General features: G+C 47.9%; 3 protein-coding genes across 4 annotated transcripts; 1 reads left to right on the top strand and 2 right to left on the bottom strand.

Moving 5' to 3' along the window:
- Positions 1–8,726: 8,726 nt before the first annotated feature.
- Positions 8,727–51,061, bottom strand: ufd1l (ubiquitin recognition factor in ER associated degradation 1). Of its 2 annotated transcripts, none has more exons than XM_038792984.1 (12): positions 51,041–51,061; positions 36,321–36,450; positions 34,177–34,209; positions 33,498–33,619; positions 29,480–29,610; positions 25,959–26,031; positions 23,959–24,027; positions 22,775–22,840; positions 19,080–19,130; positions 16,233–16,321; positions 13,858–13,939; positions 8,727–9,112 (listed from the first exon to the last, which is right to left on the bottom strand). In XM_038792984.1, the coding sequence occupies exons 2-12, from the start codon at positions 36,436–36,438 to the stop codon at positions 9,038–9,040; spliced, it is 909 nt and encodes a 302-aa protein (XP_038648912.1). In that variant the 5' UTR covers positions 36,439–36,450; positions 51,041–51,061; the 3' UTR covers positions 8,727–9,037. The 2 variants fall into 2 exon arrangements, with proteins under 2 accessions (XP_038648912.1, XP_038648909.1); XM_038792981.1 differs by lacking the exon at positions 51,041–51,061 and adding an exon at positions 43,376–43,577.
- Positions 51,062–51,354: 293 nt separating this feature from the next.
- cdc45 (CDC45 cell division cycle 45 homolog (S. cerevisiae)) lies at positions 51,355–167,583 on the top strand. Its single transcript, XM_038792973.1, has 19 exons — positions 51,355–51,558; positions 63,925–63,984; positions 67,029–67,121; positions 74,968–75,105; positions 77,531–77,677; positions 86,829–86,887; positions 96,657–96,705; positions 109,944–110,005; positions 110,164–110,214; positions 112,140–112,259; positions 113,663–113,794; positions 116,164–116,262; positions 118,007–118,165; positions 136,406–136,544; positions 148,408–148,491; positions 156,582–156,700; positions 158,937–159,013; positions 159,809–159,875; positions 167,351–167,583. The coding sequence occupies exons 1-18, from the start codon at positions 51,508–51,510 to the stop codon at positions 159,871–159,873; spliced, it is 1,704 nt and encodes a 567-aa protein (XP_038648901.1). The 5' UTR covers positions 51,355–51,507; the 3' UTR covers positions 159,874–159,875; positions 167,351–167,583.
- A 38,794-nt stretch (positions 167,584–206,377) lies between these two features.
- On the bottom strand, positions 206,378–208,290 carry cldn5a (claudin 5a). Its single transcript, XM_038792966.1, has one exon. It carries the CDS (start codon positions 208,127–208,129, stop codon positions 207,479–207,481), a length of 651 nt encoding a protein of 216 aa, XP_038648894.1. The 5' UTR covers positions 208,130–208,290; the 3' UTR covers positions 206,378–207,478.
- Between the last annotated feature and the right edge of the window lie 18,694 nt (positions 208,291–226,984).

Raw genomic sequence — 226,984 nt, 5'->3', positions numbered from 1 at the left:
CCTGCTGGAGTGCCTCTTATTCGCCTTTCAGATTTGAGAGTCCACCAACCGTGCTTAATTGGATGGTGAGCATACATCATCTGGCCGCTAATTTGTCAACCTTACAAAAAGTGCTGTTGGGTCCTCAGCGCCGTAGGCAGCAATGCTAACCACTGTGCCACCATGCTGCCTCCTACTTCATTGCAGTGTTAATGGAAGCCTATTTGTGACACTAATAAAGATTATTATATGTAGCCTCATCAATTCCTTGTACAATTGTAGTAATATGTTTTTCTTCTTGTACTTCTATCCCTTTGTAACAAAAGCTAACATACCATTTACCTTCCTACTTGTTCGCCATAAGCGCATGATGACTTTGTGATTCATGTACAAGGACACCAAGGTTCTTCTGGATGCAAACATTGCCCAGTCGCCCACTATTACTTAAAAAAAATAATTCAATCGAAAGTGGATGACTTAACACTTTCTCACTTTCACTTCCCTCTGCCTTATTCTTGCCAGCTTATCCAACTTGTCTATATCGCCCTGCTTTTATGCATTCTCCTCACCTTTACCTTTCTCAAAACATTGTGTCAAGAGCAAAGTTAGACACGCCACTCAGTTGGCTCATCTTAGTTATTCATATAGATTGTAAATAGCTGAAGTCCAAATACTGACACTTGTGGTACCTGCCAGTTACCATCTGCCAACTGTTTCCTTTAGTTCTTTATTCTCCCACATTCTACCATCCATAAATTTGAGATCATGCAAGATGTGCTGTTCATGTCTTAATTTACAGCAAGTACCATTTCCCATCACCCCTGTTCCTGCTGACCACCAATGGCACCTAGTCCAAGCAATATCTTGATTTTAATACTCTCATCCTTGTTTTCAAATCCCTCAGTGGCCTCAACCCTCTATCTCTGCAATGTCCTCCAACCCCACAACCCTCTGAGGTATTTATGTTCCTTTAAGTCTGGTCTCTTTTGCATCCTTGATTTTAACTATTCCACATTGGTGGCCATGCCTTCAGTTGTCTAAGTCCTAAGCTCTGAATACTCTCCCTAAACATCCCCACTGCCCAATCTCACTTTGCTCCTTTAAGACTGTTGTCTGTAAATTATTGGAAACACTTTGACCAGTTTATCAGTAAAACATTTTACCCAAGGACCCTTATTTGCGAGATGTACAAAGGACAAACACAGGTTCACAATTCAACCCAAATTTATTCACAAATACAATAAACCAGTTATCCCCCCAAAATACCCCAAATATTAGGTAAAAAGTAAAGTTGCCATAGACCCAGATGATCATAGGCTGCTTTCCCCTTTGAGGTGGGTCTCACACTCTTCCGTCCGTTCTCTGGTCCGCCTTAGAGTCATCTCAGTTGACTCTGCATCTCTGGATGCCTCTTTCTTGTCCCCCTCTTTGCGCCCTTCCAGAAGCTTCTCTGGCCCTCAGCCAATGAGGTCACTGGGCAGGGGTCGCAACAGCCAATGGATTTGTTGATTGCAACTTTGCAGGACACCAGGAACTCCTCCCCCCAGGGATCCATCCCCAAGTGCATTGTCTGCACGTAACCTTATCCCATATAAGATAAGGGCGGGAAATCTAGGGGCCAGAAGTCTGGCTTCATCTGGGCAATCCAGAACTATCGATCCATTTAAAGGCAGCAGGGTGGCACAGTGGTTAGCACTGCTGCCTCACGGCACCAAGGTCTCAGGTTCAATCCCGGCTCTGGGTCACTGTCCGTGTGGAGTTTGCACATTATCCCCGTGTTTGCATGGGTTTCGCTCCCACAACCCAAAGATGTGCAGGTTAGGTGGATTGGCCATGCTAAATTGCCCCTTAATTGGAATAAATGAATTGGGTACTCCAAATTTATTTTTAAAACACTATCAATCCATTTGAATGGTGCCAATTATCTACTGATGTCCTGTTTACAGGATGTGCCCAGACTTGCCCCGACTGAATGTCTCGGCCCAGTGTATTCATGTTTGGCTGTTTCACTTCCCATCAGACCTGTCTGTGGTTCTGACTATAGCTTTAATATAAAGTGTCCAATTCTGTATCAGGCCTACGATTCAGGCCATTGGCCATTTTATCACAAGACATTCCTTAAACCTTGTGATAACCCTCATGAGGCCCACGGAGACATATTGACATATCTTCCTGTGGGTCTCATAGAATACGAGCTTGCCCGCTCATGGATGGAGGTCCGCCCAGCTGGGTCTCATTACTTGGCTTTTTAAATACAAGCCCGAACCGGATCCCCGACTGGGACCCTATTGTTGAATGCCACTGTAGCGGCCTTAAACATCAAGTTTATAATAAGCTTAAGTGAACCGTCTTCCCCGGGTTTCCTGGATCATTATATTGGCGCCGAGGAAAAGAAAAAAGTGATTCTGGACAAGCTTACCATAAAAGAATAGTCTGACAAGAAAACAAACCTGAAGGAGATTAGAAGATGCTGCTGTTCAGGAAGTTAGAGCTATAAATTGCAGTGGATTGGGGTCAAAACGCTGAAAGAATGTGATACTTCTTTCAGGCAAACGGCATAGATGCAGAAGGTGATTCTCCCAAATGCTTGCGGGGCCCCAACTTTTTACATCATCAAAATCCTCACCTACCCATCAGCCCCAGACTCGCAGTCCTTTGACGAACTAATCAAACTAGTGGCATGATCCCCGCTAGCTCAAGAGCCACCATGGAACTGCGCCCGTTATTCAGTACCCACGCAATACCAGAGGTCATCATCAGGTACAATGGGACACCATTTACCTGCGAGGAGTTCCAGGCATTCATTTCAAACACATCCACATAGTCCAAAACCACCTGTCCTCGAATGGTTTCGGCGAGCGGACAGTCCAGACGTTCAAATGCAGCATGAGGAAGCAGAACATAGTCTCCCTCGATACAAAACTGACATGATTCTTATTTAACTCCAGGACGATACCTCACGTGACAAAGGGTTGGCACTAGCGGAAGTACTTATGGGCCGACAACTCAAGACCCGCCTGAGCTTACTGTTCCCGAATTTCAATGGGAAATTGGAGGCAACACAAGGCATACAAAAAAAAAATCATGACCAGCAGATACACGAGAGCTTTTAGGCTGGGAGACACCATACATGTCTTTAATTTTGGAGATGGCTCTCAATTGATCTCAGGAGTCATGGTGGAGAAAATGCGGCCGGTCTCGTATAAGGTCAACCAAGAAAAAAGCCATAATAAACACGTGGACCACCTCAGGCGCAGGGAGCCTGCCTTAGAGGAGGAAACCATGTACGGTGAATTGATACCCTCTCCAACCTTCGTGCCATCCTACAGCTCAGAGGTACAGCCCGTCAGGGATCAACGTCCGAGCCAACAGGATGACGAAGACTTGGCGTTTGATATGGATATGAAGATGACAGAGCCTCCAGGGGACACCGCAGTTGAAAATGAGCCCCCAGCAGTGGCCCTTTGACGCTCTGTGCGGAAGGAATGAGCCCTGACATGCCAACACCACCAACCCGGCTCTTCACTGGCAGACAAAGACCATAAGACACAGAAGCAGAATTAGACCACTCGGCCCATCGAGTCTGTTCTGCCATTCTATCATGGCTGATATTTTTCTCATCCCCATTCTCCTACCTTCTCCCGATAACCCGATTCCCTTAATAGTCACAAACCTATCTATGCCTGTCTTAAAGACACTCAGTGATTTGGCCTCCACAGCCTTCTGCGGCAGAGTTCCACAGATTCACCACCCTCTGGCTGAAGAAATTCCTCCATCTCCGTTTTAAAGGATCATCCCTTTAGTCTGAGATTGTGTCCTCTGCTTCTAGTTTTTCCTCCAAGTGGAAACATTCTCTCCACGTCCACTCTATCTAGGCCTCGCAGTATCCTGTTTCAATAAGATCTCCCCTCATCCTTCTAAACTGCAACGAGTACAGACCCAACTGTTCCTCATATGACAAGTTCTTCAGTCCAGGGATCATTCTTGTGAACCTCTTCTGGACCCTTTTCATGGCCAGCACACCTTTCTTTAGATATAGGGCCCAAAACTGCTCACAATACTCCAAATGAGGATTGAGCAGAGCCTTATACAGCTTCAGAAGTACATCCCTGGTCTTGTATTCTAGCTCTTGACATGGTCACAAGCAAACAGTGAAGTAGGCCCCATTAGCAGGACACTTAGGGGAAACCATTTTGCCTTATGGGGATGTTGGGATGTGATGACCCTCACAAGGCCTACAGGGATGCACTGATAGATCTCCCCGTGGGACTCAGAATACAAGCTTCCCCGCTCATGGGTGGAGGTTTGCCCAGCTGCGGCTCGTTACTTAGCCCTTTAAATACCAGCCTGAAGAAGGACCGGTGCTCTCATTAGTGTACGACTGAGGACCCTGTTATTGTATACCTTGGCAGTAGCCTTAACCTTCAGGTTTATAATAAACTGAAGGAACCTTCTTCCTTGGGTCTCCTGGATCATTATTTAAAAAAAAAATTTAGAGTGCCCAATTCATTTTTTCCAATTAAGCGTGGCCAATCCACCTAACCTGTACATCTTTGGGTTGTGGGGGCGAAACCCACGCAAACACGTGGAGAATGTGCAAACTCCACATGGACAGTGACCCAGAATCGAGCCTGGGACTTTGCCGCCATGTGACAGCAGGGCTAACCCACTGCGCCACCATGCTGCCCCTCCTGGATCACTATAAAACCTGACTCTTTGACTGAGCTTTTGGTCATCAAGGCCTCTTATCGGTATCATTTGTTTGCTTTATAATGCTTGTGAAGCACTTGGGACATTTAATAAGTTATTGTTGTACCGAGCAAGCAACCAAGTAATTGTGAGTTCAATAAAATTGATCATTTGTGGCACGATGGAAATTACCAGATTGTTTTTAAAAGCTTAAAGATTAATGTGAGAAGGGGAAGGAATCTTCCACCCTCATACATGACTTTAATCCAACATGTGATTGAGACTTAAATCCATCAAAAATTAGAAATGGGAAATAAATGGTGCCTTGCCGGTGTTATCCACATACAAGGAATAAAAAAGTATTTATAATTTCCACAATAAATTATAACATTTGTTGATGACAGTAATGTGCGTCACTGTGCAGGCAAAGGTTCCAAACCAAAGAGTCCTGATTTGAATAATTCAGTTTAATTATTTTTTTTTTAAATGAGTACCCAATTTTTTTTTCCCAATTAAGGGGCAATTTAGTGTGGCCAATCCACCTAACCTGTACATCTTTGGGTTGCAGAGGTGAGACCCACACAGACACGGGGAGAATGTGCAAACTCCACACGGACAGTGACCCAGGGCCGGGAACAAACCCTGGACCTCGGCGGCGTGAGGCAGCAGTGCTAACCACTGTGCCGCCCAATTCAGTTTAATTAAATGTCTCCAAAACAAGACGGCTCCAGGACTTTTGTTTTTTAAAAGATCAACATCATTATTCATGTTTGAATTCTGTAACTTTGGGGCAGCAAGATGGCGCAGTGGTTAGCATTGCTGCCTCATGGCATAGATGACCCCTGTTCGATCACAGCCCCGGGTCACTGCCCGTGTGGAGTTTGCACATTCTCCCAGTGTCTGCGTGGGTCTTAACCCCACAACCCCAAAATGTGCAGGGTAAATGAATTGGCCATGCTGAATTGTCCCTTAATTGGTAAAAAATAATTGGGTACTCTAAATTTTTAAAAAAATGTCACTTTGTTTCTCTTCATGTCTGGAAACATGGAATTTACCTACAGCTGTTTTTATACTCGAGTATTCACTACAACAGTCACTGCATTGGCTACAATGTGGTTTGGAGCATCCTAATGCTTCAAAGGCACTATATAAAGGCAAGTCTTTCTTTGATTGAATTCAAAAGAAAACCAATCCAAAACCAAACCAAATTGCTTAGAATTTCCAGGCACATATGCAGTGCCAATTTGAAGCAGAAAATGGCATCAAACTTGGAATTAAAACTTCAAGAAATTTGAAGGAATATAACTTGGCTCACATTAAATAAGTTGCACTTGGAAACAATTTGGAAGTTTATATTGTATCTGCTGCCCTTTAGAACATAGAACATAGTGCAGGAGGAGGCCATTCGGCCCATAGAGTCTGCACCGACCCACTTAATCCCACACTTCCACCCTATCCCCTCAATCCAATAACCCCTCCTAACCTTTTTGCTTTGGTCACGAAGGGCAATTTATCATGGCCAATCCACCTAACCTGCACGTCTTTGGACTGTGGGAGGAAACCGGAGCACCTGGAGGAAACCCACGCAGACACTGGGAGAACGTGTAGACTCCGCACAGACAGTAACCCAGTGGGGAATCGAACCTGGGACCCTGGCACTGAGAAGCCACAGTGCTACCCACTTGTGCTACCATGCTGCCCCGACAGTCTATTCTCAATCATCATAACTCACCACATAAAAATGAACTCCTTTCAACTGTCTTGGACTCTTGATAATTGTTCTTCATGTTCTTTGGTTTTGGACCCTTTTCTGCAAGCGAAAACAGTTTATCCACCCTGTTAAAACCATTAATAATTTTGAACACCTCTATCAAATGTTCCAATAACCTTCTTAGCTCTAAAGAGAACTAAGCTTCTTCAAATTTTTCACACTATTGATATCCCCCATCCCTGGTATATACTAGAATGAATCTCATGCTCTCCAAGACCTTCAAGACGACAAGTATAAGTAGAAAGGGAGATAATGCAAATGCTGGCTAGTGTTGGAAAGCCTTTTTCTCCTAATGTGCAACTTACTTTAATTAATTATAGATTGTTGAAGGCAAGAATAGTTAAACACATAAAAAAATCAATGCAAGTAAAGAAATGTAAATGGAACAAGACTGACAACTCTAAGCCCACAGACATAAACTCACAAATTTATCTGATTTCCTTGAGGGAGTAATACAACTGATTTTAGAAGGCGTTTAATGAGATGCTTCCTGAAAAATTTGGGCCTAAAGCAGGAGTTGAAATAAAAGATTTGGTCTTTCTGGCAAAACTATTGAGCCCAAATGTGTCAATGACAGTCATTTTAAATTAGGCATGATCGGAGTACTGCAAATGTCAGCAGAAACTGAACTATTTAGAGACAGAGTTTGGTTAGATTTTAAAATTAATTAAATTTTTCGATAAAATAAATATAGAGAGAAAATGGGTTAGGAAGATTACTAATTGAAAGCGGCAGTCATTTATTTAAAAAAGGAAATATGAATATGAAACAAACATTTTACTGAACTTGATAAGTAGTCAGGAAAATGTATCTACTTGTTGACCTAACATTGAAAGGTGTTAGAGTATGTTCCAATATGGATATCTGCAAAGCATAAAAAGGGTCATGTGTGTGAGTATTTTTTTGTACACATATATAGTTTTCATAGGTCCACTTGAACAGATTGAAACACACAGCAATTATGGATTTTTCCTTATACAAGGAGAGAGCGTATCTGAACAAAAATAGTAGTCTGCTGCTGGTGATGGTAATGATGGGAGAAATTGAAAGGTTTAATATAAAGGCAGCATATCGTGTATTGACTTTCATTTATCTCCCTCGATGGTACTGTAGGTCTTGTAATAACTTCAATTGTAGTGTGGCAATTATAAAGAGAAATTCAATGTTGGATGTCGTGTTGGACCCAGCTATTCCAAGATAAAAAAAAGGCAAGGAGTCAATTGAAGATATTTTAAGAAGGGAATTGGAAATTATTCTAGATTTCAAATCATTTGAGACATGAAGACCAGCCAGTGAAACTAAAACCATAGAAAGGGAATTTCTGTGAGGTCTTCCTGTTGTAATTACGGCAGAAAGTGGAGAGAAATGGTGTTGATGGCAGTTTATAGTGGTGGCGTTTATGTTCTTCTATCAAGAATTCCACTGATCCTCTGCTCGGAAAACCCTTTGGAAATTCCTGAAAAATATTTAAATCATCCAGGTTTTTGAGGTAAAAAATTGATTAGATGGACATGGGAAGGGAATTTTGAGTAAAACTAGAAGACAAATCATAAAAAGCACAAGTTAGTCACAATCAGAAACAATTTAAGGAATAATTTCTTCACTTTTTTTCACAATTTAGTTATTTCCAGTCGTGGATAGGCTGCCGTCTCCTGCATTAAATATGAACTTGTGAATTGAATAGATGTTGAATTCAACTGGGAAAGTTTTGGGGCACGAAGACAAAAATGTCTCTTGAAACATGATTTGAACAATGGGGCAGACTACCTCGGTTAAACAGCATTTTGAATTCCTAATTCCTCACACTCAACTGCACGCAAGGTTGATAGTCAAAAGGAATTTCAATCAAATGACAATAATTGGCGCAATTTAAATTATCAGCCAGTCGGGTTTCTTCTCAGAGCTGCACAACATCCTCTGAAACCTTGTCTGTAATACGACCAGAAGAAATTAAATGACGAATACAGACTCAAATGTCAGAGTGTTGGAGCTTCACTACCCCTGACCCCAAGCCATCATCTGGAAACCAGTGTTTGGGAAGTTTTACTATCCATTTTTCAGGGTTTCTGCCCAAGATTAGATTTAGATTTCAATTTATAGTATGATTGTGCTTATTGAGTTACAACTGGACATTAATCAACAAGGAATAATAACCCATGATATACATCCATACATTGCCATAATTTAACTGTGTACTAATCACATCATATAATTGATGACACGCTGGCTTCATGGGATTGTTCTTTTTTGCAGCAAATCAATCTTAGAAAGAAGTGCAAGCCCAAAATGTCAGAAAATTCATTTACTAAAGTCATATATACAGATCAGAGGTCACATCTGTAATCACACCAAATAGTTCTCAGTAATGGTTTTCATTTGACTTGCAGTCTTGAATTTCACTCTTAAAACCAGTCACTTCAGTTGAAATCACTTGTTCATGCAAAGCCACCATGAACACTACAGAGAAATCCAGTCAATGAGAGAGACGATGCAAAGAATTCCTTTTGAGAACCATAAAGGCCTTCCTAAAGAGATGAGTGAACCGGTCCCTTTCACCTCCCCCAAATGGAAAAGGCTCTTCTCCTCCCATCAGGTGTTTTAAGGTTTCCTTCCTTTCTTGCGTAAAGACTGTCCTTCTCCGGAGAATGCAATAAACCGATTGGCTCCGGTATCCTACACCAACAGAAAATAGCATTAGGGTACAAACGCGACGCTGCCCGACAGTAAGAACAGAGAATTTTATAAATCTAGTGAAATGCACATTGCACTGGAAAGATTATTGGGTTGGAGTGTCAACTCTGAATATTCCAACACAAACCGAGCAACAGTGTAGCTGAAGACAGAAAGAACAATTATGTCAACTGCTGAAATATCTAGTTTCACAAATTTAAATACAAACTCAAAACTTATGAAATATGAACAAACAGTGAATTCACAATAGAGGTTAAAACTTATTTTTCCTTTATAAAGTAGCTCAAATGCAGGGGAACAGTAGAATGCACAGTAGAACAGTGGTGAGCAATTAGGGATGGGCAACAAATTCTGGCCTAGCCAGTGATGCCTACATCCATTAAAGAATAAAGAAAAGCATGATTCTTAAATGTTGTCAGCAACCACAATAAATACCTGGGCAGCATGGTAGCACAGTGGTTAGCAGTGTTGCTTCACAGCCCCAGGGACCCGGGTTAAATTCCCGGCCTGGGTCACTGTGCAGAGTCTGCACATTCTCCCCGTGTCTGCGTGGGTTCCCTCTGGGTGCTACGGTTTCCTCCCACAAGTCCCGAAAGACGTGCGTGTTGCACATTCTGAATTCTTCCTCTGTACCCAAACAGGCACAGGAATGTGGCGACTAGGGGATTTTCACAGTAACTTCATTGCAGTGTTAATGTAAACCTACTTGGGACACTAATAAAGATTATTATTCTGTAGAAACACCGTCAAAATCTGAACAAGTCAATTTTTTGATTTATTTGATGCCTATATGCTAATCTGACATGGTTTTCATTTGCAAATTAAATCATTAGAAAGAGAGTTTCCCCAGACTAACAAGAGGCGACAACAGAGTGTTGATGCAGGCTTGATGGACCAGTTGTTTTTTTTCATCTGTGTCATTTTTACATGTAGTTTGGTGATATTACATTTTAACTGGTGCATTGGATATTAAGCTGTTCTTTGTAAAAACAAGAAGGATAAATTTAACCCCCCACCCACTTGGTTACAAATTGCAAAAATCGGAAGCCTAACATTTACCCTTGCATTTCCGGTTATAATAGAGGTGGACTGCGGGGGCAGGTAGAGAGATCAGGCAGGCCACAATGAAAGGGAACTTTATTTCCCATCTGGCCATATTGCTAGAATGATTACAGCAAAGATGCAGGCCATTCAGCAGGTCTTGCCCATGTTGGCTGTCTGCAAAAGAAACTCAGCTGGCAGCACAGTAGCATAGTGGTTAGCACAGTTGCTTCACAGCTCCAGGGTCCCTGGTTCGATTCCCGGCTCGGGTCACTGTCTGTGCGGAGTCTGCACGTTCTCCCTGTGTCTGCGTGGATTTCCTCCGGGTGCATCGGTTTCCTCCCACAGTCCAAAGATGTGCAGGTAGGTGAATTGGCCATGATAAATTGCCGCAGTGTCCAAAAATATTCAGTAGGGTTATGGGGATAGGGTGGATGCATGGGCTTAAGTAAGGTGCTCTTTCCAAGAGCCGGTGCAGACTCAATGGGCCGAATGGCCTCCTTCTGCACTATAAATGTTATGATTCTATGAATACACCTTGTGTACCAAAGGAAAAAAAACGAGAACTCCTTCTCCCCAGGTTGCACAAGCCGCCAAGGAACTGCCCCGTCTCCTCCATAAACGCAGACAATACCTTTGCCAAGCCAGCCGGGACAAGCAATTTTGGCCTACAGCGATCTACTTTCAGGTCCAACACACAGTTCATATCACCCCACTCCATAAATCAATTGGTGGCTGTCCAAATCTGGCATCGTAGCCAGCAACCGTTTCCTAAACGATAAATCGTCCCAATTTGGGGCATACACATTCACTAGAACCACCTGATTCCACTCTAATACCCCTCCTACCATCACGTACCATCCATCACGGTAGCCTTGTGGATAGCACAATTGCTTCATAGCTCCAGGGTCCCAGGTTCGATTCCGGCTTGGATCACTGTCTGTGTGGAGTCTGCACATCCTCCCCGTGTGTGCGTGGGTTTCCTCCCACAGTCCAAAGATGTGCAAGTTAGGTGGATTGGCCATGATAAATTGCCCTTAGTGTCCAAAATTGCCTTTAGTGTTGGGTGGGGTTACTGGGTTATGGGGATACGGTGGAGATGTTGACCTTGGGTAGGGTGCTCTTTCCAAGAGCCGGTGCAGACTCGATGGGCCGAATGGCCTCCTTCTGCACTGCAAATTCTATGATATCTTGATCAGCTATAACCCTCTTCGCCCGGAACCAAAAACTCATATTAATTAGAATCGCCACCCCACGCACCCTGCTATCGAAGCTCAGATGAAATACCTGGCTCACCCAGGCTTTCCAGAGCCTAATCCAATCCCGTTCCCACATGTGAATCACTTGCAAAGACACCACTGTGGCTCCCAGACTCTTTAAATGAGTAAACAACCACGCCCTCTTTACCAGTCCCCCCAGGCCGCACACGTTCCAGGTGACTAACCTTGTCAGGGGCCTCTCACACACCCCCCACCCCACCCTCGAGTCAGCCCTGATGGACCATACCTTCATCACCAGCCCCAGGCCCATCTAAAATTTCCGTCATGCTCCCTACCCTTCCACCACTACCCCCCCCAACCAACATCCTACATGCCACATCAACTGACCCCCTCCCAGAGACTCAGAGCCTTGCCAAACTAGCCCAAAAAGTCGCAATCCCTCCCACCACACCAGTCACTAGCTGCTTTCTGAGTGCTAGCAAGGTGTCCCCAAGGTCCCACCCAAAAACAACCAAAACAAAGGCCCACAACCCCATTACCCAGGCACATATATCCTTGTCCCAATCCCAGCATCCCCACCATACTTCTCATTCCCTCCAATTACCATATAATTCCTCCGCTGTACCATCCCCCATGATCCTAGTGCCCAGGAAAATAAAAATTCCCAACTTCCTCCAAGAAAAAAAAACGAGCTAAATATAACACATTATATTGCAATATTTACAGACACGCCAACCCAACTTGCACAAACAAAAAAAAAATTCTACCAGCCCTCCGTCCTTCATGAAGGCCTCAGATTGTTTTGGCGTATCAAAAGAATGATCCCTCGAGGCCGGTCCTCCAGATCATCCACTTTGGCATTAAGGCCCTTATTCCTATCTGATTATCCGTGCCTCGACAAGGCCTCTTTCGCATCCTTTAGCGTATCCCTTTGCTCCTTCACAGCTTTGGCAGTCTTGCCCAGCTGCTCCCCTATCAGGCCTAATGTCTCCTCAATGATGGCTTTAAATGACTAATCTCCTTCCATTATCACTCAAATTGGCCATCCAGCTGCCTGCCAAACTTCTCCAATTCCTGTGCCATCACCCCAGCCAGTGTTTCTAATCTAAAGGGTGCGGCTGCCTCTGCAATCTTTTCTCCCCCAGATTCCTTTTCGGCCTACCAGCTGGGGGTTTCTTTCCTGTGGCCTTTTTCGCAGAGGCTATTGACATTCCTCAAAAACCTTTCCGTTCTCCACACCAAACTACTGAGTTAGAACCCAAAGTCTGCTGAAAAAAACTGGGCAAAAAGGATTAAAATACCTGGATCCTGGCAGGAGCTCTTTTTGTGCAACCTGTTTTCACGTGCCATTACCGGAAAGCACTTTGAGATGTCCAGTGATCATGTAAAGCTCTATATGAAAATAAGTCTTTGTTTCTTCTTTCACTTTGCTGATTAGCCTGTTTGCTTTATCAAATACATTTTGGAAGCTCACACACATCAATAACATCAACCACAATACCATTATCAAGCCCTTCTTGTTAGCTGATCAAAAAACGCTTCTCAACAAATCCAAGCTGTTTTTTCATAATTGATCTACATTTGTCAAACTGGTTGCTAATCTTTCCCCAGATTGTTTTGAAAAGCTTTACTACCACTGAGGTTAAACAGACTGGCCTGCAGCTACTGGGTTTATCATGACACCCTCTTTTGAGTAAGGGTGTGACATTTATAATCCTCAATCCTCCGGCATCACCCCCATATCCAAAGTGAATTAGAGGATTATGGTCAGTGCCCCTGCAATTCCTCCCCCCCCCCCCCCCCCCCCCCCCCCCCCCCCCCCTCCCCTTGCTTCCCTTTTTATCCTTGGGTGCACCTGATATAGTCATGGTGATGTATTAACAACTGGCCCTGGACTACTTATGTAGATATTTGATGCCTTAGTTCCATTTCTCAGCCTGAGCACAACATTTATGAAATAAATGATGATTGACCAAGGTGAAACTTATCCCTACAAATGCAAATTTAAATCTAATACATGCAATTCAAATCTACTGATGCCGAACCACATTACAAGCTTGCAAGCTACTGGTTGGAATAAAATTTCATTTTTCTATTTCATGAACTTGCATTTCAAACCCATGTCAGATTAACATGGAGAACAGCATGGTTGGCACCAGGTATGCAACTGCGTAAAACCTGCTTCATTGTGTAATTACTTCACATCAATGTTCTCAGCCTCTTTTTTTCAAGTTAACATGAAATGAAATGAAAATCGCTTATTGTCACAAGTAGGCTTCAAATGAAGTTACTGTGAAAAGCCCCTAGTCGCCCATTCCGGCGCCTGTTCGGGGAGGCTGGTACGGGAATTGAACTGTGCTGTTGGCCTGCCTTGGTCTGCTTTAAAAGCCAGCTCTTTAGCCCTGTGCTAACCAGCCCCACCTTTGAACATTTGAAACACATTTACTCCTTCTATTATTCACTCACCTCTTCTATTCGTTTGGGCTGTGGTCGTGAATTCCTGATAAAGGTGATTTTTCCAATTTTGAACTCATAGTTTGGGATTCCTCTGTGTGATAATGGTAAAAACGTTAGTGTGCAGTTATTGTTAACTGATACTGTCCAGGAATTATGAACATATGTTAGTCTTAAGCTTTTTTCAGATACTTGGTAAATTTGTATTGTCCTCTAAACATTGTCACTGTTTAAACACAAATATCCAAAATACAGTCTCGGCCCAATGGTAATATTCTCACATCTGTCAAATCGTCACAGGGTCAAGCCCATTCCAGAGACTTGAGAACATAATTCTGACTGACACTTTAGTGAGGTACTGGAGGAGTGCTGCATTGTTGGAAGGTGTTATAATTAGGTCCTATTTTCCCTCTCAGGTAAATGTAAAAGGATCCATGCCACATTTGAACAACGGAGCTTTCTTGTGTTCCAGCCATTTATGAAATTAATAGCAGTTCTAGAAAGTCAGTTGGTGAAATATGATGCTGAAGCTGATCGTTACTCAGCTTAATATTCATTTACAGAGTAAAAGTTACAGTCCATGTCTCTTTATACACCCAGGTGAAACCACAATTAATGCCCTCCCACTCAAATGGATATATAATTAACAATAAGTTGATTGGTAACTTGTTTGCGGGACCTTGCTGTACACAAATTGGATGTTTCATTCCCCACAATCATAACTATACTTCGAAAGTAACTCACTGAAAGTGAATGCTTTACTACATCCCAAGGTCATGAAAGGTGCTATGTAAATGCAAGTTTCTTTTTTTCTACATACATTCATGAATCAGGAATTCACGACCACAACTGTAAGTATTTCAAAATTTGCATTGTAATGCAGGTAATGTTGAAATAAAATACAGCAAAATAAAATGCTGATAGATTTCATTACTTCCAATTTCCTAATCTTAAGCAGCTTTCAGTGGGGCAGCAAGGAGGCACAGTGGTTAGCACTGCTGTCAGACAGCTCCCAAGGACCCGGGTTCAATCCTGGTCACCATCCGTGTGGAGATTGCACATTCACCCCGTGACTGCATGGGTCGCATTCCCACAACCCAAAAAGATGTGCACGTTAGGTGAATTGGCCACGCTAAATTGGAAAGATAATTGGGTACTCCAAATTTTGAAAAAATAAATGACTAAATACACTGGATACTGCAAAGGCTATGGGCCCTGACAATATTCCAGCAATAGTACTGAAAACCTGTGCTCCAAAACTTGCCGCACCTCTAGCCAAGCTGTTCCAGTACAGCTACAACTGGCATCTACCCGGCAATGTGGAAAATTGCCCAGATTTGTGCTGTACACAAGAAACAGGACAAATCCAATCCTGCCAATTACAACCCTATCAGTCTTCTCTCCATCATCAGCAAAGTGATGGAAGGAGTCATCAACAGCGCTATTAAACAGCACTTACTCAGCAATAACCTGCTCACGGATGCCGAGTTTGGGTTTCACCAGGATCACTCAGCTCCTGATCTCATTACAGCCTTAATTCAAACATGGACAAAAGTGTTGAATGCCTGAGGCGAGAGTTATTGCCCTTGACATCAATACAGTATGACCAAGTATGGCATCAAGGAGCCCTAGCTCAACTGGAGTCAATGGGATTCAGGGGGAGAACTCTCTGCTGGTTGGAGTCATGCCTAGCAGAATGGAAGATGGTTGTGTGGTTGGACGTCAATCATCGCAGCTCCAGGACCTCACTGCAGGAGTCCCTCAGGGTAGTGTCTTAGGCTAACCATCTTCAGCTGCTTCATCAATGACCTCCATTCCATCATAAGGTCAGAAGTGGGGATATTTGCGGAAGACTGCACAATGTTACGCACCATTCGCAACACCTCAAATAATGAGCCACGCCAACTACCATCTAGATGGCAAGGGCATGCGGACACCTGGGAACCCACCACCTGGAGGTTCCCCTCCAAGTCACTCATCACCCTGACTTGGAAATACATCGCCGTTCCTTCACTGTCGGCAACATCCTGGAACTCCCTCTCCTACACAGTGGGTGTGCCTATTTTTCAAGAATTTGCCAGCGGTTCAAAGAGGCAACTCTTCGCCACCTTCTGTAGAGCAACAACAGATGGGCAATAAATGCTGGCCTAACCAGCGACACCCACAACCCATAAATGAATTTTAGAAAAGATAAATGCTCTGATAAATAGGCTCCTTTAGAACCATGAGGGCTCAAAACAGAGACCACATTGGCCTTAGGATATTCATCACAAACACCCAAGATTGCTGAAGCACTGAAATACAGTACATTAGTCAGTTACTTGATAAACATCATTAGTGATAACAGACAGTACTTCTTTGAGACTTTGTAACAGTCTGACACTAACCTTTTAATATCTTCTGGGTTGATTTGCGCTGGACTGGGATCTACTCCTTTCTTCTTCCCATCTAACCGATTTCCAGCACCTGTAAATGCCTGAAAACACAACAAACCAAGTTAGAATTAGAATTAGAACAGTACAGCACAGAACAGGCCCTTCAGCCCTCAATGTTGTGCCGAGCAATGATCACCCTACTCAAGCCCACGTATCCACCCAAGTTGAAAATGGAAATGAAATGAAAATCGCTTATTGTCACGAGTAGGCTTCAATTAAGTTACTGTGAAAAGCCCCTAGTCGCCACATTCCGGCGTCTGTCCGGGGAGGCTGGTACGGGAAGTTAATGCGTGACCATCTTAGTCATAGATAATGGAATACATAAACCTTGGGAATACTCATGGAATTGATCTCCTGTGAATTTCTAATTCATAAGCGTGGGAATAAGGCACGGTTAAGAGGACGTTATCAGACTATATGATGTGGATGAGAGGAAAGCTCTGTATTTTGGTCTGATGTTTTGGCAGCTGTCATTTCAAAATGCAATGTGAAAAATGAATCTACCAACCAGCCATCATTTATACTAATGCAACTTGCCAGATTTATTGTTTTATAATATAATTTTTTTATTGTCACAAGTAGGCTTACATTAACTGCAATGAAGTTACTGTGAAAATCCCCTAGTCGTCATACTCCATGCCTGTTCGGGTACACCAAGAGAGAATTCGGAAAGTCCAATTCACCTAACAAGCATGTCTTTCGGGACTTGTGGGAAAAAAACGGAGCACCCACAGGAAACCCACACAGACACAGGGAGAACGTGCAGACTCCACACAGACAGTGGCCAACGTTATTACTAACTTGTTTGAGAGCCCATGAGGTTATTTTTTTCTTCTGGTTACGATAAAAACTGGGAAAATTGTATTCCTCTTTTATTCCCTACGGGTCCTGACAATGTGGTGACGGGCCTGCTCCTTGAATCATTGGAGCTTGTGATGATGGTACTCCAACATTGGTTTTAGGCAGAGATATTTAATCTTTCATTGATGAACGACTGCCTGCAAACCTAGAGAGTGGTAATTATTCCATCATACTCCTGATTTGGGCTTCTTAAAGACGTAATCTCCACTCTACTCTTGTAGCCACTGTATTGATGTAACTATTCCAGTTTGTCATGCTCAATGGTGATCCCCAGGATGTTGACGTTGGGGACTAGATGATGGCGATGGGCTTTCTCTTGTTCGAGACATTACCTATCACCTGTCAGCCCAGGTCTGGAAGTTAACCAAGTTCTGCTGTAAGCTGACATTGTTGGAGGACTTGAACACTGTGAAATTGTCAGTGTAACGGTCTGCCATGGTCTTCTGATGGAGGGACAGTCATTGCTGAAGATGATTGGACTAAGAACACATCCCATGTTACCTTCCAGTGACATCCCGGAGCTGTGATAACTATTGTCTGACCAACTACATTGATTTTCCTTTGCAAGTGATTATTTATTTTATTTTTAAATTTAAAAAAAAAATTCCAAGAAGGGACAATTTAGAATGGCCAATCCACCCACCCTGCATATTTTTGGGTTGTGTGGGGTGAGACCCAGGTTTAAATGAGATTAGACTCCAACCATTTGTGGAATTTCTCTTTGAACTCCACTGACATAAATATTGCCAAGGCTGCATGGTTCCATACTCAATGTCACACAATGGTAGGGATGCTATTAAAATGAACATATTGTTTTTGCACACGTAAAATCAAACTGCTATGTATTTTATAAACCATGTCTGGGCAGCAAGCAAGAAAAAGGAGGGTGTTCTTTGCAATTGATACATTTAGTAGCCAGAGTGCTGTGAGGCAGGAAGCAGGCTAATCACAGATTGGGTGTTGAAGAAGCAACAACAAAAGAGAGAGGGGCAGCCAGCCTCAGGAAACAGTTCAGCTAGAGGCGAAGTGCTGAAGGCAAAACATGAGTTTGTGCAAAGATTGTTTTTTTCACTGAATGGAAGACCATTCTCAAGTCCTGGTCACTTATGCTTTACAGGGTGGTCGTCACTGGCTAGATTTAACCAATAAATTTATGGCTGTTTGGTAAATGGAAGGGAGTTTGGGTTCGTTTTTTGCAGTTCTTTTGAATTGAGGTACAAAGTGTTAACAATCTCAGATGTCTTGGTAACTTTGCTCTGGCAAACAAGATAGTTTTGTTTGATAGTAAGAAGTTGGAGAATCTCATGAGGCAGTTGTCAAATCTTAAAAGTAAGAAGGAAACCATATTAAAAGAACCACAATTGTTGGTACTGCAACAAGTACAGAAATGCTATTTGTATTTGAAAGCCAATTCAAAGGCATTTGGTTAGTTCTGAAGAATTAGGATTTAAATTATTTTTATTGACACAGAAACAGATATCCACCTCCCTTCCAAATATACAACAATGCTGACTGTCAATTACTGGTTAGAAAATTTATTTCATATTTTCAGCTTTGAACAAGGGTTCATAGATTACTTTCAAAGATTGGATGCGATACTCAATGGGGACACAAGATAATCTGAGACTCAAAAGCATTTCCCAAATAGTTTCTGCCATTCCTTTGCCTGGGTAGGTTGAAAATACTTGTCCAATCTCCAGCTAAGGATGGACAATCTTGCAAATGTGGAGAGTTGGGACTCATCCATTAGAGCTCTATGTCCTAAATCCAATATAATCCAGGATGAAGAGGTTATAATAGAGCATATTGACAAGATTGAAAGCAGTTTGCATAGAGACTGTAAATAGGGAAGATAGCCAATTTAATAAAATGGACTCTAACCAAAACTGAATTCCAGGCATCCTATTACAGGGCATAATGAGTTGTTTTTCGACTTACCCTGAACCCTAAGTCAATTGGCACAAAAGCAGTGTGTTCAGTCTCAACATCCTAGAAACAAAACAAAGATAATCCACGTAAAACATCAGAGAGCAAGTATGAAAAAGTTGAAATAGACTTGACTTGAAAGTTACTGCTGAAAAGTCTGTTGTGAGGTGACCTTGAAGAAAATGAATTTTATATCATACTTTAAAACAAATTAATACTCAGTTGGGGTGTAATTTCCATAACACTTCTAAATCACTGAATACTTTAGTGATCAAACTTTAAAAACTGTTTGAAGGACTTCCAAACAGGGGTTGCAAAATAAAGGCAAAATAAAACACATTGTTAATTCGGTCAACTAACGTTCAGTTACACTGAAGAATCAAAATAACACAAGAAAATAATAAATGAGAAATACAAGTGTAGGGCTCAATTCCACCCATCTCCTTAATGCCAAGGTAATGGTTTCTATCAATTCTAGAAAATGTTTTGTAATTACTAAAGTGAAGTGAGGATGGACATTAACTTAGGTTAAGTAACAAGAACCAGATGGTCACTCATTTTGTTACAGTAACAAAAACAGTAGGAAGAACAAATTCACCAATAAAGTTGGTCACTTTGTGCCATTGGAGTGCCATGCATCTTCAGGCCAGATCAAAAATTACAACTGAATAAGGATCTAAATTATCATTTGAAGTCTCAGAGCAAGAGGACAATAACAGGATCAGCGAGAAGCAGCAAGATTTTGGACAAGATATCGAAGCAGGTTTGGCAGTTTAGCATTTCTTGATTACAACCTATCTGCACCAACCTGCCCTTTTTCTTTTTAGATTGCAATAAAAAGACTCAAAAGCTTTTTGGTGCCCTCCAGCAGAGGGCAGCAGAGCAGAGCTTCTGATTGGCTGTTGCGGGGAAAATTTGCATCAGTGCATTGCGGTCACTGTATCCAGAACATGTACCTGAGCAAGACACCCTCCATGTTCAAGTGAAGCCAAGCATCCAGCAGAGGGCAGCAGAGCGGAGCTGCTGATTGGCTGTTGCGGGGAAAATTTGCATCAGTGGATTGCGTCACTGTATCCAGATGGTGGTTTGTGGAGGAGCTGTTGTCAAGTGACAGTTAAACCCCAAACATTTCTTCAGTGTTTCCCTCCCTACCTCCTCGTCTAACCAAAAATAACAATCACTGTAAGGATCCCAGCCGAGTAAAGATCAAGAGGGAGACTCGAGGGCAGGTAGAAGTAGAAAGAAGTTGAACCGTGATATCACAGCCTGCAGGTAAGTGATTGGCTGGTGACTGGTAAGTAGTTTTTTTCCCCCGAGGTGTTCTCGTGTGAGACGCAGTGGTTGCTGAGTGCGTGCTTGCTGAGAAGGGGAGTCAATTTTTTTTTAAAAAAACTTACCGTTGGGAGTTTCCAGCTGAATCCGGTCGGAGTGAGGACAGAGTGACTGCTGGGTAAGTAGTAAAGATTTAAATTGTTTGCGCGGGCCCATAACAGCTGATTGCTGTTCTCGTGCGGGGCTCAGTGGTTGCTGGTTAAATGCTTTCTTTTTACCTGTATTTAAGTTGGGCGGTTCCTAAACCCTAGACACTACACTTGTAGTGTCCCCCACCCCTCCACCTCCTCTAACCTAAGGGGTAGAGTGAATATCAGGTAAGCTCTTTCTTTCTTTTTCTTATTTTATCTAGAGGGGATGGCAGGGAAGGCAGTGCAATGTTCCTCCTGCAGAATATTTGAGGTGAGGGACACCGTCAGTGTCCCTGCTGATATCCCCTGTGGGAAGTGCACCCATCTCCAGCTCCTCATGTTTCAGTAAGAGTAGGGAAGGTGTAAAAGAGGTGGAGGAGTAGCATTGTTAATCAAGGATAGTTTAACGGCTGCAGAAAGAGTTCGAAGGGGATCTGCCTACTGAGGTAATATGGGCCGAAGTTAGAAATAGGAAGGAGCGGTCATGTTGTTAGGAGTTTTCTATAGGCCCCCAAATAGTAAGAGATGTGGAGGAAGAAATTGCAATTATGGATAGGTGTGGAGATCTCAGGGTAGTTGTCATGGGTGACTTTAACTTTCCAAATATTGATTGGAACCTCTATAGGTAGAACAGTTTGGATGGGGCGGTTTTTGTACAGTGTGTGCAGGAGGGTTTCCTGACACAATCTGTGGATAGGCCGACAAGAGTGGGGGGGGGGGGCACATTGGATTTGGTACTGGGTAATGAACCGGGCCACGTGTTAGATTTGTTTGTGGGAGAATACTTTGGAGATAGTGACCACAATTCGGTGTCTTTCACTATTGCAATGGAGGGGGATAGGGCCATACGGCAGGGCAAGGTTTATAAATGGGGGAGGGGTAACTATGATGCGATTAGGCAAGAATTAGGGAGCATAAGATGGGAACAGAAACTGTCAGTGAAACGCACAAATGAAAAGTGGAGCTTGTTCAAGGGACAAATACCGCGTGTCCTTGATAGGTATCCCTGTCAGGCAGGGAGGAAATGGCCGTGTGAGGGAACCATGGTTCACAAAAGAGGTTGAATGTCTTGTCAAGAGGAAAAAGGAAGCATATGTAAGGATGACAAAACAAGGTTCAGTTGGGTCGCTTGAGGGTTACAAGGTAGCAAGGAATGAGCTAAAAAAAAAAAACAGGCTTAGGAGAGCTAGGCGGGGGCATGAGAAGTCCTTGGAGGGTCGGATCAAGGAAAACCCCAAGGCTTTTTACTCTTATGTGAGAAATAAAAGAATGACCAGGGTGAGGTTAGGGCCGGTCAAGGACAGTAGTGGGAACTTGTGCATGGAGTCAGAATAGGAGAATGAATACTTTTCTTCAGTGTTCACCAAGGAGAGGGGCCATGTTTTTGAGGATAAGAGTGTGATGCAGGTGGGTAGGCTGGAGGAGGTAGATGTTCTGAGGAAGGATGTATTAGCAATTTGTGGTCTGTTGGTAAGGAAGTCAAAGATCCAGCTGCACAGGGAGGGGTCAAGTTCAAGATTGCAAAGTTTGGTTATTAGTCTTGTTGGGATAATGGTGTAGAAGGCGGAGCTGTAGTCTATGAACAGCAGTCTGACATGGGTGTCCTTGTTGTCGAGATGTTCGAGAGTTGATTGTAGGGCCAGAGAGATGGCATCTGCTGTGGATCGGTTGCCGCAGTAGGCGAAGTGCAGTGGATCGAGACCATCTGGGAGGCTGGTGTTGATCCGTCTCATGACTAGCCGCTCAAAGCATTTCATGACAACAGGTGTCAGGGCTAAGTTGGCTAGGGTTCTATTCATTGGAGTTTAGAAGAGTGAGGGGATCTCGTGCAAACTTATAAAATTCTAACAACAGGATCAGACAGGTAGATTCAGAAAGAATGTTCCGGATGGTGGGATGATAGTTTGAGGATAAGGGGCAAATCTATTCGGACTGGGTAAGGAGAATTTTTTAAACCTAGAGAGTGGTAAATATGTGGAATTCAGTACCACAACATGTAGTTGAAGCCAAAACGTTGTGTATATATAGCTCTTGGGGCTAAAGGGATCGGGGTAGTGGAGGTCAGGTTATTGAATTTGACATGATCAATCATGATCATAATGAATGGTGGAGCAGGCTCGAAGGGCTGAATGGCCTCCTCCTGCTCCTATATTCTATGCATGTTCCATATCTGACTGCAAACCTTCTCTGTGTTATCATCTAAACCTAAATAACTAAAAATACTTGGTTACAATATTTTCATACCGAGGTGTCTTCAGGCTGGTAATGTCTCTCGGGTTCTTTATACCCCAAGGGAGCATCAAAATCTACCTGTGCATTAAACAGAAAGAAATATGAATAGTGATGACTTCTCGGACGTCAGACAAAAGGAAACAACAAACGCAGAAGATACACATTTGTACATCCTTCTAATTAATGTTGTGGAAAGCTTTCACGAAGGACTAACAAATTTGCAGCATAATTTTTTTTTAAAATTTAGAGTACCCAATTCATTTTTGCCAATTAAGGGGCAATTTAGCGTGGCCAATCCACCTAGCTTGCACATTTTGGGTTGTGAAGGCGAAATCCACACAATCACGAGGAGAATGTGCAAACTCCACACGGACAGTGACCCAGAGTCGGGATCAAACCTGGGACCTTCGCGCCATGAGGCCCCAGTGCTAACCCACTGCGCCACCGTGCAGCATAATAATAATCCTTGCCACTAGGCTCACATGACAGTGGCCCGGATGAGCAGGTTCTTTGGTGTAGAAGATTGGTGTGCAAGGTGTGCGGGAGGGCCAGCGAACCATGTCCACATGTTCTGGACATGCCCAAAGCTTAAGGGATTTTGACAGGGGTTTGCAGATTTCATTTCCAAGGTGTTAAAAACAAGGGTGGCACCAAGTCTGGATGTTCCAAGCACTTCACAGCCAACAAATTACTTTTAAAATGCATAATTGATGTTATGTGGGAAAACATGGCAGCCAATTTGCACGTAGCAAGGTCCCAGCATTGAGATAAATCACTTATAAAACCGTTTTGGTGATAGTATTTGAAGAATAAGTATTGGCCAGAACACCAGGAGTATGTCCTTGTCCTTAAAACTTTGCTACAGGATATTTTGTCTACCCGAGAGGGCAGACAGAATCTCAAACTAACATCTCAATTGAAAGAAACCACCTACAACAGTTCAGTACTTCTTCAGTACTGCACCAAAGTCGCAGATGAGATACTGTACTCAAGTGCTTCAGTTGGGATAGAATCCAAACCTTCTGACTCTGCTGAGAATGTTAACATTGAGCAACAGTTAAAACCTTCAATAGATCACCTGGTAGGGTGGCTACACATCAGCAGATGAGGCGAGCACCTTCTCTTTGACACACATTAGAATTTCACATTTAGTCATAACAAGAACATCAAACGGCAAGCTAAATGGTTAGACTTACATTCATATCACATTCAATGATTGAAACAGCTTTATCTGGTTTTGTTTCCATGACCCGAAGCTCGTAGATCTGAAACACACAATCGTTTCAACACCCGTTTTCATATTTACAGGTCAGGATGGCACCGTAAGTTAGCTGCATTTTGTAACATTCAGCATGCACTTTGAAATGCACAATGTGTTTTAATACATTTCCAGTGGTACAGGGGAATAATGTTCAGGTTTGAGGGGTTTTAGTTAATGCAGTTGCAGTTAGAATTACAACAAACCTCCCCTATCTGTACCCTGCCCTTTATATTTTGAATGCTACAGTTTTCATGCTTGAAGGGGAAAAGTGTGTTGTATCTTATGGATCTCCAGGAAGGCATCACACACATGCGATTCCAAGACGAAATGTGCAGGAGTTGCAGAGGCAGGGAAAAAGTAGGGTTTGATTCACACGTATATTTAGCACTATACCTTCACACCAATACTATATGACTTTCAAATGCCATGGGCTTACACTGTGTAACATGGGTACTAAAATACTGCAGGTATGTCCTATAAGTGCTGGCAGGGTACAACAGAATTATAGGAATACCATGCCCCCCCCCCCCCCCCCCCCCTGCCCCAAGCAGTTTATGTGAGTAACAATAAAATCATTACTCACGCTTGCTGTGGTTACACCAATATGGTTATTAGAATGCAGTATACACTTGGGTTTAAAGCCATCTCAACTGTTCAGTTACTCAACTACTGTGGCTTTAAATAGGCAGGTACCGGTATGCAGCAAGCACTGTAGTTATATTACACATGCAGTTATAGAACAGTTACAGCACTGAAGGCAGGCGACCATTCAGCACATCTCATCTATGCTGGTTCTCTGGAAGAGCAACGCACCCCTCCCGTTTCGCGGCCTTTTCCCCATCGCTCTGCAATTTTCTCTTCAGATAATTATCCAGTTCTGTTCTGAATACCTCAATGAACCTGCCTCTACCACACTCCCAGGCAGTGCATTCCTAATCCTAACCACTCGCTGCATAAAAATGGTTTTCCTCATGTTGCCTTTGCTTCTTTTGCCATTCACATAAAATCAGTGAAGTTTGGTTCTTGATCCTCTTGCCAACGGAAACAGTTTCCCTCCATCTACTCTGTCCAGACCATATGTGTTTTTGAACACTTCCATCAAGTCTTCTCAAAGAAAAACAGCTCCAGATTCTGCAATCTAACCACATAGCTGAAGTTCCTCATCACTGGAGCCATTGTTGTGAACCCTGCACCCTCTCTAAAGCCTTCACATGCTTCCTAACGTGTGGTGCCCAGAACTGGACACAATACTTCAGTTCATAGAATTTACTGTGCAGAAGGTCAAGCGGCCCATTGATTCTGCACCAGCTCTTGGAAAGAGCACCCTACTTAAGCACACGCCTCCAGTTGAGGTTAAACCAGTAAGTTATACTGATATATTATAACTGTTTTTGTATTTAAGGTCCTATTTATAAAGCCAAGGATCCTGTATGCCTCATTAACTGCCTTGTCAACCAACCTTGTCACCTTCAATCACTTGTGTACATATACCTTAAAGGTCCATCCCCCTTTAGAATTGTATACTTTATATTGCCTCCAATTATTCCTCTTACCAAAATAAATCCTTTCACACTGTATTAAATTTAATCTGCCACTTGTCTTTCCAGCCTGTCTGTGACTTTTGCCGTCTAATGTTTCCTTCCTCACAATTCATGATACTTCCACATCATGTACAGTAGTTACCAAGGGATTACTCTGGCAATGCCACATCAATACCACATGCACTCTCTTGGGGTAATTTTGATAGTTTTCCCAATATATGCTGTTCTGTAATGGAAAGAAAAAGCTCCTTTTTCAAATATCATTTCACTTTGACCCAGCTTAAAATCAAATCTATAACAATTTATTTGTCATCTCTTGTGCAACATAGCCACCAATGAGAAATAATTAAAACCTGAATCTCCCTCTCCATAAGAACACGGACTACTCACTCACCTTCTCATTGTAATTGATAGCAATGACATCACCAGTGGTCAAGCAAGCAAAGTTCCTCAAGGCGTTTTCCAATCTGAGAGGAGAATATTAAGAAAAAGTACAAAACTAGACAACTGGATAATTAATTTCCAGCAAAATAAGTGAGCATCTCAAGCATTGAAGTAAAGTACAATAGTCATCTAATCTAATCTAGGTAACACAGAAAATATGGACAATAAAACAATTACTGTTAGTCATGGTGTCTAATGTGGATTTTAAGATACCCTGTCCCCTCTTGGTAAATTAAGAGAGCCAACAATAAGTGGTTCCTGTTAGAATCTAGGCCCTCCCATACTAACTAAAACACAATCTGACTCAGATTTAGTGGCTGTGTCACAGTAGGATAAACTTCACTATAGACTGTATTTTATCTCTGGCTATTCGTACAAAAAAAAAGTATGTGGCTTGCATCTAAAAAATCTATCCGTTACACAGAATTCTCCCAGTACAGGAAATGGTTCCTGCCACTCACACCCGTATATGGGAAGAATTTCTGAGAGGAGCATTTTTGACTGATTCGGATTTACAGCCATTATAATTGGTGACCTTGGACAAGTTTTAGGGGTCAGAGAAAAGGAATTGGGAAAAGGGGAAGAGTATTTTTTAAACCCATGTTCAACTCCCAAACTGGACCTGAATCAAAGATGGGTGCACAGAGAGTGGGATGGGAGGGTTACAAATCTCAATATAACAACCTTCACTGATGGTTTAATGGTCCCGTATGTTTATTCTACAGCTAGTCTACCACACATGGTGTTGCACATGTGAAATCAAATCTTCAAGTGCAACACAGTTAGAGAGAATGGATAACTGAACTAGGGTTAGGACATAGGAAATTCTCTGCAGCACGTTAAGGGGTTCTTTTTCTTTTCTTTTTTAAAATAAATTTAGATTACCCAATTATTTTTTCCAATTAAGGGGCAATTTAGAGTGGCCAATCTACCTATCCTGCACATCTTTTGGGTTGTGGGGGTGAAACCCACGCAGACACGGGGAGAATGTGCAAACTCCACACGGACAGTGATCCAGGGCCGGGATTCGAACCCGGGTCCTCAGCGCCGTAGGCAGCAATGCTAACCACTGTGCAACCGTGCTGCCCTTGTTAAGGGGTTCTAGATATACAAAACTAGCAGGCAAGGGTGTAATAGTGGGGAGAGGATATAATTACAACATGACAAGTTTACATATGCTATTTCTATTATAAATGTGGAGATTAGAATTTATAATAGCAAATACTATCAAAAAACACAAAGATAGTTTTGTACACAGAAAATGTACACAAATATGAAGGGCCAGCATTTTTCTCCAAATAATCGTGGGGCTAATGGCGTTTGCTGTTATTGGTATAAATTGTACAGCAAATTCAGGTGAGGTGATGCAGGGTTAAAAAGAAATATCCAAACGTTGCTGTCCGAATGCGCCACTCCATCGTCAGCTTTGCAAAAAACAATCTCATTGTCTGCCTCAACAGTAAAATGCCAGGAAATGTCAGAAAATTGTATTTTTTTGGTATATACACTGACGTAATCAGAAAAAGTTTTGTCATTTTAAGCCCACGATTGCGCCTCAGTGCCAGGGACCCAGGTTCAATTCTGACCTCGGGCGACTGTCTGTGTGGAGTTTGTACGTTCTCCCAGTGTCTGGGCAAGTTTCGCCCGGGTGCTCCAGTTTTCTCCCACAGTCCAAAGATGTGCAGGTTAGGTGGATTGGCCATTCTAAATTGTGTCTTCAACATTAGGCAGGGTTATAGGGTTACAGGGATGGGAATGGGCCATGGTGGGGTGCTCTTTCAGAAATTCGGTGTAGACATGGATGGGCCTGATGGCCTACTTCTGCACTGTAGGGATTCTATGATACCCCTTTAACGACGACATGATAATCGTTAATTACTGTCAACCAACGTTCTGAGCTATTACAAATGGAAAGTCTCACTCCATCAGGCACTAATTGCTATTGGAAATTTTTAAATTTTCAGAAAAGGCTTTTCTGCCTTTTTGTTATCTCTCAGTTCAATTTTCCGTTCCCTCATTTTATTTCTCTTTCCATGACTGAATTGATCCATTAATTTTCTTTTCTTTCTCTGTACAGTTCTCGATTCATCAGAATAGTTAAGGAGACATAGACTGACACTCATCACTCAGGTTGGAGATGCCTGGCTTCCCTGACTGTGCTAATATCAGCTCCCACTTTCAGCAACTAGCCAATTAAAATGTTTTTAAAAAACCAAATCTGCAAAGACAAGCCCAATTAATGGCAGATGACATTAGATGCTCTGTCTGCCCATGTTGGAGCAGGCTCAAGGGGCTGGATAATTTCCTCTTGCTCCTATTCCTTAGATCAGAGCCCAGGTTTCTAATATATTGCAAAATTAAAAAGCATAAACATGGGATTGGGGGGGGGGTTCCCAAAGCCAAGGCCCATAATAGAAAAATAAGAGCAAATTACTGCGGATGCTGGAATCAGAAACAAAAACAGAAAATACTGGATAATCACAGCAGGTCTGGCAGCATTTGTGGAGAGAAGGGAAACATTTCGAGTCTGGATGACTCTTCGTCAAAATGCAACATTTAATAATAAAGCAAGTGAGATTGTGAGGACCAAGCACACCTGCTGCATTGACGATAAGCAAAAATGGCGTGTCGCGAAAGCCAGACAGCGTGGGTCGCAAAGGTCGGCCAGTTGATAAAAGTGGGTCCCGGGGAAACAAAATTATGTAAAACACTGGCTTGGAGGGAACATTGCCTCGGAGTGTGAAGATTTGTACCTTCACTGAACACTGAAATCAATTTAAGTCACTAAAATTACACAAGGTACAGCTTCTCATTAGGAAGCTGGACATTCAATTCACATCCAGGAGTTACTATCCTCAAATGTGACAATGCTCCATAATGCTGGTGTTTAAGGGATTGATCACTCTGGAGGTCAGTCACATATTCTGGGCGGGATTCTCCATTTTGCCGGCGCCCGGGGGTTTCCCGATGGCATGGGGCTCCCCACAATGGGAAACCCCATTGACTGGCCGGCATAACTGAGAATCCCGCCGGCGGGTCGAGGCTGAAAAGTGGCGGGGCAGAGAATCCAGCCCACTGTTTCTTGTCTTTGGTCACTGCCACAATATTCAAATAATTTACTGCCATTGCTATCTGGAACTACATTGATATGCAGTGTTCAGTTTCAAATTACAAGCCAGATTAGTGTAGGTATGAGGTGAACACAAAACACACAAAAAATGACAGACAGGAAAAAGACCTACTGCTTCTCCAAGTCTGTACTGTAATTGTGCCATTTTGTGCATCACAATACTGTACATACACTCCTCACTTAGAAGCTGTGTAGTTCTCTGGAAAGACACAAAAACTAGTTACAAACCAAGGCCAATTAGGGTAAATAATAGCTATAAAATTCCTTTCCAATCCCAATCAGCTGATCAAACTCTTTCTGCCTCAGGTAGTTATCACCTTTGCGGTATGACTGAAGGATACACAGCTTTGGGATTGGTGATATCCAGGAAGTCAGGAGCTTGTGGCTGAAATTTGGAGTAAGTGGCGACCATGAGGTTCACGCTTTCTACTTGGACCAGGCCCCCTTCTTCCAGCAGGAGATTCTGCATCATCTAGGGATAAATATATGTTAATTAGAACTCAAAGGTAGGTGATAACAAGAATTAAAGCAGATCAAATTGCCAGTGCATTCTTAGTGTGTCTTGAACTGGGATACATCGACTTCTGGTGGCGGCCATCAAGTGAGTGGTTGCACATTTGGTGGCCCCACTCAAGGTGGATTTTTTTCGGTCCTTCCCCACCCGAATAGGGTGGTATTTGAGGACAAAAAGGTGTACGAGTGCCCAGGGAAGGTAACACTCCTTTGGTAAGGCTGAGGTATGGATCAGCGGACAAGACGTGCCACAAGAGAACGCAGCTGGAGCAGGAGTGTTTTCGTGGTGCACCACAAGTGAAGATAGCGGAGGGCAAGGGGGCAGCGCTGCCCGCCCAGTGATTGACAGAGCAGCTATTGGAGTTTTTGAATAATAAATTACATCAGTATAGGAAAGAGACTTTGGAGGATTTATCCAAGGTAGTGGAGCCGCTCAGGGCAACGATTGAGCGTGTGGAGCAGAGGTCCAGCGATCCAGAAGGTGGAAGAGTCGGTGAATATGACGATTGGCTGGCCTTGCTGGAGATGAGGATGGTGTTGAGCAGTCAGAAAAGGCTAAGGGAGCAATTGGAGGATCTTGAGAACCGCGCCTGGAGACAGAATGTGAAGATTGTCGCAATGCCCGAGGGCATTATGGGGAGCTGCGAGCCGGGATGTGGGTGGAGGCCTCACAAGAGGGTGAACGTGTCCTCGTCTTGTGCACATTAAGCCTCACCCAGTTTAAAGTGGTGCATAGAGCCCACATGACATTGGGAGGATGAGCAGGTTCTTTGTGAGGGTGGAAGACAGGTGTTGGCAGTGTACGGGGAGCCCATGAATCACGTCCACATGTTCCGGACATGTCCAAGACGGAGGGGGGTCTGGCAGGGATTCTTGGATGTTATGTTCGAGGTTCTCGGTGTGGGGGTGGCCTCGAGTCCGGAGGTGGGGATATTTGGGTTAGCGGAAGATCCGGAAGTCCGGGTTTGGGGTGATGTATTAGCCTTTACCTCCCTGATAGCCCAGAAACAGATTCTGTTGTGTTGGCGGGATTCGGAACCACTGAAGACAGGGGTGTGGGTGAGCGATCTTGTAAAATTCCCGAGGTTGGAGAAAATCAAGTTCACTTTGAAGGATCGGAACTGGGGTATATCAACCAAGCAACTGTCTTACATACTCAGTACACACATTCGAGTTGACAAAGTTAGACTTAATTATTTGGATCACTGGTGGTGGAAGACGGATTTGTGCATGTGACTTCTCCCAAATTGGTTCAGTTAATCTTAGCTGTGCCACCAAATAGTTGTGTCAAGCAGAAAGATGGTGCTCATTTCTCTGATTGGATCGAAGGGGTTGGGGGTGTGATTGGTGGTGATGGGAAAGAAAGAGTAAAAAATACCTCAGGTAGAGTGAGCTCAGTCTAGGTGTCTTAGTGGCCATATGAACAGGAGTAGGCTGCCATTTCATTATAACATGACAGATCAGTACCTCAACTCCATTTATCTGCCATTGCTGTATATTGTAAATTATATCAATTGAGGTTAAGTACATACAGGTAGATGAAAGACATTGATTGGATGGTTACTCATAAAAAGAGACACTCTCTTCTGCAATTGGTGGGCACCATAACTTACTGAAGTGCATCATCAGTCCCCAAAATGGTGTATTAAATTCAATTTTGATAAGTTTCTGTTGAAGTTTGGCTTTTAGTTACAGTTCCCTTTAAGGGGCTATCAATTAGATTATTTGTTTGTATTAAAAAAGACAAGAGTAGAGTGGAGTCAGGAAACATATACCCAAAATGTTTCACCTTGTGAATATATCCATTCAGATAAAGACAGGCTGTGTTTTTTTTCCCTCACTGACTGGCTATCAGGCATATATATCTGTGTGTTTAGGCACAAGCGCCAAGTAAAAAAAAAAATTCACGATATCATTACCCATTTTGTGTGAAAAATTGTTTCTGGATTCAAATCCTGAATGGCATAGCTCTAATTTTAAGATGGTGTCCCCCATGTTTTAAATTCCTTCACCAAACCTAAGGGTTGTTCAGTATATACGATATTGACTCTTTCTCCTGTTTAAAAACACCTTCATTAGATAAACCCTCAATCTTCTGGTTTAACACAGGGCTATATCGCTGGCTTTGAAAGCAGGCCTGCAGCACGGTTCAATTCCTGTACCAGGCTTCCCGAACAGGCGCCGGAATGTGGCGACTAGGGGCTTTTCACATTAACTTCATTTGAAGCCTACTAATGACAATAAGTGATTTTCATTTTCATTTCAACACGGTGCACAGTGGTTAGTACTGCTGCCTCACAGCGCCAGGGACCTGGGTTCAATTCCAGCCTCGGGTGACTGTGGAGTTTGCATTTTCTCCCCGTGCCTGCGTGGGTTTCCACCGAGTGCTCCGGTTTCCTCCCACTGTCCAAAGATGTGCAGATTAGGTGAATTGGCCATACTAAATTGCCCCTTAGTGTGGGTTGCAGGTATAGGACGGGGGCTTGGGCCCAGGTAGGGTGGTCTTTCAAAGGGTCGGTGCAGACTCGATGGGCCGAACGTCCTCCTTTTGCACTGTCGGGATTCTATACTCAAGGGAATACAAGTCAAGGCAATGGAACCTGTCCTTACTGACTTTAAGCCCCAGTATAATTCTGATGACTCTCTTCTGTATCACTACATGGCCAACATTCACCCTTCATCAATGAAACATGAACCGTCACCCACTCAATTTTACCTCAGAAGAGGCACGAGGAGGGCTAGAGCACTGCAATTCTTTTTCTTGGCATTTCCGGGTTGAGTTTTAAGGCTATTCCTTCAGTTAAAGAAAATGTCTTCAACACAAGTGTTCATCTGAGACACACATCAAGCACTATTCATCAAGATGAAGCAGCAAACACTATTATTGAAATAATCTAAGTTTCTTTAAAAATACACACATTACATCAGGATAAAAATAGCACCTGATGACTTCTCTCAAACATCTCAAAGCACGTCACATGGCATGAATTACTCTTAACTGCATTGGCACTTTTTATGGTACAAATGCAGTATACATTTTTTGCCTATTAAGTGTCAACAACTGAGTTGATGACACAGTTTCGCTGCTTGATGTGACATTGGTTGAGGGTGTGTTATTGGTCAGAACATCAAAAGAACCAGCTTTAGGCCTTCCAGTAGCATGATGGTGTATCTTCAATATCTCACAGAAGAAAACAGGGCTTAATCTCCAATCCAAAGGAAATCAGCCATAACTTGATAGAAGTGGTTTCATTCAAATACAATACTTCTGAGAATTAAATTCTTGTTATGCGTTCCTTAATTCAACTTATTAGATAAATCATTTTTTTTAAAGCATACAAGAGCTGATCAGGTATTATTAAATCTGTATTCCAGGGAAGCACGGTGGCGTACTGGGTTTGCACTGCGACCTCACGGCGCCAAGGCCCCAGGTTTGATCCCGGCTCTGGGTCACTGTCCGTGTGGAGTTTGCACATTCTCCCCGTGTTTGCATTGGTTTCGCCCCCACATTACCTAAAAATGTGCAAGCTAGGTGGATTGGCCACACTAAATTGCCCCTTAATTGGAAAAAATGAATTGGTACTCTAATTTAAAGAAAAAAAATCTGTACTCCAAAAAAAATCTCTATAAATGTAATTTTAATAACTTCCAAGATGGCTGGCCTCTTGATTACATCTTCATGGCACTCCTAGGTACATGTACATAGGTACATGTCTTCCCCCAGTCTCAGCTCCCCAAGCATCCTTTGTAAATTAGTTCAAAATATTCACAGAACTATCATTGTTAGCAGCAATAATTCTCAAAATATAGACTTGTAGTTTTTACTCTCCACCACTCTCCACTCACCCAGTGAGGCAGATAACAGATCCCTTCCTCTGCCACAAATTCCAGGACGCCACAGTGCGTCATTCGGTCAGTTTTCCTGTTAGTAAGTTTAAAAAGCATTGGATATGTAATATTCAGACGACCTGATGGAAAATAACAGAATAAATGGTTTCAGTCCAGCAATGACCAGAAAAAGAACCCTTTTGGAATATGAAATTCCATCTGCTTACCTTCTTACCACATTCCCCCATTCCTACTTAATTGCTTTTCAAACCCATTTTTACCGTGATAAACTCCCAGGGTAATTTGTTCCATTTGTTTATCAGCCTTTGGGTGTAGAAAGGTCTGCACAACCTTTGCTCCTCTATTCCTAGTTCACCGTGTCAGTTTCCGAATCCCCCTTCAGAAAGTTAAAAGTCTCAATTCCAAAGGGACGCTCTTAAATTAGAATGCAGCATGTTTCTCCGGGCAAAAAAGGAACCTTGGTACGGGGTTCATGACATGCTTTAGGAATGAGATCTGCAGAGGGAGTTGCTTTTTAAAAACAAAATCTGCCAGGACCTTTATGGACACAAATTCTAACCAGGCAAAAGGATCCAATCCTTTTTTATGAACTATTGCTGGCACATATACAACTCGAATAACCTTAACATGCTGCCAGACAGTGGTAAAGACTGTACTCAGAGATTCAGGTACTTACTCAGTTGATCCAGAGCAGATGGTGGCATTATTACTGCAGAAGAAATCAAATACAATCCAGATCAGTATAAAGAACAAGGCAGCCTAATTTACGTGTTAGAAACAGCAGCAACTTCTATGGCCCTTTAATATAACAAACCAATGATGCTTAATAAGAGCATGAAAAATAAAATATTACACTAAGCCACATTGATGACCAAAAGTTTAGTCAAACATCTTGGTTCCAAGGACTGTTTTAAAGGAGGAGAGTGAGGTTGAGAGATTTAGGGAGGGAATTCCAGAGCTTAGGGCTGAGGCAATTGAAGACAGAGCCAACAATTGAGGAGTGATTTAAATTCTCGACGCACAAGAAGCTTACTGAGGGTATAATGTGGGAAATCAGTCAGGTGCATATTGGAATATCAAGTCTAGAGATAATAAAGGCACGAATGATGGTTTCAGCATCAGATCAGCTAAGACTGGGATGAAGTCAGACAATGTTGCAGGAGCAGGAAATAGGTGGTCTGAGTAAAGGCATGAATGAGGTTGCAAGCTCACCTTAGATCTAATATTTTACCAAGGTTGCAAGCAAACTGTTTTAGTCTCAGACTGTTGCCAGAGAAAAGGATGAAGTCAATAGCCAAGAAATGATGTTTGGAGCAAGGACCGAAACAATGGCTTCAGTCTTCCAAATATTTAATTTGAGGAAATTTCTGTTCATCCAGTACTGCACATCAGACAGCAGTCTGATAATTTAACAGAGGCTGAGTCAGGAAAGGTGGTGGTGATGAAGTAGAGGTGGTCATTGTCCGCGTACATGTGAAAACTATCACTGTGCTTTCCCATGAAGTCACCAGGGGAGGCACATGGATGAAAAATAGGTGAAGGCCAAGGATAGATCCTTAGGGGATATCAGGTAACAGTTCAGAGCAGGAAGCCATTGCAAATGGGTCTCTGTCTTCAATAAAATAGTAAGAAGTCTTACAACACCAGGTCAAAGTCAAACAGGTTTGTTTGGAATCACGAGCTTTTGGAGCGCAGCTCCTTCACTAGGTGAGTGACGAAGAAGCTGAGCTTCGAAAGTTAGTGATTCCAAACAAACATGTTGAACTTCAACCTGGTGTTGTAAGACTTCTTACACTCCAGTCCAACACCGGCATCGCCACATCAGTAAATTAAAATAGATAAGATTGAAACCATGTGAGAGGAGCCCACCCAGTGAGGATAGTCTGTTCAACCATGTCAAAAATTGCAGATAAGAGGGATGAGAAGGAATAGTTTGCCTTTGTTACAGTGATGTGGAGATGCCGGCGTTGGACTGGGGTGAGCACAGTAAGAAGTCTTACAACACCAGGTTAAAGTCCAACAGGTTTGTTTCAAACACTAGCTTTCGGAGCACTGCTCCTTCACCAGAGGAAGGAGCAGTGCTCCGAAAGCTAGTCTTTGAAACAAACCTGTTGTACTTTAACCTGGTGTTGTAAGACTTCTTACTTTGTTACAGTCACGTCGGATGTAATTTGCACTTCGGTAAACCACTTCAATCAGTATTGTGACAGTAGCAGAGAGATGATTGGAGGGATTCAAACATGGGAATTCTGGGAAAAACGTGCACGAATGTAGGAGGCAACAAGTTTAAAATCACTGGCGAGAAAAGGAAGTTTCCAAGAGCTAAGTTTTTTAAGGAGAGGTGATGACAACAGATTTAAAAGGTTCAGTTCACGGCTTGGGTCACTGTCTGTGCGGAGTCTGTACGCTTCCCCAGTGTCTGCGTGGGTTTCCTCCGGGTGCTCCGGTTTCCTCCCACAGTCCAAAGACATGCAGGTTAGGTGGATTGATCATGATAAATTGCCCTTAGTGACCAAAAAGGTTAGATGGGGTTATTGGGTTAGGGGATAGGGTGGAAGTGAGGGCTTAAGTGGGTCAGTGCAGACTCGATGGGCCGAATGGCCTCCTTCTGCACTGTATGTTCTGTGTTAACATCTTCGCGATTAGTGATTCTCCTGACTTTTGCAAAGAGGCATGACTATTCAACAGAATACTGAAAATCAAATCTCTCAACTACATAACTTACTGTTCAGCCACCTCATTCATGGAACAAATTCATTTCCCAACAGCTTGCCAACAAATATGTTCAATCCTACCCGATTCCATTTTTCATCCACTTACTTTTCCCTCCTTTTTCTACATCCGATCGATCGCTGCCTGCAAACATAGAGACGGAGTAGCATCGATACTGTGTTGAGAATCGATTCCGAAATGCGTGCGGAATAGCTTGGTCGAACATATTGAAGGCAAACTACATAGAGAGGCAAAATAAAAGACAAAAGAATCAGGAAATGATGGTCAAAGAAAATCATGATGCATCACATCAAGAAAAAGGCAGAAAACATATTCTTTAAATTGCCGATGGAGTTCCAAAGAGAAGTCAGTAAATATGCAGAATATTCCACGTGCTTTGTTTCAGGGTCCTACTGTATCAGAGTGATTCTGGACACCAGGTTGCCTAATTGCCAGAAATGAAATTAATCCACTGGAAGTAACAAAATTAATTTAAATAGTACATTTAATGTAGTAAAGTGTCCAAAGGACTTCACAAGAGCATTATGAAACAACATGTCATCAGGCCACATTAGATATTAAGACAGTTGATGAAAAGTTGGGTCATAGGTAGATTTTAAAAGGAGCATCTTAAAGGAGCAGTCAAACTTATTTGTATGGAATATTCTATGCTGAAGACATAATAAATGTAAATTAATATATTTGTATGTTTTAGCACAATTAGGTGATCTAATATTCACTAAACATCTGTTATTTTTGTTTTAAAGAGACCGATTTGAAATTAAATATTGCAATCTTGTTGCTCCTTCAAACCTCATTAAAAGTGGGAACACCAAGTACAAATACTTTGAGCATCTTGAAGTATGCAAGGGCACACAAGTCTAATGTCGTCAGCATTCCAACAAACCTTTTTGCATGTTTCTCAACTTGGAAGAGCTCGTCAGGCCTTTTTCTCATAGCATTAAAGTCTATTCTTAGTTCCTCTCAGACAACGGGCATAATTTTGCTACAAAATTATGTCAGGCTAATATTTTATTTGACTGGAGCTCGTAGTCACAAAACAAATGTTGACAATTCCAAAAAAATATAATGACATAGCAGTCCTGAGACCCCTAATTGTAAAGCTAAAGTTGCAGCAAGCCAGTAGGTGCTACTTTACTAAGAACAATACAGCACAGGAACGGGCCCTTTGGCCCTCCAAGCCTGTACCGGTCATGATACCAACCTTGGCCAAAACCCTCAGCACTGCTGCCTCATGGCACCATGGTCCCAGGTTCGATCCTGGCTCTGAGTCACTGTCTGTGTGGAGTTTGCACATTCTCCCCGTGTTTGCATGGATTTCGCCCCCCCAGCCCAAAATGAGAAGGATAGGTGGATCGGTCATACTAAATTGCCCCATAATTGGAAAAAAATGAATTGGGTACTCTAAATTTATATATTTTTTTAAAATCCTCAGCACTTCCCAGTGCCGTATCCCTCTATACCCATCCTATCCATGTATTTGTCGGGATGCCTTTTGAACGCCATTAATGTAACAGTTAAAATCTTTTCCTGATGGGGTGATTACAACTGTGGTCCAGCATCAGAAGTCATCAAAACCACTTAGAAAACATTGTTCAGTAATGGGTTTACTATTTGTAAACCAATTTCCCATAAGTCAATCTTTTAACCTTTACCATCCCAGAAGGTGGTTGGTGAATTAAGGTTTAGCAGATCATTTCAAGCTGCATTCACATTTCTTCATAGTGAAGGTGCCCTTGGTAGCAATGATCATAATATGAACATATCATCATATGTTTGAATTTCACATTCAGTTTGGGGAAAGGGAGGAGTGAATCTAAGACTAGTGGTTTAAACTTAGATAAGAGTAATTATGAGGGCATGAAGACAGAGCTGGCTAAAGTGAACTGTGAAATTAGGTTACGGAATAGGCCAGTAGAAATGCAGACATTTAAGGAAATATTTCAGAATACTCAAAAGGTGCATTCCAGTGAGAAACAAAGATTCCAATGGAAGAACACAACATGGATGACTAACTAAAGAAGTTAAAGATAGTATCAAACTGAAAGAAAAAGCATAAAGAATCATAGAATACCTACAGTGCAGCAAGCCATTTGGCACATCAAGTCTGCACCAACCCTCTGAGAGACCACCCCACCGAGGCCCAATCCTCCGCCCCATCCCATAACTCCACATCGTTGGGACACGAAGAGGTAATCTAGCATGGCCAATCCATGTAACCTCCACACATCTGGACACGAAGAGGCAATTTGGCATGGCCAAGCCACCTAACCTGCTCATCTTTGGACTGTGGGAGGTAACCGGAGCACCCAGAAGAAACCCATGCAGACACTGGGAGAACGTACAAAGTCCACACAGTCACCCAAGACCGGAATTGAACCCGGCTTCCGAGTACTGTGAGGCAGCAGTGCTACCCACTGTGTCACCCCTCTCTCCGAAGATGAGTGGCATCAGAGGTTTCGCCAAAATATAAAGAACAGCAAATAATGATTAAAAGATTAATAAGGAGGGACAAATTAGGTACCCTGTATGAGAGAAAGCGAGCTAGAAATATAAATATACAGTAAGAGTTTCTACACAGGTATTTAGAAAGGAAGAAAGTAGTGAGCATTGATCCTCTAGAGTGAGAATGGGGAATTAATAATGTAAAATAAAATTATGGTGGCTGGATTGAACAGATGTTTTGTATTTGCCTTCAGAAGTAGAGGATACAAGTAAAATCCCAGAAATAATTGTGGATCAGGAGGTGAAAGGGAGGAAAGAACTTAAAAAACAATTGCATTCACCAGGGAAAGGGTACAGAGAAAACTATCAGAACTAAAAGTTGACAAGTCTGCAGATTCTGCTGGGGTTCAGCTTATAGTGTTAAAAGAAGTGGCTGCTGAGATAGTAGATGCATTGGTTTTAATTTTCCAAAATCCACTAGATTCAGGAAAGGGCCCATCAGATTGGAAAATGATGCATGTGACTCCTCTGTTCAAGAATGAGACAGAAAGCAGGAAACTAGAGGTTAGGCAGCTTAACGTCTGTGGGGCCAAATTCCCCTCCAACTCGATTTTCAAATTTGTTGATGACACCACCATAGTGGGTCGTATCTCAAACAATGACGAGACAGAGTACAGAAATGACATAGCGAATCTGGTGAACTGGTGCGAAGACAATAATCTCTCCCTCAATGTCAACAAAACAAAAGGAGATTGTCATCGACTTCAGGAAGCCCCTGTCTACATCAATGGGAACAAAGTAGAAAGGGTCGAGAGCTTCCATGTTTTTAGGTGTCCAGATCACCAAGAGCCTGTCCTGGTCCCCCCCATGCCGACACTATAGTTAAGAAAGCCCACTAACGACTCTACTTTCTCAGAAGACTAAGGAAATTTGGCAAGTCAGCTACGACTCTCACCAATTTCTACAGCTGCACCATAGAAAGCATTCTTTCTGGTTGTATCACAGCTTAGTATGGATCCTGCTCTGCCCAAGACCGCAGGAAACAACAAAAGGTTGTGAATGTAGCCCAATCCATCACACAAACCAGCCTCCCATCCATTGACTCCGTCTACAATACCCGCTGCCTCAGAAAGGCAGCCAGCGTAATTAAGGACCCCATGCACCCCGGACATAGTCTCTTCCACCTTCTTCCGTCAGGAAAAAGATACCAAAGTTTGAGGTCACGTACCAACCAACTCAAGAACAGCTTCTTCCCTTCTGCCATCAGACTTTTGAATAAACCTACCTCGTATTAAGTTGATCTTATCTCTACACCTTGCTGTAACTGTAACATTATATTCTGCAGTCTCTCATTCCTTTCCTATGTACGACATGCATTATCTATACAGCATGCAAGTATCAATACTTTTCACTGTATACTAATACATGTGACAGTAATGAATCAAATCACAGTCATAGGGAAACGGCTGGAATCTATTATTAAGGAGATTATAGTGCAGTTCTTGGAAAATCTCAATGCAGTCAAGCAGAGTCACCATGGGGTTGTGCCTGGGTCACTGTGTGGAGTTTGCACATCCTCCCCGTGTTTGTGTGGGTTTCGCCCCCACAACCCAAAGATGTGCAGGGTAGGTCACGCTAAGTTGCCCCTTAATTGGAAAAAATTAATTGGGTACTCTAAATTTATTTTTTTTAAACTTGGAGTTGTGCAAGGGAAATCATGTGTGACTAATTTACTAGAATTATGGGTTGTGTCTAGGTTACTGTCTGTGTGGAGTTTGCACATTCTCCTGGTGCCTGCGTGGGTCTCCACCCTCCCACAACCCAAAAGATGTGCAAGGTAGGTGGATTGGGCACTCTTTTGAGGTCAACTAAGTAGAAGAAAGGAAACAAACTTGGGGACAAAGCAAAAAGGGCCGCTCCTGATAGGGGAACTGATAGGGAAACTTAACAAAGATCAATAGAAAATTAAAAACATCAAGTGCAATTAAAAGGGGTTAACAAAGCCCTCCAAACCCTGTGGTGTCTACTGGGCACGGAAGGCCTCGATGGTGCCCATGGACACCGCACATGTTCCCTTTCTAGAGACATCCTGGCCGCGAATGTAGCCACGGAAGAGGGGTAGACAGTCTATCGGAGAACACCCTCAGTCACCCGTTTCCTGGACCTATAAATGCTGCGCTTTCCCAGGCCCAGGTTCACAAGGAGGTCCTCAACCTTCCCTGCCCTTCTCTGCAGCTGGTACCCATAGATCAGGAGCATGGGACTGAAGTGCAAACAAAATCTCAACAAAAGATTGGTCAGCAAACCAAAAAGGCAGTGCGACCTATAAGATGTAACATTGACGTGGTCCACGGACTCCACAAGGCCCCAAAAATGGCAGGTTTCCTGGGAGTCTGTGAACCGGTACAATCGGTGATTGCACAGCTGTACGCAACACCCTCCACCCTAGGTCTCCAAGATTGAGGGGGAGGACTCCATAGAGAGCCCTCCAGTGGGGACCTCCGCCGTCAAATGGCAACAAGACCCATGGTGTCTGGGAGACAGGCGAGGATAAGGAGGTGAAGGGTGTCAGCACCAGCCCGTACAGGAAACACCTCTTCGCATTGCGAAAAGAGTTAGAGGCATATTCGTGAGGTGACTAGTATTGTGGTGCACCAGCCACCGAGGGAGGTTTCGGGGCCTGAGGCCAATGTGGAAGTCCGTCCTAGCAGGGGTTTGCTCAGATGAGATGTCCCCACACACTGCACATCCTCCTGATTGCGAGTGCCATTGAGTCCGAGCATGACAGTTTTGAGTTCTTGGGTGGCATTGGCTGTGAATCGTGCGAGCTTGTGGAGTGTCATCCAGCCCACTCTTCTGCCACCCAGCCCATCACCGATCCTGATCACCCCGGCAGCCATCGCTCGCTCCTCTGCCAGCCACTCAAAATGGTATTGGCGGAGATGCGGATTCCTGAGTAGTGGCTCCCTGACGACAGCCACCACTCCTGACAGGAGAACAGCTGCGACACGAGGCCACCATGCTCCAGACTTGGAGAAGGTCCTGCTAAAAGACAGGCAGTGCCTGCAGAGGGGAACAAAGGCCCTGCAGATCGATGAACAGGAGCAGGTCATAATTCAGGCCGTGCACCTGGTGGGAGAAACGCAACGCCAGGGCACACCATCGTGGAGGGGGCTCAATGTAAAGGATCACTGCAGTGTCTGAAGGCAGCAGATCACCGCCCAGGTCCAAAAGCATACCAACGACTGGCCACCCTCCCCAAGCGAGAGACTCAGATACTCAACAGTGACCCAGTGCAGTCTCTTGTCCCAGGAGAACTCTACAAGCATTCGCTGGAGCTTTGTGACAAAGTCAGGGGAGGGGTCAAAGTGACCAGCTGGCACCACAACATGGAGACTATAACTATAATTATGATCTTTACTAGTGTCACAAGCAGGCTTACATTAACACTGCAATGAAGTTAGTGAAAATCCCCTAATGCCACACTACGGCACCTGTTCAGGTACACTGAGGGAGAATACAGACAGTCTAATTCATCTAACAAGCACACCTTTCAGAACTTGTGGGAGGAAACCAGAGCACCCGGAGGAAACCCACGCAGGCACAGGGAGAACATGCAGACTCCGCACAGACAATGACCGAAGCTGGGAATCAAACCTGGGTGCATGGTGCTGTGAAGCAACTGTGCTAATAACGCAGGGAAATACACAAAGAATGGTGGGCCACTAGGAAGTACAGAGGAGCCCTTGGGTTCATGTCGAAAGATCCCTAAAGGCAGCAGGTAGGTAGGTGGTTAAGAAGGCATATGGGATACATTCCTTTATTAGACAAGGCATGGAGGTTCTGATTGAGCTGTATAAAATGCTGGTTAGGCCACAGCTAGAGTACTGTGTGCAGGTCTGGTCACCACACTACAGGAAGAGTATGACTGTACTAGAAAAGATGCAGACCATATTGCCTGGGATGGGACGTTTCAGCTATCAAGGAAGGCTGGAGTTGTTTTTCCTTAGAACAGAGAAGGCTGGCGGGGTGGTGGGGGGGTGACTTCACCGAGATCCACAAAATTATGAGTGACATAGATAGGAAGAAACATTACTCCTTAGTGGAGGAGTTAGTAACCAAGGGGCACAGATTTAGAAGGATTTGAGGAAAACGTTTTTCACCCAGAAGGTGGTCAGAATCTGGAACATACTGCCTGAAAGGGTGGTAGAGATATTTTGACGAACACTTGAAATGCCATGGCATACAAGGTTACAGCCCAAGTGCTGGAAAGTGGGATTATGATAGGCGTTTGATGGTGGGCACAGACACGATGAGCCTCTTTCTGACTCTATGACTCGAAGTTCTTGAGAACAGATCACTAATAGAAATGCTGTGCAACACTGAGACACCCCAATCGCCGTGCCCATTAAAGTTTCGGGTTATTACAAAAACATCATAAAACCCCCCTGGCGTTATGACAACACAAACCCCCTGTTCTGCGTTACTGTTAGCAATTACTTCTGATGTTTTAACGCAGAGCCTTTGACAGCTCCCCATTACCACATTACAATCTCAAACACTGTACAGAGGTCCTGTCAGGACTGATTGAGGCCAGATATGATAACCATGGACATACAATGACTGTGCAGTCTCATCTGATCTCGCCCCTCCCCCACACGCCAGCAGCGCCTCCCAGCACACTCCGGATGTTTTACCATGTTGGCGTTTATCCTGGTTACGATGGTACAGTGAGTCGTTAAGCGGGTTCGCTGTGTGCCCAATAATTCGGCCGTCTGCACATACAAATACACACAAGTGAACCGACTGACTCCGCGAAGTCACCCTCCACGGCCCGACATGCAGGGGGCGGACTTATTTTGGCCAATGTCTATAACGCTCGTATGTTATTGGCTGCTGCGGGGCGGCCAATCACTTGCTGCAGTGACAGAGCCGTCTCAGGGTTCAAGGTTCAGACGGTCAATCCACTGACCAATCAGCGCTGGGATGAACAGTGCAGGCCTAGCTTAATTGGGCGGCTCAGGCCGGCTTCGTCCAATCACACGCCGCATTTACTGATTGGCTGAGCGGCGTCTGTGACGGGTAAAAACAGCCGCCTCCATATTTGTGAAGGAGAGGAGAGGCCTGAGCAAGCAGGCTGAATATGGCAGCGGAAAGCAGTTTATTGCCACTTACATTTCAATTACAGCATCTCCAATCAATCAATTAAAAGTGAGACGCGGACTGCTTCAAATTAATGTGGTTTAAAATGTATTAATGTTGAGAAAATACATATTAAGTATCACATATCTTTTCAGTGTAAGGTTACCGATCCCAATCCCACATAAGGATTGGTTTGGAGTCTCCAGAAATTGAAGATCAATCTGCAGGGTATTGCTCACAACCCTGGGGAAAAACGCAGTTTGACACAGGAAGTGAGGAGGTTTTGGCAGGCTTAAAAATTAATAAATCCCCAGGCTGCTGTGGGAGATGAGGGACGAATTACAGGGGGCGCGATTCTCCAGCCATGTTGCGCTTTTGCTCGAGCGAAACTTGTAAACCATTGTCCCCTTGTTCTTCAATACTCCCTAGGGACCATTGCATTCATTGTGTATATCCTACCCTTATTAGATCTCCCAAAATGCATCACCTCACACTTATCAGGATTAAATTCCATCAGCCATTGTTCTGCCCAACATCCCAGCTGATTAATATCAGTCTGTAGTCCAAGACTATCCTCCTCTCTATCAACAATACCACCAATTTTTGTGTCATCTGAAAACTTACTAATTATACCTTCTACTTTCACATAGATCATAGAATTTACAGTGCAGAAGTAGGCCATTCAGCCCATTGAGTCTACACCGGCCCGTGAAAGAGCACTCTACTTAAGCCCACACCTCTATCCTATCCTTCTAACCCAGTAACCCCACCTAACCTTTGGACACTATGGGGCAATTTAGCATGGCCAATCCACCTAACCTGCACAACTTTAGACCGTGGGAGGAAACTGGAGCACCCAGAGGCAACCAACGCAGATACGGGTAGAACGTGCAGACTCTGCGCAGACAGTGACTCAAGCTGAGAATCGAATCCAGGTCCCTGGCAATGTGAAACAACTGTGCTAACCACTGTGCTACCATGCTGCCCATCGACATGTAAGTCGTTGTTGTATATAACAAACAGCAGGGTGTTCCAGTACCGATTCCTGTGGCACGCTGCTGGTCACAGGCTTCCAATTACAAAAGCAATGTTCCACCATCATCCTTGGCCTCCTATTAACAAGCCAATTTTAGATCCAATTTGCCAACTTGCTTTGGATCTCGTGGGCTCAAATCTTTTGGACCAGCCTTCCATGTGGATCCTTTCCAAAAGCTTTATTGAAGTCTATGTAAACCACAAGCAAGCATCTTGCAACCATTACTCAATCTTACCCACTACTCACCAAATTATTTCTCTCTCTTGGTGTTTATGAAGTTGAGCTGTGCTCCGCTCCTGCCCAGATTGAAACTAAACTCCGCACTCAAGTCTTTTTAGCTTCATCATCTCCCTGTTTAACCTAACTGCCCGTTTTCACCCAACTCCAAAGCACTCTAATTTAGCCAAGCAGCACTTAACAGTGCAGCCTAGAAGGAGGCTATTTGTCCCATCGCATCTGCATTGACCTTCCGAAAGAGCACCCCATCCAGGCCCACACCGCTGCCCTATCCCCATAACCCCACACAAGCTGCACATCTTTCGACACTAAAGCACATTTTTAGCATGACCAATCTACTTAACCTGCACATCTTTGGACTGAGGGAGGAAACCGGAGCACTCAGAGGAAACTGCTAACCAGTGTGCCAATACGCCGGTCCTTTAAGCCTGCTCCTCTATTCATTATGATCATGGTTGATCATCCAACTCAATAGCCTGTTCCTGCTTTCCCTCCCACATCCTTTGATCTGTTTAGCCCCAAGACTTATATCTAACTCCTTTTTGAAAACATACAATGTTTTGCTTCCAACTGCTCTCTGGGTAGTGAATTCCGCAAGTTCACCACTCTGGTGAAGAAAATTCTCCTCATCTCAGTCCTAAATGGTTTACCCCACATCCTTGGACTATTGCCCCTGGTTCTGGACACCCCCACCATCGGGAACATTTTTCCTGTGTCTACCCTGTCTAGTCCTATTAGAATTTTATAGGTTTCTATAAAAGGGTTTGGAGAAATCAAAACAAAATTCCAATTGGTGCTGAATGGTCAAGGAAAGCATCCAGCTTGGTCAACACTATTTTATGTTGTTCAAAATGATTGGACAATCAATCAGAAGAAACCTGCCTGGAAATCCTGTGCACCATGGTATACCAGTCTATTGGATATCCAGGATCCAACTGGCATTATCAATTCTCCTGTCCTAGACTAAATGTTCTCAGCAGAGATCAAAACAATTTAATGTTTTATGCAGAAATGGTATATACACGAACAGTAGGTAATACAAGGTAACTTATACAAGTCCAAGTAAACACAGATGGAGGAGTTTTAATCAAACCTGATTGCATCGCCTGATTTAAAGTGGGGTCTGTAAAATAACTGGTACCACCCTGTATGTATTAGTTTCATTATAAATCTTTGAGTATTCGTTGAATTATTTCATATAATTTTCATCCACTTTTCGCCTCTCCTTTCCTGAGGTGCTAATTTATGCTGAAGTTTGGTTCATTGGGCACTAATCATTTATGGTATGCAATCTAAGTAGTCATTTTCTTGTCTCTCTGAAATGAATGGGTTCATTCCACATGAGGAGCCATTTGTCTCCTCCAGTAGGAGAATTGTGAATGTTATGCCCTTGTTTAATACGGGGTTCAAGGATAAGCCAGCAATTACAGGCCAGTCAGCAAAATGTCCAAATGTGGAATAGTACTTTCTGCCAGCATAAGTAGGTTTTTGAAATAGCACACAAACAAAAACTAATGGAATTTCTGAGTGCAATTAGAATTCATAGTTTTAGACAATGCCCCTGCTGAATGTTGGGGCACCATTTTAACCTACAGAAGTCAAAAGCAGGTCAATAATGTACATTCTCAACTGTATCACATTCCCTCTACTTCATGTGCAGAGTCAATTTAGAAAAGAGTTGGCACAGTATTCAGAGATACTTCTGTGTAAAGATTTATTCCCCTGGATGCCTACCTTTTCAATGCCAAAATAAGTCACTGGGAAAGACTTCCTTACGAAAGTGTTCCATCAGATGTTCTAAGCATTAGTATATTTTATTCCAGTCAATAGTTCTGTGTATAAATATGCCACATGGTGTGGTACTGATACAACAACTTGTATTTATATTTACAAACCAGTGAAGTCCATCTCAAGTCTGTGATCAGTTTATTGCAGGCAATCCAAATACTTTGACTGAGGATGTGGTTAGTATCGCTGAAAATACAGTTCTCGTTTCTGTTTTCAACCTTGTGACTAACTCAGAATCACAGAATCTTTACAGTACAAAAGAAGGCCAGTCAGCCCATCAGGTCTGCACTGGCTCTCTGAAAGAGCATTCTACCTAGTCTCACTCTCTTGCCTTATCCCCATAACCTTGTACATTCTTTCTTTTCAGATAGCAATCCAATCCTCTTTTGAATACCCCGATCAAACGTGCCTCCACCACCTTCTCAGGAAGTTCATTCCAACCATCCTCTGGGTGATAAACATTTTCCTCGCATCACATTTACTCACATTGCCAATTATTTTGAATCTGTGCCCTCTAGTTCTTGATGCTCTCATGAGTGAGAAGTTTCTCACTATTTAGCCTGTCCATACCCCTCACCAGGATGGCCTAAGAACTCTCCGCTTCTTCCTTGAAAGGGGGCCGAACCAGTCCCCATCCATCAACCTCTTTGCATGGCTGAACCAAGTTTCACATTGAACAATTCCCTTTAATCAGACTCACTTCCTCCACGTAAAAGTTGTTGCTATGGGAATCCATATGGGTCTTGGATATGCCTCCTTTTCAAGGGATATGTGCAACATTTTGTTCCAGTCCTATTTAGGTCATCTCCCTTGCTTCTAGTACATTAATGACTGCTGTGGTGCTGTTTCTTGTGCTTACCCTGAACTTGAAAATGTAATCAGTTTTGCTTCAAATTTCTACCTTTCCCTCATCTCCAGATCATACATCACAGGCTCTTCCCTCCCTCAACGTTTCAGTCGCCTTTTCTTTTTTAAAATAAATTTAGAGTAGCCAATTTTTTTTTCCAATTAAGGGGCAATTTAGCGTGGCCAATCCATCTAACAAGCACATCTTTGGGTTGTGGGGGTAAAACCCACGCAGACACGGGGGGAATGTGCAAACTCCACACGGACAGTGACCCAGCAGTCTCCTTTTCTAGGCACAGATCAGTATTTGGTCTAATCAGTTCACTGGCTTCCACAGCTACTTTGGCTACACTTCCTCACACTTTGCATCTTGCATGGACACTGTTCCATTCTTCCAGTTTTTCAATCTCTTTCACTTATGGTCTGATGATGCAACCTTCCATGTCAGCACTTTTGTATTAGTTTTTCCTTGAACATGGAAACCCCGCCATGGTTAGCAGGGACTTGTGTTGCACGTTTTACTATGGGCGTAAAACGCGTTTATTGGAGTGTATTAACACGCCTCCGAGTTCGACGTGTGCTTAACACTGCTAGGCTCTGTTCTATGTAATTATTTAGCTCTGGAGTCGCCAGTTGCCGTATAGGCAACGTCACAAGTATTCCAAGGTCAAATTCAAAGTAATAAAGACGATACACCGATTAGTCAAGTTCAAACGATCAATATTTATTATACAGTTATAATAAATACTCATGCACACACTAAGAGACTAAGCTATAACTAAACTTAAGCAAACAGAATACTTATCTAACAGGAACAGGCAAGGTCAGAGAACGAGGCCTTCGTCCTGGTTTTGTCTGCAGCCTTCAGCAAGCGTTCTGGTACTTGGGAGTCTAGTGGGCTTGGATCGCGTAGCGAGCGTTGAACTTACGGTTTCGGCGGCTGGTGCTCAACGGCTGGAGTCAGGATGCCAGGTGTCAGTCGGAGCCGGAGCACGGGTTTAACAGACCGGACAACACGAGGTCCCTATCTTTTATAGGGGTTCCGTTGTCCTTCCCTCTTCTCGGGCGGGCTCTACCTATTGGATCAATTTCTTATCGATACTGGATTAATTCCCCAATGCGAGGGGGTCTCCGTGATGGAGGGGGCGTTTCTTATGTCCTTTTGTTTGGAGGTTTCTGGTGCCTCGATGTCTGGGTCTTGATTGGAATGTGTCCATTCAGAACCAAATGTATCTATTGTGTGGGTGTTCAAGTCTGATGGCCTCATTAGCATGCAAAGCGTTTTGCCATTTGCACCTAGCTAAGGTCTTTTCACCTGAGCCCAAACTGGTTTCTGCTGCTGCAGAATGCAAACTGCTCTTTGCAGACTGCTGTTCTGGCTAAACTGTCTGTTTCCCAGCAGTCTTCCATTTTAGTTTGGCTCAGTGTCCATTTTGCGTGGCCAGCATGGCTACACTTGATTGTGTCCATTTCATTTCCTCAACTTCTGCTCTACTCTGTCTGTCCTCGCAGAACCATGAAAGAGTTCCCTTGTCCTTAGCTTCCGCTTTAGCAGCCTAGTTTATGTAGTTTACATGATTTCAGCAAAGCCTTTAAGGTTCACATGGGGGGCTCATAAAAAAGGAAAATGCGCATGAGATACATGGTAATTTGATAAGGTGAAATCAAAATTGGCTTAGATGTAGGAGACCGAGGGTGATGACAGACGGCTGCTTTAGTGACTGGAAGCCAGTGTCCACTGGTACACCACGTAGATTTGTGCTGGGTCCCCTATTGTTTGTCATTTATATAAATGACATAGATGACTATGTGAGGGGGTAGGATCAGTGAGTTTGGGGATAACACAAGATTGGCCAGGTGGTTAACACTGAGGTGGAGTTTCTTGGGTTACAAGGAGATATAAACAGGATGGCCAAATGGGCAGAAAAGTGGCAGATCGAATTTAACACTGAAAAGTGTGAGGTGATACATTTTGGAAGGAGTAACTTGGTAAGGAAGTATTGGTAAGGACGGACACTGGGAAGTTCCGAGGAACAAAGGGACCTTGGCGTGTTTTTCCATAGATGTATGAAGGCAGAAGGGCAGGTTAACAGGGTGGTAAAAAAGGCATATGGGACTCTTGCCTTTATCAATCAAGGCATAGATTACAAAAGCAGGGAGGTTATGTTGGAGTTGTATAGAACTTTGGTAATGCCACAGCTGGAGCACTAGTATGCGATAATGTTGCCACATTATAGGATAGATGTGATTGCACTGGAGGGGTGCAGAGATGATGTTGCGGCACAAGTTCAAGGTGAGAGGCAGGAGGTCTAGGGGGGATTTGAGGAAAACGTTTTTTACCCAGAGGGTGGTAATGGTCTGGACTGCACTGCCTGGGAGGTTTGTAGAGGCAGGTTGCCTCATATCCTTCAAAAGCAACTTGGCACATCATAATACTCAAGGCTATGGGCTATGTGCTGGCAAACAGGGTTAGGTAGGCAGGTCAGGTATATTTCATGCGTCAGTGCAGACTTGATGGGCTGAAGGGCCTCTTCTGCACTGTATTATTCTGTGGTAGGCATTCAGTAGATCATCCTGCATGTCACTTCTGCTACCTCTAGCATGATCCCACTACATCTTAATCCCCTCACATTTCAGCCTTCCAAAGGGGACCACTCCTTCCGTGGCACCTTGGTACACTCCTCAGCCATCCCCAACACTCCCTCTCCTTTCCATGGCATCTTCCGTTGCAAGATGCAACACCCGCCCTTTATCTCCTTCCTTCTCATTGTCCAAGGCCCCAAATACTGCTTTCAGGTGAAAGTCATTTATGTGTACTTCTTTCAATTTAGCCTAATGTATTTGCTGCTCACAATGCATCGTCTGCACACCAGGGAGTCCAAACACAGGTTGGTCATGGGCTCTGTAGAACCTTCAGTCTGTCCCCATGCATGACGCAGAACTTCCAGTCACCTATCATTTTAATTCTTAGTTCCTCTGCTACACTAACATGTCTGTTCTTGGTTATCCTATAGTGTTATAATGAAGTTCAACATAAGCTCTCAAACACTAAGGGCAATTTATCATGGGTAATCCACCTAACCCACACATCTTTGGACCATGGGAAGAAACCGGGGCACCCGGAGGAAACCCATGCAGACAGCAGGAGAACATGCAGACTCTGCACAGACAGTGACCCAAGCCGGGAACCGAACCTGGGACAATGGCGCTGTGAAGCAACAGTTCTAACTACTGTGCTACCCAGGTCTGGTCCTCGCCTTTTGTAAACAACATATCTATTTATTATCATCCCTTCCCTCTTTCCCTGCCTTACTTAAAAACTTGCGTCTTCACGTACGCCCAGTTTGCAGCGGGATCAGTCATTCCCCCGCCCCGTTAACTCTTTCCCGTTGCACAGAACTTGCCAGACTTGCTGAGAGCTCCAGCAAGTTGTATTTATTTGCTGATCCAATCAGAGTGTTGCATATTGCATCCAATAAAACGACGTCATCTGAACCTCCGGTCCAATCGAAGGGAGGTAGGACGACTGTCCAATCAACGTGCAGCCTGTACCCACAATGGAACAGCCAATCACCGGGTTGATTCTGCGCTCACATCCAATCAGCCCCTTCGGTCTATCGGGCAGTTTGGCGCCAAACTTCGAGCTCGAGGGTTTGGGGAAGCGGCTCCTTGTTGTTGGAGCCCGGGGCTGGGGAGCGAAGGAGCTGCGGAGTAAGGAAGCCCGGGGCCTGCGGAGTGAGGGAGCGGGCGCCCGGTTGCGGGGTCTGTCAGCCACACACCATGTTCGTGTCGGATCTGCGGAAGGAATTCTATGATGTGATTGTCACTCAGGTGAGGAGGTTCTTGAGAAGGGACCGGTGGCAGCGGCTGGTGGACAGGCCTGGCCTGGCCTCTGGGAAGGGAGGCAATAATCCGCCCGCAGCCTAAAGTTGTTCACAGTGGGAATTCGGCTCCCTCTTTGGACAGTTTCTTTCCCATTGAAGCGACGTGGTACTGGGGATTTAATATGCATAAATAAGGTTGAACTGTCACTCTTAGATAAACATGATTTAGTCGACAGGGTAGAACCAGGGCATACAGGTAGAACATAGAACAGTACAGCACAGAACAGGCCCTTCGGCCCTCGATGTTGTGCCGAGCAATGATCACCCTACTTTGGACTGTGGGAGGAAACCGGAGCACCCGGAGGAAACCCACGCACACACTGGGAGGATATGCAGACTCCGCACAGACAGTGACCCAGCCGAGAATCGAACCTGGGACCCTGGAGCTGTGAAGCATTTATGCTAACCACCATGCTACCGTGCTGCCCCGTGCTGTGCTGTGTATCGTGCTGTGCAGGTCTGGTCTTCGCCTTTTGTAAACAACCAAGAACAAGCGATTGTTGTTAAGAGATAATTTGATTGACTGGAAATGTAATCCCATATAAATAAAGAGCACCATCGGTGAGTCTCAGTCACCCCTTGTTACCTTATTTTATCTTTTGCAAAGTCTGCTTAGAGATGTCACAGTGGTAAACCTTGATCGGCAATAGTGCATTGTAGGCAGTTGTGTCATTGGAGTAGAATTTAATTATAATCTGTTTAAAATATTCAGCATTGGTGCAGTGGTAAGCACTGGCGCCTCATGGCACCAAGGACCTGGATGCGATCCCGACTCGGGGTCACTGTCTGTGTGGAATTTGCACATTCTCCCCATGTCTACATGGGTCTCACCCCTGCAACCCAATAAGATGTGCAGCGTAGGGTCATTGGCCATGCTAAATTGCCCCTTAATTGGAAAAAGAATTGTGTACTCTAAAATTATTTTAAGAAAATATTCAGCATTATGGATAACTCAGTAGAAATAACAACGACAACAGCTATTAGAATTCTTGATGCCATTAAACAACAAATTACGGTTGTATTTTTTCTTTGACATAGCTCCGTACATCTGTAGTATGTTTGGCCTGCTTGCCTTCATCTTTTATTTAGCCACGCCAAATAGAAAATACTTAAATAACTGCCAGAAACATAGAAAGCATCCTATCTGGTTGCATCACAGCCTTGTATGACAACTGTTCGGCTCAAGACCGTAAGAAACTCCAGAGAATGGTGAACACAACCCAGCCCATCATGTGAAACCATCTCCCATCCATTGACTCTGTTTGCCTCCTGCTGCCTTGGGAAAGCGGGCAGCAGAATCAAAGACCTCTTCCATCCGGGTTATTATCTCTTCCAAGCTCCTCCATCGGACAGGAGATGCAAAAGTCTGAGAATGTGCATTAACAGATTCAAGAACAGCTTCCTATCTGCTGTTACCAGACTCCTGAATGGCCCTCTTATGGACTGAACTGATCTCTCCACACACCTTCGCTACGGAGTAATACCACACTCCATATACGTGGGTTTGAGTAGGGTGATCATGGCTCGGCACAACATTGAGGGCTGAAGGGCCTGTTCTGTGCTGTACTGTTCTATGTTCTATATGCTTCACCCGATGTCTGTCTATGTATTTACATTGTGTACCTTTTGTATGTCCTATGTTTTTTTTTGTGTATGGAACAATCGGTTTGGACTGTACCTCTGTACATGTGACAATGAATCCAAATAGATTAGTTTGACAAGCAGTTTGACCATCATCCCAGTTGTCCCATTTTGATCTTGTGTATCTTTATGAAATCTTTTCTGAACTTTGTGGACAACATTGACAAGTGTGTGTTAATTCCCTACCCCTGGTTTCCCTGACGAAGTGATGAGTGTTTTTTCTTTAATTGCGGCAGTTTGTAGTCATGGTTCTCCCACATGTTAGATAGGAAGTTTTTAAACAAAATAATTTTTATTCAAATTTTTCAACAACAAATTTTCTCCCAACAATAAAATAAACAAGGCATAGAAAAAACAGAAAGAAAACCCCTCCCCCCAATACAAAGCAATAAATTAATAACAAAAAAGAAAGTAGCAAACATAGTTGCAAAAACAAACCCCCTTAACAGACCCATAACCCCCACCCCCCGGTTGCTGCTGAGATTGACCACCCTCTTACACTCCGCCAGGAAATCAAGAAAAGGCTGCCACCGCCGGAAGAACCCTTGTACCGACCCCCTCAGGGCAAACTTGGCCCTCTCCAGTTTGATGAGCCCGGCCATGTCGTTAATCCAGGATTCCGGGCTCGGGGGCTTCGCGTCCCTCCACTGTAAAAGAATCCTGCGCCGGGCTAGGAGAGACGCAAAGGCCAGGGTACCGGCCTCTCTCGCCTCCTGCACTCCCGGCTCTGATGCTACCCCAAAGATAGCGAGCCCCCAGCCCGGTTCCACCCTGGAACCGACCACCTTGGACAAGGTCCCCTCCACCCCATTCCAGAACCTCTCCAATGCCGGACACGCCCAGAACATGTGGGTGTGATTCGCCGGGCCTCCCGAACACCTCCCACACCTGTCCTCACCCCCAAAGAACCGGCTCAGCCTGGCCCCAGTCATGTGCGCCCTATGCAACACCTTCAGCTGAATTAAGCTGTGCCGTGCATAAGAGGAGGACAAATTCACCCTCCCCAGAGCGTCCGCCCACATCCCCTCGTCGATGTCCTCCCCTAGCTCCTCCTCCCACTTTGCTTTCAGCTCCTCCACCGAGACCTCCTCCCCCTCCTGCATCACCTGATAAATTGCCGAGATTCTACCCTCACCGACACATGTCCCCGAGAGCACCCTACCCTGCACCTCCCTTGGTGGCAATAGCGGGAACTCCGCCACCTGCCGCTTAACAAACGCCCTAATCTGCATATACCTGAAAGTATTTCCAGGGGGGAGACCCCACTTCCCCTCCAACTCCTCTAAGGTCGCAAACTTCCCGTCGAGGAAAAGGTCCCTCATCCGCTTGATGCCTGCCCTATGCCAACTCAAAAACCCACCATCTGTTCTCCCTGGTGCAAACCGGTGGTTGCCCCGTATCGGGGTCCAAACTGAGGCCTTCACTTCCCCCCTATGCCGCCTCCACTGCCCCCAAATTTTGAGGGAAGCCACCACTACTGGACTCGTAGAACACCTTGCCGGGGGGAGTGGGAGCGGGGCCGTCACCAATGCCTCCAAACTCGTGCCCACACAGGACGCCACCTCCAACCTCTTCCATGCGGCACCCTCCCCCTCCATCACCCACCTACGAATCATTGCTACATTCGCTGCCCAGTAGTACCCACACAGGTTGGGCAACGCCAAACCACCTACCTCCCTGCCTCGCTCCAGGAATGCCCTCCTCACTCTCGGGGACTTCCGCGCCCACACAAACCCCAGAATACTCTTATTAACCCTCCTAAAAAAAGCCTTCGGAATCAAGATGGGGAGACACTGGAAGAGAAACAAAAACCTCGGGAGCACCGTCATCTTGACTGACTGGACCCTGCCCGCCAAAGAGAGTGGCAGTGCATCCCACCTCCTAAACTCCTCCTCCATCTGTTCCACCAGCCTCGAAAAGTTTAGCCTATCTGGACACCAAGATATCTAAAGCTCCTCTCCGCCCTCTTCAATGGGAGCTCCCCTATCTCCCTCTCCTGGTCCCCCAAGTGCAGCACAAACAGCTCACTCTTCCCCACGTTGAGCTTATAGCCCGAAAAGTCCCCAAGTATCCTCAACACCTCTGGCATCCCACCCCCCGGCAGATCTGCGATGTACAACAGTAAATCATCCGCGTACAGCGACAACCGGTGCCCCCTCCAGTTCTTCGAATCCCTCAGCGCCATGGCCAGGGGTTCAATCGCTAACGCTAGGGGCCCCCTCTAGTTGCGTAATCCCTTCCGTTCGTCGGCCGACTCCTGCTGACCCTGGCTGCTCCCACCACCCCAACGACCCCCCCCCCCCCCCCGGTGTAACACAACCACCACTCCCCCCACCCAGTGTCGGTCCCGCCCACTGTACCTCCAACGCAGGAAGAGAGCCCGCGCTTCCATCTCAGACCCCGCCCCGAGACCCAACACGTGGGAAAAAGAAGGGCGCGGGACCGCGAACAGCTCCCCAGCCCTCCACCAGTGAAAAACAAGAAAGCACCCGAATAGATAAATAACAGCCCCAAAAAGCAAAAAGGCATCAACAAACACCACCAGAAAAACGAAAGGATACCCAGGAGGACAAGGCCTCTGGACTATGTACATCAGTCCTCAGTTCGAGTCCAACTTCTCTGCCTGGCGAAGGCCCAGGCATCCTCCGGGGAATCAAAGTAAAGCTGGCGATCTTTGTAAGTGACCCAGAGGCGAGCCGGCTGTAACAGGCCAAACTTCACCCCCTTCTTGTGAAGCACTGCCTTCGTCCAATTAAAACCAGCCCTTCTCTTCGCCACCTCCGCGCTCCAATCCTGATAAATCCTGATCTAGCATTCTCCCACTTGCTGCTCCTCTCCTTCTTCGCCCATCTCAGCACACACTCACGGTTAACGAAGCGGTGAAAACGGACCAGCACCGCCCTAGGCGGCTCGTTCGGCTTGGGCTTCCTCAGCAGCACTCGATGGGCACCCTCCAGCTCCAAGGGCCCCTGGAACGACCCCACGCCCATTAACGAGTTCAGCATCACGGCCACGTAGGCCCCCAAGTCCGAACCTACCAGCCCCTCCAGGAGGCCCAGGATCCGCAGGTTCTTCCGACGGGAGCGGTTCTCCATCTCCTCCATCCTCGCTAGCCATTTCTTGTGGAGCGCCTCGTGCGACTCCACCTTCACTGCCAGGCCTAGGAGTTCATCCTCGCTCTCCTAGGCGTTTTGCCGTAGCTCTCGGATCTCTGCACCCTGAGTCGCCATGAGCTTGTCCAGCGAGGCCTTAAACGGTTCCAGGATCTCAGCCTTCAGCCCTCTGAAGCAGCGCTGAAGCTGGTCCTGCGTCCACTGCTGCCACGCTGCCGGTTCCCCGCCCGCCTCCATCATGTTTCTCCTGCCTCGCACCTTTCTGTGCTCCAAAGCCGATTTTCTAACCGCTCTGCTCCTGGTCCAGTCCATGCACCGGCAGAGAAGCGCAGTGGATGTGTTCCCACACCGGGAAAAGTCCAGCCAACACCGCTACGGGCCCTTAAAAGAGCCCAAAAGACTGAAAATAGCGGGAGCTACCGAACGTGCAGCTTAGCTCTGCATCACCGCAACTGGACCTGTCGAAGTAACAGGAAGTTGATCTAGTGATGCAGAAAAAATGAAATTTGTCCAATTAGGATGGAGTGGCATTTGGCTTAAGGGTGGAAACGTAGAAAATTTACTTTACAGGCCACTCTGTTTATATCTGTTAGCTGTAAAAGAGCTATCCAGCCTAGTCCCACCTGTCAGCTCATGGTGTGAGGCTGAGCTTACGGCACTTTTTCAATGTGGTGAAGGTTTCTGCCTCCACCACCCTCTTAACCAGTGAGTTTCAGACCCCTCAGCTCTGTGCACCTCACTTGAATCTCCCCTCAACCCTCTGTTCTGAAGAAAACAACTGCAGGCTTCCCAGACTTTCCATTATAGCTAAAATTCTTCATTAACGGCAACGGCCTTGTAAATCTCTGTGTCTACTCCAGTGCGGTGATGATGATGATGATGAGGGTTAGCGATAAATAGCTGGACTTTCCCTTGTTTGGTTTGGCATTTGTGTAATTGTAGTGTTACTCAAGGTGACATGTGCTGCTTCAGTGCCGTTCAATATTTGGAGAGAACTGATAGAAACCTGGGAGGAAATAAAATAAACAAGACCAAAATGGGATTGAGACATTGACTAACCATGAACTGTTGAATGACAGACCAGGTTTAGAGGGCTTCAATGTCTGTTCCTATAAAATTAATAAATGAAAGGAAACTCCTTGGGATTTGATTTTCTTGATTGCCTTCTGTTTGGCAAGTGCCCGATGATTATTATGTCCAACAAGAGAGCATCTAACACCTTTCCGCCATCATACCCTTCCTGAGAAAATCGGGAAATGCTACTGGTGGTTCAGGAACATGGGATTCTTTACAATCTTTCCCATTGGTTAACGGTAGTTTGCTTCAGCTGTTAAAATTCATGTAGGTCTGGGAGTTTCTTGTGAGCATTCCAGAATTGTTGGTTATATACCTCCAGGACTAATGCATAGGCACTTACGATTGCCGCCTTGATCTGCTCATAATTCATGGAGACACCAGGAGTCAGCATGGAGTAGCACTCTTTGCATGTCTTTGGCTCTCTCCTGTTCCATTGCGCACTCTCTTTTCTCTCACTCACTCTTTCCTGAGCTTCTCTCTCTCTTCCTCTTCTCCTCCCCCCCCCCCCCCCCCCCCCCCCCCCCTCCTGAAATTCCAGCTGAGATTTTCCAGCTCAAAATTAGCTAGTGGAAGGGATTCTGAGTTATGGTTAAGCTCTACATCTAACTGCTCTGCTGGTAACATAAGATCCAAATTTTCTACCAACAACTAGAACAGCCCGCTTCTCTGTACTGAGCAGTTTTAACTATCTCCTTAGCTATAGCTTTCAGCTGTTGTGTGCTGACGGCAGCCAAAGTTCCACCATTCAAATTTCCTTCCTTGATCCACCTCTGGGCATCAAAAGTTGTCATCTTCTTAGTGTTAGGAAAAAGGAATTTGCTGTGGGCAGGTCATGTTACTTATATTTCTGTTCCAGCCATTGAGTTTTCCCTTTTGACTTTTTATACCAGATTTGACTTGTCTCTTAACTTGGACTCTGGTCAGATTTCGATGGGTTTTCACAGACTTGAACTCTCAATTTCTGTTATGGACAGGCGGGGGTGAACTCAGAGGGTTAGTTTATTCATACAACATTCAAAATGCAGGAGGGGGTGTCACTACATAGCCTCCTCTGTATTCATACAATAAGAAAAATAATTGGTGGAGTTGCAGATAGCGAGGAGGACTGTCAGAGAATACAACTAAATATAGATAGATTGGAGAGTTGGGCAGAGAAATGGCAGATGGAGTTCAATCCAGGCAAATGTGAGGTGATGCATTTTGGAAGATCAAATTCAAGAGTGGACTGTATGGTCAATGGAAGGGTCCTGGGGAAAATTGATGTACAGAGAGATCTGGGAGTTCAGGTCCATTGTACCCTGAAGGTGGCAACGCAGGTCGATAGAGTGGTCAAGAAGGCATACAGCATGCTTGCCTTCATCGGACGGGGTATTGAGTTCAAGAGTCGGCAGGTCATGTTACAGTTGTATAGGACTTTGGTTCGGCCACATTTGGAATACTGCGTGCAGTTCTGGTCACCACATTACCAGTAGGATGTGGATGCTTTGGAGAGGGTGCAGAGGAGGTTCACCAGGATGTTGCCTGGTATGGAGGGTGCTAGCTATGAAGAAAAGTTGAGTAGATTAGGATTGTTTTCGTTGGAAAGATGGAGGTTGAGGGGGGACCTGATTGAGGTATACAAAATTATGAGAGGTATGGACAGGGTGGATAGCAACAAGCTTTTTCCAAGAGTGGGGGTGTCAGTTACAAGGGTTCACGATTTCAAGGTGAGAGGGGGAAAGTTTAAGGGAGATGTGCGTGGACAATTATAGAGAACTTTCCCAACATTAATCGGAATAATCATGAAGGAAACGGGGTTGAGGGAGCAGATTTTCCAATGTATTCAAGAGAGCTTTTCATATCAACATGTCGCAGGTCCAACAAGGGATGGTGCAGTGCTGGACCTAGTTCTCGGGGACAAAGTCCGATAGGGGTTCAGGGTAGCAGTGGGGGAGCATTTTACTCATCGTGACCACGACACTACATTTAAAATTTGCCATGGAAAAGGAAAAAGTGGGGTGGCATATGGCGCAGTGGTTAGCACTGGGACTGCGGCGCTGAGGACCCGGGTTCGAATCCTGGCCCTGTCATTGTCCATGTGGAATTTGCACATTCTCCGTGTCTGTGTGGGTTTCACCTACACAACCCAAATATGTGCAGGTTAGGTGGATTGGCCATGCTAAATAATAAATTATTGCCCCTTAATTGGAAAGAAAATAATTGTGTAATTTATTTTAAAAAAGGAAGGAATGGAGAGGCTTTTAATAGGTACAAAGGGAGCAAATCTAAAGAGGCCCTTGTGAAGCATAGAGCGTGCAGGGGAAACTTAAAAAAAAAACAATTAAGAGAGCAAAGAAAGGGACATGAAAACGCACTGGCGTGTAAGATTAGGGAAAATCTCTCAGATATTCCATAAATGTATCATGGGGAAGAGGATTACCAGGGAAAAAGTAGGACCCAATAAGGTCCAAGGACGTAATTAGTGCATTGAGCTGGATGACATTAGTAGGGTGTTAAACGGATACTTCACATCTGTCTTCACTTTGTAGGAGGAGGATGTGGGTGCAGAATTCAGACTGAGGGACTGGGTTCTTATGCAGTTGAAATATGGAGTGAGGAGGTTCTGGCAGGCTTAAAAGTGGACAAATTCCCACGTCAAGATGAGTTGTCTCCCAGGCTGCTGTGGGAGGCAAGGGAGGGAAAGAGACCCCTGCCTGCGTCAAAGAGACCCCTGCCTCGTCAATGGTGCCGAGGTGGAGATGGTTGACAGCTTTGAATTTCTAGGTGTGGACATCACCAACAATCTGTCCTGGTCCATCCACAATGACACGGCCACCAAGAAAGCACAACAGCACCTGTACTTCCTCGGGAAACTAAGGGAGTTCAGCATGTCCACATTGACTCTTACCGATTTTTACAGATGCATCATATTTGGCTGTATCACAGCTTGCTATGCCAACTGTTCGGCTCAAGACCGTAAGAAACTATAGAGTCGTGAGCACAGCCCAATCCATCATGGAAACCCGTCTCAAATCCATTGACTCTGTCTACACCTCCCGCTGCCTGGGGAAAGCAGGCAGCATAATCAAAGACCTCTCCCACCCGGGTTATTCACTCTTCCAACTTCTTCCATCGGTTCCAAAAGTCTGAGAACACGTTCTAACAGGTTTGAAAACAACTTCTTCCCCATTGTTACCAGACTCCTGAATGACCCTCTTATGGACTGATCTGATCTCTTCACACATCTTCTCCTACTGAGCACTACTTCACTATGTATGATTCACCCATTGCCTGTGTCTATGTATTCACATTGTGTATATATGTATGTCCTATGTTTTTTTTAAATTTATGGAATAATCGGTATGGACTTGACACAAACCAGTAATTTTCACTATACCTTGGTACACATGACAATAAAACAAAATCCAAATTCAAAATTACAGGGTCTCTGACCCAAACTTTTAATTCCTCTTTGGCCACAGGGAGGCACCAGAGGACTGGAGGATGGCTAATGTGGTTCCATTTTTCCAAAGGGTGGTGGACATAAGTCAGGGAATTACAGATAAGTGAGTGTCACATCGGTGGTGGGGAAAGTATTGGAGAAAATTCTGAAGGTAAGGAATCAATCTGGATTGGATTGGATTGGATTGGATTTGTTTATTGTCACGTGTACCGAGGTACAGTGAAAAGTATTTTTCTGCTCAACAGATCATTCAGTACATCGGAAGAAAAGGGAATTAAACAGAATTCAAGAAAATACATGAGAATACATAATAGGGCAACACAATATATACAATGTAACTACATAAGCATTGGCATCGGATGAAGCATACATGGGTGTAGTGTTAATGAGGTCAGTCCATAAGAGGGTCATTTAGGAGTCTGGTGACAGTGGGGAAGAAGCTGTTTTTGAGTCTGTTCGTGCGTGTTCTCAGACTTCTGAATCTCCTGCCCGATGGAAGAAGTTGCAAAAGTGAGTAAGCTGGGTGGGAGGGATCCTTGATTATGCTGCCCGCTTTCCCCCGGCAGCGGGAGTGTAGACGGAATCAATGGATGGGAGGCAGGTTCGTGTGATGGACTGGGCGGTATTCACGGCTCTCTGAAGTTCCTTGCGGTCCTGGGCCGAGCAGTTGCCATACCAGGCTGTGATGCAGCCCGATAGGATGCTCTCTATAGTGCATCTGTAAAAGTTGGTGAGGGTTAATGTGGACATGCCGAATTTCCTTAGTTTCCTGAGGAAGTATAGGCGCTGTTGTGCTTTCTTGGTGATAGCGTCGACGTGAATGGACCAGGATAGATTTTTGGTGATGTGCACCCCTAGGAATTTGAAACTGCTCACCATCTCTACCTCGGCTCCGTTGATGCTGACAGGGGTGTGTACAGTACTTTGCTTCCTGAAGTCGATGACCAGCTCTTTAGTTTTGCTGGCATTGAGGGAGAGATTGTTGTCGTTACACCACTCCGCTAGGTTCTCTATCTCCCTCCTGTATTCGTACTCGTCGTTATTCGAGATCCGGCCCACTATGGTCGTATCGTCAGCAAACTTGTAGATGGAGTTGGAACCATGTTTTGCCATGCAGTCGTGTGTATACAGGGAGTAGAGTAGGGGGCTAAGTACACAGCCTTGTGGGGCACCGGTATTGAGGACTATTGTGGAGGAGGAGTTGGTGTTCATTCTTACTGACTGTGATCTGTTGGTCAGAAAGTCAAGGATCCAGTTCCAGAGTGGAGAGCCAAGTCCTAGGTTTTGGAGCTTTGATATGAGCTTGGCTGGGATTATGGTGTTGAAGGCGGAGCTGTAGTCAATAAATAGGAGTCTGATGTAGGAGTCCTTGTTTTCGAGATCGACGAATCTCCATGAAGAGAGGCGAGGTAGGTTTGATGGGGGACAGTCAGTATGGCCTTGTCAGAGGGAGGTCATGACAAACAAATTTGATTGAATTTTTTTGAGGTGGTGACTGGGTGTGGGTAGGTTAGTTGATGTAGTTGACATGGATTTCAGCAAAGCTTTGACAAGACACATGGGAGACTGATAAACAATGGTAAATGCACATGGGATCCAGAGTAATGTGGCAAATTGGATCCAAAATCGGCTTGGCGATAGGAGATCATAGAATCCCTACAGTGCTGAAGGGGGCCATTCGGCCCGTGTCTGCACCGACCATCTGAAACATTAGCCTACATAGGCCCACTACCCTGCCCTATCCCGGTAACCCCACCTAATTTGCACATCGCTGGATATCAAGGGAAATTTTATCATGGCTAATCCACCTAACCCACACATCTTTGGGCTCTGGGAGGAAACCGGAGAACCCAGAGGAAACGCATGCAGACGTCGGAAGTAAGTGCAAACTCCACACGGATAGCCATCCAAGGCCGGAATTGAGCTGGGTACCTGGCACAGTGAGAAAGCAGTGCTAACCACTGTGTCAGAGGGTAGTGGTAGGAGATTGTTTGTGTGACTGGTGTCTGGTGGCATACCACAAAAATCAATGCTGGGTCCCTTATTGTCTGTGGTATATATAAACGGTACAAAAGAAAATATGGTGGGGGGGAGACCTCAGAGGAACAGAGAAATCTTGGAGTGGTTGTCCACAGACCTGTGAATGTGGCAGGACAGTTTAATAGAATAGTTAAGAAGACATACTTTCCGTTATCAGTTGTGACATAGACTATAAGAGCAGGTAGGTTATGTTGGAGTTGTACATGACTTTGGTTAGGCCACAGTTGGAGTACTGTGTTCAGTTCTGGTCACTGCACTATAGGAAGGATGTGATTGCACTCGAGTGGGTGCAGAGGGTTTCACCGGAATGTTGCCTTGGATGGAGCATTTTAGTAATGAAGAGAGTGGAAAAAGAAGGAAACAGCAACAGCAGCCTCCACACATTTACAGCTGCAAGCAGCAAACACAATCTGCAGCCGTGAAGTGCTCTCCGAACTAACCAGACTAATTCCTCATTTGAAATAGTCTTCAGTTGTGAAGCTGGAGGCTGCTCACAGTCAAAGGGAATAAGAAAAAAAAAATAGTACAGAAGCAGCAGGAGGGCTCTGTCCTGGAAGTGTTTGGTAGGATAGACAGGCTGCACCTGTGGTTGTCCCTGTTATGGGTCTCCACAATATGTAAAGATGCCTTGAAAGTTCATAGACGCAAAGCCCCACACCGGCCGAGGGATGATCCCAACCCCCTTGAGGTGTGTGTGTGTGTGTTGCCTAATGAAATGGAGATGGCTTTTGTATAATTCCCTTTAAATTTGTCGCTGCAGTCCACAGAGGTTGTTAGCGTATCTTCAGAGATAATGCAGCCAAGTGTCTACAATACTGCTCTGATAGCTTTGAGGGTCAGAGCCACAGGCAGCTTCAGTCATTTTAAAAGGCCAATGTCCAGCTTTAAAATATAGAAATTAGCCATGAGGATGTAGATACATGCATACATATAATGTGTTATTAAAAATATAATGTTAGGTCTTATCCCTGTTACACCAAACTTGTATTTTGTTTTGCAGAGGGTATTATTGCTTGTTGCTTCAGATGTTGATGCACTGTGTGCCTGCAAAATTCTTCAGGTAAGTGGGACTGAATATTCCGTTCACTAATCCAGGGTTTGCCAAACTTGGATTCAGGGAATGCCGAGTAACCTAACAAGGGTATGGGGAACACCCAAGTTCATTAGTGGCGAAGACAGACATCTAATGTACAGAAGTCTTTTTAGTAATAATTGAAAAGTTTTCTGATCACAAATATATGTTGTTTGTCATTTTTAACGGGAGAAATGAAGCTGGAAAGCAGATTCTAATAGGGAACACATGCCTTTTTTTCTCTCTCTCTCTCTCCCTTTCTCTTTTTCTCTGACATATATATTCATCTCGCACGCATGTCTCCCCTTCTCTCTCGCGTTTGCGTCTCCCCTTCTGTCGCGCGCGTCTCCTCCTCTCTCGCACGCGCGTGTCTCCCCCTCTCTCGCACGCTCGTGTCTCCCCCTCTCGCACGCTCGTGTCTCCCCCTCTCTCGCACGCTCGTGTCTCCCCTCTCTAGCGCGCGTGTCTCCCCCTCTCTCGCGCATGGGCGTCTCCCCCTCTCTCGCGCGCGGGTCTCCCACTCTCTCGCGCGCGTGTCTCCCCCTCTCTAGCGCGCGTGTCTCCCCCTCTCTAGCGCGCATGTCTCTCCCTCTCTCGCACGCTCGTGTCTCCCCCTCTCTCGCACGCTCGTGTCTCTCCCCCTCTCGCACGCTCGTGTCTCCCCCTCTCTCGCACGCTCGTGTCTCCCCTCTCTAGCGCGCGTGTCTCCCCCTCTCTCGCGCATGGGCGTCTCCCCCTCTCTCGCGCATGGGCGTCTCCCCCTCTCTCGCGCGCGGGTCTCCCCCTCTCTCGCGCGCGGGCGTCACCCCCTCTCTCGCGCGCGGGTCTCCCCCTCTCTCGCGCGCGGGCATCTCCCCCCTCTCGCGCGCGGGCATCTCCCCCCCCTCTCGCGCGCGGGCGTCTCCCCCTCTCTCGCGCGCGGGCGTCTCCCCCTCTATCGCGCGCGGGCGTCTCCCCCTCTATCGCGCGCGGGGCGTCTCCCCCTCTCTCGCGCGCGGGCGTCTCCCCCTCTCTCGCGCGCGGTAGTCTCCCCCTCTCTCGCGCGCGGTAGTCTCCCCCTCTCTCGCGCGCGGTAGTCTCCCCCTCTCTCGCGCGCGGTAGTCTCCCCCTCTCTCGCGCGCGGTAGTCTCCCCCTCTCTCGCGCGCGGTAGTCTCCCCCTCTCTCGCGCGCGGTAGTCTCCCCCTCTCTCGCGCGCGGTAGTCTCCCCCTCTCTCGCGCGCGGTAGTCTCCCCCTCTCTCGCGCGCGGTAGTCTCCCCCTCTCTCGCGCGCGGTAGTCTCCCCCTCTCTCGCGCGCGGTAGTCTCCCCCTCTCTCGCGCGCGGTAGTCTCCCCCTCTCTCGCGCGCGGTAGTCTCCCCCTCTCTCGCGCGCGGTAGTCTCCCCCTCTCTCGCGCGCGGTAGTCTCCCCCTCTCTCGCGCGCGGTAGTCTCCCCCTCTCTCGCGCGCGGTAGTCTCCCCCTCTCTCGCGCGCGGTAGTCTCCCCCTCTCTCGCGCGCGGGAGTCTCCCCCTCTCTCGCGCGCGTGGTAGTCTCCCCCTCTCTCGCGCGCGGTAGTCTCCCCCTCTCTCGCGCGCGGTAGTCTCCCCCTCTCTCGCGCGCGGTAGTCTCCCCCTCTCTCGCGCGCGGTAGTCTCCCCCTCTCTCGCGCGCGGTAGTCTCCCCCTCTCTCAGCGCGCGGTAAGTCTCCCCTCTCTCGCTAGCGGGTCCCCTCTCTCGCGCGCGGTAGTCCTCCCCCTCTCTCGCGCGCGGTAGTCTCCCCCTCTCTCGCGCGCGGTAGTCTCCCCTCTCTCTCGCGCGCGGTAGTCTCCCCTCTCTCGCGCGCGGTAGTCTCCCCCTCTCTCGCGCGCGGTAGTCTCCCCCTCTCTCGCGCGCGGTAGTCTCCCCCTCTCTCGCGCGCGGTAGTCTCCCCCTCTCTCGCGCGCGGTAGTCTCCCCCTCTCTCGCGCGCGGGCGTCTCCCCTTCGCGCGCGGGCGTCTCCCCTTCGCGCGCGGGCGTCTCCCCTTCGCGCGCGGGCGTCTCCCCTTCGCGCGCGGGCGTCTCCCCTTCGCGCGCGCGTCTCTCTTCCCCCCCAACCCCCCCTCTCTGGTGCGCGTCTCCCCCAGCCCCTTTGGCACGCATGCACCCCTCTTCCCCCACCCCCTCTCTGGCGCGTGCGTGCGTCTGTCCCCCCCCCCCCCCCCCCCCCCCTGGCACGTGCGTGGGCTTCCCCCCCCCCCCCCCCCCCCCCCCGGTCACGCGCGCACGTCTCCCCACCCCCTTTGGCACATGCGCGCGCCTCCCTCTCTGGTGCGCGCGTGCGTCACTCCCTTCTCTCGCATTCCCTCGCGCGCGCGCCTCCCACTCTCCCTCGCGCGCGCGCCTTCCACTCGCCGTTGCCCGCGCGCCTTCCACTCGCCGTTGCCAACGCGCCTCCCACTCGCCGTTGCCAACGCGCCTCCCACTCGCCGTTGCCGACGCGCCTTCCACTCGCCGTTGCCCGCGCGCCTTCCACTCGCCGTTGCCAACACGCCTTCCACTCGCCGTTGCCCGCGGACCTTCCACTCGCCGTTGCACGCACGCCTCGCCCTTGCGTGTGCGTATCGCAGGTCTCCCCCTCTCACACGCATCTCTTCCCCCTCTTGCGCGCCTCACCCCCTCTCTCTTGCGCGCCTCTCCCCATCTCTCTCGTGTGCTTTTCCCTCTCGCGCACGCCTCTCCCTCTCTCTCGCGCGCCGCTCTCCCTGTCTCGCGCGCCACTCTCCTTGTCTCGCGCATGCGTGTCTCTCCCTCTCTCATGTGCTCGCTTCTCCCCATCTCTCCCCCTCACTCTCGCGCGTGCGCACGCGTCTCGTCCTCTCTCTCTCACACATCAGGTCCCATCCAACTTCATACAAATCAAATTTTTAAAAAACCCCTGCACAATCTGCTGCCTGAGATATTGGAGGAAAGTCAGGCGAGCAACACAAACTTAAATTGGGGTCCATACCCACCACCTTGTAGAAAAATATGATGTTAGAGTAAAGAAGTGTGACTGTGTTTCTTTAATTAATTCCAGGCCCTTTTCCAGTGTGACCACGTTCTGTACACATTGGTTCCAGTGGCAGGATGGCAAGACCTGGAGACAGCATTTCTTGAGCACAAAGAACAGGTATGTAAATTCCTGCTTGGCCTCTGTATAGTAAGGAAATCCTGCTATTATATACTTTTCCAATCTATAAATATTTAGGTTTGTGTCCAATTAATGATTAAATTCTGAAAGGCTCCCTTAGGCAGGAATAGAAAGAATAGTGTAAAAATTGACTTTTGCTCAAGAACTTCTGGAGAATATTTCCTGCACATGTTTAACTATGCTCTTGTATATATTATGAATTGGTGTGCAAGCAGGAGCAAAAATCATGCAAGACATCATGGCTGGTTTAGCACAGTGTGCTAAATAGCTGGCTTGTAATGCAGAGCAAGACCAGCAGCGCGGGTTCAATTCCCGTACTGGCCTCCCCGAACAGACACCGGAATGTGGCGACTAGGGGCTTTTCACAGTAACGTCATTGAAGCCTACTTGTGACAATAAGCGATTATTATTATTATTATAAATGATCACCACCTGGATTTTTATTCTAGGAAAGAGTAAATTTGCTTGTTCTGCATTTTGCTACCTCATTGCAGTCGAAGGCAAATAAGTGCTAGTCACATTCATGCCATACAAATGACAGGGTGATGGAGATGGTAGAGCGGATTAATCGGTGGTCAGCCCAGCAGTCGTCGGCTCTGGTCATGGGGCGGGTGATGCGGATGTCTTTGCGGTCCCTTGCTTGGGCAATTATGTAGTCTTTTAAGTGCCAGTGCGTGGAGCGGGGGTGTTGCCATGAGGTCTCCTGCTTGTCCCTCTGGCAGAACAGGGTGTTTGTGATGACCAGGTCATGTTCAAAACATTTTGTCAGCAGGAGGACTCTGTTTGGCGTTTGTTTTACCTACACCTTCCCTGCCTAACACACCTTTCCAAAGGTTTGCGTCCTTTCGGACTCGAGCATTGAAGTTGCCGAGCAGAATGAGCTTATCTCCCTTTGGGATGTGGGACAGCGATTGGTACAAGCTGGAGTAGAATGCCTCTTCTGTCTTGTCCGTTGACGCATTGAGGCGTAAGCACTGACGGCTGAGATGAGTCGTTCACTCACCCCGCAGGGTGGTTCGTTGAGACGTCAGACCAACTTGGGTTTTACTTATCATCAGTATCGAGGCACTGGTCACACTCGTCTAGGTGCGATGAGCGGGCCACGTTGCCCATATGCCCGAACAGACTCCCAAAACAAGTGGTCTATTCCTGACTCCGCAATGGCAAGTGATAACTAGGAGGACAGAGGAAATGCTGCCAAGGACACTTTCAAAGCCTCCCTAAATAATGGCAAAATCCTCACTGACACATGGGAATCGCTTCATAGAATTAGAACGCACAAACTGGAAAAGAAGCATCCGTGAGGGTGCCAATTATCTCTAGCGTTGTAGGGTGGAGCACGTGGAGGCAAAGTGTAAACAGCGGAAGGAGAGAACAGAATCCAGAGCATCCCACCCAACTCATGAAACACCATCGGCCAAACCTGTGGCAGAGTCTGTGGATCCAGGGTTGGACTATTCAACCACTGCTGAACCCACCCTTCTGGAGTGGAACAATTCATCCTCGATGATGAGGGACTGCCCAAGAAGAAGAAAAAAATACAAATGGCAAGCAGAGACCTTTTCCAACAAGAGAAAATCTAACCCTGATATCCAAAAGCATTACCATTGTTGAACCCCCACCATTAACATTCTGTAGGTTTCCGTTGACAGACACCTAACTGGAACAACCTCATCTATAAGGTAAACTGTATCAATCCTGTGACCTCTACCATCTGGAAGAGAAGAGCAGCAAGCATGTGTGAACATGGCCACTTGCAATGTCCCCTCCAAGTCATACAAAATCCTTTTTTTGGGTATTTTTTAAAAATTAGAGTACGCAATTATTTTTGATCTAACTAAAGGGCAATTTAGCGTGGCCAATCCACCTACCCTGCACATCTTTTGGGTTGTGGAGGTGAGACCCACGCAGATACGGGGAGAATGTGCAAACTCCACAGGGACTGTAACTGGGGCCGGGATCGAACTCGAGTTCTCGACGGCATGAGGCAGCAGTGCTAACCATTCGCCACCGTACCACCCAATTATAGAAAATCCTGACATTGAAATATATCTCCATTCTTTCACTGTTGCTGGATCAAAAACATGGCACTGCCTGCCGAACAGCACTGTGGGTGTACCTACAACACGACTGCTGCAGTTCAAGAAGGCAGCTTCTCATGACCAATGAGGCCAGCAATAGGAAGGAAAAGATTTATTTAACTTTTAGCAATAAGCCACCCACAGCAGTAACTATGTACACATCACAGTCCCCATTGGGACAACCAAAATGCTGGTCCCTGCTTGGGCCAGCTTTTATGCTCGGTTTAACGAGCTTCCTAGCTTCTACCCCGACCTGGGGAGCCCATACTCTACTAGCCCCACAGGGAGATCAATAATGGTTGCTGTGACTCCAGATCTTCAGCAATGAGGTTGACTCTTAACTGCCCCCTAAAGAGCGTTTCGGGATGGGTAATAAATGCTGGCACAGCCTGCGACGACCACGTCCCATGAATGATTTTAAAACCCCGCCGAGTGCTTCTTCCTGTCAGGCACCCAAACCTATTTTTGGTTCTTTTTTCTTTTTTTTTCTTAAAAATTTTTTTTTTTTTTTTAAGAGTACCCAATTATTTTTTTCCAATTAAGGAGCCATTTAGTATTGTGAATCCACCTACCCTGCACATCTTTGGGTTGTGGGGGTGAAACCCACGCAAACACGGGGAGAATGTGCAAACTCCACACGGACAGTGACCCAGAGCCGGGATCGAACCTGGGACCTCGGCGCCATGAGGCTGCAGGGCTAACCCACTGCGCCACCGTGCCGCCCCTATTTTTGGTTCTTGATCAGTATAATATGAAGTGGCGCCAACAGGGTGACCAAATTTGAGACTAATTTCCCATAATAATTCACCAGGCTTAAGAATGACCGGAGTTTGGTGGCATTCCTCAGAGTTGGGGCCCTTTTATGTACTGAATTTTCCCTTCCACAGGGTGCAGGTCATCTCTGTCTACCCTGTCAAATACGTTACTGCCTTTGCTCTGAACACACATTTGCTACTCTTCAGCCAACTTGGGAGAACCATCGGAGTACTTCCTCCAGGTTTTACATGTGCTCCTTGTCGGTGGTACCCGTGATGAGCACATCAGCTTCCTTTGGCAGCCCTCTAAGAATACCTTCCATTACGCATTGGAAGATTGCCAAAGATCTGCAGCGGCTCCTGAGTACTGGCCCAAATGCTGAATTGCGCCTGTGGCCGCCTCTTTGGGGGTGATCTGGCTGTTCTCTCACTGTCTTGTGATGTTGTGGGAGCCTATGGATCCTTGAAGCTCCAGTACCCCTTTCTCCGAATTTTCTCGGGATAGTGACAACAAAATGGCCTGTTTTAATTCTAACTTGGGCTCCGCCAACAGCTTCCTTGGCGTAACCGTGTTATTTATACCACAAACAAACCTATCCCTCAACATTTCTGATGGGGACGACCCGAACTCCCAGTAATCCACCATCAAATTCTTTACCTCTGACTTCATAATGTTTAGCCCATCATTACCTCTATATTTTGAGATATCCCATGATTTAGATCAATGTATAATCGCTTATAGCCTGCCATCTTTTTTGCTACTGCATTCCTTTCAAATGTCTTTTGCCATAATTGTCTTTTAAACCATCCATTTCTCTTTTTCTGTCAAAAGATTTCACTTCTGGTGCTTAGTACTTATTTTGTGATTTCTTTCCAGCTCCAGTAATTCATCGCACATCTCTTTAAACCATTTCTCTTGATGCACATAGAACATACGGTGCAGAAGGAGGCATTTCGGCCCATCGAGTCTGCACCGACCCACTTGAGCCCTCCCTTCCACCCTATCCCCATAACCCAATAACCCCATCTCAACTTTTTGGTCACTAAGGGCAATTTATCATGGCCAATCCATCTAACCTGCACGTCTTTGGACTGGGAGGAAACCGGAGCACCCGGAGGAAGCCCACGCACATGGGGCGAATGTGCAGACTCCGCACAGACAGTGACCCAGCGGGGAATCGAACCTGGGACCCTGGCGCTGTGAAGCCACAGTGCTATCCACTTGTGCTACCGTGCTGCTTCCTCACATGCAGCCTTTATTTTCTGTTCCATTTCATCATACCCTGATGTGTTTCTTTTCTTTCATCTTTCTATCATCTATAAACAAGAACATTTACATATGTTTAATTGACTTCGAAAAAGTGTTTGATCATGTTTATCACCAAAAGCTAGTAGACATGCTGCTGAAATGTTACACCGAGAGTAAAGAATGAGATTTATCCAGAGCCGATATTGGGACCAAACAACTAGCATCGATCTAGAAGATGGGTAGTCAGGTAAGTTTCAAGTGAAGAAAGGAGTGCGACAAAGCTGTAAACTGTTGCCAGATAATTCAATCCAGAAAAGAAAATATCAATATTTTGACTATTTGATCAGAGCTGAAAAGCTCCAGATATCTCTTCTGGATGACAAACCGGCTGGCAGCAGAAAGAAGAGTAGATTTAGGTGTGGTTGGATGACAGACAGCGGTTGCAGGCGGGCTACAGTGGATGTGTGAGCCTGGCACAAAATTTACCATGACAGCTGATTGGAAGGAGGTGCTACAAGCAGGACAGGAGGATCCTATATTATGAACAGTAGTCACAAGAATTATTTGATTTTGATTTGATTTATTATTGTAACATGTATTAGTATACAGTGAAAAGTATTGTTTCTTGCATGCTATGTAGACAAAATATACCGTACATAGGGAAGGAAGGAGAGACGGCAGAATATAACGTTACAGTCAAGGTGTAGAGAAAAGATCAACTTAATACGAGGTACGCCCATTCAAAAGTCTGATGGCAGTAGGGCAGAATCTGTTCTTGAGTTGGTTGGTACGTGACCTCAAATTTTGGTATCTTTTTCCTGACGGATGAAGGTGGAAGGGAGTATGTCCGGGTGCGGGGGTCCTTAATTATGCTGGCTGCCTTTCCGAGGCAGCGGGAATTGTAGACGGAGTCAATGGATGGGAGGCTGTTTTGCGTGATGGATTGGGCTACACTCACAACCGTTTGTAGTTTCCTGCGGTTCTGGGCAGAGCAGAATCCATACCAAGCTGTGATACACCAGAAAGAATGCTTTCTATGGTGGATCTGTAAAAGTTGGTGAGAGTAGTAGCTGACATGCCAAATTTCCTTAGTCTTCTGAGAAAGTAGAGTCGTTGGTGGGCGTTCTTAACTATAGTGTCAGCATGGGGGGACCAGGACAGGTTGTTGGTGATCTGTACACCTAAAATCTTGAAGCTCGTGACCCTTTCTGCTTCGTTCCCATTGATGTAGACAGGGGCATGTTCTCCACTACGCGTCCTGAAGTCGATGACAATCTCCTTCGTTTTGTTGACATTGAGGGAGATTATTGTCGTCGCACCAGTTCACCAGATTCTCTATCTCATTCCTGTACTCTGTCACGTCATTGTTTGAAATCCAACCCACTACAGTGGTGTCATCAGCAAATTTGAAAATCGAGTTGATGGGGAATTTGGCCACACCGTCATAGGTGTATAAGGAGTACAGTAGCAGGCTGAGGACACAGCCTTGTGGGGCACCAATGTTGAGGATGATTGTGAGGAGGTGTTGTTGCCTATCCTTACTGATTGTGGCCTGTGGGTTAGAAAGTTCAGGATCCAATCGCAGAGGGAGGAGCCGAGGCCCAGGCCATGGAGTTTGAAGCTGTTTCATAGGAATAATGGTGTTGAAGGCTGAACTGTAATCGATAAAAAGGGATCTGACATAGGTGTCTTTGTTATTTAGGTGCTACAGGGTTGAGTGCAGGGCCATGGAGATGGCGTCTGCTGTGGACCTGTTGCAGCGGTAGGTGAACTGTAGTGGATCAAGGCAATCCGGGGGGGGGCTGGAGTTGATTCATGCCATGACTAACCTTTCGAAGCACTTCATAATGATGGATGTCAGAGCCACTGGATGATAGTCATTAAGGCACGTGCTTGGCTTTTCTTTGGACGATGGTCATCTTGAATCAGATAGGGACCTCAAATAGTTGTAAAGAGAGGTTGAAGATATCTGCGAATACCCCCACCAGCTGATCCGCGCAAGACTTGATTACTCGTCTGGGTACCCCATCCGGGCCAGTGGCTTTCCGTGGGTTGACCTTTGAGAAGGCTGCTCTGACATCTGCAATGGTGATCTCAGATACAAGTTCTTCCGAGGCTTCTGGGGTGGAGGGTGTGCTCTCGCTGACCTCTTGTTCAAAGCGTGCATAGAATGTGTTCAGCTCATCAGGAGGGGTGCATTGGAGCCGGCGATTTTATATGCCTTCATCTTGTAGCCAGTTATGTCTTGCAGACCTTGCCATAGTCGATGCGGGTCTGTGTGGCTCGCCTGGGACTCGAGCTTGGTCCGGTACTGTCTTTTGGCATCTTTGATGGATCTCCTTGGATCATATCTGACTTTCTTGTATAGGTCAGGATCGCCTGACTTGAATGCCGCAGACCTAGACTTCAGCGAGCAGTGGATATTCCTCTTCATCCAGGGTTTCCGGTGGGGAAACACGCGGATTTGCTTCTTCGGCACACTGCCTTCTACACACTTCATTAATGAAGTCAGTTACTGTAGTGGCTTACTCGTTCAGGCTGGTCGCAGAGTTTTTAAATACTGACCAGTCCACTGACTCTAAGCAGCTCCGTAGGAGATCATCCGATTCCCCAGACCAACAATGCACAACTTTCTTTGACGGATTCTCCCGCTTCAGCTTTTGCTTATAAGCCGGGAGCAGGAGCACAGCCTTGTGGTCAGATTTGGCAAAGTGTGGGCGGGCGATAGAGCGGTAGGCATGTTTGATATTTGTGTAGCAGTGGTCCAGGATGTTTGGGCCTCTGGTGGAACAGGTGACGTGTTGGTGGTAACTTGGTAGTATGCTCTTGATGTTTCGTTTCAACCCTATTTGTGGTGGTGAATATTTCATCCAGCGCGATTTTTGCGTCCCCATGGGGTGGGATGTAAACTGCCGTTAGGATTACGGAGCTGAACTCCCGCGGATGGTAGTAGAGTTGGCATGAGTTAAAGCTTGTAATCGAACATTGTCTGCTATATATAGAAATACTCTTTGTGCTGTGTATGTGACATCAGCATTTGTACCTGGATGGAAAATTGGTGATAGTTCAATGACCTCTTAAAAACCCTGCTTTTGACATAATCTTTTGTTTCCCTGATTCTCCTGATCAGAGTCCACTTTTCCTCCTGCATGTGAACCAATCTGGGATGGTTTCTTTGTTCAAGGGGTGCAGAATAAATTTTGGTAATTGTAGCAGATAACAAAAGTCAACAACGACTTGTATTTATACAGTGCCTTTAGTCTAGAAAACCATCCTAAGGCACTTAACGGGATTGTAAAGGTTGATACCGAACCAAAGATCAAGATGTTAAGACAGCGAACTAAAAGCTTATTTGAGGAGGTAAGTTTCAGGGCGCATCTTACAAAAACGAGCGAGGACGAGAGGTTTTGGGAGGAAATTCAAGCTTGGGCCTAGATGGCTGCAGACATGATGGCCAATGGTGGGACCAAGGAAATAGGGGATGCACATTCCTTAAGGAATTCAAGCAATTGAATTTCTGGAGAACTCGAAGGCTCATTAATTCTATGATGCTGTTTGCATGTTTCAAGGTGAGAGGCTGTTTTATTTTTGTAGGTACGTGAGAGCTGGCTGAGTGAGTAAGCTGTGCGGTTTATTTTCTGCATATAGATGTATTTACATGTAATATTGTGCTTCTGGCACTAAATCCACCTGTGCCTGCAAAAAACAAACCACTGAATCTGTAACTTTCCTATTTGCAGTTCAAGTACCTTGTGTTGATTAATTGTGGTGCTAATCTGGATCTTCTGGAGACATTGCAACCTGATGAGGATACTGTTTTCTTCGTCTGTGATACCCACAGACCCATTGATATCGTTAATGTCTATAATGATACGCAGGTATGTCTATCAATTAAATTAGTTCTTCAAGCTTGTTATAAACTGATTTTTATGGACTTCGAATTGAATTTTACTCCCGGCCCTACCCATGTATAATGTTTTCTTTGGCTTGTTTCTAAGGGCTTGTTTTGCAGAGCAGGACAATTTCCTACTGTTTCCATGTTCTGCATTAAAAATTGCAGGTAATAATAATAATATTATTGAGGAATTATTGAGGTGAGGAATGACTTGGACCCGATACAGTGTGAAGCTTTCTTCTATTGTGCCCTAGAAATGTGATCCAACCCCAATCTTGGAAGAACATATTAACTTCATTGATATTTTGTATATTTTAAACACCAAACTTTATTTGTGACCTTTTGCAATTATTCTTAATTTCTACCCTACTGTAGGACTTTTCAATAGCTTGATGTATTCCGAGAAACAGAGAAAACTACAGATTGTTAATGTTGCATGTAACACTAGTGGCCCCCTTTTCTTTGGAGCTTGGTTTAGGTATACTTTCAGGAACGCATCCAGGATTGCAGATGGAACAACTTTATGTTAATTGCTTTTAGTTCTGAAATGTCCAAATGGCTCCTCTTTTCAAAGAAAAGCAATCACAACTTAAACAGTAGCTTTAAATTTAAAATCTCGTTTTTGATGCTTTCTCAGTCATACGTTCTCTCTGGTGTATATTTCCTCCGCTCCCCAACCCCGCCTTGCGCGCACACGCTCTCCCTCTCTCTCACACACATGCTCCCTCCTCTCTGTTGCGTATGCACACTCTCCGCTCGCTCTCTCTTCATCGTCCGTGCTTCCCTCTTGCGCTCTCTGTCACATGCACACTGTCTCTCCCTGTCAGGACTGGCCCTTTCTCCGTCTGTCTCTCTGTGTCACTCTAGCTCTCTGCATGTGTTTCTCGCTATTTGTAGAGTACTTTTGTGTACAATGTGTTTCTTTCCTTGCTGATGAAAGCTTACACTATTCTCTTGAGAACGTTGAACAGACTTGCAACAGACCTGTAAATATTTCCAAAAACAGTTGCTGAGACTTCCTGGCTTTTGAATAACTTGTTGATCACATTTGAAAATTGCTGGCTGCCGTACATAGAACTGAACAAATCAGTTTGTTCAAAAATAGCTTGCCATTTTCCTCAGAGTTTTGCACAGAACCAAAGGAAACTCAATATTAATAGTTCCCGCAGATCCCCTTCCCCCATCTGTCTGTACCTACTTCATTAGAACAAAGAACAAAGAAAATTACAGCACAGGAACAGGCCCTTCGGCCCTCCCAGCCTGCGCCGATCCAGATCCTTTATCTAAATCTGTCACCTATTTTCCAAGCATCTACTTCCCTCTGTTCCCCGCCCATTCATATGTCCAGATGCATCTTAAAGGATGCTATCGTGCCCGTCTCTACCACCTCCGCTGGCAAAGCGTTCCAGCCACCCACCACCCTCTGCGTAAAAAACATTCCATGCACATCTCCCTTAAACTTTCCCCCTCTCACCTTGAAATAGTGACCCCTTGTAATTGACACCCCCACTCTCGGAAAAAGCTTGTTGCTATCCACCCTGTCCATACCTCTCATAATTTAGTAGACCTCAATCAGGTCCCCCCTCAACCTCCGTCTTTCCAACGAAAACAATCCTAATCTACTCAACCTTTCTTCATAGCTAGCACCCTCCATACCAGGCAATTAGTATTGAGTTAGGCTGATCCAAATACTCTACTAGCAGCTTGTTCTTGAACACCTTGGGATAGAAATTCAGCTTGGATTGTTGTGCAAATCTTGTACACAATGACTGGTTTTTAACCCCATGGAACCTAATACCAGCATTACACCATTGCCTGAAATGCATTTCTGCTGCTCTGTGTAGTAGTGTGATTGAATTTAGAGGAACAACCAGAAGCAAATATGGTAACTCCTGTCACAGGATTATCATCCCACTGAGTTCTCCAAATTCCAACAGAACAGGAATTCAGGAAAACAGACTGGGCATCCAGGAACATTTTTTTTTCATTCATGGGCCAGCATTTGTTGCTCGTCCGTAGTTGCTTGCTAGGCCATTTCGGAGGGCAGCAACATTGCTGTGGATCTGGCATCACATGTAGGCCAGATCGGGTAAGGACAGCAGATTTCCTTCCCTGAAGGACATAAGTGAACCAAGATGGGTTTTTGCAACAATAGAAAATGGTTTCATGGCCATCATTAGACTTTTTAAATTCCAGATTTTTATTGATTTCAGGTTTCATATCTGCCATGTTGGGTATTAAACCTGTATCCCCAGAGCATTATCCTGGGTCTCTGGATTTCTAGTCCACTGACAATGCCACTGCTTTTAGAACATGTTGTAGGCAATTCTACTTTGGGATTCGATTCAATGTTGCCTGTCTTTGGAACTTAACAGCAGCTTACATATTTACTATGTTTTGTCCTTAAGGTTAAACTGCTCATTAAACAGGATGACGATCTTGGTATTCCTGCATATGATGACCTGTTCAAGGATGAAGATGATGAGAATTCAGAGGATTCTGGAAATGAAAGTGAAGGGTCAGAACCTTCTGGAAAGCGCAGGCGATTTGATGAGGTAAGAACAGGAATCCTATTGAGTGCAAGCATTTACTGTAAAAGTTGTTCTGAGGATATATAGTGCTGGTGGTTATTATGGCAGTTAAAATGTTACAACCAAACTGAAATCAAGGTTGTTCTGAAGTGTAAACCTCTTTAAAAAGTTCAGACAGTTGAGGTTGTGCACTGCTATACATTTCTCAAAGAATCTTCAGCCTGCCCCAGCCTTGGGTTTATTAGAATATTGTGGTGTTTGTGCCTAACAGTACAGTTTACTGATCACAGCACATACTGACATGCATATAGATTGCCCATTGACTCATGGCTACAACTGTTTCTTGTGAATTGGAGCAGTAGGGAGCCTGAAAGTACTCATTTAAATTGCAAGTGTATTTTTTTTAAACAAAAGAACCATTGAGTCAGCAGTTTGTTTCCACAGAGATTAGAGGAAAAGAAAACAAACCAGGGCTCAAGGAAACAGGAGTAGGCCCCCGAACCTCAGCTACCGTTCAATTAGATTACGGGTAATCTATATCTTAACTCCATCTATCCAACTTGGGTCTTCAACCCTCAGTACCCTTGTCTAACAACAATCACCATTGACCAGAACTTAACGGAACAAAGAACAAATAAAATTACAGCACAGGAACAGGCCCTTCGGCCCTTCCAGCCTGCGCCGATCCAGATCCTTTATCTAAACCTGTCTCCTATTTTCCAAGGTCTACTTCCCTCTGTTGCCGCCCGTTCATATACCTGTCTAAATGCCTCTTAAATGATGCTATCGTGCCCGCCTCTACCACCTCCGCTGGTAAAGCGTTCCAGGCACCCACCACCCTCTGCGTAAAAAAACTTTCCACGCACATCTCCCTTAAACTTTCCCCCTCTCACCTTGAAATTGTGACCCCTTGTAACTGATACCCCCACTCTTGGGAAAAGCTTGTTGCTATCCACCCTGTCCATACCTCTCATAATTTTGTGTACCTCAATCAGGACCCCCCTCAACCTCCATCTTTCCAACGAAAACAATCCTAATCTACTCAACCTTTCGTCATAGCTAGCACCCTCCATACCAGGCAACATCCTGGTGAACCTCCTCTGCACCCTCTCCAAAGCATCCACATCCTTCTGGTAATGTGGCGACCAGAACTGCACGCAGTATTCCAAATGTGGCCGAACCAAAGTCCTATACAACTGTAACATGACCTGCCAACTCTTGTACTCAATACCCCGTCCGATGAAGGCAAGTATGCTGTATGCCTTCTTGACCACTCTATCAACCTGCGTTGCCACCTTCAGGGTACAATGGACCTGAACTCCCAGATCTCTCTGTACATCAATTTTCCCCAAGACCCTTCCATTGACCATATAGTCCACTCTTGAATTTGATCTTCCAAAATGCATCACCTCGCATTTGCCTGGATTGAACTCCATCTGCCATTTCTCTGCCCAACTCTCCAATCTATCTATATTTTGTTCTATTCTCTGACAGTCCTCCTTGCTCTCTGCAACTCCACCAATCTTAGTATCATCTGTAAACTTGCTAATCAGACCATCTATACCTTCCTCCAGGTCATTTATGTAGATCACAAACAGCAGTGGTCCGAGCACGGATCCCTGTGGAACACCACTAGTCACCCTTCTCCATTTTGAGACACTCCCTTCCACCACTACTCTCTGTCTCCTGTTGCCCGGCCAGTTCTTTATCCATCTAGCCAGTACACCCTGAACCCCATACGACTTCACTTTTTCCATCAACCTGCCAAGCTGCATAAATACTGTGTCCACAAGAGTGGGCCAGAGATTGCATATTCTGCAGAAGGTGACTCCCCTCCGAACTTCCCTAAACCTTTCTATAAGCCAGGAGTTTGATAGAATACTCCCCATTTATCTGGATGAAATCAGCTCTAATAACACTCGAGAAACTCAAAATTACCCTGGCCAAAGTAGCCTGCTAGATTGACTCCTCGTGCACCACTTTAAGCCTTTATTCCTATCACCACTGCAGCAACATGGTTTCAGTCTGTATCACCTACAAGTTGTATTGTAGAAATTTGTCAGGGTTTCTTCAACAGTACCTCCCAAATCCATGCCCTTGCCGCCTAGGATATGAGCAGCAGGTGCTCGGCAACACCACCACCTACAAGTTCCTCACAAAGTCACGTACTAGCCTGATTTGGAAATATATCACCGTTTATTTATCATGCCTGGATCAAAATCCTGAAACTCCCTACCTAACAACACTGGTTGCAGCGGTTCAAGAAGATGGTTCACCAGCACCTTCTCAAGGGTAGTTGGGGATAGACCATAAATATTGCATTTACCAGTGATTCCCTAGTTTGATTTTTAAAAACAAATATTTTTATTCTCTCATTTTCCACAAATATACACCCAATAACAGATAACCAATAATATACATAATCCACGGTCATCCCATACATAATCACCAATAAATCATACACTCAACCTGCCCCCCCCCCCCCCCCCCCCTCCAATGTTCGATGGCATCCAATTCTTGAAAGTGCATGATAAACAATGCCCATGAATTGTAGAACCCCACTATTCTTCCCCTCAGCTCAAACTTCACCTTCTCGAGCGTTAAAAATTCCAGCAGGTCCTCCCGCCATGCCGAGGCACAGGACGGAGAAGCTGACCTCCACCCCAACAGGACCCACCTTCGGGCAGTCAGTGAGGCGAAGGCTAGGACATCTGGCCCCGCATCCGCCTCCAGCCCCGTCTAGTCCGACATATGGCTTCTAGGCTCCTGGTTCGAACCTCACATGCACCCGCGATCTCCCACCAATACCCCTCCAGTTTCGGACAGGACCAGAACATGTGAACATGGTTTGCGGGCTCCCCTCCCCACAGCACTCACACACATCCTCCACCCACCTCAAAGAGTTGGCTCATCCTCTTCCTCGTGAAATGCACCCTTTACAGCACCTTCAACTGTATCAGCCCCAACCTCGCGCACGAGGTTGAGGCATTCACCCTCCAGAGCACCTCACACCACAGTCTGTCATCCATGCATTCCTCCTACTTCGCTTTAATCCCCTCCATTTATACCTTGTTCTCCCCCAGAATCACCCCATAAATCGCTGACACCACCCCCCTCTCCCCCTGCTGTCAATATCTCCTCCTGCAAAGTGTAGGCCGGCACCATCGGGAAGCTCTGTACCTTCTTCCTGGCGAAATCTCGGACCTGCAGATGTCTATACATCTCCCCCTACCGCAGCCCATATTTCTCTCCCAACACCTCCAGCCTCGCAAACTGGCCCCCCAGAAACAAATCCTTTAATACCCTAACTCCCCTTTCCTCCTATCTCTGAAAACTCCCATCCCACCTCCCTGACTCAAACCTAGGGTTCCCCCTAATCGGCATCTCCCTTGACCCGCCCACAACTTAAAGTGTTGCCTCAACTGCCTCCAGATCTTCAACATTGCCATCGCACACCCTGAATATTTACCCGGGGTCATTGGGGGTGGCGCTGCTGCCACCAACGCCCTCAGCCCCGACCCACTTCACAGACTTCCCTCCATTCAAAAGCACGCGCCTGATTTGGAAATATATCACCATTTATTCATCATGTCTGGATCAAAATCTGGATCAGAACCTCCTCTTCCTCAGCATTAATGCTCACTTGGCTTAACCAGTATATGTGCGGATTGAAGTCACCCATGATCACAATATTGCTCATGCTATGTGCTTCTCGCATTGTCTAAATAATACCGTGCTCCACATTACCATTACTATTAGGTGGCCTATTAACAACTCCAACCAATGTCTGCTGTCCTTTGCTGTTTCTTAGCACCATCCAAACAGATTTCACACATTGTTCGAATCTGAGATCATTCCTGACTACTGTACTGATCCCATCCTTTGGGTGCAGCTCCACCTCCTTTCCTTTCTTGTCTGTCAGTCCTAAACGTTGGATATCCTTAAATATTCAGTTCACAGTCTTTGTCGCCAGGCAGCCATATTTCCATAATGACAATTATACTGATTTACTTATTTTTGTGCCTTTAGACCATCTATCTTGTTGCAAATGCGGTGCGCATTTAGGTAGTGCACCCTTAACTTTGTCGTTTGACACCATTTTCCATTTGACGCTTACTCTATGCTTTGCTATGTTTCTCCTGCCTTCTAGTCCCAATGCTACTCCCTGTTACCAACTTTTCTTCCTTCCAATTTGAGCCTCCCTTCGCGTTTCCATTCCCTGACAAGCTAGTTTAAACTCACCCCAACAGCACTAGCAAATCTCCCTGTGAGTATTTTTTTTTAATATATATTTTTCCATTTATAAATTTAGAGTACCCAATTATAATTATTTTTTTTTCCAATTAAGGGGCAGTTTAGTGTGGCCTATCCACCTAACCTGCACATTTTTGGGTTGTGGGGGTGAAACCCACACGGACAGTAATCCAGGACCGGGATTCGAACTCGGGTCCTCCGCGCGGTAGGCTGCAGTGCTACCACTGCGCCACGTGCTGCTCTCCCTGTGAGTATTTGTAACCTGTCCAGCTTGTACAGGTCCCACCTGCACTAAGTCAATCCCAATGTCTCAGAAATCTGATGCCCTCCCTCCAACACCATTTCCCCAGCCATCTATTTAATTGACCAATCCTCCTATTCTTATGCTCAGTGGCACTTGGAGTAATCCTGAGACTACTGCTCTGGAGGTCCTGCTCTTCAATTTCCTTCCGAACTCCCTGAAATCTGCTTTCAGAACATCATCTTGCTTATTCTGATGGTGCCAATGTAGACCACGACTTCTGGCTCATTGCCCTCCCCCTGAAGGATTCCCCGCAGCTGCACCATGATGCATCCCTGATCCTGGCATCAGGGAAGCAGCACACCATCCTGGAGTCACGTTTGCTGCCACAGAAACGCCCGTCTTTGATTCCATGACTATGGAATCCTCTTATCACTATTGCCTTTCCATTCTTCTTTTTTCCCTATACAGCTGAGCCACCCGTGGCGCTATGGGCTTGGCTCGCTCTCATCAGCTTGCAAAATGGAAAACTGATTAGCAAGTCGTGTGGACCAGTGATTTTGAAACGTTTTCCCGGGACCCACTTTTACCACCCAACCAGCCTTCGCGCCCCACACCGGCCGGCCTTCGGGTCCCATGCCGGCCGGCCTTCGCGACCCACCATTATTGCTTACCTTTAATGCGACAGGTGAGCCTGCTTAGTTCTCGCGATCTCACTTGTTCTGCTATTCAATGTTACATTTCTGCTGACGATTTGAGTTCTTGCTGCATCCTTTGAAAAAAATCAAGAGGTTTGTCTCCAAACTTGCAATGCTTACTCTTCAAATGCCTTTGAAGCTTTCAGGGTTTTAAACTTTCATTTCCAGTACTTCCCTGCATATAACACACATGGGCATTGCATCCTGATTTGCATTGGCAAAATTAACAATGCCGTACCTCAAGAAATCATTTTCTCCTGCTTTGTTCCCAATTTCAGTTTCTTTTTAATTGTTTATCCATCAAAGGCCCTGGAGCTTTGGATGCAGCTCCAGCGCTGCTTTGTCCTGCTGTGGACTCTTTTTAAAAATTATATATATTTTTGTTCTCCTCTTTCACATTTTCTCCCAAATTTACACCTAACAATAAACAATAATCAGTAACGAGTGTAATGTTAATCCCCATATCAATAACAACGATCCCATCCTCCCACCAACCCCCCAAACAACTGCCCGCATGTTAACATAACCAAATGACATCAGGAATCACCCATAGTCACCATTAACACATACAGTCCCTCTCCTCCCAATCCTCCCAGACCCCACCCCCCCAATGTTCGATGTGATCCAATTCTCGAAAGTGCATAATGAATAACGCCCATGAATTGTAGAACCCGTCCGTCCTTCCCCTTCAGTTCAATTTGACCTTTTCAAGCGTCAGGAATTTCAGCAGGTCCCCCCCCGCCAGGACACAGGGTGGAGAGGCTGATCTCCGCCCTAACTGGATCCACCTTCGGGCGATCAACGAGGCGAAGGCTACAACATCTACCTCCGTGCCCGTTTCCAACCCCGGCTGGTCCGACACCCCGAATATGGCCTCCCTACGGCCCGGGTCCAGTTTCACGTGCACCACTTTAGAGATTACCCTAAAAATCTCCTTCCAGTAATCCTCCAGCTTTGGACAGGACCAAAACATATGAACGTGGTTTGTGCCCCCTCAACGTTCACACACATCTTCTCCTCCCTCAAAGAGCCGGCTCATGGTCGTTCTTGTAAGGTGTGCTCTATACACCACCTTCAGCTGTATCAGCCCCACCCTCTGGAGCACCTCACACCTGAACCCCTGCCGTGGACTCTCTTGAGCAGCTCTCTCTAGCAGGTTCAATTGTGAGATCCTGGCCTGTTTGTGTCTCTGGTACTCTCCTCCTTTATTACAAAATGACCCATCCTCAGGTCTTCACACAGTCCTGTTGCTTGCCCGCTAGCAGCTATAATACTGAGGAACTTCTCCATGATTTCACGCCTGGAGCACGTGACTTCAGTGTCCGGAGCGTGTGACCTGCTCTCTGCCACCGCTTCTGGCGGGAAGAATCCATTGATTTAAAACAAAAAAAAATGGTCCTAGGACAGCACACTGATGTCAGGAGGAGGCAGTCTGCCCCACTGGGCTTTTGTCCTGCACTCTGCTAGATCCGGCTGAGGGGGCATGCATGCATTTTTAGAAGCCTGACGCGGCTCTTAGGCACTTCTTCTTGCGATCGGGAATGCTGCAACGGATCGCTTCGCAACCCTGCTGACATCCACATGTGACCTATCCACAGTTCATGACCCCGAGTTTGAAAATGGTATAGACACGCGGGCCTCCTGCGCTACCTGCCTGCTGTTGCCTCCTTGACTTTGGGGTGAACCACAAGCTGTTTCTTATATCGACCAAAAGACCACAAAACCAATATGTTAGCTCAAAAACACAGTTTATTAATAACACAAGACTTGTATCTCTATGCAATAACACACGCAGCTCCGTAATAAACTACACCTAACGACTAAGATGACCTTTACTTAACTTCAAGTGACCGGCACTGTGTGAGATAAGGCCTTTATCCGGGTCCACGTGGTCGGTTTGGAAGTGGTTGGGTTAGTCTCAGCTGGGTTTGTCCTTCAGGAATGGCCGCGGGTCCTTGAACTTGGTTGTTCTGTTGCAGTTGGTCGCACACAGGCCGGTCGCAAAAGAGATCAGTCTTTAGTGCGCAGGGCTTTTTATCCTTCATCTCTTTCGCGCCCTTTTGGGCAGTCCTTACTCCGGGTCCAATGGATCGATAGGGTTCTCGATCACTCTCATCGATCTCAGCCAATTAGAGGATGGATACCTCTATAGCTGGGTGGGTCCTAGCTATCATTGTCTCAGGCACATAGGCCTTTCCAAATAAGGGGCGGGGAGGTGGCGCCGGTTAGTCTGCTACTGTTGTAACTCCTTGATTCAAACTCTATTGTCCTGAGGGAAATGGTGATCGACTCTTAATGGATACAAGTTCAAGCCAAGTCTGGTTTCTTTGCGCAATACACAGAGACTGTGTGGGCGCGATTCTCCGCAAATGCGGAGAATCGTAAAGGCTGCCGTGGGACAGGCCGTGACCCACGGCAGCCTTCACGGCCACTTCTGGGGCTGATTCCCCCCTCCCCTCGGGGGGGGGGGGGGGGGGGGCTAGGAGCGTGATCCCGTGCGTCACGGCAGCGCGGCCTTGACAGCGGTCATCAAGGCCACACGTCAAGCGTCGCGGCGGATGACGTCAGCCGCGCATGCACATGTTGGACAACGCCAACCCGCGCATGCGCAGTTGGCGTCTTTCTCCTCAGCTGCCCGGCAAGACGTGGCGGCTTGATCTTGCCGGGCGATGGAGGGGAAAGAGTGCGTCCGTTTTGGTCGGTGGGCAACGATCGCGGGCCTGTCCCCTCCCGAGCCCAGTCGTGGTGCTTCCGTGCCAATTGAGCCTCTAGATGCCCCAAACGGGCATCTGGCGCCTGTTTCACGACGGCAGCAAGCAGGTGTGTTTGCTGCCATGTTGAAACAGGCGTGAAGGCCCGGCCCGTCGGCCCCGGCCCATCGGCCACGTGGCGTGAGTCGGGCGTTTGGGGGGGGGGGGGGGGTGGAGACTATAGCGGGAGGGCGTGAAAAATGTCGGGAGGCCCTCCCGCTATTCTCCCACCCAACGGGGGCGGAGAATCGTGCCCTGTACCTGTCTGTCCCAAATTGACCATAATTCTCATGGTCCTTTGCAGGTGGCCGTTTTACATGGCTATTCTGCTTGTCTTGGATTGCCTGGGCCTCACCCATTCACTCTCTGGCTGTATACTTTTTTTAAATTTAGAGTACCCAATAATTTTTTTTCCAATTAAGGGGCAATTTAGCATGGCCAATTCACCTACCTTGCACATGTTTTTGGGTTGTGGGGGTGAGACCCACGCAGACACTGGGAGAATGCGCAAACTCCACATGGACAGTGACCCGAGGTTGGGATCGAACCCGGGTCCCCGGCGCTGTTAGACAGCAATTCTAACCACTGCCCCACCATGCCACCCTCGGCTGTACATGTCAAACCTGCAGTGTGACTGCCTCCCTAAACGTGCTATCCACAGTATAATGATTTTGGGTGAGCAAGGAATGGAGTACTACAAGTAGTTTCATCGTCATTTGGCGAGAGAGAACATAAATCAGGAAGAGTTTCTATCATCAAGCACTGTTGAATATTCATTGTTTAACTGTCAGGGTAATTAGATTGGCCGTGTGTGATGCCCTGAACACTAATAGCATCATGATTCCTGCTGTTAGGGTTGCTGACTCATGAACAATGATTATTTGAGTCAGTTTCAGAACACTTGTGATGTCTGTGCAACAATATAGCACTCACCAAGACTAAGTACATCAAGGAAAGAAGCACATTGAAAACGTAACAGCTGAAGTGGAAACTTTGTTTCACACACATTCATGTAGGATGATAGTACTCATGAGAAAGCTCAGTTTGATCCCGTCCTGCACCGTGTAGCATGGAGAACTTTGAATTCATTCTACTTATGTGATGCATTATTTGGTATATATATTTATGAAATCCTTCTGAGTCAGAGGAAGTTGAACCCTTCAGAACGTCTCCTGATTAGTTTGTGTTGATGAGTGTGGTGTTGCAATTCAAAAGAACATTCTGTCTTCTAGGTGGCCATGGAAAGGAGAATAGATCGAAATCGTCAGCGGCGAGAATGGGAGGACCGCAGGTACTGGCCACTGTGATTCAACTTCATATATCAATTTGTTTGGACAGTTCGAAAAACAAGTTAGCATGTTCTGTAAATATTGAAATGCATAGTTTAATCAAAGGACAGCTTACTCTTTGCTGTGCCCCCCCCCCCCCCCACCACCCAGAACTGCGAAAGTTTTCTTATAATCTCTGCTCCCTTCATGACAAAATTTGGCATGATGGCCAAAGGTGGGAATCTAGTTTGGAATTTTGTCCCTGGGATGTTGCTGGGCTAAAGGCTAAAGAATTTCCTGCTGATCTTTGTCAGGAACCACATTTCCATTCATTCCCATCTCGTGAATGCCCATTAATCTTTATTATTGTCACAAGTAGCTTACATTTGCAATGAAGTTACTGTGAAAGCCCCGAGTCGCCACATTCCGGCGCCTGTTTGGGTACAGTGCAGGAGAATTCAGAATGTCCAAATTACCTAAAAGCACATCTTTCGGGTCTAGTGGGAGGAAACCGGAACACCAAGAGTAAACCCACGCAGACACGGGGAGAACGTGCCGACTCTTCACAGACAGTGCCTCAAGCTGGGAACGAACCTGGGACCCTGGCGCTGTGAAGCAACAGTGCAAACCACTGTGTTGCCGTGCCATTAAAAGGCCAACTTATTGGAACTATGCACCCCTCCAAGTTAAGGGCCACACTAGCGGATAGTTAGAACTATCTGTTTCCTGACTGTGTATAAGTGGCATCCACTTTTAGGGGCCATGCTGTTGGGCATATTGATCAGACTGTCTTGGGCCTATGCGGGCTATTTAGCGGGCTTTGAATGGCAAACCTGTGTTGGTCCCGGTCGTGGATGCAGGAAGGCCTCTCGAGGCAGATATGATTGTGCACAGTATGGTGTGCAGGGTGTGGTCAGTCATCTAAGGAATTTGGTCTTGTGGGTTAAAGCCACGGTACTGTGAGGCAGATTGCACAATCATGAACAGGGGAAGAATTTGCATCCTGTGACAGTAACCCGGGGCCTGGATTGAATCCAAGTCCTCGGAGCCATGAGGCAGCAGTGCTAACCACTGCACCACCATGCCACCCCTATGCACAACACTGGATGATGTGCCCATGCTATTCCTCCGTTGAGGTTACGGTGAAGACTAGTTGATTTGAGCACAGTTCTCCTCCTCGATGCAGGGGAGACAAACTCTTATTGTCATTTTCAACATTTCATGAAGTCATCGATCTGAAAATGATAATAGAAGATGCAGAAGTCAGCTTGAAGCATAACGATGGGGCATCGTTTGAAGGCACACGAGCCGAGGGAACATTTGGTTGTTATATAATGGGATAAGCATTCCACGAGCACACATCCTTAAGCAGCTATACATAATGCAGTCCTATCAACCATGACGGAAAATGTTAGTGGCTGGGCCAGCACGGTAGCACAGGTGGATAGCACTGTGGCTTCACAGCGCCAGGGTCCCAGGTTCGATTCCTCGCTGGGTCACTGTCTGTGCGGAGTCTGCACATTCTCCCCGTGTGCGTCGGTTTCCTCCCACAGTCCAAAGACTTGCAGGTTAGGTGGATTGGCCATGATAAATTGCCATTCATGACCAAAAAGGTGAGGAGGGGTTATGGGGATAGGGTGGAAGTGAGGGTTTAAATGGGTCGGTGCAGACTTGATGGACCAAATGGCCTCCTCCTGCACTGGATGCTCCATGTTCTCTGTTCAAGAGGCTAGAACACAATTGCACGAAATGTTGCACTCATATAAGTGTGACAGGAACTTAGCAAGGCAGCTCTAAGAAGAAAAACATCCAATAATTGTTCACGCTTGAATGCCTGAAGACTGAGCTACATTTGAGCTGCACCATCCCTCCAAACCCAGCTTTCATGCACGATTAATGCAGAGGCTGCATCTTGATACTGAACACAAGATGCTATCGGACATTAGGACACAGTGATCTTTAACACAACAACATGGGTAACACAGTTGCTCCACAGTTCCACGGTCCCAGGTTCGATTCCGGGCTTGGGTCCCTGTCTGTGTGGAGTCTGCACGTTCTCCCCGTGTCTGCGTGGGTTTCCTCCGGATGCTCCGGTTTCCTCCCACAGTCTGGAGACATGCAGGTTAGGTGGATTGGCGATGATAAATTGCCCTTGGTGTCCAAAAAAAAGGTTAGCTGGGGTTACGGGGATAGGTTGGAGGTGTGGGGATAGGGTGGGGGTGTGGGCTTAGTAGGGTGCTCTTTCCAAGGGCTGATGCAGACTCGATGGGCCGAATGGCCTCCTTGCGCATTGTAAATTCCATGATTCTATGGACGCAAATTTGAAAGTTAAGTTATCTTCGTACTCACAGAAATGTTTCATCAGGATCATTTTTATTCACTCATGAACCTGCACTTATCGTAAACCTACCAAGTTTACATCCTGCATTGCCATCGCATTTGGGAGAGACGTGGCTCATTCAGTTTTGACGTAACAGTCATAATAACTTAGTCCCCTCATAAACACTGATAACCACTCAGGAGATGTGCTGGAGCATCACTTCCCTGCTATTAAAGTACTCAATATTGTCAATCCTTGGTATGAACCCTAAGACGTTACACTGTTATATAATAAAATCCAAAATTGATTGGTGTTCTGTTACTTCAAAAGAGGAATTTCTCAATTAATGCGAGGAAGCCATTCAGAACAAAGTAGCATCCACACATGTATTGAACATCACACACGAGCAGACGTTCAAAATGTCATCAGTGTGGAACCAATTTACATTGCTTAGAGTCATTCATTGGGGGAGTGGGAACCATTAAAGGAGTAATATTGTGCCTTAATAGTAGAGACAAAATAATGCTTTTGGGAAGCATGAAAGGCTATGGTGCTCGGTGACGATTAATACTTTTATAAAAACCTCACAGTTATGAAATAAAGGCCATTGCAAAGTCCATTTGGGTGAAAAGATACCCAACAGGGGTGACGGTAAACACATGTACAAATAGCACGCCTCAGTCTTGCAGCATCAGGATAATCGCTAACCTTCCATAAACAACTCTCATGTGGTCACATTAGGTGAGCCTCTGATGCAAGGGTTACATGCGCATTGTCCAACCATTATTTTCATCTCGGGAGTCACTTTATTCATGTCACTTAGGTGGAACTAAAGACAGTTGACTGTGATAAGATTGAGTGAGACCACATAAAACTGAGGGACAAGATTCAGGCAATTTAGGGAGCGGAAGTAGCATTTGGTACCCTTGAATGAATGTGGGATATTGCGTCACATCCATGAACCATTTGTCACAGACAGGAGGGGGTTAATTTAAACAGCACAAATTTCTACTCTCACCACCCGTCACAAACAGAATCATGTTTTTGATTTGCTTCCCCCTTTATAACTGGTAGTATATTTCTCAACCCCTCAGTTTTGCTGTGATCCAATTTTCTATTAATAACCCCACAGCAAACGCTAGATAGGATGAACTCAAAGGGTCAGTTTATTTGCACACACTCAAAACACGGGAGGAAGGTCGCCACATTGCCTCCTTTGCATTCATACAATAAAAGAGGGATAGAGAGAGGACTTCAGGTGATGACATGTGGGTAGAGGTCGAACGTTTTGTAGCTCCCGCTTTCGTTTTTTTGGCCCTGTTCACCTATTGGGGAAGATTTTATCTGAACGGTTTTCAGTAAAGTTGTGGTAATCAGATGTTGAAAGCCCAATGGAAGAACACGGGATGAAAAAGGAACGAGCGCTAGCCGCCTGAGAGCTAGAATTCGGTGCAGACTGCTGTGGGAGGGGAGATGGCGGGACAAGCAGGTCGGGTGGAGCTACGCCCATTACGGTGGACATGCTGGCCGAGGTGATGGCGGTGGAGTTTGCGCGGCAGTTTTCAAAGCATTTTCAGCAGCATGGAAAGGGAATGCTCAAACAATTGTTGGACGATATGTTGGCCCTAATAAAGGAGACTCTTGGAAAGACATTGCCGGCAGTGTGGGAGCATGGCGAGGTGTTGGAAGGGGGTCGAGGAGGCATTTTCGTGGCACAGCGACCAGTTCGCCTTGTTGGAAGAGGAGCTGCGGAGGTTGGAGGAAAGTAATAAACTCAGAGCAAAAGTGGAGGGCCTGGAGAACAGGTCAAGGTGGCAGAATCTTCGGATCATGAGACTGCCTGAGGTGTTGGTAGGCCAGAGGCCAACGGAATACTTTTCGGAGATGTTCGCCAACTTGTTAGGGTGGGGAGGAGAACACCTCCATCTTTGAGCTGAATAAGGCTCATCGGTCACTCTGGCCGAAGCCAAAGGTGAATGATCCACCAAAAGCTGTGATAGTCTTTTGGGTTTGGAACGAGGTTTGTGGCATGGGTCCGATTACTGTGTACGTCCCCTATGGCAAGTGTGCGAACAAATGAGATGTGCTCAGAGTATTTCAGGTTGTATGGGGCCGGCGAGGCAGGGGTGCCCGCTGTCGCCATTGTTATTCGCATTGGCAATTGAGCTTCGGCTGAGTGGCGGATTGTGAGGGGGGTACGCAGGGAGCACTGTATTGATTTACGCGGACAATCTGTTGCTGTTTGTGTTGGACCCGCTGGAGAGTATGGGTAGAATCATGGGTTTGTTGAAAGGTTTGGGGCCTTTTCAGTCTCCAAATTAAACGTCGGGAAAAGCAAGGTTTTCCCAGTGAATGCTGGGGGGTGGGGGAGAAACTTAGGGCTCTGCCATTTAAGGTGGCATGTGAACAGTTTCAGTATCTGGGATCCAGGTAACGCATGAGTGGGCATATGTGGGATCTGACAGGTTTGGTGGAGGAGGTCAAGGGGGATCTTAAGAGATGCGATACACTGCACTTGACATTGACGGGTGCAGTTGGTTAAGGTGCTGCCAAGATTTCTGTTTGTGTTTCAGTCCCTCTTGATTTTTCTTCCCAAAACTTTTTTCTGGAAGGTGGATGGGCTAATCTCAGTATTTATGTGGGCAGGGAAGTTGCCGAGGGTGCAGAGGGCCCTGCTGCAAAGGCAGGGAGGGTGGTTGGCTCTCCCGAACCTGATGCATTACTATTGGGCAGCGAATGTGGAAAAGGTGGGTGGCGGGGCGGAGGAGAAGGCAGAGTGTATCAAGCTGGAGGAGGAGTCCTGTAAGTGCTGGAGTTCGAGGGCTCTGGTGATGGCCCCGTTGCCGCTGGCTCCGAGGAAGGATACGGTTATTCCGGTGGTGGAGTCAACTATTAAGATCTGGAATCAGTTGAGAGGGCACTTTAAATTGGGCCACATGTTGGTGCTGGCACCACTGTGTGGGAATCATAGGTTTAAGCCGGGCGGCGGGGGTGCGGATATAGGTGATGGAGGGGGGAAGGGCTGTTGGGGGTCAGAGATATGTTCTCATAGGGAAGTTTGCGGTGCTGGAGGAAGTATGGGAGCGGTTTGAGGTATCAAGGGGGACTGAGTTCAGGTACTGGCAGTTGTGGGACTTTGCGCAAAAGAAGCTGCCTTCATTCCCCCAATCACGCTACTGGAGAAAATACTGCTTCCAGATGAGGTGGGGGAGGACAGAATTGGGGATATATATGGGTGGTTGGGAGAGCAGGGCAAGGCATTAGTGAAAAGGATCAAGCGGAAATTGTAGGAGCTGGGGAGGGAGATAGGATGGGGACTCTGGTGTGAGGTGATGTGGCGAGTGAGCTCAACCACTTCCTGTGCAAGGATGAGTTTGATAGAATTTAAAGTGGTGCGTAGGGTCCACATGACTCTGGCTCGGATGAGTGGGTTTTTCTTCAGGTAGCAGATGGGTGCGAGAAGTGTTGGTGCGGGCGGGTCACTCATTCCCACGTTTTGGAGATGTGAGGGGTGGGGAGCTATTGGGAGGCGGTGTTTGGGACCCTATCGAGGTCAGTAGAGGTTGAGATGAAGCCGGACCCTATGACCTTTAGGGTGTCGAAGGTGCATGAGCTCCTGGAGGGGAAGGGGGCCAATGTCGTGGTCTTCACCTCTCTGATTAGCCCCCAACAGATTCTTTTGAATTGAAGTTTGGTTATGCCACTGGGGTTGTGATTTGGATGCAGATTATATGTGTTTCTCCGGTTGGAGAAGATCAAATTTGCCTTCAGGGGGTCGGAAGAGGGTTTCGAGTTATGGTGAATGCCGTTCATGGCACCATTTGAGGAGCTGTTCATTGCAGGGTTCGTTTGGGGGGGGGGGGGGGGGACTAAAAGGGGAAAAATGTACAAACTGTGTATTTTGTTTTGATTAGATGTAGAATTGATGTTATTAATTGTGTTTGGAACAAAAAAAGGGGGGGGGGGTTGTTGGCAGCATTTATGAGGAGCTGGGGGAGCAGACCTGTGGCGGTTCTTACATTCAAGAAGCAGAGAATATTCCTTTTTTTTGCCAGCACATAATCGAGGATTGATTTCTTTATTATGGGCAGGTTGTTGTTGTCGGGGGTGAGGAAGACGGAATACTCGGCGATTTTCGGATCATGCTCCACACTTGGGAGGTATGGTCCTGGAGAGGAGGCCTGCCCAGTGGCCGGCATGGAGGTTGGATGCGGGGCTGCTTGCGGATTGGAGTTTTTGTGTGAGGATGGCACAGGTGATTGATGATTATGTGGGGTTTAATAGGAATGGGGAGGTCTCACCATTGGTGGTTTGGGAGGCACTGAAGGCTATGGTAAAGGGTAAGAGCATCTTGTATAATGTGCAGATGGAGAGGGAGGCAACTGAGGAGTGGTAGCAATTGGTAGATTGAATCTTGGAGGTTGATTGGAAGTAGGCGGAGGATCCCACTGTGGAGCTTTTTGTCAGTAGAAAAGAAAACTGCAGACGCAGTTTGACCTTTTGTCTACAGGGAAAGCCGTACGTCAATTGAGTCCGGCGAAGGGTGTGGTGCACAAGCACAGGGAATAGGCCAGTCGCTTGCTGGCGTGACAGCTCCGCAGGCAGGCGGCCACCCGGGAGAGTGTTCAGATTTGGGGTGGGATGAGGGGGTTGGTGGTGGCGCCGGAGCAGGTGAACAGGGCATTTGAGAGTCCATAAGAGATTATATATATCCCCATGTCACTAGCAGGGTCTGGTGAGGGAAGCATTCCTGGTATCTGGGAAGATCCTGTCTATGGGTGTAGCTACATTGGATGAGGTGCATATAAGTTGGGAGGGGAAATTTGGACCTACTTTAGATGAGGACGTGTGGGGTGATGCCCTTCGCAGGGTAAACTCCATGTCCTCCTTTGTACGACTCAGCCTAATTCAGCTCAAGGTGGTTACATAGGGCTCACCTAGCTAAGGCCAGGATGAGTGGTTTCTTTTATGGAGTGGAGGACTGGTGTGAGTGGTGTTCCCTGGGGGCAGCTAATCACACCCATATGTTTTGGCCATGTTCCAAGATGTCAAGCCTTTGGGTCTCCTTCTTTCACACCATGGGCGGGATTCTCCCTTACCCGGTGGGGTGGGGGGTCCCGGCGTAGCGGAGTGGCGCCAACCACTGCGGCGTCGGGCCTCCCCAAAGGTGCGGAATTCTCCGCACCTTTAGGGGCCAAGCCCTCACATTGAGGGGCTAGGCCTGCGCCGGAGTGGTTGACACCACGCCGACTGGCGCCAAAACCGGCCCCCAAGGCCTTTGACGCCCGGGGCTGGCCGAAAGGCCTTTGCCAGTTCGCGCATGTGCCGGTGCGTCAGCTGCTGCTGACGTCACCACTGGCGCATGCGCGCTGGGGGATTCTATTCCGCCTCCGCCATGGTGGAGGCCGTGGCGGCGGCGGCGGAAGAAAAAGAGTGCCCCCACGGCACTGGCCCGCCCGCCGATCGGTGGGCTCCGATCGCGGGCCTGCCCACCGTGGGGGCACCCCCCCCCCCCCCCCCCCCCCCGGGGTCCGTTTGCCCCGCTCCCCCTCCCCCCCCCCCCCCCCAGGACACCGGGGGCCCGCTCGCGCTGCCGCCACCAGAGGTGGTTCAAACCACGGCGGCGGGAGAGGCCTCTCAGCGGCGGGACTTCGGCCCATCGCGGGCCAGAGAATCGCCGCAGGGGCCTCGCCGATCGGCGGGGATGTCGGAGAATTTCGCCCCATGTCAGCAATTCTCAACATTGATCTGGAGCCTTGTCCTATGGTGGCCATTTTCAGGGTGTAGGACTCACCAGGGTTACGGACTGGGGTGAAGGCAGATGTTCTCGCCTTTGCCTCATTAATAGCCCAGAGACAACTTCTGCTGGAATGGAGATTTCCTCCTCCACCCAATGCATCGGTCTGGTTGGACGACCTCATAGAATTTTTACATCTGGAGAAGGTCAGGTACTGTCGGGAGTCGGTCAAGGGGTTCTACCTGAGGCCATTCATTTCCCACTTTAAAGAATTAGTCACCATCAGCTGTTAGGCGAGGAGTGGGGGGTGTGGATTAATTCTTATTGTTGGGGCAAAGGTATTTCTTTCTTGGGTGGGATTTATATGGTTGGTTGTGTTTTTCTAATATTGCATTTTGTAACATCCGCTTTCTGTGTTGATACTGTGTTTTTGTTTTTGCTATAAATGGAAAACTTTTAATAAAAATATATTATTTTTTTTAAAAAAGAAATTGTCCATGTGTGGCTGGGCCTCACTGGCTTGTTGGGGGAGCCCGATCTCTCTTTAAGCACAGGAATGATCCCTATCCTTTTCAGCCAGCTCTGCTGCCTCATACAAGGAGAGCATTCAACTTCAGTGTACCCCCTTCGGTCATATAGCTCTCCCTTTACCTTGGGAAATCTTGCACTGAATAACGACAGATGGATTGACTAAGCAGTATGGGTGAAGGAACAGTCCAGAAGCTTGCACGCTGGCTGTGTGCGAAGCCCTCGCCAATGACTGAAGAAGATGTCATTTGCAGGATCTTGCATAAGATGGCGATCTTAAAGTGGCAGACTGACATGCAGGGCTAATGTCCCATCTACTGGTAGTGTGTGACATTCCTGTGGACGCTAATTCTTAGACTGCCCAGTGTCCTTATGAGAGTGTGAGTTTGGAGTGAGGAGAAGGTCCACTTAACCTAGCAGATCAGATCATTAATCCTTTTCGTGCACTCCAGGGCGGTCCTTTTTTGTGACAGATGGGTGCTGACCTCCCTGGTAACCTCTCAGTCACCGTGGTCAGGTTGGTTGACACCCTCGTCCCATTCCTCGTCTTTCCTGTACAGCTAGGAGGAGAATTCCCAGGCAGGCCTCGCTGAACCATGGTGCCAGAGGGTTTGTTTCTTTTTGGGACCATTGCGACAGGGGGTGGATATCTTTGCAGGTACTGTTTAAATATGGTGCCATTACCTTCGACCCCATGAGGTAATGGCGAGATTCATCGAGCTCCTTGTTATACACAAATAATGAACTGAGAAGTGGAAGATCTGGCGTGAAAAGCCACCCTGCTGCCCAGTGGGAATCACACCAACTTTCCCATGTGCCACCCAATTGGCCTCAATTTATGGAATTTGAGACAATGGAGAGACAGGATATACAACATACCTTTAGATACGTGACTGAGTTTTCTAACCAGCATATCTGGACATCGACTGGGAAATTACACACACTTCGCCAGTTATGTGGATCAGCACAAGTTACATTGGTCTTGGCTGAATGCTTCTCATTGTAATTTCAAATGAATAATAACTTGTCACATTTAAATCTGGTGTCGACTGGGGGGTCAAGGTTGTGAGAGCAGCATAATATGATGGGGCGAGCATGTGATATTTGGAGTGGCACTGTTAAGTTAAATGTGCGTCTGGTATTGAGGAAGGAATGGCTGCAAGGCTATTGCAGATTGCCAACAATCTATTTGTTTTTTCTTTTGCAGGAGGGAGATTTTGTTTGAATATGAACAATATGAATACCATGGAACTTCAGTACGTATGTATAGCCACAATAGGAATATATACACCTGCACTTTTTAAAAAGCAAAAATATTTATTGGAACAGAAATTCCTTGTCAACAGGAATTTTCTTTCATTAGGGGAAGGTTGTTACACTCTCATGTCATAATCCAACCGTTTCCATTTGAAGGTAATATATGTGGACTTTATTTGTTGTTTTATAAAGGGCGCTTCTGGTTTGTCTGAATGTGAATCAATAAGATCTGAAATTGGAGGCAAGGATCCCTTGAATTAGCATCTGTATGCTTCACCCTATGTCTATGTATTTACATTGTGTATTTATCATATGTCCTATTTTTCATGTATGGAACGATCTGCCTGGACTGTATGCAGAACAATTCTTTTCACTTTACCTCGGTACACGTGACAAATCTAAATCTAAAAATCTGCAGGACAGATCATGTTTTGCTTTGGCAATATTTAGTGAAGTTGATTATTTTTGGAGAAAGGCAACAATGGTGTGGATATTTCTTTGAGTTGATGACACATTATTCTTGCCAACGTCAGCAAAGATAGGGCAATGAGCATATTTAATCTCAGACTTTCTTTTTTCTTTCATGCCTTAGTGCTTGTACAATTCATTCAGTTACTGCATGGCAGGCTATCATGACTGTCGTCAGATACCTAAGTACTGGAATACATTGTGCTTTATCCTTCATTGCTGTCCTAAAGCATAGTTCAATAAGTTTTTGTTCATGGAGGGAAGTCATTGTTTAATGGCGGAACTATTTCTGGAGAGTGAATTTTTTTTTGTATGCTTTATGAGCTGGAAAATTCTCTTTGTACTGCTTCAGCATGGTTACAAGACTGATAAGTTACTTAATGCCTCTCGGAATATTATTAACATAGATGTGAGCAGAAATTATTCATTTAGCCTCATTGTATTATTTTTCTGTTTTAATTATGTAGTTTACATGTTATTTGGGTAATTGTATGCACTAACCTTGACTGTTGCCTTTCGGTGTTTTGGTCAAAATTATTTTTTTACAAAGTGGTGATATAACGGTTAATTTGCAAATGTCAGCAAGTTAACCTGTGAGAAAGCAAGCATAAAGGGGAACCAGAAGTAGTATTGTATCAGTTGAAGATTCCATAGAACACTTCCTCTGCTCTACTGTGTAGCACTGCACTCAGAATGCTTCACCCATGTCTATGTATTTACATTGTGCATTATCGTATGTCCTATGTTTTTCGTGCATGGAATGATCTGCCTTGACTGTACCCAGAACAATACCTTTCACTGTACCTCGGTGTACGTGATAGTAAATCTCAATCTCTGGCCTGGGACATATCTGGAGTGAACACTATATCCCTGCATTTAAGTCACTTGGTAGCTCATGAACTTCTTTGCAGAATTTATCTGGTAGTTCTTCCACATCCAATAAGTTCCATAGCACTTTGAACCTCTTTGCTTTATTGTCTGCAAAGATGTTCTCCAACACCTTTTCTTGGAATCGACTTACTGTCAAATAAGTGTTGAATAAAATGGTTTGGCAATGGCTACGAGTCCTGTCACCCAAGTCTGCCCATTGCCTCAGTCAACAGTTTGTGAATTCTCTGTCCTCCTTATGATTTGTCACATGAGAACACTGCAGTGTTGCTACTGCAGACCAATTGGGAACTGATGTGAACCACTGTTTACTTATGCTTTCTAAATTACAGCTCAAAAACATCAAGGCTATGTAAAAACCACCATAACAATATACAGAATCTTTGAATTCTTTTCCCTGGCCTCTGCCCACCCCCCAGCTTCGTGATTGTATCTCAGGCTCATGATTAAATGGTCATTATGCTTGATGAAGGCAATGGCAATTTACAGTTGTTATCATTGTGTCAAAATAAATAATGGGGGTGGCACAGTGGTTAGCACTGCTGCCTCACAGCTCCAGTGTCCCAGGTTCAGTCCCGGCCTCGGGCAACAGTCTGTGTGGAGTTTGCACTTTCTCCCCGTGTCTGCGTGAGTTTCCTCTGGGTGCTCCGGTTTCCTCCCACAGTCCAAAGATGTATAGGTTGGGTGGATTGGCCATGCTAAAATTGCCCCTTAGTTTCCAAAAGGTTAAGTGGGGTTACTGAGTTGCGGGGATAGGGTGGAGGTGTAGGCTTGGGTAAGGGTGTTCTTTCCAAGGGCCGGCGCAGACTCGATGGGCCGTGTGGCCTCCTTCTGCATTTTAAATTCTATGATATGTTTCTGTGATAATATAGGTTTGTTGAAAAATAAACGCTTCAGTCACTTAAAAATGAGACTTGGTTCAAGGTCCTTCATTAAATATTATTGACTTTTGCACTGTTTGAAAGTGAGTGGAATGCTGGAATCCTACAAATCCCAAAAGTGTTCATTGTTCATTTTGACCCAGAGATTTTGGCCTGCAAATAAATTTGAATACTCACCTCTTCAATTAATAATTCTTTTGGAAATGGTCATTTAACCCAAGTGTCGAATTGTACATGTCCCACATTTTGGTAGTGGAACAAACCAAACATTACACCTTTTTGAGCCACATACCACCACATCTTCTCTGTAAGGGGTTCTATGTTGCAATTTCCTTTATTTAGCCTCTTCTGTTTGCTTTGAAAATTAAAGAAATACGTTTGGCTCATCGTTAACTATGGTTAAAGGTTACCATACTTTTCAAATATATTCTTTACTAGGCCTAGTTTTACAAAGCACTGAATATGTCCTATCTCCGAAACCAGCACTTCTTTTAAGAACACAATTGCAAATCCTGTCTCTAAATGATGTTGTCTCTAAATAGAGTCAAAGCAATTGCATTGCAGAATGTAGCCATTCAGTCCATCATGTTTATTCCTCAACTGGAGGAATCTAAGCCCAGTTTCTCACACTCTGAAATTTTCTTTTCTAAACTAATTTTTAGGTGATCTGAAAGCACTCTGCAGCCAATTGAATACATTTGAAGTGTGATTACTGTTGTAATTCAGGAAAAGTAACAGGCAATTTGCACACATCAAGCTTCTACAATTTAACATATGTTTCTCATTGAGGAATAAATATTAGCCAGGAGGCGGAGGCGTAGTGGTATTGTCACTGGATGATTAATGGGTAATGTTTTGGGGACCATGGCAGATGGTGAGATTTTAATTCATTAAAATGTCTGGAATGAAATCATTTTCAATCACGGTAGAAACTTATCTGGTTCGCAGATGTCTTTTACCTGTGATTCCAGATCCACAGCAATGTGGTTGAAATAGTAAGCCACTCAGTTCAAATGGACGGGCAATTAATGCTGGCCCAGCTGGTGATGGCTGACATCCAATTAATTCAAAAACAGATATGTGGGATGTCTGCCCTGGCACACTCTTGAATAATGCTATGGGGTCTTTTACATCCACCTGCGAGAGAAGATGTCAACATCTTATCGGAAAGACAGGTTAGCTATCTAGGCACAAATTGCGCTAATTTTTTAAGAGTTTTGTGGCTGATGTTTTTGCTCCAATGTCGTTTTTTAAAATAAATTTAGAGTACCCAATTATTTTTTCCAATTAAGGGGCAATTTAGCGTGGCCAATCCACCTACTCTGCATATCTTTAGGTGGTGGGGGCAAAACCCACACAGATACGGGGCGAATATGCAAACTCCACATGGACAGTGACCCAGAGTCAATGAGATCATGGCTGATCTTTTGTGGACTCAGCTCCACTTTCCCGCCTGAACACCATAACCCTTCATTCCTTTATTCTTCAAAAAACTATTCATCTTTATCTTGAAAATATTTAATGAAGGAGCCTCAACTGGTTCGCTGGGCAGGGAATTCCATAGATAAAGTCCATCTTAAAGGCATAGGTCTCAGTAATTGCCCTGGTACAGAAATTGAAATAGCAGAATAGCATAAATTAAAGAGGAAAAACAAGGGACAGACAGGGATTAAGAGAAGGATCCTTATAAGAGTTTTGTTTTGGTCTGAGGAGACAAGTGAAACCGCAGTGATAATAAGTAGCCCAGTCGTTGTGAAACAGTTATTAAGACTATTAGACAATACACATGAACAGCACTGCTCTACTCTTCTAGCATGCAGGCGGGGGAGGGGCAAGCTGGAAAGCCTCAGATACAGGAACTGATGACTTTTATCAAGGAGGAATTCCATAAGCAGAGGAAAGAAATGCATGAGGATCATGCAAAGGGCATTGCAGGAGCTGTGGTACCCCTGAAGAGTACTTTGGAGCGGACGGAGAGGTATTTGGAGGTGCAGGGTCACAGATTCGGGAGAGAAAGGAATGATCTTGGACCACAGCGATCGTGTGGTGGTTCTGGAGGCGGAGGTGGGGCTCCCAGGAGACCTTTGTAAGACGTTGAGGGCAAAGGTTGAGGAGCAAGAAAATACCTCGAGAAGACAGAACCTGCGAATAGTGGGCCTGCCTGAAGGAGTGGAAGGTGTGAGTGCCACGAGGTACGTCTCGAGGATGCTGGCGGGGCTGGTGGCACAAGGGATGCAGGATAAGGCACCTGAAGTGGACCGAGCGCATAGATCTCTGAGGCCGAAGCCTAGAGCTGGGGAGCCACCGCGGGCGGTGACCGTGAGGCTTCATCAATTTGTGGAGAAAGAGAAAATTCTACGGTGGGCCAAGGAGGACTGTAGCTGCGACTGGGAGGGAAATAACGTCCGGATTTATCAGGACATCGGAGCCGAGTTGGCAAAATGGCGGGCAGGTTTCAACAAGGCCAATGCGGTGCTGTACCTGCGGCAGATCAGGTTTGGGGTGCTCTACCCGGCAAAATTATGGGTGACGTTTGGAGGCTGGGAGTATCACTTCGAGACCCCAGAAGCGGCCGAAGACTTAATTAAGGAGCATAAACTGGGGGAGAACGGAGTGGGCAATGCTTGGGAACCGAGATGCTTGCACTATGTAATGGTCGGGAGCATGTTTGAAGTGGGTGTCGGGATTGGGGAATTTTCGCCTTTCTTGTTGGGGGCGGGGGGGGGGGGGGGTGGTTCTGTTCAATGTTGAGATTTTAAGGAGTTGGAGAGGTGAAAAGTTTATGTGGGGATGGATGTTCCCATACCCGCTCCTGTTTTATGGGACTGTTTGTGTTTAACATCTGTTTGTTTGCTTTTGGAGAAGGCTGCCTGGAGTTCAGCAAGTCCTTGTTTGGGTGGGGGAGGGTAAGGCCAGCAGGAGGCTGCCTTCTTTGAGCTGAGGGGTGGGAGGGAGGGGGTGGTAATTAGGTTGTGCCTTTGGGCAGGGGCAGCCGCGCTAGCAGGTTATGCTGGTGAATGGAAGTGAGGTGGTTGGGGTGAAGGCCACAAGTGGTGCCAGGGATTGGCGGGGGAAAGAAAGGGAAAAGCGGGAGGGGGGTGAAAAATGACATGGTTAAGGGCAGAGAAAGGGGCCACCTGGGATGGGCTAGGTACAGAGTGGAATTAAAGGGGCAGGAGTGAAGTGGGGAAGATGATGGATGGTAGAGGGGATTGGAGGCGCAAGCCTCCGGTAAGGGTGGTAACGTGGAACGCCCGGGGACTGAATGGGCCGGTTAAAAGGTCGCAGGTGTTCGCACACCTCAGGAGCTTGAAAGCAGCCGACACACCTCCGTGTGAAGGAGCAGGTTAGGTTAAGGAAGGGGAGGGTTGGGCAGGTTTTGCACACTGGGTTTGATTCGAAATCAAGGGGTGTGGCGATTTTAATGAGCCAAATAATGGGATTTTTGAGTGTGAAGGAGGTGAGGGATCCAGGTGGGAGATATGTGATTGTGAGTGGGGTATTGGAAGGGGCACCGGTAGTGTTGGGAAATGTGTATGCCCCAAATTGTGTTTGTGTGGTTTTTCTGATTGGGTTTCTGGCAGCAATCCTGGATTTGGCCACGTACCAGTTGATCATGGGCGGAGATTTTAACTGTGTCCTGGAGCCGAGGGTGGATAGATCGAGCCCCAGGTTGATGGGTAGAGTACGAATGGCAAGGGAGCTGGGGGGTTTATGGAGAGGATGGGTATGGTGGATTCATGGCGCTTTCAGAACCTGGGGGAAGGGAGTATTCCTTCTTTTCACACGTCTATAAGGTGTATTCGAGGATTGATTACTTTGTAGAGAGTCGGGAGATTTTGGTCGGAGTGGAGGGGGCAGAGTATGCGGGGATAGTTATCTCGGACCATGCACCCCACTGGCTGGATATTCGGTTCAGTACGGGACGAAAGCAGAGGCCGGGGTTGAGGTTTGACTCGGGGTTGTTGGCGGATGGAGGTTTTTGTGAGAAGGTGCGGTTAGCGATTATGTGCAGTTCAATCAGAATGGGGAGGTGTCGGCAGGCATTTTTTGGGAAGCACTGAAGGCAGTGGTCTGGGGAGAAATTATCTCATTTACGATTCGTGCGAATAAGGAAAGGAGGGCGGAACATGACCGTCTAATGAGCGAGATAGTGGAGGTGGACAGGGAATATTCGAGGGTGCCAAATGCGGAGGGATTGGCGGGGAGGAAAAAGTTGCAGGGGCAATTTGACAGGCTGACAACGGGGAGGGCGGTAGGGCAACTGCGTAGGGCAAGAAGGGTGCAATACGAGTATGGGGAGAAGGCGAGCCGCATGCTGGCGCACCAGCTGCGGAGGCAGGCTGCGTCCAGGGAAATATTGAAGATGCGGACTGGGGCTAGGGATGTGGTGTCAGAGCCAGAGAAGATAAATGAGGCATTTAGAGAGTATTACCAGGGACTTTGAGGCAGACCCAGGAGGAGAGGAGGGGGCAATGGGGCGGTTTCTGGACGAGCTGGAATTTCCCCAGGTGGAGGAAGCAGGCATTGGAGAAGCCCCTGGGGCTGAGAGAGGTGCTGGAAAGTATCAGGGGTATGAAGTCGGGGAAGGCCCCTGGGCAGGATGGGTACCCGGCAGAATTTTATAAGGAATTTGCAGCGGACCTGGCACCGCACCTGTTGGGGGCGTTTCATGAAGCACTGTAGAAGGGGGAGTTGCTGGAGATGATGAAGCAGGCAGTAATCACACTAATCCCCAAAAAAGAAAGGATCCCGTGGAATGTGGGTCGTATAGACCCATATCACTATTGAACACGGATGTGAAAGTATTGGCTAAGTTGTTGTCCGGGGAGGATGGAGGATTGTGTCCCAGGGGGTGGTTGCAGAAGATCAAACAGGCTTTGTGAAGGGCAGGCAGCTCACGGGTAATATGAGACGGCTGTTGAATGTGGTGATGAATCCGTCGAGAGCTCTAGTACCAGAGGTGGTGGTATCCATGGACGCGGGGAAAGCATTTGATCGGGTGGAGTGGCAGTACTTGTTCGAAGTTTTGGGAAGGCTTGGGTTTGGGCCGAGATTTGTGGCATGGGTGCGGTTGCTGTATGTGGCGCCAAGAGCGAAGGTGAGGATGAATGATATGAGCTCACAAAGCTTCGGCTTACACAGGGGTACGAGGCAGGGGTGCCCGCTGTCGCTGCTGCTGTTTGCGCTGGCCACAGAGCCGTTGGCGATGGCTGTTAGGGGGTCGGCAAAGTGGCAGGGGGTAATGAGGGGACAGAGGGAGCATCGGGTGTCACTCAATGCCGATGACCTCCTGCTGTATGTTTCGGATCCGTTGGAGAATGTGGGATGGATTATGGGCCTGTTGGGGAGGTTTGAAGGGTTTTCGGGATACAAGCTGAATGTAGGGAAAAGCGAGGTATTCCCGGTGAATGAGCTGGCACAGCGGGCTAATTTAGGAGGGGATGCCATTTACGGTAGCGAGAGATAGGTTTAGGTACTTGGGGATTCAGGTAGCGAGGGAATGGCTGGGGCTCCATAAGTGGAACTTAACAAAGCTGGTGGAGGAGGCCAGGGAGGATCTTAAGAGGTGGGATACACTACACTTAACGTTGGCGGGGAGGGTCCAAGTGGTAAAAATGACTATTCTCCCGAGGTTCTTGTTAATCTTTGAGTCTCTCTCGATCTTTATACCAAAGACCTTTTTTCGGAAAGTGGACATAATCTCATCTCTGACTTTGTATGGGCGAGTAAGGTGCCATGGGTGGGGAGGACCCTGCTACAGAGGCAGAGGCAGCAGGGGGGGTTGGCATTGCCAAACTTGCTTCATTATTATTGGGTGGCGAATGTGGACAAGGTGCGGCGGTGGTGGGAAGGAGCACGGGGAGAGTGGGTTTGGATGGAGGAGGAATCTTGTTAGGGGTCTAGTTTGAGGGCTATGGTGACGGCAGCATTGCTAATGGCTCCGAGTAGGTATTCAGGGAGCCCAGTAGTGCAGTCCACGGTGAAGATATGGAATCAGCTGAGGAGGCATTTTAGGGTGGAAGGGATGTCGGTGCTAACGCCGCTGCGCGAGAATCATGGGTTTGGGCCAGGGAGGTGGATAGTGTGTACAGGAAGTGGAGAGAATTGGGGCTGGTCAAGATGAGGGATTTGTATTTTGAGGAAGCGTTCGCCAGTCTAGAGGAGCTGAGGGAGAGGGTAGAGCTGCCGAGGGGTAGTGAGATCAGGTATCTACAAGTCAGGGACTTTACACGAAAGGTCTGGAGGGGGTTCCCTGGATTGCCGGGATGCACCCTGCTGGTGCAACTGCTGCTTCCGGATGTGGAAGGGGAGGGAAGAATTGGGGATATATATAAGTGGCTGGGGGAACAGGGAGGCGAGCGGGTGATGAAGATCAAGGAGAAATGGGAAGCACAGTTGGGAATGGAGATCAATTGGGGAGTATGGAGTGAGGCACTGTGAAGGGTAAACAAGACCTCCTCTTGTGCAAGGATGAGCCAGATACAGTTCAAGGTGGTGCACAGGGTGCATCTAACTCGGGTGAGAATGAGTGGGTTCTTTCAGGGGATAGCACAGGTGTGGGCGGGGACCAGCGAATCATGCGCACATGTTTTGGGGTTGTGAAAAATTGGTAAGATTCTGGGCGGGAGTGTTCGTGGTCTTAGCCAGGATAGTGGAGGAGGGAGTAGACCCGGACCCTTTGGTGGCGATATTTGGGCTATCAGAGAAGCCAGAGGTCATGGAGAGGAGGAAGGCCGATATCATGGCCTTCGCCTCTCTGATTGCACGGAGACGAATTTTGCTGGAGTGGCGGTCGGCATCGCCACCGGGGGTAGCAGCATGGTTGGGTGACCTGTATGACTTCCTGCGGTTAGAGAAGATAAAGTATGAGTTAAGGGGCTCAGCAACAGAGTTCAAGCAAAGGTGGGGGATGTTTGTGACCGTGTTTGAGGAGCTGTTTGGCGTGAAGGTGGGGTGGGGGGGTGAAAAAGGAGGAAAATCTGTATATACTGTAGAGTATTAACATAGATAATTTGGAGTTGGGGACCAAGGGCAATATGTCCAAGTTTGCAGATGGATCTAAGATGAGTGGTAAAGCGAAAAGTGCAGAGGATACTGGAAGTCTGCAGAGGGATTTGGATAGGTTAAGTGAATGGGCTAAGGTCTGGCAGATGGAATACAATGTTGACAAATGTGAGGTTATCCATTTTGGTAGGAATAACAGCAAACAGCATTATTATTTAAACGATAAAATATTAAAGCATGCTGCTGTGCAGAGAGACCTGGGTGTGCTAGTGCATGAGTTACAGAAAGTTGGTTTACAGGTGCAACAGGTGATTAAGAAGGCAAATAGAATTTTGTCCTTCATTGCTAGAGGGATGGAGTTTAAGACTAGGGAGGTTATGTTGCAATTGTATAAGGTGTTAGTGAGGCCACACCTGGAGTATTGTGTTCAGTTTTGGTCTCCTTACTTGAGAAAGGACGTACTGGCACTGGAGGGTGTGCAGAGGAGATTCACTAGGTTAATCCCAGAGCTGAAGGGGTTGGATTACGAGGAGAGGTTGAGTAGACTGGGACTGTACTCGTTGGAATTTAGAAGGATGAGGGGGGATCTTATAGAAACATTTAAAATTATGATGGGAATAGATAGGATAGATGCGGGCAGGTTGTTTCCAATGTCGGGTGAAAGCAGGACTAGGGGACATAGCCTCAAAATAAGGGGAAGTAGATTTAGGACTGAGTTTAGGAGGAACTTCTTCACCCAAAGGGTTGTGAATCTATGGAATTCCTTGCCCAGTGAAGCAGTTGAGGCTCCTTCATTAAATGTTTTTAAGGTAAAGATAGATAGTTTTTTGAAGAATAAAGGGATTAAGGGTTATGGTGTTCGGGCCGGAAAATGGAGCCGAGTCCACAAAAGATCAGCCATGATATTGAATGGCAGAGCAGGCTCGAGGGGCCAGATGGCCTACTCCTGCTCCTAGTTCTTATGTTCTTATGTTGATTGGTGGGAAGAATGTTTCCCGGGGTGTTTATTTGCTGTAACCTACTTTTATACAAGTTTGAATAAATTGCGTTTTTAACAGAAAAACTGCCTTTATGCTGTTTTCTGCACTGCCTTGGATCCAAGACTTAGACTATTACATGTAAAACCTGGCCTCCAGCTGCTAGCTAGAAAACTGTCTTTAGGGGGCTGGCTGGAAAATTGGCTTGTCTGCTTTCTGAGCCTTCTAGGTGTTAGCTGGCCTCTGTGCTTCTGAGGGTCTGGCTAATTATAGGTTTATTCCTCTTTGATTATGCCTTAGGCGTATTTGGCTGTCTGTCTCTCTCGACTTCCATGACTCTAGACATTAACATATATATATTCCTCATTAATTTTCCCAATCATCTTTGTAAACTGATTCTACTCATAAGCCATTCACATCTGGATCGGGATTCTCCCCTACCCAGCGGGGCGGGGGGTCCCAGTGCGTTGGAGTGGTGTGAACCACTCTGGCATCGGGCCGCCCCAAAGGTGCCGCATCGTTAGGGGCCAAGCCCTCACATTGAGGGACAAGAAAGGACTTCACCGGCTGGCGTAAGTCCGCGCATGCGCCAGAGTGTCAGCGACTGCTGACGTCATACCGGCGCATGCACAGGGGAGGGGGTGAAGACCGTGGCGAAGGCGGAAGAAAAAGAGTGCCCCCATGGCACAGGCCCAGCCGCGATCGGTGGGCCCCGATTGTGAGCCAGGCCACCGTGGGGCACCCCCCGGGATCAGATCGCCCCCCGGAGCCCGCCCGCGCCGCCAATCCCGCCGGTCAGATATGTGGTTTAATCCACGCCGGCGGGAGAGGCCTGTCAGCGGCGGGACTTCGGCCTATCGTGGGCCGGAGAATTGCCGCGGGGAGCCCGCCAACCGGCACAACGCAATTCACGCCCCCGCCAAATCTCGGGGGGCGGAGAATTCGGGACACGGCGGGGGTGGGATTGACGCCGGCCCGGCGGGGGGGTCGGTGAATCCCACCCCAGATTCTTACCTAAGCTGCCTTCTAACCTCATTATTGGGAGGAACTCATCTCACTGGGATCTTTTAAAATACTGGCTGCTATCTAGGTGAATTTCTACCTGTTGCTGGACGTCTCGCAACCTATAATGCATTGTTAACTTAATTTTAGTGGTATTGCTGGACAAGATCATGACAATAAGCAGTTTGATCGTTTACAAACAGCAGAGTCAAGAGGCGAGGTAGAGTTGGGTATCGCCAGTGTGTCTGTGAAAACTAATGCTGTACCTATGGATAATGTCGCCAAGGGATAGCATGTAGATAACAAATGGATAACATGGCTATTGGTGCCCTTCCACCAAACTGAAAAGAGTAGTTTTAAGAGGCTTTTAAAAGGTTTACAGTCACAATAAGTCGAAACATGCATTTAATGCATACAGAGGAACGGTCGGTTTTGTGGTTGGGGTTGTTTTCTAGAATTATGTAAAACATCGCTAAACTCTATTTGCGCATGTTTGACAATGTCATTGTTACTATTCCAGCATAAATTCTTTTTGTAAAACACATTTGTCATGCTTTTGCATGAGATGCTGTATCATTGCAAAATTTAAATTGTTCAGAATTATATTTTGAAGTGTAACGTAAAGAAGTCTTGGAACATTACTACTGGGAAATTGGTTAAACAACTCTTTGGTGCATTGTGCAAAAATCCTTCCTGTTATTTTGTTTCTTTCCATTTCTTTGGTTTTATTATTTTTGGTCCGTGGACCCATAGGGCAGGATTCGCTGGGCGCCAATGCCGACATCGGCTGAAGAATCCCCGGAGAATCGGGGGGCGGCGCCACTTTCGCGGTGCTCCGCCCCTGCCAAAGTGGCATCTCGGAGAGTATCAGGACATTTCCTCAGGCCAACTCCCCCGACTGGCCGTGTTCCCAACAGCGTCAGTTGCGTATGGTCTCATCCGTTGGGAACTCGGCTTGGCGGCTGCGGACTCAGTTCAGCGCCGCCACAGTCGGGGGAGGGCTGATCTGCGGGCAGTGGGGACTTTGCCCGGGGCGGGGGGCACTGTTGGGAGATGGTCCGGGAATTGCGAATGGGCCGGGGGGGGGGGGGGGGGGGGGGGCGCTATTTCACAGACTGGGTCCGCAAGCGGCCAGCACCATTTTGTATGGCACGGCCACTGCAGGCCGCCGCCTTGCGCATGCGTGGCCACAGACCCGGCAATTCTCCGGGCCGTGTCGGCAGCTAGAGCCGGGTGCTCTGTGCTGCCTTGATGCTAGCCCCCAGCCAAACGGAGGATCGATGGCCGTTTCACGCCATTTTTTCTGTCTTAAAACTCCACCGTTCCTACGTCAGCGTTGGGACATAGTCTCAAAGTTGGAGAATCCAGCCCATAACCCCTCTCTCTCCCTCAGACTCTCAAAAGGTAGCCAATCTGGCCAGAGAAAACCATCTCAAGCCTAGAAGCTGGGGTGTGGATGGGTGTGTCTTTGGGGGTAGTTAGGAAGTGTGGGTTGGGAAGGGAGTATTAGATAGTCATTTACATTTTCTGACCATTTAATTATAATACTGTGCATAATAGAAGGTTACTTGGTTTTAAAGTTACAAACCTGGTGACTAGTTTATTGGGCTAAACAAAGGACCTCAGGTATTTCAAATAAAATCTAATTTCACTTGTGTTGCCATTCCAGATCAAGTGAGGCTGAAATTGACCATATCCAGGGTGTCAGGACAATCTGCAGTGCTGATGGTCTTTGCGTTTTTCAAAATAACAGTACCCAATTAATTTTTTTCCAATTAAAGGACAATTTAGTATGCCCAATCCACCTACCCTGCACATCTTTGGGTTGTGGGGGTGAGACCCACACAGACATGGGAAGAATGTGCAAACTCAACATGAACAGTCACCTGGGGCCGGATGGAATCTGGGTCCTCAGCGCTGTGAGGTAGCAGTGATAACACCCTTGTTGATTCTTACTGAATATGGATAACCATAACTGATTGATTGATTAATGTCTCTGTTTCTTGCCTTCAGTCTGCAATGGTGATATTTGAGCTGGCCTGGATCATGTCTAAGGATTCAAATGACATGTTGTGGTAAGAGATCCCTACACATAATGATTTTCTATTAAATAAAACTTGTTAGTCAATTCACCGCTTTTTTTCTGAGAATTCCAGTGCTGTGCATTAGAAAATAAACAATTTACCCTATTCCCAACTATAATTATGTGTTATATATGTCTCTCATTTTTCAGGTGGGCTATTGTTGGCTTGACAGATCAGTGGGTACATGACAGAATCACCCAGTAAGTGTTCGGGAATGCTTCTACATTTTTTAAACCTAATGTCAATAGTGAGCATTCCCAATTTAAACATTGCATTAATTAGGTCCAAATATTGTATCTAACAATATACCTTAACTCAAATTGAAAAATGAATTTGCAGCTGCATCAGTGAACTTCCCATTTCTTTTTAAACTATCTTTGGCCACTTTTGAGCCTTTGATCCCATCAGTTTGGTAAAATTGGAACCCAGATGTCGGAATTAAACTATGGACTAACCATATCTTCTGCAGTGAATATTTTTAAATCATTTAAATTATTTGATGAATTTAGACCCCTTAAAGTGAATGCTCTAAATGTCTTCTGGGGCAGCACGGTAGCATGGTGGTTAGCATAAATGCTTCACAGCTCCAGGGTCTCAGGTTCGATTCCCGGCTGGGTCACTGTCTGTGCGGAGTCTGCACGTCCTCCCCGTGTGTGCGTGGGTTTCCTCCGGGTGCTCCGGTTTCCTCCCACAGTCCAAAGATGTGCGGGTTAGGTGGATTGGCCATGCTAAATTGCCCGTAGTGTCCTAAAAAGTAAGGTATGGGGGGGGGGTTGTTGGGTTACGGGTATAGGGTGGATACGTGGGTTTGAGTAGGGTGACCATGGCTCGGCACAACATTGAGGGCCGAAGGGCCTGTTCTGTGCTGTACTGTTCTATGTTCTAACAGAAAAATAGTTTTAAATGAATTAGATTTCTAATACACCTAGCGCTGCATACATAACATTTGTAAATTAGTTATTAAACCATTTCTACAGCAGTTTAAAGGAATCATAGAATTTACAGTGTAGAAGGAGAACATTCTGCCCATTGAGTTTGCATCGGCCCACTGAAGGAGCACCCTACTTAAGCCCACGCCGCCACCCTATCCTCGTAACCCTGTAACCCCACAGAACCTTTTGGACACTAAGGGGACATTTAGCATGGCCAATCCACCTAACCTGCACATCTTTGGACAGTGGGAGGAAACCGGGTCACCCGGAGGAAATCCACGCAAACACGGGGAGAAAGTGCAAACTCCACACAGACAGTCACCCGAGGCCGGAATTGAACCCGAGTCCCTGGAGCTGTGAGGCAGCAGTGCTAATCACTGTGCCACCGTGCCGTTCTGTAGGAATTAGCTGTGAGAATTGCAGGAATTCAGTTGAGATTATTAACTGGTTAATTAACATTGATTGCCAAGAATGCCAGCATACTGCAAGAATTCTGTGAGTACTTTAGCAGTTGTGAAAATTATGTTCAAAACCGCTAAGTAATTTCTCTGGAACTTTTTAAGGAATGCATCTTGTAATTCTGATTATTTAATTCAAAATCGATGGTCAAGAAAAGCCCCTAATTATGAAAATACTAGTGGTGGAGGAGGAGACAACAAGAAGAATACAAGGACAATGTATTTCTCTTCCCTTTTATGCCCCCACAATTGCTCAGGATTGTGATGTAATGCCCCCACATTATTTTAATTATACATTTATTCAACAGACGTTTTCCAATACATGCATATTTATTCCAGTAATTGATAGGTTAGATAATGGATTCCTGTAAGCATATAATCCTGAGATTTGTATTCTTCTTTCATAGCATGCCCCCCAGCCCCCAAACCACCACCTCTGTAATCTGAAAGAGCTTTACAAACTTGGAAAGATTGCATTCCTCCAACTCTGACCTCTTGGATGTTCCCAACTCTTTGCCCCACCATTGCCTGCAGCTGCCTTGGTCTTGACGTTTGGAATTCCCTCTCATAACCTTCCAACACACTCTTGTTTGTGCTCTCTCTTATCTGAATATACTTCTGCAAAGTGCTTTGGGAAGCTTTACGAACAACACGAGACAAAGCTTGTGTGAAACCTCTGAATTTGACTTTTCTTTCTGTTGGTTATAAAATTAAAGCATATCTTTTGGTCTGCAGCATAAAATATGTGACTGACGTTGGCACTGTGCAGCGTCATGTCTCACGACACAACCATCGCAATGAAGACGAGGAGAACACACTTTCTATTGACTGCATGAGGATCTCCTTTGACTATGAGTATCCTTTATTCTCAGAATGGAACAAAACAATTAGACAAAGATGAAAAAGTTAATACCATAACCTAATGTACAGTAATGTAAAAAATGTGATCCTAATGCAGCAACTGTGCTTTCTTAAAATACATTTGCTCTGTTGCAAGTTTTTTTTTCTTTATAAATTTAGAGTACCCAATTCTTTTTTTCTAATTAAGGGCAATTTAGCATAGCCAATCCACCTACCCTGCACATCTTCTTTGGGTTGCGCGTGTGAGAGCAACAGCAGACACGGGGAGAATGTGTAAATCCCACACTGACAGTGACCCGAAGCCAGGATCGAACCCGGGTCCTCGGCGCCCCAATGCTCTGTTACTAAGTTGAACATTATTATTTTGGTCGGTCTGAAATCAAATTATTTCCATTATTTTCAATACAGTGAAGGAGCATATTATGCAACTTTACTGGAGTTGCATCTAATGGCTTCATACTACATTGCGACCTGGTGCTTATGCTGTTCGTCAGTGATGTGAAGATTCATATTTTTTTAACTATTCAGCATTTTCAAGCAGAGGCAAAGCTTACTTCCTTTGAATAAGCTATCCTCAGGATTTCAACTGATGTACAGGAAGGTATCAAACAGGATTGGCCATTTTATTATTGATTTTCTTAATTGCAAAGATTTAATAGGGGCTCATAGGATAAGCTGCCTACTTGTTTCGGTGCAGAATGTTCCATTCCAGAAAGTCAGTTGGTGAAGGAGTTAACTGGAGCCAATCTTTGCACACTTTGTATATTTTTTCACAGAGTTACACATGGTAACCATACTCCACCTAACCCAACAACCGCAGTTTTAGGGGGTGCAATCTCAGTTAATGCCCACCACCTGCTTACAATTAAATAATTAATATGCCACTTACATAGAAGATGTATTCAAATATGAAGTACAGAAAAAATAGCTGACTGAGAACAAAAATAATAGCTTTAATTAAGGTTTATTCAGTTAAATGGAGTAAGAGGCTCCCATCTGTTGATTGCCGCAGAATGTAAAATTCAAGGGAGAGATGGTACCAATGCGTGACCCATGATTCTAGTAACATTACTTGTAGTCCTGTGATGATAAATGGTTCTACTGTCAATTTGCAGGCATTGAGAGAGAATGAGTGGTCCAGTGACACTTGACAGAGGATGAGCTAATTCTGGATTTGGATTGCAAAATCTTAGTCAAAATGTTGTGCTGATACTGCAGTTGTAGTGTAAATGTGGCCTTCGTCACTCTCAGATGCTTTGCCTCTGTGGTCAGTTCACTTTCACTCCAGCTCCTTGGTAGGAGGTTAAGCGACTGGATTTTGTAATTCTCTCATTATGACCTGAATTTTCTAAATATTTGGTTGTTTTTTTTCCTCCTTAACTGTAAGCCTTCTGTAGCCTACGTCTGGCTCTGTATCAGCATTGGACACTGTACGAAAGTATGTGCAACTCCAGTTACACCTATGCCAATCTTAAACTGTGGTCCATGCAAGGTCTGAAGAAGCTTCAGGAATTTCTTGCAGACATGGGGTAAGTGAATCCTTAAATCCCCCTTTATCGAGAGTTTAAAGAGTGGGCCTGAGTAGGAATAGTGAAACAGTGGTGAGAGCTAGAAGAGCGGACCTGAGGGGGAGCTGCAAGACAGCAGCAAGAGTTTAAAGAGCTACGGGTGAATCTTTGGATTCAGTGCAGTCGGTCTGCGTTCCAAAAAAAATGAAGTGTGACATGACAGGAAAAAAGATAAGGGATTGGTTGGTGAGCATTTTTCACTTTTCTTTCCCTAAACTGTGATATTCATTCAAATTAGGAACTGGAAAATTAAAAATATTTGAAACCCAATAAGTTGAATAGAACACAATAAGGACGGTAGGAATTTAGTACCCGCAATCCATTTTTTCCAATTAAGGGAAATTTAGCGTGGCCAATCCACCTAGCCTGCACATCTTTGGGTTGTGGGGGCGAAACCCATGCAAACACGGGGAGAATGTGCAAACTCCACACGGCCAGTGATCCAGAGCCGGGATCGAACCTGGGACCTTGGCGCCATGAGACTGCAGTGCTGCCACTGCACCACCGTGCTGCTCTCCACTTTCCTATTATTAACCAACACTGCCATCCCCCTCGTCTTCATGCATTTGATTTACATCCACCGATCTGTCTTAAAAAAATAATACTTTCTTAACAGGTTGTGCTGAATACAATCCCCTAGACCCACGCATAAAATCACTGAACTATTACACTGCGGGGAATGTGACATTAATCATTCAAAACTATATTTCTACAGGGGCTGCTGGGACAGAAGGAATTATGCCATATTGCTTCTTAATTCTGCAACTTTGACAAATTTTACCAGTCTAACAAAGCAGTGCAAATTTAGGAGATGAAATCTCCTCCATGGCAACCATAACAGCAGCTGTTAGGTTCAATCTTTCAACGGAATATTATATACTGCAGCTAAACCTGGACAGTAATGTTTTGTATACGCCATCAATCTGAATCTTTTTGAGATATATTTAGAAAACATAATTGATGGAATGGGTTTTATCTTGCGCCAATCCACGTCCGCACGAATCCTGGCCAAGAGGGCCGGAGCATCATGTGTGCTTGGAGAAGCAGGCTTCCAGCCCGTTAATCGAATGCACATGGCCTCGATCAGATCAGCCATGATCATTTGAATCGCCCACTCCTGCTCCTATTTATTTATGATCTAAACTGATTAAAAACATTGCAATTTGTAAATCAACTCTTCCAACTTCTTGGTTGCAAAATGTTATTGCAATAGAATACTGAGCGAGAGATTCCCCTGCATTATTAGAATTAACATTCCTAATTTTTTAAGTAATACAGGTAAAGTTGCTATAGTCCCAGATGATCCATAGGCTGCTTTCCCCTTTGAGGGGAAGAGCTGACTGCTGGTGATTTAACCTGAGGATCACCAAACCTCAGTCGAGGGACAAGGTTGAGAATAACCTCAGCTGGTTCGGAAATTGAAACCGCGCTGCTGGCTTTGCATCACAAACCAGCTGTCTAGCCAAGTGAGCTAAACCGACCCCCTTACCTTTAAGTAATATATCATATATGTTGTATAACTTGTATTTAAAACTATTAATAATTACTGGTCTGTATCGGTAATGATTAATTTTAAGAAGACTGGTTGATAGCTTACCTGTTCCACGTTGCTTGCAATAAAGGACCATTTTCTAACTATGATGTTTTTGTTTGAACTTCTCCAAGCAGTGTTAAGTACAATGCAATTATTATATTGTATGTATCAGGACCCTGTTTCATGGTTGCTGGTTCTCCTACAGTTGGCAGGTGATGTATAAAGAAATGAAAATGAAAATTGCTTATTGTCACGAGTAGGCTTCAAATGAAGTTACTGTGAAAAGCCCCTAGTCACCACATTCCGGTGCCTGTTCGGGGAGGCTGTTACGGGAATCGAACCATGCTGCTGGCCTGCTTTCAAAGCCAGCGATTTAGCCCTGTGCTAAACAGTCCCTCTGCCCAACACCCCAAGTAGCCAGTTTTATTTGCGAGGTTGGTGAGCTATTTTGATGGCACCGGACTTTACAACTGAATCTGACCTTGTGCTCACTCAATATTCACATGTCTCTCTTGCCAAGAGTCATGAGCCAGAGATCAGGAGCTGGACTCCTGGCATTTTCTACTCCCTGGCCCAAGGAGAGGAAAGCCCAATTTCAGTGAGCACAATGCAAAGGAAGATTCAGATCTAGGAGTCCTTGGTCTGTCTGGCTCACCCATATCTGAGCTTTACAAAGGGAGTCAATGATATTACCTTTAGACCTCTCTTCGCTGTTTGTACAGTAATGACCATGTAACTGCTGGGCTTGGGTTTGTTTAGTTAAATCTAAATATAAATTTTCTCATTTATGTTGCAGATTCCCCTTGAAACAGGTCAGGCAGAAGTTTAACTCCATGGACATCTCGTTGAAGGAGAATTTACGGGAAATGATTGAGGAATCGGCCAATAAGTTTGGGTATAAACAAAAAAACCTTAAACTTTGAATCACAAACACCAAAGTGATTGCAAACTGATGAATAGAAAACGGGAATTGATTTCCGGTTGCACACTGGGCAGACAATTTTAGAAAGAACAGTAGCAGGATCGTTGAGGGTGTCTTTCTTTGTATTGCACTTGGAATTATAGATAAATATGATGAAGATTTTAGTGATTATTGGAGAGTACTTTCTTGGGGGATTGTTGAAACAATTGGTTCTCCTGCACCTAGAAACAGATAGAAATTTTGAGTTCTGATTGTTTAAGCAGTGCTGAACTGCACACACGATCAGAAACCGAGCTTCTTCATTCTACTCCCACTCTGAAGTCATTACTAGTGATAATAAAAGCAGCTTTCAGAGTTGATGGTTGCAGAACTACAATTGCCAGGTTCACATTCTCAAATTGTTCTTTATGCAGTACACCACTGTTTATATTTATTATTTCTTGGGACATTTGTCACTAGCAAGACCAGCATTTATTGCCCATCCTTGGTTATCTTTGAGAAGGGGGGGGGGGGGCATGTGGCGCAGTGGATAGCACTGGGACTGTGGCGCTGAGGACCCGGGTTCGAATCCCGGCCCTGGGTCACTGTCCGTGTGTGGGTTTGCACATTCTCCCCATGTCTGCGGGGGTTTCACCCCCACAACCCAAAGATGTGCAGGCTAGGTGGATTGGCCACGCTAAATTGCTCCTTAATTGGAAAAAAAATAATTGGGTACTCTAAATTTAAAATGAAAAATCTTTGAGAAGGCAGTTGTGGGCCACTATTTTATATCACTGCAGTCCATGTGCTAAAGGCGCTTTCACAAAGCTGGTAGATAAGGATGTTGTGACAATGAAGGAATGATGATATATTGCCGAATGGAAATGGTGTGTAACTTGGAATTGATGGTGTTCCCATGCACCTCTTGTCTATGCCATTCTAAATAGTAGAAGTAAAGAATTTGGAACTTCTTGTGTGACGCGCCTTTGGAGAGTCAATCGCATGATTGTCAGCTCAGCTTAATTTGTAATACCTGCCTCTGAGTTGCAAAATTGTGGATTAAAGCCCAACAGACTTCAGCACAATGTCTGAGCTGATAGGTGTGCCATTGAGGGGGTGCTACATTGTTGGAAGTACTGTTCTTCGGATTGTGCTACACAATTGAAAAGTCTTTCTCTAGCGATGCTATTCCAGCACCAGTTATAGTACAAAAGGCAAAAGCAGCCTCACAAAAAGTACTGAGCATTTATAATTAATTTATTCTGAAAAGAAACAGTGTTAATTAATTTTAGTTTGCAATTTCTCCCCGTTTCTGCGTGGGTTTCGTCTGGCTGCTCCGGTTTCCACCCACAGTCCAAAGATATGTAGGTTAGGTGGGTTGGCCATGCTAAATTGCCCCTTAGTGTCCAAACATGTGCAGGTTAGGTGGGGTTACGGGGATAGAGCTGGGTACTGGGCATAAGTACGATGCTTTTTCAGAGGGTTGGTGCTTTTTCAGAGGGTTGGTACAGACTACAAAGGCCGAATGGCCTCCTTATGTCCTGTAGGGATTCTATACTAATACTGTGGTAGTAAACTGTTCATCCTTTGATTTCTCCAGTAGAGGGCATATAAGAATTGATAGCAGATAGCAAAAGCATCATTCAAAACCTTTGAGTGTTCTCTACCTTAGGAGGCTAGTTGATAGAGTCATTTGTAACTGTCACATTGGTGATGGAGGCATTATTTTTATTTTCAGAATGAAGGATATCCGAGTGCAGACTTTCAGTGTGCATTTTGGGTTTAAAAACAAATTCCTTGCCAGTGACATCGTTTATTCAGCAGCTTCTCTGCTTGAGAACATAGAAAAAGACGATGGGAATGAAAACTTCATTGAAGCCTTGGACAGTCTTTCCAGGTATAGCTTCTCTTTATGCACTGGGCAAAATCTGAGCTACACTGCAGATATTGCACTGCTATGGTGGGGATGTATTACTGGAGTAGATTGAACCTTGTTAGAAACAAGAATATTAAATTGCTCTCAAGGTTTTGTGTTAAACATTATTGCTGGGATGTGTAGTGCAGATTCTCTTGTTCCGAGGAAGTCATATTCAGCGTGAAATGTTAACTCTTTCTCTCTCGCAGATGCTGACAGGCCTTATGAGCATTTTCAGTATTTCTGTTATTATGGCAAGTTCTCCTCTGTATTTAAATTGATGGATCAAAAGTCCTGTTCGGGTTGTGCATTTCTCCCGACGTGTTACTTGCTTTTGCTGTACCCAGAAGATTAAATAGATCCAGGCACATAAACAGGAAAATCTGCTCCTATGTATATCATGTTATAGAGTTGGATAGTGAATTCATCAGATCTCTGCAACAGTGGTCCCAGACCTAAAAGACATGCACGTGGCTAATGCTTCCACCAAAGGTGTGAAAGTTTGGTCTTGACGGCTAAGCATTACGCTCACCTAATTTGTGGTGCGTTTTGTATGAATTACATGATCCAGCAGCAGGTGTGATTGTTATTTAAAGTGGTACAGGCTTATGTCCAGTACAGCTAAGACAAACAAAAATAGCTTGTTGTCAAGAAAAATATTTTAGATGTGAGTTCTCTCTGGTTTCAATCCGCCCTAAAACATGGGGAAAGCGACATGTTTTTCAATTGGAAAAATGCCCCAAGACACTTTAGATGTAATCAGACAGCAATGTTTGTTTAGCTGATGACGGGAATGTTAGAGACACGCTTGATCAAAGAATAAGGAGCCTCTTATAGGAGGAAAGGTGAAGAATGTTAGAGGGTCCACAGTGTGCAGCAAATACAGCTAAACCAATGGTGAATGGAGAGGATGAGGGCAAGAAGCCTGCGTGGAAGAAATGTAAAATTCCAGGAGTTCAAGGAGAAAACTAAAGAGGGAAAAGGCCAAGTAGCAATTTAAGCACGAGGGAAAGCATTTTAAATTCAAGGCAGTTATTATCATAGGTTTTTCAGGGAAATCTGAAATTTAATGCAAGTCCATAATCAATTTTTCAAATCTATTTTTGACTAACTATTCTTCACATGTTTCAGTTTTATATTCCTGTCTCAAGAGTAGAAGCAGTGGTTTCTTACTTGTCATTTAGCTATTTTCTTTGACATCAATGGTCACTGAAGCATGCTGTAATCTCTAGAGTAAGTAAGCCTGGCCGTGCGGTGGTTGCATTGTAAATTAACATGGTTGCTTTGAAATAGACATTGAGAGGTGGCGCAGTGGTTATCACTGCTGTCTCACGGTGCCAACGACCCAGGTTCGATCCTGGCCCCGGGTCACTGCATGTAGAGTTTGCACATCCTCCCAGTGTCTGCATGGTTAGGGTAACCCCACAACCCAAAGATGTGCAGGGTAGGTGGATTGGCCATACTGAATTGGAAATTTTTTTAAAAAGTAGATCTTGAGAAGTAATAATAATCTTTATTAGTGTCACAAGTAGGCTTACATTAACACTGCAATGAAGTCACTGTGAAAATCCCCTAGTTGCCACACTATGCCACCTGTTCGGGTAAACTGAGGGAGAATTCAGAATGTCTAAATCACCGAACAGCACATCTTTCAGGACTTGTGGGAGGAAACTGGAGCACCCAGAGGAAACTCGCGCAGACACAGGGAGAACGTGCAGACTCCACACAGACATTGACCCAAGCTGGGAATCGAACCCGGGTCCCTGGTGCTGTGAAGCAACAGTGCTAACTACTGTGCTACCATGCTGTCTAGGTATTTAGTGCTGACAACAGTTAAGAATCATACTTTTGTTTATTCTTTAATGGATGTGAGCATCACTGGCAAGACCAGAATTTGTTGCCCATCCCTGATTGCCATTGAACTGAGTGGCTGGCTGGGCCATTTCATAGTTAACTATATTGCTGTTGACCTGGAGTCACATATCGTCCAAAGGATGGCAGGTTACCTTCTCTAAAGGGCATTTCGTGAACCAGATGGGCTTTTACATTTAATATATTTTTAAAATATTTTTATTGGCATTTTCCAATTTTTACAGTGTAACAGTTTAACATATAGCGCACCTCATATTTACACAGTTTGATGTTTCTTATTTACAAATTTTACATACCCTCCCCATCCCCCACTTGGTAGTCTGGCTCTTTCCTGGCACCACCTTTCACGCTGAATGTCATATTTCCCCCCCCCCCCCCCCCCTTCTTCCTAGTCACTATTGGCTTCGAACAGGTCTTTGAACAGGCTGATGAATAACCGCCACACTTTGTGGAAGACCCCGTCCGACTCTCGGATGGTGTACTTGATCTTCTCCAGGTGGAGAAATTCTGCCAGGTCTGCCAGCCAGTCTGCAGCTGTGGGTGGTGCTGCTGATCACTAGCTGAGCAGGATTCTCCGGTGAGCGATTAGGAAAGCAAAAGCCATGGCGTTGGCCCTCTTCCCCATATGTAGTTCTGGCTGGTCAGGTTCCCTGAAGACTGGGGGCACAGCTCCACCCTCACTCCCACAATTACTGACATCGCCTTGAAGAAGGCTGTCCAGAACCCGACTATCTGGGGTAGGCCCAGAATACGTAGGCGTCATTGGCTGGGCCTCCCTGGCACCGTTCACATTTATCCTCCACCTCCAGGAAGAACCAGTTCATTCGAGTTCTGGTATGATGCCACTTTAAACTTCATGAGGCTTAGCCTTGCGCAGGAGGAGGTGGAGTTGGCCCGACGTAGTGCTTCACTCGAGAGTCCCCAACTCACTTCTGCACACACACACACACACACACACCCCCCCCGCCCCCGAGTTCCCCTCCTATTTTTGCCTAGCTCCGTCCAGTGGTGACTTTGTCCTTCCCAGAAGTTGTCCACAGATGCCCCCACAGTTCCCCCTCCCGTCTGCCTATCTGTCCGTATTTATTAGTTCCTCCAGTAGAGTGTTTCTCGGGGCCCTAGGGTACCTCGTCGTCCTCTTGCAGCAAAAGTGTTTGACTTGAGGGTGCCAGCGTTCCTGTCCTGTCGGTAGCTCCAGTTCTTCCGTTAGTTTGTCCAGGGTTGCCGGTCTGTCCACTATGTAAGAGTCACTGACCACTAAAATCCCCCCCGTCCTGTCTCTATTAACAGGAAGAGGAACCCTGGCAGCACGTTCATCTTGATCGTCTGCACTCTCCCCACCAGGGAAAGTGGGAGTGCATCCCATCTCTGTAGATCCTTTTTTACTTCCTCTGCCAGACTGGTCTGATTCCACTTGTGGATCCTTGTCCTGTCATGGGCAATCTGGATCCCCAAGCAGCGGAATTTGCTTTGGGCTAGTTTGAATGGTAGACCTCTCAGCCCTGTCACCCAGCTCTGTGCCTCCACCGCTCGGGTTCACTAGGAATGGCTTGCTTTTGCCGAGATTGAGTTTGTAGCCCGAGAAGGCCCCAAACTCTTCCAGGAGCATCATGATTACATTCAGGCTGTTCTGTGTAGAGCGAGGCTGTGCTCTCTGCCTCCTCTTCGGATGCCGGGGGTTGGATTCCAAGGTGAACAAAAGGGGTCAGTGGGCATCCCTGCCTTGTTCCTCTGTGCAGCTGGAAGTATTCAGAACTGGTGGTGTTGGTCTGAACACTTGCCTTAGGGGCGTTGTACAGGAGTTTCACCCACAAAGTGAAACTCCTTTACAACGTCAAAGGCCTTTTCTGCATCCAGGGAGACTGGTGTTCTCTCCCCAGTCATTGTTACATTTAGCAGCTGCCTGATGATCGCAGTTAGTTGTCTACCCTTGATAAAGCCCGCCTGGTCCTCTGCGACCACCTCTGGTACACAATTCTCCAGTCTCGTAGCCAGGACGTTTGTGAGTTTCTTCGTGTCCACATTGACCAGCGAAGTGGGTCCATATGAACCGCATTCCATCAGGTCTTTGTCTTTTTTTGGGTATCACTGATATTATGGCCTGTGTTGGCGTTGGAGGCAGGGGGCCCCTCGAACATTTCCCTTGGTGTGGGGCCAGGGCAGGTGCAAACCATTGGGTCCCGGCGCCTTCCCCGTCTGCATGGTGTTGATACTCTCCAAGGTCTCTCCCAGTCCTATTAGTGCTTCCACTCCCCTCGCTTATTGTCCGCCACGACTGGCATGTCCAGTCCATCGAGAAACCCTTTCATCCCCGCGTCCCCGTCGGGAGCTCAGAGGTCTACAGTCCTCGTTAGAAGGCCTCAAATGCTTGGTTGGCTTTTTGGTTGGGCTACCAGTCCGCCTCTGCTATCCTTCACCTGCGCTATCTCCAACGTGACTGCCTGCTTTCTCAGCTGGTGAGGCAGTAGATGGCTAGCCTTCTCTCCGTGTTCATAGAAGGTCCCCTGTGTCTGGCGGAGTTGATACACTGCCTTCCTGGTGGATATCAGGTGAAAGTTCATTTGCAGCTTCTTCCTTTCCACTAGAAGCTCTACGGTCGGGGCCTCGGAGTACTTTCTCTCTACCTCCAGGATGGAGTCGATCAGTTGTTGCCTCGCTGCCCTCTCTTCCCTGTTCCTACATGCCTTATAGGCTATAAACACTCCCCTAATCACCACCTTCAATGCCTCCCAGCACGTGGAAGGTGCGATTTCCCCGTTCTGATTGTTAGTGATGTCGCCTACGGCCTGTGATATTTTCTGACAGAAGACTTTGTTGGCCAAAAGATCTGTGTCAAACCTCCATGGTGGGGCATTGGTCACGGCCCGTTCCCAACCTCACATCCATGTAGTGTGGAGGGTGGTCGGCGATGACTATCATAGAGTATTCCACCCTTACTCCTTCTGGAAGCGCCGATTTCTCCACTGCAAAGAAGTCAATACGCGTGTATCCTTTGTGCACCGATGAAAAGAACAAAAATGCCATCTCACCAGGGTGCAGGAACCGCCATGGGTCCACTGCCCCCATCCATGAAAGATCCCAGCTTCCTAACCATGCCTGCCTTTTTGCCCATTCTGGGGTTTGATCGGTCTGCAATGGGTCCTGTACACAGTTGTACACCCTCTCCCCATGATCAGTCACTGTGTGTTGATGTCGGGGATTTCCGCCATGGTCTTTTTTAATGAAATCTGCGGCGTCCCCGTTGGGCGCGTACACGTTTACCAGAACTACATGTGCCACGTCCAGGACACCGCTGACCATGAGTTACCGTCCCCCTGAGTCCGTAACCATCCTTGTCGCTGTATATACCGTCCTCTTGCTAATCAGTATTGCTTCCCCCCCCCCCCCCCCCCCCACACACACACAGTGCTCAGCCCGTAATACGAGTGATATGACTGTCCCATCCAGCCTTTCCTTGCCCGCAGTCGGTCCTTCTCCTTCAGGTGTGTCTCTTGCAGGAAGACTATATCGGCTTTTAAACTCCTTGGGCGAAATTCTCCGCACCCGCGGAAAGTCGGCAAACGGTCGTAAAAATCGGGACCGTTTTATGACGGTCGCGAAGGCTTCATTTCCCGACCGATTCACTTCCTGGAAATGGGCTAGCAGCGCGGCCGCGTCAATTACGTGCGTGATGACGATGGAACGCGACGACGACACGAACCCGCCCATGTGACGCCGCCCGACGCCGTAAAAAGGCGCGGGCGACCACAGAATCTGTCGGGCAGGATGTTGGAGCCTAGGCGAGCTGCACCTCGCTTTATTGATGCAGACGTCGAGGCGCTGCTCGATGCCGTGGAGCAGAGGAGGGGCATCATCCGCCCGCGGAGAGGGCATCGCCAACCTGCCAGCACGGTACGCCAGGCCTGGCGTGACGTGGCTGCTGCCGTCAGTGCTGTGGGGCAGACCCCTCGCTCAGCAGAGCAGTGCCGAAAGAAGCTACACGACCTCACCAGGTCTGCCAGGGTAAGTGCCATGAGGGTGCCCCCTAGTCACAACCATCCCTCCCCCTTAACTGCCCGGGGGGGAGAGGGATTGGGGCAGAGTTATTTGAGGGTGGTTCACAAAGTTGTCACAGACCCAGCGCTCTGGCCCCGAGGAGAGATGCAATCATCTGATGACAACTTGCCCCCCCCCCCCAAACTGTGCCAGTATCAGAACGGACTTCTGATACCTACCGTTTTGTAATGATCTACCTATGTTTCCTCCCCCAACAGGCCAAGGCCGGTCATAACCACCGTGAGCGGCACAAGACTGGAGGGGGTTCGCCCAACATGCACCCCCTCAGCACCTTTGAACAGAGGGCACTGGACCTTGTTGGGGGTCTGCCACCCGCGATATCGCGCAATGCGAGGTTGGCGGAACTGCAGCAAGTGAGACAACCCTCCCTGACAAACACCCTTCCCCCCCCCCCCCCCCCCATCCTCTGTCCCTTCACACACCCTGCCCACTGGGATACCTCCCCATCCTCTGTCCCTTCACACACCCTGCCCACTGGGACCGTCCAGCGGCCTGCCGAGCAAATCGAAATAACCCGTCTCATTCTCTTCCCTAGGACGTGATGCCGAACGACCAGGGCCGTCTGACTGCAGACGGAGACAGGAATCTGCCGCCACCTCACCCGGGGCCTCACAACAGAGGGTGCCCGATCAGCGGGCAGCCCTATCTGCCCCAACCCAATCTGCGGACCAGGACGCACAGAGGGTTCGAGGTCCACCACCACCACCAGAAATGGCCAGGGACAACCCTCCTGTCGCTGAACGGCCCCACACCCTGGACGAGGACCTAACCATTGAGAGCGTCGGGCTTGCGGCACTGCTTTCTCCCACCACTTCCATCATCCCAGAGATACACACCCCGGCGGGCCTATTTAGTGATGAGTCTCCTGGGGCACAGTCTGGTTGGCACATCACAGATGAGCAGGTACAGCAGGTGGAGGTCGGAGCAACAGAGGGCCCGGACTCGCGGAGGCCAGACCAGGCCCAGGATGCAGCTGGCTCCCAGACGTTTTCGGAGTTCCTGGAGTTTCTCAACCCACCCGCACAGCCGATGCCTCAGGAAACCCAGGGAAACAATGACGGGATGAGGGCTTCCTTCCAGACTCTGCAGAAGCTGTTAGAGGAGTCGATCCGCGTCCAAGAGCAGGGAGTGGTGCCGCTCATGGCAGAGACCCAGTCCGACACCGCACGGGTGGCATCCGCGGTGGAGGCAATGGGTCAGGTTATGCAAGACGTTGGGATTAATGTGCACGCGTCATCCTCGGCCCTGGACAGGGTTGCCCTCTCACAGGCAGCAATGTGCCAGAGCCAAACCGACATTGCCGGCGCCCTGCGGGCCATGGCCGAGTCTCAGCAGGTCATTGGCCAGTCGCAGCAGTCAGTCGCTGAGAGCATCAACCGCCTGACACATGTGCTGGATGGCGTCGTGCACAATCAGGTTGAGATCGCACAGTCCCTGGCGGGAATGTCTAACTCCCTGGACTCCGTCTCTGCAAACCTTCGGATCCTGGTGGATACCGTTGCAGGCCTCCAGGACTGGCAGCGCCAGGTGTCGGTGGTGCGACGGGGAACCTCCCCGCTCGCACCTCTGTCCCAAAGTGAGGCCCGGGGGCCACCGGGCTCCCCGAAGGAGGAGGAGGTTTCGGGGCCCGTCCCATTAACTCCATCACGGGACGTCCCGGAATTCTCGGCCTCCCCCCGTCCCATCCCTGGTGCATCGGGTGGGCAGCAGGCAGAGCAGGGTGGCACAATGTCACCCGAGACGCCCGCAGAGCAGCCTGGCCCATCAAGGCCGGGTCGCCCCAGGAAACGCTTGGCCAAGGAGAAACGAGTCGAGGGGGGCGATTCGCAGCAATCCTCCTCCACTCCTGCTGTATCATCTGGGGATTCACTTAGACGTAGTGGTAGGGCCCGTAAGGCAACTAAGATAGACACTGAGTAAGTTGGCACGGGTGAAGGGCACAGTTTAGTTGTAGGGGCTAGGGCACCTGTAAATAATTGTTAATATTAAACGCACTGTTCCACCTTACTTGTAATACCGTGTGATTGTTCCACAGCCACAGGAATCGTGATGGTGACCGAGTGTCGCTGGGGGTGACGGGTGGTGAAACCTCGGTGCCGGGTGTGCAGTCCCTGCCCCTACCCCCCTCCCACAGCTAGCCCACGCGGGCACGTGATGGAGTGTCAGTGACGAACTCAGCGGCCACCAAGGTGGATGGTTCAGCTATTGCCATGGGTCAGACTCTCTCTAACGATTCTGAGCTCACAGCTCTTTGCAGAGCGGGCTGTCATCATTCCACATGGCACTGATCACACCCGCTGACACAGCCATCAATGTTGTGCCATTCCGTCTGGACCCAGTGATAAGCGTCATGTCGAAGTGGAGCAGTGTACACTGAGGGGGGGGGGGGGGGGGGGGGGGGTTGTGTGGTGACCCTCTGCATGACTAGCGATGCAGGTGGTGGTTTGGTGTTCATCGGGGACGTCACATGCGATGCGTGAACCGTGCTGCCACCATGGCGTCGCGTGCCCGCCGTCCTTTCCGGGTCCGTCGTGCCGCCTCCTGGACATCACCAGCACCTGGGTCGTGTCTGCGTGCTGCGCCCGCCACTCCGCCAGCGTCCTCCTCCTCCTCCTCCTCCTCCTCTGTGCTGGCACCACTGCCACTAGCTTCTCCCTCCGCCTCCTGCAACAGGTCATCTCCCCTCTGCATCGCGATGTTGTGCAGCGCACAGCAGACCACTACAATGCGAGCGACCCTGTCGGCCTGGTACTGCAGGGCCCCTCCGGAGCGTTCCAGGCACCTGAATCTCATCTTCAGGAGGCCAAGGCAGCGCTCCACCACACCCCTGGTTGCTGCATGGGCCTCGTTGTATCGTGTTTCCGCATTGGTCTGAGGCCTCCGTATCGGCGTCATCAGCCAAGACCTCAGCGGATAACCCCTGTCACCTAGCAACCAGCCCCTCAGCCGGGGGGGACGTCCCTCAAACATCGCAGGGATGAACGACTGCGCTAGTATGTAGGAGTCATGCACACTCCCTGGGAACCTTGCACAGACGTTCATGAACCTCATGTGGGGGTCGCATACCACCTGGACATTAATGGAGTATGTCCCCCTCCTGTTTGTGAACACGTCCCTGTCCACAGCAGGCGGGCGCATGGGGATGTGAACACAGTCGATTGACCCCTGAACCCTCGGTATCCCGGCCACACTGGCAAATCCACGGGCTCGTGAGTCTTGACTTGCTCGGTCCTCGGGAAAGGTGATGTAGCGATCGGCGATGGCATAGAGGGCGTCGGTCACATCCCGGATGCACCTGTGCACCGATGACTGGGAGATCCCAGAGACGTCCCCGCTCGGAGACTGGAAGGAGCCGGTAGCATAGAAGTTCAGAGCGACCATCACCTTGATGGCTACCGGGATCGCGTGTCCTCCCCCCGTTCCACGTGGGGCGAGGTGCGACAGGAGTTCGCAGATATGTATCACCGTCTGCCTACTCAGCCGGAGTCTTCTCCTGCAGGTGATGTCCGGCATTGTTAGGAAAGAGACCCGGACACGGTACACCCTCGGCTTTGGTCGTCGCCTCTGACGCCGTGGCTGCACCCTCACTCTCTCCTCTTCCTCTTCCTCCTCCTCCTCCTCCTCCCCCCCCCCCCCCCCCATGCTGCTCGACGACTGGCAACTCCTCGGCCCTTCCCTCTGCTGCTGCAGCTGGCCCTGCAGCCACTGCGGGTTGTGGGTGTGGATGCTGCTGCATCTCCAAATCCAGTAGAGCTGCCCCAACCACTGCGCAGAACATAGCCGTTCTGTTCCCATGCATCGTGCTAACCTACAGAAGGGTGGTGGGGGGCAGAGAAACGGGACATGTTAGACGGACGTTAGTCGACACCTCGGCAGCCGCCAGCCATGGGATACCAGTGTGTCCCGGTGGCCTGGTCGCGCTGCTGACACGCGGTCAGCCTAACCCCTGGTCACTTCCTGCATCCAACGGCCAGTAAACTATGGCCTCCTCACGGGTGCGTCAGTGGCCTGTGGCCGGAAGCCACAGGGGAACCAGCGGCCGTGTCCTCGTCACCTGCACACCATGGCATGGTGGCAGACATTTTGTTACGGGGTTGGACGTCTCACTCTCTACCTAACCCCCCCCCCCTCCGTCGCCCCCCACTGCCCCCTCCGTCTCCCCCACTGCCTCCCCCGTCTTCCCCCACTGCCCCCTCCGTCTCCCCCACTGCCTCCCCCGTCTTCCCCCACTGCCCCCTCCGTCTCCCCCACTGCCACCTCCGTCTCCCCCACTGCCTCCCCCGTCTCCCCCCCACTGCCCCCTCCGTCTCCCCCACTGCCTCCCCCGTCTCCCCCCCACTGCCCCCTCCGTCTCCCCCACTGCCTCCCCCGTCTTCCCCCACTGCCCCCTCCATCTCCCCCACTGCCACCTCCGTCTCCCCCACTGCCTCCCCCGTCTCCCCCCCACTGCCCCCTCCGTCTCCCCCACTGCCACCTCCGTCTCCCCCACTGCCTCCCCCGTCTCCCCCCCACTGCCCCCTCCGTCTCCCCCACTGCCTCCCCCGTCTTCCCCCACTGCCCCCTCCGTCTCCCCCACTGCCACCTCCGTCTCCCCCACTGCCTCCCCCGTCTCCCCCACTGCCACCTCCGTCTCCCCCACTGCCTCCCCCGTCTCCCCCCACTGCCCCCTCCGTCTCCCCCACTGCCACCTCCGTCTCCCCCACTGCCTCCCCCGTCTCCCCCACTGCCTCCCCCGTCTCCCCCCCACTGCCCCCTCCGTCTCCCCCACTGCCCCCTCCGTCTCCCCCACTGCCCCCTCCGTCTCCCCCACTGCCTCCCCCGTCTTCCCCCACTGCCCCCTCCGTCTCCCCCACTGCCACCTCCGTCTCCCCCACTGCCTCCCCCGTCTCCCCCCCACTGCCCCCTCCGTCTCCCCCACTGCCACCTCCGTCTCCCCCACTGCCTCCCCCGTCTCCCCCCCACTGCCCCCTCCGTCTCCCCCACTGCCTCCCCCGTCTTCCCCCACTGCCCCCTCCGTCTCCCCCACTGCCACCTCCGTCTCCCCCACTGCCACCTCCGTCTCCCCCACTGCCTCCCCCGTCTCCCCCACTGCCACCTCCGTCTCCCCCACTGCCTCCCCCGTCTCCCCCCCACTGCCCCCGCTCTGGACCCCCTCCCGTTCCCAGGGATGCCTTCCCCGTTGTGGCCAGACTCGAGCGGTGCGCTGAACGGTGCGCTGAGCGCTGCGCAGAGTGGTGCCCTGACCTCCTCCAAGCAGTCGTCAGCCAGGCCGACTGGTTGACGAATTTAAAAAGCAGGTGTGTTTCACGACGTCCAAACAGAGCGCCATGACGTCGGGACTTCGGCCCATCCGGGCCGGTGAATAGCGGGGGGGCTCTCAGTGGCGATTCTGGTCGTGTCAGGGGCGGGAAGGAGGCGTTTGTCGGGAAACGCGACTCCGACAATTTGCGGGGTTCGGAGAATAGCGGGAGGGCGTCGGAACAGCGTCGCCGTAAAAATTTCCGACGCCCGCTATTCTCCGACCCGTCGTGAGTCCGGAGAATCTCGCCCCTTAAATCTGCAAAGACTCTGGATCTTTTCACTGGGCTGTTAAGTCTCCTGACAATCCAGGTGATAATCCTGATTGGGGGGATTTCTGTCCCCCGCTTCCTGGTGGACGCGCCCTTGATCAGTGCACTTGATCGTTTCCTTTGTTAGGGACCCTTGAAAGTGGCTGCGCGCCATCCAAAATAGCCGCCATCGCCATTCTCACCATTAGGCCGGGCACCTGCGTTCCTGATATACCTGGATTTTGTGTCCTTCCCAGGTACTCACCTTGGTCTGTCTCGACCACATCAGGATCCTCTCAAGATCTTGGTATCAATGTAGCTTCGCGATGTTGTCCCCCCGCCTTGGATTTCGGCCGGAGCCACCTGTGCGCTCTGTCGATCTCCGGGGGACTGGGGAAGCTGTCTCTCCCGATTAGGTTACCCAGCATTTGGGCAACGTAGCCCATCGGGTCGCTGCCCTCGATAACCTTTGGCAGACCCACAATTTGAATGTTCTGGCATTGGGACCTGTTCTCTTGGTCCTCGGCTTTCCCTTTTAAGCTCCCTTGGGATGCCACCAGCCTTTTTACTTCTGCCAATTCGTGGATTTCTTGCGCTTACACCTTCTTCCCCAATCCATCGATCGCTTTCTGCATGGTGACCATCGCCTCTGTCACCACCCCCTGGATTTTGACCTTTATCACCTCTTTCATTGCGGTCATTTCATTCATAAGGAATGCTTTCCATCTGTCTCCAGGTGGTGAGGGGACAGCTGATGCTCGGGTTGCTGGCCCCTCTCTCTCTCTTGCCTCGTGGGTCCGCCGGCCCGTCCGCCTGCTGTTCATGGCCTTTTCCACCGCTTCTGCCGTCTCTTCGACCCCTTGAGCTCCCATTTGCTGTCATGCTTGTTCTTTTCCTTTCTTTTCTTGGTTAAGGTTGAGTTGCTTTCGAATTTCCGGGCAAAATTTGCCTAAAAGTGCCTATTTGGTTATGGTTGAGCCACCTGATGTGCGTCCACTCAGCGCATCACCTTCACCGGAAGTCCACTACATTTAATAATAGTTGCCATAGTCATTATTACTGTGACCAGCATTAAATTCTAGATCTTCATTGAATTCAGATTCCGCCAGCTGGCACGGTGGTATTTGAACCCATGTCCCTACAGCGTTAGCCTGGATCTCTGGATTACTGGTGATGTCACTAACCTCTCCCTCGAAAGATAATAATGACCTGAAGGTGTACTTTTCTTTCAAAACTCATTCCTAATTTTCCAGAAAGGCTGAACAAACATGAAAATGAATGGCTGGAAAAGACCGGCTTATCTACCCAGCATACCCTCCCATTGCGCCACCGCCCAACCCACAATCCTACAACCATGTAAACCCTTGGGAACTACGTATATTTGTGTTACACAATCATGTCAGTAAGCAAGAGAAAATAATTTATTCTCTAACCACAAGCAGCAAATACTATCAGACCTATGGAATGTGGTTTAGCAACCTTCACCATTCCAGTGACTAATCTGTTGTTTGCGATGGCAACATAATTTCACAGTTCCATCAACTCTTCCTGCAAGCCATTTTATTGAGCCTCGTTTAACTCCAATCATCACGGTAGCACAGTGGGTAGCATGGTTGCTTCACAGCTCCAGGGTCCCAGGTTCAATTCCCGCTTGGGTCACTGTCTGTGTGGAGTCTGCACGTTCTCCCCATGTGTGCGTGGGTTTCCTCCGGGTGCTCCGGTTTCCTCTCTCAAGTCCCGAAAGACGTGCTGTTAGGTAATTTTAACATTCTGAATTCTCCCTCTGTGTACCCGAACAGTTGCCGGAATGTGACGACTAGGGGCTTTTCACAGTAACTTCATTACAGTGTTAATGTAAGCCTACTTGTGCCAATAAAGATTATTATTAGATGAGCAAGAAAGTAAACCCCTGTTACATGCTTAATGGTCACACAATTTGCTTTGGCTCAAGAGGATCTAGTGCATTGGAAAATGTAGCTGTGGGGAATGCCTTTTAGTGTTGTAGTGCGTTGTTTCAACCACAAGATGCTGTCCATGTACTTGTAACGATGGGTGAATACAGTAATCTTAGGTGGTTTTCAAGGTTGCAATATAATGCTATATTCTAATCTCTTGTGTTTTCAAAAGAAGCTTCCTATTTTTACAGTTCAGATCATGGTTGGCTTTAGTATCTATTGTTGCCATTGTGTGCCATGACATGTGCAGCTAGTTTGGGGGAAAATGAATTGAAAACGAGAAGTAAATTCTACACAAATTCTATTTAATAACAAATGAAAGTATGGGAATTGAAAGGATTGGCAGTGTTTAGATTCCATTTCTGTTTTATTTTAATTGATTACTTTCCAAGTATACACAGGCATAAATTGTACCCACCACATAGAAACTGAAAAAAATAGGAGCAGAAGGATCTTCAGTGACTCCGTGTTATCCGATCCAGCATGAATACTCAAGCAAATCATACCAGTATGATTTTTCCAGTATGATTACGCAATTCTTTATTATTGAGTTAATGATTCACTAGAAGAACTCAGGTATTTGACACTTCATGAGTTTTGTGCAAACTCAAAATTTAATACCAATTCTATCTTTGATTTTTGCATGCCATGCATTCGGCTGCTAAATCAGAATGCATCAAAAGACAGACAATGTGGCATCAGGCATATCAACACAGAGCCAGGAAGATGCACGTAACCCATCTCAATCTCCCTTTGTTACCGCAGCTGTATGCCGTACTTTATAATTTCAGTCACTTTATTCTATTATCTCCAGACCGTAAAACATGGATAAATGACCATCACTCATTCTTTTTCCTCCTCTTCCTTAGCTTGAACATAGAACATTACAGCGCAGTACAGGCCCTTCAGCTCTCGATGTTGCTCTGACCTGTGAAACCACTCTAAAGCCCATCTACACTATTCCCTTATCATCCATATGTTTACCCAATGACCATTTGAATGCCCTTAGTGTCAGCAAGTCCACTACTGTTGCAGGCAGGGCATTCCACGCCCTTACTACTCTCTGAGTAAAGAACCTACCTCTGACATCTGTCCTATATCTATCTCCCCTCAATTTAAAGCTATGTCCCCTCGTGCTAGACATCACCATCCGAGGAAAAAGGTTCCCTCTCTAAAGCTTCCACATCCTTCTGGTAGTGTGGCGACCAGAATTGAACACTATATTCCAAGTGTGGCCGAACTAAGGTTCTATACAGCTGCAACATGACTTTTCAATTCTTATACTCAATGCCCCGGCCAATGAAGGCAAGCATACCGTATGCCTTCTTGACTACCTTCCCAACCTGTGTTGCCCCTGTACACCTAGATCTCTCTGACTGTCAATACTCTTGAGGGTTCTACCATTCACTGTATATTCCCTACCTATATTAGACCTTCCAAAATGCATTATCTCACATTACCTCGGCAGACTTACTGATGTCGCTGTGCCACCCTGCCCTCAAGATGCACCGGTATCAGGAGATCCGGGGGGGGGGGATTTGGAATAACTGGAGACCACCGTAGAACATAGAATATTACAGCGCAGTACAGGCCCTTCGGCCCTCGATGTTGCGGCGACCTGTGAAACCCCTCTAAAGCCCATCTACACTATTCCCTTATCATCCATATGTCTATCCAATGACCATTTGAATGCCCTTAGTGTTGGCGAGTCCATTACTGTTGCAGGCAGGGCATTCCACGCCCGTACTACTCTCGGAGTACGCCCCCCGGCACCCCCTCTATTCTCTCTCTTTCCCCCCCCCCCCCCCCCCCCCCCCTCGGAAAAATTGCCGCTCGCCGTTTTTCACGGTGAACGGCGATTCTCCGAGCCCGATGGGCCGAGATGCCGGCCCTTCACGCCCGTTTCACCACGGCAGCAACCACACCTGGTCGCTGCATTCGTGAAACGGGCGCCAGATGCCCAGTTGGGGGTCTAGGGGCCCGATTTGGACAGGAGCACCGCGGCTGTGCTCTGGAGGGGACAGGCCTGCGATCGGTGCCCATCTTCGGGCCAGCGTCAAAATCAGACGCACCCTTTCCCCTCCGCCGCCCAGCAAGATCAAGCCGGGCTGCGGTGGAGAAAGACGGCACTGCGCATGCGCGGGTTCGTGCCGTCTGGCGGTGATGTCTTCCGCGCATGCGCGGGTTGGAACCGGCAACATGCGCGGGTTGGAACCAGCAACATGCGCGGATGACATCATGGAAAGGGCCGTTCCCGCGTCTTTTCTGGCGGCTGAGGTCGCAGCCGGGAACGACGGGGGCCCGCTCCTAGCCCCCCCCGGGTGGGGGTGAATTAGGTGCGGGGAGTGGGCCCCGAGGCCGTCATGAACCGCGATTTTTGGCCTTAGCGGAGAATACCGCCCAGTGTGTCAAAGGGGAACAGGGAACATGCTGTTCCTCCAGTTTGCACTGGGCTTCACTGGAACATTGCAGCAGGCCAAAGACAGGCAGGTGGACTTGAGAGCAGGATGGTGAGTTGAAATGGCAAGCGACAGGAAGGTCTGGGTCCTGTTTGCGGACGGGCAGAAGCAACAAATACTAAAGTTAAGGGCTGAATCCAAACCTCTATGTCATCTGCTGAATTATTGGACTGGAAATTCCATTTGATTCTCCGTAATCTCCCACCAGAACCTTGTTGAAAAGCTGGTGGAAAACAGTCACTTACACTGTTTGGCCAGAAGTTCTGCCGGCCTTCCCCAGAGATCATTCAAGACTGGACCAAAACGCCTGCAGAATTTCACTGCCAATAGCTTTCTATAAACCGGCCTAGGTTCAGGTGCTGTGAGAAAGACGGACGGTCATGCTCTTATTTAAATGAATGTTTCAGGCAGCATTTATAAAGACTAAAGAGGTGAATTATGACGTGGTTCTCCCATTCATCTGCTTCATCTTTCATGCAAGAGTGATGGAAACCCGGGAACAATGGGGTTTCCAAATATTTCTTTGTTTTAAAACTCTCAGTCTTGTTTTCATATACCTCCTGACCTTCCCCATCACTATAACCTTCTCCAGCCACCACCTCGGGGGCTAGTTTAGCACAGTGGGCTAAACAGCTGGCTTGTAATGAAATGAAATAAAAATCGCTTATTGTCACGAGTAGGCTTCAATGAAGTTACTGTGAAAAGCCCCTAGTCGTCACATTCCGGCGTCTGTCTGGGGAGGCTGGTACTGGAATAGAAACGTGCTGCTGGCCTGCTTGGTCTGCTTTAAAAGCCAGCGACCAGCAGCGTGGGTTCAATTCTCGTACCGGCCTCCCCGAATGTGGCGACTAGGGGCTTTTAACAGTAACTTAATTGAAGCCTCCTTGTGACAATAAGCTATTGTTATTATATTATTATTTGTGATATTTGCACTCCGCAATGCTATTCTCTGTTATCCCCAATTTCTCATTGTTCCACAGCTGTGTGGCATTCCTTCAACTGCCTGATCCCTAAACTCTGAAATTCCCTCCTTTAAGCTCGCCTCCTCCTCTACCTCTTTTGCCACCTTTAAGACGTTCCTTAAAACCTACCTTTTTAATCAAACTTTTGGACACCTGTTCGAAAAGCTCCTTTTGTCTCATTACTTCTGTGATACATAGAGGGTGAACAAAGAACAATACAGCACAGGGACAGGTCCTTTGGCCCTCCAAACCTGTACCGGTCATAATACCAACTTTTGCCCTCAGCACTTCCTTGTGCCATATCCCTCTATACCCATCCTATCCATGTGTTTGTTTGTCAAGATGCCATTTAACGCTGTTAATGTATCTGCTGCCACAACCTCCCATAGCAACGTGTTCCAAGCACTCACCACCCTCTGCGTAAAAAGCCTGCCTCGCACATCTCCTCTAAACATTGCCCCATGGACCTTAAACCTATGCCCTCTGGTGAAATGAAATGAAAATGAAAATCGCTTATTGTCACGAGTAGGCTTCAATGAAGTTACTGTGAAAAGCCCCTAGTCGCCACATTCCGGCGCCTGACCCCCTCCACCCTGGGAAAGAGTGCCTGCCCATCCACTCTATCCATTCCCCTCATAATCTTGTAGAGCTCTATCAGGTCACCCCATAACCTCCAACTTTCTGATGAAAGCAGTCCGAGTCTATTGAGCCTCTTCACAAAGCTAACACCCTCCAGACCAGGCAACATCCTGGTAAACCTCCGCTGCACCCTCTCCAAAGCCTCCGCATCCTTCTGGTAGTGTGGCGACCAGAATTGTGCGCAATATTCCAAGTGAGGCCTTACCAAGGTTCTTTACAACTGTAGCATGACTTGCCAGTTTTTATACTCGATGCCCTGCCCAATGAAGGCAAGCATTCCGTATGCTTTCTTGACTACCTTGTCCACTTGTGTTGCCACTTACAAAGATCTGTGGACCTGCACGCCCAGATGTCTGACTTTCTATATTCCTAAGAGTTTTGCCATTTATGGTATTTTTCACCTCTATGTTAGACCTACCAAAATACATTTACCTCGTATTTGTCTGGATTAAACTCCATTTGCCATTTCTCTGCCCAAGTCTCCAACCTATCGATATCCTGCTGTATCTTCTGACAATCCTCAACACTATCTGCCACTCCACTAACCTTAATGTCACCCACAAACTTACTAATCAGAACTGGAGAATCCATAGGAATCAAACCCACCTATACTCCCCTTGACCACAGGTTTTTTTTGTTAATGTGGAGCACAAAGTGAGAGTCAATAGGCTGAAATCAGAATTTATAATGAAATTGTTAACTACATTTTGTTAATTCTTCGCTTCTCTAGAAGTAACCTGGATAAGCTGCAACATGGTGTGGAATTAGCCAAGCAACAGCTTCGAGCCATTCACCAAACGGTTGCTAGTTGCATTTGCACCAACCTCATCATCTCGCAAGGACCTTTTCTATATTGCTATTTACAGGAGGTAAGGATAAACTTGAGACAAGCTCAAGGGAATTTGAACACTTTTGGAAGGGCCCAGACTGACTGGAATGTGAACTAAGTGACCAAGGAAGTCAAATCAGACGTGGATAAACATTTTTACAATAGGTGCAGCCTCTGGAGCAGGGTTATGCCACTTTTACAAGAAAGGCATCATGAGAAACCAGGGTTTCCCCACAGACCATAAATATAATATATCAAGGGCACTTCCTGTGCAATGGAAACCCATAAACACACTGGACAATAAATTAAAAGGCTTTTACATTTTCATTGTTTTATTGTCTTTCATTTGTTCAAGAATATAGACTACATTGGCAAGACTATATTTATTGCAAATCCCAAGTTTCCCCAAGTGCCTGTCTGTTTCGGTACATTTCTTTCCCTCATGATGCTTCACTGTCTATATTTTCTTAGATTTAGTCCCATTCTTTTTTTTACCTCTACTCCTTTCTCACCTAATTATTATCTTGCTTTACTGCAGTTTCTTGAGTCCCATATGCCTCATGACTCGAAAGATCTATTTGGCTCCCACTCCAGAACACAGAAATATTTCCGTAATTTAAATGCATTTAGAACATAGAACATAGAACACTACAGCGCAGTACGGGCCCTTCGGCCCTCGATGTTGCGCCGACCTGTGAAACCATCTGAAGCCTATCTGACCTACACTATTCCATTTTCATCCATATGTCTATCCAGTGACCACTTAAATGCCCTTAAAGTTGGCGAGTCTACTACTGTTGCAGGCAGGGCGTTCCACACCCCTACTACTCTCTGAGTAAAGAAACTGCCTCTGACATCTGTCCTATATCTCTCACCCCTCAATTTAAAGCTATGTCCCCTCGTGTTGGTCATCACCATCCGAGGAAAAAGACTCTCACTGTCCACCCTATCTAACCCTCTGACTATCTTATATGTCTCTATTAAGTCACCTCTCAGCCTTCTCCTCTCTAACGAAAACAACCTCAATTCCCTGAGCCTTTCCTCGTAAGACCTTCCCTCCATACCAGGCAACATCCTAGTAAATCTCCTCTGAACCCTTTCCAAAGCTTCCACATCCTTCCTATAATGTGGTGACCAGAACTGCACGCAGTACTCCAGGTGTGGCCGCACCAGAGTTATGTACAGCTGCAGCATGACCCTGTGGTTCCGAAACTCAATCCCCCTGCTTATAAAGGCTAGCACACCATATGCCTTCTTAACAGCCCTATTAACCTGGGTGGCAACTTTCAAGGATTTATGTACCTGGATGCCGAGATCTCTCTGTTCATCTACACTACCAAGAATCTTGCCATTAGCCCAGTACTCTGCATTCCTGTTACTCCTTCCAAAGTGAACCACCTCACACTTTTCCGCATTAAACTCCATCTGCCACCTCTCAGCCCAGCTCTGCAGCTTATCTATGTCCCTCTGTATCCTATAACATCCTTCAGCACTATCCACAACTCCACCGACCTTCGTGTCATCCGCAAATTTACTAACCCATCCTTCTACACCCTCTTCCAGGTCATTTATAAAAATGACAAACAGCAGTGGCCCCAAAACAGATCCTTGCGGTACACCACTAGTAACTGAACTCCAGGATGAACATTTGCCATCAACCACCACCCTCTGTCTTCTTTCAGCTAGCCAATTACTGATCCAAACCGCTAAATCACCTTCAATTCCATACTTCCTTATTTTCTGCAATAGCCTACCGTGGGGAACCTTATCAAACGCCTTACTGAAATCCATATACACCACATCAACAGCTTTACCCTGATCCACCTGTTTGGTCACCTTCTCAAAAAACTCAATAAGGTTTGTGAGACATGACCTACCCTTCACAAAACCGTGTTGAGTATCGCTAATCAACTTGTTCTTTTCAAGATGATTATAAACCCTATCTCTTATAACCTTTTCCAACATTTTACCCACAACCGAAGTAAGGCTCACAGGTCTATAATTACCAGGATTGTCTCTACTCCCCTTCTTGAACAAGGGGACAACATTTGCTATCCTCCAGTCTTCCGGCACTATTCCTGTCGACAAAGACGACATAAATATCAAGGACAAAGGCTCTGCAATCTCCTCCCTGGCTTCCCAGAGAATCCTAGGATAAATCCCATCTGGCCCAGGGGACTTATCTATTTTGACATTTTCTAAAATTGCTAACACCTCCTCCTTTTGAACCTCAATTCCATCTAGCCTGGTCGACTGAACCTGAGTGTTCTCCTCGACAACATTGTCTTTCTCCAGTGTAAACACTGACGAAAAATATCCATTTAATGCTTCCCCTATCTCCTCTGATTCCACACACAACTTTCCACTACTATCCTTGATTGGCCCTAATCTTACTCGAGTCATTCTTTTGTTCCTGATATAACTTAAAAATAATTACAAGTAAACCAGTATATACAATTAGTGTCCGATCTCACTATGTCTTCTGTCGCTTTAAAAATGTCTTTCATGCCAGACCTATACAGTTCTAAATCATTGTTTGCTTGCACATTAAATAATGATCACGAAAGCTCAGTAATTAGGCAGAATACCATTGAAAGTGGAAAACAGTTTATTTGTAAAAGCAATATATGCAATAAATTGACTCCGAAAAGCTAGTTATTTTTCCTAGTAGAGGTGTTAACTTAACCTTTTTCAAATATTGCCCTGGGCAACAATTGACCTTATTTAGGTTTTCACAACAATTTCCCTCTGACATCCTTTTGCACACCCCTGCTCTTAAGAAAATCATTCTATAGAACTGTATCTGGTTTCATCTCAGGCCTTTGTTATCAAACTACTTCTATATCAAACTGAAACAGCCAAATAAACAAATGGAACATGGAAATTATGCTATTATTGTTAAGATCCTGGACCAAACCCCAATTTATGTTAGGAAACCAGATGAGATCCCAACGATTTTTCGATTTATTGAGGAAAGAATACTTCACCCCAGGAGTGGTTATTTTTAGTGATAGATATATTTTACATTAAAACAAACTTTATTGTTAACACAGGATTAACCCCATTAACATCACAGAAACCAGCTTTTCAATTAACAGTTAACCAATTCTTAAAGTTAAAGCCTTTTTACCTCTAACTTATACCTATCTCCAATTCTATCTCCAATAGAGCAACATCCATTACACGTCAAAAGCCACTTATGGATAAAGTTAGCAACACAGGGATACTTGCTATACGTTTGTAAAGAGATGTCTTGGAAAGACTGCTTAAAGAGAGAGATACCCTTTCAGGAAACAGCCTGCAGATTCTTCTGTCTTTGTCAGAATCCTGCTCAACCTGGAAACGTTTGGCTAAACTGCTGCTCAACGTAAAAACTCCTGGCAGATTCCCAAGCCTGTATCAAACTGCAAAACTACAGACAGATCTGGCTCCTCTAATTAATTGCATCATCTTAATCCCACTCCAATCTCATGATCTCCTTCCCTAAATCGAAACACAATGGCCATGATTCAGCGGACCAAAGTTAAAGTCCGGTTTTGGGCGCGTTTGGTGGGGGGTTTCGCATTGGCGAGATCAAGGCCCTTATTCAACGACATTTAGTGCTCGTGCTGTGGATGAGAGGCAGGCCACCCTGTTCCCCCAAGAGGGTCGGACGACCAATGCAGGCAGCACGACAAGCAGGACCAACGTCCAGTCAGAAGAAGACCAACAAACCCCCAACTAGCTGGAAGGGTAAGTTATCAACTCTCTTTTGGCATCAGTTCCGCCTCACTCCTCATACCCAAATGCTCCCTCCACAATCCTGGCTGGCACACCGCACCCTCCCCACATCTGATCTTCAAGCGTGGTCCTCCGAACCCGCATGGCACCCACCAGTACAATGCCTTCATGACAAGGTTCGGTGCCCACGCATGACACATGCCAACTGCAATAGACCCCCCTGTCCCATCCAGCATGTGGTTCATAATGCCTTGTCTTTGCCCCCGCAGAAGAAGATAGCCCATAATAAACAGAAAAAGTGCCAAGGCGGGGAAGGAATCCCAGAGATTTGAGTCCTCATTTCCTATGAGGAATGGGCCCTGGAAACCGCGGGGTTGCCCAAGGAGAGTGCAGGCACCGACCAAGGTTGGCCTGCACTAGAGAGGTGAGGATCCACTGCCCCATCATCCAGATGAACAAGTGAGTTGTTCATGTCTGACTAAATGATCCTTCCCTCTCACTGACCACATGTCCATTGTCTTGCAAGATCACCATCTCATGAGGCCAAGCCATCCGGATTCTTCCCCCCGCCTCACCTAGGAGGAGACCACCAGTGAGGTGTTACAGCTATCACCTGCACCGTTCACCAGCGCAGTGACTCACATCTCGATGTGCGACATTAGCGGACAGGCTTCTGGGGTGCAATCTGGTGAGCATGTCATGGTTGCTGTTGCACATCAGATGGAAGAAGGAACATCCAAGGGAGACAACAGTTGGGGATCTGCTGGATCCTAGGACATAGCTGGGTCCCAGCCAGGTGCCAAGCCTCTAGACAAGGTTCTCCCAGAGCTGATGCAGATGATAGGACACATCATGAGATTCAGGAGGGGGTGTCAGCGATATTCCAACGATTTCAAGGCCAATTAGAAGAGTCCCAAAGTCTTCAGGCGCAGGAGATGGTGCCAGAAATGCGTGACACCAAGGCCAAAACTGTTAGGGTGGCGACTGCAGTGGAAAACCTGAAACACGACGTCTGTGTCTTGAGTGGTGGTGCCCAAGTCATGACTCAGTCTGTGACGACTTTGGCTGAGGGCCTAGACATCATGTCCCAGTCGCTGAGGGACGTGGCCCAGACACAGGTCGACATCGTCAAGGCACTGCAGAACATAGCCCAGTCACTGAGGACCATCACTGAGGGCATTGACATCATGATGCCAACAATGGGGAGCCAACAGGACTGACAGCGCCAAATGACTCTGAGACATCTTGAGCTCACTACTGCTGTCCTCGGTTCCATGGAGTCGGTGAGGAGGAAGTACTGGAGGCCAACGTGGGGCCTGCCTTCAAGGATACTACGGATACTGGGAAATGTTCAGACTGGAGTCCAGTTACTAGTGGTGTACCACAAGGATCTGTTTTGGGGCCACTGCTGTTTGTCATTTTTATAAATGACCTGGAGGAGGACGTAGAAGGATGGGTGAGTAAATTTGCAGATGACACTAAAGTCGGTGGAGTTGTGGACAGTGCGGAAGGATGTTACAAGTTACAGAGGGACATAGATAAGCTGTAGAGCTGGGCTGAGAGGTGGCAAATGGAGTTTAATGCAGAAAAGTGTGAGGTGATTCATTTGGAAGGAATAACAGGAAGGCAGGAGTACTGGCTAATGGTTAGATTCTTGGTAGTGCGGATGAGCAGAGAGATCTCGGTGTCCATGTCCATAGATCCCTGAAAGTTGCCACCCAGGTTGAGAGGGTTGTTAAGAAGGTGTACGGTGTGTTAGCTTTTATTGGTAGAGGGATTGAGTTTCGGAGCCATGAGGTCATGTTGCAGTTCTTCAAAACTCTGGTGCGGTCGCATTTGGAGTATTGCGTGCAATTCTGGTCGCCGCATTATAGGAAGGATGTAGAAGCATTGGAAAGGGTGCAGAGGAGATTTACCAGAATGCTGCCTGATATGGAGGGAAGATCATATGAGGGAAGGCTGAGGGACTTGAGGCTGTTTTCGTTAGAGAGAAGAAGGTTAAGAGGTGACTTAATTGAGGCATACAAGATGATCAGAGGATTAGATAGGGTGGACAGTGAGAGCCTTTTTCCTCGGATGGTGATGTCGAGCACGAGGGGACATAGCTTTAAATTGAGGGGAGATAGATATAGGACAGATGTCAGAGGTAGGTTCTTTACTCAGAGAGTAGTACGGGCGTGGAATGCCCTGCCTGCAACAGTAATGGACTCGCCAACACTAAGGGCATTCAAATGGTCATTGGATAGACATATGGATGATAAGGGAATAGTGTAGATGGGCTTTAGAGTGGTTTCACAGGTCGCCGCAACATCGAGGGCCGAAGGGCCTGTACTGCGCTGTAATATTCTATGTTCTACGGTGGTCTCCAGTTATTCCAAATCCCCCCCCCCCCCCCCCCCCCCCGGATCTCCTGATACCGGTGCATCTTGAGGGCAGGGTGGCACAGCGACATCAGTAAGTCTGCCGAGATAATGCATTTTGGAAGGTCTAATATAGGTAGGGAATATACAGTGAATGGTAGAACCCTCAAGAGTATTGACAGTCAGAGAGATCTAGGTGTACAGGTCCACAGGTCACTGAAAGGGGCAACACAGGTTGGGAAGGTAGTCAAGAAGGCATACGGTATGCTTGCCTTCATTGGCCGGGGCATTGAGTATAAGAATTGAAAAGTCATGTTGCAGCTGTATAGAACCTTAGTTCGGCCACACTTGGAATATAGTGTTCAATTCTGGTCGGCACACTACCAGAAGGATGTGGAAGCTTTTAGAGAGGGTGCAGAAGAGATTTACCAGGGTGTTGCCTGGTATGGAGGGCATTAGCTATGAGAGAGATTCAATAAACTCGGTTTGTTCTCACTGGAGAACGACGGACGTTGAGGGGCGACTTGATAGAGGTCTACAAAATTCTGAGGGCATAGACAGAGTGGATAGTCAGAGGTTTTTTTCCCAGGGTAGGGGGGTTAATTACTAGGGGGCATAGGTTTTAAGGTGCGAGGATCAAGGTTAGAGGAGATGTACGAGGTAAGTTTTTTTACCAGAGGGTAGTGGGTGCCTGGAATTCATTGCCGGAGGAGGTGGTGGAAGCAGGTACGATAGTGACGTTTAAGGGGCATCTTGACAAATGCATGAATAGGATGGGAATAGAGGGATACGGACCCCGGAAGTGCAGAATATTTTAGTTTAGACGGGCAGCATGGTCGACACAGGCTTGGAGGGCCGAAGGGCCTGTTCCCTCTGCTGTACTTTTCTTGTTCTTTGAGGCCCTCCAGGGGATGTCCCCAAGGCATCAAAGGCCACAGGGTGCAGGAAGCAGCAGGCTGCCTTCGCCTCTGATTGCATCTTGGGGACACACCTAGATGTAGACTGGCCATGAAATAGCAGGAAGCATGTGGGGGCACTGGTGGGGTCGCTATCTGTAGCTCGAGGAATGGAAATCTGTGACAAGTAAAATAGCTCACAATTAAAACGTCTATCTCATACACGTGAGTCTCTGTCACATAATCTTCTCCCCCCCCACACCCCCCCCCCCCCCCCCCACGATGACACAGTGGTCCAAGATCAAAAGCCTCCAATGCGACCCCATTCAGAGGATAGATGTAGCGGTACTGTCAGCAGAAAGATAGGAGTAAGACTTTAGCAGAAAGTGAGGAGCACCACAACTTTCCTCGCAGCGAGTGATCATCACTCTCCTGCCTGTATAGTAACCGACTGACAGTGCCAACGTAGACCCTTGGAGGGAGGATCAAGGTGGTCGGGGATGGGACAATGTTAAGGAGAGGAGGGAAATCAGGGAGGGGGCAGTGTTAATGGGCAAGGTGGAAGCGGATGTGGGAAAGAGATGGAGGAGGAGTTGGTTGAGGAGGAGGCAGTGTTGGGGGGGGGCAGGAGGGAGATTTGGGGATGTGTGGGGAGATTTGGGGATGAAGGAAATGGGGGAGGGGTGTATTGAGCTGATGGACGGCCTTGTCCTAGGAGAATCTGGAAATGCTGAGGGCCTCCCTCATCCTCCTCATGTTGGATCCTCACCACAGCCTGTCCTCTAACATCCAGCTCCTCCTTGTGCTCCTGCTCCAACCCTTCCAGGTCCGTTTCCTCAGATGAGGCCGTATATCCCTCCTGCTCCTCCTTCAACATATCGTCTTGCTGCTGTGCCAGATTGTGGAGGGCACAGTAAACCAACACAAAGCAGGAGATCCTCTGGGGGGTGTACTGCAGAGCACCACCAGAGCGATCAAAGCATTGGAACCGTATTTTGAGCAGCCTGTTGCACCAGCACAACAACAGCACAGATGGCAACACGGGCCTCATTGTATCGCGTCTCTGCCTCAGTCTCAGGCCTCCACACCGGCGTCATCAGCCATGTCCTCAACAGGTATCCTTTGCCCCCTGCAAGCCAACCCGTCATCCTGGGATGGTCCTCAAAGACAATGGGCTCTCCGAGTGCCCCAGGGTGTAGCTGTCATGCACGCTCCCAGGGTAGTGGGCGCACACGTGCATTATTCTGAGGTGGTGGTCGCACACGATCTGAACATTCAGTGAGTGGAACCCCTTCCTTTTAATATAGGGTATTCTCTGATGCTCGCAGGGCGTCTTGTGTGCCATTGATCCCCCTGGACCTGGGGCATCCAGCGATCACAGCAAATCCGGCAGCCCGGTAATCTTGGTAGGCCTGGTCCAGGTTGAAGGTGATAGAGTCTGATGCCTGAGCATTCAGAGCATCTGTCACCTTCAGGACAAACCTGTCAGCGGACGGTTGGTACATGCCACACAGGTCCCCGCTCGAACCCTTGAATTATCCTGTTGCATAAACATTGAGGGCTGCGGTGACCTACGTGGCCACTGGAAACGGGTGTCCTCCTCCTCCACTGGGTTCCATGTTCGCAAGAATGTGGCATAGGTGCTGCAGTGACTCTGCTGAGATGCTGTCTTCGTCTTCTGCGGCACATGGTGTCCGTCAGCTCATGGAATGACCAACGACGCCAGTACACCTTGCGTCATCTCTGGTTACCCATTCTGGCTCCCTCCTCAGCCTGATTGGCAGACGGGTCTTCGGGATGTGTGGTGGCCCCCTACACATGGGGTGCCACCTCCAGCCTGTGTTGTCGCTACCGCCTGCTACAGTGCCTACCAGAAGCACAATGAGGGAAGCCTCCACGGGATCCAATCCAGAAAACATAGTTTTATCTGGATGAAATTGGAGAAGGAGAGAGACCAACAGTCCATTAGGGCTTCCATCCCAGGATCCTCAAATCCCCCAAACCTTCCCCACCCTTGCCATGACTGTCCCACCTTTCCTCTTGAGTGCCATCCAGCAAGCTAGTTGTGCTGGAAAATCTCACCCCCGGCCAGATCAGGAGCCCCTAGACCCCAGACCTCTAACCGGAAAATTAGAACGGCTGTACTCAGTTGCCTTGCACTCATCCACATACTTATTTAGACGCGAGAGGATCCTCAATGGTGAAGCCCTGCTCTTTAGTGTTTGATTGTTGGTAGCTGCCTCTATGGTGCTGAGGCTCCTAGAGCATAGGCGCACTGTTCAGGCATCCAGGTTCGCTGGAAATGAAGTTCACTCTTCATCCTCTGAGACATGGCACTTGTGCCTGCAAGGTGACACTTGAAAGTTTAGGAGCGTGAAGTGCTCCCACAACTAACAAGGCTAATTCCTCATTTGATGAAGAAATTAGCCTTCAGCTCTGATGCTAGAGGCTGCTCACAATCAAAGGGGATGAAATTGAATTTCAGGAGAGAAGCTGCATCAAGGCTCTGTCCTGGAAACGTTTGGTCAGACAGGCTGAAGCCGTGGTGACCTGTTATGGGTCTCCACAATATTTAAAGATGGCTTGAAGGCCTCATAGACACAGAGCTCCTCGCTCCCCTGGCCCAGAGGTGACTCATGACCTGGAACACTTCAGCCCCCTGACCAAGTCCAACCTCCTTGAACTGCATGCCAGAAAATTGAAATGGTTACTCACCTCCTCACTTCCACTCAGTAGCCATTACAGCAGCTTCACATTTTTGAAAAGGAGGACAAAACGGCGATCATTAATGAGATTGAAATGAATGCAAATTAGGATTAATATTCTCGCCATTTTTGGATGTGATCCGGAAATTGCCATCAGGAGTGGGCGGGATATATCACAAAAAGGTTTGCGTGAACCTCGGTTTTTTTTTTCCCCTTCTCTTGCTATTCACCCGGCACGTCCTTATCCATGCTGGGCGCAACACAGTCGCAGAATCGCGCCCAATGTCTTAAATTATCTAATCCAGGAAATCTCCAGCAATCATCATTCCATTCAGCCTCTCTTTGTAATCGAGTACATGGTTGGAACAAATGATGATCTCACTCTTCCGGCATCTTAATTGCACCTTTTGCAGACACAGAGATGAATACCTTAACCTAGATTCCTTAATAATATTACTGCAACAGATATATTTTTAATATATATATATATATATATATATATATACACACAAAAACACACACACACACACTACTTGAATTCATCACACTATATGAACATTCCCATCTTCGAGTGTGACAGTACTCGGCATGTAAATGCAAGAGGCAGGGCTAACGTGTTTGCAACTTTCTTCAACCAAAAGAGCCAAGTGCACAATCTTAAATCTTTTTGCACCTCCTCCTGAAAACAGCGCTGTTATAGATGCATGTCTACCAATTTATGATACAAACAGTTTTCAAGGAAAAGGCTCTGATTCCTGTGGAAGATTAATCCACCCAGGACTAACCCTTCCTCTGGAGCTATGGCGCATCTGCCTGACAATGTGACAGATTGCCTAAGTATGCCCTACCCACAAAAAAACAGACTAAAGCTACCCTGGAAATTATTATTGAAGTGATAGGAACTATCAGTAATTCCATCAAACCATACCTACTCATTAATAACCTGCTAACCATCACTCTTGTCCTGGTTCCACCAGAACTACTCACATCCAAACCTCTGTAGACTTGATAAAGACACAGATGCAGAAGCTGAATGCCAGAGGCAAGAGTAGTTGCCCATCAATCAAGGCAGCATTTGCCCGACTATGCCACTAAGGAGTTCCCACAAAGTTGTGATCAATGGGAAAATCCTTCTGGTGACAGGAGTTACAATTGATATGAAGGAGGATAGTTTTGGTTGATTGAAGCCAGATGTTACAGCTCAGTTCATCACTGGAGAAATTTATCAGAAAAGCCTTCTTGCCTCTTGATCGCTCAAAGCCTCTGCTGCATCCACAAGGTTCAATTAAGGAGAGTACTATCATTCTCACCCGAGCTGAGTGAATGCCTCTGCAACAACAATCAGGCTCTGTACCATCAGCATCCCAGCTGCTGGACTCAATTTCTGGCCCCTCCACCATCAGTGATTGTATTAGTAGTATGTGTGATATACAAGAACTTAGCAATGTTACCTCAACAGACCAGCTTCACTTGTGACCTCTACCACTAAGAAGGTCAAGACCAGCAATGCTATTGGGAGCACTATCGTTTGCAATTAACACACCACCCGACTTGGGTATAGTTGCCATGGAAGAATTCACTACCTAACATGCATATGGAAGCTCTATTGCCATAAGAGCCTCAGCAATTCAAGGGGAACACCTACTACAACTTTGGGGCAACCAGAGATGGACACTAAGTTCAGCATTGCCACTGTCACTCTGAGGAATAAAAGTTTAAAAGCAAGGAAGGAAACCAACATCAGGAGCTGGATTCTCCATTCCCCCAGCTGTGTGTTTCTTGGCGGCACATCATTCACTAGCAGCAGGATTCTATCTTCCAGCCGCTTGTCAATGGGATTTCCCATTGGGGCCACCACACGCCACCGCAAAACCCGCTGGCGGGAATGCGCTGCCAGCATAAAAAGTGAATCCCAATGGCTGGAGAATTCTGGCCCAGGTCTCAACAATGTACACAGACCTAACCCAAACAAAAAAATATATAAAACACACGGAAAAGGCTATAAATATACTCAAAGGGACAAGCAGCATCTCTGGAGAAGACAAAGACAATCAGCTTTTCAAGTATGATACGTTTTTCAGAACATATAGATTTGGCACATTATAATCGTCAGTTTCAATTTCCTAGATTTTATAGCATCCTTAACCAGGATGGTGATTTTAGCTAACATGCTAACCAGTAATTGTGTTGGTATTTTAGTAATTTCTTTCCTTCATCTGCAGGGCACACCAGACGTGAAGATCTATTCAAAACCCATTTGTATGAAACTTTTGTGCAAACACCTACTGAAGTGCTTTGTCCGCTCGGTATGTATGTATACAAGGTCAAAAAGGAGCTTCACTGGGACTAAGAGTTTTGCCCTCGCGCATAATGTATAAATCAGCAAGATGTTCAGGATTTTTCAGATGGCACAGTTTCCCACCCTGTTGACTGAAGAGTTGACAAGGGTCACCTTCCTCCTGATGCCAGCTGCTCCGCAGCCATTTAATATTGGACAGGGTGTTAATTGGCTGAGGGGGAGACCTCCAGCCCTGCTTACCTAATCTGCGGAGGAAGCCTCACCTTAGAGAGCTGCTAGCTGCAATTGCCGCAGAGCCAGGTTCAAACGGTAGCCACTTCTTGGACTGCAAGCAATTCCTGAAAAGAGGATCTGGTAAGCCAGACTGAAGGCAAGTCTGGCGAAGAGTGAGGGGGTTAGGGAGCTGGGTTTGAGAGGCTGAAAGGGAGAATGTTAAAGGGAATGTAACTGGTGGGGGTGGGAGTGGATGCCTCCGATGGCACAGGGAGGACCCCCAGAAAGAAGGGCCCTCTCCCACCCACCCCCATTTATCTGACAGCAGTCCATGCGGCTAAAGCTATTGGGTTACCCAGTAGGCTGCCCCCGCCATGTGTAAAATAGCAGTGGGTAGGATGGAGTACTGAGCTGGCCATTAATTGGCCGCTTCGGACTTCAACAAGCCAAAGGTGGACACCTCTCTACAATGGGAGACAGGTCAGGGTGAGCAGCCGGCAGGCAAGCCACATATTTCAATTTATGAGCCCCTCCCCATCAAATCCACCAGCGAGGGACGTAAAACCACCCATGTTTCCTTGGATTAATTTACTGTTGTATTTGCAGTTAGTTTTATGCTGAACAATACATAATTGTTTTGGAACTTTGTTTCTGATTCATATAGCAAAGGAAGTACATATCTGAGCCATTCAGACCAAAAGATCCCTGGTTTGATATTCAATTTTTCCAGACAGCTGACCTCAGCTAGGTGGCTTCAGGGATGCTGCATTGGCCTCTGTGCGCCAAATTATAGGGGGGAGTATTAGTCTGGGTTTCGACTCTAAATGTTAACCGGTGAAATACACTTTCAAGTTACTGTGTGACTTTGAGAATTGGATTGGGTTTAGTTTTGGTGTACAAATATTTGGGCTCTTATGAATAGCTCCTAAGATGCTTGGTGCCAGTGGACCTATAAGCAGCCGTATGTTGGTGCATGAAAAAGTGAGGTGGAGGAACAGAGAATTAATAATGTTTGATTTTGGAATCATTTATTCACCCCTTAAATCCTGCATGCATATTGATGTCTATTGAAATACTGAACCCACTTTTAACATTCATGTCGTATAATTGAAGTTGATATTGCTTGTGCTGCCAGTTAGGTGCTAAGCTTAAATTTCTAATTGTGTTGCAGGATTTAAAATAAGAGTTGAGGATTTTAGTGTGTGTGGTCTTATTTGGGACCCAGGCCCCTCTACCCACACATTCATGAGGTTGCCCTGCATGTGACCCATTATCTTTCCATTCTCATTCCGTCCTGTGCATTGTGCAAATAATTCTAGGTACAAGAAACTTTTGTTTGAGGCAAGGGGAAGAGGAAAAGTGATAATAAAATTATCTCTTTTGGACTACTTGCTCAACCCTATCTATTCTACTCCCTTCGTGACCATCACCTCTCTTCCTGCCATTTTCCTATTCATCCTGTCCTCTTTTTCATCACCCACTTCTTCCTCTCATCTCCCACTTCTTCCTCTCCTCCTTCTGCCAATCTCTCTCCTTTTTTAAAAATACATTTAGTGTACCCAATTCATTTTTTCCAATTAAAGGGCAATTTAGCGTGGCCAATCTACCTACCCTGCACATTTTTGGGTTGTGGGGGCGAAACCCAACAAACACGGGGAGAATGTGCAAACTCCACACTGACAATGATCCAGAGCCGGGATCGAACTTGGGACCTCAGGGCCGTGAGGCAGCAGTGCCAACCACTGCGCCACCGTGTTGCCCTTTCTCTCTGTCTCTTCCACACCCAGCTTTCTCATCCTTCTGCCCTCTCTCTCTTTCCTCTTTTTGATCCCTCCCTCAAATAATCCTCCTGAAGCCGGTTTGACATAAAAACTATGCTTGGCTCCTCGTATGCAATACCACAAGTGATTGACTAGTCTGTGGGGTATGCATATGTATGTGTCTGTCTGCCATTTGGCGGTTCAAATGAAGGCTTAAAAGCCTGTATTTGCGACTTCCGTTTGCGGCTATGCCTCGGCAGGTTGCACGGTCGGCAACTCCCGCCGATAACGGATTTTTGGGTCCTTTTACGGAGCTCCAGTGGCACTTGGATGACGATTCCCGGTATGGGAAGGAAACAGTGAGGGTCCCCCAGCGCTGTATGGAGTGGACCAGGAGTGGGGCGATCAAAAAAGCAGCTTTGGAGAAGAGAGGAGAACGGGCGCGAAAAGACAAGATGGCGGCCGGCGGGGATCAGGCAGCATGGGCCCAGAGGTCACGGGAGCATCAGGAGTTTCTCAGAAGCTGCTTTGCCGAGTTAAAGGCAGACATGTTGGCCCCTATGAAGGCTTCTATTGAATGGTTGGTAGAGACCCAGAAGATGCAGGGGATGGTGATCAAGAAGGTGCAGCAGAAGGCCTCTGATGAAGAGGATGAGATTTTGGGCCTGGCGGTTAGAGTGGAGGCGCACGAGGCTCTGCACAAAAGATGGCAGGAGAGGCTGGAAGACCTTGAAACGAGGTCAAGGAGGCAGAACCTGCGGATTCTGGGTCTCCCTGAAGGCGTGGAGGGGTCGGATGCTGGTGCCTATGTGACCACGATGCTGGGAACGCTGATGGGCAAGGGGGCTTTCCCGTGGCCCCTGGAGCTGGATGGGGTGCAGAGTCCTGGCAAGGAGGCCTAGGGCGAACGAGCTGTCGAGCTATGGTGGTAAGATTCCACCGCTTCACCGATAAGGAGTGTGTCCTGCGCTGGGCGAAGAAGGAGCAAAGTAGCAGGTGGGAGAACTGTGAGATCCGTATTTACCAGGACTGGGGTGCAGAGCTGGCCAAGAGGCGTGCGGGATTTAACCAGGCTAAAGTGGTCCTCCACAGCAAAGGGGTGAAGTTCGAGCTGTTACAATCGGCGAGCCTGTGGGTTACATATCAGGACCAGCACCACTATTTTGATACGCCGGATGAGGCGTGGACTTTTATAATGAACGAGAAGCTGGACTCGAACTAATGGACTGCACTATGTTGTTGGGGCATGGTGGTGGGGGCTGGGGGGGGGAGGTGTTATGTTGGGTTTTCTCCCCGTGTTCTCTTTTGTTTTTGTTGCTCCCTGTGCCCTGGCCCCTCGGGGTTCTGGGTTGGGTCGCAGTTGGGAAGAGCTGCGTCACAGGTGATGGGGTCGGGCCAGACAGGGAGAGCAGTTTATTCGCTCAACGTTGCGGGTAGCACCCGAAGTTTGTTTGTTTGAGAGAGTTGTGTGTTTTTTTTTTCTCTGTACACGTGGGATGTAGGGGGAGGACTCTCTCTACCTCATTTAGTTGAGGGGGGGAGGTTGGAGACCTGTAGAGGGAGCCAACCGGGGCATTGAAGGTAGAGGCGGGTGCGGCCGGGGTTAGCATGAGTCAGCTGACTTGTGGGAGTGCAATGGGGGGGGAGAAGGGGGGGTTAAGCGAACGCTTGACTAGGGTGGGGAGGGTTGGGGGGGGGGGGACTGGGATGCTGCTTTGCTGACTGGAGGGGAATCAATTTTCGGAGTAAAGGGGAGAGTCGGGATGGGGAGCCTCCGGCTGGGCGGCTGGAGTGTGAGGGAGGCGCGGGCACGTGGCTGGCCGAAAAAAGGAGATGGCTAGTCGGCAGGGGGGGTAATTAACCCCCCCGACCAGGCTGATCACGTGGAACGTGAGGGGCCTGAATGGGCCAGTCAAGAGGGCCCATGTGTTTTCACACTTAAGGGGGTTAAAGGCAGACGTAGCCATGCTACAAGAAACGCATCTGAAGGTCGCGGATCAAACCAGGCTGAGAAAGGGATGGGTGGGGCAGGTTTTTCACTCAGGGCTGGATGCGAAGAACAAGGGGGGTTGCAATCTTGGTGAGCAAGCGGGTGGCATTTGAGGCAGGGGGTATTGTGGCGGATAAAGGGGGTAGATATATTATGGTGAGTGGCAAGCTGCAGGGGGCCCGGGTGGTGTTAGTGAATGTGTATGCTCCGAACTGGGACGATGCAGGGTTCGTGAAGCGGATGATGAGTAGGATTCCAGATTTGGAGTCAAGCGGTTTGGCTTCAACACGGTCCTGGACCCGGCACTGGATCAGTCTAGGTCTCGATCAGGTAAGAGACCGGCAGCGGCCACAGTCCCGAGGGGATTCATGGTCCAAATGGGGGGAGTGGACCCGTGGAGATTCGCTAGGCCAAGGGCGAAGGAGTTTTCTTCTCCCGTGTTCACAAGGCGTACTCGCGGATTGACTTTTTCGTGGTGAGTAGGGCACTAATCCTGAGAATGGAGGGGGTAGAGTACTCAGCCATTGCGATTTTGGACCATGCCCCGCACTGGGTGGAGTTGGGGCTGGGGGAGGAGAGAGGCCAACGCCCTCTATGGAGACTGGACGCAGGACTATTGGCGGATGAGGAGGTCTGTGGGCAGATTCGGAGGAGTATCCAAAGCTATGTGGCGACCAACGATACTGGGGAGGTTTCAGTGAGTGTGGTCTGGGAGGCGCTGAAGGCAGTTATCAGGGGGGAGTTAATTTCAGTCAGGGCCCACAGGGAGAAGAGGGATGAGTGGGAGAGGTTGGTAGGGGAGATACTTAAGGTGGACAGGAGGTATGCGGAATCCCCCGAGGAGGGGTTAAAAGAGCGCCGGAGTCTGCAGGTGGAGTTTGACTTGCTTACCACAGGGAAGACAGAGGCTCAGTGGAGGAAGGTACAAGGAGCGGTGTACCAGTATGGGGAAAAGGCAAGCAGGATGTTGGTGCACCAACTACGGAAGAGAGGGATGGCCAGGGAAATTGGGGGAATTAGGGACAGTGGGGGTAACACGGTGCTGAGTTCGGCAAGGATCAATGAGGTCTTCAAGGACTTTTATGGTAAACTGTATGAGTCAGAACCCGGGGGGGGGGGTTTGAAGCGATTCTTGGACCAACTGAGGTTCCCTAAGATAGAGGAGGGGCGGGTAGAGGGATTGGGGGCCCCGATTGAGATGGAGGAATTGGTTGTTTGGAGGGTATGCAGTCGGGCAAGGCCCCGGGACCGAATGGATATCCCGTAGAATTTTACAAGAAATTCTCAGAGATGTTGGGCCCGTTATTGTTGAGAACCTTCAATGAGGCTAAGGAGAAGGGAATCCTTCCCCAGACAATGTCGCTGGCTCTGATCTCGCTCATCCTTAAGTAAGATAAGGACTCGTTGAAATGTGGCTCCTACAGGCCGATTTCGCTCCTTAATGTAGATGCCAAACTGTTGGCCAAGATCCTGGCCACCAGAATTGAGGACTGTGTCCCGGGAGTGATCAATGAGGATCAGACTGGGTTTGTGAAGGGCAGGCAGCTGAACACGAATGTGCGGAGGCTCCTGAATGTGATTATGATGCCCTCGGAAGGAGGGGGATGCAGAAGTGGTGGCAGGAATGGACGCGGAAAAGGCCTTCGATCGGGTGGAGTGGGAGTACCTGCGGGAAGTGTTAGGCAGATTTGGATTTGGCGAGGAATTCATAGGGTGGGTTAAATTGCTGTATCAGGTAACCCTGTAACGAGTGTGTCGTCAAATCGGCTGCGGTCGGAGTACTTTAGGCGACATCAAGGAACGAGGCAGCGGTGCCCCCTGTCCCCCCCTGCTGTTTGCCCTGGCAGTTGAGCCGCTGGCCAATGTGCTGAGGGAGTCTAGAAACTGGAGGGGGTTGGTTCGGGGGGGGAGGGGGGAGCATCGGGTTTCACTATATGCGGATGACCTGCTCCTGTACATTTCGGATCGGGTGGAGGGGATGGGGGAGGTCATGCAGATCTTTAAAGATTTCGGGGACTTTTCGGGGTATAAATTGAATGGCGGGAAAAGCGAGCTTTTCATGATACATGCGAGGGGCCAGGAAAAGAGCCTGGGAGAGCTACCACTTAAGATGGTGGAGAGGAGCTTTCGCTATTTGGGCATACAGGTGGCTAAGAGTTGGGATGCCCTGCACAAGCTCAATCTAGTGCGGCTGGTGGATCAGATGGAGGAGGACTTTAAGAAGTGGGACATGCTGCCGCTTTCCCTGGCGGGCAGGGTGCAGTCCGTAAAGATGACGGTCCTCCCCAAGTTCATCTTCCAGTGCCTTCCCATTCTTCATCCCAAGTCCTTCTCTCAGGTGGGTGAACAGGATATTACGAGATTTGTGTGGGCAAACGAGACCCGCAGGTTAAGAGACTGTTCTTAGAGCGCAGTTGAGAGAGAGGGGGGGGGGGGGGGGGGGGGGGGCTGGCGCTGCCGAACTTCTGCAGCTATTACTGGGCAGCGAATATATCCATAGAACAGCACAGAACAGGCCCTTCGGCCCTCGATGTTGTGCCGAGCAATGATCACCCTACTGAAACCCACGTATCTACCCTATACCCGTAACCCAACAACCCCCCCACCTTACTTTTTAGGACACTACGGGCAATTTAGCATGGCCAATCCACCTAACCCCGCACATCTTTGGACTGTGGGAGGAAGCCGGAGCTCCCGGACGGAAACCCACGCACACACTGGGAGGACGTGCAGACTCCGCACAGACAGTGACCCAGCCGGGAACCGAACCTGGGACCCTGGAGCTGTGAAGCATTTATGCTAACCACCATGCTACCGTGCTGCCCATGATTTGGAAATGGATAGTAGAGTGAGCGCGGGGGGGGGCGTGGAAGCGGTTGGAGGAGGCGTCTTGCAGGGATGCTAGCCTGGGGGCATTGATAACGGCACCACTGCCACTCCTGCCGACACGGTACACTACGAGCCCAGTGGTGATGGCGACATTGAGGATTTGGGGTCAGTGGAGACGGCACAGGGGGGAGGTAGGGGCCTCAGTTTGGACCCCAATACGGAACAATCACAAGTTCGTTCCAGGTAGAATAGACGGTGGGTTCCTCCGCTGGCACAGAGCGCGTATGAAAAGGCTGGGGGACTTGTTTATGGACGGGACATTTGCTAGCCTGAGGGCGCTGGAAGAGAAATTTAGGTTGCCCCCAGGGAATACCTTTATGTACCTGCAGATCCGGGCTTTCGTGAGGAAGCAGGTGGGGGACGATCCGCTGCTACCGCCCCGGAGGACACAGGACAGGGTGGTCTCAGGCGTGTGGGATGGGGACGGAAAGGCATCGGACATATACTAGGAGCTGCAGGAGGCAGAGGAGGCCTCGGTGGAAGAGCTGAAGGGCAAGTGGGAGGAGGAGCTGGGTGAGCAGCTGGATGAGGGCCTGTAAGGTCAATTCCTCTTCATCTTGTGCCAGGCTTAGCCTGGTTCAGTTAAGGTGGTGCACATGAAGCATATGACAGTGGCGAGAATGTGCAAATTCTTTGGGGTGGAGGACAGGTGTGTGAGGTGTTCAGGGAGCCCAGCAAACCATGTCGATATGTTTTGGGCATGCCCGGCACTTACAGAATTTTGGAGAGGCTTTGCAAAGGTTATGTTGAAGGTCTTGGACACTCTGGTAAAGCCGAGCTGGGGGATAGCGATATTTGGGGTGTCAGAAGATCCGGGAGTGCAGGAGTCGAAAGGGCAGAAGTTTTGGCCTTTGCCTCCTTGGTAGCCCGGAGACGGCTCTTGCTAATGTGGAGGGACGCGAAACCCCCAAGTGTGGAGACTTGGAGTTCCTTGCAGGGGTTCTCCAGGCGGTGGCAACCGTTCCTTGACTTTTCTCGCAGAACGTTAAGTGGATGTTAGCAGCAGCATACCAAAGGGGGGGGGGGGTGGATTGAATTTACTTGTAAAGGGCAGATACCCCACCTTGCTTTGTTAAGTTGTTAATTCATTTTTTTAAATTATTACTATTATGTTTTTTGTTGTTTTCTTTCTGTAGTGGTTTGTAAAGTTTTGAATAAAAACAAATTTTTAAAAAAAGTTTGTATTTGCTGTTGTAGAATATTAAATGAGCACAGTCTTCATATTGCTTTTATTGTTTTCTGCAGACCAAGAACAAACGGTGTAAGGTGCTCCCGCTGGTCATGGCGGCACCAATGGACCTGGAAAAAGGAACTGTGATAGTGATTGGAATCCCACCAGAAACCGAAAGCTCAGACAAAAAAAAGTGAGTCTGTAATTGAGCATCAAGTTTATGGTGTATAACTGGAAACTCCAGTGCTTCCCCTAGTAATGAATGCTGCAACTTCTGTGGAACTAAGCCAGGCACACCAAGTAGGCTGTACATTTGACCGTTAATTGTACTGAGTTAGCTGATCTCAGGAGAAGCAGTCCATCCCTTGGAATCAGTTTGTTTTAAAGATCAAATGGAAACTGCATGATTGTCTCTATCCTATTGATTGCCTCTATCCTATCCTATTAGGATATATCCTATCCTAAGTTTAAGGCCTACTTCCAGGAGCGCCATTTGTTCCCTTTTGGGCAGAGTTCTGGCTCCAACAACTTGTGGGACTTAGGTGAATTCCACGAGACGGGGAGACTGCCAGGAGGGCTCTCATGGGATTCTCCGGCTGAGTTGTGCTCTTGCTCGAGTGCAACGCAGCCAGAGAACCGCGTCCATTGTCTTTATTAATGCAATCACTATCATTTCGCTGGAAGAGGGTGCAGGTGAGATTTGTTAGAATGGTATCAGGGATGCAGGGTTTCAATTACATGTGGAGACTGGAGGAGCTGAAGTTGTTCTCCTTAGAACAGAGAGAATTAAGGGTGATCTAATGGAGGTGTACAAAATCATGAATGATTTTGATTAGAGTAAATAAGAGGAAACTGTTCCAAATGATAGAAGTGCCAATAACCAGAAAACACAAATTTAAAAGTACTGAACCAAAAAGAATGAAGTGAATTTGAATTGTGGAGGAAGCAGATTCAGTAAAACTTTCAAAAAGGAACTGAATAAATGCTTGAAGGAAAACATTTCCCAGGGATGTGGGCTCAGAAGATAGATATTTCAAAGATGCCAGCACTAGTAATTGGGTGGAATGGCAGCCTTCATTGCTGCATAACTTCAGCATTCGATAGAGGGCTATATAACAAGAGAAGCACAGGACTTGGCATGTGAAATAAGTTTAAATGCTGAGAGCAAGGGTTCTGACAGAACCGACCAGTATCAAGATTCAACCTCACACAGACAAGGGACGGAATTCTCCGACCCCCGCAGGGTCGGGGAATCGCCCGGGGCCGGAATTCTCCGTCGCCCCGCCAATCGGCGGGCCCCCTGCAGCGATTCTCCGGCCCACGATGGGCCGAAGTCCCGCCGCTGTCAGGCCTCTCCCGCCAACGTGGTTTAAACCACCTCTGTGCCCCACGGTGGCCTGGCCCGCGATCGGGGCCCACCAATCGGTGGGCGGGCCTGTGCCGTGGGGGCGCTCTTTTTCTTCCACGGCCTCCACCATGGCGGAGGCGGAAGAGACCCCCTCCACCACGCATGCGCCAGTGGTGACGTCAGCAGCCGCTGACGCTCCGGTGCATGCGCGGACTCACGCTGACCGGCGAAGGCCTTTCGGCCAGCCCCGACGCCAAAGGCCATTGGCGCCAGTCAACAGAGCGGGAGCCACTCCGGCGCGGGCCTAGCCCCTAAAGGTGCGGAGAATTCCGCACCTTTGGGGAGGCCCGACGCCAGAGTGGTTGGCGCTACGCCAGGACCTCCCGCCCCACCAGATAGGGGAGAATTTTGCCCAAGCTGTGGGAAGGTCAATATGTGGGATGGAATAGTGTCTGATGCAAATGGTCGTACAGCTCCGAAGTTGGCACCAAGTTTTACTCGGTCTTTAATTGCAGTATCTGACCTTTTGAATGCTCAATGCTGATAATTATGATCTTTATTATTGTCACAAGCAGGCTTACATTAGCGCTGCAATGAAGTTGCTGTTAAAATCCCCGAGTCACCATACTTGGGTTCGGGTACACTGAGGGAGAATTCAGAATGTCCAAATCACCTAACAGCCGTCTTTGGGGACTTGTGGGAGGAAACCGGAGCAGCCAGAGGAAACTCAGGCAGACAAGGGGAGAGCGTGCAGACTCCGCAAAGACAGTGACCCAAGCCGGGAATTGAACCCGGGTCCCTGGCGCTGTCAAGCAACTATGCTAACCACTTCTACCGTGCTAACATTTAACACCTTTCACCAATAATAAACATGAAATTTATACAAGAAAGATATTTTCAGTAGGGTTCTGACTGCAGATGCTGTATATCTAGAACCACTTGGTTTGCAAGACTGTCACGTTTTTATCAATTCTGCAGTTCCATGTTATTATTGTGTTATTATTTTAAATTTAGAAGTGGGTATAAAATTGTTGAGACTATGGTGTTGGAAATTCAGTAAGCAACCATCATTCTTTTCCAGTTTCTTTGGCAAGGCGTTTGAGAAGGCAGCAGAAAGTACCAGCTCTCGGACTCTGCATGATCACTTTGATACTTCCAGTAAGTAACTTTTCAGATCACTGCTGCTGTGAAATTACGTTTCGCTATAGTGCTGTTAGTGGCTCTCTCAGAAGGCCAGTTTGAGGAAGAATCTTTCTTCAATTTTGTGTAATTGTGATTGATTGCAGGGAGGTAACCCTTTGAAGTGTGTGTGTGTGAGTAATACGTGTCAAAGTTTTGTGCATCGCTCCAAACAATTGTTTTAGGACTTCCTTATAATACAGTAGCGGGAAATCATTCCATACACGAGTATTACAGGATGGCGTTTTTGTGCTAACTGGGAAGGGGGGAGGAAATGTTGAAGTAATTTTAGAAAGGTCAGATTCAATATATAAAGCATCCTCTGGGTAGCTGATGGTGTGTGGTGAATAAAGAATATATCCTGAAGAATTTTTGATCTTGCGTCTGACATGAAGCCTAATATTGTGTACTTTCAAGATAACTTCACTATCCAGTGGGTATCATATTTGTGAATGCACGGACGGTGCTTGCTGAATAAACATTTTGTAACAATGGTATGCGCTATCAGGACAGTGGGATACACCTTTATCCACTTGCATCTGAAGTACCTCATGGTATACATCTCATTCCAGATTGATTGTATTACATCTTGTGCATATTGACTTATTCCACAAACCTTCCCACAAACTCCCCCATCCTCTCTGCTCGCCATCTGTTTGATTCTGGTTTGACTCAGTAAGACTAATTTCCAGTCACATTTGGTGCAGACATTAAGACAGTTTAACATGTTGCCAACCCCTCCAAGCATGAATTAATCAAGTCTTTTTATTACAGTAATTGAACTGAAAACTGAGGATCGTAGCAAATTTCTGGATGCACTGATCTCTCTGTTGTCATAAAGGTGAGTGTTACTGAAGCAGGAGTACTCGGTGTTTCTGGTCTGACATGACAATGATGCTTCAGAAACATACTTGGAAAGTTTAATTCCATTTTACGAATCATTGTTGGTGACACAGCTAGGAAAGTAAGTTGTTAAGAGGACATCGGAATTCTGCAAAGGGACATGGATGCATTAAATGAGTGGGCATAAATTTGACAGGTGGAGCATAAGATGTGGGGGAAATGTGCACTCGTCCAATTAGGCAGGAAAAGTAGAAAGCCAGCATGTTATTTAAATAGAGAGAGATTGCAGAATTGTGTGGTACAGAGAGATATGGGCATCCTCGTACTAACTCTGGAAAAGTTAGTATGCAGGTACAGCAAGTGATTTGGAAGGCAAATGGAACGTTGTTATTTATTGCAAGGGGGCGGAATATAAAAGTAGGGCTGATTTCTACAGTTGTACAAGGAGTTGGTGAAACCACACCTTGTGCAGTTTGGTCTTCTTTATGAAAGGTTTTAAATGTTTTTGAAGCAGTCCAGAGAAGATTCACTCAATGGTTACTTGGATTGAAGTTTACCTTGTGAGGAAAGGTTGGCCAGGTTTGGCCCGTGTATTTGGAAGTTAGAAGAATGAGAGGTTATATTATTGAAACATACAAGATCTTGAGGGGACTTGACAACATGAATGCTGAAAGGATATTTCCACTTGTGGGAGAGACTACAGCTAAGGCGGCACAGTTTAAAAATAAGGCGTGTCCCATTTAAGATTGAGATGAGAAGAATCCTTTTCTCTCAGAGAGTCCTGAATCTTTGGGACTCGTCCCCAGAGAGCAGTCGAGGCAGGATTAATTAATATTTTTATATTTTAGACAGATTCTTGACTAACAAGGGGATTCGAAGGTTATAGAGTGCAGGCAGAATGTGGAATTGAGGCCACAATCAGGTCAGTCATGATCTTATTGAATGGCAGAGGAGGCTCGAGGGGCCAAATGGACTACTCCTGCTCCTAATTCCTTTGTTTACGAGTCTGCTGATTTCAGCAGTGAGCTGTTCATATTATGTCCAAGGAAAGTAGAAAAACCTTTTTGACTTGGAATGACTTGTGAAATTGGTGACAGACCCCTGGCTGTCGACCAGTTGACATTGGTCTGTCAACTATCCCACCTCCTTTTCTCGGAGGGGATGTTTTTGAGGTTTGAGCTGCCATGGGTAACGAGTTTAGGTACATGCAGGTGCGGGACTTCGCACACAAGGAGTGGCAGACGTTCCCTTAATTAGCGGAGTCCGCGGAGCAACTGCTTCTCCCTGATGATTTGGGGGAGGGTAGGATTGGGACATGAGGCACCCTCAATTATGACGCGAGAGCGAGGTCGGTAATCAAAAGGCTTTAATCTACAGTGAACTGAACAGCATCCGAGAGAAGTGTGCTCACCACATGGAGCCTTATCCTATATACCGTTTCCTGGGGGCATAGCCAGAGGCGGAGTCCCCCAGGGTTCCAATCATCTTAAAGGGGCAAGGTATTAAAGGTCAGGTACCGTTTACAGCAGTTATTAATACTGTTCATCACATTCACCCCGTTTAAAAAAAAAAAACCACATAGCCCGTCGGGGGTGAAGTGGAGTTAAAAGTTCAGTCTTTGTGGTAGGCAGATCGTCCATGCTGACTTTCGCTGCTCTGGTGGTGGTGCCGTGGATGTGGTCGGTTCCGATGGTGGTATATCCGGGAACACGGTTGACTGAGCCTTTGCCCGCCTTGGAGGGGGGGGGGGGGGATCAGGGGTGATTAGGGTGATCGGCGCCGGCTGGGGGGCAGGGGGCGCTGTCTGAGTCGGCAGTCGGGGCGGGGAGCGTCGGTAGAAGGGGGGGGTCGGTGGGGAAAACGTCTGGGTCGGTGGAGAACCAGCGGGTGCCAGGTCTCGCAGGGAGACGGTATCCTGCCTGCCGTCGGGGTGCTCGACGTAGGCGTATTGAGGGTTTGCGTCCAGCAGGTGGACCCTCTCGACTATTGGATCCGTTTTATGGCTCCTCGCGTGTCTCCGGAGTAGGACTGGACCCGGAGTTGTCAGCCAGGGTGGAACCGAGACCCCAGAGATGGACTTCCTGGGGAAGACAAACAAACAATTGTGAGGGGTCTCGTTCGTGGCCGTACAGAGGAGCAACCTAATGGAGTGCAGGGCATCGGGTAGGACCTCCTGCCAGCGGGCGATTGGGAGACTCCTTGACCGTAGGGCTAGGAGGACAGCCTTCCAAACTGTCGCGTTCTCCCTCTCCACTTGCCCGTTTCCCCGCTCGTCGTTCTGCTCAAGGCGATGCCCTTGCTGAGCAGGTACCGACGCAGCTCATCGCTCATGAACGATGTACCCCGGTCGCTGTGGATATATACGGGGAAACCAAACAGTGTGAAGATGCTGCGCAGTGCCTTGATCACGGAGGCCGAGGTCATATCGGGGCAGGGGACAGCAAAAGGGAAGTGGGAGAACTCATCGATGACGGTGAGGAAATAGGTGTGCGGTTGGTAGACGGGAGGGGCCCTTTGAAGTCCACACTTAGTCGCTCAAAGGGCCCAGAGGCCTTTATCAGGCGGGCCCTGTCTGGTCGATAGAATTGCGGTTTGCATTCCGCACAGATCTGGCACGCCTTAGTCATGGCTTTGACCTCCCCTGTGGAGTAGGGTAGGTTGCGGGACTTGATGAAGTGGGCAAGCCGGGTGGCAGAGGTCATCATGGATGGATCTCAGGCGGTCCAATTGCGCGTTGGCGCACGTGCCGTGGGACAGGGCATCTGGGGACTCGTTGAGCTTCCCCGGGTGATATTTAATATCATACGTATAGGTGGAGAGCTCTATTCTCCACCTCAGAATTTTGTCATTCTTTATTTTGCCCCGTTGTGCGTTATCACAAAATCGTTTGTTTGTCTTCCCATTGGTCGGTGACTAGGGTGAACCTCCTACCGGCTAGGTAGTGCCTCCAGTGTCACACGTCCTCCACTATGGCTTGTGCCTCCTTCTCGACTGCAGAGTGCCGGATTTCCAAGGCGTTGAGGGTTCGGGAGAAGAACGCTACTGGCCTGCCTGCCTGGTTGAAGGTAGCAGCCAGGGTGACGTCTGATGCGTCGTTTTCTACTTGTAAGCGGATGGCTTCGTCCACCGCGTGCATGGCGGCCTTGATACGGTTGAAAGCCGACTGGGTCTCAGCCGTCAGGGGAAAAAACACGGCGTGTAATGAGTGGTCGAGCTTTGTCGCATATCTGGGACACTGGGCGTAATGGGAGAAAAGCCCCAAGCACCGTTTTGAGTGCCTTGAGGCTACGGGGAAGGGAAGTTCCTTAAGGGACGCAGTGGTCGGTGGTCTGGGCCTAGGAACCCCATTGTCCACGACGTAGCCGAGGAGGGCTAGCTGGGTTGTGTGAAACACGCATTTCTCTTAGTTGTACGTGAGGTTGAGCCCGGCAGTCTGGAGGAACCTCCTCAGGTTTGCGTCGTGGTCGGGTCTGCTAATCATGGCCGCAGATGTTGACGTTGTCCAAGTACGGGAAGGTGGCCGTAAGCCGTACTGGTCCACCATAGATCTATTGCCCTCTGGAAAAACGGAGACTCCGTTTGTGACACCAAAAGGGGCAGCACGGTAGCATGGTGGTTAGCATAAATGCTTCACAGCTCCAGGGTCACCAGGTTCGATTGCCGGCTGGGTCACTGTCTGTGTGGAGTCTGCACGTCCTCCCGGGTGTGCGTGGGTTCCTACGGCTGCTCCGGTTTCCTCCCACAGTCCAAAGATGTGCGGGTTAGGTGGATTGGCCATGCTAAATTGCCCGTAGTGTCCTAAAGAGTAAGGTTAAGGGGGGGGGTTGTATAGTGTGGATACGTGGGTTTGAGTAGGGTGATCATTGCTCGGCACAACATCGAGGGCCGAAGGGCCTGTTCTGTGCTGTACTGTTCTATGTTCTAAGGGACCCCTGAGGAAGTGAAACAGCCGACCGGCTGCCTTCGAAAGCCGTGCAGGGGCGGTTCTGTGGGTGGATAGGGAGTTGATGATAGGCCGATTTATGGTCGACCGTGGAGAATACCCGACACTGGGCGATTTGGGTCACCTTTTCTGCTATGCAGGGAAGTGGTACGCATCGAGTTGCGTAAAACGGTTTATGGTCTGGCTATAATCCACGACCATTCGCTGCTTTTCCCGGAGCGGAACTACCCATACTTGAGCCCTCCAAGGGCTGTTGCTGGCCTCTATGACCCCCTCTTTTAGTAGCCGCTGATCCTCTGACTTGATGAAGGTCATGTCTTGGGTACTATACCGACGACTCCTGGTTGCGACGGGCTTACAGTCGGGAGTGAGGTTCGTGAAGAGGGAGGGTGGCGTAACTTTGAGTGTCGTCAAGCTGCAGACCGTGAGTGGGGGCAAGGGCCCGCCGAACTTCAGTGTCAGGCTCCGGTGGCTGCACTGAAAGTCCAGAACGAGCAACAGGGGGGCGCAGAGGCGAGGGAGGACGAAGAGTTTAAATTGGGTGTATTCAGCGCCTTGAATTGCGAGGTCAGCGACACAATACCCCGTGATTTGTACCGAGTGGGACCCCGAAGCGAGAGCGATAGTTTGGGAGTCGGGGTGGGTGTGCAGGGCGCAGCGCCTTACCGTGTCTGGATGGATAAAGCTCTCCGTGCTCCCGGAGTCGAATAGGCAGGGAGTGTCGTGGCCGTTGACTTGAACCCGCATCATCGAGTTCCGCAGGTGCTTTGGCCGCGATTGATCGAGTGTCATTGCTCCTAGTTGCGGGCCGTCAGAGTCGATCTCACAAAATGGCCGCCCGGAGCCACAAGATGGCCGCCGCCGTCGGTCGAACGTGTCGGGTTTCGAAGATGGCCGCCACCAAGATGGCCGCTCCCATGACTCGCACGAGGTCAATGATGCGTCGGAAGTGGGCGTGCCCAGCCGCAGCGCGGCCGCGTTGCGGGGTCTGTGAGACCGGGAGCTTGATTTCTGGGCCTGGTGAATGTTTTGTTTGTGGCCTTTGGGCCCAGCCAGGCAGACTTTAGCGAAGTGCCCTTTCTTCCCGCAGTCATTGCAGATCGCGGAGCGGGTCGGGCAACGCTGACGTGGGTGCTGGCCTTGCCCACAGAAATAGTATGGGGAACCCCCAGAGTGAGCGGATCGCCGCGTGGCACAGACCTGTAGCGTGGCCGAGTCTGGAGGGGATCGAGAGGGGTCCGCGGAGTGCGTACGGAGGTTACGGTGGGCCGTTTCGAGAGAAGGGCGAGCGTTACCGCGTGCCCTGGAGATCCTTTGCCCGTCTTCTAGGAGCCGCTGCCGATGTACGAGGACCTGATACCGAAACACGAGGGCTTCGCGAATATGCAAGTTCGTGTGGTCTTCTGCCGTCACTGCTTTGTGGTTGCAGTTCCTCGCTGGAGCGCAGTGTCTTTCCACGAACTCGTCCAGCATTTCCCCAGAACGCTGGCTGCAGGCTGAGAGCAAATGTCTGGAGTGTACCTCGTAGTGGTTTTATGAAGCTTTTCTTCCAGTATTTCGACCGCCGCATCATAGGTCGTAGCGTTCTCGATCATGGCGGAGAGTCGGTGGCCCACCCGGCCATGTAGTAAACGCAGCTTGCGAGTGCTGTCAACATCAGTCATTGAGGAGTCCAGATAGTCCTCGAAACACCGAGAGCCAATATTTAAAATTTCCGGGGCTTCGGCGCGACCCTGGCGTCCAGGTTGAGTTTCTCCGGTTTTTAGAGCGCTGTCCACCGTGATGTGTCTGTAGATTAAATTGAGGCACCCCCAATTACGACGTGAGAGCGAGGTCGGTAATCAAAAGGCTTTAATCTACAGAGAACTGAACAGCATCCGAGAGAAGTGTCATCACCACATGGAGCCTTATCCTATATACCGTTTCCTGGGGCGTAGCCAGAGGTGGAGTCCACAGGTTTCCAATCATCTTAAAGGGGTGAGGTATTAAAGGTCAGGTACCGTTTACAGCAGTTATTAATACTGTTCATCACAGGACATTATAAGACTGATTGGGGGACAGGGCAAGGCAGAGGTGGTGAGGATGAAGAGTAAGTGGGAGGAAGGGAGTTGCTGAGGAAAATAGGTTGGGGACTCTGGTGTGTGCCGCTGAGAACGGGTGAACTCAACCTTCTGCGTGGGGATGAGCTTGATTCAGTTAAGGTATTGCACATGACCCAGGGAGGATGAGTGGGTTCCCCCAGGGGGTGAACGATGGGTGTGAGAAGTGTGGATGGGGCCAGCGAATCATGCTCACATGTTCTGGGTTGCGAGAAACTGGAGAGCTTTGAGAGGCGGTGTTTGGGATGTTGTCCAGGCTAATGGGCTGAGATCAGGCTGGACCCCGATGGTGGCGATTTCGGAGGAGCCAGGCTGCTGCAGGGGGAGGGGGCTAATGGGGTGGCCTTTGACTCTCTGATTGCCCGGCGAAGGAGGATACTGTTGAATTGGAGGTCGGATATGCCGCTGGGGGTAGCAGCCTGGCTGGGGTGACATTTTCGACTTTCTCCAGCTGGAGAAGATTATGTTCGAGTTGAAGGGATCAGAAGGGGGGTTTTGAGGTGTTGGAGGTAACCCATAACTTTATTGAGGAGCTGGTTTGTCAGAGTGGGGGGGGGGGGGGGGGGGGGGTGGAGGGGAGGGAGGATTTAAAGTGGGGGGGGGAACTGTACAAAATGTTTACTATGCTTTGATGCACTGTGTATTTTGTTGATGATGTGTAGGTTTGGAATAAAATATCTTCTTTTTAAACTATCCCACTTCCTTACAACAACGACATCATATGAATGGCAGGTGAAATCAATTGTAATTTTAAACAGATCAGTTGCCTGTGATGGCAGGAATAAAATACATGCACATGTGAGAGCTTCATTACCAGGAACAGTGCAGGGGTTTCGGGGAATGGAAAAGCAAACAGTAAAGAGTTATGCCAATGTAGTAAAATGTAACTGTGAGCAGGATCTAAAAGAAATGTTTAAAGTATAAACAGATGCTTATAATGTAGATACATTAGGTGCTGAATAAGTAGTTTGTTAAAATGTACATGCAAGCAATATGACTCTAAAATGACTTTTGACATTTTTATTACATTCTTTCATAGATCTTGTTACAGTGTTTGCTCTTTGTTTCAAACACATACTGCAAGATTGGTGTTTAGTCCTGTTTATCACTTGCAGCTACATAATTATCAGATGAGCATTTAAACACTTGTTTTTTGGAACCAAAGCTACTAATGGGTTTGATTAATGTCCTGGAGACAGAATGGAGGTTACACAGTTGTGTCTAAAACTGATTTTTTTTGTACTTGCTTCTCACGAAGCACCTTTATAAACTCTAAATGATGTACTTGAGAGGCTTGATACTAATTTAGGCAAACTAGTATATCATTCTGAATTCCTGTTGCCCAAACAAGCGCTGTGTAAAGTTTTGCTATATTTTAACTCCCTAAACTTGGTGAGGTTCAACTAACATTTGCTGCTTCTCATTCTTCAGGAGCATACCTGGTGATTTTTCACTCTTAAGAAGACACAAGATTGTTCTTTTGTTGTATTTAGTTTGTATTATGTAAAATGTATAAATTATCTCCTATCCTGATGTCGTATTGTGTTTTACTGACCTTTTTTGTAACTAGTATTGGATTGTAAATTATATAATATTGCAGGGGTACAATTTGCCTGATTTTACTGCCATAAATTTTAAATAAAATCAGTACCAATTTTACATGACTGTGTTGTCACATTATATTGCCTTGTATTTGTCTCCTTTTTTGGAAGTGCTTATTCCTGACAGGCATATAGTGCTGAATTTTACCGGCCCACAGGTGCCATGAGAGCCAAAATAGGAGCCAAGTCACGACAGCTCTGCAACGGCATCTCTCCGTCAGAGACATTTCCAGGAGGCAAACTGGCTTGTGGATCGATTACCCACTCCACAGAGGGGTGGGTACCTGAATGCTTAATTAAGGCCCCAATGAGGGGCCGTTAAGCAAAACAGCCAGCATCTTGCCACTGGTAGTACAGCCCGGCAAGCAACCCGACGGGCTCCATTTCAATAAATGTAATACTCAAATTGAAAAGTAAATTTCCATTGCAATCGCTCACTGCACACAACCAGAATGACGCATATGAATTGGAAGGCTACTTCAATATGTTTGCTGAGGCAGTCTGCTACCAGCAAGTGATGACTTAGGTCCCCCGTTTGGTCCGAATGTTCGGATCCCGAAGCCTGCAGAATCATTGTTGGCTACTTGGGCTCCTGCACTTTTTAAAAATGAAAATTGCAAACAAAAGCCTGGAACAATTTGTGATTTTTTTTGTTTGCTAATTTTCTCCTATCTCTTAACACATCCCTACAGTGCGGAAGGAGGCCATTCGGCCCATCGGGTCTGCACCGACCCTCTGAAAGAGTACTCCACCCAAGCTCAGTCCCCCGTCCTATCCTAATAACCCCTTAACCAACCGACACATCTTTTTTGATAATTATGGGGCAATTTAGCATGGCCAATCCACCTAGCCTGCACATCTTTGGACTGTGGGAGGAAACGAGAGCACCCGAAGGAAACCCACTCAGACTTGGGGAAGTGCAAACTCCGCACACTGACCCAAGGCCAAATTTTAACCCCGGTCCCTGACGATGTGAAGCAGCAGTGCTAGAATGGCTCCAGTACAGAAGGAAGACATTTGGCCTGTCGGGTCTGCGCTGGCTCTCTGCAAAAACAGTTTCCCTGATATACCAGTACAACTGCACGTCAATTTGATAAAAGCTCTCAATTCTTTTTAAATTCAGAGTACCCAATTCTCTTTTTTTCCAATTAAGGGGCAATTAACCTGGCCAATTCACCTATCCTGCACATTTTTTTTTGGGTTGTGGGGGTGAGACCCGCGCAGGCACGGGGAAAATGTGCAAACTCCACATGGACAGTGACCCTGGGCCGTGATTGAACCCAGGTCCTCGGTGCCGAGAGGCAGCAGTGCCAGCCACCATGCTGCCCCAATTTTTGTTTAAAGAATGAGGGCGAAGCTGTAATCACTCCCACATCACCAGTAGTGAATGTCACCAAGACTTTTGAAGCACCATTGAGGAACCTCTTATATATCTGAAAGGCCAGTCCTGTTCTTAAGACAGCAGACAACACAATTTCTTCCCACAGTAAGGCTCCACAAAAAAAGGGCACCATCAGTTATTTCTCGTTGTGCAGCAACTCCTACCTGTCTAGAAGACTTGGCTCAGTTGATTTTATTGAAGATAACTTTTTTCCTTTGAAAGATTGTTTTGGCATTGCCTGATGACTACTTCATTTCTCTGCCCAGACTTTATGCTTCTGTGCCTTGCATGTATCTGGCACATTAAGTAATTGTTCAAAGTCACTTGTTGCTGAATGCAGAAGGAGTAAATCCCAGAATCTAGATCTCCATCCTACTTTTTCAAAATGATCTTTGCACTGTGAAGTGGGCCTTGACCTTACACTCTATTTTTAGCAGTGGAATTGTTTCATCCTTGTTTTGGCACTGTGTTGTAGTTTTCTAGCACCTAATAATGAAATCGTAATATGCAATTTAGACTGATTTAAAAGCACCCCGGCTCTTGCATAGTTCATATTATCGGTTACACTTACTTTGTTTTATAAACTCTTTATAGTATTATAGGAATAAACCCAACCCTGAAAGTCTTAGCACCATATATACATAATCAAGAGGTCGCGAACCACAAAGTACAGATTCTAGATAATTAGCAAAAAAGCTACTGGAAATGTTACTGGACTCTTATTCCAGGGGCAAAGACTAGTGCTCCAGAGATGAGAGTTCAAATGTCACCAAGATAGTGGGGAGAATGTGAATTCAATTAGTTTGTCAAATTTGGAATAAAAAGTCATGATTATGAAATTACTAGGTTGGTGTAAAAACCCATCCGGTTCATTAATGTCCTTCCTAGAAAGAAATCTGCCATCCTTACGGGTGGCACGGTAGCACAGTGGTTAACACCGTTGCTTCACAGTGCCAGGGTCTCAGATTCGATTCCCAGCTTGGGTCTCTGTCTGCGGAGTTTGCACTTTCTCCTTGTGTCTGCGTGGGTTTCCTCCGGGTGCTCCTGTTTCCCACCACAGGTCCAGAAAGACTTGCTGTTAGGTAATTTGGTAATTCTGAGTTCTCCCTCTGTGTACCCAAACAGGCGCCGGAATGTGGCAACTAGGGGCTTTTCACAGTAACTTAAATGAAGTATTAATATAAGCCTACTTGTAACAATAAAGATTATTACAAGTCAGAATCGAGCTGTTAAGTGGCAAGTATCATTTGTTTGTCTATTTGTTTATTTTTTTTCCAATTAAAGGACAACTTAGCATGGCCAATCCACCTACCCTGCACATCTTTGGGTTGTGGGGATGAAATCTACGCAGACACGGGGAGAATATGCAAACTCCACACGGACAGTGACCGGGACCAAGATCGAACCTGGGGTCCTTGGTGCCATCATGCAGCAGTGCTAACCACTGCGCCACTGTGCAGTCCTGGCAAGTATCATTTGTGCCACATAAATGACAAACAATGACCATCTCCACAAGAGAATCTAACCAACTCCCCTGATATTCAGCGGCATTACCATCACTGAATCCCAAACTATTCATTTCATTTTCATCAACATTCTGGGGCTACAATGTACCAGCAAATTAACTGAACCAGCCATATAAGTCCTGTGGCTACAAGAGCAAGTCAGAGGCTGGACATGTTGTGATGAGTAACTCACCTCCTGACTCCCAAAATCTGTCCACCAAGTCAGGAGTTTAATAGCATACTCTCCATTTGCCTAGTTCAGTGCAGCTCCAATAACACTCGAAGCTCACCACCATTCAGGACGAAGCAACCTGTTTGATAAGCATCCTATTCATCACCTTACACATTCCCTCCGACCACCACAGATACACAGTGACAGTAATGTGTGTCACCTACAAGGTGTTCTGAAGCAACTTGCCAAGATTCTTTCCACAGCACCTGGGACCTCTCATTCTAACTTTGGAGCCTGTAGCTTGAATTCAGTTCTATCCATTGCACTTAGGTTGGAGCCCGGTCCAAGGAGTCAGTCCTCTCCATCCACACTCAACTTGGAGCCTTCTCCAACAGACACATAGGAACATCGCCACTCGTAGTTTCCCTTCCGGTTGTACCCCATCCTGACTTGGAACTATTGCCGTGATTCTCCATTCCAGAGTCTAAATGTTCTTGCCAGCAGAGATTCGGGTTGGAGTGGTTTCCAGGTGCGATTCATAGTCCTTGGCCATGCAAATTTATGCATGGTGGAAACCACACCGTATACCATTCAAATCTAGGTATCAGGCTGCCATTTTGAGCAGGTGGCCCGATACCATCTTCCAGCGGCAGGCTGCCCTCTTTCTCCCTCTCCCTTTTCCCCCCTGCAAAAACACATCGTGATCAGGGGGGCCTCACGGTAGCATGGTGGTTAGCATCAATGCTTCACAGCTCCAGGGTCCCAGGTTCGATTCCCGGCTGGGTCACTGTCTGTGTGGAGTCTGCACGTCCTCCCTGTGTGTGCGTGGGTTTCCTCCGGGTGCTCCGGTTTCCTCCCACAGTCCAAAGATGTGCGGGTTAGGTGGATTGGCCATGCTAAATTGCCCGTAGTGTAAGGTTAATGGGGGGATTGTTGGGTTACGGGTATACGGGTTACGTGGGTTTAAGTAGGGTGATCATTGCTCGGCACAACATCGAGGGCCGAAGGGCCTGTTCTGTGCTGTACTGTTCTATGTTCTATCACCCTGCTGACAAGGAAGGCACCCCCAACCCCTCATCAAAGAGGGCCATCTTTTATTTTGCTGTTGTACTTTTGATCTATGGATGATTGATGGGCATCTCACTTTGAGGCAGTCAGCCTGTAAGAGGCCTGTACCTGTAAAAGATCCAGCTAGTTCTCTCCAGAAGACCATTGTGAGAGCTGACTTTCGAACAAACCTCTGAGTGCTGTTGATTCTGCAAAGGCCTGAAGTCAAACACGAGCTGAAAGCAGAGTTTGATGTGAAATAAAGTCTCTCTCTAGAAAGTTAGAGGCCTGAATGCGAACCACAAGCTGAAGGCCCGGTTTGTGAGAAATAAGGTGTCCCTCCAGAAAGTACTCCTGTGAGTACTGCATTTTGTAAACGACAGAGACCGGAATAAATACAAAGAAGACCAAACAGGCTGTAAACCAGAGACTTCAATCAGCAAACTTGCTATGAGATAAGTGTGCAAAAGAACCTCCATCTGAAGCAAAGACTCTTTTGAACTTCGTCCTTATTATTTTTGTTCCACTTTCCACGTGTGGGGGGGGGGGGGGGGTATTCGTTTGTCGTTAACCAATTGTATTTACCCCAAATTTCATGATAGTCCTTGTTATAAACAGTAATTATGGTTAAACTTACACACCTGGGCAGCTAAGGGCCATAGACTTGGGGTATTTGTATAAGAATCATTGGTTAATTCACTTGTGTTGTGACTCTGGGGCATGTGGGGCTGGAATTGACCGCGCACTAGCTCAGGGTATCGTAACGCTAACAGTACTGTAGATGTACCTATACTACTGAATTGCAGCAGTGCAAGAAGTGGGGTTCATCATCATCTTCTCAAGTTATTCTTAGTTAGGAATGGACAATAAATGCTGGTCTTGCTAGTGACATGACCATCCCCTGAATTTAAAAAAAATCTTGGTTTAAAATTTTAAGTAATGAAATACTTTGTTTTTTTTATCCCAAAACATCCCATTTTTCACCAATATATTATGAAACTTTCCTTCTTTGATGCAATTTAAATGTGCCAACGTTTTCTTAAGAACTTCAAAGAGGTGGGAGGACATTTAATGGCTTCAAACTACATCAAGTTGTGCAGCTGTTTCCTGACTTCCTGATAACTGGCAGAAAAAAAAGCTAATCGTAGTCCATGCTTTCCAATTTACATTCAGTGTTAAATGAATGTTTAAAAAGATGTTTGAGTTGCATTTGGACAGTTTAAACAGTGCACAGTCTCTTGACTTGCAGCCAAAAAGAACTCTGCTGTTTAATAGAAGAAACATAACTATTTCCATAGACAACTCTGGAGTGATCCGTCTTGGCACAATTTGAATCCATATCAAATTCCAGACCTTGACGTTTTCATGTGCTAATGGAAATATGATTTTATAAACTTATTTTGTGTTGGAGATCAACAAGCTTTGAACTTTACCGAATAGATTTCTGATATATGTGGAGTTATCTGATGTTAGTTATGGTGGTATTCCAGGGCAGCACGGTGGCGCAGTCGTTAGCACTGCTGCCACACGGCGCCGAGGTCCCAGGCTCGATCCCGGCTCTGGGTCAGTGTCTGTGAAGTTTGCACATTCTCCCCATGTTTGCGTGGGTTTCACCCCACAACCCAAAGATGTGCAGGCTGGTGGATTGGTCACGCTAAATTGGCCCTTAATTGAAAAAAAAATGTAATTTTCAATTAAGGGGCAATTTTGCGTGTTCAATCCACCTAACTAAATATGTGAAAACTCCACAAGGACAGTGAGCCGGGCTTGAACCTGAGACCTTGGTGCCATGAGGCAGCAGTGCTAACGACTGCACCACCATGCTGCCTCTCCTCTAATGATTTTTAATAACTTCTTCGAGCTAGCCCATTTTTTCGTCAATCAGACATCTATAACAGTGGAACAGGGCTAGACACTAGATGCAGAAAGGATGTTCCTGATGGTGGGGGTGTCTAGAACCAGGGGCCTCAGTCTGAGGATATAAAGTAGACCATTTAGGACTGGGATAAGACGAAATTACTCCCCCAGAGAGTGGGGAGCCTGTGCAATTCCCTACCACAGAAAGAATTTGAGGCCAAAAAGGTGGATGGGATTCTCCGTTCCTGAGAATAAGTGTTGACGCCGGGGCAGGATTTGTGGACTTCTATGACATCAAAACTGGCGCTGCATCTGCACTAATTCAATGACCGATAAGGGGCTAGCACCAGCACCAGGTGGAATTCAACCAATTCCAATAGAAATGGTGTGGGGTTTGCCAGATTCTAGATTGACACTCAGAAGGCTGACAAGCTGCAGCCGCAAATACACACTTCACTCCCCACAAGCAGCATCCCAGCCGAAAAGTTGGCAGCGAGGAGAGCGGCACCCTGTTTCACTGATGCCGAGTTCGAGACCCTGCTGGACACCGTGGAGGAGACGCAGGTGATTCTGTACCCTGGACCACGAAGGAGGCTGCCACACTGCCCATGTATCAGGCGCAGACATGCATTTTTAAAAAAAATAATTTTGATTAAGATTTTCACAAAATATAAACAACAAAACAATATTAACAGAATAACCATTGTAAAAACCCAAGAACAACACCCACCCCCCTACAAAAGCAACTACTAAACCAAAAGCAAACAACAGAAAGGAAAGAGATAACACCCGCCACATCCCACAAACCCACGTACACACTTCTCCCTCCCCCCAAATACAATTCCCCCCCCCCCCCCCCCCGGGTTGCTGCTGCTGCCGGCCTATTTCCCTACCGTTCCGCCAGGAAGTCCAGGAAAGGCTGCCACCGCCTAAAGAACCCCTATACTGATCCCCTCAGGGCAAATTTCACCTTCTCCAATTTGATAAACCCTGCCATATCATTGATCCAGGCCTCCACGCTTGGGGGCCTCGCACCCTTCCATTAAAGCAAGATCCTCCGCCGGGCTACTAGGGACGCAAAGGCCAGGACACCGGCCTCTTTCGCCTCCTGCACTCCCAGCTCCACTGCAACCCCAAAAATTGCGAGTCCCCAGCCTGGCTTGACCCTGGATCCCACCACCCTCGACACCGTCCTTGCTACCCCCTTCCAAAACTCCCCCAGCGCTGAGCATGCCCAAAACATATGGGCGTGGTTCGCTGGGATCCCCGAGCACCTAGCACACCTGTCTTTGCCCCCGAAAAACCTACTCATCCTCGTCCCAGTCATGTGGGCCCTATACAGCACCTTGAACTGTATGAGGCTAAGCCTCTCACAGGAAGAGGAGGAATTCACCCTTTCTGGGGCATCCGCACACGTCCCCTCCTCAATCTCCTCACCCAGCTCCTCTTCCCATTTGCCCTTCAGCGCCTCCACCAAGGCCTCGTCTACCTCCTGCATTACACACCCCCGAGAGCACCCTGTCCTGTACCCCACGTGGGGACAGCAAGGGGAACCCCTCCATCTGCCGCCTGGCAAAAGCCCTAACCTGCATGTATCTAAACATGTTCCCCGGGGGGAGCCCAAACTTCCCCTCTAACTCCCCCAAGCTCGCGAACCTCCCATCCACAAACAGGTCCCTCAACCTCCTAACACCTACCCTGTGCCAGCCCAGAAATCCGCCATCGATGCTCCCTGGAATAAACCGATGGTTCCCCCGTATCGGGGACTCCATCGAGCCCTCCACCTCTCCCCTATGCCGTCTCCATTGCCCCCAAATTTTGAGGGTAGCCGCTGTGGTGAATGTGATTCACACTATATATAGTTGCCAATATCACTCCATGTATATATGTTCGTTATCTACCCATTGTAAGTGCAGTTGCACTATCCGACCACCAGGGGGAGTCGCTCTGGGAGTACGCGAGAGTTTGTATTTGGCTCCGCCCAGGACTCCTCCCCCTGGGACCGATGTATAAAGATCAGTGCCTTAGAGCCAGCCTGCCAGTTCACCTGAAGTTCAACGACTAATAGGCTGGCTCTATTGTAAGTGTATTAAAGCCTCTGTTCAGATCCAACTACACGTGTTCGCTGAATTGATGGTTCCATCAATTTAATACACTTAAGAAGCTGCCGAAGTAAAGCATGGAATCCGCTCTAAAGCCAGGACGTCTAGAACTCGATCCGCAGGATGCCGAGGGGAAAGAAACCTGCCACTGGCTGAAATTTTTTTAAGGCCTACCTGGCCGAAATCAGCACCGCTGAAACTACGGAGGAACAAAAGCTCAGCCTACTGCACGCGAGGGTAAGCCACAGAATTTCTACACAATTAAATTCAGCCGGTTCCTACACCGCTGCGCTGGCGATTTTGGACAAAATGTATATTAGGCCCATGAACGAGGTCTTTGCCCGCCATGTGTTCACGACTCGCCGACAACGGGCTACTGAAACTTTAGCTAAATTTGCACGCGAGTTGAACAATCTCTCAAATGACTGCAATTACCAGGCCGTAACCGCGGCCGAACTTAGGGAGCTTGCTGTGCGGGATGTTTTTGTAGCGGGCCTTCGATCTAGCTATGTACGCCAGAAACTATTAGAAAATGGGGCCCAGGGCTTAGAGGCTGCTATCACGATGGAAGTTTCCTTCCGCAGCTTCTACTCGTTTACTGCGGACCCCGCTAATCCCGCATGGGCCCCCGACCTGAGGACCCCCCAAGCCTGTGCCGCAAGGATCCCCCAGCTATCGCGCTGCCACAGCCGGTCCTACTGTCCCAGTCAACTACTCAAACTATCCAGCTGCTCCAGCTAATTACTCAGCTCCCCCAGCCAGGTACTCAGCTCGCCAAACTAGTTATTCAACTGCTCCAGCCTGCCACTATTCAGCTCCCCAAACCAGTTATTCAACTGCTCCAGCCTGCCACTATTCAGCTCCCCAAACCAGTTATTCAACTGCTCCAGCCTGCCACTTCTGTGGACAAAGCCAGCACCCGCGGCAGCACAGCTCAGCCCGATCCGCGACCTGCAGCAGCTGCGGGAAGAAAGGCCACTATGCTAAAGTGCGCCTCGGCAGAAGGGCCCCAGCCCTCAACACCCCAACAGTCCAAAAACATCGCCCCCAGCACCAGCAGGCCCGCGGGGCCCGAAACGCTGCGGCCTATGCTCAGGCTCCGTCCCCTCCCGCCACGTGCGATCCATGGGGGCCGCCAGCTTGGCAAACCTCCACCATGCGGCCGGCCACGTGCGATTCATGGGGCCGCCATCTTGGACGCCATCTTCATCACCAACCTCCACGTGTGATCCACGGGCCCTAGCTGCATCACCAGACTCAAACAGCTCATCGGAGGAGTACGACCTCCCCGGGCAGTCACCACATGGCCCGCAACTCAGCGCAGTGTTCCTGCATCAAGCTCGCCAGAACGCAGCGGCATCTACTCGACAGGATGCCCGATCGGAAGAATTAGACTCCCCCGGGCACCCACCACGCGGCCCCAACTCAACACTGTCACCCTCGACCAATCTCGCCCCAAGCATCTGAGAAATTCGATGACGGAGGTCCAGATCAACGGGTACAACACGTCGTGCCTCTTCGACTCCGGGAGCACAGAGAGCTTCATACACCCAGAGCTGGTAAGACGCTGTTCCCTCACTATTTATCCCGTCAACCAAACTATCGTCCTCGCTTCGGGCTCCCATTCCATCCAAATCCAAGGCCGCACTACAGCAACGCTAACGATTCAAGGCGCTAGCTATTCTAAATTTAAACTGTATGTCTTGCCCGACCTCTGCGCGCCACTCCTCTTAGGCTTGGATTTCCAATGTAATCTCAAGAGTCTCACCCTCAGCTTCGGCGGGCCCCTGCCCCCACTCACTATCTGCAGCCTCGCCAAGCTGCGCATTGCCCCCCCTCCTCTCTTCGCCAACCTCACCCCGGATTGCAAACCGGTAGCCACCCGCAGCAGGCGGTACAGCCTGCAGGATAGGGTATTTATCAGAACGGAGGTCCGAAGGCTGCTCAGTGAGGGGATCATAGAGGCCAGTAACAATCCCTGGAGAGCTCAGGTGGTGGTCATCAAGACCGGGGGAAAATTCCGCATGGTCGTCGATTATAGCCAGACCATCAATCGCTTTACGCTCCTAGACGCGTATCCCCTCCCCAGAATCGCAGACATGGTAAACCAGATCGCCCAATATCGGGTATTTTCCACAGTGGATCTGAAGTCTGCATACCACCAGCTCCCAATCCGCCCGGAGGACCGCCACTACACGGCGTTCGAGGCCGATGGCCGCCTCTTCCATTTCCTCCGGGTTCCCTTCGGCGTGACTAACGGGGTTTCGGTGTTCCAACGAGCAATGGACCAAATGGTAGACCAGTACGGGCTGCGGGCCACGTTTCCGTATCTGGATAATGTTACCATCTGCGCAGGAGGACGAGGCAATAAGAGGTGTCAGGTCTTCTTAAGCAGTCTCAAAAGATCTCTCATCTCAAAGTGGAGTATTCAAGACATCTTTGCACAGCAAGTATTCCTGAGAGTTAACTGTATTTAAAAGTGGATTGGGATCGGAGATGGTTTTGTTGTTTTGAGTGGAAATAAAGATAGCAGTTAAGAATTATTGTGTCACTGCATTGATTAACATTGTTTAAGGGATAATTGTTAGCTATTTTCGTGTTAGCTATTTTCGTGTGTGATGTTAAAGATATTTTGATACTATGTTAGTAATAAAGTTTGTTTCAATATACCAAAAAAAAACAAAATGTTACCATCTGCGGCCATAACCAGCAGGACCATGACGCCAACCTCCACCGTTTTCTCCAGACGGCCCAAAAATTACCCTTACATATAACAAGGAGAAATGCGTGTTCCGCACAAACAGACTAGCCATCCTCGGCTACGTCATGGAGAACGGAGTCCTGGGCCCAGACCCGGACCGCATGTGTTCTTAGGGGAGTTCTTAGAACTCCCCCTCCTCCATGGCCCCAAGGCCCTCAAACGGTGCTTGGGGCTCTTTTCGTACTATGTCCAGTGGGTCCCCCAATATGCGGACAAAGCCCGCCCACTCTTCAAGGCCACACTATTTCCCCTGTCTGCTGAGGCACGCCAAGCCTTCAGCTGCATCAGGGACGACATCGCCAAAGCAGCCATGCGGGCGGTGGATGAATCCACTCCCTTTCAGGTTGAGAGCGACACCTCAGAGGTAGCGCTAGCAGCCACTTTAAACCAAGCAGGGCGGCCCGTTGCATTTTTCTCCCGTACCCTATCCGCTTCAGAACTCCGACACTCCTTAGTCGAGAAGGAAGCACAAGCCATCGTGGAGGCTGTCCGACACTGGAGGCACTACCTCGCAGGTAGGAGGTTCACCCTCATTACCGATCAACGGTCGGTCGCCTTCATGTTCGACAACTCGCAAAGGGGCAAAATTAAAAATGACAAAATTCTTCGGTGGAGGATTTAACTCTCCACCTACAATTACGATATCAAATATCGACCGGGGAAGCTCAACGAGCCCTCGGATGCCCTATCCCGCGGGACATGCGCCAGCGCGCAAATCAGCCGCCTAAAAGCCATCCACGATGACCTCTGCCACCCAGGGGTCACCCGGCTCGCTCATTACATCAGAGCCCGAAACCTGCCTTTCTCCAACAAGGAGGTAAAAGCGGTCACCAGGGACTGCCCGATCTGTGCGGAGTACAAACCGCACTTCTATAGACCAGACAGGGCCCACCTGGTCAAGGCTTCTAGGCCCTTTGAACGCCTTGCGAACGATTTCAAAGGGCCACTCCCCTCCATTAACAAAAACATTTACTTCCTTAACATTATTGACGAGTTCTCCCGATTCCCCTTTGCCATCCCATGCCCCGATATGACCTCCCACACAGTCATTAGTGCCCTGCATAGTGTCTTCACCCTGTTCGGTTTCCCCAGCTACATGCACAGTGACCGGGGTGCGTCCTTTATGAGTGACGAGCTGCGTCAGTGCCTGCTCGACAAGGGCATCGCCTTGAGCAGGACTACCAGTTACAACCCCAGGGGGAACGGACAGGTGGAGAGGGAGAACGCGACGGTCCAGGAAGCTCCAAGTTTCCCAATGGCAGGAAATCCTCCCTGACGCGCTCCACGCAATTAGATCCCTCCTGTGTACAGCTACCAACCAAACCCCCCACGAGCGGCTCTTCATTTTTTCCAGGGGCACTACCACGGGAGTCTCACTTCCGGCGTGGCTGAGGAGGCCAGGCCCGGTTCTCCTAAGGAAGCCCGTCAGGGCGCACAAGACCGACCCCATTGTTGAAAAGTTGCGCCTGCTTCATTCCAACCCAGGACACAGTATCCATCCGGGACCTGGCACCCGCTGGATCCAGTCCCCCATCTACTCCCACCGAGGAACTCCTTTCCCCGTTCCCTATGCGGCCGCCCCCTTGCACCCCCGATTCTGTGAGCTCACCCCACCAGTCCCGAGTGCCAGCACCAGCCCGCCCACCGCGTCCGCAGTCTCCATTCGACCAGGAGGTGTATGAGGCTCGGACAAGACTCGCCCCGGAGCCGGCAACCGTACCCCAGACCTCGACGCCCACCCAGCCACCGCAAGAGGCTGCAACCCCGGTGCTCCGCAGATCAAAACGGACAATTCGTCCACCGGACAGACTGACTCTTTGAGCCATCACCCCCGCTGGACTTGATTTTTTTAACAGAGGGTGAATGTATATAGTTGCCAATATCACTCCATGTATATATGTATATATATATGTATATATGTTTGTTATCTACCCATTGTAAGTGCAGTTGCACAATCCGACCACCAGGGGGAAGTCGCTCTGGGAGTACCGAGAGTTTGTACTGGGCTCCTCTCTTGGCTCCGCCCAGGACTCCTCCCCCTGGGGCCGATGTATAAAGATCAATGCCTTAGAGCCAGCCTGCCAGTTCACCTGAAGTTCAACGACGAATAGGCTGGCTCTATTGTAAGTGTATTAAAGCCTCTGTTCAGATCCAACTACACATGTTCGCTGAATTGATGGTTCCATCAGCCGCCACCACCGGGCTCGTGGTATACCTCATTGGAGGGAGCGGCAACGGCGCATTGCCAGCGCCTCCAGGCTCATGCCCACACAGGTCGCCATCTCGATCCTCTTCCATGCTGCCCCTTCCCCGTCCATTACCCACTTACACACCATCGATGCTTTGGCAGCCCAATAGTACCCACAGAGGTTGGGCAGCGCCAGCCCCTCCCTATCCCTGCCCCGTTCCAAGAACACCCTTCTCACCCTCGGAGTCCCATGCGCCCGCACAAATCCCGTAATACTCCTGTTAACTCTCCTAAAAAAGGCCTTCGGGATAAGGATTGGAAGGCACTGGAACAGGAACAAAAACCTTGGGAGCACCGTCATCTTGACGGACTGCACCCTCCCCGCCAGTGACAGCGGTAACATATCCCACCTTTTGAACTCCTCCTCCATCTGCTCCACCAACCTTGTGAGGTTGAGCTTGTGCAGGGCCCCCCAGCTCCCAGCCACCAGGACTCCTAGGTACCTGAAGCTCCTCCCTGCCTGCTTCAGTGGGAGCCTACCAATCCCCTCCTACTGATCCCCCGGGTGCACCACGAACAACTTGCTCTTGCCCAGGTTGAGTTTATACCCAGAGAAGCCCCGAAATTCGCTGAGAATCCTCATCCCCTCCAGCATCCCCCCCACCGTGTCCGCCACATACAGCAACAGGTCGTCTGCATAAAGCGACACTCGATGCTCCTCCCCACCCTGCACCAGGCCCCTCCAGTTCCCTGACTCCCTCAACGCCATGGCCAGGGGCTCAACTGCCAACGCAAAGAGCAAGGGGGACAGGGGACACCCTTGTCTCGTCCCCCGGTACAGCCGAAAGTACTCCGACCTCCTATTCGTGGCTACACTCGCCATCAGGGCCTCATAAAGCAACCTCACCCAACGGACAAACCCCTCCCCAAACCCAAACCTTTCCAACACCTCCCACAGATACCCCCACTCAACCCTATCAAAGGCCTTCTCCGCATCCAATGCCACCACTATCTCCGCCTCCCCTTCCACAGCCGGCATCATAATGTCGTTAAGGAGCCTTCGATGTTGGTATTCAACTGCCTTCCCATTACAAACCCCGTCTGGTCCTAGTGGATGACCCCCGGCACACAATCCTCTATTCTTGTGGCTAAGATCTTTGCCAGCAGCTTGACATCTACATTTAGCAGCGAGATCGGCCTATATGACCCACACTGCAGAGGGTCCTTGTCCCGCTTGAGGATCAAGGAAATCAGAGCCCGTGACATAGTTGGGGGCAAAGCCCCCCCCCCCCCCCCCCCACCCCTCCCTTGCCTCGTTATAGGTCCGAACCAACAGGGGGCCCAACAGGTCGGAAACCCATCCGGCCCCGGCTCCTTCCCCGACTGCATGCTCCCTATCCCTTTAACCAGCTCCTCCAGCTCAATCGGTGCCCCCAGTCCCTCCACCTACCCCTCCTCCACCCTCGGAAATCGCAGCTTGTCTAAGAAGTGCCCCATTCTCTCCCCTCCCCCCCCCCCCCCCCCCAACCGGGGGTTCAGACCGGTAAAGTTCCCCATAAAAGACCCCATTAACGTCTACCCCCCTCCGCACCACCTTCCCAACTCTATCCGTCACTCCCCCAATCTCACTGGCCGTGTCCCGCTTTCGGAGCTGGTGCGCCAGCATCCTGCTCGCCTTCTCCCCATATTCATACACTGCCCCCTGTGCTTTCCTCCACTGAGCTTCCGCCTTTCTGGTAGTCAATAGATCGAACCTGGCCTGAAGGCTACGCCGCTCCCCCAGCAATCCCTCCTCCGGAGCCTCCGCATATCTCCTATCCACCCTCACCATCTCCCCTACCAATCTCTCCCTCTCCCTCTGCTCCCCCCTCTCCCTATGGGTTCGGATGGAAATCAACTCCTCTCTAATCACCGCCTTCAATGCCTCCCAGACCGTCCCCACTCGGACCTCCCCATTATCGTTGGCCTCTAGGTACCTCTCGATACACCCCCGAACCTTCCCGGCCACCTCCTCGTCTGCCAGTAGCCCCACCTCCAAGCGCCAGAGCGGACGCTAGTCCCTCTCTTCCCCCAGCCCGAGATCCATCCAGTGCGGGGCATGATCCGAAATGGCAATGGCAGAGTATTCAACATCCTTCCACCCTCGAAACCAGCCCTCTGCTCAGGACAAAAAAATCAATCCTAGAATAGGCCTTATGCACGTGGGAGAAAAACGAGTACTCCCTGGCCCTTGGCCTCGCAAACCTCCAGGGATCCACCCCTCCCATCTGATCCATAAACCCCCTCAACACCTTAGCCGCCGCCGGCCTCCTACCCATCCGGGACTTGGATCGATCCAATGGGGGATCCAGTACTGTGTTGAAGTCCCCCCCAATGATCAGGCCTCCCACCTCCAGATCCGGAATGCGGCCCAGCATGCGCCGCATAAACCCCACATCGTCCCAGTTTGGGGCGTAAACATTCACCAACACCACCCGCTCCCCCTGCAGCTTACCACTCACCATCACATACCTCCCGCCACTGTCAGCCACCACCTTTAACGCCTCAAACGACACCCTCTTTCCCACCAGGATCGCCACCCCCCCCGATTCTTCTCATCCAGCCCTCAGTGAAATACTTGGCCCACCCACCCCTTCCTCAGTCGAACCTGGTCCGCCACCTTCAGGTGTGTCTCTTGGAGCATGGCCACATCCGCCTTCAGCCCCTTCAAGTGCGCAAACACCCGGGCCCGCTTGACCGGCCCGTTCAGCCCCCTCACATTCCAGGTTATCAGCCGGATCAGAGGGCTCCCTGCCCCCCTTCCCTGCCGACTAGCCATAACCCATCCCCTGCCCGCCACTGGCCAGCGTCCCCCGCTCGGCCTATTCCCCACGGCGGCAACTGCAGAGTGCCACCAGCCGTATGGCCATTTTGTTTCCCTTCCCCCGCTTTTCTAGGGGCGCTTCCACCGCTTTTCTGCTCACCCCACTCCTGGTCCAGACCATAGAACCCTGGGGATCTACTGCAGACCCCTTCCCACGTCGGGAAACGTCGAAATAGCTCCGTTGGGGGCCCGGAAAAGAGCCCCAAAGTCCGTTTTTAGCGGGAGCTGCCGAACATGCGGCTTAGCTCCGCATAGCCGCAACCAGAAGTTCCGGCCACAGACATGCATGATGCGCATCTGATGGTCACACACCAGCTGCATGTTCATCTAGCGGAAACCCTTTCAGTTTGTGAAGAGCGGCCTGTCACCTGCAGGTTCTCGTAGGGTGACATGCATCCTGTCAATCACCCCCTGGACTCGGGGCATCTCGGCGATGGCGACAAACCCTGCTGCCCAGGCAGCCTAGTGGGCTCGGTCCACATTGAAATGGATGTATTGTGCCGACTGGGCATATCGGGCCTCCGTGATGGCGCCCATGCTGGCACCCATACAGCCGGTGGCACTCTGCAGAACCGGAGCCAAGGTGGGTGGTCTGTGAGGTGTGCAGCAAGATGCCTGCCTTGCAGGCTGCGGCAATGCACCGCCCCAGTCCAGTGGATATCACCCCAGCCCTCCGGGCCGTTTGTCTCCCCCACACCGGCCCTGGCAGGGTCCCCTGCTTGTCTTAATCTTGCCCTCATCAGCCACGAGGCCTGTTTCTCGATTTTTAAAAGCACAAGTGAACTTCAATGTCAGGAATCCCCCCCCCCCCCCCCCCCCCCCCCACCCCCTGTAGAACAGGAGAATTCCAGAGGCCTCGGAGAATACCGGGTCAGGCCCGCTAATGATAAGCAAGCGGAGTTTACTGTACGTGCAGTGTGGAATGCATTGACACCGCTGTCGAGCCACAGGAGAATTGTGATTTGGCATGAACCCGGTATCCGCAAAGATTTCAACGTCAAAACCAATTCTCTTCCAATCGCCAATGGAGAATCCCGCTCTGTATGTTTTCAAGAAGGAGTTAGGGCAGCACGGTAGCATGGTGGTTAGCATAAATGCTTCACAGCTCCAGGGTCCCAGGTTCAGTTCCCGGCTGGGTCACTGTCTGTGCGGAGTCTGCACGTCCTCCCGTGTGTGTGTGGGTTTCCTCCGGGTGCTCCGGTTTCCTCCCACAGTCCAAAGGTGTGCGGGTTAGGTGGATTGGCCATGCTAAATTGCCCGTAGTGTCCTAAAAAGTAAGGTTGGGGGGGGGGTTGTTGGGTTACGGGTATAGGGTGGATACGTGCGTTTGAGTAGGGTGATCATTGCTCGGCACAACATCGAGGGCCGAAGGGCCTGTTCTGTGCTGTACTGTTCTATGTTCTATGGCACTTGGGAAAGGGAGTCAAAGAATATTGGGGAGCTGATAAGGGTCAAGCAATTGAGTTAGATGATCAGCCATGATCATAATGAATGGCAGAGCAGGCTCAATGGGGCAAATGCGTCCTCCTGCCCCTATTTTCTATGTTTCTATAATTGGTACCTGCAATCAATCCACTTGATCTTGTGGATCTCCATGTTATCTAGCATGTATTTTAGGCTCGCTATGTCAATTTGCAGTCTCTTCATTGATACATTTTGTAGAGTGGACATTCCCTCAAAGGGACTTTTTCTCTATGTGACATTCTGTAGGTACTGTTCCCAAATATCCTGTTCCATTTAGAATTTCAGTCCGGATCCTGAATATAAAGAATGCTATATCTACTGCCTCCACTAGGGAAACTGTCACTGCTGCAAAAGTGCTTTGTCACCATTCTTATAGTTTTAGTTTCCCATGCCAAGGGGCAACATTTACCTTTCTCCTCTCGGCGGAAAACGATAAATCCTGTACTCAAAAAGACATCACAGAGATTAGCATAAGATGCATAACTATAAACCGTCAGTTTCAGTTGTCTAATATCACCTAAAGGTGAGAATTCCAAAACACAATTCTCCAATTTCAATTTTGCCAAAGTTTTGCTTGCTCTAACAATTTTTTCAACTTTAAGATTGTTCATTATAGTGCACAGTTCTAAAACATCAAAACTGGTGCCCGGTCTTGTTTGTATAGCCAACCAATTTAGCTGTGCAATTAAACATCGGAACGATTGAGGACCCTGGTTCTGTACTCGGAGTTCAGAAGGATGAGTCGAGAATCATGGGTTTGGGGGGAGGGGGGTGGCATGGATAGTGTATACAGGAGGTGGAGGGAAGTGGGGCTGGTCAAGGTGAGGGATCTGTATTTGGAGGAAGGGTTCGCCAGTCTGGAGGAGCTAAGGGGGAGGATAGAGCTGCCGAGGGGGAGTGAGTTCAGATATCTGCAGGTTAGGGACTTTGCGCGAAAGGTCTGGGGGGGATTCCCTAGATTGCCGGGATACACCCTGTTGGAGCGACTGCTGCTTCCGGATGTGGAAGGGGAGGGATGAATTGGGGATGTATACAAGTGGCTGGGGGGCAGGGAGGTGAGCGGGTGGTGGAGATCAAGGAGAAATGGGAAACGGAGTTGGGAGGGGAGATCAGTTTGGGAGTATGGAGTGAGGCACTGCTTGGGGTAAACAGGACCTCCTCCTGTGCAAGGATGAACCTGAAACAGTTTAAGGTGGTGCACAGGGTGCATATGACTCGGGCGAGAATGAGTGGGTTCAGGGGGTAGCAGATGAGTGTGGATGGGGGCCAGCTGTAACCTGTTTTGATACATGTTTGTAATGAAATACATTTTTAAAACAAGGAAGGATGTGATTGCACTGGACCGGGTTGCAGAGTAGATTCCCCAGGATGTTACCTGGAATGAAGCATTTTAGCTCTGAAAAGAGGCTGGAAAAGCTCAGGTTGTTTCCTTTGGAGCAGAGAAGGTCCTAATTGAGGAGTATAAGATTATGAGGGGCATTAATAGTGTGGGTAGAAAACAGCTGTCCCTCTCAGTTGAAGGGTCAAAAATAGTAGGACATATTTAAGGTGAAAGGCAGAAGGTTTAGAGGGGATTTGAGGAAAAAGATTTTCACCCAGAGAGTGGTGGGAATCTGGAAATCACTGGCTAGGAGGGTAGTTGAGACAGGAAGCACCAATCTTTAAAAAGTACTTGGATGAACACTTGAAATGCCATACCATTCAAGACAATGGGCCAAAAGCTGGGAAGTGGAATTAGTGTAGATTGCCGTTTTTTTGTCAGTGCAGGCTTGATGGGTCAAAGGGCCTCTCCTGTACTGTATGATTCTCCTTGGTCTCCATGAATTCCAGATTATCCAAAACTCAGCCACCATTTCCTCTTCTACACTAAAACCATCGGAAACCATCGGTGTCCATCCCATTCTCTCACTCTACCCCTGTAGCTCTGCAAGCTTATTTTCCTCAAGGGCTGATCCTATCTCCTTTTGAAATCCGTGATAGTCTCCACTTTCATCAACCTTGTAGACAGCGGGTTCCAGATCATTCCCACTCACTGAGCAAAAAAAATACTTCCTTACATTTTCCCCTCTTGCCCAAAACTTTAAATCAATGTCCCTTAGTCTTTGTGTCACCAACTATTGGAAACAACTTATCTATGTCTACCTTATTTAAACCTGTCATAATCTTGTACGTTTCTATCTGATCTCTACTGAACTTCCTTTGCTTCAAGGAAAACAACCCAGCTTTATCAACTTAACCTTATAGATAAATTCCCTCAACCCTAGAATCACTCTGGCAAATCTCCACAGTCTCCAGGACCTTCACACCTTTCCAAAATGCGGTGACCAGAAATTGGTGCACTAAAGCCGTTGTAATCCAACCGCTGCTTCGTATTGGCTCAACATAACTTCCCTGTTTTTGTAATCAGTCCCTCTGTTTATGAAGTCCAAGATCCCACTTGCTTTGCTAACTGCACGGTAACACAGTGGTTAGCACTGTTTCTTCACAGGTCCAGGGTCCCAGGTTCGATTCCCGGCTTGGGTCACTGTCTTCTAGATGATGGGGTTTGTGGGTTTGGACAGTCAGTGACAGTGAAGGTAGGACCGTGATTTAAGTCAGTGGCAGTGAAGGAATAGCAATCACATCTCCACACACACACACACACACGTACACAGAGATATCCTAAAATCATGCCATATGTGCAATCCAATACAAATCATTCTTGGACTTTCAGGTGATCTAGATCTGGAGATCTTTGTTTGTGGACTTGTCATGACCCTGATGCCTCAGATTGTGGCCAGACTATCATTGCAGTTTTCTTGAAAGGGTCATGGGCAAGGATATAAACATCTCCAAGAGAAACAGTTTATTTTGCAGTTCTCAGCTATTCTTTCTTTCACTAAAATGTATATGGATATTAAATTGTAATTTTCCATTGAATTACATCCAGGTGGTTTCACAGAATTGTTACAGAACAGGGTTGCGCAATGGTTTGCACAGCTGCCGCATGGTGCCGAGGACTGGGGTTCGATCCTGACCCCGGGTCACTGTTCGTGTGGAATTTGCACATTCTCCCCATGCTTGCATGGGTTTCACCCCCACAACCCAAAGGTGTGCAGGTTAGGTGGATTGGCCATGCCAAATTGCCCTTTAATTGAATTTTTTAAAAAAAAGAATCCTTACAGTACAGAAGGAAGTCATTTGCCGCATCGTGTCTGCACCAGCACTCCAAATGAGCATTATGACTTAGTGCCATTCTCTTGCCTTTCCCCAGCATCCTTGCCCGTTGTTTCTATTCAAATAATCACCTAAAGCCCTCTGAATGCTTTGCTTGAATCTGCCTCCAACACACTTCCAGGGAGTGCATCCAGACCCGAATCACTCACTGTGAAAAAGTTTTTTCTACGTCACATTTGTGTCTTTTCCAAATCACTTTAAATCTGTTTATTCCAACTGAACTCAGAAAATGAATTTAGAAAAATGCCCAAATGGTGATTATCCCGTCTCTATCTTCTATTCCCAGTGACTTCCTCTCATTTCATTTTACACATTTCATTACCATTCGATCACATTCATAATAAGAACTTTACTGTCCGGTACAATATTCTCATGATAACTTTAAAACATAGGCCAACATTTCCACATGTCCCAGGTTTTAACATGTTCTCTTTGTTTATTTTTTATTTTATCATGTCAACATGACCTCATATCCAAATAGTAGTGTTGTTTTACTGACGGGGTTCATCAATGCTCAATTTTATCTTGCAGGAACCACCTAGAATTTTTAATTAGTTTCCTTTAATGATATTTGATTATTCTCTTAAACTTAATGTAAATCCTTCTTGAATGCTTGAATTAGCAACTTATATCAATTTATATATCAATTCCAATCTCCGAACAAATAAATATCCAGACTTGGTGGTTTTAAATGATTTTTTTTCATTGGAGACAGAACACACAGGTGGTTTAGAGGTAATTTCCACATTATGCCCGTCTCATGCAATCTTTCTCAGAAGATAGCAAATGATTTGCAAGTCCTTGAAAGGTTTGTTAAAGTTTTGTTGAAATTGTCACAAAGCTAGATATTTGATCTCTGCAATAAGTTCTTAAATTCCTAAAACTGCTAGATCTCTTGCAGCACCATGAGTATTCTTACACACCTGAAAACTACGGTCAGCTGTTCAAAACGAAAGCGAGGACACAAACTGCTGGAATACCCGATGATTTGGTCAGGATCATTATACAATGAATTGGCCCAATTCACATCATCCTCACCTTTGTAACTAATTATCTGTCCGTTGGGTTGGGGAGTCTCTGATAGTGATGGCTAATAATAAAATTGCTTGTTTGCCTACTTTCCTTGTAATTCAGAAATGTTTAGTTTGCATTTCTTCAATTGATGGTGGCGCAATGGTATTGTCACTGGACAAATAATCCAGACACCCAGGGTAATGCTCTGGGGTTGTGGGTTCAAATCTGGAATTAAAAGTCTAATGATGACTGTGAAACCATTGCCGATTTTTCTAAAAACCCATCTGGTTCACTAATGTCCGTTAGGGGAGGAAATCTGCCATACTTACCTGGTCTGGCCTACAGGTGACTTCAAACCCACAGCAATGTGGTTGACTCTTAACTGCCCCTGAAATGGCCAAGCAAGTTACTCGGTTCAAGGGCAATTAGGGTTGAACAACAAACACTGGTCTTCCTAGCAACATCCACAACCCATGAAAGAATTAAAAGAAATGTGCTAATTCCTTTTCTAAATTGCCCACAGCCTCATCACTTCTCTGAGCACAAAAAGTGGCTGACATAAACTAATGACTTGGCACTGTTATCTACTTTACTTCTCTGATCATCTTCTGGGTCCTGGATGAACTCCATAACTTCTTTATAGGATTCCCCATCCGCTTTTGTCAAGATACTCTTGACAGCAACTCTTGTAAATTTTCTGTACTCAAATTACTCCTCTTTGATGCCCTTCAGCACCATTTCAACATGCCTTCGATCACTGGTGGGTGATTCCAAGAGGTTCTCCTTGGGCAGCATGGTAGCACAGTGGTTAGCACAGTTGCTTCATGGCTCCAGGGTCCCAGGTTCGATTTACGGCTAGAGTCACTGTCTGTGTGGAGTTTGCACGTTCTCCCCGTGTCTGCATGGGTTTCCTCCGGGTGCTCCGGTTTCCTCCCACAGTCCAAAGATGTGCAAGCTAGATAGATTGCCGTGCTAAATTGCCCTTAGTGTCTAAAAAAAAAAGGTTTGGTGGGGTTACTAAATTATGGGAATTGGGTGGAGGGTGCTCTTTCCAAGGGCTGGTACGGTCTCGATGGGCCGAATGGCCTCCTGCCCTGTAAATTCTATGATTCCTCCTAAGTCTGCATGCTGATCAAACTCGAAAAAATCCTTCAGACTCCATTGTATGATATAAAAATAGATCATTGCATGGGAGGTCTCATCTTGGTCACTGATACTTGCAAGTTTACTTTTGTGCAAGAGATTTGGACCTGACAAAACGTTGGAGCAATTATTTTTTATTGTCACATGGCAAAGTTCAGCACATTACAGTGATCAGGCATTAACTACAAGGGGCACAATTCTCCAGAAAAATTTCTAAGTGTGGTAGCAAGCTTTGCTGTGAGCTTTCCAGCGCTCGACCCAGTGAGTCCAGCAACACAATTCAACATTAATTGGTCCACTTAAGCAGGCCACATGGGCTTCTCATCGCAAACGAAGGCCTGCCAGCTGATTCGTTGGGATTGCGCTCGCCAGCCCCCTGCTGCTCAGGCAACACTTGCTGCTGAGCTGCACTTGCTCAGCCAGCTCGCAACAATGGCGCCAAAGATACCAGCCCCAAGAATCCTCACCTCCTTCGAGGAGATGCCGTGGAGGTGACTGGGGTGGCCGAGGGCGAATCAGTCAGCCACGTGGAGGCTGGCGGAAGCCGCAGAGGTGAGGAACCACCGGGTTCCACCTTGGGAACCTGTCAAACGTGAGTTGTTATTGCCTTACTGACTGACCCATCCTTCCCACTGTCCACATGCCCATTCTCCCGCAGGTCCAGCAGCCAACGGCACTGGCCCATCTCGGGCAGCCCCATCTGACTCCGAGGAGAACACCTCGGAGGAGGGCTCCGAGGACACAACCGTTATAGTCGCAGCACAACTGTCACCTCCACCAGCGCAGATACACGCACCTTGGTGGGACATGCTAGTGGACAGGCTTCGGGGGCACAATCTGATGATGCACATTAGATGGAGGCAGGAACCCTCAGGCGAGACAGCAGTCGGAGGGCTGCTGGATCCCAGGACCCCGCTGGGCCCCAGCCTGATGCTGAGCCAGTGGTACATAGGTACACGGAACTGATGAAGACAATAGGGAGCTGCCGGGACATTCAGAGGGAAATGTCAGTGTCACTCCAGTAGATCCATAGCTGCTTGGAGGAGTCTCAGAGGCTACGAGCCCAGGAGATGGCGGCAGCAATGAGTGGCACTGAGCTCAACACTGCTGGAGTGACAACCGCAGTGGAGAGCCTGATGGACGACGTCGGCACCATGAGTGAAGGTGTTTACGGCGTCGCGCAGTTGATGACGGCCTGGTTGATGGTCTCGGCAGAATGTTGACTCGCTGGGGAATGTCACCCAGTACTAGGCTGACCTTGATGAGGTTCTGCGGGACATGTCCCGCTCTCAGATGGCAATGGTCGAGGCTCTATGGAGCGTGTCCCAGTTGCAGGTGGGCATTGATGAGATTCTGCAGAGCATGTCCCAGTCACTGAGGAGCATCACTGAGGGCGTTGACACGATGGTGCAGACCATGGGGAACCGCCAGGGCTGGCAGAGCCAGATGATGCAAGAGCAGCCGGAGCTCGAACCAGCTGCCCCTCTGTCCCATGGTGAATCCTGGGGCCTTAGGGGCACCGACCAGGAGGAGGAGGTGCTGAGTGCCAAGCTGGACCTGTCCAATAGAGTGGCAACGGTGGCCACCAGATCCCCCGTAGGTCAGGACACGGGACAGGTGAGCTGAGGCCCTCCGGTCCTAGAGCCACCTGGTGACACCCATCAGGGGCATCAAAAATCATGGGACAAGGTAGGCAACTGACAACCTCCACCTCAGATGTGCATCCTGGGTAAACACCTAGACGTAATGGTAGAGCTAGGAGGACAAAGCACGATGAAGATCACTGAGGGCACTGGTTGTGGGGGAGGGGGGCACCACCATCAGAGACTTCAGAGAGTCGTGAATATCGCCCGCCATGTCCCGATTACAAAATGGACACTTGCAGAGAATGAAGGGAAAATTGGACAATGCTGAGAAAGCAAGCTAATGCAAGGTTTGTCTGTGGATTGAAGTTTGCAGCTCCCAGACAAGGCCGATACTGCAAAGCCATTAGCATACTAATGAGCTATCTCCGGGAAACAAAAGAGAAACATTTAAGCAAACAATACCAAAGCAGACACCCCGGCGCCAGAGGAGACTAAAACAAAGCAGGCCAACGGCCACCTAGGGCCCGCCCAGCGATCAGGGCAGCCACCCCTTTATTGGAGGAAATCAATACCAATGATTAGGATATGGTCCAATTAATTGGGGACAAGTTCAAGGGCCGCCCAAAAGCGCGCGAAGCCCCTTTGGGGTATAAAAAGAAGCCCCCAAGAGAGAATCGCTCTCTTGGCCTTGGCTCTCAACAGTGAGAGACCTGCCTAGCAGTTGCAACAGACAAGTAAGTCCAAAGTCAACGCACGCTACGAGATAGACGTTCCTAGCTACTATTCTGTACAAGTTCGATGCCAGCAGCCTCAGAACCGGACAACGGCCATTATTTCTCTGACTGAGTGGGCACCCGAAGCTAAGCTAAGATACCAGTGCTTATATTGTTACATTGTATATCTTGTGTTGCCCTATTATGTATTTTCTTTTATTCCCTTTTCTTCCCATGTACTTAATGATCTGTTGAGCTGCTCGCAGAAAAATACTTTTCACTGTACCTCGGTACACATGACAATAAACAAATCCAATCCAATCCAATCCAAGGAGTGGGGTATTGTACAGCACATTAAACACCTTTTTGCACAACTATTATGGTGCCTCTGTCACTTTCTTCCACAACGCAGGCTGAACTCTGGACCCTTTGCCCATTTCTCCAAGTGGATTGCCCCTTAATTGGAAAAATCTTTTTAAAATAAAAAATTATATTTTGATATGAGCTTTACACTCGAAATGTCCCTCAAGCAAATGCATTTCTAAAATTGCATGGATTATGATATCAATGCAGGCACTAAGACAAATACTAGTTAAATGAATCAATCCATGGTAATCTTACAGATCCCCACCTTATGCTGAAGGAAATGGTCACTGATGAAGTAGCTGAAATTGTTTGGACCTAGGACACTAGTTATATCCTGAGCTGAGATGATTGGCCTCCAAAAGCCATTTCTACTCATTGTCCAATGACCTCTTGAGCGTGTACCGGAGACCCACATCTGAAACATGCTCCATCACGAGCAGTGGCCTTCGGCAGGAATGGGGATAATGCAGAGGGTATACTAGTGGTTGAAAAACACAAGTCATTTTAAATTTGCAAGGAAACTCGGTAGGACCAGCTTCTTAGACAGTTGAATTCATGCCATATATGCATCAGAGATGCCATTGGGTGTGAACTATATTTTTTGAGGCAAGGTATCTCAAATAACAGATAATGTGGTAACTTCACTGTCTCACAGATCAAGAAATGGGGAACTACTGAGCAAAAAGTTACGTTTGTTGTCAGTTCTTCGACCTTTTTTAACAGTATTTGTGTGACTATGGGCTAACAGGGGGGAGATTATTGCTTTTCCACCTCTGTCCCATTGGCTCCGTTTTTGTTTTTTTTAACCAGATTCTCTGCTAGCATTTATTGGCTGTCTAGTAAACCATGTTTCCTTTCAGGCCCCTGTTAAGCTTTACTTTCCACTCTCTGAATCCTTGGAATTCCCCTCTTGTTTATTAAAACGCTTGCAGCAGGTCAGCAGAAAAGAAAGAAATCAAAGAAATTCTCCAATGGGCTGGAATTCAGCACACCAGGGGAGGATTGAGCTACTCTGGCGTGGCAAAGAAAGATTCCTCCCCTCTAAAGAGTCCTTACTGGGTCCTAAAGACTGACTTCTCAAAGGAAACTTTTAAAATACATCGCATGGAGTTTCCTCCACAATTATACAAAGATACACCTATACTTTTCATTCGTGGGATATGTCACTGGCAAGACCAGTATTTATTGCCCATTCTAATTGCTCGGAGAAGGTGGCAGTGAGCTGCCTTCTTGAACCTTTGGAGTCCATGTTTATTTGGCTCATGCAATGTGAGCAATGCTGGCAAGGCCCATCCCTGGTGGTGGTGAGACCCCGGGGAACTCCTGCAGCACTGCCCCCCCCCCCCCTCCCCTTACTGAGATACCAATGACTGGAGCCACTGGAAGGTTTTCCCGCTGATTCGCATTGACTTCCGTCTTACTCGGGTTACAAGTGCTGCTCTGATGTCAAAGGCAGTCCCTCTAACCTCACCTTGGATTTCAGCTCTTTGTTCATGTTTGGACCAGGGCTGTATTGTGGTCTGGAGGCGGGTGAGTGATCCTGACTGAAACCAATTACAGGACTTGGATTTTATGGAATTTTGACTTGTTCACCTGAACGGCAAGCATTGCAAACCTTGTGCTTTCCATCCGCCAATCAAATCTTCCAACTGATTGAAAGTTCACCCACAAACTTGGCCCAACTCCTGCCTCCCGTGCCTTCAAATTGCGCTGATTCGGTTAGAAAGGCGCCGCAGGAAGCAATCGTTTTCCGTTCATTAATTTCACTTTTTCTGAGTATTTATTTGACTGTCCTCAGTTGGCCCCGTTCTCAGTCCTGCAACACCTCCATTTTAAATCTTATTGCGTTGGCCCATTGAACGAGCTGTTTTGTCAGCCCCACGCCTCTTATTCAACTGCATTTTAGGAAAGACACTTCCGATCATACCAACTCGCTGTTTCAAAAAAGATCCCCCCCCCCCCCCCCCCCCCACACACACACAGATTTATTTTCTGCAATTCTTATAAATCTGTGCTCTGCGGTTAATGACCTTCCTACCAGTGGAAACAGTTCATCTCGATCAATTTTATCAAAATCCCTCAATTTCCAACATCTCTATTAAATGCCCACTTGATGTTATCTGCTCTCGGGAAAACGCTCCCTTCTTCTCTCCTCTTTTTGCGCTTTGCTCCTCGTCTCACCTTTATATCAAGATTTGAATAAAATAAGCTCAAGTGTGAAGTATAAATGATGAGTATTGAAACCTGATTGGTTGGTAGAGACTGATTTTTCGACGGCTGAACTCCCTGGAAGGCAGTAGCTGTGTGTCACTCAGCTGCTGGCTGGGTGGCCTGCCTTGCAAATAGAGGAAACGGGGTTTTGCAGGTTGTTTCCATCCAGTTGAAGTTGGTTCTCTTTAGTTGGTTGCTGCAATTGTTCCGTTTGTTGGCTTCTCTGATGTAGCTGGGGAACCCTTCCGGGGGTGACATTATTTCTTGCTCTTGTGTCTGTCATGATGTTCAGTTGTTTCTGACCAGGATGAGAAGCAAGTCCCTCATGCTGCTGCTTCAGTTTCTCTAAGTCTATGCTCTCGGCCTGTCTGGATGCAACAACCCTTCCCTATTTTAATGGTTGCATGGGAGATGATGAGAGCAATTCTAAATTTAGACAATGCTGCGGACCAGCTGCTACCCGTTACACATCTTTCCTGATTTTCATTTCGTTAGAACAACAGTTGTCATATAGCATAGCAAGAGGCCCTTCGGCCCGTCGTGTTGTGCAGTAGAAGGCTGAGGCTGCACAGAATCCATATTTTTGATTTCTGCTCCGTTTGTGATGTATTGAAAATGCATTAACCTTACGTGTATGTAAGAAAACCACTCCCGAGAGAGAATCCCTTTGAACAGTCATTGCACGGGACGTTGGAAAAGTATACGAGCTACGACCTTGGTCGCCTCCAGTGGAAAACGTCCAGTTGCAATGGAGAAGGTTCCAGGAACCGAGTGACGTTATCCTTGATAAATTAAACGATGTCTATTCTCACCAGATATTCGAGGTTCCGCACAATATAGCAGCATTGATTTCACCAGAACTCTGGGTTCCCTGAAGTAGATTTATTTGGTAAATACGATGTGCGTCAACTAAATCCAATTTTGCAAAGTCATAGAGAAGTCTGAATGAATATAAAAGAAGACACCGTACCTACTGATGGAAGGATACGGAGGACGCGGATTTAAGTGATTGACAAAATAAATAACAGCCGCATGAGGAAAACATTCTCCATTTGGTGAGTGATTCTGATCTGGAATGTACTATCTGAGAATGTGATGGAGGCTGTTTCAATCGGAAGCCTTCAAAATCAATATGTCAGGAGAACAAGTATTGCAGTTATGGGGAAACGGTAGGGAGGAAGATTAGGTGAGCAGCATAGGCACAATCAGCCAAACGGCCTCCTTTGGTGTTTTGATGGGCTGGCAAGGCCGACATTTATTGTCCATCCCTAATTGCCTTTGAACTGAACGGCTCAGACCATTGCAGAGTCAGCCGCGTTTTGCTGTGGATCTGGAGCCAGGCGTTGGCAGACTTGCATCAGTGATGTCTGAATTTGGGACAAGCTTGATATTCCATTTGTTAACAGAATTCAAAGTTGAACCCATGTTCCCACGGGATTATTAGTCCAGTGACATTTCCACTCCGCCATCATCTCCCTCCTGCTACACAGTAATCATTCTGAGATTCCATGAATCTACTAGGATGTGATGATGTCACCCACTGGTGTGATTGAATTCCTCAAGATACTTTGGTATATGGGATGAAGGAGGTGCCTGAACACAGGTGTGAGTTCTCCATAGTTCATACATTCTCTTGTGCGTTGCATTGCTTATCTTAAAATATATTAGCTTCCACATTGTTCTGCAAATAATTGCTTTAAAGCTACTATATTAAGGAAATAATTGGCATCTTTCTGAAGAGCAATTGTTGTCATGTAGGGAAGCTGCTCCCAATGTGCAAGATAGCAAGATCTCACAAACAGCAATGACATAGATCAATGGGCATGTCATCTATCTTAGGTCATTTTAGTTGACAGGTAAATATTGATGAGGACGGGGGAGAGCTCCGTCATTGGCTCTTTTTAGATACGGCTGAGGGGGCCAAACAGGATCTGTGTTTCTAATCGGGGGTGCAGGACTGCACTGAAGTTCAGGGTCTTCACAGTGACCTTCCGACTCGGGGGTGCTACCAGGGAGGCCAGGCTTCTGGAATAACTTCAGTACTGTCACTGCTTCTGTCAATGGTTTTGTGCGAGAATAGACCTGTTTGGTATTTTAGCCTGCCAGAAACTCAAAAGTTATATTCATCAGTTTGCAAAGTGCCGTGGGCATAGTGTAAATTCCAGAACTAAAATGACTCTATTGTTTGTCGAGGGCACGTTATCCCACACGACTTTGCACACAATTCTCACCAGTTTGAGGAAGTTATGGGCTCACCTCTGGGAACCGGCCTTTGTATTCACCACAAGAGAATGTATCTGGGGAGTGATGGAATTGTACACCAGCCTCTGGTTCCGTTATTGGTTTATTCGAACGGTATTGTGGCCTGAAATCCATCTAATCGCTTTGTTCTTGCAGTCCCTGATGCTATTTTCACTCAAGTTTGCTGCTTGTGATCCAGTGGGCGTGTGTACCCCGAGTCCCCCCCCCCCCCCCCCCCCCTCCCAAGGGACCGTCTGCTCTCAGGCTCGAAAGCTCCCTGGATTCCATTTTTAATTAGGAATTGTTTTTTTTAAACTAATCCTCCTCTTCCCCCCACTGAGCCTTGGCTGCGGCTGCTGTATGGTTACATACAACAAGAATGACACATAATGGAAGGAGAACATGAAGTAATCAAGTTAATGACCAGCACTGAAAAAGACATGTGTATCCAAACACCACTCGTACGATTTTGTAATTTAGTTCAACAATGTCACTTATACTACAGCGCCGCTTCGGTTGATTTGTAATGCCGATCATCATGTCTTAGTGCGTTTAACTAGTTGATCTCTTCCAATATTAAGCCATCCCAACATCCCCAACAATCTTCGTATTTCCTCTCACAGAGGCCTCTGTTGTAGGTGACTGACGCGATGAGATTATAAATGGTTATTTATCATTCCCTGGATAAACACAGGAAAACACTCGAAAATGTTCAAGATATTGTTTGAATAGATGTGTGAAACAGCGCTAAATGTTAAAGGGGACCATGTGGGAGGATGATGGTAGGAGATATTAGGGTGGATGGTGTTTTCTATACTTTCTCTCCCAGTTCCTTTGTGTTCGTCCTCGCTCTCGCTTTCTTCTGTCTCCTGCACGTTCTCATTGCCTCTGTGTCATGTCTTTGTCCCTTCCTGCTCTTGGTTACGCCTTTGTCCCTTTCTTGGAATCCATTGCCCCCCCCCCCCCCCCCCCCCCCACACCTCTTTTTTCTGACTACTTTCTTTTCTCTGCGTCTCCAATTCCCCCCCCCCCCCCCCCCCCCCCTTCCCCGCCTTAAAATAGTTGGCAAAGGAAGCTCGCAAACTAATCCCGGATCTCTTTGTTAGAATGAAGCCACTTTTAACCTTTCACTGGGCCTCCCCCGAGCCACAGGGTTGTGATCTGCTGTTGGCATGCTCCCTCCGTTTTAATTGACCTTCGTTTTCTTCCACTCTTCCTTTTAGCCCTTCTTTAATTAGAAACATCTTATCGGAATACTGCCCCAAATGATTGGAAAACCCAAATACCCCGATCCTGGCTCAAGAAACGGTTTCCCTTTTCTTAAGGCCAGAATCTGTCCGCTAATGTGCGAACTGACACTTGAAGAAACGCATCTGTGACAAAACTATAAAGCGCCCAGGGTATCTAAGCAACAGGGCAAATCTCTGCGGTCGTCATGGCATTTCTCTCTTTCAATTACGTTTGGAATGAAGTGTTTCTTTATTTTGCAGGGGGCTTGAAAGGCTTTTAGAAATTGCAGATTTCTGCCGCAGCAAATCTGGTCTGAAGCTGATGGAACAGGCTCGTCAAAGCCAACACTCACCTCCCCTGCCCCCGTCTGCAATAAAATAGAAACCCCTTCAGCAGCTGGCACTGGCTCTATCTGTGGAGAGTGAGAGAGTTAACGTTTCAGGCCCCTTGACCTTTCACCACAACTGTAGCTACAGAACGGGTTTGAAACAAAATACCAAGTTAGATAAAGGCAGGAGAGGAGAGATTGAGAAATCACATGAAGTGGTAACAGAACAAGCAGGAAGCAAAATATGGGTCTGGGTGAGGTGTGAACGGGATTAGCAGAATCTAGAATGGGTGAGGTCGCCGGGGGGGGGGGGGGGGGGGGCGGGGAGCACAGGTCTCGAAGTGGAAATGATTCCTGGTTTGGATTGGGTAGGGGTCGTCACTATGAACGCCTGTTGCTTGGTGTAATCCGATTGTCTTCTTCGCGTGTTCATTCGTTACCTCTACACCAAGCTCACTTTTCCTGCATTATACCCTAAAACCAGAATTGTGTAAAAAAAAAACTGCACATGATATTTCCCCAGTATTTCACGTATTCTATCAAATCATATCCACAACACGTACTTTTCCGGACGCGGTCAGCGTCTTTGAGTCTGACCCCCTTATCCCTCTCAGACCTTCATTGACAGTACAGTATCTTTCTGTCCCTGAAGGTGGACAGTGAAAATCACATCGGTTCTAACTCTAAGAGAACCCATCTGCAACAAACGGCCACATCTTCCCCTGCCCGTCCTCATAATGCATACTTACATTATGCTTCCATTACTTGTAGAGGAGAATAAAACTGCAAGCAGACAAAATTTAAATTTCAATGTAGCAAATCATAATACTGACGGTTAATGAAGGGACATATATTCTAAGAGTCCCACTTTGAGGGTAAAGAATACCTCCTTTTTCCTCAATCATGGACTAATGCTACCACCTCAGTCACGTTCTATATTTAGGCACCTTATATATTTAAACCAACAGGTCAAGGCAAACGCTACCGGGTGCTGCTTAGAGAGACTCCAGTAGCAAGCGACCATAGATATTTCCGGTGCTAAATTCATCCTCCCACCATCAGTGTTTTCCAATATTAAATGTGTTATTTTTACTGTCCGCGTTACGTTGTCCATCTGTATGTCTTTCTTGTTCAATATTTGGGTTTTCAAGATAATCGCTTCCTTTATTGTTTCAACACAACCGCAACATAAAACATACAGTGCAGAAGGCGGCCATTCGGCCCATCGAGTCTGCACCGACCCACTTCAGCCCTCACTTGGGCACCTGGAGTACTGCGTGCAGTTCTGGTCACCACATTATAGGAAGGATGTGGAAGCTTTGGAAAGGGTTCAGAGGAGATTTACTAGGATGTTGCCCGGCATGGAGGGAAGGTCTTACGAGGAAAGGCTCAGGGACTTGAGGTTGTTTTCGTTAGAGAGGAGAAGGCTGAGGTGACTTAATAGAGACATATAAGATAGTCATAGGGTTAGATAGGGTGGACAGTGAGAGTCTTTTTCCTCGGATGGTGATGACCAACACGAGGGGACATAGCTTTAAATTGAGGGGTGATAGATATAGGACAGATGTCAGAGGCAGTTTCTTTACTCAGAGTAGTAGGGGTGTGGAACGCCCTGCCTGCAACAGTAGTAGACTCGCCAACTTTAAGGGCATTTAAGTGGTCACTGGATAGACATATGGATGAAAATGGAATAGTGTAGGTCAGATAGGCTTCAGATGGTTTCACGGGTCAACATCGAGGGCCGAAGGGCCCGTACTGCACTGTGATGTTCTATTCTATTCTATTCTATAATGCGGATGCCGGAAATCTGAAGAAAAATCAGAAACTGCTGAAAATACTCAGCAGGTCTAACAGCATCTGTGATCAGGGAAGTAAAGTTGACGTTTTAGGTCAATGGGAGAACTTTACTGTCCAGGACAATAAGATTAACACTTAAAATATATATGTTGATGCCCCCAATTTAGTCCAAGTTATCACCGTACTCTTTTACTTAGCTGAACCTGTTGCATTTTGCATTTTGTTCCACAATAGGTTATATTGTGCCTGGGTTCAAATTATCTTCTCAAAATTATCCCAATTCCAGAAAGCAGTATTGTTGAATTTACAGAACTTGTCAATGTTTTAATTTTAATTCCTTAAAAAAACTTCTTTGATACACAGCATTCGATAGGAATCACGTGGACTGGCGTATTTTGAGTGCGGTGATGCCACCATGAATTGATATCTCAGCGCAGAAGCTGAGATGGACTGACCAGGATGGCCACAGTCGCAATATGAGCTGTTTCTCGTGTTCCACTAGTGGAACAAACGGCCACATCTTCCCCTGCCCGTCCTCCTGCGGTTGAAGGTTGTTCAAATTTTCCGTGAAAAGTTGAAACTTGGCACTTCACCACTCGGGTCAGTTACCAGGTTATGGTGGTGGTGTTTGTAGTCAGCCAAGGACTGCGCCATCGAAAGGTGGGGCTGTCGTCAGTTTGTAGAGTGTGGAGTATGTTCCAGTACAGAACTTCAGGATTTCATATATATATGTGGTGGGGGCGGGGGGGGGGGGGGGTTGTTAAGTCCTGCATCAATGGGAGTGCATTGTTAGTTTCAGCCGGTGATTTTCTTTGAGGAGGAATTTTTCTTGTGGACATCAGGAGGTTCAACGTGTGCTAGCACAGAAGCCATTCGAGCTATTTTTTTGCTCCTGCACATTCGATGCGATTCTGCAAACCACGCGCTGCTCTTATTTAACGAAATAAAACATGGAGACTTTTATTGAGCCCAAAGCGTTACGTTTCCAGTTCCTGATTTCCCTATGCACTCTCGGAAAATATACACTCAAATTAAGATTTTAAAAATAGTTTTAAGTCGTTGATATTTAACATTAGACATTATGTCCTGAGTTTTTCTGTGATTGCTGGGACTTGCTGAATAATCCCCTGTGTACAAAGAGTTACATGAGCAACACATTTAAGATGACCAATGTGGCTCACTTATTCTTGCTAGAGGCTACATATATTCATTCACCGGGACCTGTCCTCTGCAGACAAAAGGAGCATCTACAGGCATTCTGTCTGTCTGAATTAAACAAAAAGCATGGGGGGTGGTGGGGCGGGGGAGGGGGACACACACACAAGTTTCTCAATGAACTAGCTTTTGTGACGTCACAACCAATTGAAGTCAATTTGCCAACCAATCAGCACCTTTTCTCATGCTGTATAAATTGTTTCTTGTTTTGAAATTTGGAATTCTTGTCGATTCTGATGAGTACAAGATAAAAAGCTTCGGCTGCATGTCTCGTTTTCAGCAGTCCTCAAGAAAATACTTACAATATCCAGAATGGTAGCATAGTGGTTAGCACAAATGCTTCGCAGCTCCAGGGTCCCAGGTTCGAATCCCGGCTTGGGTCACTGTCTGTGTGAAGTCTGCACGTTCTCCCTGTGCGTGCGTGGGTTTTCTCCAGGGGCTCCGGTTTCCTCCCACAGTCCAAAGATGTGCAGGTTAGGTGGATTGGCCATGTTAAATTGCCCTTAGGATCCAAATTGCCCTTAGTGTTAGGTGGGGTTACTGGGTTATGGAGATAGGGTGGAGGTATGGGCTTGGGTAGGGTGCTGTTTCCAAGAGCCGGTGCAGACTCGATGCGCCGAATGGCCTCCTTCTGCACTGTAAAAATTCTGTGAATTTCACTGTGGCCACAATGGAATTTGGATTTTCACAATTTAACGGGATTGTAATTCCAATATAAGTCAACTCTGATAGTTGGATTATGCCTCGTTAATAAAATTAAGTAACATGTTTGTAATCCAAATAAATCAATAAATTATGATATCATTTTAGTTTTAATTTCTTAAGAAAAAGTAGTCTGTGCAAACTAAATCTTTGTAATATCCCTACAATTTAATTTTTTTAGAAGTGCATTTCACTGAGCAACCTACAGTTTCTGGCAGCAGAAAGGGGACTGAATCTTCCACATTTCCTTATCCCATATTTAGTGCATTTTCTCTCAATGCCAATTTACAAATTCTTATTATTGTTACTTAACCACGTTTGGGAAAACAGTCAATAATAACCAAAACATACTCGTTACCCTTATAAGACCTTTGAAAGAGACCAATTTAATCAATTTACAACTTTTCCATGGGCCATGAATGCAGAGATATGGCTAGAGGATATATAACTTTCGCCCAGTAGCAAACTGGGCACATATATACTGCTCAAGAGTAATCAACTGCTTTGAAGTTGATTGTTATGTTTGTAAACACCACAGCCAATTTTCTCACAGTAAGATCCTATAAACAGCAATGGAATGAACCATCGTTTCATCTATTTTGGTGGTGGTTGTTTGAAGGATAACTGCCGTCAAGAATTGCTCCATTCTTCCAAGGGTGCAGTGGGATTTGTAAATGCAGAGTAAGCAGAGGGAGGTTTCAGTTTAATATTTCATCAAAAAACAGCACCTCTGACAATACTGCACTCACCAGGTCATTCCGTGACTGGTGTTGGTTTTAAACAATACGAAAGGAAAGCTCCTCTCTCTGGACATTGATACTGTTAAAATCGCATTATGCCTCACCCAGGCCACATCACAAAGCCATTGGGTAGCTAACAGATGAAGGGAATTACTGGCCGCTCAGCAGTTTCACGACAAATTCAGCAGGCAGGCTCCGGAATAGCAATGATTTTTTTTAATGTAGATAATTGTGAGATGATACACAATAGCACAGAAGACATCGAACCTGTACATAGTCAATCAGCATCCATAAGCAGAAGTGCAAACGGTGAAGGGTGAGGGTTGCTAAAAGTCGCTAAAATGATCCAGGCAGTGTGAAGGTGTTAGCAGTGGGTTTAGTTAAGCACCGTGATGCTTCTCATTGGACAGCTTACAGGTGCAAAGAGGTTATTTTAAAGATGTACAATTTAACAATAAAGCCACAATTACAATGTTATGCTCAATAATTTGAATCCTACCTTCAAAGTGGCATAAATTCATTGGACCAGGATCAAGGTTAGTTAATTAGGTCGGAAGCCTTAAGGGCGAATGTATGTTTTTAGCACCCTTCCCAAAGAGATATCAAAAAGTATAGAAGCGCAAATACTTTATATAAAATAAATCAAATGTGCTGCACAGGAGAGTCGCGTGAGTAGGTTTGGCTCTCTCTAGTTTGGTGGATACTCCAATGGGATTGAGACTTCCTCCAGCAACACCATTCCGTAATAGAAGCTGGAACTTAAAACAAACCTGCGAGTAAAATCCAGAAACACGCGCCACATCAGAATCCAGCCCCATTAGACAGGGCCGTACGGTTAGAATAATATTCGGGGAGTTTGGCTCAATGATTCTTCCTGGTCAGTGGGCGATTTTCCAAATAACTTTTTTCATCTTTGACTTTCTCACCTCCAGGCTCCATGGGGAGCTCAAGTTAACCGGGTAGAGAGCGTAACGCGGTCGATAGAGAGGAATGCCTTCATGTGTCTGGGTCCAATACGTTCTTGCCCCACCTAGTGCCTTAAATGTCCCATTATTGACCATCTTGCCAATACAACAAGGACAAGTTGGGTGGAGGCTGAGGGACAATACACACTGAGGATATGATGACAGAGTAGTTGTTCCCGTTAGTTCTAGGTTGATATTGTAGTGCATTCTGGGGATGGTGCAGTGAATCTCTCTTTGTGGCTGGGTTTGCCTGTGAGGCGCTTGGCTCGGAGAGATTGAAAGTGCACTTGCTTCCCAAGGCGGGTCTGCAGTACATTCTCAACCAAACTGGGATTCCTTTGTGACATGTGGAGCTTATTTTGTTAATGTTAAGTCACGTAAAGTCTGATTAATTTGGGGCGGTGGTTTAAAATGTGCGAAAAGGGATTGGCACTTATTTGTATCTTTTTTCGTTCTGTTGAGTTCAATGAAGAGTGAAGACGAAAATGAAGCGTTGCGGATATGTCCCGATTTACACAATGGCCCGAAGCTAACATTAACCCCAGTGCTGAGTGTGAAATTGAATTGTTTATTTGACCAAAAGGTGGGAGAAGTGCACAGTGCATAAATAAGACAGAATATTTCCCAGACAGCTCGCTGAGTGCTTTGTGCTACTCGAGGCACCAGTTCTGAGGAGGGGGGGGGGGGGGGGGGGTCTAACCAGGGGCTGTTTGATGTGAAACCTCTTGTGCTGTGAAGCACTCAATATGGGGCCCAACAAATAGTCGCAGGTTTCCTAGTTACCAGCAGCATCTCCGGTAACCAAGGCGACCGTTCGCCGTCTCGCCAGCAATCCCGCGCTGAGAAAATCACGTGGCCGTTTCATTTGGACATTTATTACATTCACAGTCAGACAAGAGACACAAAGACAAAAGGTGCCCAGGGGAGGGGAGGGTGGGGGGTGCATCCGAACAGCAGAATGTGAGTTTTCCCGGAGAATTCGCAGCCACCAACTCACAAAAACAACTCGAAATGTTTACCCACCACTTTATATCACAGTTCAAAAAGCAATCATTATTGCAACCAGTCGGCAGGTCTTAATTCATGTGCGCAACCTCTGGCAATTTGTTATATCAGAAAGTAGCACTGCCTCTGTGGTTAACGCGATATCATTAATACCCATCCAGCCATCGACATTTATTTCCCTCAATTCTCACTCTCTGGTTATCACAATCCCAATATAAACGCCGTCGATAATGTTGTCTCGACCATACTCACTCTGAACCAAGGCGCGGTCCCTGCTTTGGCTTGCCTGTCTCAGTTATTCTAACTCTGAAATTGCTGGCGGTCAGGCATTAATACTCGCTACATCTCCGCCACTGCCTCCACCCCCCCCCCCCCCCCCCATTCTCTCTCAATGAATAACACTGACTACATTAATACTGTTCCGGAATTAATACTCTCTACATCTCCGCCACATGCCTCCACCCCCCCCCCCCCCCCAATTCTCTCTCAATGAATAACACTGACTACATTAATACTGTTCCGGAATTAATACTCTCTACATCTCCGCCACTGCCTCCACCCCCCCCCCCCCCCCCAATTCTCTCTCAATGAATAACACTGACTGCATTAATGCTGGTCAGGCATTAATACTCTACATCTCCGCCACTGCCTCCACCCCCCCCCCCCCCCTCTTCTCTCTCAATGAATAACACTGACTACATTAATACTGTTCCGGAATTAATACTCGCTACATCTCCGCCACTGCCTCCCCCCCCCCCCCCCCCCCCATTCTCTCTCAATGAATAACACTGACTACATTAATACTGTTCCGGAATTAATACTCGCTACATCTCCGCCACTGCCTCCACCCCCCCCCCCCCCCTCCCCACATTCTCTCTCGATGAATAACACTGACTACATTAATGCTGGTCAGGCATTAATACTCGCCTGCCTCCACCCCCCCCCCCCCCCCCCCCACATTCTCTCTCGATGAATAACACTGACTACATTAATGCTGGTCAGGCATTAATACTCGCCTGCCTCCACCCACCACCCCCCCCCCCCCACCCCATTATCTCTCAATGAGTAACACTGATTACATTAATACTGTTCAGGCACTAACTAATACTCGCTGCATCTCCGCCACTGCCTCCATTCTCTCTCTATTAATCCCGTTAATATTGGGCATCACGGTCACAGGGGGGAGCTGCTTATTGCTGGCGCTGTGTTTTCCAAGGAGGGACAGATAGGTATCGGATGAATGAATCGTCAGTGGAGCTAGCAAGGAGGGAAGCGAGCTGGGAACTCGCTAGGGGGATAAAGATACTCCAATCTGCTGCTCGCTCGGGGACACTGAAGCGAAGCAACAAGTCAAAGAGCCGAGTGCTTTCCGGGGGGCTATTGGGTCAAGATGTCTGAATATTGAAGTGCGGTCTGAAGTCACAAAGTTAAAAAACAAACACTTTTAACTGGACTAATCTGACAAGAGCCAGCACATAAAGCGGGTGGTGAACTGACTGTCCGCAGAGACCGATTCCTAACTGTACCAAGCACGCTAAACTTAGTCCCATTAAACAGTGAAGGGCAGGCTCGAAGTTCTACGTTGCGCAGCATTACGTTCTGCAATAATCTATAAAGTAAAATCAATTGAATAATCTGAGAGCAGATTTGGGCTAAAGCTGGAGGAACTGGGTTACTTAGCACACATAACAAAAGCTGAATATGGAACGGCGCGCTCTGCCCAAAGCAGACATACCGTCTAACCCCAGCACCTCATTCCGCTGACACAGGGGGAGGTGGGGGTTCCCTGGGACGGTTCACTCAAACACATGCTCACAGGACTGTCCACTGCAAATCAAACCGAGCAGTGTCCGAGCGATTGTTCAATAGTCTCTTCGCAATCTCGTTTCTTCACCGTCCCAACTCTGTACAGACTCTCTGGTAGCGCGCTGTCAATTCTCAAAAGGTTAACCCAAAAGCGGTGGAACTGCTGCAGATACACTAGGAACACTCCTGTTTTCCTTTACAATACAAATCCATTATATAAAACAAAGACTGCTTTAAACAAGCAGGAGGAAGGAAACTGGTGGGGGCTCGGCTTCAGCGAATTGCTCGCTCCCCTGTGTCCAATTCTGGTCTCCCCAGACTGTGTGCGGGAGACCTGATTTCACACGTAATTCCTCTTGTCGTAATCCCCGTTAGCCGATGCTCTCCTCGGGGCAGTGTACTTGACGGCGAAGGATGACTGGTCTTGCTTGGGCGGGCAGGAGCAGCAGAGCAGGGAGCCCCCGATGAAGAGGAGCGCACTGGCCGTCCAGCCAATGTAGAGCGCCGCCCCCATCTCCCTCTTCCTGGAGACGGGCACAATCGGGTCGTAGAAGTCGCGCACGATGGTGTTGGCCATCCAGCAGACCGGAATGAGGGCCAGTAAGCCGGCTATGATGAAGATGGCTCCTCCGCTGATGACGATCCGGACTTTGGTGGTCACCCCCTCAGTACAGTTGGTGCATTGAGCGCCCAGGATGGTGACCAGGAGCCCAATGAGTCCCAGGATGGAGGCGATGACAGTCAGCGCTCGGGCGGCTTGCTGATCCCGCCCCAGGGACAGCAGCGAGTTGTAGACTTTGCATTGCATCTGCCCGGTGCTCTGCACCACGCAGTTCATCCACAACCCTTCCCACACCGTCTGCGCCACCACGATGTTGCTCTCGATGAAAGCCGTCACTTTCCACATGGGCAGCCCGCAAGCCAGCATGACCCCCAGCCAGCCCAGGACACACAGCCCCAGGCCCACAATCTCCAAACCTGCCGAGGGCATCCCGCACGGTGGAAAAGGCTGGCTGGCACAGAGAGAGAGAGAGAGAGACGAGGCTGCTCAGTGTTCGCGTCCGTCCGCAGCTTCTCTGCTCACTTTGCCAATGATGTGCATGACTCCGCTCCCGCAGCTTCCCCGCTCCAAACTGAGAAACGGAGGCAACAGGCGACTGGACAATAAAACCCCCAGAGGCGGGTCAGCTCACCAATCGCAGCTCCAATCGCCCCGCTCCAAGCCCATTGCTCGAAACCCATCCAATGGGAGAAGAAGAGGAACAAAAAGTCCACATTATCAAAGAGATTTTCGGGGGGGGGGGGGGGCTCAGGGCTACAGAAAGGATGCAGCACCACGTCGCTCCAATGCAGCAGGAAAGGTTCCCATTCCCACCCCCAGTCTCCAAGTCCCAGTTCTATTAAAATTGCTCAGATTGAAAAGACTTTAATGGTTTTCACACAACAAGGCAGGCAAATCCAGCAAAGGTGAAAATGTTTCCGAGCCATTTCAAACTCTCTTCTCGGAGAAAAGGGGAAGGTCTGGTCGTATCGGGAGGAATTTCTCTTCGCCGGAGAGTGGAATGGGCAGAGGGTTAAACCCCATTCTCGGTTCTTTTTTTATCCCTACCAAACTCTAAAATTTGGGTGCGAAGGAGTTACACAATAGAGAGAGGCAGCAGCACACACTCAGCAGAATATTTGGGCACAAAGACACAACAGTTGCATTGAAATTGAAATATTGCATCTTTGACTTTGTCTATATAAATGTTTCTGGAACCCACCTCTTCATTCACCTGAGGAAGGAGCACTGCTCTGAAAGCTAGCGTTGGAAACAAACCTGTTTGACTTTAACCTGGTGTTGTAAGACGTCTTACTGTGCTCACCCCAGTCCAACGCTGGCATCTCCACATCTTGAAAATCGTGCATTTAGGTAATGATGTTTCAGAGGGGCGCTGTGGACATACGGTGAGATTCAGTGGAGCGGTGCACAGTTTGGTGAAACAGTTGGGTAGCAAGGAGCATCTTAGAGGAGATAGGATGTGAAGACTTGCTGCCTGATCTGCTGAGAGCTTTCACATTTAGCTCAGCACCTAGAGTTTTTTGGTTTTTACTTATTTCAATTCCAACGATAGAGGGGGGAGGGAATGACGCGAATTTAGAAACACAGTGTGGTGGATGATGAGAATATTTCAGGATACAGAAAGTCGTTAAAACAAGTGATGAGAATCCATATTTACAGAATCTGATTAATCGTGAGAATGTACAATATACAGAGGGACCAATGGGGAGGAGTCACACCTAACAGAGAATAGTAAGAAGTCTTACAACACCAGGTTAAAGTCCAACAGGTTTCGGAGCACAGCTCCTTCCTCAGGTGAATGAAGAGGTGGGTCCCAGAAACATTTATATAGACAAAGTCAAAGGTGCAATATTTCAATTTTAATGCAACTGGTGTGTCTTTGTGTTTGAAACAAACCTGATGGAGTTTAACCTGGTGTTGTAAGAGTTGTAAGACTTCTTACTGTGCCCATCCCAGTCCAACGCCGGCATCTCCACATCTTAACAGAATAACCGAGAATGTTTTCCGTTCCCGCCGGTCAATCGTGTCCAAATTCAGAGAGGGGTCAATGGGGAGAATATAGATGTAGCCAATGATGATGGGGCATTGCTATAGGAGAACTGTGAGGGTGGCACTTAGACATTTGCACCATTAAATTGTATTGGTATTGACCAGAACGCAAACATCAGAGGTCCTAACACCTGCGTGCGCTGTCTTCAGCACCGGATGCATGAGGAGGAGGTAAATTGCTGCCTGGGCTATTTTAGCGCAATTACAATAGGTTCAGTGCTCAGGGAAAAAGAGGAAACCACTTGAATTAACAGCACCGTGTGCCCTTATGCTCCAGGCAGTGGCTACTAATGGTTAAAATTGGGAGTTGGGCGCCTTCTCAAAGGTCGATTTCCGAAACTCGACTCGATTTTCTTTCTCGTCTCCATCAGTTTCCACTCTGAAAGGGACTAAATGCATTGGGGGAGGGGGGGTTAAGGAAACGAACAATCTCCCGGTCCCGGGGAACCAGGCTCGAGAACAGAAGCTGGAAACGGAGCTAAACTTCCGGAACTTTAGAGCGGCTGCTTGTGATTCAATTGTGAAGGAAATCCAACTCATGATGTCTAATGAGAGCAGGAACATGCTGGAAATACATATCAGGAATGAGGAGAAAATGCCCTGGGTTCGCCTCTCAGGTTGGGTCCCTTCATTGTGCAGTGGCTGCAATAGCCCGGAATGGGGCGGGGGACACATTGGCAAAATAACACCTTCTTTCCAGTATACTGCTTTGTTTATTATTAAATACAATCGTTACTTCAGTGAAACTTGCAGCTATGACATCCTGCAAAGCTCCAAAGGCATTTGTGTTTTGCTGACGAGGCGCAGTACACTGTATTGATGATGGAACTGAAGGCAAATTTCAACACCAGGCTGCTGTTTAAACCTGAACTCACACCAAGTCCTTGTGCTCACTGACCTTGATTCTCAGCTTCGCCAACGGCTGCATTTTACAGTTCTCGTCCTGGTGTTCAAATTCCTCCATTGCCTCGCCCCTCCTGATCTCTCTAACACCTCACCCTCCTCCCAGCCCTCCGCCCCGCCGAAATCTCCACCATCCTCCAACTCTTCTTTTGTGCCAGACCTTCTAGGTTTAAGCCCAAAACTCTGCAATTGCTTCTTTGTCACTTTCCACCCGGAGTCATCCACACAGCACAGAAATGGACCCTTCGACCCACCATGTCTATGCCGACCAACAAATACTAGTCTATGCTAATCCCATTTACCAGCACTTGGCACAGTAGCCAATGGCAATTTAAGTGCTCATCCCAATGTTTCTTAAATGTTGCGAGATACCTACCTCCACCACCCGGTCCGACAGTGCATTCAATTTTTTCACCATCCTGAGGGTGAAAAGAAATGCTCAAATCCCCTTTAATCCATTTACTCCTCATCTTAAACTTATGCCCTCTGGTCTTAGACACATCTGCCATGGGGAAAAGATCTGCCCTATCCATGCCTCTCATAATTTAGTGTACCTCTATCAGATCCTCCCTTAGCCTCCTCTGCTCCAGGGTAAATAAATCCCTATCCAGTCTCTCACCACAGCTAAAACTTTCCATCCCAGGCAACATCTTTTTTATAATAATCTTTATTGTCACAAGAGGCTTACATTAACACTGCAATTAAGTTACTGTGAAAGGCCCCTAGTCGCCACACTCCGGCACCTGTTCGGGTACACTGAGGGAGAATTCAGAATGTTCAATTCACCGAACAGCACGTCTTTCGGGACTTGTCGGAGGAAACCAGAGCATCCGAGGGAAACCCACGCAGACACGGAGAGAACGTGCAGACTTCACACAGACAGTGACCCAAGCCGGGAATTGAACCTGGGACTGTGCTACCATGCTGCCCAAGGTGAATTTCCTCTTCACCCACCGACTTCCACCACTTGCCCTAATATCTTTCTTTGGCCGGTGTCATTTTCATCTGATTACACTCCTATGAAGTACATGGGAAGTTTTATTATGTTAAAAGCGCTATTTAAACATTGTTATTATTATCAAAACCGGAGAGTGTGAATCAAGAAAAGGGAAAGTCATCTATTTTTATAACAGGTGTCCAATCTGCAATGCCAGCTTTAGGCTGGGGTAGCAAGAGGAAAATTACACTTAATGCAGGAGAACAATGGGCTGAGCCTTCACTATCTGTGGGATAGGGTTGCCAACTGTAACTGCATGTTACAGTAACTGGGGCTGGTTTAGCTCACAAGGCTAAATCGCTGGCTTATAAAGCAGGCCAGCAGCACGGTTCAATTCCCGTACCAGCCTCCCCGGACAGGCGCCGGAATGTGGCGACTAGGGGCTTTTCACAGTAACTTCATCGAAGCCTACTCGTGACAGTAAGCGATTTTCATTTCATTTTCATTTCATGTATTCCTGTAGATTTCATCATATGACTTGACCCCAGTCTCCAGACATTAGTCGGCCAACACACTTATCTTTGTGATGCATTGCCTTCCTACCCAATTCAAAGGCAAAAAAGACTGACTTTCCAGTCGCTTTTCTCCCCAATATTTTAATATCTGGCAATGTGATCTGGCTAGGTGATTTTTCTCCAAGATTGCACACAAAAGCCGCAGGCGGGCGAGGCACTGAGGGCGATGGTGGTGCAGTTGCACAACTTTCTGGACAAGGTGAAGACTCTCCAATGGGCGTGGCAGACCAGGATATGTACCTGGGAAGGGAACGAGCTGCGGGTGTACCAAGACCTGGGAATAGAACTGGTGAAGAGGAGGGCCAGGTTCAACCGGGCCAAGGCTGCCCTCTTTAAAAAGGGGGTGAAGTTTGGTTATTGGACCCAGTCCGCCTGTGGGTGACTTTCCAGAAGCGAGAGTACTATTCTGGCACACCAGAGGAGGGGATGGAGTTTGTGAGGGACAATGGGCTGGGACGAGAGTGAGTACATTGAACTTTGGAGAAGTTTGTGTGTTCTTTAAAGTTTTTGATGGTGGTTTTTCTTTTTAAACGGCAAGCGTTTCATGGGGGAACATCGAGGCTGAGTGCACCTTTTGTTATTCTTCAAGGGTGTATAGTTGGGGGGGAGGGGACCTGGGGGTGGTAGGGGGGTTGGAGGCCTTGGACAGGGGCCATCATCCTAGCTGGATGGGCTAGTTAACGGGAGTGAAGTGGCGTTGTCAGGATGCAAGTGGAGGGGAGGGATAGGGTTGGTGTATTGTTGGAGGGTGAGGGGGAGGAGTGCAGACAAGGGTGTGGTTGGTATGGCACAGTTGGAAAAGGATCGATGATGGTGACATCCGAGGGTGGGCATGGAGGTCGCGTGACACAGGCCGGGTGCCAGCCTAAGAAAGGATATGGCTGATTGGCAGGCAAGTGGAGGGGGTGGGGGAGCCCTCCGACAAGGCTGGTGATGTGGGACGTGAGGGGGCTGAATGGGCCGGTCAAGTGGTCAGGTGTGTTCGTGCACTTGAGGAGTCTGAACCCAGACATAGTCTTTTTGCAGGAGACACACCTGAAGATAGGGGACCAGACAAGGTTGAGGGCAGGATGCACCGGGTTTTGGACAGGTTGGAGTTTCCCAAGGTAGAGGAGGAGCTTGTTCAGGAACTGGGGGCCCCAAACAGGTTGAGGGAGATGATAGACAATATCGGGGTGATGCAGACAGGAAAGGCTCCAGGGCCAGATGGGTTCCCAGTGGAGTTTAGTAGGTTTGGGGCGGACTGGGGCCTCAGATGGTGAGGGCAAATAATGAAGCAAGGGAGAAGGGGGAATCCCCCCTACATTGTCACAGGCTTCTATCTCCCTGATAATAAAAAAAGGATAAGGATCTGGAGCAGTGCAGGCCCTACCGCTAGATATCATTACTGAATGTAGACACCAAGCTGTTGGTGAAGGTGTTGGCCTTGGGAATCGAGGACTGCATCCCAGGATGATAGGCGAGGATCAAATGGATTTTATGGAGGGCAGGTAGTTGATGGCAAACGTGACGATGCTGCTTAATGAAATTATGATGCCTCCGGAAGGGCAGGAGGTGGAGAGAGGCCGATGTTCTGGTCTTTTGCTCCCTGGTAGCCCAGATATGGATTTTGCTTGGGTGGCGGAACTCGGAACCACCAAAAGCGGGTGTGTGGGGAGTGACCTGGGGGAATTCCTGAGGCTGGAGAAGGTCCAGTTCGTCCTGAGGGGGTCGGTGGATGGGTTTACTCGGAGGTGGAAGCCGTTTATTGATTTCTTTAAGGAGGTTTGAGAGGTCAGCTGGGGGGGGGGGGGGGGGTTTAAAATGGGAAAGGCAGGATGTGAGAAGAGGGTAGTATTAAGGGAGCAGGGGGGAAATGGGTATCGGTTGTTTATAATGTTGTTTGGTTGTACTTCTGCTTTTGTTTGTTCATATGAAAATTCCTTGAATAAAATATATATTTTTAAAATGCATCTATACTGTTCACTTCAACGACTGATCTGGTAGCAAGTTCCCCATTCTTACACCATTGGGGTGAAGGAGCTACTTCGGAATTCTCTATTGCATTTCTTCACAACTAACTTATACTGATATCCTCTAGTTATGCACTTCCCCACAGGAGGAAACTCTCTGTACCCGTCAGCCTTCTTTTTCAAGAGGAAATAGCCCCAGTCCATCAATCCTTTCCTGTTATGTATACCCATACATTTCTGGTTATTATTATAATCTTCCCTGCACCCTCTCTAGTGCCTCTATGTCCTTCTTATAACATGGTGACCAGAATTGCTGAGAGTACTAAGTGTGGTCTACCAAGCTTCCATACAGCATAACTTCAATATTTTTCAATCTTTAAAAAGATACTCAGTCCGAATACGTGTGCAATAATAAATAATCATGAATTTTGCGATCGAGATTGAAGGTTAGAAATTGCAGCATTCTAAATCGGATAGAATTTATCGATTTTTAATGTTCAAACTAGACAACAAATATGTGAAATGTTACAGATAATTAAAATTTGCAAGTTAGGATAAATTTTGAATGATATAAACATATAACATGGGAAAGTGACTGGTCATGGTGTCTTACATATCTAATATTTAGAAAAAGGCAGAAAGAGACAGCATTTACGTACTGTTGTAACACAGTTCTGCCCACACAAAGGCAAAGAGTTCTGAAAACAGTCAACAGAGGTTACATTTAAATTCATGATACATGCAATTTCACAGAGAAAGGAATCTATAATAGAATGATTGTACAATTTGATGGAAGAGGAAGTTTTGATTTCAGTAAAGTAGATTCAGGTGAGACCCATGAACATCCTACAAAGAGAGCCTGCTCCTCATTGGTTGAGTGAAGTGGGTGCAACATCGGAATCAGTGTTTTTGTTTCAGATGCAATTCCATAGAATCCCGACAGGGCAGAAGGAGGCCATTTGGTCCATCAAGTCTGCACCGACCCTCTGAAAGAGCACCCTACCTAGGCCACCGCCCCCAGCCCTATCCCTGTAACCCCATAACCCCACCTAATCTGCACATCTTTTGGACACTGAAGGGCAATTTATCACAGCCAAACCACATAAACGCCACATCTTTGGACTTTGGGAGGAAAGCAGAACACCTGTCACAGGGAGAATGTACAGACTCCACACAGTCACCCAAGGCCAGAATTGAAGCTGGGTCCCAGGAGTGCTAACCACTGTGCCACTGTGCTGGTGTAAGACATGATCCTGGAAAATAATGATCAAGGCATCTTCTGAGACATGTGGAAACAAAATGTGAAGAGAGAAACCATGCAAATATTATGCAGACTCTAACTGAGTCTGATTTCAACTGCTAGTCACTGAGCCGAAACGTCATCTCATGGTAGCAGTATCCTCAGGATTTTAGAAAAATGTCCGTGACCGAACAAATACACCTCCTGCCCAACCCCTTCCAAGTCTGCTTCTTGACATGGAGGAAGGTTGCAGTACAATTCAATTCATAGCTATCAGCTGCAGAATGCATGCAAAGAATAGGGCAGAAAAACATTTGAGCTTCTTTTCATAATCTGCAATTAAATCATGGCCCCAAAAGTAGATTTGAAGAAAATCGCTTTCTCAAAAGTTGGACAAATGGTCCTTAATATTTTTACGATGCAGTAAAATAAAAGGCTCAAAAGACAAAATTACCCAAAACTATCAACGATGCGAAAACAGAAAATACTGGACATCCTCAGCAGGTCTGACAGCATCTGTGAGAGAGAAGGGAGTTAAGGATTTGAGTCTGGATGACTCTTAGAAGAATAGGAGGTGAGGATATTCTGAAGGGGGGTGATGGGCACGGAGAGGTGACTATCACCAATCGTCTCAATGAAGTTCAGCTTCAAAGGATCAAAATATGAGGGGTAACAGATCGCCTGATACAGCCTGATTAAAGTCAATAGACAGAAAATTTGGATGGGGTGAATAATGGGCAGCAGATTCACTGCCTCCTACTTTTGTCCAGATCAAAATTAAATTTCACACTACTGTCTCCATGGTTATGAAATGAAAATGAAAATGAAAATTGCTTATTGTCACGAGTAGGCTTCAATGAAGTTACTGTGAAAAGCCCCTAGTCGCCACATTCCGGCGCCTGTCCGGGGAGGCTGGTACGGGAATCGAACCGTGCTGCTGGCCTGCTTGGTCTGCTTTAAAAGCCAGCGATTTAGCCTTGTGAGCTAAACCAGCCCCTGTCAGGAGACAAAAAAAATCAAGCCAGGGCTTCGGATCCTATCTAATGATCGGAACTGAGAAAAAGTGGCTCACTTTGTGACTCCCAGGATAAAATAGACCATTTAAATGTCTGTTGATCCACGATAGGCAGAACACATAGACAAAAGTAGAAATTACAGAACAAGGTTTATTTCGATACAATTACAAATACTCCTCCACTCCACTAAGGGTCTCCTTCCCTGACCTGCAGCCAGGCTGGGGTTTTTACACAATTGGGGCTCTCCTTGTAAAGGGGAAACCCCCCCTCCTTAAAGGGGAAGGCCTGGCAGTCTTAAGGGGGAAGTTCATATTAAAGGGAAGGTCACGGCAAATCATTTAGCCCTGATCCCGGGGCCTCCATAGGGGTTATAACACTCCTCCTCCCCTAAGTCCGGAACAACGTCCACATCCATAGATAAATGTGTGGGACTTTCAACCGTTTCGGGGCATCAGGAGGCTTATATCGAACCAAGGAGTGGGGTTTACGTGACGAATACCTGGGTGGTGGCGGTAATGCCGGCATGGCCACGGGAGCTGGCACAGCACCTCCAGTGGTGGCAGAATGTCCATCTTGGTTTTTGAGTTGGACCAAGGCGATTTTTCGTCCGGCATCTCAGTGTCCTCAAAAATGAATGCTGAATCCTCGTAACCGGCGGAGCCAGGGGCGTTGGTGCCAATAGGTGTGGCCGAGGCAGTGGTGAAGACGAGGTGCCCGAATCAATGGCCGGTACGACGGGAGTATCCGGCATGCGGCTTCGAGATGGTCCACGCGGTGATTAGATTTGCGGCCCTGTGCCTGTATTTAGTAAGAAACTGGACCTGTTTTCACCGACATGATGCCCAGGATCCAAGCAGCCTCTCCACTGAAGTTCCGAATGTGTACTGTGTCTCCGGGTGCTCCGGTTTCCTCCCACCGTCCAAAAGATGTGCAGGTTAGGTGGATTGGCCATGATAAATTGTACCTTTGTGTCCAAAAAGGTGGGGTTACGGGGATAGGAAGAAGGTGTGGGCATAGGTAGGGTGCTCTTTCCAAGAGCCGGTGCAGACTCGATGGGCAGAATAGCCTCCTTCTGCACTGTGAATTCAATGATTCTGTGACCACCATGAGGGCCCCCCAAAGGAGCACGCTAACCTCCTGCATCTTTGAGCCATAGGCCTTTAGGTCCTGCGGTACAGCCTGTGCTGAGCCCCATACTGCACCATGTGACGGACGTGGGGTAGCAGAGGGTCAGTCTGGGTCCACCGTGGATCCGGGATGCCGTGACCGGTAGCCAGATCGGTAGCATTGACCTCACCGGCTGTCGATGGTGTAGGTGGCCTGGTCAGAAGGGGCAGAGGGCTTAACGCATCGACGTGGGGAATCTTGGTCCCAGAGCGGTTATCCAACACAGTCATATGCTGCGAGCAGCAATGCCCTTCGCTGGGGGGAAAAACGCCCAATCCTCCTCGAAGAGCACTGGGCGGGACTTGTGGTCCGTGAGAACAGTGAAGCGATACCCGTAGACATATTGATGAAATTTCCTGACCCTGAATTCGACAACCAAACCTCCTTATCCATCTGGACATACCACTTTTAGGTGTCGGGCAATATTCTTGAGGCAAAGGGACGTTCTGATCAGTCGTCCAGTTCTTGGGCCAGCACGGCTCCGAGGCCAAACGGCGAAGCATCACAGGACAATGGGATTGGCCAGGATGGGTCGAAGTGGGTTAGCAGTTGTGATCAGCAGAGTTGTTGTTTCACCTCGACAAAGCCGCTTGCTGCTCTCAGCCCTATTCCCAGTGTTGCCCCTTCTTCAACAGACATGGAGGAGGGGCTAAAGTGAGGGCGAGGTTCGGGAAGAACTTGCCATAGTAGTTTACCATTCCCAGGAACAAACAGAGTTCCATTGGGCCACCTGGTACAGGAGGCTGGCAAATTACTTCTACCTTCTCTTCCACCGGGTGCCGGGTGCAAGCCATGGCGGTCTACCCAGTAGCTGAGGTACGTTACTTTGGCAGCGTTGAATACACATTACTCCTGGCAGAGGTGGATGCTGGCATCCTCTAAACGCTCGGCCAGGTTTTGTAGGTGCTCCTGCTCGGACGAACCATGATCAGAACATCATTGAGATAGACTGCCATGCGGGGCAGACCTCACAGGATGTTCTCTATTGCTCTCTGGAATAATGCACATGAGAAGGAAACCCTAAAGGGCAGGTGGGTGTATTCATATAGTCCCCTGTGCGTGTTCATGGTCACAAAGCATCTGGACTCGGGAACTAGGACCAACTGGAGATAAGCGTGACTCATGTCAAGTTTTGTAAACGTGCACGCTTCGCTGAGCTTCACGTAAAGATCGTTGATCCGGGAAACAGGGAATGGTCCAGTCGAGACACACAGTTGACCGTCATTTTATAGTCCACACACAAGCGTACTGTTCCATCTGGTTTCATGACCGGGACAACTGGTGCCATCCATTCGGAGAACTATACCGGGATGATGCCCAAATTCTCCATCCAGTCCAACTCAATGTCCACCTTGGGCCGTAAGGCGTAAGGGACAGGTCGGGTACTGAAGTAGCACAGTTGAGCCATAGCGTCCAGATTCGAGCCATGGTTCCTTTTATGGTGTCCATGCCATCCTGGAATACAAATGAAACCTTGCCAGAACTCCCTCAGGTCCATGTGGGTGCATGCGGCATAGCTGCTGCCAATCTAAGGCATGTAGCGTAGCCAGTCATGCCCCAACATTTCGGCCCGCTCCCGTGGACCACCAGAGGAAGGTTTGCAGACTATTGACTATACTTGACTGGAACCATTGAAGTGCCTGCTATTGCCAGCGGTTCACCCATGTAAGTGTTGAGCCTCACGTTGTTATCCGACAGGGTCAGCGATAGAAGGTCTGACCGGATGCGGTTGATCGTATGGCCACTGACGACCAACACTGCTGCTAATAAAACTTCCGGTGGCGACCATGACCTGCTAGGTCGCGTTCACGGCAGCTCCCGCCAAGATCGGGACTTCGGGCCGCTAAACGGGGTGGCGGCGGCACTTGGAGGCGGAGACCGGTGTGGGAAAAGACGCTGGAGAGGTTCCTCCCCCCCCCCCCAGTGCTGTATGGAGGGAACCAGGAGTGGAGCCGTCAGACGTACAATCACGGGAAAGAAGGCTGAGAAGGTCCGAGAAAACAAAATGGCGGCAACAGTGGATCAAGAGGTGTGGGCAGAGTGTGCCAGAGAGCAGCAGGAATTTCTGTGAAGCTGCTTCACAGAATTAAAAACAAAGATGCTGGCCCCCATGAAGGCCTCTATGGAGAAGATTGTGGAGGATCAGAAGGCACGGGAGAAGGTGATCAAGGAGGTGGGGAGGAAGGTGGCGGAGAATGAGGACGAGATCCTGGGCCTGGCGGTGAAGGTGGAAGCGCACGAGGCTCGACATAAGAGATGGCAGGAGAGGCTGGATGACTTCGAGTACAGGTCTCGGAGCCATAATCTGTGGATCCTGGGCCTTCCAGAAGGTGCGGAGGGGGCGGACGCGAGTACATATGTGACCGCAATTTTGGGGATGCTGATGGGCGCAGGGGCCTTTCCGCGGCCCTTGGAGCTGGATGGGGCGCATAGGGTCCTCGTCAGAAAGCCGAGGGTGAACGAGCCACTGAGAGCGATGGTGATAAGGTTCCACTGTTTTGCAGACCGGGGGCGTGTCCTGCGGTGGGCGAAGAAGGAGCGGAGCAGTAAGTGGGAGAATGGTGAGATCTGCATTTACCAGGAGTTGGGAGCTGAGCTGGCGAGGAGGCGTGCGGGTTTGAACCGGGCTAGGGCGGTCCTCCACAGCAAAGGGGTGAAGTTTGGGCTCCTGCATCCGGCGAGACTTTGAGTAACATACCAGGATAGGCACCATTACTTTGATACGCCGGACGAGGCATGGACGTTCATCAGGCACGAGAAGCTGGACTTGAACTAAGGGGCAGTGGTATGTGGGTGAAACGTGCTGATGGGAAGGGGTAACTGGGGGTTGACCTGGGGTAAGATGGCGGGTAGAGCATAAGTTTGATAGCCTGTCCGCTCCAGTTTGTTTCTTGTTTTTTGTTCTCCTTGTGTTTTGTTTCAGTGGGCGGGAAGTGCCCGGGTTGTGTTTGTCCAGCGCACGGGAAGGTCCCGGATGGCACTTGCCCCTCTACCCTGCGGGGGATTGGGGGTCTGGGTGGCCCGAAGGAGGTGACAAGACTAAGGTCGGGGGATAGAGGCGGGAGCGGCCGGGGTCAGCATGGGTGAGCTGAACTACGGAAGCGCAATGGGGGGGAAATCAGGCCTAAGCGGATGCTTGGCGGGGGGGGGAGCGGGGGAAGGTGTGCTGTTTTGCTGACTGAAGGGGAGCCAGTTGTTGGGGATGGATGTAGAGTCGGCCTAGGGGGCCTCCGGCGGGGGGGCTGGGGCAAGCGGGAGACGCGGGCACGTGGCTGGCCGAAAAAGGGAGATGGCTCGTCGGCGGGGGGTCGGGGGGGGGGGGGGGTCAACCCCCTGTCCAGATTGATCACGTGGAACATGAGGAGCCTGCATGGGCCGGTCAAGCTGCAGGTGGCCCGAGTTGTGTCAATGAATGTGTATGCCCCGAACTGGGACGATGCGGATCTCATGAGGTGCGTGCTGGGTAGGATCCCGGACAAGTAACTTGATTATGGGGGAGACTTCCGGTTGCGGCTATGCGGAGCTAAGCCGAACGTTCGGCAGCTCCCGCTATTTAGGGACTTTTGGGCCGATTTGAGGGCCCCAAACGGTGCTGTTTTAACGCATCCCGGTGGGGGAAGGTGCCTGGAGGAGCTTGCCCCACACTATATGGTGCTCACCCGGAGTGGGACGAAGGAAGAAGCTGCAGCAGCTCCCCCAAAAAAACGGGGGAAGAAGAACAAAATGGCGGCCGGCACAACACCCGAGGACTGGTGGAAGTGAGCGCAGGAGCAGCAGGCCTCTCTCCTGCGTTGGTTTGCGGAGCTGAAGGCTGAGCTGCTGGACTCCATGAATGCAACTACGAACAAGCTGCTTGGGACCCAGGCGGCCCAGGAGGTGTCTATTCGGGAGTTGCAGCAGCAGGCCGCTGAGCGGGAGGAGGAGGCCGTGGTCCTCGTGGGGAAAGTGGAGTTGCATGAGGCACTTCATAAAAAGTGGCAAGACCGCTTGGAGGAGCTGGACGTTCGCACGAGGTGAAAGAATTTGAGGATCCTGGGCCTGGCGGAGGGGCTGGCGGGGTCGGATCTCCCGGTGTATGTGACCACGATGTTGAGCTCGTTGATGAGAGCAGGGTCCTTCCATTTGCCCCTGGAGCTTGAGGGAGCTCACAGAGTGATGGCCAGGAGGCCCAAGGCAAATGAGCCCCCGAGGGCGGTGCTGGTGAGGTTCCACCGATTCAGTGACCGGGAGTGTGTGCTGCGCTGGGCCAAGAAAGAGAGGAGCAGTAAATGGGAGAATTCGGTAGTGAGGATCTACCAGGACTGGAGTGCGGAGGTGGCAAAGCGGCGGGCCGGGTTCAACCGGACGAAGGCGGTGCTGCATGCCAAGCAGGTCAGATTTGGAATGCTGCAGCCTGCACGTCTGTGGGTGACATATAAGGACCGGCACCACTACTTCGAGTCCCCGGAGGAGGCGTGGGCCTTTGTACAGGCGGAGAAGCTGGACTCGAACTAGGGTCTGGGGACATACTATGGACGTTGTTGTTTCCGCTGTTGCTGTTTTGTTTCAACTTTTTTAACTTCGACATGTGTGTTTTTTATGCTGGTTTTCTTTTTGCTCTGTTTACAGGTGGGTCTGTTTGTTGGGTATGGTTGTGGGTTAGGTGGGGAATGTTGGGGGTTTGTGTTTTATATGTTCTCTTCTGTACGGGGCTGGGGGTTGGGGTGAAACTGGATTTTGGGGAACTGCGTCAGAAGGGTGGGGTGTGGCAGTGTGAAAGCGCGGGCTTTCCTCTGGTTTCCCGCGCTGCGGGGCGGGGGGGGTGGAGCTGGCAGTGGGGGCGGGGCCTCTACTGGTCTTCTTTCCCGCGCTGAAGCGGTGCCAAGGAGGTGTGGCAAGAGGGGGATGACCCCATGCGGGAGGGGATGGGCGTTGGCGGGAGCTGCCGGGGTCAGCAGAAGTCAGCTGACTCATGGAAGTACTATGGAGGGTGCGTCGCGGCTAGGAGAGGTCCTAGCCTTGGGGGGGGGGGGGGGGGGGGGGGTATACCGGGTTGCTGCTGGAATGACCAGGAAGGAGCTGGTGAGGGCCGGGGGGGAAGAGGAGAGGCGTTATCGCCATGGGGAACGGGTCAGGCGGGGTGTGCTGGCCTGGGGCGAACATCTGATAAGCTATGGCTAGTCAGCGGGGCGGGTTGCCCTCTGATCCGGCTGATTACCTGGAACGTGAGGGGGCTGAACGGCCGGTTAAGAGAACCAGGGTATTTTCTCATCTGAAGGGGTTGAAGGCGGACGTGTCCATGCTCCAGGAGACCCACCTGAAGGTGGCGGACCAGGTTCGTCTGAGGAAGGGGTGGGTGGGGCAGGTTTATCACTCAGGATTGGACGCAAAGAACCGGGGGGTGACGATTCTGGTGGGGAAGAGGGTGGCGTTCGAGGCGGCTGAGGTGGTGTCGGACAAGGAGGGCAGGTTTGTTATGGTGAAGGGTAGGCTGCAGGGAGAGAAGGTGGTGCTGGTGAATGTATATGCCCCGAATTGGGATGATGCTGGCTTCATGAGGCGATTGTTGGGCCGCATCCCGGACCTGGAGGCGGGGGGCCTGATCATGGGGGGAGACTTTAACACAGTGCTGGATCCCCCACTGGACCGGTCCAGTTCAAGGACGGGTAGGAGACCGGCGGCGGCCAAAGTGCTGAGGGGATTCATGGACCAGATGGGAGGGGTGGATCCCTGGAGGTTTGGGAGACCGAGAGCGCGGGAGTATTCCTTTTTCTCTCATGTCCATAGGGTTTATTCCCGGATAGACTTTTTTGTCCTGAGCAGGGGATTGATCCCGAGGCTGCAGGATGCCGAGTATTCGGCCATAGCGATTTCAGACCATGCTCCGCACTGGGTTGATCTGGAGATGGGAGAGGCGCGGGACCAGCGCCCGCTCTGGCGCCTGGATGTGGGGATGCTGGCGGAGGAGGAGGCGTGTAAGAGGGTTTGGTGAAGCATTGAGGGGTATCTGGATACCAATGATACGGGGGAGGTCCGGGTGGGGATGGTCTGGGAGGCTCTGAAAGCAGTGATCCGGGGGGAGCTGATCTCCATCCGGGCCCACAGGGAAAGGAGGGAGAGGAAGGAGAGGGAGAGACTGGTGGGGGAGCTCCTGAATGTGGACAGGAGATATGCGGAGGCACCGGAGGAAGGGTTGCTGGGAGAACGGCGCAGTTTGCAGGCCAAATTTGACTTGTTGACCACCAGAAAGGCGGAGACACAGTGGAGGAGGGCGCAGGGCGCGGTATATGAGTATGAGGAGAAGGCGAGCAGGATGTTGGCGCATCAGCTCCGTAGGCGAGATGCAGCTAGGGAAATTGGTGGAGTGAAGGATGGGGGTGGGAACGTAGTGCAGAAGGGGACAGAAGTAACCGGGGTCTTTAGGGACTTTTGCGAGGAACTGTACCGGTCGGAACCTCCGAGGGAGAGAGAGGGGATGGAGAGCTTCATGAACAGGCTATGTTTCCCAAGGGTTCAAGAGAGGCTGGTAGAGGGGCTGGGGGCGCCGATAGAGTTGGAGGAGCTAGTCAGGGGGATTGGACAAATGCAGTCAGGTAAGGCCCCGGGGCCGGACGGGTTCCCGGTGGAATTTTATAAAAAGTATGCGGACCTGTTGGTGCGAGCCTTCAATGAGGCATGGGAGGGGGGGGCTTTGCCCCCGACGATGTCGTGGGCACTGATCTCTTTGACCCTAAAGCGGGATAAGGACCCCTTGCAGTGTGGATCATACAGGCCTATCTCGCTCCTCAATGTTGACGCTAAGTTGCTGGCGAAGATCCTGGCCACCAGGATAGAGGACTGTGTGCCAGAGGTGATACACGAAGATCAGACAGGATTTGTCAAGGGGCGGCAGCTCAACATGAATGTGCGGAGATTGCTAAATGTTATTATGATGCCGGCAGTGGAGGGGGAGGCGGAGATAGTGGTGGCGCTGGACGCAGAGAAAGCGTTTGATAGAGTTGAGTGGGGGTACCTGTGGGAGGTGCTGGAGCGGTTTGGATTTGGGGAGGGATTCATCAAATGGGTGAGGCTGCTCTACGCGGCCCCAATGGCGGGTGTAGTTACAAATGGAAGGAGATCGGAGTACTTTAGGCTCTATCGTGGGACCAGGCAGGGGTGCCCCCTGTCCCCCCTGCTCTTTGCACTGGCGATTGAACCACTGGCTATGGCGTTGAGGGAGTCAGGGAGATGGAGGGGTTTGGTGCGGGGTGGGGAGGAACATCATGTATCGCTGTATGCGGACGACCTGCTGTTATATGTGGCGGACCCAGAGGGGGGAATGCCGGGGGTGATGGAGCTGTTAGCGGAATTTGGGGGCTTTTCGGGCTATAAGCTAAATTTAGGAAAGAGCAAGGTATTTGTAGTGCACCCGGCGAGATCAAGAGGAGGGAATTGGGAGGCTCCCTTTTAGGAGGGCAGTGAAGAGTTTCAGGGTACCTGGGGGTGCAGGTGGCCAGGAGTTGGGGGACTCTCCATAAGCTTAACTTCACCAGACTAGTGGAGCAGATGGAGGAGGAATTTAAAAGGTGGGACATGGTGCCGCTATCGTTGGCGGGCAGAGTGCAATCCGTCAAAATGATGGTTCTCCCGAGGTTCTTGTTCCTCTTCCAGTGTTTGCCCATCTTTATCCCTAGGGCCTTTTTAAAAAGGGTGACCAGCAGCATCATGGGATTTGTTTGGGTGCATGGCACCCCGAGGGTGAAGAGGGTCTTCTTGGAGCGGGGTAGGGATGGGGGGGGCTGGCGTTGCCCAACCTCTCGGGGTACTACTGGGCGGCCAACATGTCGATGGTGCGGTGGGTGGGTGACGGAGGGGGAGGGGGCAGCATGGAAACAGATGGAGAGAACGTCCTGTGGGGATACAAGCCTGGGGGCCCTGGTAACAGCGCCGTGGCCGCTCCCTCCCACGAGGTATACCACGAGTCCGGTGGTGGCGGCTACCCTCACGATTTGGGGGCAGTGGAGGCGACATAGGGGAGAATGGGGGGCTCGATGGAGGCTCCGTTAAGGGGGAACCATAGGTTCGTACCGGGGAACATGGATGGGGGATTTCAGGGTTGGCACAGAGCGGGCATCAGACAGCTGAGGGACCTGTTTATTGATGGGAGGTTTGCGAGCCTGGGGGAGTTGGAGGAGAAATTTGGGCTCCCCCGGGGAACATGTTCAGGTATCTGCAGGTAAAGGCATTTGCTAGATGGCAGGTGGAGGGATTCCCTGCGCTTCCCGCGAGGGGGGTGAGTGACAGGGTGCTCTCGGGGGTCTGGGTCGGAGAAGGGAAGATATCCGATATCTACAAGCTTATGCAGGAGGTAGAAGAGGCATCAGTAGAGGAGCTGAAAACTAAGTGGGAGGGGGAACTGGGGGAACAGATCGAAGACGGGACATGGGCTGATGCCCTGGAGAGGGTTAATTCTTCCTCCTCGTGTGCGCGGCTTAGCCTCATTCAATTCAAGGTGCTGCACCAGGCCCACATGACTGGGACGAGGATGAGTAGATTCTTTGGGGGTGAAGACAGGTGTGTCAGGTGCTCGGGGAGTCCAGGGAACCATGCCCATATGTTCTGGGCATGCCCGGCACTGGAGGAGTTCTGGAAGGGGGTGGCGAGGACGGTGTCGAGGGTGGTGGGATCCAGGGTCAAGCCAGGATGGGGACTCGCGATTTTTGGGGTTGGGGTGGAGCCGGGAGTGCAGGAGATGAAAGAGGCCGGTGTGCTGGCCTTTGCGTCCCTAGTAGCCCGGCGAAGGATCTTGCTACAATGGAAGGATGCGAGGCCCCCAAGCGTGGAGACCTGGATCAATGACATGGCGGGTTTCATTAAGCTAGAGAAGATCAAATTTGCCCTGAGAGGATCGGTACAAGGGTTCTTCAGGCGGTGGCAACCTTTCCTCGACATTCTGGCTCAACGATAGGGTACGGGGACAGTAGCAGCAGCAACCCGGGGGGGGGGGGGGGGGGGGGGGGGGACGATGACTATGTTTGTTTATTTTATTTAAATTTGATTTATTTAATTTTAATTTATGGTTAAGTTCTCTTGTTGGGGTTGGGGGGGTGGGGGGATGGGATACATGTGTTGATACAGTTTGGGGGGAGTTGCAGGTGTTATGGGGTAGTTTGTTGCATATTATTGCTTGTTGTTATTTTTTATATTTTCTGTAAAAAATACCAATACAAATTATTTTTTTTAAAACTTGATTATGGGAGGGGACTCCAGGTCGGGAAAGAGGCCGGCGGCGGCCAGGGCCCCGTGGGAGTTCATGGATCAGATGGGGGGCATGGATCCGTGGAGATTTGCGCGGCCAAGGGCTAAGGAGTTCTCTTTTTTCTCCCGCGTCTATAAAGTGTATTCGCGAATTGACTTCTTTGTGCTGAGCAGGGCGTTAATCCCGAGGGTGGAGGGGGTTGAATATTCGGCCATTGCTGTCTCAGAC

This window comes from Scyliorhinus canicula, chromosome 1 (assembly GCF_902713615.1).
Source record: "Scyliorhinus canicula chromosome 1, sScyCan1.1, whole genome shotgun sequence".
Classification (NCBI taxonomy): Eukaryota; Metazoa; Chordata; class Chondrichthyes; order Carcharhiniformes; family Scyliorhinidae; genus Scyliorhinus; species Scyliorhinus canicula.
This window is presented reverse-complemented; position numbering and strand designations above follow the sequence as displayed.

Excerpts from the sequence above, each read along its gene's own strand:
- ufd1l (XM_038792981.1), bottom strand. Across the intron at positions 34,210-36,320 it reads TGTAGAAAAAGGAGGGAAAA|TAATAATGCCACCATCTGCT; the intron begins GTAAGTGGATGA and ends TTTCTTCTGCAG. Across the intron at positions 16,322-19,079 it reads CAATTGACTTAGGGTTCAGG|GCATTTACAGGTGCTGGAAA; the intron begins GTAAGTCGAAAA and ends TTGTGTTTTCAG.
- cldn5a (XM_038792966.1), bottom strand. The coding sequence starts at position 208,129 with ATGCCCTCGGCAGGTTTGGAGATTGTGGGCCTGGGGCTGTGTGTCCTG.
- cdc45 (XM_038792973.1), top strand. The coding sequence starts at position 51,508 with ATGTTCGTGTCGGATCTGCGGAAGGAATTCTATGATGTGATTGTCACT. Across the intron at positions 67,122-74,967 it reads TTCTTGAGCACAAAGAACAG|TTCAAGTACCTTGTGTTGAT; the intron begins GTATGTAAATTC and ends TCCTATTTGCAG. Across the intron at positions 110,215-112,139 it reads GTACATGACAGAATCACCCA|CATAAAATATGTGACTGACG; the intron begins GTAAGTGTTCGG and ends TTTGGTCTGCAG.